Source organism: Lichenostomus cassidix, chromosome 4A (assembly GCF_008360975.1).
Source record: "Lichenostomus cassidix isolate B80296 chromosome 4A, HeHo_3.0, whole genome shotgun sequence".
Lineage (NCBI taxonomy): Eukaryota > Metazoa > Chordata > Aves > Passeriformes > Meliphagidae > Lichenostomus > Lichenostomus cassidix.
In genome coordinates, this window is record NC_139485.1 from 13,106,642 (window position 1) to 13,387,475 (window position 280,834).

Sequence of the window (280,834 nt, forward strand, 5' to 3'; positions counted from 1 at the left end):
GGCTGTTCTCTAAGTGTCACTGCAGTCCTGTGAGGGTTCAATGGCATCAGATTATCCTGCCCTTTTTGCCTCTCATTATACCAATAAATGATCTGCGATGCAGGAAGGATGCGATTTTGTGATGCTTGGAAATGTCAGATCAGAACTGAAAATTCAGAACCACAGGCTTTGCCCCCCAAACCTTTTGCACTTTGAACAGCATCTTGGTGAAGGATTAGCTCAGGGATAACCTCAGCTGCAGTAACCTTCACTTAAGTTTCTGAGATCATGGTCATCCCTGTTTGTGTGCAGTTTTTCATGCTAAGGGAGCATTAAGCCAAGCATGTGCTCAGATATGGAAAAAGAAACCCATGGAGGCCAGGAGATGTTAAAGATCACAGAGAATGAAGCTTAGGAGGGCAGAGGGGACTGAAGGAGCAGCACAGCTATCCCCAGAGAGGTTGTCCCTCCCTGTTTCCCTCTGCTCAGGAGGTCTGCACCAGGAGCTATCCCTTCTGGCCATCCTTGCAAACTTCTGCATCTTTATAAATTTCTCAATAAAACGTTTTCCTGTCTTTCCTGCTTGGGGAAGAAATGGCCAATCCCTCAGTGCAAAGTGGCACAGGAATGGGGATGCTGTTTTTCTGGCATCTTAATGATGCAAATTCTAGAAGCTATCTGAGCACCTTCCTAGGAAATCTCTTTCCTAACCCAGGGGTAAGCTGCCTAATTATCCAGGAAGAGTTTTCTTGCAAAGGCATTTTCCCAGCCTGTGAAGAGCTGCCCCTCGTCTTCTGGTTCCTCTTATGTTGTTATTGCCAGAGATTAGTGTTAATTGCTGAGCCGTGTGGAAAGGGGAGCGCTTGGATGGTTTGGAGTGCCTGCAAAAGGAGTGTCACATATTTCCAAGTGTTTGATAAACAGGGGAGCAAAGAGAGATAACAGCATCAAAGCCCACGTTGTGCTCTCCTGGTGTAAGAGGCAGCTTTTGAGAGAGGGAGCAGGTTGCTGAAGGCCATCATATTATTGGAGAGCATGAACCCACTTGACTGGTGACTACTGGCAGCCCCAACAGGTGATGGACAGTGCTGAGTGAGGCACTAGGAGGATTAGTACACTTCACATCTTTTTCTTTAATACACTGACTCCTAGAAAGGAGGTGTAAGCTAACATGGAGAAAAAATATGTTTAATCTAGAGATGGAGTTCTGAATATTCATTGTTTATATCCAGACCACTCCAGTGTTTCAAGTAGGAGAGCTACAGGTTGATTCAAAGCTTTTATTAGAGAATTGGATTAATTTGAATCAAAATGCCTATGTAAGAAATTTGAATATCATTTAGCAGAAAGTGTCTGTCATGCCCTGGCAGCTCATCTTCAGAAAGCAGCTGCATATTGATAAAGTGCTTATTGAATAAACATTATCCAGTCCTAGAGAAGAAGTCCCAGTGGAGAAATAGTACTGACTGTGTAAAAGCAGACTGTCATCAAACAGACATGTGAGCAGTCAGGATTCAGATTGCTCAAGAGATCTTCACTCTGGAGCATATCAATCAGTAGTTCCTGAATTAGGCTATTATTAATTATCTACTTTCACCATAATTGAGAGGACAAGGGGTTCTGGCAGGCAGCTAAGCCCTCACTAGGCTCTGAGCCTTAGTGAGGGCTCTGCCAAGGAACCTGCCCATGACTGCAATTGCAGGTGAGTTTGGAATAGTCCTGAGCTGGGACAGGATGCTCTGAACCTGTGGTACCTGTCTGCTCTGCTGCAGGACCCTGAGCTGCCCCTGCTCCTGGCAACAGCCGCAGCTGAAACCCCCCAGGCCTGGGGCGTGGTTTATGTTACAGGGTGCTATTGTTTTGCTGAAACCCTGAAAATTCACTGCTGAAAACTCAGTGAAACTCACTACTGAAACTCTTCATCCTCCTTGCCACAGCAACAAAGGCACTTGGGCCTTCCATTGCTCTGTTGCAGTCCTGATTGACTGGAGTATAAAACATGGGCTGGTGATCAGGAGATGTGGGGGTATAGCTGCCTCCAAAGGCACACCGAGATATAGCACATCATTAAGCTTCTGGTACGTGGGAAATCTTTCATTTTATTATCACCTGAGCTGCAAGCAAAGCAGAATTGTATTGGCTCATCTTTGTTCACAGCTGCCACACAACTGCAACACTGAGTTCTGTACCTTCCCTCTTCTCAGGAAATTTGGGATTGTCCCCTGAATGAGAATGGGAGGGCTTAGACTGCCAAAATAAGGAGCTAGCCCAAGACCTGTGGTGTACCTCTGCTTTCAAATGAGGTCTTCAGTGCTTAAAACAGACAACAGTTTTTTTCACAAGAGTATTTTAGGGTTCATGTCCACAAATCAGTTTAGGCTGGTCTAAGCCAGCCATCCCTCCATCCCAGCAAGCCACATCAGGGTCACTGACCTGCACTCACTTATTTCACTTAGATTATACCCCTGTTGATTAGCACAAATGAGCTGAATAGAAAGTGGAAAATGGCTCTTTGAGCCCAGCACTTGGCATTGAATTCTCTATACAAAAAGGAAATGCCTGTCTCTTCAATTTCTTTTGAGTTTTTTTGTTCACAAATTCTTAAGTGAACAAAGAGAGGTTCCCGGTGCTCCTTCTTTGCAGCCATTCATGTGCCTCTGGGAAAGGTTTGGCTTCTGTGCTTGCCAGGCTAATCAAGGAAACAGAAAACACAGAACATTAGTGCATTTAAATCCCAGGCACACTAAAGTTTCATGAAAATAGAGAAAATGTTTAGCAGATACATCCACCTGATGCCCATAGCCTCGAGGGCCTCAGTTGGGAAAGAGTAGCAGAAGGGGCTTCTTTGATGTGCGGTTTCCTGACTGAGCTATCAGCTAGGGCAGGAAAAAACTGGAAGAAAAAAGGATAGGACCTGAGTTCCAGGTTGGATAAGCCCCAAGTACAGAAATTAATTCATTGCCCAGGGTAATTAAGCATTGTAGACAGGAGAAATTGGTTTCCAAGGAGGATCTGGGAAGGATTGCTGGAGGTCCCAGCGCTGAGGGGGATGGCACTGAGCAGACCAAAGGCTTTGAAATCCTGCTCTGTGTTTCCTCCTTGGAAAAGCCTTCAGCAGCAGCAGAAATTCCCTTGGTCTCCACATTTTTGCCCAGCAGGAGCCCCCTGCCATGTGTCTCTCTGTGCTACTGAAGGCTGTACAGCCTCATGGTCAGGGTTTTGGGGTTTCAGGGTTTCGGGGATTTGCTGAGCAGGAAGAGTGGGCAGCCCCTGCCAGCATTCTCTCCCATCCCTGGTCCTTCCAGCCCTGGCCCAATGGTCCCTGTTCCAGCAGCAGCCCAGAAGGATTTGTGCCTCTCCTTCCTGAACATCTAAAAAGCAAGAAGATGTTTTGTAATTTTTGCTCTCACACCTGGAAAGGGAGGAACCCCACAAGACTGTGATTTAGATCAGTCCCTGGAGCAAGAAATCTGAGTAGAAGCCAGAAATCAGCATTCCTGCAACCTCTCCTAGTACCTGAGTTACCTTAGCTCTGGAGTGGAGGAACAGCCCCTCCTCTGTTCTTACAGGTATCAAACCATGAGCAGAGCTCCCTGCATCCAGGAGGAACCCAGGAATTTCAAAATGTATCCAAGCTTCATTTTGGCAAGGAGAATATTTCCCACCATGGCTGGGGAGGGGCCCAGCCTCTGCAGAACCCCTGCAGAACCCCAAACCCAAAGGGCAGTAACTGGGCTGCAGTGAGTGGCTCTGGCCCAGCACCAGCTGCAGGGCTGGGGTGTGACCTTGTTGCCGATGTGACAACCTGGGAGGCTTTATTAGCTGAGCTCTCTAATAGTAGGTTGGTTGTTTTTGTGTTTGTTTGTTTGTTTGGGGTTTGTTTTTGTGAAAACTCAATCTTCTGGTTAAATAAAAGGGCATGTTTTTCCCTTGAGCTGGACTGGCTCCCTGCCAATGCCCACGAATCACTGCTCTCCTGGTCTCTTTGCTGGAGGAGAGGTTCCAATGGCCAAGGGACAAGTGATGCTGGTGGTTGGAGACCAAGGGAACTGACAAGAGGAAGACACATACCTTCAGGTATGTCCTTTCTGGTTTTGCTGATTCCTGAACTTGTTCCCCAGTCACAGTTCCAGAGGATTTATGTACAAAAGTTTTTGATAGAAATAGTATATTAATATTACGAAGAGGAAAAAACCTGCCCCAACTTTACCCAGCAGTGAAATGCACATTGATGAGCCTTGACTTCACCCTGTGGGCCTTTTTCAATTTAGGTTGTTCAAAATTCTGCAGATAAACCAGCCAAAGCTGGCACAGGTAACGCTTTTTGCTGGATAATTGCAGCTGGGAGCAGAGGATGCTGGCTGGCAGTGTTCTGTAGCCATGTGCTGGCTGGATGGTTTGTATGTTGATTTCTTGCCTGAATTGTTTAGAATTCTGCACCAGTGAGTAAAGAAATGGAAAATTACTGCCTTGTCCACAGTTGTTACAGAAATCTAAGTTTCCAAATGGCCCTGGAAATCTTTGTGCTGCTTAATCCTGGGGGTAGAGCTCACTCCTCAGTGCTCTTGTTTAGCTCCTCACACTGAGCTTTTGCGGCTCCAATTTTCTCCAGTGCTAGATCTTGGTGAGTCACCCCAGCACTACCTGGCTGCTCCAGGGACAGAGGGGCAGCATGGGGCTGCACAGGGATGTGCCTGAGCAGTCCCAGCACTCTCCCCTTTTGCACAGCAGTAAGAAATGGCCCTTTCATTATAAACCTGTCCAGCCATTCCTCTTTGTTGCAGTTCCTTGAAGTTGTCCATGACCATCCACGTGTTCTGCACAAGCAGAGTGGCAGCCAGTCACTCTCTGCCAGATCTGTCTGTCCCAAAGGCTGCCCCGTGCCCACCATCCCATCCAGCTCAGTCTCTTGAAGAGCCTTTGCAGGGGAAAGCAGTGAAAATCCTCCTAGGGATCTAAATGGATTGTGTGGAGAGGTCTTCTTTATCCATGTGCCTCCTTCCAGCAAGGAGGCTGTTTCTGTAACATGCATGAGTCTGGAATTTTCCTCCAGTAAATCAGTGTGTATTAATCCTTTTTTGTCGGCTGTTTGGAAGAGTATTTGAGTGTAAAATAACCAGGACTGCCCCTGGAGCCCCTTGCAGAAAGGATGCCCTACTGGCCATTTTCCGTGTCCTTGGTGATAGGGTAATTTAACTTATAATTTAAAAGCATGATAATCAGTACTTTTGTGCTTGAGCTCTTCAGACCTCCTGGGAAAGTGCCAGTTGGATTATGCTCTTCAGATTTTATTACTGTAATTTCATAACCTCTTTTGACTGAATGAGCTGAAAATTAAGTTTTAAAAGCTTCAGCACAAGTGACTGTCAGAAGTGCCCCTCCTTTCCTGGCTGTTTGTGCTCCTGCTTCCATGTGTTTGCAAACCCAGAGTGATGGACTTTTAGGACCCTGCTGGGACTTCCTTTGGTCATAGCTGCACAGAGGAAAAAGTTTTGAAATAAATATATATTGTACCACTACTTTTCAAATCTTATCTTCATTCCTCCCTTCCTCTGGTGTGTGAGTCATCCCAGCAAACCTATCATGCCTTAAATTAATTGGGCCTTGGAAGGGAACAGAGATAATGAGCCATTCCAGACTGGCATTTCTTAAAAGCCAGAGCATGTACAGCACATGGTAGGGTGCTGCCTGGGTCTTCCTCACCTTGTCAAATGCATCCACACATCTCTCCTGAGCTCGTGATGGGCTGTGTGAGGTGTCTGTCGGCTGCTGGCCTCCACTTCAGACACCTCCAGAGAGCTCTTCTGACAAAGTCCTGCTAGCTGCAGCTCTCTGGCCTCAAACCAGCTATGCGCTTGCAGAAGGGCTGAGCTCAGACACTGGGAGAGGTGTACGAGTTTTGAGCTGTTCATCAAAGGCAAGAGGGCTCTTTGTGAGCTCTGTGCAGTAAGGATGTGTGTGGAGCTGTCCCTGCTCACTGTTCCTGTACCTGTGCAGGAGGACTCAAAGAAACCCCACAGAGTGAGCTGCAGGCAGGGAGGAGGGAACTAATGTCCCCAATAACAGCTCCCATGCATATCAGACACAGAAAGTGACTTACCCTTTCCACTCTTTGCCAAGTCACTTTCATTAGCAGTTTTCTGTTAAGGAAAACAGGAATTTATTTTAGTTAGTTTGTTTGTTTTTTTGTCTTGACTACCACACAGAGGGGAAGTAGAACCAAAGAAAAACCTCCTAAAAAGAAAACACACCATAATGAGTGTTCAAGGCTCAGAGCCTTCTGAAGCCTCTCAGCTTTCCTCAGCCCAGCAAAGGACAAAGCACACTGATGGGTTGAATTCCCACATGAATGAGCTGTACTGACCAACCTGAAGGACAAACATCGATGGCCAAAGCCATGGCCAGGCTGGAGCACTCAGAGCTGGTAGGACAGCACAGGTAAGAATTGGCTGTTACTGCTACTTGCTAGGGTTTCACATCCCACTGAAAATCAGAGGGCCAGCATTTAGATGGTAATTGGGTGTGCTGTCATCCATTCTGTATGACTTGTTTACAAGGAGGAAAAAAAAAGAAGCCTGAAGATCCAGCCCCAGTGGGTTATTAGACAAGGCCCTTCAATGCAGGGAGGGGACACAGTTACAATGATAAATTAGTTCTCTTTGTTCTGTCATCCAAACCTTACAGCTGAACTTTGAGGATTATCAAATCCATTATAAAACTTTTCTTTTCCAACCACCCTTAAGTTCCATTTTTAATAGCTATTAAGTACTTGCCATTTGTATTTTGAATAATAAAGTCTAAATTGTAACTATTCACAAGACATCAAATGCAATTGCTAAGGCATTGTTGCACTTTTCTTATTTTTCCTTTTGAAGCCCATTTTGTACAACTTACCACTCCACCCACTCGCCTGTGCTGAATCTCAGAGCCAGTTAGAGCATAGGATAACAGCAGGCTCTGGCCTGATAAAATGCACATGAAAACACTGTTCCCATGTCAGTGGTAACTAATGCCAGATCGTACATACACTGACCCTGGGGAAAATGAGCTTTGGTTATCATGGACAACTATTTGCACTTCCGAGATCCTACCCTCTGAATTTTAATTTAAGTTGGAAGTTGAATTTAGAATTTGGTTGTACTTTCTGTTTTAGATCTGCAATGTCCATTGCATAGAAATCTGGTGTGTCCATGCCAGGTGAGGGGAGCGTGAAAGCCTCTGGGGGCTGCTGGAAGCTCAGGCCAGAGGGAGGTTCCAGCAGCACTCCAGGCTCAGGCCGAAGCACCTGGTGCTGAAGCTCTTGCTCTGCTGCCACCTTAGGCAAACCTGAGCTGGGTTATAACGTGATGGCACTGTGCACATTGGGTAGCACATGCAATGCAAGGCTTGGTAATAAATATTTCAGGGGCTCAGCAATACTTTCTGTGCCCTAGAATCTAACAGGCGCTGATGTCTGAGAGCAAAAGGAGGAATTCTGTAGCTCTTCAGTTCCAAAGCTTCTGGTGCTTGTGTATCTTCACTGGTATTAATTCTTCTGTCCAGAGGAAAGCCAGCCTTCCAGGAAACAAAAAGATTTTCTGACATTTAAGAGTAAGACACAAGAATGAAAGACACTGAATACCTTTAATATCCCCAGCCTGCAAAGTCTGCTCAGAAACAGGCAGGTAACTGGAATTTTGCTCAAGAAGGATAGGCAGAAAACTCTATCAGTTTTATTCCACAATGCAGCCATTTCTGCTCCTGAAGTGTTTTCTGAAAGATAAAAACCAGACAAGCATCAATCAGAGGCTTATCTAATGACATGGAACACAGGGGACCTGCAGCTCCATCAGAGTTCCAGGGGCAGGAGAGGCTGGTTGGGATTATTGCTGTGTAGGGGATCAAGTCTTAACTCCTTAGCCATTGAGTGCCTGAGTGTTTCAGGAGGTTCTAGCACATACCTGCAGTTGGATAATTTCCACCTGGAGAAAGCTAACATGCTTGTGATTTTACTGGAAATATGATTAGACCAAACTCATAGTTCTCTACTGAGCTTGCAGCTCTAAAGACAGTGATGATGTATGCCAGGCAGGAGCAGCATGGGAGGATAATGAAATGGCTCTTTGGATGCACAAGAATCTCACAGCCCTGGTGAGAATCGCTTCAGGGGGACTAAAGAAGAGCAGAATCCTCCTAGATCATATTGCCGTAGTGGTAATAAACATTCAGTGTGTCTTTTCTGTAGCCCTCGGGCAAGAAACTCCAGAGAGCAAATGCAAGGCTCATTCTGCTTCTGCTGAAAACAACTGGAGTCTGCCACAGTTGTGAACTGGAGCATCTCTTAGACCTGAAAATTCTGAGCAAAGAGCCAGTTTCTTGGAAACACACACCAAATATACAAATCTTTCCTCCTGCAGAAGGAGTTCTTGTCTCCGTCTGGACTCTTTTCTTACTATTTACCAGGAAGATCTACACTAGTCTCTCTAAGAGCCTATGGCTGACATGGTGTGCCCTGGGATGCCCAGTTTGCTCCATGGCAAACAAACCTCAAATAAGAAAAACCTAATTTTTACCCTGTCATCACGATTTATTTGCCCTGATAGAGGTTAAAAATGCCAGAGACCAGGACAGACATCAGGGCGTTCTTGAATGACATTTTAAAATGCATTATTATTTGGAATTAGGAACAATGAGATCATTTGGAAAATAGAAATGTTGTTATTGTGGGAACAAACAGGACGACCGGAGCTGCTTATTGAACTGGACTGGGCCGTTAAGCCCAGGACTCGGAATAAAAGGAAACCGCGGTACTAATTAACCCCTGGTGTCGACTCCCGGGGCCGGCGGCGCCCCGCCCGAGTCTTTTTTTATGAATGAAGCAGCCCCGCCCCGAGCGGCGGCTCCGCCCTCCGGCTGCACGCGCGGCGCGGGCGGGGGTGCGCGGGGAGAGGGGCGCGGGGTGTGCGGTGCAGTGCGGACAGTCCGCGGTGAGAGGGATGCGCAAGGTGCGCGGTGAGAGGGCTGTGCAAGCTGAGCGGGGAGCGCGGTGAGGGGGGCGCGGGGTGCGCGGTGCAGTGCGGACAGTGCGCGGTGAGAGGGCTGTGCAAGCTGAGCGGGGAGCGCGGTGAGGGGGGCGCGGGGTGCGCGGTGCAGTGCGGACAGTGCGCGGTGAGAGGGATGCGCAGAGTGAGCGGGGTGCGCGGTGAGTGCAGAGTGTGCGGTGCGGGGTGTGCAGCGCGGGGAGCCGGAGGAGCTGCTGCTGTCCCTTGGGACTGAGCTCCGAGGGGGACAAAAACGGCTGGGCAACGAGGGGGATCAAAACGGCCAGGCAGTGGGAGGTGAGAAGGGGTAATGATAGGAGTTAGGGACCGGGGTAAAGGTGGGGAGTTTGGTTTCTCCTTGTGGTTGGAGTGTGCAGGAACTGGTGTGTAATCATGATGTAATGTATGCACTGTCATGTACAGACCTATCTGGTCCAAGTGAAGTGCTGTTTTCTGTTCAGAATTCAGATTGTTGCTGGAAAGATGTCTTTGGCTTTGTTTAGAGCAGAAGGTGAACATTTCTGCATTGGGAAGAAATTCCTGTGGCAGCAGCATGGGATGGTAAGGCAACCTGCTTGAGTCCAGAGCTCGCCTGCAAAGCTCTTGCTCTTCTTGATATATGAGAGAGTGTGTGGTCCCAAACCAGCCTCTTTCTGACACACCATTGGAGCTGCTCCCCAGCAGGGAAGACTGAGGTTGACCTATCATGCCTCACTCACTGCTTCAGCCATGCAGGTCACAGGTGATGGGGTTTCTTGGGGAGTTTGGTCTTTACTCTTCCCTGGCCAAACTTATGTCCATCTACCACGCAAGCAACAGGACCATCTTCAACTGGACAGAGAGCCGCATTATTGAGTGGGAGAAATTTGCTGAGCTGGCTAAATATGAGCCAGAATCCCAGAAACCAACAGTGAAAGCTCTCCTAATTGTGGCGTACTCAGTCATTATCATCATGTCTCTCTTTGGGAACATGCTGGTGTGCCACGTGGTGCTGAAGAACAAGAGGATGCACTCGGCCACCAGCCTCTTCATTGTCAACCTGGCCGTGTCGGACATCATGATCACACTGCTCAACACACCTTTCACCTTGGTAAGTATCTGGTCGTGCTGTCCCTTCAGCCAGGACTGGATTCTACCACCCTCCAGAACTCTGCCTGGTGGTCACAGTCTTTCCACGCATCTTCTCCTAAGGCTGAGGTAGGAACCCAACACCACCATGTCTAATTAAGAACTCTGCCAGGCAAGTGAAACATTGTTTAGCAGCCTGCGGGCTCTCTGTTGCTTTCTTAGACTCTGTGACTTGTAGAAACTCTAAAGTCTCTCCATGTTGCTACCAAACCCCAGCAAGAGCTTCTTGGGGAATGAGAACAAGTGCCTGGGTGAAGATGTGTTTTTAATGTTCATGCAGAAGAGCACTAGAGTGACCCTGAGTAGGTCAGAACAGTCTGAATGCCAGTCATATTGGGTGACTTAAAGAAAGTAGTCAAGATTTCCAGAGATGCCAGTTGGGTCAAAGCTTCAATTAAAGCTCTTCAGATTTGACAGTGGGGTTGATATCAAACCTTGGTCCACTTTTTCAAAATACAGTTGTTAGTGTAATAAAAAGTTATTACCACAAAAAAATGTCTGTAGAACAGGCGAGGAGAGCTATGGCAGCACCACTTCAAAATCTGTGGTGTTTGATCCTATAAACTCTTCTGTAAAGTTGTTTCAGAGACCAGGATAGCCGATCTTTGTTTAAGCTTCAGGTGAAGCTGCCCAACCAGCCAGAACCCTGAGCCAGCTCACGTTCCAGCCAAGGGATTTCCCCATGGATTTGTTTTCAGCACATTTTCTGGCTAATGAGCTGCTGTTTCTCCTCAGGTCCGGTTTGTGAACAGCACATGGATCTTTGGAAAGGCCATGTGCCACATCAGCCGCTTTGTGCAGTACTGCTCCCTCCATGTCTCCACACTGACCCTGACGGCCATCGCTCTCGACAGGCACCAGGTGACACTGCCCACCCCCTCTTCCTTCCAAGGCTCTGGGAGGAGACTTGAGCTGTGAGAAGGTTTTATCCATGTCTGTCCATGGCCATCTGTTTGTCCACTGCAGAGCAGCAAGAGCAGCCCAGGCCATGTGCTTGTCCCTAGCAATCACTCCCCTTTCCTGGGTTATTGTCAAATAGTAAGTTCCAGACTATCATATTTTATCAGCTTAAAGATCTAACAAAGAAAGTTTCATGAAGGGTGAATTTCTGCCTTAGCAGAGGGGAGAAAAGCTCAGCTTCACAGGCCGAGCTAGAACAAGAGACATTAGTCACATAGTTAATACAGAATAAACAAACACCCCTGAGTGAAGACGCTTGTGTAGATATCTTCCATTTTTTTTTTACCTAATATAGCAGCCAGCTTAAGGAAAATGATTCTCACAGAGCAAGATAGAGGATAAGCTTTGAAAGGTCTTCTGAGCAGACTGAAAAGTTCAAAGTTTCCCATTTTCCAGGTTGCTCTAATGGACAGGACATTTTCCTAATGACGGCTGTCATTCTCCTATCATTACCTGGGTTAGGTTATGCCACAAACTGCCATCCCCCATGTGGGCTTTGAGGGGCTTTGCTTCCTGTGGGAGAAGAGTCACGGCAGAGTCTCTGTTGTAGGTCATCCTGAACCCACTGAAGCAGAGGATGTCCCTGACAAAGGGAGCACTGAGCATCTCTGTTATCTGGCTGATGGCAACCTGTTTCTCCCTGCCCCATGCCATCTATCAAAAGCTTTTCCAGTATAACTACAGGTGAGTGATCTCCCCTTCCCAGTGAGCGTGTGGAGGTCTGCAGTGCAGCCCTTGTGCAGTGCTGCTTGGCAGGGAAGGTGCTGGAGCATCCCAGGCATGGGCAGGGGTGATGTGGGATGAGAGGGAGTTGGTGTATGAGATCCCACTTCCCACAGCAGAGGCTGGGGCTGTGGAAGAACTGCCTGGCCTGCTGTGGGGCACACCGAGTTGCAGGTTGTGACTTCCCTGTATTTCATCTGTGTGGATTTATGAAGCAGGACCAGCCTTCCTTGAAGCTTGAGGTTCCTCTGCCCAATGTTACACCAACGAGAAAGGTAAAGAGAAGCTCCCACCTCCTTCTTCATGGAGCAGGACTGTGGAGGATCAGTGTGGAGTTGCAGGGGGACCAACAAGGGGAAGGTGAGGGACCAGTGCTTTGGCAGCAACCGGAGCTGTCCTGGTGTGCCATGGTGCCTCCCCAAGGGAAAGGGAACTCTGCTTGGCTGAAACATGATGACAACAGATGAAGTGGAATTTCACACCCACATGAGGACTGCTCAAATATCAGGAAAAAGGGAAGGTTCTGATGCAGAGGGAAAGAAAGAAAAAGGAAAAAAAATTAAAAGCAGAAGCTTATCTCCACACAAAAGGCCCAGAAATGGCACTTGTCTCTGCTGTCACCTCTGCTAGGGAGAAATACAGAACCGAAACTTGGAGCTGCTTTGCTCTTGTGGTCTGTTCCTCTATGGTACCCAACCTGTTCTGTCCCTACTGTCCCCACAAGCCTGTGGCATTGCTGTGACCTCTTCTGCCTAGAAAACAGCCCGTAACAGTACCCAAGTGGGATTTTTGAGGCGGGTGTCACGCTGCTGGTGCTGCCCTTCACAGGAATGCCAGCCTTGAGGCCAAGGGGATAATCTTACCATGACCTGTATTTTCAGGCTGACATCAGCATCCCAGGGAGTGGGGCAAAGAGACACTGACAGGCAGCAGGAATGAGATTTCTATTGTAGACGTTGACCTTCTGTATAAAGGACAAATCTAATTTCCTGCAGCCCAGCCAGGCCCCTCCTGTTGGCAAGGCAGGAGAGCCTGAGTGCCTTTGGCTGTCACTGCTTTTGGTGTACAAGGGGCTGCACCAGCTGGAAGTGTCCTGGGGGCTTCTCAGCCCTCCCTTGTCTGTGCTTGTGCCTGATGTGCTGAGATACCCAGGGGATATCATACCTCCAACTGTCCAGACTGTAAACACAGGGCAGGGTTACTCTGTGCTTGTGTTGCTCTGCAGCTGTGCTTGGGGATTAGGGAACAAATTGCTTATGAATGAACGAAGGCTACGATCTGTTTCGGGGCACCTGTCTCTGCTCATCCTTTGGCATGGCCAGAGGAAACTAAGCCCCATGTTGGCACGAGGCAGCTCAGCAATATAAGGACTTCCAGGACATGCTATTCCTGTCCCTGCTTTCCATTGAAAAAAAAATATCCCAGTTGTAATATTGCTTTTAATAGCTCCTGCAGGGCCAGGGCTCCTGAGATTCCTACCAGGGAGTGGTTGGGGTTCTGGAATGGGAAATAGGCTCCACCAACATCCATCTCTCTGGCTGCACTACACAGCAGCATGTCAGAGTCCCTGATCATATCAGAATTCACCAGAACAGTGTCTTGCCAGGTCCCCTTCAGCAGGTCCCCAGTGGTGAGCCAGATCCTGGGGGGGAAAAGGTCGAGACTGTAGTTCAGAAAGGATGATTTTCCCTTTTGCATCAGTTCCCCTCTCAAGTGGCATCTCCAGGTCCTCCACACTTGGTGAACCCATTGTCACTCCTCTGACCTCATGACCTATTCCAGCTGCCCATTCTCAACACTCTCCTATTTGTGGCATGAAAGGCAGCTCCAGTGGTTGAAAACAGGATATTAAAGATATTTATCAATACTGCAATGAGTAGCATGGCTTAATGGGAACTAAAATATGTGCTGAATAGAGGAGAACAGATGAAAAGGGCTGAAGAGAGAACAGGAAAATGGAATAAGAGAAAGAAAAAGAGAGGGAAAAGGAAAGAAGAAAACATCCACTGGAAATAAATGTGTGAGTGCTCCATTCTCTTCCATCACTTCCACTCACCAGCTGCAGAGTGTGGAGGGGACAATGCTGTGCAGCGAATGGTGTTGGGACTGAGAGCCACTGCTGGCCAGGCAGTGGGAACACACCCAGATCCTGGACTGGATGGGATGGGACAGGTGTAAGTGGTTGTTAAAATGAGCAGTTGTGTATGGTCACACTCGGTTCTTCTGTTTGTTAATTGTCCGCGGTTAACTGGAGCAATGTGATGAATCATCACACAGGTTTTAAGAGGTATCAGGAAGGCTGTAGGAGCTGATGGCAAGGGGATGGTAGGCAGGGAAGGGAGGTGGGTTGAAGCTTTCTCACAGCCCCCAGCCTCCAAAAGCCCCTTCCTTCTCCTCCAGAATGGCTTTGACTGAAGGACCCTGTGCTGGGAGGTATGGCAGGGTGAGGGCTCCTGGCTGCTGGGGGACACAGCAGGGTGGGTGCTCCCATGCTCTCTTCAGGTCCAACCCGAGAGAGACATGTCAGAGCTGTGGCTCTGTATCCTCCCTCTATCCCCAGTACACCTCTGAGCAGGTGGCTGTGGGCAGTGTGAGATCCCCACTGTGGTTTGCCAAGCCAGCAGCACCCGTTTGGCAGCAATGGCCACATGCTGTATCTGTATTTCTTTGTTTTCAAGGGAAGCCACTGTCCGCAGTCTGTGCCTCCCTGATTTCCCTGAGCCTGCAGAGTTGGTCTGGAAGTATCTGGACCTGTCTACATTTCTCCTTCTTTACCTCCTGCCTCTGCTGATCATCACCGTCACCTACACGCGCTTGGCCAAGAAGCTGTGGCTCCGCAATGCCATCGGGGACATCACCACACAGCAGTATGTTACCCACCACAGGAACAAGAAGAAGAGCATCAAGATGCTAATGCTGGTGGTGGTGGTCTTTGCAGTCTGCTGGTTCCCCCTGAATTGCTACGTGGTGCTCATCTCCAGTCTGGGCATCAAGACAAAGAACTCACTCTATTTTGCCCTGCACTGGTTTGCCATGAGCAGCACCTGCTACAACCCCTTCATCTACTGCTGGCTGAACGAGAGCTTCCGTGCAGAGCTGAGGTCCTTACTCTGCATCTGCCAGAAGGTGCCACAGGCTCAGGACCAGGCACTGCAACCCAGGGCTGTGTCCTGCCATGAGGCATGGTTGGAGCAGGCCAGGTGCAGGAAGGGACCTGCCTCCCAGGCCAGCTGCTTCACTGGCAACCCCCCAACAGCCAACACAGACCTGTGAGGGTACAGGGAGTTACCTGGTTGCAGGAGGCATCAAAGGGCATCTCCCACTCTCTCCTCAGGAGCCAGCATTGCTGCTGTGCTGTTTTACTGCTGACTTTTGGCTAGTCTCACTGTAGCCCCTCCTCTGCTTGGCATGGTGGGCACACAGCCTCTCTAGCACTCCACCAGAAAAGCCCATGCTGCAGCTGACCCAGGGGACAGGAATATGTATGGGGGACACGCAGCTTCTCAGACATAATGATCTGCTTTCAGGTTTTCCCATTTACTGCTATCAGAGGGAGTGGACCTGGGGTTTTGTCACTGGTCTGAGTCACTGGCTGTAACGCGTGCCACAACATGGGGCTCTGCACATCACAGTATCTGTGATGACAGGTGTTTGAAGGAAGGCTTTGGACATCCAGATGATCTCCATCTATAGGGAGTCTCACCAGATAAAGTATAGCAAAGCTTACCAACAGAGGTAAGGAGTGTTAACAGTAATCTTCCTCTCAAATGCTGCTGCTTCTCCTGCCCTGTCTCTGTCCCACCCACAGCAGCTGGAACACAGCCCTGACCAAGGGGAGCAGGGATGCACTCCAGCAGCCATGGCTGTAGGCTCAAATGGCGTGATGATGGACTAATGTAGTCCATTGAAAAGTTATTTTTATTATAAAGATCTTAATTCAGTAAAGAGAGCTACACTGGCACTTTGTAAAAGGCCACAAAATGTTTCATCAGGGCTGTAGCATTCACTCACTAAAGAATGGAATCATTCTGCATTGTCACTAGTTGCTGTAAAAGTCTCATTTAAACAACAGGAGGGCAAGAAAGGGCTGGGAGGAATGTCCTCTGAGGAGCAACTGAGGGCTTTGGGGCTGTCTAGTTGGTGCAAACCAGTTGATGGATTCCAGTAACCCAAGGGCAGCCATGTCTGCTGGGGGGCTCCTGGTCTGCCCTGGTGATAGTCCAGACAGAGCTGCTACCCAGAGAGGCAGTGGGGGTGGCCAGGGTGGCTTGAGAGAATAAGGACTCCCACCACCTTCCCTGGAGGAGGAAGAGCCAGACCAAAGAAGGGAAATTTAAGGACTGATTTTTTGTTTTGTTTTGTTTTGGTTTTTTTGTTTTGTTCCATTTGCACAGTGAGAAGGAACAGGACAGAAAGGAGGGAAGTCATTGCTTCAGGCCACTTGACCCTGGCTGGGCACCTCGGGTGTGCATTGCAATGCTGGCACCAGAAGAAGATGGCAGAGCATGAGGAGTGGCAGCAGAAATGGGTAAATCCTTGCTTCCCGAGGCACTTTGCTTGGAGCTCACAATCACTGAACATGGGAATCCAAAGCTGCCTGTGCTGGGTGCCAGCGCTGTCCTCCCTCAGTGGAGGGTCTGTTTTCAGTCAAAAAACATCATTATGAGTTTTTCAAAATGTTAAAATCATCTCTAATTAATGAGCATCATCTCATTAAATTATTAAGAGAAGCTATCATTTGCTTTTTTACTGTTCCCCACCCCTCATTAGCTTTTGGTGAGCAGCTCTCAAACTGCCATGTATTGTCTTTAATATATCTTAGGTTTGTTCTCCTTCCTTTCTTTAAGTGACTGAATAACCTTTTTCAGGAGGAATCAAAGACCTTCCTCCAAAGGAGCAGGTCTCTCCACACTCCCTTGACCTTCTGCTAATCCCTGTAGTTTGCTCTCTCTTGCTGTGAGAAATAACCTGGCTGGATTTCCTTGGATCTGTCAATCGCAGCATCTCCTCATTGCTGAATTTTTCTCCCCTAAATGGGCAGGATGTCAGAGCTGACTGTATCGAATCTCTGTAATGGCTTAGCTATCTAGGCTGATAATTATCAATGCCTGGGTGAGATTCAGAGCCTTGCATGCTTTGCCCAGTGCCTCAAGGCTCCTGTATCACTTGAGGATGCCCTGACCCCCAGCAGCTCTCAGGCAAATGTAGAATGCACAACATTAATAAAAAAAATAACCTGAGCAATATTTGACCAGGGCACGGACAGTGCCTGGGAGGCAGGAGGTTGCATTCCTGCTGGACTCCAAGACAGGCTCTGGAAAAGGGAATCTCTGAAATTCGGCTTTTGCTGGGTCTTAGTCAACTTAGCAGGTAAAGAGATGCTTAAACATTCCTTAATCTCTCTCCAGTCCTGCTGCCCACCTGTGGGAATGAGCAGCTCCGGAGGCAGCCCGGTGCCCGAGATCCGAGGGAGATCTCCCAGAAGCGGGCCTGGGGTGTGCTCCCGGTCCCAGACGGACAGTGCTGCTGGCCGGAGGGTCCTGCCCCGGCCGGGACAGCACCAGCAGCACAGTTTGCTCCCTGCAGACCCGAGGCTGGAGCCGGACAGGAGTGTGGGGTGGGAGGAGACTTCCCTGGGAAGCCTCTGCCATGAGGAGCTCCCTTCCTCTTCCTCTGTCTGCAGACCAAACCCTGCGCCCCCGGTGGCTGTGGCGCTGCCCCCTCGGCGAGTGAAGCCCCCGGGAGGCAGAACCCCGAGGGAGAATTTGGAGGGCAGATTATTGAAACACTGAGTCACTGCAAGTCTCCTCCGGGGAAACTATTTGAGCACACACAAATCAGTGTGCAAAGATCCAGCAAGACATGTCTGAGTGATTCACAGCCCAAATTTATTAAGGTTAGCTCATGCCAAATGCAGCAGAGTGCCTTCAGCAGAGTTGCTGATGAAGACGATAACAGGGAACACAGTGCAGGGGATACCTGAATTCCAGAGACAAATCCTCTTATATAGCCCCAATCACATAATGAACAAAGAAACCACAACATGCCAACTAGATTAACAAAACGCTAGCAGAAAAACCCCCACAATGAGTCAGAAAATTAGCTCAGGAAGGAGAAACAGAATACAATTATCATCACTTAGCTCTTCAAGTGGAAAACAGTATGGAGGGGCTGGCCAAAGCACGCTACAGGGATAAAAGGGAATGTCCTCAGTTAAATCCAATTTAAGCCCTGGAAGTGGGGGTGTAGGTGGGCCAGAGTCAGACCATCTTCTTGCACTAAGAAATAACTCGGCATTTTAGGTCATTCACAGACTAGGGGAGGAAGAGAGAGAAAGGAGCCTGACCCTTACCTGGGAGACTGGCTGTGAAAGGCACTCCCCGAATTCCCGCGTGGGAGAGGGTATGCAGCCGCCCTGTGCCCCAGGCAGCAGCAGAGTCTCTCCCTGGAGCCGGGGCACACAGCTCTGCCCTCTCACCGACTGTGGAGCCAACCCTCCTGGTCCCCTCACCCGCCACCTCCCCCCGCCACCCCTCCTGCACTGCGGTGGGCAAAGGAACGCTTCTGATCTCCCAGACTTTGGATGGAGCCCAGGCAGGAATACTGACAAGTGAGGGCAGGTTTAGCACCAGCACAGAGTGCAGTCAGAGCTTGGTTTGAAGACTGATGCTGTTTCACAAGCTGCTCTGTCCCACCAGTGCTCAGCAGTGATCCCCTCCCCAGTTCCAGGGTCTGTTCCTAAACTGCTCCCCTGAGGTGATACCAGAGTACTCCCAGTGCTTGGCTTGTCCCAGTCTGTGCCCAGCAGGTATGTTGGAAGTGTCTCATTGCCCAGATGTGCTGCAGATGTTGGGTGTCTGCACCGTAGCAGGAATAATGTCCTGTGGGGTCCCTGACGGGATGGGGCAGGAGGCCAACAGCAGGTACCAAATGCTGCTCTGAGCAGCGCTGAGGAGAGCCGGGAGGGACTGGCCAGAGCAGGCAGGGGTGTGGGCACTGTGCTTGGGGGTGTTCTGGAGCAAACTCCACAGGCAGCAAACCAAAATCACCTCTTGCCCTGCTCTCCATCCCTGGTATTTTGTTCTTTGCCCTGGTAATAAGGGCTGAATTAATGCACTTAGCTCTTGATTGATGTTTCACTCCCCCAGCAGCCCACACTGGCTGATGCTGCCGGGTTCAGTAGTGCCAAATTGCAGGACACTGCGACGAGCTGTCAGTGGAGAGCAGCTGTCACTTAACCAGAGGTGAGAGGGAAAAAATAGTAATAAACCTCCAAAAAGCCACAGGCTGAGCTCTGCAGGAACCACATGTCTGATTGTACAACACAATAGTCTGTCACTTGAAGAGACTTCTCCGTGACAGGCCCATAAAAGTCTCCTTGGCAGACGAGAACAGACTAATTGCTTTATAAAATCAGATGAATGGACTATCTAATGCATCTGCTGGAGACAAACCCAATTGCTTTATGGGACATTCTAAGGGACAAGTCCAGGGAGTGGCCCCATTAATGGAATTTCTGCTTATTATTTTGCAATTAATGGGGCTTCAGGGCATAAAGGTTTATATCCTCTATATCATTCCCACATGCTTTCATTGCATATATCTGTATCCAGTCCATACTGTGTCCTGCAGGCTGTGGGACCTCGGTGGTGTCCTGTCTCCAGGATTTCTACTCTGCACAGATCTGCAGTTGGTGTTTGTAACTGACACCAACAACAGGGATTTTAAAACCTCATTTTGACTATTTCTTGCTGTTCCTACAGAGCTGCAGAAGTCATTGCTATTTAAAGCCCAGAGATGTCGATGTAATTCCTGCCCTTTTCTCACGAAATGCTGCAGCTCAGACTCCCCTGAGGAGAGTGTGCTTCCCCTGTCCTGCCCTAAATGGCAGCCATCCTCTCCCTCTAACTACAGCATTTCAGTCAGTGTTTTAACAAAATATTGTTCTTAATCCAGGTCATCTCAGCCCAAAGCAAACACAGGGCTTTAGTAAAAAGTCCAACTGTGAAAGCTCTTGCTCTGTGCCTCCAGAACATTCACATGAGGGAGGTCTTAGAAAGCTCCTCTGACTTCACTCTCCACAGACCATGCAGTCCTTGTTAACATAGTGTCATTAATTAAACTGGTTCCAAGCAGGATCCCACCCGGAACACTTAATGAGTGGAAATACCTCCTTAGCCTGGCCAGTCCCCTCCACCAGCTCCCCTTTGCCACTCAGTGCTCATGGGGAGAAGGACATGGCCTCAGAGGGGGGGTCACCTGTGAGAAGGATGCAAAGACCTCATGCGACTTGCAATCTCACCTCAGCAGGTCTGATATAAGCTCTGCTCGGGGGTTGCTGTCCATACAAAGACAGAGCCACGGTCCCCACCTCTGCAGGTACATTTTAGGGTGTGCAGGTGAGGTATCCTATCCACACCCCACACATTTCACTTGAGTTCTTTAAAGCAAAACCCCATCGGTCAGGAGCATGTGGCTCAGCAGGATTGCAGGCTGTGAGCTGTGGCTGCTGGGTGCAGCAGGACAGACATCTGCCTTCCTGCTCCAAAGTCAGCTCAAGAGACTGCCTGGTGCATGTGCCTTGTGTGGGCCAAACAGCATTCCCTGGCATTCCCTCTGTAGCTGGAGGCTCGCCAAGCTGTGAGTGCCTTTGCACAGCTCTGCATCCCAGCTGGAGATGTTCTTGCTGGAGGCAACTGAGGTAAGGACTGGGTACCCCATACCTTGACACGCTGCCAAGCTCTCTGTGAAGTGTGGCTGAGGCAGCACCAGGACTGGGGGTGGGAGCCAGCCTTGCTCTGACCACCAAGGAGTGGGTCCTCAACCCCACACCTCTCTGCTCACATGGAGCACGTGTGCCAGCTCTTCTTCACAGGAGTGACCTCTTATCCCAGTGTGGAGTAGGAGAATCCCAAGTACTTTGAGGGGAACACGATTGGTTTATCATCGCTCCTTGGGCTTCAGCCAGAAACGAGGCAAGACCAGACAACACAAGCACTCTGAGGTGAGGAGCAGAGAGGGTGTAAACCTCTTGTTCACTGGGAGTTCCTGCCTTGGGTGGGAGCATCTGCTCTGCATGGGAGAGGGCGCCCCAGGGACTTCTTCAGAAGAACAGACCCAAGGTATAGCCAAACTCACGCAGCCTTTGCCTACTGCAGTGTGTCCAGTCACCTGAGAGCACAGTCCAGATGGTTACAACCCCAGAGCCAGGAATGGCCCTGTGGTGTGACAGAGGCAGCCAGGGTTGCAGACACAGCAGTGTACAGAGATTCTCACAAAGAGGATGAGCTGCAGCAGTGCAACCACTCATAGAGCCTGCCAGAGTCTGGACAAGTATCATAGCTTTAATTAGAACAGAAAACATCCTTCATGCTAATAATTATTCAAAACAGACCAGTGTAAGGGCATGAACAGGCTTAACAAACCCTGTAATTACAGAGCTTAAACAGCAACTGTTCCTCAGTGAAACTTTGGGGAGTTCCTTGGGCATCATTTAGGGGTCTCTGCCTCCCCCGTCCCCAGGCCATGCAGTGAACCACACCTGAGATTTGGGCCCTCTGGGCAATGTTAAACCCACCCATAACCAAAAGCTGATGCCTGTGGTCAGGACAGGCCCAGGACCACAGCCACCCCATCCAGCAGCACCTGCTGCAGCCCTCCTGCCCATTCCCACACCCAGGGGATGAGGCTGACAGCCAGTGCAGCATCTCTCTGAGAAGCACTGCCTGCCCTGCCAGACAGAGCTCTCCCAGACAGAGCCCACCAGCCCCCACCAGCAGGCAGGCAGGGGGGCCCACAGCAATGGGGAGAGAATCAAAACTCAGCACGCGTCACCATGTCTGGCTCCAAAATTTATTGAACTACAAAAACACAGCACTCAGCACCAGGTCTGGAGGAATGTGGGGGATCACCCCCCTTCCACTGAGGGCAGGAGCTTCAGCTCCTGCTTGATTTGAACACAGACAACACCCCAAACCCAACAGAAACAAGGCTACATCAGAATTACAACGGTAACAGCATAGAATTTACAAAAATATAAATAACCTATTCGTAACCTTAAAGAAAAATAACATCTACAATAAAAAACAAGTATTCCCTTGGGTAAACCACAGCTACAGAAATGTAGTGATTGTTGTTTTTGAAAAGCACCAGAGTCTGAAGTATTAAATAATCCAACAGAGAGGGTGTATCCTCCCAACACTTGCAGACTCTTCCAAGCAGTGTGCCCAGATCAGTAACACCAAGTTTTCTTCAGTATTGCCTATTTCTGTAAAAGCACATTGGAGGGAGAGCTCTCATGAGCCCCCTCTTCAGGAACAGCGCCCAAGGGATGTTCACCAATTGTTCACCAGAATAAACACAGTGAAGTACGTGCCTATTTTAAGTCTATGCTTAAGAGCTTCCCAGAACAGGGCTAGATTTAAACTTATCATACAAATTCCTCTGCAAATCAGACTTCCAGGCAAGACTGGTGTGGAAACCCATTGCTTGTTAAAAAAAACCCCCGCTGCACAGGAGTGTTTCCACTGTTCATTTGCAGCTCAAGTTTGCACAGAGGCAGAGTTATTTGATTTCTTTCACCTCTCTGTGAGCCATGCCAGCTTGGCACAAATGGCTTCCTGAGGCTGTGATGAGAGATCCAGCACTACAGGAATTTGCCTCCCTTACATTCCATGTATTATGTTGAAAATACCATTCAAAAGCAAAAGTCAAGTATCAAGTCCATTGGTTCCCCACTGAAGCAGTTCCCTGCCCAGGGATCACATTGTTCTGATGTCCAAGTCACAGCATTATCCCTGTTTTCAAGGCTCTCATCGTTCCCTGAGGGCTCTGGCTGGGCTTGAGGCAGCCTGGCCAAAGGGTCTGAGGTCAGGCTAAAGGCTACCTGTTGAACTTTTGGCCCTTGTAAACACAGCTGGTTTTGTCACCACAGCTGAAAGAAGGTGGCTGCCAGGGGCACAGTGAGAATGGGGAGCAGCCCTTGGCTGGGAGCTGGGGGAGCCTCACTGCTGAAAAGCCCTGTCCTGCAATGCTTGTGCAGTGTCCAGCCCTGCTGGAGCACCAGCCAGTGCGACCTGCACTGACACCACATGTGAGGCTCTGTGGAGAAATTGAGGGCAGCTCAAACACACCCAAAACCAGCCCCTGCCAACCAGTGCTGAGGCAGCACACTCAGTGGCACAGGCAGGGCCTGAGGGGCAGTGCTGGGGGGGTAGGAGCTGTGGCATGGCACACACCACCCTACACATCCTGTATGGCACAGCACATACCCCAAACTCATACCCAGCACAGCACACACCCACCCAATGTGCTGCATCCTCAAGGCAGGGGTCACCTTTTGACTGGCAGTAATATAGCTTGGACATCAAACAGCTGAAAAATTACAGTTTGCCTTAAAAGCTATGAAGGGAATGGGGTTGATTTCTTTATAAAAGAAGTGAGGAAAAAATCTCCAAACAAATGAACTAAAGCCTCCCTCCCTTTGCTTGGCCCACCCTGGCACCCCAGTGGATCTGCCCAGCATGTGAAAAGATCTGCAGCACACATCTGTGACCTGTCCCTGCTATCCAGTTTAACTTAACAGCCCATCCTGCCCATCTCTTGCTCCTGACACTGCCATGTGACATAACCGGGCTGGCTCTGCCATCCTGCCCAGCTGCCACAGCTCTGTGCACTCCAAGTGACCACACACTGGTGGCAGTGGTGACACAGGAACACACAGGAGAAGCCACTCAGTCCAGTTCCAACTTCAAAGCCAGGGCCAGCAAGCTGAGCTGCAGGGAGGCTCTTACTCAGATGCTGTGGGTGAAGTTATTTTCCTTCCCACTGGAAGTGACTGTGTCCACAGAGGGATTAAATATTTATTGGATTTCATGAGGTGATTAAACCCAGCACTCTTCCTGCCACAGAAAAGCCTCAAACAGGAAATCCCTGGCCCCAGGCTGAGTGTGCTGCAGCAACACCCCTGGCTGCTCCCTAACAGACTGAGAGAGCAGCAAGAGTCTGACTAATCCTGGCCCCACACAGCACAAGGTTCAACGCTGTGGGTCTTGGGGAGCAAAGAGCAATGAAATGACCTTGACTGTGGAAGAAACAAACAGAGAGGGAAAGTACCAGGTCCGGCTGAAACTGCCCATGCCTTTGCTTATCTGAGCACATCCTGGGTGTGTTCAGCCCCAACATCATTAAACTGGGTAAGGAAACACCAGCAGCTATTAATACCCGGGGTGTGGAGGAGGTCTCCCCCTTCTTTCAGGTACTGTGGTCAGATAGGAGAAGTGTGTGGGCTGAGCTGAGGGGGCCTGAGTGGGGGCAGCAGGCAGTGGGGTAACAGTGCCACTTGCTGGTGACCGCCACACCACCGGCTTGGCCTGAGACCCCAGTGACAGGCAGGACAGCAGAAAGGCCTTGGCAGACCCAGCCATGGCAGTGAGGGACAAAGGAACAGAGGCAGAGCGAGCGCTACCAGCTCAGCCTCGGAGATGCTGTCTGGGAACCTCAGGACAACTAGGGTGACACTTATCACATTACAGAATATTCCGAGTTGGAAGGGATCACAAAGATCATGGAGCCCAACTCTTAAGTGAATGGCCCATAGAGGGATTGAGCCCTCAGCCCTGGTGTTAATAGCACCATGCTCTGTCAGTGCTGCTGGGCGCTGAGCCACCACTGCAGCCCAGCTGGCAGCTGCTCTGCCTATGACCCCGACGGGAGTGGCCTCCACAGGCCCTGCGTGCCTGGCCGCCCCCACGCTGCTGTGCCCCACTCAGGAACGTGCCCCCACAGCCCCCAGTCCTATCCAGCTCCACCGGCAGAGCCTCAGTGGCCAGGGTAGACTGAGAACAGCCCAGCTGCCTGCAGCCCCCAGGCTCAGGGACAGCACCGAAATCAGGGTGAGCAGTGACAGCAAGCTCTGACAAATCCCTCAGGATGAAATACCAAGCAGAAGGGTGTTCCCCTTCTCAGTAGCAACTCCCAGGAATGAGAAATCAGGCCATTTTTAGTCAGGGAAAAAAAAGAAAAATATTGTTTTTAAAGAAGCTGGTCCTGCTGTAGCTGGCACAGGAACGTCACTGTTGCTTGTGACCATGGTCACAGCTTCAGCCCTCAGCTGCCATCCCTTCCCCAGGGTATGGTCCTGATCATGCCACTGCAAGTGGTTTGCAATGCCTTGAAGGCAATGGGCAGTAGACAGCCAGAGGACTGGGGTGAGCCAGCACCTGCCCTGGGCCAGCAGCCACAGCCCCACAAGGACAGACATCAGCTCATCCTGGGAATCACTCTGAAACTCCTGCCAGGATGCTGCACTGCATCACAAATGGACATGAGAGGAAGGTGCCAGGGTGGCACAGGCGGACAAAGACTGGAGCCCAGCACATCAGCCATGGCCAAGTCCTCTGACAAGGAAATTGCAACACAGAGGAAGAGAAGCAACTGAAAAGTAAACTGGGAAAGTGGCAACTGGCACCTGCAAAAACAGAACATGGGCCAGAGGAAGGATGGGAAAGCTGGAATGGAAGGGAGGTGATGGCTGGGCTCACAGGAAGGCACTGCCCATGGAGACTGAGCCCCATAGCTGAGGGGCCCCATGGCAACAGTGGGGCAGGACAGGGCTCACTGCAGAGCCAGAGCACCACAGCATGGGCAGCACAGCAACTGACAGGCAAGAGTGTCACAGCCAGAGAAAAACAGCCTCCGGAGGGGCCTGAACAAGCCCTCCCCCATGGAGCTGGGAGAAGGCACAGCTGTGCTTCCTGGAATCCCCGTGCAGGGATGCTCCCGTTGTGTCCTTCCATTTCACGATGCAAAGACCATCTCTATGTTCTCCTGCCATGCACACCAGGGAGGCTATGTGACTGTAGCAGGTCACTGGATGTTCTCCCACACCAGTAACACGGTGCATGGAGCTTCCTCCCTGTCCTCTAGCGCTGGCGGTCCGGCGTGGGGCTGAGTGTGAAGTGGTCACAGAGCAGGAGCAAGGCGTCAAACCGCTGGAGCCGCTGCAGCGCCTGCGCCAGCAGCGGGACAGTGACTGCAGCTCCTGCGTAGGTGAAGTGTGCCACCAGCTGCTCGAACCCCGAAATCCGTCCCAGCAGCTGTGGCATGAGCCCCAGCTCCAGTGCCAAATGGCTGAAGTTCTTCACACCGTTCAAGGAAGGGTCCAACAAGAAGGCAAGTGACTGCACCAAGGAATGGGGCAGCTCTGCTATCGGGAGACCTGGGGGCAGCAATGAAGTGAAGCTGGGTTAGTAGCCACCCTACCCAGACAGGATAAGGGCAAAGAGAACAGCCAGCGCCCTGCCTCAGCCCCTGCCAAGCAGATGAAAGGCCACCCTGCCAGGGCAGGTATCTCTTCCAACATCACTTTTGGAGCTCAGCAACACAGAGCTGGCTCAGTCCTGGAGAAGTTGGTTACTTGGTGACAGCTGAGCCACCTGCTCACAGGCCACTCAAGGCAGCGGCACAGAAAATATACCCTGTGGACCAGCACCAAAGGCCACAAGTCAGGTAACTCCCTGGTGGGGACATCATGGGCTTCTGGAGGAGCCCCCTTCCAAGAACTTGCCTCTCTGATATGCCAGTACTTGGAGTACAAAGGTGCGACTGGAAGGCCACTTACCCTTGGCTGTGCTGCTGATCTGAGTCACCATGCTCTGGGCATCATCCACCTGGTGAGACAAAGACCCCAAGGTTGGTGGCAGTCTGCTGAGAGCAGCAATGCCTGGCACTGCTCCCAGGGCCATCACAGGGGCTCAGGGAATGCTACTTCTCCTCCAGCCTTGCCACCCCATAATAACATACCTCAGCCCATGTTCCTATCCCATCCCCTCTGCCTGAACTTTGGGCAACTGTCAGTAGTTCCATGGGGTGATGAGGCTGGAGGAACTTACCGGCTGCTCCCCAGGTGGGATTTCGGCTGTGGGCAAGTGATGATCCTCCTCCTGCACCACACCACTGCTCTCTGCTGGAATCCTCTTCATCGCCCTGCCTGCTGCATCCTCCAGCCGCTCGCCGCCCATGAACTCCGCCTGGGTGGAGAACTTTTGGAGGTCCAGCTCAGTGCACTCCACTGGTGCATGTGGCCACTTGTGCTGCATCTCAGAGGCACAGGAGGAAAGGGGGGCCAGGGTCTCCACCATGCCCGGCCGGCCCTGCCTGGGGGTGGGGGGCAGCAGGACCCCATCCAGGCAGTCACCATGGCCTGAGGCCCGGATGAGGGGCTGGCTTTCCAGGAGGCTCCTGCCCAGCTGGGCCTTGGAGGCAGTGCTGACTGCAATGGCTGGCTGCAAGTCCATCTCTGGCTGGAGAGAGGGGAGCTGGAGACCCACGGCTTCCCCGTCCGAAATGAACTGCACTGCTTCCACAGGGCCTGGAACCAGAAACCAGCACAGATCAGTGAAGCTCACCATCCAGCTGTCCTTCCTGCCTAAAGGCATCTCATCCTGGGACCATGTGAGCTGGAGCCCAGCACCACCCTCCCTCCCCAGTGGAAGGCATAAAGAGCAGGTACCTTCTGCCTGCCTGTAGCAAGGACTCAAGTTCTTCACACCCAGGCAGCAGGGACCAGACATCTGCTCCTCACACAGGAACCTGCCAGGCACTGCTGCAGTCGGGAATGTTGCTCGCTGGCCCGAGAAGTTCTGAGTCCTCAGGAAGACTTGGGGGATAGAGGAGAAACAGCCTGAGTAAAGGCTTGGCTCACTTCCCCAGCATGTTCTCAGCCCTGTGGTATGTCTGCCAGAGAGGAACTGGGAGAGAGCAGCTCCCTGGCATGCTGCTGGATGCCATCCTGCCCCAACCTTGGCCACCAAACCTACAGCCCTCTTCCATCAGCAGCAGAGAGTCACCCAACTGGGGAAACCTCAGAAGGGAGGATCACCAGTTCCAAGTGTGAAATGGCCTCCTCTTCCTCCTGATGGCCCTAAGAAGGAGGGAGGCTCCTCTGTGTCACTGAGCAGGCAAAGTATATAAGAGGTCCTGCAGGCATGAGAAGCAGGACAAGGTGTCTATTCTGTATGAGCTGAGGAACAGTTGGGTCACTGCTGTGAAAGCAGCAATGCCCTACACAGCGAGAAGGGGCCATGGGCACAGGTGAATGGCACAGCAAGGAGAGCACCAACTCACCTCTCTGGCACTGGCTTTTCCAAAATCGCTTGCAGTAGATGATGGAGAGTGCCAGAAGCACCAGGACGATGATGACCAGGGCACTGCTGGTCAGTGCAAGAAGGGCTGTGTCCTGTGGTGGTACAGTGGGGACAGCGACCTTCACCAGGTTTGTCCTGGACCGACCTGCAAAGAGCCACAAAGCGCTGGAGCCAAACTCTGAGGCTTGGACCACCACCCTGCCCATCCCTCATCACATGCCATGACCATGACTCCTCCAGCAGAGCTACAGCTCTGCCATGCCCACATCACCTGCCCTGATCCCACCACCATGGGACACCTACATTGTGGCTCAGAGGATGGTGTCTGCTTGGTGCAGGGAATGCACTCCCACTCCAGCTGCCCGCTGATCCGTGCCTTCCGGTAAAACCTGCCAACAGAGCAGACTGACTCAGCAGAGCCTGGACCCCACCAAGCTCCCACCACCCTGCCTGTGCAGCCCATAGCAGAGGGGGACAGCTGACCCTGCACTCCTGGCTGGCAAAAGGAGCAACAGGGCTCTCATTTCTGGCTGGAACTGCACCACACCTACTTGTTCGTGTCTAGCCATTTGCCAAGAAGGAACATCTTTCCAACAGCCCCCCCACCCCCACATCTGCTGAAGTGGATTATAATGATTAATAGCTTCCCAAAGGGGCAGGAACACCCCAGCTACAGCTCTGTCCAAAAAGAGGCTCATACACTGGAGCCCTGACTCATTTCTGTCCCAGACCCACTGCTGGCTAGCATGTGTTTGCAGCCCCTGGGCTTGGCACAGGCTGGCTGGACGCAGCCATTTAATTTCAGTAATCCCTTAAACACCCTCTTTGAGGACACCACCATAGCAGTGTCCTCACAGAGGCGTCACTGGGTCACCAGGCTCCTCTTAGGTCCCTCCATCCTGGCTGGCCTCAGGTGAAGCCCCCTCTGCCCAGCCCCTCCCTGCCCCAGATGTGCTCACCCCGGCAGGCACTCCCCGCAGACCGCGTCGGCTGTCGCTGTGCAGTTGGACTTCTGCACGCGGTTGATGAGGGCGCAGGACAGGCAGGGCTTGCAGCCATGGTGTCCCCAGCGGTCCTTGAACTTCCTGGGAGGGCAGGCCACGCACTGTGCATCCCCACCGCTGCCATCACCGCAGTCCTGCAAGGCACAGGGTTGGGGGTAAGGCTGTGGTGAGGATCCACCATGGGTTCCAAGTGGTAATGAGGGGAATGGTGTCCCTTCTTTGGGGACAAAGGGTGGCAGGGTCATTGCCACCATGGGTTCCAAATGGCACTGCGGGGAATGGTGTCCCTTCTTTGGGGGCAAAGGGTGGCAGGGTCACTGCTCACGTGGGGGGTGCTCAGAACCCAGCTGAGAGCAGCTGCCACCAGTGCAGCTCCCAGGAGATACTTGGGCACCCAGTTTGGTGCCCAGCCAGGGCCCACTGGTGCACTTTGGGTGTTGGAAAGCTCCAGCAGCACATCATCCCAGGAGGCACTGCCAGGGGGATCCCTCTGGGACTCCCACCACTGAGGCCAGGCTGGGACCCCCTGCAGCAGTGGCCTGCGGGCACCCACTCATGTGCAGCCCAGCCGTGCACTGTGACCTTGCTCAGGGCTCCAGACCAGAGGAAATTTAGACTTCCATCAGCAAAAAAGGAAATCAGGTGCTGCCTTAAATCCCTCACCACCTCCTGCTTCCATTGTCTCACCCTCCTACCAGGGTGACTGAAATAATCCACTGTCCTGTCCTATCGAGTCTCAGCTCTTCCCAACATGCTGGGACCTAAGATCATCCTTCTGAAGGAAGGCTGGCAGGGGATTCACCCAGCTGTGCCACCCATGGTGATTTCCACTCCTTACAGAGAAGTCAATTTACCTTGGAAAGCTCCTGCCCGGGCATGCATTTTCTGCAGGGGACACATTTCTTCTGGTCGTCCAGGTACTCACTCTCTTGGCAGGCCATTGTGATGAGGAGGAGATGGGAGCTTGGGGAGGAGAGGAAGAGAATGCAGAGAGATCACAGCCAGCCCTAACACGTTTGGGATGAGCAGTGTGCCCATCTCTGGGTGGACATTTCCACCTAGCCAGGATGGCAGCTGACACTGCTGAGCACCATGGGTGGGACTTGGGCAGGAGGTAATTGCTGCCTCCCTCCACATGGCTCCAGCAGTTCCAGGCTTTCTGCTGCCACCTCACAGGCTCAGAATTCAGCAAATGAAATTTTAGTCACAGTACTGAAGTACTGACCACTAACTCAGGTCACCAGAGGGTTCTGCCAGCCCCAGCCGTAGCTCTGGGTACTCGAGGCAACCAGGAGAGAGCTCAGCCCCAGAAAAGGCCCAGCAATGCCCCAGCTTCAGGATCCAGCAGCCCAGCTCTGGTCAACAAGGCTGCATTGGTGTGACAGCACCAAATGCTGGCCAGCATCTCAACAAGAGCAAGCAGTTCAGACTGAAGCTACAAAACTTAAAAATTTATTTGGAGTTTTGGGGCTGCCTGATTACTTCTGCAGATTCTACATGGGTTCTTCTCATGATGACAGAAAGGGAGTAAAATCTGCCCCCACTAGACCAATCTCCACTTTGCTTTTCCCATTACCTTGTGCAGAAAATCAGGAGAGAAACAGTTCAACGTGCCTTGGGAGCAAGTTCCCAACATCCATCAGGAATAGTGAACACATTTTGGAGGGCACCACCCCGAACAGCCTGGGGGAACCTGGCACTTCAACTAGAACCCTCCTCTAGAAGGAAAACTTGGCCACATGTCTGGCCCCTGTATTGCAGCAGAGGGGGACCATCTACAGGACCCCCAGCCCCTCCTGCCACAGCTCCTTCCCCTCCCACGGCAGCATTCCTCTGCAGGCTTTTTCTGCCTCCTCTGCCTAATCCCACCACTCCCTTGCCGGTGCCTTTTGGAAGCGGACACTTGGCTGAGCTCCCCCGGCTCTGGAGGACCGAGATTCATGGGAGATGAGGTCTGCCCAGACGAGCACAGCGCATGAGTCACCCTCACGTAGCTCCTGCTCGAAGCACATGGGCTGATACAAGGATCAGCAGCCAAGTCGGAGGGGACAGGCCAGGAGGAGCTGAAGGGACTAAATCTGTCTTGCAAACATCTCAGGAGGGGCACGGGCACAACCTATAACTAGTGTAAAGGTTCCTGACACTATCGCATAAAAAAAGATTTGTCACCACCTCAGAAGGTGGTGGAGAGGGAGCTCAGTGCCAGTGCCCCAGGAGATGCACAGGGCTTGGTGTCAGGGTTCAGCTACAGGATGAACGCAAGAGGGAGAATAAAAAGTGGGGAGACAGGTCCTGGATGGGTGACACAAACTCCTTTGTGGGGCTGGCACACCAGACAGGTGTCACCCAACTGCTCTTGGGAGGCCAGCATGCCAGGTGAACTCTTGGTGAGTTCAGTGCCCACAGCCCAGCTTGCCCCTGCCCCATGTGTGGGTCAGCACTGCTGATGCTCCAGTCTGGAGTTTGGTTCAGGCTTTTGGTCCTAATAAGAGCACAAGATGAATGAATGAAAGAAAATTGCAGGCAAGAGGAAAGGTGCTCAGATGCCAGAGCATGGAGAGCAAGGGACTGATTTTTAACTGCTCTCTAAAGTGCTGTATCACAAGGAAAAAAGCACTGGTGAAAAAAACCTCAACAAAACAAAAACCCCAAACCAGCAGGGCTTTTGGTGAAACGGTCCTGTGAACACAACTTGGCCACTTTCTCTCACATATTTATAGAATTTCCCAGCCTTTTGAAGGGCCTGCAGTTGAGACAATGCCACCCAAGCCCCCTCCCCACACGAACCCGGTTTAAAGCAGTTTGCCAAATACAGAAAGTTACACAGGCCAAAGGAATCCTGCGTCATAGCCACTCCAGCACAAGGACGTCTGCCAGGATGATGGAATCACTCAAGAAGGAGGAGACAGCCGTCCCGACGTGCCAGCCGGATACTGGGCACAGAGCAGGTCTGCTGCTGCTCCAGTGTAACAATACAGGGAATAAACATTTTGCTGAATATCTGGCATGAAATTCAAAGCTGTAGGATCTTTGTACATCTTATTTCAACACCACCAGACCCGAGATACTTGATTTGTGCATGGAGGACACATCTAAACCACCTGGTGCTGCCCTGGTATGGCAGCAACCTTGGATCACCTAATGTGTGACTGAACCAACTGGTCTTACTGAGCCAAAAGCAAAAGCCAAAACCAACAACTCCCACCTCTTTGGGAACCACAGGGAGTCTCCCTGCGATTGCCAGAGCCACACATTTTATCTGCCACAGGGGACACAGTATCAAGAGCATACAAGTGACACACTATCAATGTACTTAGAGGGTGGGGGGGAAGAAGAACCTCCTGCCATCAGTGCCAGATGCATGAGATCTAACTTGACAACATCATTAACTTGTTAAAGAACTCTTTCATTGCCTTATAGAGACATCCTGCCTGAGCAGGAGAGAAGAATGAGCTCCACACTGCATCAGCCCTTAAGATACCAAAACCACAAGCTCCTGAATGAGTTTCACTGCATGAGACAAAATCGTTGCAACAGTGCCACAGTGTGAGCTGCAGTTCATCCACCCTGTGACAGCCCTACAGCTCAGCCATTGTCTTTTCTCTGTTAAAGTTCAATTTTTTGAAAAATTAAACTATATTGGAATCCAATCTTTTTCTTCTATGTGCAGCTAAAGGTTTCTGGTAGGAAAATGAGAGTGAGGAAAATAGTGAGTTAAAAAGTACAAAATGAAAGTAATCAGTGAAAACATTTCACTGCTGATTCTCCCCATCTGCCCGGCAACTACTGGGGCAGAGGGGCTGGCAGGAATGCAGGCAGGACGGGAGGAGATGGGGCAGGCAGACTGTCCCTAGTCTGTCCCCTCAAGCCACAGGTCTCTGCTTGCCTGGGACAAGAGGTGTCCAGACCCACCCTCAGGGGCTCAGACACCTACATCCCAGCAGTGGCTTTTCCATGTAAACACGTGAGCCAGCACATCACAGGAGATTTCTACTCTGCTGCAGGACTGACTGGCAGAGCCAGGCAGCACTATGCCTCAGATGAGACACTTGTATACACTGGAGCCTAAAAACAGAGAGCTGAAATCCTAAATAAGAACTGCAAGTGAAAAGCACGGGGAAAAAAATGCTATCTGGAAAATATGAGTGCATGCCTCATGGCTGGCTACAGCCAATTCCAGTCTCCTGCTTAGCCATTCCCTCACTGTGGTCCAGGCAGCATCTCCTCCTCTCCTTGTGCTACAAACCATGCTGGGAGAACCTCTGCAGCAGTGGGACTCCTGTGGGCAAAAGGCTTCTCACAGAAGCAAAAAAAGAGGAAAAAAGGTGGAATCTGAGGCTTTCCACGTGGCTTGGAAACCAGCATATTTCCCAATGTGGAGATTCTATGCACACAATTGCCCACTAAATGTTTTATCTGGAGTGTCTGGGGACTTCTGTTTGCTCCAAGTGAAAGCACAGTGTGCTCCGGTGGGAGAGGAAGTGCTCCGGGCTGTTGTCACCCCTCTTTAGCACACAGCAGGAGTGCCCAGGGCACAGAGTCCACTTTCCAGTGATTTTCGCCAAGTTAGGGCTGTCCACCTTGGAGATCCACACTCTGCCTTACCAGGTATCTCAAGTAACACTTCCAAAGCTCATAACAACTTGCACAAAACTTTGGATTTCCATCTGTTTTTTGCCCCACCTCTACTTCTTAGTAATTGCCACAATCTTGCTGCAGTAATAACAGAATCACTGAAGCTGTAAAAGTTCTCTGAGACCGTGGAGTCCAACTGTTCCCCCAGCACCGCCCAGGCTACCACTGTCCTCAAGTGCCACATCCCCACATCCATTAAATCCCCCCAGATGGTGACTTCACCACTGCCTGTGCTAGGGCAAGAAATCTTTGGGGGAAGAAATTGCTCTTAATACACAACCTAAGCCTACTGATCTCCGGATCTGGCAGCTGCTCGTTTCGGGAGAAGCCAGCCGAGGCGATGCTGGCGGCGGCGGGCCGGGTGCGGGGACAGCGCGCTGCCCACGCGGGTGCCGACCGTGGGCGCGCCCCGGAGAGCGCCGGCCCGGCTCGCCCGCCGCCCCCGCGGCCCGGCCAGACCCCCGCAGCCCGGCCAGACCCCCGCAGCCCCGCCGACGCCCCCCGCAGCCGGCTCGGGAGAAGGCGGCAGCGCACCGGGATATGCCCGGGCACGTCCCGGCCAGGGGCTCCGCCGCGGCACGGCCGCCCCGCATCACCCGCCCGGCGCTCCCGGCACCCTGGCTCCGATCTGCACATCTCCACATCTCCCGCCCCCGTACCCATCGGCCCGGTACCGCCCGGCCCGGTACCGCCGGCGGTCGGAGGTGATCACGGAGCCGGCACAGCCCACGTGTATCGCTGCCGCTGCGCTGCCGAGAGCGGGACCCGCCGCGGGTCCAGCCGGTCCCTCCGACCCAGCAACCGCCTCCGCCCGGCGGTGACACCGGCACCGGCACCGGGGAGGGTCGGGACCGCCGCGGGCGGGCGGGCAGGTGCGCGAACCCCGCGGCTTACCTGAGTACCGGTGCTAGCAGGACGGCCGGACCGGGACCGGCAGCGCGGCGGGACCAGGAGAGACGGCGCGGACCCAGACCGGGACCGGACCGCCAATGAGTCGGCGGCCCCGCGTGGAGCGGAGCGGGTCGAAGCCCGTCCCGTCCCGGGCACCGGGAGTGCCGCCGCGCCCCGCCCCGCAGCCCCCATTGGCGGCGGCGCCGCCGGGGCGGGGAGATGCCGGGGAGCGGCGCCGGCGGGGGCGGACGGGGAGCGGCGGGGCTGGGGCTGAGAGCGGGGGCGGCGGGGCCGGGGGGCGGCGGGGCGCGGAGTCTGGGCACAGCAACGGCGGGGGTCCGGCTGTCACCGGCGCGTGGTGAAACTGGAGAACCTCTGGGCTTGCGGGACCTTGTTCCCGAAGACCTGGCGTTGTCCGGCACCTCAGGTGCGGGCTGGAGGCTGAAGGAGCCCCGGGCCCGGCCACCCCTCGCTAGCCGTGGGGGAACACACACCAGGAAAGAATAAACTCAGCAGTTCCGACTGCGGCTGTGCCACGCACAGTGTGTGTGCAGTGTGTGTGCAGTGTGTGTGTGCTGTGTGCACCGTTTGTGTGGGCAGCGCACACCGGCCATGGCCGGCCCCGGGACAGAGCATTAGCACTACCGTGTCCCAGCACTTGCCGTGACTCACCGTGAGTCTGGGGAGCCGCACTGGAGGTACCCCAAGATTGCTGTGCAGTGACTGACTCGACCACAGTGTGAACCAAACTAGTGTGTGGAACTGGACCTCCTGGTGCAGGGCGAGTTGATTTTCCCAGTGACAGCACTTCGTGCCCCCCTTCAGTGTGCTGTTCCCGAACTGTTGCTCCTCGGTCCTGACCAGCCCTGCTGCCTTCCCGACCGCCGGGAGGGGCAGGATGGGCAGTCAGTGCTACTCATCTGTGTGCCCTGGGCCATACTGATTGCTGTGCCAGGATGTGAACCTGAACTGTGTTTGGGATTAAACCCGTTATTTTAGGGCATGGTCCCCATTTCTCTCCCTTTCAAAATTCAACTGCTCTCATTCCAACCAATGCTTTTGAGAAGTCTCCCCATTGTCACTGTGGAGCTGCTTCAAGAGAAGCCAGACTGTCAGGCTGGAATAACTGAAAGGATTAAACGAAATTCTATCAAGCAGTCAGCTTCACAAAATTATTATGGTTGGAAAAGGCCTTTAAGAACATTGAGTCCAAATGTTTACCCAGCACCCTCCGTGTTCACCACTAAAAAATGCATCCAAGTGCCACAACCACATTCCTTTTGAACACCTCCAGAGACAGCGATTCCATGAGTGCCTTGAGCAGCCTGTGCCTGACCACCTTTCAGGGAAGAAGTTTTGCCTCATTTCCAACCTGAACTTTCCCTGGTTCAACTTGAGGCTGTTTCCCCTTGTCCTGTCCTTTATTCCCTGGGAGCAGAGCTCTACCCCCGCCTGGCTGCCCCCTCCTGTCAGACACATGTGGAGAGTCAGAAGGTTCCCCCTGAGCCTCCTTTTCTCCAGGCTGAGCCCTCCAGCTCCCTCAGCCTCTCCCCATGGGACCTGCGCTCTCTCTCCCCGTTCCCTCACTAACCGGTGGGATTTCTCAGCCCAGTGCTGCAGCCGGTCAGTGACGCAACCTCGCAGGCGAGGGGAGCTCGGAGGAGCCCTTCTGGGCGGTGAGGATGATTTCATCGCTCACACGGGCAGGCGGCTCAGCGGGACCGCGTCTGATGCAATCTCCTCATTGCATCACCCGCGGCCGTGGAAGGGGGGGGTTCCGTGGTGGAACGTGAGGGACAGGAACACCAGCGGCTGCCCTGCGGGAGCCTGGCACCAGAGTGGTTTCACTGAGCACAGTCCCGTCAGCAGAGGTCACCTGCAGAACTGATTTCTGCTGAGAGGCTGATTGCATCACAGTGAAGGATTTGCTGGTAGATCTGGGTGGGCATGAGCAAAGCTGCCCCATACCGAGCTGTTGGTGGCTGTTTGCGGTGGTGGTTGGTGGTTAGTGGTCGGTTTGTGGTGGTTAGGGGTGCTAAGTGGTGGTTAGGGGCGCTAAGTGGTGGTTTGTGGTTAGCTTGTGGCGGTTAAGGGTCATTAGTGGTTATTTAGCTGTGGTTTGTGGCTGTCCCCGCTGAGGTCCTGCGAAGCCACGCTGCTCTGACTAGCCCAAGCCCACCAATGCTGGGTGTGAGACCAAACTGTGCAGTCCTGCTCTCATCCCATTCCTGTCTGCAGGGCCAAGTGGGTTGTGGGCCAGGTCTGTTGCTGAGGTGGGTTATTTCCCAGCTCCATCAGCTCCTCGCAGCCACAGCCAGGGAACATCTGGGAAAGCTGTTGATACCAGATGTGCACATGGCTGCGTCAGGTAGTGCTGTACAGCCAGCAGATCTGGGTGTGATTTTGAAAGCTTCAGCTTACAGAACCGTGTTCTCAGGTGTCTGGTGGTGTGCTGTGATCATCTGATATGCTCAGGGTAATGTCTCTGTTAAGCTGTAACTGTGCTGCAGAATTAACGGAATTAGTGTATTGTTAGCAAAGCCAGGAATTCTGAAGCAGGGATCTGTTTTGCAGGTTTTTTTTTACACACTGGAGTGTTCACAACGCTAGAGGGCACCGAGACCAGGCAGGAATCAACCGTGGAGGTTCAGCAGATTGTGAGCACCCTCCCACACGGACATACGGGCACAGCGACACGTGGACACACGGACATAGAAATACCCTCCATGGGCACAGGAGGATCACCCACTAAACGCACGATGTGGTGCAGAAATCAGTCTCCTAGGAGTGTTTTTCCAGAGCATCCCGCAGGGCTGAATCACGGGTGTTTCCATGGGCGCACTGGGGCGGGCAGGCACGGGCAGGACACGGAGCATCCCCGCAGGAGCTGCGGGAAGGGACAGGCCAGCGCCGTTCCAGCGTTTTCCCAGAGGGGAATTACTGTGGTTTTGTGCTGCCACAGAAATTAAGAGCTCGGGATCTCTGTCGAGCGACTCAGTTGATATCTCTGGGGCTTCTGCAGAAGCTACTTCGGTCTGGTGTCAGCAGAGGGCACTGGGTGATCGCGGGGAGCCGAGTCACCCCCGCCCGACCCGAGCTGCATCGGCAGCTTTCCAAGCTTCCTTTGAGAAGGTCACAGATTCTGTTGTGCCTGTCCTTTTCTCTCCTTCTGTTGTTGCACCTAGTTTCACTCGTTATCTTCTCTCCTCTGTTCCTCCCCTGCTGTAAAAAGGAAGATTTTCTGGTTTCACTTGTTGCCACTGAGTCCATCTGACTCTTAGGACACTTGAAGCTCCTCTGATGTGGCCAGCAAACAGTCCATCCACAGCTGAACAGAATCCAGCCCTAAATGTACATCCTCTACCAGAGCTGCATCTGGGATCAGAATTTGGGCTGAAACTCAGCAATGGCAGGAGCAAGCTGCTGCCTTAAGTATGTCCTCAGGATTTAATGCAAATCAACTGTTCTTACCCACCTGGCAACAACTATGGCTGTGGCACAGTTATGGTTTTATTGTACAACAAAATAACATTTCAGACTTTGCCCAATCTATCTTGCAGAGAACTGTTTCAGGAGGGAAGTCAGCTGAAGGCGTGAAGGCAGCTGCAGCCAGCGCAATTTTGTAATGTACTAGGATCTTTGGACAACCTTTTGCTCTCACTTGTCCCCACAGCTTCATTCTGAGCAATCGATTATATTTTTGAATTGATTTTTCAAACTTACTTTCAAATTCATGTAGGATCTTCCTCTGTATGAGGGGCATGGGACGTCCAGGGGCTGCAGGCATTGCTTATTCCTGTTTTCCACTCAAAGTTGAGCAGTGATCTTGCATCCCATTGTTCACTTATGGAAACTAAGAAAAGCAGATTTCTTTTTTTTCCACTGAAAAATTTCTGATAAGAAAAGGCTGCCCATGGCACACACAGCATCTTGACCTGAAGAACACTTTTCAAGCTAGGTGTATAAGAGAGGAAGCCTGTAGTTATCTCCCACACATCTCCAAATTTATAGCCTTCATTTACAGCTGGGTTATTGTTTGATGACCTTTTGTCTTTTCTTGGCAGTGACAGTGACTTTTCTGCCATATTATAAATGGGCAGCCATGTCCATGAGCCTGTTCCAGGTCATTTTCACAGCACAGTGATCACAGCACAGCACAGGGCAGGCTGCTGCCAGGGCTGCTGTGCTGTGCTGTGCTGTGGGGCAGGCAGCTCCAGCACTGCCAGCCTGGCATGTGGGGCTGCAAAGATAGAAATTGCTTAAAGATGGGCCCAGACCATGATTTCTCTTGGTTCACATCATAGGGGAAGCAGTCATGGTGTCAGTCTACTCTGAAGGACCCAATGCACTCACAGCTTCAAATATTTCTTGGCCCAGGCTATTGGAATGCCCAGGAAAGTTGCTCAGAAATCCAGACAATTTTGTTTGATATGTTTCTTCCTAGGCTCATTTTCTTTTGGAAGACAAAAGTAAACCAGATGGCTTTTTTCCTCCTGCCTCCAGCATCTTCCCTGTCTGACTTTGATCTGAGCATTTTGAATATACTCTTATTTCACTCACCCAGCTGCAGACCTCAGCTTTTCCAAATCTCCTGTTTTCTTCAGAGGATGAAATATGTCCATGGATAAGCACAACCCCAAAGATTCCCAGAGCAGGAAGACTTGTCAGGCCCAGTTCAGCAGGGCCTGGTGGGTAGTGTGAGGAGTGTGAGGCATGTCTGATGAGCCCACAGAGCCCCTTGTGCCTGGCATGTTTCCACAGGGCAGAGGGGAGGACTGTCCACAGCTGCTTGTGCCACTTAGGGCCCTGCTGGTGCAGGAGAAAACAGGGAACAAAGCCATCACTTCACTCCTTACAGCCTCCTTTGCCCTTGACTTTCTTGATCTTTTAAGGTAAATATCAAATGAAGCCACAGTGAAAACAAACTGCTAGACATTTATGACTTCAGGTCCTAATTAGCTGTTTCTTTTGTAGCTGCTCGCTCACTTGCAACATTCCTGGCTGCAGGGAGAACCTAGAAGCAGGTAATAGGTAAAGAATTGCTATCCTCATGGGTGATCCCAGTCTGGGAAGAGATCCCTCATCATGTCTCTGCTGAAAGCAGAGAGGTGAGGTGGGCTGGGCTGCCACAACCCAGCCAGGAGCCAGCAGGGTCCCTCAGGTAGCTGGTGACTGTCCCTTGAGCCTGGCTCAGCTCCAGCTCAAGATTTTCCAGCTTGGTTTGAGCTGGGGCAACAAGTGAGTCACAGCAGGGAATCACTGTGTGACACCATGTCTGGCAATGGGTACACCTCAGCTGATTTGGTGGGTACACCATAGATTGTGTGAAAGTGCAGTTCCAGCTGCCTTCTGCTGAGAGCAGGGAGGGTTGGATTCAAATGTAAAATTCTTCTGCAAAATAAGAAACCCCACAGAACAAGATTTCCTTCCTAGAAGCCCCTAAGTGCAAATTTCCTTCATCCTTTGCATTCTCCTGCCTGTCACACCAGCAAGTATGCATGAAAGCAAAGTATGTTTAATTCAGGGGAAAAGGAACAATTCCCTGTGTGTACAACCAGTGACTCCTCTCTGTCACTCTGTCAAGTCTGACACTGTGATTCCCCAGCTGTCACCATCATCTGCCATGAATAATCATCTCTCTCACATCACATCAAATATTACTATTTCTTCCATCCCCTTTACACTACTGAGTTTCTTGTAGGAAAAATACCTTTGCTCAGGGAGTATACCTGGATGGTCAGCAGGATGAATTTCTCTATCTAAAAGCTCCTTTCTCTGACACCCACAGCAGTGTCCAACACCCACCACCCTTTCCACTCAAGGGCAAGATGTTGTGAATGCCAGGGAAGATCTGCCTTTCCTGTGGATTTCTGTTCTACAGCTGAGCAGAAAGCACCTTGCTTTCAATCCTCTTCCCAAAATGCTCTCACCATGTGACATCTGTTCAATACCAGCAGTCACAAAAAGAAAAGTGATTTGCAGCTGCATTTACTAGCCAATTAAAAAAAAAAAATCCTGTTTAGGATAATCCAGAATGGAGGGGGAGTCTGACTTACTTATGGTTTGTATTTAATGAGCTGATCCTTTTTGGTCACATCTGGCTCACCAGAAGCAAGTTTGAACCTGATTACATCAGTTCCCTTTTACAGGAAAGAGTTACTTATCCAAATGGTGGGTTTGCAGTGGATGGTCTAAGCCCAGTTTTCTGGCTGTGCGTTCAGATCACCTGCTTTCACATTCAGCCTATTTCTCTTTCACTTGCATGTTTTAATCTTCAGGTTGTAGCCAAAACAAATTAAATTGACAAACAGAACTTGACCCACGCATTCAGTTATTGGCATGTTTCCTTATTAAGGAAGAGATAAATGGAAACATAGAACAAATTATGCAGATAAGTATCAGAGAAGTCAAAGCTAATCGTATCTCAGCATGTTTATGTGAGCGACTGGCACAGAATGCACTCATGTTGGACTGAGTGGACTGAGCCAGCCAACTTTCACACAAGTTTCTATCCCTTTTTCTTCTTCTACACTTCCTCCTTAGACACAGAATCACAGATTCCTCCTTAGATTCCTCCTTAGACACAGAATCACAGCAGCATTGAAGTTGAAAAAGTACTCTGAGACCATCGAGTCCAACTGTTCCCCCACCACTGACAAGGCCACCACCAACCCATGTCCCCAAGTGTCACATCCACAAGCCTGTTAAATCCCTCCAGGGATGGGGACTCTAACACTGTCTTGTGCCAGGGCTGGACAGTCCTTTCTGGGAAGAAATTTTCCCAATATCCAACCTAAACTTCCCCTGGTGCAATTTGAGGCTGTTTTCCCTTGTCCTGACTCTTGTTACCTAGGAAAAGAGACTAACCCTCCACTTGGCTACAGCCTCCTGTTAGGGAGTTCCTGAGCCTCCTTTCTTCCATGCTAAGACCCCACAGCCCCCTCAGCCACTCCCCATCACACTTGTGCTCTCCCTCCCTGATCCCTCACTAACTTGTCTCATTTTTTCCCGGAAAATGTTTCACAGCAACATTTCTATGTTCATCAGAAATATTGTTTTTCTCGCTTCAGAGAGGAACCCGTGCCTGAACTCCATGACTGGCTGCACCTGTGAAATCCCAGGGAAGCAAACAAGGTTGGGCTTCAGTGGAGCTCATCATGGGGACCACAGCTGAGGGATCACCTTGCGGCCTGGATGACAACAAAGGGAAACTCACCAAGCATGGAGAGGGGCTGATAACACCATTGATAGCAGAATGATAACAACATCAGCAAACAGCCCAATCAACTGGATCAGGGTATCTTGGAGGGGATCATTCCTCTACAGGCAATGGATCACAAAGTCTCAGGGAGTTTTAACTTCCACAAGTCTCAGAATCAAATGAGTGTCACCTGCTTCAGTCAGGTGCCTTCTTCCCATGGAACAAAGGCCCTCATTGTCTGGGTAAAGCAAGGGGTAATTCCTCTGGGCCAGGGCAATGAGGCATGCTGCTGGGACTTTGTTGGATAGCCATTAAGAGAGGATGTGGAACTTGGATTCTAACTGGGCTGGGTGTGTCTCACTCAGTAACTACTGCAATTGATAAACCCCTTGGCTTCTGGAAAATACCATCAGCTTCCTCAGAACAGCACTCAGTTGCCAATTCCCATTCTCTCCTGGTATGGATGCCAACCTAGCTTGGAGCAAGAGGACAGGCTTGTGCAGGCAGGTGGCTGCAGGAGGAGGCTGCAGGACAGAGCTGAGCTGCTCTTGAGCCACGGCATAAGACTCTCCCCAACCCTTCATCTCTGTGTGTGCACAGATACAGTAAAGCAAATCACAGACCCTCCCAGCCCACACCCTCTGGGACATGTGCTCTCACCACCCATGAGTCAGGATGAGTGTTTGGGACAGAATTGCACCAGTCCAGTGAGAAGATTTGGCTCCAAGTGTCCAAGGCCAGGCTGGATGGGGCTTGGGGCAACAAGGTCCAGTGGAAGGTGTCACTGCCTGTGCCAGGGGGCTGGAATGAGATGATCCTTCAGGCCCCTTCCAATCCAAACCCTTCTATGTTTCCATGACTTTTTTCCCTGTGCAAAGTGTCAGACAACATCCAAATAACTGTCTCACTGAAGGAATGGTTCACTGAAAATGTTGAGAAGCCACAGAACTGCTTGTGGTGAACAAAAGGTCCCCACAGTGCAGAGCCTGTCACAGTCAGCACCAGGTTCAAATGTGTTAATTAGTGTGGGTGTGCTTCCAGGATCACTGGTATTCCTGGAGCAGGCTGGGCATGGGAATTCCATTCTTTATTACCAAACACTGCCAAAGACCATGCACTATACCTGCATCCTGGCAGCTGACCCAGCTGAACATATGTGCACTAAATCAGGTCCATTACAAAATAATTTCTGTGCTTTTTGTGGTGCACCTCTGTCCCAGTGGAATATGGAACATTCTTAAAGGCAGCATTGCACACTGCCAGCTCCCCCTCTGCTGCAGGCACAGCAGTGAGTGTATTCCAGAGCAGAGGAGGGCAGAGGAGCAGTGTGAGAAGGTTCTCCTGGTTCTGTTCAAGATGCACACCAAACCAAGTGTGTATTTTAGCGAGAGCAGTAAAAGACATTTTTGTGATTATTATCCTATAAAAGATACTTTCTGTTGGCCAAATCTTGAGCATTACCTTTGCTGGTTTAACTGCTGGATATCTGTGATTCCAAGAAGCTCAGCACAGCAGTATCACATAATCTCTGTTTCCCAATAAACTGAGATGATCAAAGCTGGAGGGTAACTTGTAGGTGTTCAGGGAATGTCACACTCAGAGCTGACAGTAGACTGAGCACAAGATGCCATTGCACACCCTGTGCCAGGGCTCCTGCCAGCCAGACTGATCAAAGGGACTGAGGTTGTACCTCTGCCCCCGTGACTCCCCTGGAGCCAGGATTCCAGCCCTGCCCACCCCAAGGCACTGAGCACTCAGAGCTTCCAGGGGTCATAAAGGCAAAACTAATTTGTCTGAAAGTTGTGGTGAGCAGACAGTGAGAGGGAGAGGTCATGTTCCCAAGGAGAGGGAAATTGGCATAATCCATGGCCTTGGCATCTCTGCAGGGCTGGGTCTCTCTCCCTCTGCCCTCTCCTCCACCTTCAGCAGGGCTCACTCAGCCTTGTTCCACAAGACAGCACCAGGCAGAGAAGGGTCTTGTCTAGAAAGTCTTGCTGAGGAAATTATTTTTCTTAAGAACAGTTGCCATGTACCATAAGAGTTAACCCAGGCACCACATAATGAAGAAAAGACCATTAAAAATATCAGTGGAGAGATTTCCCACACCTATCTATGTGCATGAAATTCAAAAGAGCCTGTCTGGGCATGCTGTAAAGCTGGGAGAGAAAATGAAAGATTCCTCTTCCAGCTTTGGCAGTGATGCAGTTCTCAGATCTGTCCCATTCCCTCCACACAGATGGTCTGGGGGAACTGGGAGCATGACCCAAAGAGTTGAGGCATGTCACTTTTTCAACCCCACATGAGGACACCAAAAGGTTGGATAATAAGCTAAAGTTTGTTAACATCATTTAAATGCCCAGGAAAATAATTAGCGACTTTCACATTGCTGAGATAATGTTTGATGTGGATGATAAAACAGGAGTGTCTTGGCTTCTTGGCCTGGGGATGCATGTGTAACTGTGATTGGTTCTGCATCACCCTTCTGTGTCTTCCAGAGAAGATTTCTTTCTCCAGAAATCAAGCTTGAATACAGAAATAATTGAATATTGTAATTAAATCTCATCCTGTGGAAGGCAATGGTTTAACTCTGATTTGTGAGTGCTGATAACACTTAGAAATTAAAAGCTCAAGCAGTATGTACACTGTATATCCTGTACCTCAAACAGCTATTTCAATATTTAACAGTTATTTCTAGTAACAATCAATAACCATGGAATTGCTCTTGCAGGAGTAGAGCACAAAAAGGATTGTTGCTTTTCATTTGCTCATTAAAATTGCACTAAAAAAAATACCGTGCCCACATTTCTCCCTGTTGTGCCTGTCTTTACATGGATCCAGCCATGAATCTCTAAAATATCCCCATCTAGCATTAATGGAGAGAAATAAACCTACCTCAGATTAAAAAAAAAGTACATGATCCCCATTCCACAGATTTTATTTCCATTTTCTTGGTATTTTATATGTTGAAAAAATACTGCAGTCACAGTTATAAACTTGATATAAAATAAACTTTAAAGAAGGGCAAAGAACCCAAACCAGTATTCTGGTAGTAGTGAAATATTTATAAAAATCCCTGAAGGTTATTTCCAATGACCTTTCTCCTTACCCCTTATCACAAATTGCTTTGCACAGAGAAAGGAATCAGTTGAATATTTTGCAGGAAGACAAAATACTGAGTTTCTTCACGAAACAGGAGAAGTATGTGGAGACAACTGTGTGTGCTTTGCACCTCAGCTGGATTGTCACCAGCTCCACATTGCTAACACACAGAATTTAATCACTAATCATGCAGTGTGCATATTTTATGTGCTGGATGATCACATCCAAACCTTGACCTCATTGATTTGTTGTTAGGAAAGCAGAAATTTAAAGCTCCCCTCGTTGCACAGGATAACAAACAAAAAAAAACTATCCAAAAGCTCAAAAGCAATGAATTGTCTTTTTCTCTACCGAGTTCTTTCCAGAAAGCTGAATAATAAGAGCTACTCTAGCCCTGCCCTGTCTCCTGGTGTTTCAGTGTCTCACTGAGGACTCCAACAGGCTGTGCAACAGCTTCACTGTTTATTTTCCCTGCAAGAACATCGCAGCAGTGCCTGCATCAACAATGTCCCTTTCTCACCTGTGTCCCAAGCGAGGGATACCTGACTCCCCGCAGTGCTGCTCTGTCCCCACAACCATGTGTGAGCAGTGTCCTCATCCCCTCCTGAGCCCTGGGAGTGTCCCTCAGCTGTGGTTCAGCAGGGAAGCTCTGACAGGAGCCTGGTCACTCCAACCCTTGCACAATCAGTGGTGTCAGTGATAGATGAGAAACATCTCATGAAACGCCCTCATGGAAAGCAAAGCTCCAGTGTGAGGCCAGCCAGGATCTATCCCTGTGCTGCTGCCAGGCAGGAGCAAGGGAGGGAATCAAGGGGATGAATAGACAACGTGTGTGGGTGTCAGGATGCTTCTGGGAGTGATGAAGAGGGATGTGGAATGAGCCCCAGTAATGAAATCGGGTGGCAGTGCTCAGAGACAGCTTGTTCTCCAGGGATGCTGCCTTGTGGCTTGCATGGTGAGTGCTTGAAGCCTTACAGAATTGTTTCTCTTAGGAGGTGAGAATGATGATGTGAGTCAGATCTTTCTTCAGCTCATTCCCTCCCAGTTACAGGTGTTGAAAGTTCTGTCTCTGTAAACATGGGAAAGGTCAGCAATAGCCAGCCGTTTCCATGCTGGCAGTTTTCAAGCACACTTTCCTAGCCAGCTCTGTGCCCTGAAGCCCTTTTTGTTCTCTCCTCCAGCGAGTTTTGAGGCTTTCCAGCTGCCTTCTTCCCTGAACACAGACAAAGCTGCAATGCCCCACGAGCACTGGTAGACAGTTTCTTGGGAAAATGTCTGGCTTTGGCAGAGTTACTTCTTGTTTAGTTCTTGGAAAGCAACACTTCACCTAACGCGACAATCTCTTCTGTTCCTACTGTTGTCACAGGAAAGTGTTCAGCAGTGCCTTTTGTTGGTCAGGACGAGGGGTGCCACCTCTCCCATTAGCCTGAGCAGGATTTTTGTTCCAGCACCCCACTGGTGTTCATTAACCATCATTACCATTGTTTGGTCATGTGGTTCCTTTTCCATTTGGAGGCAGAATTAAATTGTGATTTCTACCATTTCTAAGGAGCAGCATGAAAGAGGGTTCATTGTTCAGTGGGAGACACCTGTCACACTGTTACATGGCTGGAGAAACAGTGGAGTGGAAAAAGCACTTATTTTCTAAAAATGGATCTTTACCATGCCCTGTAGCTGAGTTACAAGTTGGAACATGCACACAAGTCATAGATAATAGATATCCTGGCTTTAGAGCAGAGTTTATGACAAAATAAAGCCAAAATGTAAACTGAGAAGAGATTAAAATGCAAAGGGGACAAGCATCTGTTAGTGGCAGAAGAGCAGAAGGTAACAGAAGGTAAGGGAAGGTAGCAGAGGGCGTGTTACAGCCATGGAGAAAGGAGAAGAACCAGATCTGAGCAGCTGGAAGCAGCAGGACTTGCTGACTGATTTCCTTTTCAAAATTCTAAGCAAACTCCAGCACATGCCAAGGCAAATCAGGGATATGGAACGTAAAATTGGGTTTTTTGTAGCTAAAGCCTTCACATCAATCTCATCCACCTGGACCTGCATGGATTAAGCCATCAACCTGCCAGAGGCACATAAATCACAGTGGATTTATGCCTGGGGCTGGCTGCTTCACTTCAGAGCTTGCAGCAGGAAAGGGAAAAGCCTAAAGCTCTTGGAGCTGGTGTGGAGCAGGAGTGGAGGCTGCTGGATGTGCTGCATTGAACCCCCTGACTGCTCTGGAAGCTGCTCAGCTCCATCAGAGGCAGAGGGAGCTCTGCAAGGAGCAGAGGTGAGCAGCTCTGTGCCAATCCTCCCTAATTCCTGCCTTCTGTGCTGAATCCTACAAGTGTCAATGAAATCCTGCCTAAGGCAAGAGAGGAAAATTTGGAGGACTGGCAGATTCCTGCTGAGGCTCCCCAGAGGGGTGCTCAGGTGGGCCAAACTAACCCTGGGCTGCTCTGCTCAGAGGCTGCCAGGACATGTGCAGCACCAGGAATGTCAGGGAGGCAGCTAGGGGTGTCTGCAGCATTCACTGTGCCAAGGCATCATGACAGGGTCATGGCTTGGACAGTAACCCTCAGCCTTGGGGAAGGAAACCAAGGAAAGGAGACTAAAGCAAACCCAGGGGATTGTGTGAATTCCTGATTGCCACTGAGGAGTGTTCAGAAGTGTGGGTCAGCTGGGGACTGGATGTGCATATTGACAGAGAGATGCTTGTGTCATGGAAAAAGCATCCTGGCCTCTTTGGGAAAAGGCATCTTTTTGTTCTAGAAAGATATCTGTGCAGAGAAGAAGTGATGGAAGAATGTAGGATTGCCTGAGGAGCTTGGAAGGATGAGGATGTGTGAATGGAACAGAAGGTAAGGAATTGTTCCAGCACAGGAACAGGATGGGCAGGGAGACACTGGTGACAAAGATGCTGTGTAGGGATGTGAAATCCTGTGGAACTCAGAGTCCCCAAAGCCCATGATCTTCTGATTCCACCACAAAACAAGCCATCATGTCCTCAATTAGTGTCTAGCTTTGACTGTCACTTCAATTTTCACAGAGTTATGGAGGATTTAAAACAGGGAAAATATGATGATATTCACAACAATGAAAGCACAGCACTTCCACAGTGAAGGGAAAGAAGGAAATGGGATCAGTGATGTGACTTTGTGAGAAGGTTTCCAAAAAGTAGAAACAAAAAAATCTGGGGGGTTCTGCCACTCTTTGCTTTGCTGCAAAAATGACAAAGTTGGGAAAACAACAAAAGAAAGAAAAAAATCAAAGAATGATTTGATTTAATTCAAGGGGAATTACAGATATTTCAAGCACTTTTGCAAAGTATATTGAGATGAGAAGTGCTGAACTGTTTCCAGAACCACAAGTTCACCCACCCACCCCACCAGCTCAGGCACACTTGGGCTCATTTAACCATGTAAGAATTTGCTGCTGTGCACACAGGGGACAGGAGAGCTGTGGGAATAGAGATGAGAGACTGAGAAGATGGAAGTTGAGCAAAGTTAAGGTGATCACCCAATGCTTTTATGTTAATCCTGTGTGATCTGTGTGGAATGTTCATGGGAGCAAGGGGAAGAGTTGGGCAAAGCAATCAGAAGTTTTCATGTGCCAGGTGCTCACTAATTCTCAAATCCTTCCTAACAGTTTGAAGTTATGCCTGTGCTCTCCTCTGAGATGCCTCAGTTTGCTGAGAGTGGAACAAACAGCCCCAAAGTTTAACTACTTTTTCTTTCATTTCTGTCTTACTTTCTCTAGCCTTTCCAAGTATTGGCATCCTGCTCTATCCCTCTTGGGCAGCCCTAGAGTCTGCACTGAGAGTTTGTGGTGAGAGACAGTCCATCAGCATGCTGGAATATTTGTGAGGTAGTGCTATTAAAACCAATGCAAAAACTTAATGGCCCTTTAGTCCCCACTTCTTTTTTGACTTCTACATCACCATACCATGTTTCTCCTTGATGGAGCAGTATTTATGCTCCATATTTCATGCAGAAATTGCAGTCAGTTGTCAACTCAGAATGAAAGCAAGATGGCAACATTACCTATGCTAGTGCTTTAGCTAAATGCTTCCATTATTGTTCCCAGAAGGAAAAGAGGAGACACTGTGTAGCCATAATGTTCATCTAGAAAATTTCTGATCTTTAGCTTTAGTCATACTAATTAGGCACACGCTGCTTATGTGATTGCTGGATGTGGATTTTTTCCCCACTGCAGCAGTCTGTGCACATCACCCTCAGAAGGATGTTCAAATCAAGGGCAGCATTCCCAGAAAAATGCTCCAGTGTACACCCAAAGTGGGGAAATCTCAAAGAAATAATTTGCTGCCAGGCTGAATGAAATACCTCTATAATTAAACTTTAGCGATTGCTAAATTTAATTGGAAAATGGTCTAAAATTAGGACCACTGGAGGGTTGCTAAAAGCATTCCTAGTAGTGGAAATTGTTGTGTTTTTTTCAGATTTATTTTTCCATCTCTTTCTTCAGCAGATGCCCAAAGGTTTCAACTGTACTGCAAATAAGAGAGCAGTGCTCTGTGACTGCATTCTGTGACTTCTTTTTTTTCTTTTCCCTGTTATTTTGTTTTTAACCTTCGCCCAAAGAAAATTCCCTGGTTGGTTAGGCTAGAAGGAATATGCCCCTGTTTTCCAGGCAGGATCAGTGATTTAGGGATTAGAGAAAAGCTATTAATGTACAGGATTTTTAAGTTAGGTGGTCAACATACCTCAGTGATAGGCACAATTAAAGCTCAGCCACAGCAGCATCAGATTCAGTGGCACAGACACTGCCTGACCAGTTTGGACACAGAAGGCTTGTTCCATCTTTGAGTTAAATCCCAAATGAAAGAACAGAACTTTTCCTGCTGCAGATTTCCTGAGCATAGACAAGAGTCCCCAACCAGAAAATTATCCTCCAGTCAAAATTAGTTGTTTGCTGAAGATTTTGGAGATGTCCAGCCTGCTGATGACTATATTTAGCCACTTTCTGCTTTCCCTGTTCTCACATGTATCTTAAAATTCGTGATAAGGAATAGAAGGAAAAGAACCAAAGGCCACAGAGGGATATTACTAGCTTGGCTGAAACTAAACAAGTCTGGAAGTCTTCTTGGAAACTGAGATCCCAATAACATCCTAAGGGAAAAGTTTCCCCAACACACTTTGGATACTTCAGCAACAGGAATTCCAAGTAAGTCTTTGAACAGTCTGACAACCTTTGTTCAATATGAGCAGCATGTGATTCCAAGCCAAGTATCAATTCAGGCTTTTGAAAAAAGACATGGGAGAAGAAGAATATTGTCTTGGCTTGAGACAATGCAATCATGATACATTTGTTTCATCATGTAAAAAGATGTCATGGAGTAGTTGTGCAATTAAATTCAGCTGCTCATTTGCTGATTCCTAGAGAGTTTCAGGTGCTTTTTTCTTGCCAAAGGGAATTAGGCAAGAAAAAAGTAGATTCCATTTCATATTCAAAAGAGCTGAACATTTGGTACTAGCATGTATCTGGAGGAGATCAATGAGAGCTTCATCACATTTTAGTCTATCAATGAGTCATTGAGTGCCTTGAGCCACTTGCTGACCATTTTCGTCCTGTATGCAACATTTTATTTTGTTTGCCTTTGTAACCCAGGATGGAGAGTCTTGTTAGAGTGATATCCTTGTAGCTCAACTAAGTTTGGGTAAAGCCTCAAATCACATTCCTTAGGGGAGCTTCTCCTCAAAGAAAATACAGACTGGCTGGAGAGCGTGTAGGTAGAGTAACAGAAATCATGAGAGATCCTTTAACTTGTCTTATAATCTAGAAAGACAGAGAACTGTGGCAAATCCATGCAATGCTGTTGCACAGAAGGGAATAGTCTGTTCTGTGAGCTCATGCTGGGTAAGACAAGAAATAAGCTGCGTAAACTGCAATGAGAATGATTAAAGTGAGACATAAAAACATATTGGTAAAGGACAATGAAAGCCTTGGAATAGATTGTCTGGGGAGGTGGTGAAGTCTTTTTCTGGAGGTCTTTAAGAGCAGGTTGGGAGTACTTGGTTTTGATTAGACTTGGTTTGTGGTAAGAAGATGGATTATCTGGTCCCTGAGGCCCCTTCTGGTTTATGTGAAGCTGTTGTTTATCTTCCAGGATTGGAGTCCTGTGTCCTGTGCTCTTGGTGTGCTGCAGGAGGCTCAGCAAGGAGTGTGAACTCACTCTTCTCACCACTGTGGTGTAGGAAATGCTGCCAAGGGTGGATTTTCATTGTTTACAAACTGTGAGAATGGAGCCTGAGGAATTTCCAATGAAGTCATCAAGGATCTCATGCGTAAGATGTTCCAGACCCAACAGAAATGAGATACCTTAGATGTTTCTATGAAACCTCAAAATCGTGTGTGTTTTTATCTTTCTCTACAATTGCTGGCAAGTGTCATTATTAATTTTCTTGAATAGTCTTGTCATGTTTTTTGTCTCCTTTGAAATCCTGGTGCATCCCAAATCCCAATCCCTCTGTGCAGCAGTGGTGACACAGTGCTTCCTGTGATCTTCCTGGTTATTACACATTTCTCAGGAGCACCCTAATTAACTTTGTCAGGGGCTGTTGTGGGATACAGTCAGTACAGCCTGGCTGGACCCTGTACAGATTTCTTCTTGATATTGATGCATTCTCAACAGATGGGAGCTGCTTTTGGGGAAATAATTAGATTTTTAAATTAGTTTTGCCTCAGTCACCTGGTTGCAATAGTGAGTGATGTGTGCACCCAGAGACAGCTCACCTTGACCTCTAATCCTTTGGATTTGCTGATCAGCACAGAAGAAAGTAATGTTTCATTTCCCTGCAAAGAAGCAAGGGAGGCAGATTGGTAGCACAAGAATGAAGGTGCATAGTAGAGTACTGTTGAAAGGTGGAAGAACAAGAAAAAATGAAAAGAGGAAAAGAAACTCACTCTGTTCTTCTGTCAGGCCATGGGGTTAATCCAGATGCTAAGGTACTGGCTTGGATAGAAACCTGTGGCAGACCTGTCTCCAATCACAGCTGCACCACTGTTGCCTTCCAGTGCCCCTAGGAATTTGTATCACTTGTTTTCTCATGGATTTGCAATTGAAAATTTACCAGTTATGGAAGAAGTGGAATAGAATGAACTCTATAGTTGTGTGGCCAGTGAAACAGGCACCAAGAAAGCATCTAAACATCCAGACTTCCCAGGCAGAAGTTTATCCCATCCCCTCCCATTCCAAAAACTGAATAAATAATTAGCACAGCCAAAAATTTGACAATAATGACCACAATCCCCCTGCTATCCCTAGCACAGACCCTTCTAGCACCGACACAGCCGAGCCAAGTGTGCTGTGGAAAACATTGCTGCTCTGTGCACTGGCCAAATCACCTTTTCAAATGACGTTTTGTTGCAAACCATGTCTGCTATGTAAAAAGGAAATCAAAAATAAATAAAAGTTTGCAGTGGTTAGCTGATCAAAGCTTTTGTTTGCCCCTGTGGTCTCAGGGAAATGTTACAGCCTCAGACTGGATGGATTTGTCTGGTGATGTCTGATGGGAACTGATAATTTTGCAGCCCAAGAAGATAAGGAGGAAAAAACTGGTAGCTACCTGGGTTCTGCTTTTGGGGATTTCCCCCACAGTGTTTTTTTCTTGTAATTGTGAGATTTGACTTTCTATGTCCCATATGGGAACTGAGTGGGCGTTAAGCAATACTGCTGTATATAAGAAGCAAATTAGAAATGGCATTAAATGGGTTCAACAGCACCAGTCCTGTGGGGGCCACGAGTGCCTGAATGTGAGCAACAGGCAAGTGTTCAAGGGGCATTGACACCAAGCTGCAGCTCACATCTGCTTATCCAGTGCTGGTCTGAGCAGAGCTCACCAGAGCTCTGGCCTGAAGCAACTAAAACTCCTATCTCAGAGCTCCATCGCTGGAGAGACTCCTGGAGAGAACAGCCTGTTCCATCCCTGATGCCCAGCGGAGGCATAATGAAATGCCAGGGCTGAAACCTCGAGCTACAAAACTGCAGTCAAGGAACATAACACAGGTTTTTAAAGGTGGGTTGGGCAGCAGATGCAATGGGCTCTCCAGAGAGAGGCTGTAAATTTTTCAGCGCTTCGGATGAGTAAATTAGGACTGGAAGCTTTTATGAAAGGTTTCTAGTTCCATGAGCAGTTGTCAAACTTGAAGAGAGTTTATTTGCACAGCAAGGCAGCCTGTATCCTAATATCATTCATTATCAGGCAAAATTGCCATGGTTTGTGTTTCAGGGATCAAACTGGATCCTTGCAGTGGCCTCCCTTAGCCTTGAAGGCTGCAGGAGGGGTGTGGGAGAGGCAATTTGCAAAGGGCTGCTTGTTTTGGCAAGGAGCAACCTCTTACCACAGACAGATTTTCACCACCATTGTGGAACACATTCAGGGAATGTGATAATGGATTCACCATAGCTGTGTGAATAAATAAAACCACTTAGTGAAACCCCATGGAACATTCATAACACATTCTTGTTCCTGTAATAGGCTATTAATGACTGTGTTAATTAAGCGGTCTGGAAGCAGCTTACAGTGTCATAGACACAGAAAATTACAATGGCAGGACAATGAAATATTCCTTCCCACAATGCTTTTTGTACAAGCTTCATCAATTTGGTGACATTTACCTTGTGTTTTACTGTTTGCTAAGGAGTCTGAATTTGGTGACTCTCTGAGGAGCTTTAGAGGACCATGATGACCCAGGTGACTCAAATTTCTTCACGCTGTGTTAGTAGAAAGAAACTTTTCAACAGAAACTCTCCTCTCTGTGGCCAGGCATGGTTGGTCAACAAACCACACACATGGCTCATTAATATATAGAAGCTGGGGATTTCCACCCTCAGAGTTTTAAGCCAATAGGCTGGGGAAGAACAGATGTTTCCCTTATCTCGTGCAACAATTTGTACCTGCATGTTTTGGAGCCAGTGGAAATAATGTATTAGTCATTCTCAAAAACTGTTTGGAACAGGCAGGAAAAAAGCATTTCTCAGTATTTTACTGCTTAGACCACTGCAAATGTTTATCCATTTTTAGACCTCATTTTTCAGCGACTATTAAGAGCTCCTGCCTTGATGCATTTCCTCTGTGGTTGTGTTTAGAGTATGGGCTGGCTGATGTTGAATAGGGGCAGGGAAGGCAGCAGAGTTACAGCGTTTGGAAATACAAAGAACCCATGAAATGATCCATTCTTCCATCTGCCTGTTCATACATAACATTGTGATGTTCACTTCTGAAAGGCCACTGGGTAAATTTTTCAACCACTTGTCAATACGAGATTGCTCCACTGTCTAAAACCACCTTGCTATGAAGAGTTTCTAGATATTTCATCTTGACAGTCTTGTATAGAAGAGAAGAAATTCATCTTCCACCCTCCAGGCAATTGCAGTGCACAGTGGCCAGGAAACAGGTCTGATTGCCTGCATTCTTGCCTTGAGAGAGCCTCAGGAGAAGCCCTCTGGGGACTGTCAGAGGTGGGAAGAGGTGTCAGAGAATGATAAACATGCTGCATTTTCTATCTTATTTAATGGGCTGAAGATTCCGGATTCCATCCCAGTTCACAGCATTTGAGTGGTCATTTAGGGAAGGTTGAAAACTGCTGGGTTTTGTGACTGTGGGTTTCCTTTAATCATGTCAGCACATTTCCTTGGAGTCACATCTTTGGGCTGTGTGGATGGATAGTGGAGAACGTTTTATTTATATTTAGACTTGTTCCAGCCATGAAATGAGTAGAATAAATAAAGATAGAAGTACAAAGATTAGAGATATTTTAATTTGGTACAGGCACCATTAATGGTTTATTTACTTTGTGTTCTTGGAACTTTAGTCGTCTCTTGATAACTAAAAATGCTCCAGGAAAGCTGCAGGGATCAACAGGGAGAGGAAGACAGAGCCAAAAGTGACAGAAGCCATGTTGCCTGGGACAGGTATTGCAGTCAAGAGCAACAGGTCATGTTGGTTTTGGGTGATGTGGATGGAAATTTGCAGATCCCACAGAAATGAGGTCAGCCATGAGTAGCATCAGGAGGGTCTCTGTTTAGTGCCTTATCACCAAAGTAAAATCAAATTAAACAATGCCATATGCTGGTAACAACATAGTCCTCTCAAAAACATATTAGAAAGCACTTCCTCAGCCATGACAGGGGTTAAGACAGAGTGAATTCAGCTCTAAATGTGTACATGATTTCTATATCCCTCCCTAAGACTGAGGAATATTTGCACTTGCAGGAGTCCAGGTGAGTCAAACTGGGGATGCTTCCAGGAATTCCTTTCTGAACTCAGGCTTTCAGCCCTTACTGCTTTTGGGGAAAGACCCAGCATGACTTCCACTGGAAGCAGAATGTTCACAGCATCCAAAAACCTGCCAGTGAACCATCTGAAATTCACATTCAGAGGTTCTCACAGCCGTGCTGACGTATCTTTCCAAAACAATGCTGCTGACCTGAGTAAGGCATTTAACTAAAGCAAAACCAAAAGTGGTTTATCAAGTTGATCAGTGGCTGCTGGTGCCTGCAGCAGACCCAAGCACTAGCTCACTGTTGCTTTGCTGCACTTTGATCCCAATGCACTTTTATGCTGAGTGGGAAGGAGAGGAGGCTTTCCCTCCTGTGTCACTGGATCACTCCTTCTCTGCTCATTTCTATGTCTCAATTATCTCCCATTCAAAGGGAAATATTTCCCCAAATCATTTGAAGGATGAGGAGATGGTTCAAGTTTGTGAAGTACTTTGTCATTCTGGTTGGAAAATCTCTGTGGAAGAGTTGATGCCATTCATAAGTGTTTTTAGAACTGTACTATCTAAACTCACATGAGTTTTGATTATTTTCCCTGTGTTTATTTCTGTACTTACTGCACATATCCATCAAGCTGTATTTAGAAATCCTGATGTAATCACATCCATAATTGTGAGATGTTATATTTTCCTTGTGCTTCATTTTATTATCCTTTGCAGACAATAGGAAGAAATGCCAGCTCAATCCTGGTATTAGAACAATTTTTTAATTTTTTTGGTTTCAGTCAAACTAACATTCTCCTCCATTTAATATTCTCTTTTCCCAGTCACAAGAAAAAATCAATAAAAATTAGTTGTTGAGGCTTCTTTCCATCCATAAGGAATTACAGGAAGCTCTTCTACGAGACCCTGGGACAGTGCTGGTTCTGATATTTTTCTTTAAAGAATCAAAATATTTTCTGGCTTGACTGTATAAAGTGTTGTCTGAGTGCAGCTTTGAGTGCTCATGGAAGCAATTTGCCACGTAGGAACACATGACTGGAACTCAGCTCCAGGCTCAGGACCTGTAGAACTGCAATCATGTGGAAGAATTGGGAGGTTTCCATTCATGTGTTTAGGAGTCATTGAGTAAATTTTATCCCTGATTTAGAGCTTGACCAAGGAAGACTGCAGAGAAACTTCAAGAAAAATTTTAACTCTGGTGATTGCTTGAAAAATAATTAGAGCACATGCTGGGACCTTGCAGCTCTCTGTCTTTTGGATTTGTAATTCATGTGAAGACTTGCCCAGTATTTGGTGAGCACCTTGAGCTTTGAGATTTTTGGCAAAAAGATCCCAGCAAAGGAATTCCTTTCTCTTCAGTGCTTGACAGCTCTCTGACAGGTGATGTTCTGTCTATTCTTCTTGTCTATCCTAGAACAACACCAAGCTGGTGATTCAGCAATGTGTAAGGTGTGAAGTTTATTTAGGCAGCCAGAGCTCTCTGCAGGTTCCAGTGAATCTCCAAATCCTCGCCAAGGGCACAGTTTGATGTTGGGGCTTCTCCAGTCACTTCAGAGCTGGGTTTTGATTGATTACTGCTTGCAGTCCAGAAAAACGAGAGATTGCAATTGCCAAACAGTGTTCATTAACTTAAAAGCACAATTTGATGAATCAGTGCTACACAGAATAGCTCTTTCTTAATGATCCAAATAGCTTAAAAGCTCAAATTCCCTTTCATCATAGAACTTCTCTACCAACACTTTCCCAAGCCAATGATTGAACTCCCTCCATGTAAAGCAGTACAGCAGACATGAAAAGTCCTGGAGAACTCACCAAAACAATTAATCAGCCACAGATCTGTCATTCCAGAGCTTCAAGGAGGAGGTTATTAATTAATTTGTTCTGTACTTTGCCTGAGATTAACCTAGGTGATTTTGGCCATCTTTCCAGCCTTCAGTTTTCCAAATTGACAAAAATCTTGGAGATATATGGGTGCTGTTATCTCTTGTGGCTGCTGAGACATCAGCTCCTGTTTCACTCCAACATTTATATGGTTTTTCTGCCAGCAATTTTTCCTGCTTTGCAGCAGAGATAATGTACTGTCTTCTTGATTTCTCTATATTTTAGAGTCCATAATACCTCAAAGGATGGAGCCTCCACAGCATCACATGGCAAGTTTCTCCAGTGTTTTATCATCCTTAGAGTAAAAAAGATTTTACTTAGGTATAAATGTACATCAGATATAAGCTTACACCTTCTCTCCACATCCAGTCATGAAGGATAAGATGGAGAAAAATGAGAAGCACTTTCCTCTTACCCCTGTGCTGTGGCCCAGGCACCCAGCAGCTGCTCTCTTGTTTTGCTCATTCTCCTGCCATTGCCACTAACACTGGAGACAAGCTGTCAGCAGACACTTCACCAGACATCTTGAGGCAGAAAGCAAGAAGAGAAGTACTGAACTTCTCAAGTGTTTGAAATTAAGAAATATAGAGGCAGTTAAAAAGCACCAACAACCCAAAGACAAGATGTATGGTCTTGCAGGCTTGCCACAGCACTTTGACCATTTCCACAGTTTTATTTATTATCAGTATTTTGGAAGGAAAGACAAACGTGTAAGCCAGAGGATGATTTAAGAGTGAGCTGGGGAAGTTCAGACTCCTTCAGAATACATTTGAGTAATGAACAGCATTTGTCATGTCTGTTTAAAGTCAAGCTAATAAGGACAAAGGGTAAATCTTCACCAAAAATTAACTGTGGATTCTGGGTTGTATTTGTGCCTGTGTCACCCAGCTCTCTAACGTAAGCTCTCTATACTTTCTTGCCAGACCAAGTACTTTCCAAGCCCATGATCTCTGCTCAGGCAGAGGTGGATCTACACTCAGCTGTTGTCCACAGCTGGAGACTGTCAATCTGCTCAGTGCTGACAAGCACAGACAGTTTTTCCAAGAAAAACTTACTCTAAGTTGAATTCACTACTCTGATACCTTCTTATCTTCTGCCAGCATCAGCTCTCTCCCAGGTTCCAACCTCAGCTGCCTCTCTGCCTACCTGGGGTTGAGCAGTTTGTGCATCCCTGTGGTGCATTCAGATCTTTTTCCCCTCTAGGTCCAGACTGGGTTTGCAGATCCAGACTGATTCCTTCTGTTCAGCATCACTGGGTGCTGTCACTGTGCTGCTGAGAGCCAGAGCTGGGACAGTGTGTGAAGGAATGCAGCACATCTCTTGTTCTGCTCACAGCAGCCCCAGCAGCCCCAGTGCCTCCTTGTGTGCAGTGAGTGCTCAGAACTGGGCATGGCCTGCTTGGAGAGCATGGGGAGAGAGTCTCCAACATCCCTCTCCTGAAAGGCAAGAGGCACAAACTGATTCACTGATCCTTGCTGTGCAGAATCAATACTCTACTTCCGTCCACTTCAATTTTTCACTAACTTCTATGAACTATTATGAAATAGTTCATAAAGCTCTGCCATTTTGCACAGAGAGACCTGTGTCATTATGCACAACCTGCCCTGAGTTGTTGAGGCCTGTGGCAATAATACACACTCACATGAATATTTTTGTCATGAGATCTCAAAGATAACTGAGATTAGTTACCAGTACCGGATGTGTTCAGCCATTCAGAGTGATATCTTTACCTACATGTGAGTGAGTTTTGACAAGTGCTTGCACTCACCACAGAAGTCAGGAGTTGTCAAGGCCAAAAATAAACTTTGTTGATGCAAAAACTCCCCAGCAGAGAAGTCACAGCTCACCACATAACAGGCGAACAATCAAATGGTTTCTATAACCTGCTGCCTCCCTGGCAGAGATGAAGTCATGAAGCCACCTGCATACTGTACCAGCCATTGCCAGCTCTGGGGGAACATCACTCATGTCTCTACTTTGCTTCACAACCTCTTTCATGCCTCAAGTGATGGTGAAGCTCTTGGACAGAATCCTTCAGTTCACATTTTAAATCTGTATGTAATTACTGAGTTGTCAGCTGTCACCAGACAGCAGAGCTGCTGCAGAGCAGCCTGGGGCTGGTGTTGGTTAGAGAGGGTCAGAGCCAGAGAAACTGCAATTGGACTCCTTAAAGTTCAAGTCAAGGGACTCCTCGGTCCTCAGTATGGATGTAGATTTGCAGATTCTGTTGGTTCAGAGGTGTCTGAATTCATTTTCCATTTGGGACTCTGTGAACGATGTCCCATGCAACCTCCTCAGCAGGATTTGCTGTCTGTGCTTAGGCAGGAGCAAATACTTCCCTGTCTGAATTTCTGGGTTTGTTTTCACAGTTCAAACTTTGATCTGCTTCTCAGACTCTGGCCATATGTTTTTCTTTCTCTTTTCCTTTGACTTGCACTGTTACCTACTGTATTTACAGCCTGTTTATCTTGGTTATCAGCTTCAGAACCTGTCCAGGACTCCCATCCTCTAAGCACATGGATGAATCACTCTCCTTTGCAAGATGATATCTGTTGTCAGTGTTACAAAATAAAAACCAAACTATAAAGTTTTACTCACCCCGTTGAATTTAGTGGCCATTTTGCATTGACTGCAACCCAGACAAATTACAGTATTTACATATTTGTTTATTTGTCTTCATTCCTGACCTTGAGATGGATATTTCCTGCTGTGTCTTTCACAAGTTTAAGCAGGAATCCAGTACAAAATTAGAAACTGAATTCCATGTACGCAATTTCCCTGACCACAGCAGTATTTTTCATTTAAGGCAACAGCCACAAACCCTGCCTGACCAGAAAGAATTTCTGTTTGCCTCTGTAATTGCATGTACCTCACAGGACCCTGGGGGACTGTGTTCTGACTCCTGACAGGAGAGGATGGAGTACATGACCTTGGTACCTTGCTTTTTTTTGGTCAGCATTATAATTCCAGTGCTGGGTCAGGCATCTGAGGATCAACAACCTGAGGGTTTTGTCTTCAGAGCATCTATGAGATACAGAAGTAATGATGTTGCACTGGTGCAGGGAGTAGAAGTTTACAAGGTGTTTTAATAGAAAGGATTTAAGATGTGATACCAAAATAAAGAGGAGGGAGGTGACTTCAGGCCCCATCCAATACCCCCATCATAGCCTGAAGGAATACCAAATTGTCAAGGGGAAATTCAGATCCTGTAAGAAAATTAACATATATGTAGGGTTAGGGTTAACACATACATGTGATGAATTAAGCTCCACAATGTGTGTATTATGTGTATAACCACTTGTGCTGCTTTTCTCCTGCTTACATTTGCTGTTGGCAATTAGACCAGGGATTTAGAAAGGGTGTAAAGGCTAGAAACCATGCTCTGGAGAGAGCCTGTCAGGAAATAACCATTCCTGGAGTGTTCCCTTGGAGAGTACCGAGGCATCCCCAGTGCTCACATGCATCTCTCACCACCGACTGCTCTTTCTCTTGTTTATTTCCACAAAAATGTCTTTCTTGCTCCTTTGCTCCCCGTTCCTGCCTCACGGCCTTGCGGTGACCGCAGGCTGCCTTGACAGAAATCTCTGGCTGGAATGATGTGCTTTGCCAAGGTTGTCTTTATTTAGACAAGGTTTCTGCTTTCTGAATTCTCTTGTGGGAATGGAGGGATCATAAATCAACTGCTGCACCCTACACGGGGTGCTCAGGGGAAAGGACCTCTGACTTTCCTACCTTGTTTGGTGTCTTCTCTCAGCTTTTTACAGGGAAAACAGGAATTTCTGAATAATTTAGCAGTGTAGAAGACAAGAAGGATTTTTCTGCTTTGAATATAAGCATATCTACCACTGGGGGTATCTACCACCAAGATGGTCAGGGCAGTGGCTATCTCAGAAATCCCAAACCACTCCTTCCCAGAGCAGTCTCACAGAAACTGTGGCTTGGTTTTTCCACCCTTCACCACGTGCCAGAACACAGCAGACTGCAGCACAGACAGTGTGGCACTGAGCAGCCACAGTGTTGTGTTAGTGCTCCAGGAGAGCCTCAGCCAGGTCAGCCCTCCCAGGCACTGTACCTGCAGACAGCATTTATCCAGAAGAGCTGGCACTCAGGCACAGGAAGGGTAATGAACTGGAGATTAGAGGGCAACAGAAGGCAGATTTTCCCAGGCCAGTGACAAAGACAGGAACAGAGTTCTGGTTCCTGTTAAACTAATCACCTTTCCTAAATTTATAATAATCCGGCATAATACATTGATCTGGGTTTACTATAAGCAAACTCTGTGCATATTGGTAACATTTTCATGCTGGGTGTCAAGCCTAACACAGGGAGCTGAGATATGAACCAATGTGTGCATAACAGAACACTTATTTATTTTAACTGGAAACAGAACTCAGAATTGTGAGCCTGCCCCTCAGTGTGGGCTGTACAAGCTGATGAGCCTGGGAAGGACACAGACCTGAGCACAGATATCAAGTTCATTTCCCCACACAGAGGGATTTGGATAAATATTTCATCAGTTCAGAAAGGTTTGGACAAATACGGAGGCTTAAAAATTGTAAAATTTTTACAATTGTTAAAGAAGTCAACATTTACTTAGAGCAGAGTAGATTTCATGGGCTTTCAGCCAGATAAAATCAGGCATTGCTCCTTGTTTGGGTGCTGTGACAGTCCCCTGTGGTTCATCGAGCCTTTTCCTTTCAGGGAGGTGGGAAACAGCAGCCTCAAACAGAACAGATGGATTTGGTCAGAAAAGAATTTAAATTAGCCAGCTAATGTTGCTGATGATGCTGCCTATTTAATATTTTCATGTGCTCAGGAGAGATATTTTGCAGTAGACAAGTAATTGCTAACCCTGGAGCAGGATCTGAATAATGGGGTAGAACTGCTGTGTCACCACTTCAGCCTCCCTGGTGAAATGCCTGCACCCTCACACCTTGCCTGAGGTGGAATTTGTAAATACCCCTGGCAGAATCAGCCTTCTTGTCATGTTGATGTGATTTATTCAACACAAATTAATGCCCAGAAATCCCCAAACATGAGTGTGCACATCACAGAGGGACAAAGTTACAGTTGTACAGTCACAATGCATCATAGAGCTGGGACTCCCTGAAGAGAGTTTTCTCAGCTGCATGCAAAAGTCAAGGCACAAGTGCTGTTTTTACCATTAGCTTTGCTCTGACTTAGTGATTGGACTGATTATATACATAATTTTGCCTGTAAATGCTCCTAAATTGAGCCTTTTGACACGCTGGGTGATTATTGAGGGCTGACTAGACTTTGGGATATGACTCAGTGTCTCCTTATCTCTTATTCTACTCTAGAACTGGCCCCACTCAGTGTGAACCTGTGGACTTGGTTGCAAACTTGAAATATTTGAATGTCTAAACTATTTAAATGCTTCACATTTCAATCCTATAGCACAGACTTGGCTGGAATATCTGCTGAAAGATGAAGTTTGCATTCAGCATCCTGATTGATCCCTGTGGATGTGGCACTTGAGGACAGGGTTTACTGGTGAACATGGTGGTGATGCTGGGTTGATGGTTGGGCATCATGAACTTAAAGACCTTTTCCAGCCTGAGCAATTCCGTGGTTTTGTGATTCTGTGTGAGATTGTCAATTTTATCTTCTAACAATTATTTCATTGTGTGTGACCTGTTTCCAAATACAATGTGATTATTGGACCTCAAAATCGACCTTCTAAACCTAGAACTACATTGGGTGGTAGCTATGCAAAAAATTACTCCTAATAAGTTTGTTAGCAGTTAATTCCAGCAAATTCCATGCAGATGGATTCAGCACAAACAGCCTGCACAGTTGTGAGTTTGTAATGTGGAGAAAGGAACCACTGTCCTTTGGTGTCAGAGAGAAAAGATCCCAATCACAGCATGGTAAGGGACAGGTGCAGTGGGCAGCACAGTAATGCCGATTTGCTGGCACAGAAAAGCTTCTTTAGAAAATCCAGGTGTCACAGAGAAACTTCCAGAGTGGATAAAACCTAAAAATACCAAAAATGGAAACCAGTAATTGCTAACCACTCTGCTATTGGTTACCCTCCTGTGTACAAACACAATACTCAGTGCTTCCTCTATTCAGTTGGATCCTTGAGCAGAATTCCAGTTGCATCTGTTTGCTTTTTAAGCAAACAGAAATAGTTTTAAACCTTTTTGTAAATATCTGAATGGATTGTTGTGTTTTACACACATACAGAGCGCAGTTTCTGCATTCACACCACAAAGGAACCAGAAGGCAGACAGGGAAACGAGCTGGAATAACAAGAGCCAATATCCTTACTGTCTGCTGGATGCCAGCCAAAAAGCCAAACCACCCACCACAGACTGTGAGGTATGAGAATTATTGCTGCTGCAGCAGTGATGGGGAGGCTGAGCATGCCTGAGTTCCCCCCTGCTCTGCCTCTGCCTCTGCCTCTGCCTCTGCCTCTGCCTCTGCCTCTGCCTCTGCCTCTGCCTCTGCCTCTGCCTCTGCCTCTGCCTCTGTCTGTCCACAGGAGTCACTCACTCCAATCCCAGCTGAAATACCGGCAGGAAAAAGATGCTTAATGCAGACCCTGCAGCCTAATGAGGGGAAAGTTCCACCACTCTCAGCTGCCTTCTAACAAGGAAAAGTCCTCATTTGACCTGAAAGTTGCTTTGGACATGTGTGAATCTGGTTCTGGGCAAGACTAGCTGACCCAGCCCGAGGAGCTGAAGCACTGCAGAACTGAAAATCAAACAGAATCAGTGTTGAGGTTTGAAGTGCTGCCAGTGGTTCTGGTTCTGCTGACTGACATCTCACCTCAGTGAAAGTGTCTGCTCCAGGCAGGACAGTGGTGGCACTTGCCTTATTCCACTCTTACTGGATTTATGACTAATATTCTTGTAATTATTTCCTGACCTGGGGCCATCAAGCCTGGAAGAGAGGACCACATCAGTGCTTAGGTATTAACCTTGCTGGTTGTATGCAAAAGGGAACAGCTCCCACCATTCCTGCTGATGTCTTTTCCTAGAAATGAACGCAAGATTTTCAGAGAAAACAAACAGTGTTGATAGTCTCAAGGACAGGAGCACAGCTGAGTTCACAGGGTCTGGGATTCTGGCCCTGGTTCCACTGCTGTTCAGGAATTCTCCTCAGTAACAACTGAATAAACCTCAGACTCCTCCTGCTTTATTTTCTGCTACTTTGGCCCATTCTTCATTTTTTTGAAGATGAAGAATGACTCCCAAGTTTCATTATATGCCTTTTGTTATTTTACTTTGCTGAGGTTATGGTCTCTTATTGCTGTGGATTCCCTAAGCTTGGGGGTCTCTGGGAGCTCTGGGGGTCTCTCTCTCTCTCTCCCACAGCTCCCACAGGCTCAGCAATGCCTATTTGTCCTTGGGAACACACAGTCAGTGATTTGGCTGCTGAATTAAAACCCTCATGCACTGCTTTGCTTTTTTAAATTGTTTCGGGTACAAAGTAGAAACTTTGGGTTTCTTTCGGTATGTGGTTTTTAAACTGGACTGAAGAGCTGTAGCATTCTGGATTATCCATTAACTGAAGATTTGTGTTTTTCTAAAGGAGAGGCAGACGTGAGAAGGAGGAAAACAAAAGAGTACTCTCCAGGTTATTCCCTGTGTGAGAGTGAGTCAACTCCAACTACTGCACAGCACAAGATCCTGTCTTTAAAAAGTTTCTGAAATAAACTGATTTTCGGACAAGGATTATCAATGCATCATTTTAATTTCTTACTACAAAAGAAAAAGAAAAATGGAGAAAAAACTTTTTTTGGAAGGATGAATTCTTTATGGTGCAGTGTACTCAAGCTCTGCCCCAAACACACTGGTGCCCTGGATTTGAGACAGTTCCAGAACTAGAATTGCCTTGGGGATAAGATTACCCCTCTAAGCCCCCTTAAAATACCAACTCTTTAAAAATGCATCTTATTTCATAGAATCACAGAATCACTGAGGCTGGAAAAGATCTCCAAGATCATCAAGTCCAACCTGTGACCCATCCTCAGCATGTCACCAGCCCAGAGCACTGAGTGCCACATCCAGGCATTCCTTGGACACCTCCTGGGATGGGGACTCCAAACCTCCCTGGGAAGCCCTTTCCAATACTTGACAGTCCTTTCTGAGAATAAATTCTTGCTGAAATTCACCTGATTTCCTAGCTTTTGAGTAGCACTGTTGGTCTCTAGTCCTTTTCCTCCATAAATGTGACGAGTGTCATGGTGCTGTTCTGGCAAAGCGTCACAAACACCCCAGGACTTGATGGAAGTGGAGAGGGAGAAGAAGAGCAGGGCAGAGAGAGATAAATTAACAGCAGAAAAAATGAGAACTGAGGCTTGCAAGTTGACTGAAAGACCTAAAAAGCTCTGGAGAAGGTAAAAGCGTGGGTGTGTCCATGTACTGGCAGTGCTGGGCAGGAAAGCCTGTGAAGTTTCTGTGTGAGGGGGCAGCTGTGGCAGGGCTGAGGGGCTGCTCCCTCCCCTCACAGCTCACCAGCACACCCAGCTCACCTGTCTGGAGACTGTGAGCTCAGTTTATCCACTCTCTCTCCAAGACCCAACACCTGGGCTTGCAGAAAATTAATCTATCTTGTAAAGAGTGTGTTCCTCAGACAATAGATCATTCACAGCTTCATTTTGTGGCTGCTTCCTAGGGCAGAACATGCTCCCTCTATATTCTCCAGGGTGCTGGTATTGATCTCCATCAAGCCAGCCCCAGAAGAATGAAAGTGCAATCAGTGCAGTGCTGGAGAGAGTTACAGCCCAGGGCCTGGAAGCTTAGTGGTGGCAGTTTAATAGACCTGCCATAAATGAACAGCAAGACAAAAACAATGTGCTGTGGGAACCATAAATACGTGATTATGAAATAACAAACCAGGATTCCCAAAGTGCTAACAACCTGCTGGCATTCCATTTAATAACTATAAATCTGCCATGGCTCAAGTTAAGTGAATTCCCCTCAGCATATTAAACTCTTTGTTTACAGGGAGAGTAATTACTGTGACTTTTAGTGCAAATAAGATGTGCCCAGTCCAGGATATGTAAAATTGAACACGGACATCTCTCACTAAGCTGAAAGCTCCCTTTGACATTTGGGGAAAACTCTCTGAACTGTTCTCAGGCAGGAGGACCTGTCTGTATCCATCCCTGCACATCCCTACAGCCTTTCCTGATGTGGTGGGGACAGGAAAGGGTTAAAATCTCCTGGCTGCTGTAGATGTGGGCAGGGATGGATTGCAATGTGCAATATGCAACGTGTCAGTTGCAAACCAAATTGGGAGGTTTCCGTGGGAGCAGCAAGGTCAGATCCCAGCAACAGGAGCTAAGGATTTCTGAGTTTAACCTCGGTTCTGACATTGACTGTTTTATGAGTTTGGAGAAACCAGAGAACTTTGGCGTGGATAGATGGAGGATCAGAAAGCACACCCACCTTACAAGGAAGTTTGGCAGGTTAATTAGGGTATATTTCCTAGTGCTCTGCGTGAGAAACCTGCCAGGATATACACCTGATAACATTTACAAATGGCCACAGATAAACTGAGAAAACTTTAAAATGTTTGTTGCAAATTCAGTGGGAGCAACAGGAATGTGTCAGACACAAGAAAGGAATGGGAGTGGTGAGGTTTTCCAAGTGGATTTCCAGTTTCTAAATACCATTTCTCAGGCCATGAGGCTGTCGAGGAGTGACAGCCTTGATTCACTTTCACCACTGACAGTGAGAATTATTAAGGGTGGCAGACAATTACCAAATGGACTCCCAAGGACACTGCCCAATGCTGGAGTCTGCATGGAAACTGAGCAGTGGGAATGACATTAATTATGCCTCAGGGAGGAGTGAATGGTGAAAATAAGATTGACGTCAATCCAGTGGTCCTCGGAAATAGTCACTGAATAGTTGTTTGGGTGAGAAGAAAACAAACTGGATAATGAAAGTAACTTTACACACAGTGGCACAGGGTAGATATTGGAGGCACAGAGTCACATGCAGAATGAGGAACTCCTCAGCTGGTTTATGCAAACCCTTCCTGGAATTCTTCTGAAGCAAGAGATTGCTCAGATTCTGCCAGGTTCCTAAGTTGTGATTCTCAATGGAAATCAGAGGGTGGAGGAAACAGAAGAGTCCTGTCCTTTTCCCCTTCCCGTGTACATCATACTGAGATTCCTTTTCTCCATCAATGCAAGGTGATTGCAGTGACAAAGAGTGTGCATGGGCACAGACCTGCCTGGGACCATGCTGAGAGTCCTTCTGACCCAGGATGGTGCCAGGTCCCTGCAGCAGCAGAGGAGGGTCCAGCAAACTCTGCACCTCTCACAGGTGAGCTGTAATTATGGCAAACATTAGAGGGAATCAGAGACCATTCAGGTTTACCTTGGACCTTCTCCCTACCTGTGTGCCTTAAGAGGCATCATTCTTGCTTTATACCCAACTCTTAATTATGATTAACCTTAATATGCCTCTTTGCCATTCCCAGTGCTTCCTTCCTCTGAGATCAGTTCAAATGTGGCTTTTCAAACCCTCTCTTTCAAGGAACCCCAACAGACATGTTTGGGGGTGTTTTTATTGAACACAGTCTGCAAAAATGTGTCTCATTTTATTTCCTCACTGTGAGCTGCTCCCACGCATGGGGACTGGGAGATGGATGAACAGGGAATGCCATGGAACCCTCTCCAGAAGGGGCAGAAGGAGAAGTGATCAGATGAGTAAAAGAATAAACAGACATAGCAAGCAGTAGTGAACAAAGCTGAGCCATGAGGAAGGGCTGTGGACAGAGGCAGAAGGGCTGGTCCACTCAGAGGGACAGATTCACAGGGAGAATTCTGTCTTTCATGCCTATAGCCTTATACAATAGAAAAGTAGTTTTGTTTCCCCTTGACAATAAAGTTTTTAGAATATAGCAGCCCACTAAAAATCCTAAGGAAAGAGAGAGGTGATATAAAAGGTGATGCTTTCCTCAACACCTTTTTATTTACTTGCCATTATATAGTAGCCTGTGCAGCTGTTGGTCCTCCATTTTCCTTTCAAAATTTACAATTTCTTCCAAAAGCAGTAAGGTCCCACCCTTAAAAATGACTGGAAGCATTCCATGAAACTGATTGCATGCAAAACCTTCTCTTTCGTGGCTGAGAAGATAGAGCTGGATAAGGAATTGTATTTCACTTTGCCAAATTAATCAACACAACGAAGGCAGCAACCACTAAGTAAACACAAGGCAGGACCTGGCACCTTCCTGCAGATGGACAGATAAGGCAGCACAGAGGCAGCATGTCCCAGCTACCCAACGGGCAGCTCAGATGGGTTTGCACTGTTATTATTGAGGTCTGGAGCAAAAGCAGATAATCTGTTGAAAAGACCCTTTTCCTGCAGAGAAAAAGATGAATTGGAAATAGAATGAATTGGCCCACTCCATACCTCTGAGACACACTGGGGCTTTTCAGTCAAACTTTAAATATTTGCTCTTGCACTGGTAAAAACAACAGATTCCTTTCAGGTTACTGTTTTTCTGAGTTCTTAAATCTTTTTTTCCAAGAAGATTACGAATGAGACTCCAACCTTCTCCGAAGTACTGCAACACAGTCTGATCTCTCCTTCTTTGAGTCAGGTCTCTGATTCCTCAGGGATTCCTCATGCCTTGTTAGATTCCACCAAAAACTACAGATAGTTTGGATTCTACATTAACATCAGGGCCCAAAAAGACTGTAGATGCTCAAAGACATGCAGAAATCCCATTCTCATCTCCTCCCTAGCCCCTGTGACCTTTCTGCATATTGGTTACACTAGGGTGTGAAACAGCCAATTCACATTTCCTTGCTGCTTGTCCCGTGGCTTATTGACCCAGTGCTCGATGTGTTTGTGTTCCAGGTCTAACAAGATTATTTATATGTAAACCAGACCCATTCTTGTTTGTTCAGATCAGTTTTCTCACTGCACTGTTGTTCTATGACAACTCAGTTCCAGGGCTGGAGGATCTTCCAAGCCCAGTTGGACACGACAAGGGATGATGCATGTCTGTGGCTGGGGACAAAGGCATCTGCCACGTGTGAGCACAGGGACAGCAGCTGGGCTGCTGGGAGAGCACTGCAGGACTCACTGGTCTTATAAAAACCACAAAGGCATTGAGGGGTTGCTGTCCTATTGCAGTGCTGGAGGAAGAGCAAAAAGGGAAAGGAAGGACCAATCTCCACTAAAAGGAAGAGAGGCAGGGAAGCCTCTCCTGCTGATCTACCTCTTAGGCTGCCAAAAATTGTACAGCCTTTGCCTTTCCCTTGTCCTGTGGTAAATTCATGGATATCAAGGGGGGAAATAATTTCCTTGGCTTTACTGTGGTCTTTGGGACATCCACATTTTGCATTTCTTCTAAACTTGTTTCTCCTGGGCTGAAAATGCTAAAAATATTTTGTCTGTGCTGTTGTTGTTGTTGTTTTTCAGGTGAAGAGCTGCTCAGTCCATATCCTGTTCAGCAAACAGCACAGATTTAAGGTGTTCAAAGATCCATGGTGAGGCAGGACATGAGCAGCGGCAGTGGATTGGAAACAGACTGCTCATGCTTTGTTTCCCCTTTATTTTGGTAACACCAAACAGGATTTTGTCTAACAGAGCAGAAATGATGAGCTGATAAGAGTTGTTGTAAGCAGCACTAGTAAAGAGGAAGGAAGCACTAAATAATTGGTTGAAACTCTTGGCTTGCCTGAAAATAGGATAAACAAGGTTGGCAGACACCTCACAGAGACTGCGATGCAAGGGAATTCCATTTTCCTTTCAGGCTGTGTTCTCTCTAACGCAGATGTTTTGCCCAGCTTTTTGCTGCAGGTTTACAAACACAATGTTCATCCCCCAGCAGACAGAAGAGACAACCTCCTCCCTTTTCTAAATCCAGGGAGCTGGCTGACATTTTAACACAGCCAAAAGCCTCTTCTCTGAGCAGAACTGATGGGAGCTGCAGGGCTTGTTCTTAAGCAATCATAGAATGTACCAGTCTGAAATAAATGCTGTGTGTGTGTTGATATGCTGTGTGTGTGTTGACATGCTGGACCAGCTCTGTTACACATCTGGACTGTGCTGCTGCAGGGAACACCATCCAACAGTGGTTTATATTCTCCATGGCTGTTGGCTGTTTGGTGCCAACAATCCCAAAAACCTGATGCTCTGTGCTGGCTCTGGGTTAGAACATGTTTGTATTTGAAGGGTTACAACTATGTCTAATCGGAATAAAAAGCCATGAAACAAAATTCACCAAAACAAGCAAAGTTCCTCTGCAGGAACTAAGCGAGGCATGGCTTAGTCCTCACCTCTTCCTGCCAGCTGTGGCTGATGTGATCCCAGGCTCAGGAGGAGAGGAGATCAGGAATGAGCTGTGGTGCTTGGCTTCCAGCTGCAGAGGCACATGCAGCCATCCCTCAGGCCTCCCTCAGGCAGGAAGGAGCCAGCAGCTCTCTGCATCTGCAGGGATAGGGACAGCAAAGCGGCCAGGGGATCACAGTGGGGGCAATTAGTGACCCTGGTAACGAGCTTGGCTTTCTGTGCAACGTGGACACCAGGCTAGCCCTGGGGACCTGTCAGGATTGCGAAACCTGTCAGCACAGAAATGGCATTTCTAGTCTCTATTTCAAAATAGGGCTGGATATCAGAGGGATGGATTCCTTGGGGGCAAGATTGAACAACAAAATAAAAATGCATGCAGGAACTGCAGACCTCTTGTGCTTCACAGGGAGCTATGTAACAATGAGAAAAATGTAAAAGTAAAGCTGCCAGCTTCTTGATGGTTCAGAAAAATGAGACATCTGCTGATGATTTATAACTGTAGAGACTTCCCAAGGGAACGTGCAACAACAGTTTATGAAAGTACCCAGAGAACATCATATGAGAAACAATAATGAGCTCTACAAATGGAGCTCTGGGCAATATAGTTCCAGATACAAATTTAGAGTTTTAGAGTCAATAAATGCTGGTTATTGGTTGAGCAAGGCACAGACCAATACTCAGCTTGATAGCATGTCTGGTCTGTGGTCAGTGCCCCGAAGAGGCAGAGAAGGGCTGCAACCACTGCAACCACTGGTGTCACCTCTGTTCCCTGCACAGGACCAGACTGAGGGAACTTTGTGTGTGCACCACTGTGTGCTGCTGAGGCTGGAATTGCAGCAGCAAAGATAAAGCCCAAGGAATAAACAACCCATACCACTGCCCTTGGGAGCAGCATTACAGAAATTACACCTCTGCCCAGGGTGCAGAGGGCTGGGAGCCTCTGTGGCCTCTTTATGCCAAGATTTACTGCCCTAGAATGATGTCACTAACAGCTTTTGACACTGTAAGACAAAACTTTTCAATACTAATTAAAGGGCAGCAGGAGATAAATCACTGAAAACCTGTTTCACCAGAAGGTTATTTTTGTGCTGCAGCAGAACATGTGGGCAGGACAAACCCATACAGCCTCTCTGGGCTCTCTGTAAATTTTGCTCACCTCTGTTTACAGGTAACATACTGTGTTCCAGCTGTCCTGGTGACTTCAGACTCCTGGACCTAAAGGTTTCTTTATTTTGATTTAATGGAGACACTTTGGAGACACTACATTATCCATATTTATGACTTGTTTTCCATGTCATCTAAGTGAGGCATTCCTTGCCAAATACTTTTCATCTCTACTGTCTCCCTCGGGGATGCACTACTGTAGATTTTCCTTTAATTTATTAACCAAGGACTCCTCCCCCTTATACCAGAGGGGCAGGAAAGTGCTTCAGGAAGTGCAAAAAGCAGTGAACACCAGTCAGGCCTGTATTTACCTCTCCAGGGATGAGCCCAAGGACACACCTGATCCACCTTGCACATTATCCCAGGATGCTGCGCAGTCTGCAGTGTGGAATGCAGTGGCAGCATCTCAGGACCTGTCTCCATATTGGTGCCCCAGGTGTGTGTTGGGCAGCAGAGGAACCACAGACAGAGGAGAACAGGAGAGATGGAAACTCCTGTTCAGAAGCTTGCCTGGTTCCACAGGTGACAAAGGGTGATTGTCACACCAGCCCATGCCTCACTCTGCAGGAAGAGCTCCATGCTCAGTGGAAGGAGGCAAGGAGGTCAGAGTCAGTAGATGGGGACTGTACTGTACTGGCAGAACCCAAGGTACAAGATGAATGATTTAAAAGGGCATGGGAGGTTTTCCTAATGAAGGAATTGACACCTCAGTGTCCAAGTAACAGTGAAAATATGCCTATGAAGTAAACTATGCAGTCTTACACCTCCAGGACATTGCATCAGAGTTTTTGTGAGCCGTGCTGTAAAAACATTAAAGAGGTGTGTTCCTCTATTGAAGTCTCCAATGGGCAATTTCCTTCCCAAAGCAGCTCTTGCATTTGATCAACATAACCTAGTCCCCTCAGTCACTCTCAGCTGAGCCCTGACACACCTTTCCTCTCTGAAATTCTTTAGATGTGTTACAGGGTCTTTAAATAGCAGTGGTGGGAAATGGAACACACAGTGACCTCTGAGATTTGCTGAGGAAGAGCTGTGCCTGCTGAGCTGGGACAGACACCAGCAGCATTAGAAACTGCAGATAAAGGAAAACATTCTGATGCTTCTTGAGATCCTCAGGATGTTCAAACACACAGCAACAACCAAACATCAGCTCCACATTGAAGCTTGGATGAGTCCTGGACTGCTGAAAGCAGCCCAAAACGCCCACAAGCTTCCATGAAGCCAGTGAACCTCCACCAACCTCTGGCATGTCACTTTAGGTAGTCATCCCTGCCCAGCAATGGAAATGGGCTTATCCCAGTCTTCTCCCAGCCCCAGGCTGGGAAAATGGATCTGCCAGTGTTGTTGACTTGGACCAGATTTCATATTGGAACTCAGAAGTCACAAACACATGTATCACCTCCCTGGCGCCTGAGAAACTCCAAACTCTGCCCAAAAGGCAATTGTGTAAGACATGGGAAATGGTACAAATGTGTGTTTCATTAGGAGTGAAGATTTGTAATGTTGTCAGCACTGCAAAGATTGATCAAATGGACCAAGCACTTCAGTCATCTCACTAAGGTGCATGAACAGTCTGTTCTGAAAATTGTCCTCCAAGCTGTGAGAGAAAGAAAACATGCCGGTGATTCTGTGGGGGTGACAGGGATGGATTTGGGCAAAGAGAAGAATAACACTTCAGGTGATTGTAGCTGCTCCAGAAGTATTACCTAAGACATTGCTTAGCCCTGTATTTAAAGCAAGATTTGTTCCAAGACATGTGAACAAAGGCATTTGAGAGGCACCGTGCAGGTCTGCCTCTCTCTGATTCTGCTGGGCTGATGCCATCCCAGGGCAGGAATCAGCCAGGGAGTTCTGCTGTGAGCCAGGTTTTGGTCAAAGTCTTCTTCTCCTGCTTCTTGAGAGGTGACAATCCTCAATAATCCCCCCCGTGCTGAGAGAAGGCTTGCAGGGTGACATCAGCACAGCAGGATCCTCTCACTGATCTGTCTCAAATGCTTGATCAAAACTCACTGAGTGCAGCAGTGAGGAAGGAGATGATTCCCAAGCTTTGGGCTTTCATGAGTAAAAGCAGCATCAATGTTGGCCACTAAGGAGAGGTGCAAGGGAGAGTTAAGCAACCTGTGGCCCTAAATCAGAAAGGTGCAAGCTACAAGAAATGTGTGATGTTCTTAATGGTCAGAATTAAAATAGATGAAAGTGAAAACATTGTCTGCACCTTCCAGCAAGAGCTGCTTTTAAAATCTCTTAACCCACCCATGTGAACTCACGTATCTGTCTGATGAGACAGGGCAGTTAGCAGTCCAGGATTGACACAAATGGCTAAAATATTTAAAATCTTAAGCAAGCTGTATTGCTGTGTAGCGCTAGGCAGCCTCAGAATAACAGAGTGGATGGAATAAACAGCAAAAGCTGTGGGAGGCAGCATTAATGAGCCTGGCGTTCCACAGGCTCCTGCCTGCAGGTGAGGGCTGGTGGGAGGGCCAGGCTGGCTGCTCCAGCCCTTGCAGCCTAATGGGCTCACATCCTGGCCACAGCATCCAGAAGAATACAAATACAGTCTCTCTTGCCTGTGTGCATGTTGCTTTCCCCTAAATTACTGTGTCTTCCTTGCTGAGCTGCAATTAGAGACATTTTCCAACCTGCACAGAGGCTTGAAGTGTCTCTGGCTCATCCAGCTGCCTCTGCCTCGGTGGGGAGTGGGATATAGTGCTTGTGCTTGTGATTCTTTCTGAATTTCTGCCATTATTTTAGATGTTCCACAGAAATGATTCCAGTTTTCCTCATGCAGGCTGCTGCAGTTGGAAAGAACTCCATTAGTTCACCATTTAGGGTACATTGGCAAGGCATGTGTACTACAGACAGGTTCACAGATGTTGAGAGCTCCTCAGAGCTGGGATGGTGCAAAAGAAAGAGTGCTGAATCCAAAGTCAAGGTAATTTGGTAGGTGATGGGCTAATGGGTTATGCCTGCAACTGACTTCAAGGAATGGAAGCAAAACTGTTGGACTGTGTGTTACTGGCCTCATTTTACTAAAGATTAATGGTGGAAAATGATTGATTCTGTTCCTGGCAAGTCCTGCAGGACTGTGATGATAATATTGGAGCTCTCTGGGGCTGAAGATTTGAGCTCTTAGGGATCACCTGGTGTTGAATATAACAAAAGACTACCTGTTACTCTTGGGTCTAGAGGGAAATTTTTTAATGGAATGGCCCCCATCTCTCTGAAAAATATTGTTTGCTGCAGTTCTGAGCAGTCACACAAGACATTCAGAGCCAAAGGATTTTATCAGAAAAAGTATTTTCTTGGTGTCCAATGTTTTTGACAGTACTTTGTAAATAATCATTTTGGTACTGGTCCAGCAAAGCACTTAAGGGAATCCTGAACCTTAAGCACAGGAGTATTTCCTAGATTTCGGCGGGACTATTAATACACTTCAAGATGAAGACGTGTTGAAGTGTTTTGCTGGATCAGGTTTCCTCAGCATCTCCCCCTGCCCAAACTGGAGCTCACTCTGCTTCTGGTGAGGCCAGGCAAAGTGCCTGTTCTGTGACGCACAATCCAGTCCATCATCTTCAATTCCTTTTCTTCCTTCTGCATTTAAATTTACTTTTAACTGAAAGACCAAACTGTCAGTGTCATACACAGATCAGACCTCAGCCTATGGGGAAGGCCCTATAAATACCTGCATGGGACGTTAAATTCACATTTTAGTAACCATTTACAGATACAAATTACTTCAATACGTGTTGCTGGGAGAATGAGAAAGTATAATTGAAACCCATATCTAATTCAAGTTGAGAAAAGAACATCTCTAGAGCACTGCATGATGACTTCGGCAACCAAGTATAAAGATTAAAATACACACAGCCTTTGAGCAGATCATGTGCAGTCGTGCACATATACAGCTAGAAAATCCACTGACATTCCATTAATTTTAAATTAAACGTGAGGACCAAGTGAAAAAAAAAAACCCTTGCAAGATGCCTCTTCAAGAAATAAATTAAACACATCTTAACCACAGACCATCAGCCAGAACTGAGGTGTTGGCTCTGCAGGCTGGGAAATACACAAACCATTTTGCAGTCTCACTTTCTGCATCCCTGCAGTGATGAACATTCCAAAAACCTCACAGCAACCTTCAGACTGGGGGAAAAGCCAGGGCCCTGTGGATGCTGCAGAGAGAGGAAAGGGCAAGGAAACATGAACAGGACCAAAGCCAAAGCCCGAGCTAGGAGCTGAAGCCCAAACATGTTCCACCCCAGATGGAAAAGGTTGTTTGTATATCAGAAGTCTGAATTGTGCCAAGGTCTTCGTAGGCTGTGTACAAGCTGAGGATGTTTCCTCCTTGTGGGAATGGTGGGATCAAACAAAGCTCTGGTCAGACCCCATGTCTTGCTTGAGGCACAGAGACCCTTGTTCCCACAGCGATACCATGCTGCCTCCCCAGCCCTCAGCCCTTCTCAATACAGTTCTTGAGGCTGATAGTGAGAATCCTCCCCTAGATGTCTTCCAGAGTCTGTATATTTCCCTCCAGAGGCCTGTCAACTTGGAAAGGCTGGAAGAGCAAAGACACTGGAACCCACATCCACTTGATAGCACATATCTTACTGCATATCCCCTGGTTTTGACCATCTCAGGTGTCAGCTGAGCTGCTTCAGTGCTTTAGGGGCTGTGGGACTTGGCATTAGAGCCCATCTTGGTGTTTCACCCACATGCAAGAGCTGATGAGGTTTCTCCACAAATGCTCTTCCTCACTGGTGGCCAGGGAGAGCTGGGCACAGTCCCAGGCCCACCACTGCCCGACGGGTGGCAGGACCTACCCAGATCCATCCTACACAGCAGCAGCCAGCAGCAGTGACCCCATCCCCAGCGGCACACCAAGCCTCCTCCTCCAGCTGCTCTGATCACGCAGGCAGGATGGAGGAAATTGCCAAATTTTGCTTGGCTGGACTTTGACTTTTATTTTTATCTTCTACAGCTTGTAAAAAGGCTTTTAAAAGATGGGATACGTCTCTCTGTTTTCCCCACGGGTTCCACTTATTTATGGCTTTTTTCCCTTTGTCTCCAAAGGGGCTTAAAGTAACGGGCTTGTTTTAAGGTCCCTCGAATGGAAATTATTCCATTCCCAGGCTGCCTGGGGATTGTGCGTCCCAGAAGTTGCTTTAGGATTGTTGTTACAGGACCAGCAAGGGGAGCTCAAGCCTTGTTTACGGTAGGTCCTGCACTAATTCTCTCTGCTAGTGAGATGTTTTTCATCCCAGTGCGTGACCCGCGCGGGGATGCCCACGGGATGGTTCGTGCTCCGCGGGCGGGGGCTGCGGCACGACGCGGGGCAGTGGGAGGTGGAAGAGGGCGGCCGGTCTTCAGGCAGGAGGCGAACGAGGAGGTGCGGGGCTCGGCTCGGGCCCAGCCGGGGGGAGCTGCTGAGCGCCGACAACGCCAACGCGAAAAGGAGCGTTTGTGTGACCGAGTCCGCCCAGATGCGCCAGCTGTCAGCCGGGGGAGAGCGGGGGAGCAGCCGAGCCGGCCCGGGGCGGGTGGTCCGCACGGACACCGCTCGACTAGCAGCCGAGGGGGGAGCTGGGGCAGCCGCGCCCCCATCCCCGCCCCGTCCCGCCCAGCCGGAGCGCTCGGACGCTCGCCCAGGGGCGCCGTGAAGGGCGATGACCCCAGCGGGCCGGGCCGGGCAGCCTCATCCCGCTCCGACCCGATCCGGGCGCCGAGGCGCCGAGTCCGAACACTGCGGCGGGGCTGCGGCTCCGCGTCCGCGCTGCGCCAGGGCAGCCGGAGGGGCCGCGCAGAGCCGGGGCCGGGCGGGCACCGCAGCCGCCGCGGCCGTCACAGGGTTAACGGTGGCGGAGCCGCGGAGCTGGGCGGTCTCCCCGCCGCGCCTCCCTCCCCGCGGCCGCCCCCGCCCGCCCCTCGCTCCGCCGCCGCACCTGCCCGCACCCCCGCCGACAACTTTCCCTGCCTGTTGCGCGCACCGAGCTTCGTGCCCGGCGGCCACGGCCATGGGCGCCGCGGGGCAGCGCCACGGGTAGGCGGCCCGCGGGGGTCGGGCCGGGAGCGCTGCCAAGGCTCTCCGCCCTCGCCTTGCTCCGTCGCCGCTGCAGCGATTGCTGCTGCCCCGCGCTCGGCGAGCATGGAGGTGCAGCTGGGGGTCGGTCGCGTCTACCCGCGGCCGGCGGGCAGGACCTTCCGCGGGGCTTTTCAAAGCTTCTTCCAGAGCGTCTGCGACGCTTTCCAGCCGCCTCGGGAGGAACCGGGCGTCGGGCAGCAGCCGCCGAGCGCGCCCTGCCCGCCGAGTCCCCGGCCGCCGCCGGATCCCCCCGCCTGCCTGCCGCCCCCGCCCGCCTGCCTGCCGCCCCCCGAGCCCCGCGCCGCCGGTAAGGCGCTGCCGGCCGCCGGCCCGGCCATGGGCTCGTCCTTCCCGTGCGCCGGAGAGCTAAGGGAGCTGCTGGGCGAGGCGGACGCGATGCCGCTGCTGCCGCCGCCCGAGACCGAGCCGGCGGACAAGGAAGACCCGCTGGGTGACAGTGCCCGGCAGCTGTGCCGCGCCGTGTCCGCCTCCATGGGACTGGCGCTGGAGGCTCTGGAGACGCCTGCCGAGCCGCTGCCCCGCGAGGACTGCATGTTCGCCGTGCCCGCCGGGCCACCCCGCGCTCCGCGCCCACCCGCCCGCGACCCCACGCCCGCCTTCGAGGCCGCCCTGGCCGCCGAGCCGCCCGCCGGGCCGGGGGTGCCCCGCGGCTTCGGCCGCGTAAAGCTGGAGAGCGCGGCGGGGCCGGCGACGGGCGGCGCCTGGGGCGGCCCGTGTCGCTTCGGGGCCGAGCTGGTCCCGCCGGGTCCCGCGCCCCCCTGGCCCACCTTCTTCGCCGAGGAGGGGCAGCTCTACGGGCCGTGCCCCGAGCCGCCCGCCGGGCCCGCTGACTGCCCTGTCGATGCTTGGTACCCACCGGCCCGGGCGGCCTTCGCCGCCCCCGCCTCCGGCATCAAGAGCGAGCTGGAGCCCTGGGTTGAGGGCTACGCCGGCGCCTACGGCGACCTCCGGTGAGTACCCGCGTCCCGCAGCCCACCGGCACGCACAGCCTGCACCGTGCTTCCCGCCGGCATCCTGCATCCCACCTCCCGCCAGCACCGGCATCCCGTGCCCGTATCCCTCATGCCGCCTTCCGCACCCCGCATCCCACCGGCACTCCGCCACCGTCCCGCCACTGGCCGCAGCTGCCCCATGCTCACCGCGTGTCCAACCCCGCTCTGTCCTGCGTGTTCCCGCTTTGGTGCACCTCTCCGCTGCCGAGCCTTCCCTCTTGCCGGGACGCTGTCATTTAGGACTGACTAGGCGAGATCGTGCCAGGAATGCCGCGGTGCATGCCCGGTGTCCCCGCCGTCCCCATGAGGTCCTTGCGTTTGTTTCCTCACGCATCTGTTATCCAGCTGCTCCCGGCCGCTGGGAGCGGGCGAGATCAGGATGCTGTGCCCCGAAGCACGGATGGATCTTGAGATCGAGTTAACATCTTTCCAGCTCCTTGTCCCGCCAAGAACTGCCTGCTGGGAGCAGAGCAGGGAACCCCGAATGTAGCAGCAGTGAAACATCATCTGTGCTTTGCGGCTGTTTGAAGTACAGGTAGAAAATGCATTTTAAATTAGAGCTAGAAAGTAAAAAAGTAAAGCTAGAGCTAGTAGGTTTTGGGAATGCCCCAGGGGAGGGGAGATTTGTTTGGGTAGAAGGATTGGATCAAAAGTAATTTTTCCTGGTGGATTAACCTCAAAAAAAGGAGATGGTTCATCTCTGTAAAATACGTGTGCAGCATCTAAACCAGTGGACACCTGCATGCACAGCAAAGTACGGCCGAGCTGATGAAATGGAGACAGGTCTGCCCAGGGGATTTTCTACTGGCTCAGAGGCAGCCCCATCCAAGAGTATGTGAGATCTCAGCTGGGGTTTGCATCGTGGGAGTCCTGCATCCACACAATCACCCTGTGATGCTCGGGATGCTGGGAGCAAAGGCTGAAATGAACAATCAGATTTTACCTGTAAATTAGCTCTGGGCGACTGTGCTGCCTCTGGGCTTGTTTGTGCTTTAAATGCTCACAGTTTCTCACAGCTCCCTTTGGGTACTGTGATCATTTCCATCCACACAGTGATTTGCTGGGGGACTGTACAGTGATGTCGAGGGCTTGGCAAAAGAAAAAAGAATGAAAGTAATGACAGGTCAGAAAGAGTGCAGCTGTAAGCATCATCCAGCTGTGAGCTTTGTACGTGGCAGGAGCTATGCAAGCTCCGGGTGTGCCTTTGGAGTCTGGATAAATCTCTGCTGGAATCAGTGCAGGGGGGCAGGGAGGAATCAAGTTGGAAAAGTTCAGTGTTAGGATGCTGGTGAAGGCGGTGCAGGTTTGCTCTGTGTGGCCATTCTGCCTTTAGAGCCTGTGCAGCAGGATCCTGCACAGACAGGGAACGTTGTGCTGAGGAGAGCATCTGTGGGCTCCCATGGAGGTCTGCAGGCAATCTTGGGGGCTGGACCAGGCAGCAGCAGGTACATCTTGCCCGGGTCTTGCCTTAGAGATAAACGGCATCTCCCTCATTCCTGTGGGAAGTGCTGTATACTCCTCTTCCTTGCAGCTCTGTTCGGCGTGCTGTGCCTGCTTCCCTGTCAGCCCTCTGTGGGATCAGCAGGGTCAGAGCTGGCACAGGAACCTTTACAACACCAATATCTTGTCCTTTGATCTCCAGGGCTCATACAGCACTACCCTGCTGCTGTGAAGGTGTAACAGGCTGGCATTGGCTTTCTGTGTTCAGATGTTGTTTCCTTACACACTGTAAGGAAAGTGGAACACTCATCATGTTCTGGCTCCAACCATATGTGTTAATCGCTGCCAGGTTTACATATCATCCTAGTAAAGTCTCCATTAGCTTTGCAATGTGCTGCTGGCCCATTCCTGCAGCTCTGCATTTTCTCCTGGATCTGTGGGTGCCAGCACAGGAACAGCCTCTGCTGCTGCTGGAGCTGGAGTGGTGGGTCATGTACCAGCACCCCAGGCAGCAGTGCCTGCAGGAAGAAATGTTCATGGGAGCTGAGAGGCTCTGTGGTAAAATTCTGCCATGGAAGGATGATTGGCTTTTGGATCTGAACCCCTCTGCTGTCTGGTGCTGGGTCTGATCTCCTGCCCTGCTTGACCTTGCACAGAGCTTTCCCCTTGTAGCCTCAGAGGGTGCAGCCTCAGTGCTCTGTGAGGACGGTGAGGGGCACTCCTGGGGCTTTACAAGCCTGGGGTGATGGGCACCTCAGCACCCTGAGGTGCTGCCAGGGGAAGAGGCACACACAGCCCCCCTGCTTTAGAGAATAAAGAGCATTTTGAGGTGTGCTGCTACCACTTCCTCCCCTCTCTGCCAGCAGGATCATGGCTCTTCCCTCACAGATGAAACCCTCCCAAGCCCCAACTCTACCTTGCTGCAGCTGGGACCAGGTATGGGTAGGCATTTTTTGAGTTAAACACCCCCGATATGACAGTAAAACATGAGCAGTTTTTAATATTTGGGGGGATGTCAGGGTTTAGAGGTGCTGACACACCTCAGAAACACTGTAGGTATTAACACAATTTGGTTTAATTTAAAGCTTTTAGTACATTGCCCCTAACTGCACCAGTCAGGCTCACATGCAATTAGCAAATTAATCCCAGGTTTTGTTACCTTGTGGACTTGGGGCTGTTTATCTTTGTGCTCTTGTTGTTGCATCATTACTAGCAGCAGTCTTTGAGGTGACTAAATAACCTGTTTCAGGAGGAAGATGCAGCACTATCAGAATAAATCCAAGGTTCTGCCATCAGATGAAAAATTCCAGCAGGGGGTGGACCTATGGTTTAGAATGAAATGGAATCAGAGAAGGAGCTGTTACTGAAGCAATGGAATCAAAGGGGAGAAAAGGATTTAAGGGGCTTTCGGCTCAGGAAAATCTGCTCTCCACGTAGCTTCAGACGTTTTTAAGTGGCATTTACAATCACTGCTCTTATCTGGTGCTGATACTGGTTGGAATCCCAGTGTTTGCTGGTTACATCTACCTTTGGTTCCTTTCCCCAGTCTGGTTGTGGTCAGTTTGGGCCAGTGCCACGTGTTTATTCATCACCTGGCTCGATGGCTCTGTAATCGTTTCAGCTCTGTAATTGTGATAGGCTTTACAGATAACACCTGCAGTAATTCCTGCCTATGGAGACAGGAGATAAGACTGACAACGAGATGAAGAGATGAAGGGCAACTGTTACACGGAGAGATGGAATGAGGAAGGAGGTCTCTCTCAGGGTTGCTCTCATTCCCAGTCCCGTGCCCAGCAGCAGCTGCTCTGGCATCCCTGTCCCAGGAGGGCTCTGGGGACCCCCAGCACTGCGCTGGCAGAACTCCAGAGCCCTTGGGAAGGGGTTGACCCTCCTGTCGGCTGTTGTCAGTGTGACCTTTCTGCTCTGGCAATTGGCCATAGGATGTAAATACTTCTTTTGAAGATGAGAGGATTGTGGCAGAGCGTGGTGTAGGCAGCTGGTCCCTTCGGCCCCTACGGACACACAGACAGGGATCCTCTGGTGGCCAGGAGAGTTGGGGATGTGCTCAAGCTTGTTGTTGGTTCCTGATAAATGGAGAAGAGAAAACAAACCCAAATTTCTTCCTCAGCACCTCTCACCTTTTCCCTGCTGGGGAAAAGCAGGATGGCTGGGATAATCCAGCTGGAGCTGGATTAGAGAACTCAGGGCTTGGTTGAATGTGAGCTGGCACGATACCAGGCTGTGGCAGGGTGCATGTCTGTCATGGCTGGAGCTGAGGTTGTGAAACAAGTGATATTCTGAGGCCAGGTATCTAGAGCTGCAGGGATGTTGGAGCTGTGTTCAGGAGAACCCCTTGGGACTTGGGGAGCAGCTAGGCAGGTGCTGCTCGACGCTGTGCTGGAGCACAGCACTGGCTGCTCCTTTCTTTTGCTCCTGAGCATATATTAAATCTCATAAAATGGTCTCCTCCTTTTCCCCTCCCTCCTCTGTCTGTCCCTCCCTCTCTTCCCTGCTCTCCTGTGCTCCAGCTCTCCCTTACCACCGGGAAAGAGAGATGGGTGACCTGTCAGGGGCTGGGCTGTGGAGGGCTGACGTGGGGTGCCTGTGTGGGACCTACCCAGCTGCTCTGAGGGCACTCTGAGCAGTGTCCCTCTGCCTCTTCACTGCTCAGAGGCAGACTTTGCCCCATTCTCCTCTGGGCTTTCCCATCCTCTTCTCCAAACATCTTGAGTTTTTGGCTCTTACACCCTCTGGAAATTGGTTCCACAGTCTTATGCTTGGTATTGGCAGTGATTATTCCACTCTGGCTCCTCTCAAGTGCTGGCTGCAGTGGAAGGACAGGCTTTATGGGGCACTTGGTGTTGGAAGCAGCGGCTGAGGAATCAGAAGATTTTGCCAAAGAAACAATCCACAAAAAGCTTTAAGAGTATTGGTGTGTTGGAGTCACACAGGTATTTTGTGTGTTCTCCCAAGGCTTTAGGACAGGAAGCTGCAAAGGATCTGCTCACAGCAGCTCTCATTCTGCTTGTGCATCTTTTACATTCTTCCTGCTGTTTACAGATTCCCTGGTACTTATCCATTGCACAGATGAGCTGTGCTTTGCACCAATCCTTGCAGCCACTCTCTGGCATAACCATTGGTTTTCCTCCTAGGAGAACTTCATTCCAGACTGAGAGCCAGTTTACAATGGGAAGTGCTTTAGTCCTGCTTCTGTGGACAAAAGAGTGTGTCAAAATACTGATTGGCAACGAGACATATAGTGTGTTTGGTAGCCCAGGGGACAGGAGTCACTCCTAGATCAGGATTCCCACTGCAGAGACGGGCTTTTCCTGCTGGGACAAGATCCCTACCATGGGCACGGGTACCATCCCACCGCGGGATGGGTGTCACTCCCGGGGCACGATCCCCACCGTGGGGATGGGCATCACTGGGTGCTGGCGTTGCGATCGTGTCCCCGTGGCACGGAGCCCACGATTCCTGGAAGTCGCTGCCTCTGTCCCCTTTCTCAGAGCGAGGAAGGTGTGGGACCATCCCGGGAAGAATCCAAGCAGAAACACTGTAGCGAGGCAGCGAATGCGAGCCTCCAAGGGGCGACGCCAGCTCCGCTCCCCCCGCGGCAGGACCCTCCAAGGCCGCGCTGCGCTGCGGCAGAGACAAGAGCCCGCTCTGTGTCCGTGCCAGGGGTCACCTCCGGGTCCCAACGGGAGCCAAGGCGGATTGCGGATGGGCAGTGGGAGGAACAGGCACAGCGGAAACTGGAGCAGATCAGTGCACGGCAAGGGGGGGGTGTGCTCCTGAGCTGGGAGGAAAGCTGGAAACAGTGCCGTGTAGTGCAGGAAGAAATCACAAAATTTCCTGAAATATTGAAAATTTTGTAGTCATATTCTGTAGTCGTGTTTTCTGTGCGATGAAAACAGTTTCATTACACGGGGTTAAGAACAATTTGAAGTAGAGAGCGCTAGTTCAGTTCTTTGTGTTTTTCTGTCATTCCCATGAATTCCACTCTTGGCACGGACCTCCATTTATAATTAATAAATTGCTTGTTTGAAGGTGGCTGTCCCAGTTTGCCAGTTCTCCATTGCCAGTTGCTGTCTAGACTCTGAGCACTCGCTGGAGGCTGCTGGGTTGGTGTTTGCAGTGGATACTTTCTGCCAGTGATTGTGGGCTACAATTACAAAAGAAAGAAATTGTATTTGTTTTATCACCCTGTGGAACATTTTAAATTTATCTAATGAGTGTTTACTGAAAGAAAACTATTCAGTGGGAGTCTTTCTATGACTTCTAGTAAAAACTGTTTCTGAGAGCTGCCCTGGTAGATGCCAGAGGTCTGTGCAGCTGTGGATGGCTCTGGAACATTGGGAATATACAGGAAAAGTGAAGATTCCCCCTTGCACAGCTGCTCAGCCTCATTACTTCATGCAAGTTAAAGTTCATTTTCTTTTTGGAAGATTTTCTGCAACAGGCACATTTGCACCTCAGACCAGTGCAAAGCACGTGTCACAAAGCCATCAAGGACAGCCTGGGACAGCTGGGGAGGGTGGCTTGGTGACACCATGTGCACTCAGTGATGGGGTAGAGTGGGCACAGGCAGCTCTCCTCAGCATCATCATTGGGTAAGATGTGAACACTGACCAGAGCGATCTGCTCTCACCTTGGATGAGCCCAGCTCTACACCCTGTTCATAGGAAAACAGCAACAGCAGAGTTTCCTGTGGGAAATGGGATTCTTTCCAGCTCTTTCCTTTCCTCCAGAGTGCATGCAGTGCATACAGGAGGCAGAGGTTCCATCTCCTGTTGTAGCAGAGCATTTATGCCTGGTAAACAATTTAGAGGCAGATAGAGTCACATCACCCCTTAGTGCCTGGCCAGTGCAGGCATGCCCGGTGGTGGCCTTGGCAGTGGCTGGTAGCCCTGGTATCAAGTGTTGCTGCACACTGTGGAGACCAGAAATGTCCCTGTTTGTTAACAGTAACAGTGGAATGATGGAGCTCATTGAAATGAAAAGGAACTGGCCCAGTTGTCATGGCAAAGACTTGTGACAGAGGTTCTCCATCCATATTCTTTCTTGCTGTTATCACTGCTGTTTGCCTTCCCTGATCTGCCTGTGCTCTTATCCATGTCCAACCACACTGAATCCCCCTATCTGCTCCAGGTGAGGGGCAGAGGGAGGGAGGAGCCTCCCTGGGGAGACTTCCTTGAGGTGGGGAGTCCTGCTCACCCTGGCCAGGTGCCTGCAGTGGGCAGTGCTCGTGGGTACTGCAGCGTGTGCTTGCGCTTTGACCTGTTTTCAATCTAGCCATTGCAGCCCTGGTTCTTGCCAGCATTTTTAAGTGAGGTTCAAAGTATCCTCTGACAGTAATAAAAATACTCCCAATAGTAGTATTTCACTGCTGAAGCACTCATGAGCAGTGATTCATTCAGCCTTCAGGCAACTGTGGAAAGAAGAATTGTCTCTTTATGCAGGCAGGGGCTGAGGTTTGACAGCAGCACCTTGGTGTGTGTTAGTGGCCACAGTGCTGGGGTCCTGGGGGGCTGAGCTGGCTTTGTGCTGGGGACTGTCCTGCAGCAGTGTGCTGTGTGCTGGACTTTGCACCCCATCCATTGACTGTTCACCTCCACAGGCCCCAGTGCCCCTGTCTATCTCCCTGGGACAGTGTTTGCAGGAGAGCGGTTATGGGAGTGCAGCATCGCACCTTGGGATCATGCTGGAGCTGCTGCTCTCCCCAGGGACCTACACAGCAGGATGGGATGGGTTTGGCTTGGGTCAGCTTGGCTTAGCTGCTCTCACAGTGCTGCTTGCTCCCTGGTGAGTGCAGTCTGAACAGAGGCCAGAAAGAGCAAGGTCACCCACTGTGCTCTGGCTCGGAGCTCCCCTGCCTCTGCCCTGGGACACCTCTGCAAATAGTGAGAACAAAGTCAGGTGCTAACACGTCCTCAGAAATGGTGGGATTGATTTTGTAGGGACACAGACTTCAGATTAAGTGATTTGCAGTAGTAGAAATAATCTTAAAAGTATAAGCCAGGTCCCCAGGTATTTATAGCTGTTGCCCTTTTCCCAGGCCACCCGGCCCCAGGCAGCTCGGGTGTCTGCAGGGGTGGATTACACCCATGCTTTCCACAGGTGTCCTGGTGGCTTCCCTGTGCCACCCAAAGGGGAAGGGAGCCCACCCCAATAAACAAATAATGATTCCTGGGATGAGCCCGGGATGTTTCTGCTCAGGGGCTTGGTCCATTGCATTGCCTGGTGCACGGGGCTGCTGGGGACTGGATGGACCATGCTGAACTCCTCAAAACGCAGTCAAGGGGGCTGCAACTTCCCAAACAGCTCTGGGGGCAAAAGAGCTGGCTTTAGTCAGGATGACAGAGTCAGTACAGAGCCACCAATATTGGGATACTGACAGTGCTGGTCTGGGACACCCTTGGCATGAGGATGGAGCACTTTGGGCAGCCTTAGCCAGGGCAAGCAGCCAGGCACAGGGACACTTACCATTTGGCATGTCTGCCCTAAGATCTGTGTGCTCCTGGGATGCATCAGAGTATGCCTGGACTGGCAGAGCCTGCTCAAGCTGTGCTGAGCTGCCTGAGCTCCATGCAGAGTTCCAGCCACCCTTCATGTGTCTGTGACAGTCAGTGCCTGGGGGATGTCCTGCATGCTGGCTGCCTGATCCAGCTCCTGCTGGAGCCTGGGGAGTCTGGTCATAGATTCAAGGAATGGTCTGGGTTGGAAGGGGCCTTAAAGCCCATTTCATTCCCTCTATGGGCAGGGACACCTCCCACTAGACCATGTTGCTCCAAGCCATGTCCTGCCTGGCTTGGATGCACTGGCAAGTTGCCTGAGGATGGGTGGTGTGTGCTGGTGGATGCCCTCTCCCTCCATACCAATGTGTTCCAGCAGGGACCAGGCATGGGCTGGCTGCAGCCAATAGCTTTGGGAAGAACCTCAGGGCAAACCCTTCTTTGTTACAGCAGCATCTTCACCTGCCAGACTCCCACCCCGCTGAGTGCTTCTGGAATTGCTGCCAGCAGGAGTAATCCCTACAAATGTCAGAGAGGAGACTGCAGATCTCCAAAATACATTTTACAGAGGATGTGTTCCATCCCTGGGATGAAGTGGGAAAACCCTGGAGTTTGCTTCCTTCCCCTTGTGCTCTCTCTGACTGGGGATGCACAGAGGGGGCTTCTTGTCTCTCCCAAGATGACACAACACTTCTTTCTCTGGTGTTTCTACCAGCCCTCAGCATTTTGGCTGTTACATATTTTAGCTGTGTTAGCTTCTTTGCTGGTTAGAAATGGCAGAAAAAACACTTTGACCTTGGCCTGTGTGCTGAGAACAGAGTGCAGGCACAAGTTTCTGTATCACAAATTCCCTTGTGAAGGCTCCTGCCTCCTCCCCCTTGTGCCAATCAGCAGAGCAGCGTCTGCACATCTCCTCACCTGCTGTTGGGAAGGCTGGGATGGGATATCTCAGCAACTCCACTTTCTTCTTGAAAGGGGAATACAGGGAAAGAATTTTGGTTTGGATTGGGTTAGTTGCTTTCATCTGGGAAGCAATGAGAAAACTGGAAAATTAAATCCCCCTCCAAAGAGAGCTAGAATGATTTACTGTTTCTCTTGAATCGTGTGTGTGCCTGTGCACATTTGTGGGCTTTCATCATCTTCCTGTGTGGATTATGTGTGTGTTCTCTTCTGTATGAAGAACATCCCCATCCCTCACCCCGGGGCCTGCAGCATTCCCACTGGAGGATGGACACCATGCTCTGTGCCACCTGCAGGAAGGAGAGGTGGCTGGAGCTCCACAAACCCCTGCAGGTGGCCCAGGGCTTGCTGTGGGCTCAGCATTGCTGCTTCTCTCTGCTCAGACACGGAGAACATGCCTCTCAGCTCACCCCATTCCCTCTCCTGGCAGTGCCAGCTGTGTTAGCAGGGCAGAGCTGGGTGACATGTGTCTGGAGCCATGGGTCCAGTGCAGACTGTGTCCCCCCTGGGCTGGCCCTGGGCTTTGTCCCTGTGCATGCTCCTGTGCTCCAGAACCTGTGACATCCCCCCAGTGAACTCACCCTATTCACATGGATTACGTTTTTCCGGCTCTCTGTAATTGGCTTTGTTTTCACGTGTCCTCTGTGGTCAAAAAGTCTTTTCCCTTCCTAATAGGATCTTCCCCTTACAAAGAAATCTATTACTTCTCAGTCTGCTTCCAAGTCCCTGGAGCATCTTTAAATGGTTAGAAAAACAATAGCAGCGCAGGGACTTTATTTCTATTCTTGTTTACAGCACAGCCTGTGCCAAGGGCCGGGTCCTTGATTCTGGGCCGTGTTGGGGGTGGTTTGAAGAGGAAGCAGAGCACAGTGCTGGGGAGCCTGCACAACGAAACATCCTGCTGAAGCTGTGCTGAGGGCTGGACAGAGCTGAGCCGACATGGAAGCTAAGATTGCAGGAGGCAGTGATTATCTCCTTGCTCAGTTCACCCTCCCTTCTGCCATGTGGGTGTTTAAACCCTTGGATTATGGCCCGAGTTGGAGCAGTTGTCAGATCCAGCAGGGATAAGGTGACAGCCTGGGGTTAGCAGGGTGGCTGGCCAGTCCCTCTGCCCTCAATTTCAGCTAATGGAGGGGGCTCAGCATGTCCTGCAGGATCCCCTGGGATCAGTAATGATCTGTTAACTCTTGGCCAAGCTGTGCCCTCCTGCTATTCCCCTGCCCTCCTATCGTTTCAGGGCTGGGGTCAAGGCGGGTGCACAGCCACGGCGTGTCCTAAGCTGACTATCTCACTGCTCACTCAGAGACTCCAGAGAACACTCTCAAGGCTGGGAGGCCTAAAATTAGACGTGGCATCTGTGTTTTGGTTTGCAGGCAGGCTTGAAAGAAAATGATTCCTGGCTGCTTTCATTCCTCGCCTGCTTGGAAGAGCACAGCAAAGGAGTAGTGGGCAGTGGGCAGGGCTTTGATCCCGGGCGTGCCATGGCTCTCTCTGGACATCGCTGCCCAGCAGGGCCAGTCTAAGCTCCAGTGTGGGTCTGTGGTGAAGGGAGGACCCCCCATGCCCACAGGAGGGTCTGGTAGGTGTCAGGGAATGGCTGTGGGTTGCTGGAGAATTTGCTCCTATGTTGCCTATTCTGCTGAGACTGGGGCTGAGAGTGCCAGGGAGACCTGGCATTAAATATGTGCAACCCTAGTATAATTAGCGTGTTTATGCCGGCTGGGATGACTCACAGCACGATCCGCTAGGAGGGCGAGGGGAGATGATACTGTTGCACAAGTCGTGAAGTCTCCTCTAGAAACTCAGTGCTTTGCCAGCAGAGTTAAGGGGAAATTCTGCAGATAGGGCTTGTATGCACTCCCAGACATAATAAGGCAAAGGATTTTTATGCCCCTGCAGCTGTGTCTCTGCAAAGGTTTGGTCTTGGTATAAATGTGCCTAAAAATAACCCAGTTCTGCTGGAAAGTTGTGGGACCAGTGCTGCAGCACCACTGCAGTGATCGCTGGCATCCCCACTGCCAGAGGGCTGGGAGGGGGGCTTCTCCCTGAGATGGGGTTCAGCTTCTTGCTCCCATCCCTGTCTGTCCCCAGGGCTCCAGTGCTGGCTCGTGCCTTGTGCCTCCCTGGTCGGGTGCCAAATGGTGGTATTTGTGGTCTCCTCGTGTTTCCATGCCGGGTCCCGCCCTTGTGGAGGACTGTTTTCGCCTTGCGCTTCCTCCAGTGGAGAAATAAAAATGCAGAATTTGCGGCACTGGTTTCCTTAGCAATAATTCCACTGCCAAAGGAAGCGGGGAAAATATTTTGTGTTTTAAATATCTGAGTCTGGGAATGAATCCTGGCATCCCTCAGCAGTCCAGCTGGGAGCCGACCACTGACCTCTGGCCACCAGCACCACTTGGTCCTTGTTGCCAAGTTAAATTCCAAACACATTTGGAGTTCCACGTGACACTGACTGGAATCATCCTACTTTGGGTTTCTCTTGGTAGCACTGCACCAGATTCTGTGGTTAGCTGGGGGTGCTGAGGGATCATGGTGACCTTGGGGGCCACATGGCTGGTTTTGGAAAAGGGAAAAGTAAAAGTTCTCCTACAGGCAAAGATGTTGGTATGTGGCACCACAAGTCTGTGCTACGCTGGATGCTTTTCTGGGAGCTGTAATCCTGTATCTGCATTTGGCATCATGGCAATGTCTCCTGAAGCATGAAAATATACGTATCAAGAATCTCATTATTTTCCTTACAGGCACATTTTCTTTGTATCAGCAGAGGAGACGGGTTTGAAAATGGAAGATTATGGTGTAGTGGCTTAAACTAACTGCATAAATATCAGTCAGGACAGAGCGTTTCCTTGGGAAATAAGTAGGGTTCTCCATGCAACAAAGATACCAAGGTCCTGTCCTTGGTGACTCCAGGTGACTCTGCAGTCACCAGGAGGATATGGTGTAGGGCTCTGATGACCTCGGGGGTGCTCCTCAGGGCTGCAGCCTTCCTGCAGCCTTGCTGCTCCTCGTTTGCTTTTTGTCCCCTTTGTGCTTCATAATCGGGCGAGTTCTTATCTGAAATGACCTTGCCATGCGTTTGTGCTGTCTCTTTTTGTAGGTACCTGCTCTGGCTGGGGGAATCAAGTGTTCCATCTTCTCTAAGCTGATTTATTTAAGCTGCTCCCTGAGCCCCTGGCTAGACATCAGGCTTTGAGGCAGAAGTTTTGATGTCAGCTGTACCAAATGCATGCAGCAGCCTCCGCTGTGGCCACCAGTGAGGTGCAGAGGCCACAGGGTGGCTTTGCCCAGGCTTTGGTAGTAGCAAACCTGCCACCTTTCACCTTTTTAACCTCATTTTCTGCTTCTTCCTTATGGATGACTGGAAGGTGAGAGCCCAGGATGGCCATTAAAAGAAGGGACTCCCCAGAAATCTGCATTGTGCTGTGGCTCTGCCATCCCTTTTATAGGTGTGCAGTGCCTCAGCTGGTCAGGTGGCAGGCTGGGGCTGTCTCCTGAATGTGGGGACAAACAGGGACTGAGTCTGTGCAGCTCCAGGCCTGGAGCAGCCTTCATGCACAGCAGAGGAGTGCAGGAGGAAAGAGCCAGGGGCTGGGAGTGTGAGGGCTTCAGCTGCAGTGGGGACCCGCTGTGTGAAAAATAAACTGCCAAAATAAGTAAACAAAGCGTTTGACAATAAAAAACTTTAGAGTTTAATTGGGAGATTTGAGAGGGGATTTGTGCAGCTGTGCCTGTGGAAGCTGTGTATACCCCCCAGGGTTGGGAGGCAGTGCCTGGGCTGGAAAGCTAAGCCTTCTCCTGGGAGCTGCTGGTGGGAGGACCTTTGCTTTTCTCTCAGGCATGCCAGCCTGCACTGCTGGGATGCTAGGAAAACCCATTGTCATCTGCTAATTTTTATTTAAATCCAGTGATGATCAAGTTCCCGTGTGTGTTTACCAGGTCTGGGGCTCACACTGTGCTCTGCTCTGCTCTGCTCTCAGATGCTATCGTGCCTCTACTGCCTTTGCATGCGAAAAAAAGACACGGGCAGATTGGAAACATACTCAAGGCTATTTAGAAGAAAGGACATTAATTCAGTGTACAAGGCTGTGTGTTTATAGAAAAAAGGGCTCAAAGCATTTTAACAGATGAATGCTTTAAAAGTTCCGTGCAGTCCTTGTTATCTGGATGAGCGTGATGTGGTGGCTGTGAGTGCAGGCTTGGCTCAGCTCTGGCTGGAGCAAGTGGCAGCCAAATGACAGTGCAAGGGGACACAAGGATGTGCCCGAAGTGAGCAGCTGTGCCCCTTGCTGAGCATGGGTCTGGCCCCTTGGTGGGAGTCACACACCTTCGTCCAGGCTGCTGCACAGAGGGGAAGCCAGTTAGTTTCAATATTGCATTAGAGAATGTCATGCACAGGTGATGCTGTTTTAAAGGCAGAGATTCCTCCTGATAACATCAGAGTGTCTCAGAAATGACATTACATGAAATGGCTGGATAGGATTCTATGTCCCCTGAATTCATGTGTGACTGCTGCCTCAGTTCTGGTCTCAACACCCTCCTGAGCATCACGGACCTGTGAGTTTTGGACACAGCGTGGTCAAGGTGCAAACTCCCTACCCCTTTACTCAAGCAGCAAGGTGTGGCACCAGGGCTCTCTGTTCTGGGGCCCCTGTGCTGGATGAGCTGGGGATGTGTGGCAGCTGCCATCACTTTATCCTGGTCTGGCTTAGGGGTGGGAAGGCGTGGGCAAGGGGAAAGTTGTGCCCTGGCTGATTTTGGGCAGCCTGTGCTGGCTGTTGCTGAGATGGAAACTTCCTTTGTGGGTTGGGAGAAATGGCTGGCTCCTCTCTAACCAGTGCTTGGTCTTGGCTTTCAGGGGGTGTTGTGAAATGTGGCTGTTTGGTGAAATTTAACTTATGACAAACAAATGCTTGCATTGCAAAATGATGTTTAATACTCCCCAGAAATATTTGCATGTGACAGGAGCTCAGCAAAGCCTCCATTTCCTGACAGAACCCTTCTGAAAGGAGAGTAAAACCCATCCTAGAGCTGTAGGAGAGATGCCAAGGTTGTTTGTCCCTGCCCCTGAAAGCCACCAAGCTCCTTGGTGGCAGTGGCGACCTTGGCCGTCGGGGTGTGCGCCTGGTCTGGCATCGCCGCCGCCGTCACTGCGTCCCTGTTGTGTCTGCCCTGGTGTGCTATCACCCTGCTCTGGCCCCTGCAGCTGGGCTGACCCTTGCCATATATTGCACCAACTGCAAGCCCCCCATGGCGCACTCAGGGCTGGTTTTGGTCTGACCCCAGCCCTCCTGCGTCTCTGTGGGCCAGCAGAGCCCCACGGAGTACAAACTTCCACCCAGAGCAAAGCTTCGGAGCCACCGGTGGTGAGCTGGCTGCTGAGCCACCCCTGCTGTGTGTGTCCCTCCTGTGCCCTGCATGGGGGTGAGGGGCTGTGCCACTGCTGGGCACTGCCACTCTGGGGCAGGTGGCACCTGGGGCTCTGTCCAGGACACTGCTGGCCTCGTGGCCCTGCAGCTTCTCCAGGCACCTCTTTGGCTCGTTGGCCAGTGTTATGGATTACTTGCACGTTTTGAGAATACCCTGTAAATGTTCTTTGGAAACAGGAAAATGGATCGTTAAGAGAACCATTAGCATAGCTCACACTGAGTTGCTAAAACACTTTCCATTATGATTTTCTTGCAATTCTCTCTCTAAAAGTAAAAAGGAAAATAATTCTAAAGTCAAGGGCAGTCCTGGGCAGATGCTTCAGCTCTGGGCAGTGGCTGCTGGCAGGGAACCACACTGGTGCTGCAGGGCCTGTGGTCAAGGTGCTCCCCACCTGCTGGAACACCATCTCCCACCCCTCTGGGTGCTGGGGCTGTGCACACACCCTGCCAAGCCTTACCCCAGGAAGAGCCTGTCCCACGGCCAGGAATCACCATCCTCCAGTCTCCATCCATGGGTGGCAGTGGGGACAGGGGTGTTTGAACGTGGAGGGGTGTGCAGGGAGCCCTGCCCAGCCCCATCCCTGGCAGGGACACGTGTATGGGGTACTCTTGATACACACCTGCTGGAAGGTGTTTCTGTACTTGCACAACTCTTCCCATACATGAACAAAGCCTTGTTTCAGAAGCCACTCAATTGGGAACCTGCTTTGTAGTTTTAGATAATTAATCATCAAAAACAATCCAGGGTCCTCTGGGGGTGCTGTGTCTGTTGTCATGACTCCTGCTGTGAGAGGCCTTGCTGCTCATAGCACACACAGTGCTGAGTATGGGGAGGATGGCATGGAAGCCTTATGGAAACAGGGAAATGAGCACTGTCAGATTTCTGACTGCACAGAGAGGAGAAAAGAGGTGTTGGGTCATTAGCAGAAGGGGATGTTCTGTGTGAGTCTAAAAGACGCTGGATAAAGAAGATATTTTTAGCCAAGCTTTTCTATGTGCTGCTGGTATTCCTCAGCAGCTTCTGCTCTTCAGCAGCCCCTTGCACCCAGAGCTCTGAGGCATATGAACTGGAGGATGTGGGAGTGCCCTGAGATGGGGTGGTGGGGTCACACCGGGAGGATGGGTGGGATGCCACCTAAGCCAAGAAGGGGACACGTTGGTTGCATCAGGACTTGACTATGGCAGGCATGGTGCAGCCAGCTGTGTCTCCTCCATTTAATCAGTAATTCAAGAAGAGCCTTGGAAATGGAGGTGGTGGATGGGAAGGGTGGTTGAGCTGCATCTATAGATGAGTCACTGTTTGCTCCTGCTAAAGAGATGAGGAATCACTCAAAAGGTTTTTGCTATGAGGGCTGACGATGGAATTGCTGCTCCAGTTACTGTCCTGAAGCTGAGGGGGGATCTGCACAGCTCCCAGGTGAGGACAGTGAGGCTTTTCTAGGTATAAAGTTTTTTTCCAAGAAATCCCATCTTTGTCACACTCACTCTTGGCGTAACCTGATTTCTCAGAGCTCACCTGCAAGCAACAAACAATGCCAGAAATGAAAGGGGATCTAATTCTTACCCAAAAGTTGCGGTGACCTGCAGACTGTTAAAAGCTAATTGCATCATCCAGTGGTTGCAGGAAAAGTGATTTGTAGTAATTGACTCAATGTGCTGCCTGGACATGTTGGCTCCTGATTTGGATAAGCCACTCTCCTCCTGCCATGCCCTCTGGAAAAGCAGTTTGTCCATGGGTCTGATCAAACAGATCAGATCAGTTTGGGGAGGGGATGGTACCAGCTGAGAGGGGAGGATCTGGATGTGTGGAAGTGTGAGGAATACATGGCTGGAGAAAGGGAGTCAGGCTCTTGGGACGTCTTAGTGTGGTGGTTAATGTGGCATCAGGTGGTTGGCAGCCTTGCACTCTGCTTTTGTCACACTTTGTCACACACTGCACGCAGTGGCCAGTGTCAGGAGGGGCATCCAGCCTGGTCTCTGCATGGTCAGGGCCACTTTTGGCTCAGCTGCTGCTCAGACCTGCTTGCTGCTCAGTGCTTGGCTGATTCATTGCTGCAGATTTGGGTTTGCCATGACCATGGCGAATATAACTTGTCCTGACCCCATTTTCTGACCCTGCCCTTGTTCTCTCTCTGTTTTATGCTGCAGGTTGGAGACTGGCCGTGACCATGTCCTGCCCATTGACTATTACTTCCCACCTCAGAAGACCTGCCTGATCTGTGGAGATGAAGCATCTGGGTGCCATTATGGAGCCCTCACATGTGGGAGCTGCAAAGTCTTCTTCAAACGGGCAGCTGAAGGTAATGGGGACAGAGAGGAGGGAAGGTCACTGACACACTGTGGTGGTGTTCTAAGATCTCTTAAAACAGGAAAGGAGAAAAATCAAGGATAAGTTGATTTCTCTGTCCTGTGTTTGTCATTTCACTTTACAGATTGCCCTCAGAAAGTATCCACCAAACCGGTTTGCCAAAATTCAATTCTCTTCAGTGGCATTGAGCAACCTGATCTCGTGGAAGGTGTCCCTGCCATGGCAGGGGTGTGGAACAAGATGGTCTTTAAAGTCCCTTCCAACCCAAACCCTTCTGTGATTCCATGATTTTCTTGATGAGACCCTGAAGCCACCAAATCCTGCTTTTCTGTAAGCTCCCATCAGCCCACCTGTGATCTCAGATGCACAGCTCCCAGTTCAGGGGAGGCTTTTCCTCTCCTGCATCCCTTTCAGAGGGTCACTTCTGTGACTGCCCACAAAACATCACAACCATCTGTCCATCAGTAGCCTTGCTCTGACCTTGGGATCCATGATCCTTCTCCCCAGCCCTTGAGAAAGCAACTCCTCCTTCATGTCCAGCTCTGTAGTGCCAGGCTCTCCAGGGATAAGTGTGAGCCCAAATGTTCCCTCCCAACAGCAAGGTCTTTTCCCCATCATTCCATGAGAATGAACATGCAGAATGTTTCCTTAGGCTGTGCCCCAGCAGTGTCTGGTTTCTACCTGCAGTTCAGAGTCATGTTTCTTTGGCAGCAGTGAGAGTCTGTTGTGGAATATGAACTGTCCAGCAATGTAATGAACTTGTAGTCACTCATCAGGATTGTTGTCAGGAGAGATGAACCAGCACAAGCCATTGTTTTTCCTGATTGCTAACACAATTTCTGTGGTTCGTGGGCACGTTGTTGGCAGCTGGTGTCACCAGCTGTGGTGTCCCTGGGAGAGAGCTGGCAGCAGAGTTGGGGATGGAGCTTCCATCTCACCATGACCTTCCCCTGTGCCCAACTTCTCCCCTCTAGGAGCAGAGGTCCCAGGCTAGGGGTCCTCACCTGCTGTTGTCAGAATGCTGCTTCTAGAACAATTATCATTATTCTGCCTCTTTTTGGAGTCATATTTCCCTCGTTCCAATGTGCCAGGAGCCATCTTGCCAACGCTGGTTCAGGGAAGAATAGAAACTATGCCACAGGGGACATCAATATCCTGTTGCCAAAAATGGCAGTCAAATAATAGTTAATAAATTTCACATATTTCCCCCAAGTAAATCATTTGCAGATCTGTCTCTGCTGCACACCAGCTCTGTGTCAAGCCAAGTGGGCTGGCTTGTGCAGCCAGAGTAAATAACAGATGCTTGTTTAAGTCAGCAAGTTATTGTTGATTTATAGTAAGTGGAGTCTTGGCTCTCAGTCAGATAAACTGCTGCTGGAACGCCTGTGTCTGCAGGCGGGTGTGGGAGCCGTGCTCCCCAGGCACCAGGGTGGGCTCTGTCCTGTGGGTGACAAGGACTGGAGATGCCATGGGCAGAGAGGCAGCCTGGGCTGCTTGTGCTGCTCCGAGGCACATCCTGTGGAGTTTTCCCCTCTCCTGATTGTGTTATATCATTTGAATGGTATTTATGTCTCTTCCTGGTTCTTCAGCCTCTCATTGTGGCAGAGGGTTGGGAGTGTTTGGTCATGCTGGAATTGGGCAGCAGCCTTTGCTTTTCCTGAGGAGCCATGTGTGTGTGCAAAGAGGGACAGGGGGGCTGCCAAAGTGTGAGGTTTCATCTTACGTTACCCTGAGGTACATGGGTAAGTCTTTATTTTGGGGAAGTGACAATAAATCCTGTTCTTTTATAGGTACTGAATGCAGGGGTGGCAGGTGATGATTTTTGTTCTAATTTTTGGTGAGTTTCCAGGCAGCTCTCTTCCTTGAAGCTGAGGAGCATTACTGAAAGCTGATATTTCAGCGCGTTCTCATGTCCTAAAGTCCATAAAATGCCTCTCAGAAATCCTTAGGTCACCCTTGGAGACTTTACAACAGCAGATCAAAATACTTCCCCATGAGAAAAGAAACCTGTTACCTTCATGGTGCTGGTGTGGAGATGCAGCCTTTGGCAGAGGGAGCAGCAGAGGTCTGGGACTGGAGCAGCACGAACAGCACCTTGGAGGGGAAGGAAATAGCTGGGCACGTAATTTATTTTTTATTATATTCTCCTAAGATAAGAGTGAAGTTATCTGGCAGGGATTCAGGAATATTTAAGGAGGTTTTATAGACATGCACTGGCTTCTAAGGGGTGAGAAAGGGGAAAGATTGAAAAAAAAAGTTGTGACACTGATTCCTCTTCCCTTCTGACACAGTGAGGGGTTTATGGGCAGGAGCAGGTCACCCCTGCTTTGATGAAATAATTGACAGATTTGAGGGGTTTCACAAGCTCTGGTCCAACTGCTTCTTCCTGAAAGATGCTGGAAGAGTTAATAGAAAAGACAGGAATGTTGTCCTGATCTTGTTTTGCCAGCTCTCGTGATTCACAGACTCTCTGAAGATGTCCAGGCTGTGTCTATCCCAGCACTGAAGCACACCCTGCAGATTCCCCACACCACTGTGGATCACCTCACCTGCAGGGTCACCACCCTAATTTTGTGATCAAGCCCACCACTGGGCTGTCCCTTGCAGTCACCTGCCCAGGGGTCCCAGCAGAGAGCGTCCAGAGGGCTGGGTGGCTGCCCTGTGGGCAGGGCTGCTGCTTCTTCACTGCCCACAAAGGAGGGATCCCCCTCCTCATTTGGTGAGCAAGAAGCTCATCCAGCTCAGCACGGATGTTGTTTTTCTCTACACAAGGGTAGGTAGAGGGTACACAAGGACAGGACAGCATGGTTAGGATGGCTGGGGTGGGTTGAAAACATCAGAGCTCAGTCCTCATGATGCCACCGTTGTCCCTGAAACAGAAAAATGCTTCAAACAAGGCATGTCCTGTCTCAGTTAGCAGCCCAGGGGTTCCTGCTGTCCCATTCTGTCCAGGAGGGGGATCATCATGTCCCTGCATATATCCCTGGGGAGAAGAAGACCTTCCTTGTCCCTCTGAGGTTTCTGAGATCTGGTGGCCACTGCAGGCAGCCCAGAGCTGCCTCTGCACAGCATTTCTGGCAGAGCAGGACTGGGATGCTTTAGGCTGTGTTCTTGACAGGGCTGCCTTTAAATAGCAGAGAGCTAAACGAAAAAAATAACACAGTATTTGGCAATTTTCCTAGCAGGCTCCCAGCCAGCCTGCTGTGCAGGCTGCACTGAGTGCCTCCATCATTCTCCATATGGATTAGTGTTCCATGTTCTGACCTGCTGAGTTTTAGCCTTACACCAGAGAGATGTCTCTGGGCCAACTCAACAGTTTCTTGCCAGATTTCAAGATGATACCAAGTTAAAGTGAACGTTTGCAAAGAACCTTGCCATGTTATCAAACACTTTCTCCTCCATCCCAGGCTGATCTGACACGCAAAGAAATTGAGTCTGCAGAAGATTCAGTGGTGCTGCAGCACCATCATGCTCCAGTGGTGGGTTTCTCACAACAATTTGGGTGTTATTTGCCTTAAAAAGCCTTGGGGAGAGCAAAAGCAGGGATGACCAGAGCACAGCCAAAGCTCTGGGTGCTTTCCCTATGCTCACTGTAGCCATCTGGTAAATACAGAGGGCTATTCAGAAAACGACCCTGCAAAGGTAGTTCATCAGCAGTGGCTTAGTGCTGGCTCCTAGGAGCCTTGTGGCTGAGCCCTCTGGAGTTATTAATAGGAGCATCACATGGGAAGGGTGCCAGCACGAAACCCACAGGCTCATCTCCAGGCATGGCTCTGCTGGTGAGAGCCCCAAGGCTCTGAGGCTTCCCAGGAAAGTGCTGGAGTGTCTGTGGTTACATGAGACCCGGGGGAGTTGCTTTCACAGAAAGCTTGGCCTTATCCCCCAGCTGTTAGAATTCAGTTTATGCCCTGAAATACGAGGATCTCTCTCTTCCAAAAGGCATTTACTGCTTTTCACATTTACCGTCGTATATCTTGCTCCAGATGTTTGCACAGATTACTTTGCTGTCTGGAGGAGAAAGTCTGGGCACAATAGCTCGTGTGGCAACAGGCTGTTAGTTAGATGATTCCTTTGGACTGAGCAACTCACCTCCATAAATCGTTATTTTTAGTTGAGAAGAACTGGAGAGCAGTACTTCCCTTTGGCTCCCAGAGTGTGCTGTGGATGAGTGGAAGGGCTGGGAGGTGGCAGAAGCATCTTTCTGCCTGGCATGAGGTGGCACAGGAGGGGCCTGAGGTGGCAGGGGACACTCCCTGTGGAGGGGACATTGGCACTGCAGTGTGTTCGTGGTGGGAGCTGCTGCACAGATGTTCTCTTGGGGTGCCTGTGCTGGTCTGGGAATGCAGAAGGTGCTGGGTGTGACTTCCTCACCTCCTTCCCTGGTGGATAGAAGGGGAATCTCTGCATCCCCAGGCATTAGGGTGGGGTGAGCTCTGCTCATTTGCACGCCAAGCAGCAGCAGTGGCACCGTGACCAGCTGTGGCTCTTTGGTTCTCTTTTTGTTACTGGCGAACAGCATAAAGCAAACAGGGCTCACATGTGCAGGCCCAGGCAACAGAGAACAGGTTCCTGCCCCAAAGAGCCTGTCCATGAACCATGAAGCTGCCCCAGCCATCGCAGCAATGTCACTGTACCATGACCATGGGGAGAGCTGTTGTCTGCAGCTCACAGCCTGTGCTGCTCTGGGGTGGTATGGCCATCCTGCAGCCTCCTCCAATGTGCCCTGCTTGTCCTCCAGGGCACTCTGCCTGCTCCCAGCTCATGGGACAGGCTCCTTCTCCATGCCTCTTCTCAGCAGTTCTGGAGCTGTTTCTGAGGAGCAGCTGGGAAACAGCACAGTGGCTTCATTGAGCAAGGCTTGGACCCCAGACCTCATCTGTCCACATGCTCCCCTCCTGTGGGTGCCTGATGGAGACAAAGTGGAGTGGGGGATGAACCCACATGTTGGGATCTGTCCAGATCCCGGGGATGAGGAGGGGACTAGGGCTGGTGGGTGCTGCTCCTGACACAGGGGAATTTGGAGGAGCTGTGCCTAATTCTGGAGCATCCTTGGGGGGCTCAGGCTGCCAAATCTCCTTCTAGCTCTCCATTCCCTAGAAAGTAGGGCGCCCATTTGTGATCGATGTGAGTACCTGAAAAGGTTGAGTGGAGGGAGTGTGGCCTCAGTGCTCAGTGCCCCTGGCACAAAAATAACTCCAAGTAACCCCGTTTCAGATGAAGTTGTTTATTACTCATCCTCCTCCTCAATGAACTGCTGAAAGGGAGGATGGTGCTTGTGCTTGTGCTCCCTGGGATTTACGTGTCATCAAGGCTTGCCTGAACGTCCTTCTCATGGGAAGTGAGCCAGGGATGGGTGAGAAGAGCTGTTCTGAGGAAAGTGTTAAAATGATTTAACAGGTGTGAGGTGTGGTGGGTAATGCAGGTGGTGGCTGAGGCACAGGGGTGGGTGATGATCCACTTTGAAGGGGACAATTCTGAGAAGGTGAAATGTGGGGTGTTTGTGCAGCCCCTGGGTGCTGTGAGAGGAGCCCTGCCAGGGGGGTCTGTGGGGGTGACAGTGGCAGCTGGTTCTGCCAAAACTGCAGCCAGGCACAAGTGGGGGGACCCGGGAAGGCACTGGGAAAACCCCAGGCAGTGCCAGCGAGGGCAGCAGTGGTGGAGGTGTGGAGGTTGTTAAATCCGTGCACCAAAATTGGTGCATCTCATATCAAAACTGGTGCATTAAGGGGTTGGATTCAGGCCATCCTGAATCAGGCCACCAGGCCATAGATTTCTGATGACTCCAAAGGGCTATTCCTACAGGAATGTAGGAAGCAACTCCTTGCAGGAGGATAGATCAAGGCTTTGGGCTGGTTTCCCATGTGGGCTACCCATGGATCTACAAGCTGCAGCTCTCTGTAGTGTGCTGAGCCCAGTTTGGTTTTGAATAGCCAGAAGAACATCAGATAAATCCTGATCCAGTAAATGTGTTTAGACTTGACAAGGAAAGTGATGATTCAGGAAGGAAAGTTCATTCTTGGCTTGTCTAGAAAATGGGGCAGTGCAGAAAAGAGCTGTGGCCTGGAGCTGTACAGGCTGCTCTCTGAGCGAGTGGAGGGTGAGGCTGAGGTATGGGTTAGTCTGATCATTAGTAACTTCTGAATTTTCTGTGCATTCCCAAAACCCACAGCTGCAAAGGTTCCTCATACAGAGAGTGGCTGGTCCCAGTTTCCTCCTGGCTGACTGCAGGTACAGCCCAGGGGACAAGGTGGCATCAGACCCAACCCCAGAGTCTATAACCTGGAGAAAACAGATCCAACTGATATTAACGGGTGACACAAAAAATAATTCAGTCCCAAAAAGGTCTGTGCAGAATCATGGTTATAAAGGGACTGGTAGTTGAATATTGTGGCAGAAGGATCAAACTGTGGGGTTTGGTGGTCTGGGAGAAAGCCACCAAAAGCCATACAACAGATGGATGACATTTAAAAAATGAGAACCAAACTCTCCAGACTGCCCTTGGTGACACCAAAAAAGCCCAACCTGTGTCTGCATTGGTACCCAGCAGCCATGTTCTGTTTCTCTGGTGTTTCAGGTAAACAGAAGTACCTCTGCGCCAGCCGGAACGACTGCACCATCGACAAGTTCCGAAGGAAAAACTGCCCGTCCTGCCGCCTGCGGAAATGCTACGAGGCTGGGATGACTCTTGGAGGTATGGCTGGGGTCCCCTCCTGGGTCTCTGCACGTCACTTGGTGTATGAACAGTCAGTAAGTGGCTGGAAAATGAGGCTGGTGGTGAAATGCTCGAGAAACATTTTCAGGGTTCTGAAACTGGGAATTTCAATAGCTTTTGTTTGTGTTTCAGGAAATATACGCTGATTTCAAGCCTTGTTAATCTAAAAAAATGTAAATGGCAGGGTGATTTTGTTTCTGAAGTTCTTGCTTTTGAAGCCTCAGAGCAGAGCACTCCCCTCTTTTGATGGGATTATTCCAAGGCAGGAAGGGGCAATTTCTCGGTGAAATTACAACCTCAGTTGTTTTCCTTCACTGGATGAAAGCTGTCCTGGAAGGACAGGGCTTGGAGCAACCTCGGCTAGCAGGAAGTGACTCTGCCCATGGCAGGGAGGAGAATGACATGGGCTTTAATGTCCCTTCCACCCCAAACCATCCTGTGGTTTTGCGATGGTAGAGGAAAATACCCTGGAAAAGGGGGCTGTCAGACCTGGCCCTGCTGGGAAGGCCTGGATTGAGAGAGCTTCTGGGGCTGCAGAGAGGAGCCTGGCACCGCCAGGCACAATGTAGGGGGCAGGGGGAGCCCCCACTGTGTGGGCTAGCATTTTGGGTTAAATCCCATTGCTGGGATGGGCTGAGCCTCCAGAGCTGCTGGGCTGGGAAAACACTGTCTTGAAGGACTTGTTACTGAAGTGGTTCTGGTTTGTGGCTCACCAAGGAGCAGAGGGTTCAGTTTTATTTCTCCCCAAAGGTCCCAAAAGGCAGTGCAGTCCTAATCCCTTTTTTAAAAGCTTATTTTAAGTGTTTTTTTCTTTTCAAGTTTCCTTAAGTAGGAGAAGACATACATTAGTGTAGCCCTCTTCTGCAGGACGCGCTGACAAAATTAATGCTAATATGGATACCCCGCTCCCTTCTTTTTTCTTCAGCTCTTTAGGTCACCCTGACCTGTTCTGCCTGGTCTGTTTTACATTTGGTTTGGATGTCGGTGTAAAGGCAATTGTTGCACACAGGCAAGCTCGTGGTTGCCCACAGTAACTTCTCCTACAGTAGAGGCAGAGCATTTTAAATCCATCCCAAGCTGCAGCCAGTTGTTTTTAACCAGTGGTTAATTACAGTCACTGGTAATACACATCCCGGCAGCCCTGTGGCTCTCGTTGGGGAGGAGAAGGGGGAGGAGGAGGAGGAGGAGGAGGAGGGGGTGGCACACTGAATGCCTTTCTGCAGGCTTTGCTCTGGAACAGGATGGCAATGTGTTGAAGCACTTCATTATTGATTGAGATCACAGTGACCCGCAAGCTGGTATCCACTAAGCAGGATCTTCTCTCCACAGAGAGGGAAAAGACTTTGTAGAGAGGGAAAAGAAAAAAAAAATAACTGAAAAGAACAGAAAATGGTGATAATGCTGTTTTAGCGTGTTGGGTCCTGCTGGTGTGCTGACCTGTGCTCACCATCCCACTGCACCTGTGCCTGCTGCTAGGGAAAGTGCTGCAGGGATGCTGCCAGCCCTGAGCCCAGGAAATATCCTGGTATGGACACAGCTGTGGGGATCCTGCCAGCCCTGAACCCGGGAAATATCCTGGTATGGACACAGCTGCAGGGATCCTGCCAGCCCTGAACCCAGGAAATATCCTGGTATGGACACAGCTGCAGGGATCCTGCCAGCCCTGTCCCTGGGAAGTGTTCCTAATTCAGCTCCAGCTGCTGGGGGCAGAGCAGAGCTCATATCTCACAGTGGGTGTTGATGTGAGCAATTCCAGCCAGCAGCAATCTGACACAATTTTTGCAGAGCCATTGCAGTAGCTACAATCAGTGTTGTGTTAGATGTGCCTTATTTTTCATCTTGTCTGTCCTTGACTTACAACAATTGGATCTTTATTACAACTTTGTTTGCTTGGTTAAAAACCCTACTTTTATTGATTTTCTGTCCCCGCACTGGGTATTTGTCAGCTGTGACTCAATAACCCTTTTGCATTCTGTACAGCCACCCAGGTGACATTCCTTACCTCCTTGCTCTGAGGCGTGTTGTCAAGTCTTTAGTGTCCTCGTGGCTTGTGGAGCTTGTCAACACCTGTCAGCATTTGCCTGCACACCTCAGTCCATCTGTTCAGTGATCATCCTTCATGTTCATCCCTATTTTCCCATCCATACATTGCCATAAAGGCTGGTTGAGTAAGAATGATTAAGTCTGGTTTTGGGGTTAACGTAGAAATTCACTAGCAAAGGGCCATGAGCCACCCTTGTAAAAAACAAACCTATCTGATGTTGTTTCAACAGTTATAATTGCCTTTGAGATGTATCACTAGGGGCTTTGAAATCATTCAGCAATACTGTCTGCTATTATATCCTTCAAATTCTTTTCATTCATGTATGCCTGACTGACTCAGATCTCTTAAATGCGGCAACCAGAAATGTAACTATTATCAAATAAAATTCTTGTGCCAGACAAGATTGATAGCTTGACAGGTTCAGGTTTTGACAAGGCGTGTGTTGAAGTTCATAGAAACTGCAAAGGGCAGCAGGGTATAAATCAAGTCCTGTTCAGCTCCCCAGTGTTCTGCTGGCAGCCAAACTCAACATGTGCTGCCAGGGGCTACAATCTCTCCATTGTAGCCAGTGTGAGAGCAGCTTTTTCCATGTCCCCATAACTTCCCTGATTCCTGGCACTTGTGAAAATTGGTGCTGGAGCCCAGAGTGCTCCCTCCTCAGGGCTTCAGAAGCGCCTGTAAGGGAGGTGCTTAAAATGTGCATCACTTTGGTTGTAGCTCTGGGTGCACTTCCTGGGGGTTGTTGCACTGGTGAATATTTTATTGTGGCACCATATAATTGTGCTCTTTAAGCTTTTTTCCAAATCCATCTGGTACTTGCACAGAGACCCCCCCAGGCCAGCTTGCATATCTCAGGGCAGTGCTGTGCTGCAGCTGCACCTCGAGGGTCCCTGGGCCCCTTGTCCCTGCTGACAGCCAAGCAGGAACATCCCGATATTGGTCACACGTCCTAAGGTCCCTCCCACCTTGATTTCAAGAAGTGCAATGTAGACTTCTGCCCAGCTTAGCTCATTCTAGAGTAAAAACATTGCAGATGTCTTTAATTCCAATTTTAAAATTTTTGTTTATATGACCTGCTGAGTAGGAGCCACCACCTTAAAGGGGTTTGGCACAGGTGACTGAATATAACGCAGTCTTTACCTTTGAAGGTTTTTTCCACCAGGATCTATTGGACAGCTGCTCCTGGAATGTACAAACCCAAGGCCCCTCTGATAGCACAGTTATCACCCACTGTCACAGAGGAATCTGGTCTGTGGCTGCAATCTCAGAGCCAGAGCAGTAGGTACTTGCTGCCTTCTCGCTTCAGCTGGGATCTTTTAATACTAGATAATTAAATATTAAGGAAAAAACCCAAAACATTTAAACCAAACCATGTGTGTGCTCTGTACATGTGGGTTTGGCTCCATTCACACCCATGACCCAGGGCATGGATAATTTCTAAATCCAAACTCTCTCACAGGCTGCCCAAGGCAGGGGTGGGGTCACCATCCCTGGGGGGATTTAACAGATGTGCGGATGTGGCACTTGGGGATATGGGTTAGTGGTGGCTTGGCAGTGCTGTGACTTTGGAGGCAAGGGAGAGGAGGCCATATCAAACGAGTGGCTGATAGCCAGAGGCCACTGCACTGTGCTGCAGCACTGTTTTTCTCTCTCTCCCCTTTATTTTTATTAGTCCTTTCTCCTCCCTTTTTACAGAGAAGGCTGTCTTCATTGCCCGTACAGCAGATCATCCAGAGTACAGTGCTCAAAGATCAACGTTTGGAGTTAATTTACAGAGCTGCACTTTGACTTGACATTTTTATGTTTCACTGCTTATTTTTCTAATTACAGCTGAAAGGAAATTAGAGATAAGTATCATATAATGAAGGAGCCAAAACCCCAAGGACAACTAGTTTGATGTTGTATTCCCTGCTTGAAGGAAGCCATGGGCTTTTGTTCTCTAATTAGTGTCAGTTTGGAGATGGTGAGGGCTGACAGTAGCAGCCCACCTGTGCTGAGCACTGTCATGCTAGTATCAATGTGGGGAACACAGACTCTCCAAGACCTCTGGAGTGCTGGCGTGCTTTGCAGACAGATCAGCAGGTGGGGTTAAGAGCCAGGTGTGTGGGGAAAACACCTTTTCATGTTGGCACAGGCACAGTCACTGGCTCCTGTGGTCCCCCTGCAACCTGCCTGTGCTGCTGATGGAACTCATGAGGCTGCCCAGAGTGAGGCCAGCCTGCTTGGGTCAGCTCCCCCTCTGTGGGCCAGCTGGGAGACTCCAGAGAAACAGTCCTGGAACCACCTACTGGCTTCCAAAATGTGTTTTCCGTAATGTATGTGCAGATTTTCTGGGACAGCGTGGCTATGGGGCAACAGGCATTGCAGGGAGAAGGCTTTTATCTTGGATGCATTCTGCTTCTGCTCTGGTCTAGGATGGAACAATCCCACTTGGGCCTCCAAGTGCAATGATTTTTTCCCCTGGAACATGATGGTGTACTGAGTTTATCATCTTATGTTGCTCCTCTTTTTGATTCTGTATGAGCAGTTGTTTGAGTTGAGTTGAAAACTCTTTTCTCTCTTCCCTGGATCAACTCTTCTTTCTCTTCCCTGGATCTTCCTCTCTGTTTCTAAGTGGGAGTTAGAGACTGGTCTTGGCTGAGGATGTAAATGATGTTGGTTCTTTTCCATGCCAGATTAACAGGGAAATGGATTTTGTCACACAGTGTGTTCTCCACTTATCCTTAGCAGAGAACTGCAAAGCCAGGGCACTCTTTGGGCAGCGTCCACTGAGGGAGGAGCTGCTGCTGGGCATCACTTTTCATTTCTTTGTGGCTATAAATAATGGAGTCAAGAAGCCTTGACTTTTTTGTTTAATATGTTTTTAAGTACCACACTAAACCATGTCTTTCCCACAGCCCGGAAGCTGAAGAAACTGGGTAACCTGAAGGCACAGGAGGACATAGAGGGAGCCAGCTCATCCAGCCCCACGGAGGAGCAAGCTCCCAAGCTGGTGATGACACGCATCGATGGCTACGAGTGCCAGCCCATCTTCCTCAACGTCCTGGAGGCCATTGAGCCTGGCGTGGTGTGTGCTGGCCATGACAACAGCCAGCCTGACTCCTTCTCCAACCTGCTGACCAGCCTGAATGAGCTTGGGGAGAGGCAGCTGGTCTACGTGGTCAAATGGGCAAAGGCCCTGCCAGGTGAGAAGGAAAACAAACAAAATCCCAGTTCCAAAGCCCCATCTGTATTGCTGGGGGCTGGTGTGAATGGGGTGGTCTGCAGCCCCTGTCCCAGCACACATCTCCTGGGGGGCCATCTCCATGGCATTGTGTATGTCCCCTGCCTGGGCAGTGGCCTGTAGCAGCGTGGGATTTGTCTCTAGAGGGGCTGGTGATGTGAGAGGGAGCTGAGGGGTGATGGAGTATGTTGGAACTTATGCTCTGGCCAGTGATACATTGTGGGCATGGAGCACTTCTCCCCGTGGTGGAGCTGCTGCTGGCCAGGGCTCAGGGTCCTGCTCTCCTCCCCCTCTCTCCATGTAAGTTCTGCTCCACTTCCAGGCACTGCCTGCCAGTTCTGCGGAACTGTCCTCTGGACAAGGATGAACCCTGTCCCAGGAAACCCCTGAAGTGATGAAAAGGGTAAATTCCAACATGTCAGAAGAGCAATAGAGAATCCCAAAGGGCTCATTCCTGGCAGTCACTCAGGTTGCCCATGTGACAGCCTAGTGGGATATATTTACGATGTCTTCAGAGAGGTAGTATGGGCCAGGAATTTTTCAGATTCAGGTCAGCAGGTGCAGTAAGTGGAGCACCCCAGTGACTGATGTATTTTTTGAGCTGGCTCTGCAAGGGGTCACTGGTTGGTGACCTGCTGCCTGTTCCACATCATAATCCTGCAGCTGAGTGAGCAGGATGGCAGAGGGCTGAGCTCACTCTGGGCACAGCAGGACCCAGCTCACCTCCCAGCCTCCCGGACACTGGGGCATGGGGCCAGTTCCTGCTGCCTGCTCCATTCTGGTCCCACTGCTCAGGGAATGCCACAGAAACGAGGGACCCCACTTCTCATATGTGTGGGGTGATACAGCCAGAGGAGGAGACTGAGGCACAGTAAGTTTGCCACACTCTGCCAGACACTGGTGATGAACTGTGGTCAGGTATTTGACATTCCCAGGAGTTTAGCAGCCCCCTGGACTGGTGGTCCCAGGGGTATATTGGTCTGAATGCCCTTAAATACAGAGTAGCCCATTCTGTTTCTGCTTTCTTGAGTCTCTTGGCTTGTAAAACCAGGGACAAATCCTGCTTCCTCTTTGGCTTATCTACACCAGACATCAAGATCAGACAGAAAGACACCACCAAAGCCACCTCACACTCAGGCCTGAGGCTGTACCACTGCAACAGTGCTGATGGAAAGGGAGAGTGCTTTGGAAAATGTTTTCTGTCATAATCACCCCCTTATCAGAGGGCTTTGCTCTCCTGAAATGCACTCGATACCTGACCCTGCTGCCCTGCTGCCCCCTGGGCTGGTGCCAACTGTGTTGGGGTGGCATCTGGGCAAGATTCATTCTGCTGCTTGTTTACTTTGGAGAGCACTCCAAGCAACAGAGATCATTGCCTCAGTGGGTTGTAATTATGCACTGGAGCTGTTGAATTGCTTTAATATTTGATTGAAATAATGTATGATTGTCTTGAAACTCAATTAGGTTTGCCTGTTTACAAGTACCTGGAAAAAAGTAGTGTTGGAGGTGGTGTAAGCATGCCTGGGATTAAACTCTGAGACTCCATCTGGAATGTTAATTTGAATTTAGTTGCTATTTTTGCTTCTCTTGCAATGTAGCTGAGGTTTCCATGCCCATTTTCACAGTCATTAGATCCATGCAGTGTTTACGGGACAGAAACTGGAGCATCTGTAACCACAGCAGGAGGCCTTGGAGTTGCCTTCTGGCTCTGAGTGTCACATTAAAATCCAAATACTTAAATTCGGTGAAGTCCTAATGGGACTTTCTCCTGTCCTTGTGCCTGAAGTCCTTGTTCTTCCCCTCCAGGGGCAGGTTTGTGCTTGTCTATCCTTGATTCCCAGTCAGGGCGGGAGCCCCATGTCACAGCTGGTGTGCAGGTATCCTGGGACAAGCTGAGCTTGGGCTGTGGACTGACCACCTTGTCTGAAGAGGAGCACTGGGGGAGAGCTGGAGTCTGCATGGAAACAGCCCTGGGAGCTGCAGGAAACCACCAGAAATTCATAACTTCCCTCCCTCGTTGTTTTCTAGGATTTCGCAACCTGCATGTGGATGACCAGATGTCAATAATCCAATACTCTTGGATGGGCCTGATGGTGTTTGCTATGGGGTGGAGATCCTTCACCAATGTCAATTCCAGGATGCTTTACTTCGCTCCAGATCTGGTCTTCAATGAGTAAGTGTGAAACAACAGCCTAACACTGGGCTTTGGGTCAGCCCAGGTGACAAACTACACCTTTAGCAGTCACACTGCGTGGCCCAGCCCTGCCCAGCCCAGCCCACTCCCCACTGCCACCACCCGTGGTGACCTCCAGGAGCAGTGAGGGCACTGTGATGCCTCTCTGGGTCCTTCTGCCTGCTCCCTCAGCCTTGCCATGGGCTGCAGCAGAAGCTGGTGTGTGGTCCTCTATATAGACCTGCCTTTCTGCTTTGGGACTTCAATTCCAGTTTCCAGCTCTGTTGGGCACCTGGAGTGAGCAGAGACAGAGACAAAGCATGCTATAAGGTCCTGGTGGGCTCTCCTTGAAGTACTGCCAGCTTAGAGCCAGGGAGGGTTTGCTGACACTCAGTATAGAAGAGCCTGAACCTGATAAGCAAGCCCAGCAGCAAACAAACCCACACCTGCCTGGGAGGTCCAGCTCAGCCTCATAACCTCCACAGATAGAAATGTTTGGGAAATCATTGCAGTCACTCTTCAGACAAACACTGCAAGTCCCTGGTAGCCATCTGTGTCCAGAGAGGTGTTTTGGAAAATTCTCCACTCCTGCATGTGGCATCCTCAGGACAGAGCTCGGGCCCTTGGCAGTAGGGTGTGCCAGGCAGGGGGGTTTGCTGGGTCAGGGAGTGTGTCCTCCCTGTCACATGCCCTTTGGTCTCCGTGTCACCCTGCCAGGTACCGCATGCACAAATCCAGGATGTACAGCCAGTGCATCAGGATGCGACACCTCTCCCAGGAGTTCGGGTGGCTTCAGATCACACCCCAGGAGTTCCTCTGTATGAAGGCTCTCCTCTTCTTCAGTATTAGTAAGTACTCACACCTTTTCCTCCACAGAGCTCCAGTATCTGCCCATGAGGCATCTGGTGCTTTCCCTGTATCTGGACTTTCACTTCCCAGGGGGAGCCTGGCGACGTCCACTCCTTCAGCCTTCCTTCTGCTCTCCTGTTTTTGTCACTCTCTGGGCTCCTCTCACCATTTCCTTTCCATCCCACCCAGTTCCAGTGGATGGCCTGAAGAACCAGAAGCTCTTCGATGAGCTCCGCATGAATTACATTAAGGAACTTGACCGTATCATTGCCTGCAAGAGGAAGAACCCCACCTCCTGCTCCCGGAGGTTTTACCAGCTCACCAAGGTCCTGGACTCCGTGCATCCGGTAAGAGAGGGCAGGGAAATGTACATCTATATACATAATGTCCATCTAAATTCATAAGAAACAATATAAAAAAGAAGCATTTCACAGTGAGAATGATCATTCCCTGGAACAACCTCCCCATGATGGGAAGAGTTCAGAGGCTATTGGAGAGTCTCATCGAGGCTCCCTTTCCCAGGGAAGGTGGGACCTCAGCTGTGTGTGTTCCCAGAGAAAGCACTGCCCAGCTGTTTAACCAGCTCTCTTCCTTCCCCAGATCGCCAAGGACCTGCATCAGTTTACATTTGACCTCCTAATCAAGGCACACATGGTGAGCGTGGACTACCCGGAAATGATGGCCGAGATCATCTCTGTGCAGGTTCCCAAGATCCTGTCTGGAAAAGTCAAGCCTATCTACTTCCACGCACAGTGATCTTTCGGAGGGACCCCCGTGCTGCCACCCCCATTCCAGCCATCTCCTGCCTGTCACTTCTGCACTACTGTCCTGCAGTGCCTTGGGGAATCCCTCTGTGGCGGTGGCCAAGGGGACGGGCAGTGACAGACCTGCTGGGATTCCTGAGATTTCTATTTTCCTGAGGTACCTCTGAACTGAACCCCTGGCACTGGCCTCTGCCTGGCTCCAGCTGCTCACGGAGCTGGATATGGACTGGCAGGGGCAGTGGCACCACGTCTGGGTTTGGGGTGATTTTTATAAAAAGAAGATGACACAAAGCAGGTTGCAGCTCCTCATTTGGTTGTGGGTTATGTTGCCAGCCTCTTTCTGGATGTTTTGTTTGCATTATGGTGCTGGGAAGCAGATGAGCTCAAACATTGCAGAAAAGCAGAGCAGAGCTGGGGGGTGAGATGAATTTGTGGCTGAGGAGATCACAGGCCCTGCAGCCGCTGTGGGATCTGCACCGGTCAGCTAGGCCCTGGGACCTGCCTGCACTGCCGAGACACAAGCGATGGAGTGGACAGGCTGCAGCACAAGGCCTGCCAAGCAAGATGACCTTGGGAATCCCCCAACGGCAGCTGACTCCTGTTTTCCACCTGGGATGTTTTTTCTGTGGCCTGTTCAGCCGGGTCTTGGCCTGCCCCACAGACCTCTGGGCACTCAGCAGTCATGTTCCCGTCCTCGCCAGCTGCTGCTCCCTGACAAAGCTGAACCCACCTCCGAAAGTGCCTGATGCCCTCGGACCTCACAGCTGCCTGGCTCCCCAGGGCACCTGCAGCCCCTGCCCTGCACCTGCAGCCCCTGCCCACCCCCACACCTGCTCTGCTCCCACCGCAGCTCTGCAGACCCAGGATTCCAGCTATGCTCCTTCCCTTCATTTGTCCCAAATCTTTTGTCCCAGCTTTTTTTCCCAATGTCAGCAGATGGATGTCCTGGAGCCAAGACCAAGGCCAGGATCTGTGGGACCTGTGGGACCATGGGACTCCTCTGTGAATCCCGTCCATGGGGAGGTGGATGTGGGAACTGGCTGGTGCCACCACAGTGTTTGAGGGAGCTGGAAGGGAAGTGCCAAGAGCCCCCCTGCTCTTAGGAGTGGCACACACAGCTCCTGCTGGTGGCAGTGGCTGATTGCAGCCTGGGGGGACAACATCATGCACTCACTGTCCCATATACATGGTCCTGTACACACCACCCTACAGAAGCCACCCACACACCATCCCTTACATACCATCCCACACACACACCATCCCTTCCACACCATCCAAAACACCACCCACACACCATCCCTTACACAGCATCCCACAAACACCACCCACACACCATCCCTTACACTCTATTTCTTACACACCATCCCTTACACACCATCCCATACATACCATCCCTTACACACTATCCTTAACACACCATCCCACACACACCACCAACACACCATCCCATGTGCATTGTCCCACACACCCAGCCTGTCCCCAGCACACACAGCAGCCAAGGCTGCGTGCCCTGTGATATTTCAGCTCCCTTCATCCTGCACACCTTGAGCACATCGAAACCCCCTGCCCGGAGCCAGTCAGGGATGTCAGTGACTGCAGCATGCACAGGCTCATGCCAGGGTCACACATCCCATCATGGGCTGTGACACAGTCTGACATTACCAACCCAGACATCTACAAGGGATCCTTGTGCAGCACAGGCAAACAGCAAACCCTGCACCCCTCCAGAGCCCTGACCCCCCAGAGCCCTGATCCCACCCAGAGCCCTGCACCCACCCTGTGCCCACCCAGACTCCTGTCCTTAGCTCTCCAGGCAATGCCCTTTTGGTGCACCTGCTCCTTTGCATACTCACAGTAAAGATACAATTCTCCCATACTTCCCAACTTTTGATGGGATTTTCATTATATGAAGGAGTAGGGGGAAAAAGCCCTACTGAAGGGGAGGATCTTTCTTTGCAATGAGTTTCCTTCCCCTGATAGATATGGCTCTGATTCTGCTCCTCCTCTTGAAATCCTCTCATGTTGGCAGAAACAGAATCCAACAGGCAAACTTTCTGGCTGGCAGCCAGTGGAATGCTGCTCTCAGAGTCTCCCCCATGCCAAAGGGCTGCCGGCGGTTTCAGTGCTAGTGTGAGCTACGGATATTTGCAAATGAACCAGTAAAAAATTCCAGCTGGTGCATCCCTGTCTTCTGGAATTTTCCCTGGCCCTTCACAGCAGAGCTCAGCGAGCAGAGGGGTGGTGATGCCCAATCCCTGTTACCAGCTGGGGATGGCTCTGAGCAGTTGGAGCAGCATCTTGGGAGAGCTTTGTGCTTCACACAGGCTCGTGTCAGTGAAGGTTTTGCTGGTTAATGAGTGTGACAGTGTCCTGCTGGGTGTTAATCTGCTGGGAGACTGGGAAGAGGCCAAATCTTACAGGGATTTCCCCACCCTGCTTTGCTGGTTGGAACACCATGAGAATGAGAAGAGGGGAGTGGGGAAAGGATACTGCCCATGTGTCACCTGCCCTGTGCGTGTCACCTGGTGTGAAGCTGCTCTGTCTGGTGAGTGCTGAGCAGGGCAGGAACTCATGGGGAACACCCCAGCCCAAGACAGAGAGGCAGTCAGAGGCATTGAGGTCATGTCCTCTGTCTCTTCAGTATCACAGTGAACTTCTGCAACTTGTTCATTCAAAAGTTGGGTTACTACGATATGATTACTGGGAGATGTGGGAGCCAGGACCCGCAGCACCTGTGTGTGTATTTGCTGGCTGAATTAATGCTGTTTCCATGTGAATTTTCATGAGCTGCTGCAGGAGCTGGGTAAGAAGAGGTTTTAAGAAATACCAAAGTCCAACTCCCGCTGTTTATCTTTGTGCTTTTTGTTTTCTTCTGCATTTTCTTGTCTACTTTTGCTTTAATAAAGCAAAGAGAATTTCATTGTGTTCACAGTCCCACAGCAGCTGTGCCTGAGGCTCCCCTTGGGCTGGCTGAGCCCTGAAGTGGGGACCCCCTGGGTGTCACAGCTGGGAGCCACCCATGTTCATATTCCCCTGTGGATTCCCTGGCTCTGCTCTGGCTCTTCTTGGAGGTTTGGGGGCTTTTGAGCCGGTTCAGTCTGGGTCATGGCTCAGCTCATCAGCTCCTGCCCAAGCCAGCAGATGGAGGACAAGGGACACACACGTTGGTGTCTCCCTGGGGCACCATTCCATAACAGAGGGTGTAGGATAAAGGCTGCTGCCTTTAGTGAGGGCAGGAGGGACTCTTCCTTAGCCCTGTGTCATGCCAGAAGCAGTGAGCCAGATCAAGTGGTGCAATGGCATGCAGCATTCCCAGGGCAGGGCTCACAGACCTGTGCCCATTTTTGCCCACCCAGTGCCCCCCTGAGCCTGACAGGTCCTGCCAGCACCCTCTGCCACAGCAGGGAGCTCAGCTCAGCAGGAGCAAGAGCCAGGGCAGCAGCTCTCTTCTCAGAGAGGCTGTGGATGAGTCTGGAGAACCAGCAGCATGTGCACACCGTCGCTGTGATGTCCAACTGGCCCTTTTCACTTGGCTCAGGGAAGCAGTGCTCAGTGAGGGAGGTGAACCTGGGGCAGGACCTTCTCCACGGTACAAATCCTTGCTCCAGGCCATGAGGTTGTCACCACACTCCGTAGGGAATGCTGAGGGGTACCTGAGATGTCACCTGCCTCCCAGCCAGCTGGAGAACTGCTGCCCTCAGTCACTTCCCATCACAGGCCAGCCCCACAGTCCCTGTGGTGTCCATCCCCTTGCTGAGCTCTTGCCCTGGATGTTTCGATAACATTATGTATGCTAAAAATATCTATCTCTATATAGAATAAAGGCATGGCCCATTTTCTTTTGCTAAAGATACCTATTTAATGGCATGCTCTTAAGAGTCCTGTCTGGTTGCACACTGAGGCACTGAATGCTCTGCAGAAGATGAGTCAGAATGTGCCAATTTAATGGAGACTTTTAATTATTTTTCTGGCTGGGTGCTGGTTAATTTGCAAAGGTCCCCCTTTTCATGGCGTGCACAGAGTACAAACTGGCATAGACTGGGGTTGGTATCAGCTTCTCCAGCTCTCTGTGGCTGCTTAAGGTTGGACAGGGGCAGTGTTTGCATGTGGGGAACAACGGAGTGTCCCTTGCTCCTGCCCTCTTTGACTTGCACGAAGTGTCCTCACACATTTGAGCAGAATCCTGGGTTTACAGAGAGAAGTCTGTGTCCTACCTGTTGCTGGGCCCAAGGCCAGCTGTGGACACTGTGGATGGCCTTGGGCAGGCAGGGCAGCCCCTTGGGGTGGGTCAGAGCCTCACCTGGCCACTGGCTCCTGCTTCCTGCGCTCATTCCCTTGGGCAGCAGAGGGGTGCTGTGCTTGTGACTCACGGAGTAAATCTCTGCACCCACATAAACCCTTAGCAAGCGGATAAAAGCTGCTCTCTGTGCTGGGTGTTTGGTGTTCCGTGGCAATTTTATGTTGTTTCTCTTTGTTAACATGTCTCTGTAATAATAAGAGTTCTCTATTTGATATATTTTACTTTCTTTGTAATAAGCCAAAAAGCTCATTGCTGGTGCCTTTTTGCCTGGGGGGGCCTCCCAGCCAACAGCTGTGTTCCTGGGAGTTACAAAGGCCAGTGTCTGCAATTGCTCCTTCCACCAGAGCTGAGGGAAAGAGGGAAGCCAATGCCACAGGATTGCCAGAAGAAAAAGATCCAGCAGCCTTGGAATGGCAGAGAGACCTTAGGGTACGATGCTGGTTCTTGCCTGGAGCCTGGGCCCAAGGCAAGGGCTGAGCGTGCCACTGGGGACACTTTGGCCCCGTTTACAGTGGGACTGTGACCCTGGAGCCCCACAAGCCATGAGATGCAGGTGCAGTGCACACAGCCTGGTCTGGCCCTGTTTGGAATCACAGTGCTTTGCCCAAATTTCAGCATTACCTGAGGGTAAATTCTCCCAGAGAAGGAATTAGGTGGATTGCTGTCGGATCCGGGTTTTTTTTTGATTTTTTTTTTGAAATTGGAATGGAATGCATTGGATGAGGAAGAGAGAGCCCCACAGTGTTCTGGTGCCATGGGGTCAGATTGTCGTGACAGATGCTGCTGGGGCCAGTGGGGTGCAGGGCAGGATGCCCTGGGGGCATCTGCAACTCACAAGTCCCCATGTGTGACTGAAGGACATTTATTTGTGTAACCAAAGAGAGGGGCCTGCTTGGCACCCAGGTAAAGAAGCCAATGACACTGCACTGGGGGTAAGAGAAAATTCTTATTTTTGGCTCTTTCAGCCATGCCTGGGGCCCGTGTGAGCCCTCAGCTGTGCCACGGGGTGGCCCCTCATGCTTGGTGTTCAGCTCTTTTTGTAACCTGAAAATCTGCTGTTGTTCTGAGTCCAATAAATGCAGAATCTGGTTTGCTGGAGCTCTACCCTCCTCCTGCATTTGGCTTTTGTGTCGATTTTGTGCATGAAATTGCTGTGGGTGTGACAACTGCCAGCGAACAAAGATGCTGGGAATTGGTGGGTCATTTGCCAGTAGATGAGGCTGTACATTGGGTCATTGTAGGCTTTCTTTCACAGTCAGATTTCCTATTAATCATGTCTGAACTCGTAATTCAGTTACATATCAATTGGCTAATCCTTTCATATATTTCTCTTTGGGTCTTTTAAATTGAATTTCATTTGATTAATGTATTTCTCAAAGCAAGGAGCTAATAAAGGCCAGTGTCCTTCTCCTCTTGTCATTGTTTTCGGTATCTTTATGAGCAGTTGTAAATCCATTCTTCTGGAACGCCTTTATAAAATTGACCTATGCTCTCCAAGTAATAAAGAAGACGCTTATCAGCCACTTGTTAATTCAAGGCACAGATGTGAATCCTGCCCAGAGCCAAGATTTGATTCACCGAGACAAAGCAAAGAGCTTGGAAAAAAAACAAACCTCATCAGGCCACAAATAGCTGGCAATGCCTGGTGTGTAATTGCACAGCAGCAGTCCACACACCGTGCTCCATGAGCTGAAGAACAGTGTGCCAAGAGAACAAGAACCCTTGGGTTTGTCATCCACAAGGAATCTGATCCCATCCCTTGCTGTGAGTCACAGTGAAAAATTAATGTTATTTTCAAAATTCACCCTTAATGGACACTGAGAGGTCCACAGCTGCTCGGGGCTGTGGTGGTGTCTTGGGTACCTCCCAACATGTCAGCCCCAGTGTCACCTGCCAAATCGCCACTTGGCCACCAATGTCCCCAGGGACATTCAGGAGCCACTGGTCTAGCACCTCACAGGATGATGGACTTGGTCCCTCAGTGGCTACATGTCCTGGGTTTACACTGGCCACGGTCTCTGATGGCCCTCGAGTGGCTGGAACAGTATCAGTGGGAGCACAGTGAGGCCACCAGCTGAGGGCTGCCAGGGTCAGAACTGGCTGAAGGGCAAACCCACTTCACTCAACCCCTTCTGCCCTGTTGTGCTCCAGACACCTCTGCTGCACAGCCTGCATCCTGCATCCCCTCCAACTGGTCACCAAGACCTACAGGTCACAGGGAAGCTGCTGACCTCCCTGACCATTCCTATCCACTGGAGCTGTGGGGCCTGGCATCATGGTGATGGCCATCAAACCAGTGCTGCGGATGAGCCACATGCCAGTGGGCTCCAGAGCTGCCCTTGGAGATGCCTCTGCTCCCCAGCAGAATGGCACACCAAACTCACTGGAGAAAGTCCAGTTACCATGAACATGAAGAGAACTGGAAACATGGAAACATCATGAAAGCCCCAAAATGGCCCCGTGCTTTAAGGTCATTTATTTGTTCTTGTCCGCATAGCAGAAAGTGGGGTATTTTTAAAACAGAAAGAAGTTCTGTTTCCTAAAATACTAACGAGTTGTGTCAAACAGCCCTTTCAGCAACAGTTCTCCCCCCTGGGGGCCTGGGAGCGCCAGCATTGTGACCCTGCCGTGCTGGCAGCCAGCCCTGTGTGCCTTTCATGGTGTCAGGGCTGTGCCCATGCTCCCAGAACGAGCTGGTGGCAGCCACAGACCTCAGCGGGGTCACGCTGACTCGAGCGCCCTGACACGAGGGATGTTGGCCAATGCTGGGGTTTACTCCTTACCCGAAATTGCTGCTGCCTCCCTCTGCCAGTGGTGGGCAGGTGCCAAGGGGAGGGCAAGCAGGGCCTGGCATGCCCCATCCCATAGGAGAAAGGTGGCCCAGTGGCACGGTGTGGTGGTCACCAGGAGAGCCTGTGGGGCCAAGACACTGAAGGGAACCAGGGTGTGCAGGACACAGAGTGAGGGAGGATGGAGCTCTTGAGGACTTGCCTCTCTGAGCCTTCATGGGAATCACCACATTTTATACAGGATTTCAAGGATCTTCAGCATTTCTGCCTTGCAGGAGCTCTTAGAGACACTGGCAGAGGCTGCTAAAGCACTTCTTAAACTTCTGAAAACATAGAAAATAAAAAACATTATGGCCTTTACTGGTTCAAAGCATCTCCTGATTGTTTAAGCCAATCACAGGATTTTTTGGTGGCCCGACCTGATTTACAGCCATGTGTACAGGCCAAGAAACCTGCTAAGGGCTGCCAGGAACCCGCCTGCTGCAGGGATCTGCTCCCAGCTCAGAGCATCCAGATGGGTAATTGTGCAGTGGGATGGGTCAGGGAGAACTACAGAGCTGAAGACTATGGCTCTGATCCTCCAAGGAGTCCCACGTGGGTGGATTCCGGCGCCTTCATGGGTCTCTGCATAGCACATAAATTTCAGGTGTCACTGCTGCACTAAGTATATTTCAATTCTAAATTTATCACACAGATGTGTCTGCTGCAGAGTCTTTGGCCTCTTCAAGTTCTTCCTCTGGGAAGAACTCACTGAGGCTCAAGCTTTGGAACTGCTTGTTTTGTTATCTTCTCTCTATAAAAATCTGAAAGGTTTTACTTGTGCTGGAAAATAATTTTCTTGCTCATATTGAATCCAAATGTTTTCAGTAAGAAAGCAAGCCAGGCACCTGTGGGTTGCGAGACAAGGATTGTTGGGGCAGTGCCTCAGTGCTTGCTCCAGTTCATGATCACTGCATACAAGGCCTAGTGAGGAAAGAAAACAGTTTAGTTCCCCAACCACCACTGTTTTGAACAAATCCAGCCCTGGAAAAGTTAGAGGCCCAGAAAGAAACTTTTGAGCGAAACAAGAAGCCAGAAAAAACAAGCAGGAAACCCTTAAGCTGCTGCTCCAGGTTGATTCTGTTCATGCCCACCCCAGGAGTGCTCTGGCTGCTTGGGCTCAGAGCCAGGGCATGGCACAGACCTCTCCAAGCTGGCAAACCTGGCTGGTGCTGCCCAAAGAGCCCACGGGCAGGGGCTGTGCCTGTACAAAATAACTGCAGGAGGATCCTGAAAACAGCGACCAGCCCTGAGCAGGGTGTGGGTGGGAATGCTCCTCTTTCTAGCTGGGGACCCTCGTGGCTGTGGGGGCAGCTCGGCTGTCCCTGGGATCCCAGGAACACTGTCCTGAGTGGTCACCTCCATCAGGCTTCTCCAGAAATCCCAGCTCCAAAGCTGGCTGTGAGATTCCCATTTCAGAGAGAAAGCTGTTCACTCCGGAGAGAGGGCTTGCTGTTAAAGAAAAGCAAGAGACCTGAAAAGCAAACACTGGTGCAAAATGTCAGAGTCAAAGCGGGGGTGAAACAGTTGTGAGGAGGGGAAAAGAGTGCTGGATAGATAGAAAGGAGCTGTTAGTCATCACAGGATGCCCAGAGTCTCAGTGACCCACGGCAAAGGATGCTGTCCAGGCACTGTGGCAGCATAGGAATATTCAGGCTTGGCAGGGCAGCTTCTCCAGTCAGAAAATGCAGACCCAGCTTTGGGGACTGCAAACCCAGAGTGGGGCTGTGGCAGAGCCCAGGGCACTCCCAGTCCCATGGACACAGCCCTGTGTGGCCTCCCTGAGGCTGGGACCCCACAGCAACACCTGCCCACAGAGGGGGAGGCAGTGGGGGCAGTGCTTGGGCCTGGGGTAAAGAGGAACAAAACACACTGAGATGGCTCTGTTTCACTTCATGGAAACTTTATAAACACTTGCAGTAACCTAAGCTTGTACACACCACAGTGGCTCTGGGGCTGATGCTGGGGGTCTGCTGTGCTGCATGGGGCGATTCCATGTTCCCAGCTGTCACTCCTGGGCCACACAGGGAATGTGCTCACAGCAGCAAGGATTAGGTCCCACAGCAGCAGGGACTGTGCCTCATGGCAGCAGGGGTTGGGTCCCACAGCCCCTTCCCAGCACAAGCAGCACCCCCCACCACTCCAACTGCTGGTCCCTAGTGTTCAGCTGCACCCACAGGGGCAGGAAAGATCAGCACAGACATACAAGTGACAAAGGACTTTAAAAGGACACCACGAAATATGTCTGTAAGAAGCTGCTTCTCCCCACTGCTCACACTGTCAGACTGAAACCCAACCACCCTCAGATTCTCCCTACCCACGGAACCTGGCTCTGCCCTGGGGGTCTGCGCTGGGCAGTGGGCACGAGCAGGAGGAGGATGTGACAACCACTGCTCCTGCAGGATGTTGCCTCCAGAGCCACACACATTGGCAGAACCCCAGGAGCTTCTCCAACCGACAGTCTCAAGGGGTCCCCAAACAGCAGCTCAAAGCAGAGAAGACAGATGGGAAACGCTGGCCTTTTGTGTGGGAGCCATTAGCCCAATACCCTGACAGGGCCAGGGATTGATGTGCTGTGAGCAGGTGGTCCCACTGCCAGGCTGGTCAGAGTGGCTCCCTCCAGCTTCAGCTCCATCCTACCTGTTCAGAGATCCCTAATCAGAAGCACTGTGTGTTGTGCTGGAGCCACTGGTGAGGGGCTCAGCACAGCCCCAGGTGCTGCCAGTGTGTGTGGCACAGCCTCAACTGCGACAGCACAGGGCTGGTTTGGTTTTAAAGCCATTTTCATGTGCCAGGTCCAAAGGAGGGAGCAGCTGAGGCACTGCTGAAGCCAAGGGCCTGAGAGCACCATGGACGTGACACACGTGAGCGCCAGTGTGTGACATTCAGCAATAAGAGACACGAGGTTGCACAGAGGCAAAGCGCCAGGAGATGGGAAGGACAGTGGCAGCATCCCACTGGCAAACGTGCATTGGGCAGGACACAGCATGCCCGAGGGATGGAGCACTTGGGAAGGAGCTGTGGGAATGTTTGGCCACTGTTTTCGAAATTCTGTCAGCACCTAAGGAAAACCATTCAAAATGGGGGTGTCATCTTTGGGCAGGTGGAAGAAGCAAGGAAGCCGCTCGCTGCCATGCACACACCTGAAGCTGGGCTCTGGCGGCAGCTGGAGCAACAGACAAGCCTCTACTGCTACAGGGATGCACAGTGGTCCTGGCCAGGGACACCTCCCAGGCCAATGGACATTATCCACAGGGCCACAGCTGAGGGACAGACTGGGTGTCTCGTACTAGAAATCAATAAACAAGCAAACAAGAAACTGGGCAGTTCGTAGAAAAATGATGGGTTTGACCCATGAACAGCGAGTATCAGATCCTCAGCACCTCTGTGCTGGCCCACTGCAATCACCCAGGATGGAGACTTCTTGGTGGGCCTGTGAGAATGGATCTGGTGGGAATGTGGCTCACATGGGAGGAAGAGGTGGCAATGAAGGAAGAAGAGGAGGAGGAGGAGGAGGAGGAGCACCTGCTGCCCCCTTCCCCCAGCTGCATCCTTGGAGGCTGCTGACCCGAGGGTGCTGCCCGAGAGCTGACCCCAGGCAAGGCTGCAGCCATGGCTCAAGTCAAGCCCCTGGCCCAGCCACGTCTGTCAGCACAGTGTCCCAGGCCAGGGATGTCCAGGAGGAGATGAGGAGACATCCCACAGAGCTGAGCACGGTGGTTCCCCCGTCCCTGCCCCATCTGCATCACCATGGGCAGCGCTCCCAGGCACGGCTGTCCCACACACTGACACCACAGCACAGCTCAGCAAGTGAGGGGCACGAGCACAAAGAAAGGGGCTTCTCAGGGCATGAGAGGCCAATCCCAAATGCAGCTGCTCTGCCCTTGCATCCAAACATAGGGACTCAGGCCCTGTGCTGTCCAAACACCCTTTCCAAGGCGTGTTTCCTGAAAGTGAGCAGGTGAACGGGGGCTCCACTGTCCCTTCTGCAGCTGGTCTGTGTCCCCCAGCCCTGCCCACATTGCCATCACCTGTGTGGGCACACACAAGCACTGTCACAGCCTTCAGGGAGGACAGGTGAGAGGGCAGGGAACAGTTCAACACTGATGTGTGGGCAGGACCTGCTCTCCACTGTGGTCTCCCTCTTCTAATTTCTTGAGCCACTTGTGGCTTGGAAATCATCGTCTGGTATGATAGCTGCTCTCCAGGGCACTGGGGCTGGCAAGGCTCAGCTATGACTCTTGGGTCACAAGCACAGAAAGTCTCCTGGATCCAGCTGGGCTGAGGTGCTTACGAAGCCTGGAAGAAGAAAACAAGCTCTATGCTTTGTGCAGCAGTGCATATCTACCAGTGATGGCAGAACCACTGGACTCCCACAACCCTTTAAATGCTGAATTTGTGTTACATGTCTGCTTTCAGTTTATTATTTGATTTATTGTCATAAACACATACCTTTAGCCTCAGCTCTCATCACTTGGGATCCTGCCTTGTGGTGATGATGAACTGGATAAAAGGAAGCAGAAGAACAGAGAAAAAATTAATACAAGGAGCAAGCTCCATCTCTGCTCCAGGAGCTGCTCGAGGCTGGGTAATGGGCAGGGAGAGGTCTGTTTCGCAATAGAACACATGATTTCATTCTCAGTACCAGCAGCAGCAGTTCTCAGATCTACACACAAACCTGCTCTCCCTTGCACAGAGGCTTTGGGATTTTTGGTGGCTTTTCAAAGCAGGAAGCTGCAGTTTATTTGGGCAAATGTTACCACAAACGGCACCTTGTGCCACTCAGAGCTGAAGGCTTTGTGCCCACACTGTGTCCCCATCACCCCCTGCCTCCCTGTCTGCACACTGCCTGTGCTGGACCAGACATGCTCTGTCAGCAGCTGCTGGGACCGAACCAGCCCTCCTCACCTCACCCGTGACCTCATCTCCCCACAAACCCCGAGTACAATGGGCACTACATCACACAGATCCCCACACAAGGTAACAGGGATCCATAGGGATGCTTCTCACTTAGCATACTTCACTCATCAAGTCTGTATCCGGACTCACATTTTACACTTTGTGCTCTTTGTTTAGTTTCAGCATTTTAGCTGAGCCCCATGTGCTGTTTGTGAGTACGAGACAAGGCAGGTCCAGGCTGGGGCTTGGGCTGTCTGTGCTGGCTGTCTCAGAAGGAGCACTCTGTGCTGCAGGGCTGCTGCTATCCACGTGTCACCTTCCCTGTGCCAGCCTTACCTGCTTGTTCTGCGGGAAGCTGTCTCAAAGAACTTGGTCCTAGAGGCCACCCTGCAAAGAAAAGAAGTTTCTCTTTGGATTTGACCTGGCAATTTGCTAATGAGATCTGCTCTGTGCCAGAGGAATGAGCTGCAGCATTGGCAGAACTGCAGAGATCACCTTCAATTAACAGTTCTTGTGCCAAGATGCAGCCAGGCTCCTTCTGCACCCTCACAACACCAGCCAGCACTTTGGCTGGGCTGCTTATAGAACCATTGAATCATGAAGTCATTTAGGCTGGGAAATACTTCCAAGAGCATGGAGTCCAACCTTTAACCAAACACTACCACACCAACCAAACCATAGCACCAAGTGCCACATCCAGTCATTTCCATGCTCTTGCCTAAAATCCCATTTGCATCCACCCCTTTATGGTCTTTCCTCCAGTGTTTATGTGCTCCCACCCGTCCTCAAGAAAGAGAAGTTCTCCCAGGCAGCTCTGGCACAGAGCTGACCCTCATGGCACCTTCTGATTTCTTTTGTTTAATTCCCACTAAAGCCAACAGGGTTTCCAACTCTCTAAAATCTGAAAGTCTGAGGATGAAGCTGAACTCCATCCAGTTTCCTTAAGCAGATCCAAGCTGGATCTTGTCCTGCCCCAGAAAGTGTCTCGTTTGAGAGGTTTGCTGGGGATGGGCAGGGAGGGGCTCAGCTCCACTGACCCAGGAACAGCAGGAAAGGCAATAGGACAAGGCTCAGCCCCAGGGCTGTGCTTGAGCAGCTCCAAAGCTTTATGTTTGTCTTTGCTGTGGTCCCATTGCCCTCCCTGGCTGTGTCCTCTGCTCATCTTTGCAAGTGACACTCAAACCTGCACTCACACCGATGCCGTGGGGACATCCATGGGCTCCAGCCACTGAGCCCCCAGGTGCCCCCACTGGCACCATACATCCACCACGGGCTGCTGGCTTACACGGATGAAGGCATCTCCTCTGCTGTCCCTGCTATCAGATCTGGCCTCTGTTCCAGCTTTGGAGGGATGGGAGTTCGGCATGGTGGATCCGGAGGTCTCACAGGAGGACGCATTATCACGGGCTTATCGCCATGGGAACGTGGCTTAGGGACACTGTCACAGTCACCTGCAGGGATGGAGATGACAAACACTGAGCAGGAAGCTTTGGCAGAGGCCAGATAGTTATGAAGAGGCACTGGACAGGTCAGTGGGTTTAGTTCTGTCCATCTGCCTCAACACCCTCTCACTGAGAGTGGCCAAGGGCCAGAATGGAGGGACAGAGTTGAGGGAAAGGAAGCTCCCACACTGCCTGCCCCAGCACAGCCTTCCTGACACTGGGAACAGGGGCTGCAGCTGGACCTGCAAGGACAAACTCAATGTAGCTGCTGGCTGTGAAAATGATAGTTACTGGGAATGTCAAGTGTTCTTAACCAAACTCTGTGCAGTGCTGCTTTGCAAAAGGGAGAGAACAGCACAAAACAGTGATTCCTGTGGCCAAGCTTTTATCCCAGAGAGTGACACCACCTCTCCTTGGCTGCTTTTCTTCCCCAAGATCCATCCAACCTTGCTATCCACTTAACCCTTCAAAGTGTCTAAGGGTCAAGTCAACAAGGAATGAGTATCACACTTTACCTGTGCCCATGCCTTAAGCTGTTCTTGTCTCCCAGCCCCTCCTGCTGAGCTACATCAACAGCACTCAAGGGTAGATGCCCACCACCCAGGGAGGGCTGCCTCGAGCACCTCAGGCTTTCCCTGGGAGCAGGGCACTCCTGCCTGGCTCTGGCCAGGCCCCCGGCACACACTCACCCTCTCTGCCACAGATGCCTGGCCGGGGCGCCGGTCTCCTGGCCTGCAGCGTGGCAGTCCTCAGGGCAGGGCTGGTCACCACCCCGTTGGCCGCCCTGCCAGCCGGCTTCACCCCTCCATCCTGCAGCCTGTTCCCCAGCTTGCCCAGCTCAGGCTCAGCACGAGGCTGGGGCCGGCCCTCGGTGGGGGGACGCCCTGGCTCATCTCCCCCTGGCCGGGGCGCGGGCAGACGGCTGCGGTGCAGGGGCTTGGGGACCTCCATGCCACCGCCGTTGGGGGTCTGGCTGAGCTGCTCTGCTGTGGAAACAAGGGGGCACAGAGCCGCGGCGTTAGCTGTGTACCACACTTCTTGTCCCTCCCAAAGCCATTCATCCCACCCTTTGGCTGTGCTACAGAGCCAGGAGCAGGAGCTCTGCTATGAACCTGATTGCTCCCTGCAGCCAAGGCAAACGCTTCTGCTCCCAGGCTGGGGAAGCACTGAAATGCAAGGCCAGCCCCAACTGCATTAGCAGTCCAGGGGTCTTAGAGAGCAATGTGAATGAATTACATTTTGCCAGTGTCACAAAGTGCACTTAGAGTACACTTTATACCTCATCATCATCAGGGCTCTGAAAACTAATGGAGAAAGAGATTCTCCATCTCTTTGGTGGCTATAGAATCAGAGCACAGCCTGCAGAGACAATTAGAGCAAATCAGGTGCAGAAACATGATTTAAAGCTGATGTCCCCTTTGACATTATGATAAGGGCTTCAGCTGGATTTAACAGCAGAGGTGAACTTGGTTTAGAAAATACCATCAATGCGTCCTGAAAAAGTTCTTTGGAGTTCTTGCTCTGGATGGGGAACTACCAGTGGCTGAGCCAGCTTGAGATCCCCTTGGGCCTCCTGCAGCACACACCCCCCTGGCTACCATCCCACCAACTCCCCATGCAGCTCCTTTTGTACCTTTGCCTTTGATGCCACAAAACCTCTCCTCTGGGCCTCTCCTGTGCAAGAATCAGCCTTAGTTTAGCTAATGGAGAATGCAGCAGGTAGCAGAAAAGACCAAATCCCACAGAGCCTGGCTTGTGACATGATGTAACCAACGTATGAGTGTTTTTACCTTTCCCTTCTCTCTAAACAGCCCTCACTGCCTGCCATGTCCAGGACCTGGGAAGTGCAGCCCTGCTGCTGTTACCTCCACTGCTCGTGGAAAGGTGTTACAAGAAGCAGGAGGGGTGAGAGGCAGGTAAGACATCAGTGAACAGCCGGACTGACCTCCGCTCTCCTCCAAAGAAGTATCGAAGAAGACAGGTCTTTCCCTCAGGGGACGCTTGGAGATGGTGATGGGTTTGTGCCGCCGGGCAGCCACCCTGGGTGGGGGCACTGGGGGGGCCGTGGTGTCCTCTGGGGGGCCAGAGTAGATCTGTGAAGGGAGACACATTCAGGTGACCTGACAGAAAAGGGCTGCTGCCTCACCTCCTGCTGCAGGTACCTCTGCCCATCACAGAGGGGATGGTGGCCACCACTGACCCTGTCCCCACCACAGCACTGTCCCCACCACTGACACTGTCCCCACCACTGACACTGTCCCTACCATGGCACTGTCCCCATCACCGACACTGTCCCCACCACCGACACTGTCCTCTTGGCTCAGCAGGAAGATCACAAGCACAGACAATTTGTAGAAGCAAATTCTCCTGCAGCAGATGAGGGAGGCTGACACCTCCTGAGCAACATCAAATTTCTCACCATTGAAGAGATACAATCCCCACAACACCCAAACCAACCCTGCATTGCTTCAGATCTAGCACTAAAACCTTTCAGCTCTTGGCTTACAATGATGCATTTGGCACCAGGAAATTACCTGAGATTAAATACTGGCATAAAACAATGCTACTGAGGAGTTTTATCTCCTTTTCTCACTGGTCATGTGGCACCTATTTGGCTGGAATTAATTGAGAGATTCTTATTTATGTCAGGGCTTTTTTTGAGAGCTGAAAAAGAATTACATTTGAAGAGCTGAAATATCATATCAAAGCCCAAAGCAGCTGCTCCTGTGTTCTTCCCAGGGATGTTAATTGAAGTTTTATCAGGCTTTAAAGCCTGAGTTACTACAGAGGGTGGCCTGAGCTGCTGAGCCCAGAAGCTGCACTGCCTGTCCTAGGAGATGTAGAGCTGGTCCCTTCCTGGCTCCAGCCCGGAGGAGGAGAGCTGTGCCAGCCCCACCGGCATGCTGGGTCACCACACCCTTGGGCCATGCTTCAGTATGGAAAAACAACATTATTGCATCACCCAGAAAAATCTTAACATGAAGAAAAGCAACATTCTGCTTTGATTAAGTGCCTCACTTTGGTAATTCAAACCAAAAGTGTATTCCTTCTTCTCGGGGCCAAAGAGCAGGGCTAGGAGACTGAGATGGGGGATGGGAGAGGAAAACATGTCCCTTGTTTAACCTCCTTGGCCCCAGGAGTGTGCCTGGGGAGGGTGGGCAGTGATGGACAGCTCCCCACACCCCACAGTCGGGCTGCTCTGGCCCAGCCTGGGCTGGCTTGGCATAAATCCATGTGCTAGGACCAAGCTTTGCTCCTGACAGCCTGGCCTACTCTGCACGAGGAGAGGAGGAACAACACAGAAAGGTTCAGGCTGGAACGGCTCATAGTGAGTCATCTGGTCCATCCTCCCTGCTCAAGCAGGATCTCCCTAAAGCAAATGGCACAGGATTGGGTCCAGACAGTTCTGGAATATTTCCAGAGAGGGAAGATTCCACACCCACTCTGGGAAAAGAGCCCCACACTCAGGGTTTGGTGACACAGGGCGGGTGCTGGCTCACTGCCCACTGGGCTCTGCCCTGGGCTGGGGCAGGACATGTTCCCTGCTCCAAAACACAGGTCTGGAGAGCTCACTCTGCCTGGATTCAGAGGGACTTGCTGTGACACAGCAGCCCATGAATTAAGAGCTGCAGCTTGGGTGTTACTAAGACAGTACATGATTGCCTGCAGGAGGGCAATTTTTTGGAAATATCAACCTCATTCCTGTATCCTGACCAGAATCCAATCCTGCATTTTAAAGAAACAGTAACCTCCCCATGGACACTTACACAGGTACCAAAGAATATTGTTGTTAATACCTGAAACCCAAGCTAACCCCACCACAAACTACTCTGTTTAAGGTGGAGGTGCAAGCTCTGATTTACTTCTAATTGAAAATCCAGGTTAAATAACCTAAAGGTACAAAGATATTGACAGACCCTCACCTTAAGGAGGTTTGTACAGGGAAGAAGGTGTTTCCAGAACAATCAACCTATTTAATTTAACCACGACACTGAAACATGAGCTGTGGAAACAGCAATTATCCACAAAGACTTCATGAATAGTTACTTTGTCCTCAGTCTTCAGATTGCACCATATAACCCACATCCCCTTTTCCTCCAGACTCATATAAGCTGTTTGCTCATGTGTGAGCTGAAGACACTCTCAGCTCCAATGCTAAACTTACAAACTCAATCTAATAAATGTGACTAATTTAACCTTACTGTTGGAGAAATTAAAAGCAAGCAAAAGGACTCCTGGCTTAATTAAAGCTGTCATCCCAGCTCCCAGAGGTGGCAGGGTGTGTTGATTCAGACTGTGCCACAGCCTTTAAGGAGGGGAGCACAGAGCCTCATCTCTGGAGCAAGCGTGTCAGATCTCAGACATAAACCAGTCCCCGTTTTTCTCCAGGAACTTATTACAAGTGTTCACAGAGACCTAAAAGGCATTGGCTGGTGGTCCCATGAGCTTGTGGTGTGGGTATTTGGAAGTCTGCCTTAGCTCTTTCATCCCGTTTCAACCCTCAGCATCACAGCCAACTCCCACCCCCTCATTTGGTCCCACACTCCCATATGGTCCCCACCTGGTTGCTCTGGCTCCACATCCCTGTTGCAAGAACCTTGCTGTTCCAGCTTTGGCTGCCTTTTGCTTTTCCAAAGGGAGCTTTGCCCCTGCCTGTGTGCTTCCCTGTATGCTGGGAGCTGCCCCAACCCCTCACAGCAAACAGCATCCCTGAATGAACAGCTCCACCCTCTTCCTGCCTCTAAGGCAGGAGAGGTTTGGACACGGTGTACTCTGCTGTGAAAAGCTGGAGGACCAAACTCACTCCTTGGAACCCAGGGTTGTTACCAGGGCAGTAATCTGCTGCCTGCTGGGGATCTGTGGCTCTGGATGAAAACGCTGCTCAAGCTTTCAATATTAACACCCAGCTCTTGCCATCCCCCAGCCACCTGACACGCCTGAGCCGGTGTCAGGTATCGCTGAGAGCAAGCAGGAGCACAGACACAGTGGAATATTCTGCTTTCCAAAGACACAACTCCACATGACAAAGCAGTTGTCTGCACGTGCATCTGCAGCACCAACTCAGCAACTGGACCCTGGCTGGGCACATGGGTGATGCTCAGGCTGAAATACCCAGTGCAGATCCATGGAAGGCAGATGAGACTGAAGGCTCTCCAGGGCTCTCTGTCCTGACAGAGCATTGCCCAGGGCCACAGGCACTGCCTTCAGCTCCTCGACCACTCCACCCCAGGTAGCAGCTCCCCCAGATTCCCCTTACTCCTGGGAGCTGCTCCCTCAGACTCCCCATACCATCTCCACACCGTCCCTGTACCTGCATCTGAATGCATCCACAGCTGAATTACTTTCATCAACTGTTCAACACTTGTCTGCTCTGGGTTTTTTTCCCCTGATTTAACAGTTGTGCGGTGTCTCATCTTGGACTGTGCTCATTAAAACCAGTTCTGCTCTGGCCTAACTCCTGTCCAGCAAAGGAAAGAGTGAAGCCATGCAATGTCCAGTCATACAATAAGGTTATTTTCAATCAAGCTTCATATAAAAAGAAAAAGCAAAAATGCCCAGACTCACTGTTTCCTCTGCGACCAGGTAACAGCAACACTGAGCAACACACCTGCTACCCTTTGCTTAGTGCTGAAGCCTTTCAGAGCAGTGTGTTATATAAAACCAGCCCAGGGAGAGTGCAGAAGGAGCAGCAGCGCTGCTGGGTTGCCACAGCAACAGTCTGCAGGAGCAGGCTGGAGCAGCCGGAGCTGCTCCGGGGCTGCCCCGTACCTTCCCAAAGTGCTCTATCAGGATCTCGACCACGATGTTTTGGAACTTGATGTTCATCATCGCTGCCACAGTGTCCTCCTGAGCTCGCATGAGGGTGGGACCGAAGATCACCCCCATGTTGGACGGTGACATCAGGTTCTCCCGGCTGTGCTCACAGACGCTGCAGAGAGCAGAAGAAGGAGGAATAGAGTTTGGGTTGGCTTGGTTTGTTTTTTTTCCAAACTGATCTTACTCCAAGAAAAAAAAAAACGAAACAAACAAAAGCCAGGACACACTAATTTTCTTCAATTTTCTTCATTGTGTTTCAGGGGAATTTGTTTCCCAGCAGTGATAAACATGGCTCTAGCTCTGACAGACACGTTTGGCTCAGACAGATGCTGGGGAGAGCAATGTGGTGACAGCATCTTTATTTGATCTCTTCCCAGTCCCAGCTCCTCTTTAATTTTGCAATCAAGAGTTATCTGCACAACATATACACAAAAGGAATCATTTAAAACTTATATCCTTTTTATCCAGAACTGCCTTCTGGCTTTAATTTTCCCTCTCTCTGAAGGGAGAGGACTGAATATAGGGAGCACACTTTGGTGGTTTCCAATGAATCTCTGAGAGGCAACAATATACAGCCCCTGCTCTTAGAGGGTATTTTCATTTTTAATTTCCTGCTCTGTGCTTGTCTGAAAGGGGATGGAAGGAGCAATCAGAAAGAGAAGCATCACTTCATGCAGAGGACAGCAAGGATAGTCACTGCATTTGTGCAACCCACACAGAAATTCCCAAAGGAACTATGGTGGATGCAATTTTGCAAATCCGACCTCCCAAAAAGGCTTGTTCTGCTGATTCCATTGTTCCCCTTTCTCTGGTTTTAGAGGAAAACATCTGCTTACTTCACGAGGTGCTGGATGAGGAGTTCTAACATCTCCCTGTTCTTGTCAGGCAGTTTATAGACCAGTGCATGAATGGCTCCCAGCCTGTAATCCAGGTTCTCAGACTCTGGAAAGCAGGAACACAAATAAGAATTTTTACTGAGCACTTTGAAATTAAACACACCAAGGAAAGACAAAGCCAAAGGAAACCTGTGGGAGCTGTTCCCTGTGCAGCATGGGAGCAGTGGGGAGCAGAGGGAAGTGAGATTTCACAGCAACAGGGTGAATATCGTGAGAAACATCATGAAGTGGAAAGAGGAAGAAATGGAACTTGAAAGGGAGCCCAGGGAGACACTGCAAAACAGGCTGGGCATGGGCAGGTCCCCCCCTTCACACTTTTGTCCCACACACCTGGGATCACACAGCCTCTCTCTGGGAATCCTATCAGCCCAGAGAGCTCTGACACTGAACACCTAAAATATCCTGCAGGGAAAGAAATTGAGTGCCAGACCCAAAGAGGTCACCCTTAGAAACATAAATAATCAAGAAACAATAAAATACTTGGTGTGGGAAGAATGATGTGGGGTCTGGGTGGCTGGCAAGCTCAATGGTGCAAGTTTCTGAGGGAGGGCAGGGAAGGGATAAGGGTGCCACCCATAGCCAGCCATCATGGGCTTAAGCAGCTCTGAAATTAATAAATCCTGGACTTGACCACCTTCAGCAAGTGGTGGAGCATTTCCCCTTCCAAGAAATAATGGGTGTTACTCATTCTCCAGAGGGACACATGAAGAAGAAGTGGGCACTCTCCCAGCCTCCTGGTGACTTCTGGAGGCACAGTGGGATGAGGGATGCTCTAATGCCACTCATTTCCAAATGTCAGCACTCCCATGCTGAGGGTGATGACCAGCTCCCTGCATCCCCATCTCCCTCACAGGGCACTAGCTCACAACTGTCATGGCTAATCTGCAATGGCCACACTGAGGGGACAGCCAAGGACAGGCTGGCTCAGCACAGGTGAAGCCTTGGCACTGCACTTGTGCTTCTTGGCTCACCTCTGTTATTCCTGACTGTGACTCAATCCCAACAGATGCAGCAGAGAAATGTCTTCCATGTACTGGTAGACATTCTGTTTTCACCATCCCAGGACAAATTTCACAACCTGAAGGGAACACCTACTTATCGGTGTGGCAACAGCACATCCCATGCCCTCACGGGTTTTAAAATAAATATATCAATAATAGGGGGAAACAACTCTTGTGGGTCACTTGTACTGCTCTGAAGTGAGTGATATTCCCTGGCTCTCCAGACCCTCCAAAAGCAGGAGACTCTGAGGGAAGGGAACATCCAGCACTACATCCCCTGCACAGATAAGCACTCAGAGGAGAGGGTCACTGCTCTTTCTACAGGTGAGGCATCTGGACACCATGGAGTTGGGCTGGCAGAACTCTGCCAAGTGATTTTGATGGACCCTGGCTGGGGAGGGCAGGGCCAGGGACCATCAGTGGGGCAGCTGTGGGACTTACTGGCAGCCAGGACCAGCTCTTTGTGGAGCTTGTACGTCATGACAGGTTCAGACAGGTTCCTGCAACAACCAGAAAGAAAACTGAGCTCTGCAGGGCAGCGTGACCCACTTGTGACCCATCTTGGACTGATGGGAAAACTGGCTCATCCCTCAGTGCCATCAGGTTCCACCTCCCCCCGCAGGCAATATCACACGCCAAAAAGCTCTCCCCGTGGGACTGGGGGGTTTTGTAATACCCATATTTATCATTCCTCTTCCCAAAGCCTTTGTCACGTTGCCCTTCTCAACAGCCAGATGTGAGTATCTGGCAGCTCATTCCACCTTTCATTTGGATCAGCCCCAGTCCCCTTTGCCTCAGTGGGGCAAGTGTGACCTGCAGTGCTACCTGAGATAGAATTTCAGTGAGCTGGTAATGGTCTTGATGTCCCAATCCCCACTCTGGAGATCCACGTCCCCAGGGCATTTCGGATCTGGAGGAAGAATGAAAAGGTTTTAGAATAAAGTTCATTCTGAGGTTGCTAATAAATATTCTGCTCAGTCTGGGGGTTTCCTCTCAAGACACACGAAACCACAGCAGTGCACAAAGAGAACTCCTGATTCCCCTGGCTGGGAAAGGCAGAACAACAGCACCAGTATCAGGATTTTGGAGAAGCTGGGGAGCAGTGCTAATGAGGCACAAAGAAGGAAGCACAAGGTAAAATTTAGGCAGTGCTGAAAAGTCACCGAGAGCATATTCTCTATAGTTTGTTTTTTCCCAAGGCTGGCAGAAACAACATCTTTCAACAAGTCCAAGACAAGCTTTCTGACATCCAAAGTAAACTGAATGTCAGCTCCAAACCCTCATTTGCAGCTAGTCCCCCAAAGGCTCCTCTGGAAGCATTCCCTCTTGCTGCACAGAGAGGAGGGAGCTCAGGGGAGGCCCAGCAGTGTGGTTTGCTCCTGCCTACCCTCATTGATAAACCACATCATGTCTGTGGCGCCACGAAATGAAGGATGTGGTTGTAGGATGGGGGGAAGCTGGACTACAGAAATAAACAGCAGGATTTACTTTTAAAAATAAATAGGAGTAGAGATAAAAAAAAGGTTTAAAGTTATCTCCTTAGAGTGGTTAAGGATGAAAGCCTACTGCAGCAGTTATTTCTGTGGTGTTGGACTTTATTGTGCATTCATATGCAGGGGGCTGGCAAGTGGTTACCCAGACCCGTGCAGATAAACAAAACAAAAAGCCACTCATTGGTGGGACTCAAAGGAGAAAACCACAGAGCTGCTCACAGGGAGGGTGAGAATCAAGCAGCAATAGAACCTGAGACTCAGCAATGAGTCACAGGCCAGTGGAGCTGGGCAGATGCCTGAAGTCATGGCTGTGTGAGAATTGGGCACAGCCAGACACCAGTGCAAACCAAGGTTTTAATAAACAACATCCAGAGTAGAAGCAATGGGAAAAAACAGCCAAAGTCTTTGAATGCTGCATTAATATCAGATGTCTGAGCTGACGTGAGCCTGAGGCACGCAGGCAGCGTGGTGAATGCAATCCCTGCCCTGTGCTCCACCCCGGGGCAGGGCTGGGGAGAATAGCTTGGCCTTGGGCACGTGGGGATCGACCTCGGGGCTGCCCTGAGAAGCTCACAGGTGACCATGAGGTGAGGGTGTGATGGCCTCAGCAGGGCCCAGCCCAGGAGTGCCTGTCCTGGCACAGAGCAGTGCTGCTGAGCCCCACAACCTGCTGAGATTACAAAGACTGCCCCCAGCTGCGAAACTTTTATGACAGACAGATCAGCCACAGGAAGGCTCACAGCAGAAACACATCAACTGACTTTTTAACATGTACTTTGACTCCTCAATGTACACACTGCACACAGAGAGGTGCCCTCATCCTTCCAGGGAAAAACCTTACACGAGGGTGGAGGGCTCCCTGCAAAGGCCACCTTCCCAGTTCAGCTCATTGTGTTATCCCAGGAGAGAAGGGGAAGATGAGCCTCAGAGGGGTTGCAGGGACCAAAACCCATGCTGGACATTTCTCACTGTGGAACCCAACTCTCTCTGTCCCTCACAAACAATTCAAGATCAGGACAGTGTAATTGCACAGAATAATTAATTCTTACCAAAAAAGGCATTCAGCAACTTCTGCACCTGGATATTGCTGCCAACAGTCCGGTACACACCCTCTGTAGTGATTCCTAAGAGGACAAACGCAAGACTGTCAGCCCAGGTTTCCCACTGGTGGATCAAAAGCCCCATCTAGTGGAGCTGTTTTCCTGCTGCGGGTTTTGTCCCACACCCGGGGCTCTGTGGGCAGGGACTCTGCTCAGCCCAGGCAGCCATGGCCACAGCACCACGGTGGTCACCATGTCACGGTCAGGTGAGCACAGCCAGGGCGTGGGACACACAACTGCCCATTTCTGGGGAGTGCTGCCTTATCACAGATTTGCTCAAACCCTCACAGAAGACAAACACATTGAAGTACAATCTGAAAACACTGGCCAGTGCTGAGACAGGCAGAGCCACTGCCTCTCCCGGCTCTGAGCAGGGTCTTAGTACCCCTGTTGCTCTCCACTCCAGTGGGCTTTGGCTGCCACAGTACCAGAAATCTGGAGATGAATCCAGGCCCCTGTCCCACACTGGTGGTGCTCACTGGATGTTCACTGGTGCAGGCTGGGTGGTATGTGACAGCCCAGAGGATAAGCTGCCACCCCTCTACCTGCTTCTGTTCTGCTGCTTCACAGAGTGGGGCTGAAGGAGCCTGAAGCCACCCCTCAGCCCTGCTGTTCTGCTGCCCAACAGTGGGTGTGCTCAGGGCTAAAACTGAGAAAACCATGAGTGAAAACAGCAGAAAGGTGGGAGTTCAACCCCAATCAACTTTGGTACAACATTCCAGAGCAGGTAGGATTTCTGCTCTTCAAGAACATGCATTTAACTGAAGAACATCCATTCCTCAGCTAAAAGCTGAAGTCCCATGTCAGTGACTAACACTGTACTTCAAGAACTGCAGGGTAACTCGAGGCCATGGGAGGCATGGCCAGGCCGGCTGAGCTCCTCACCTTTTGTCTCCACTGCATTGATGCACTTCCGAACAAACTTGAAGCCGACCTCGTTGAGCTCCACTGTTTTGGACAAGAAAGCTGTGTTAGCTGCCTGAGCACTCCTGGAGACCCCTGGGACACCCCTAGCCCCAGTCACAGCCCCTCTTGGCACCCAGAACTGCAGTGCCCCACCACACAGCATAATCACACCTGCACCCACATCCTGCACACCCTCAGGAAAACAGCATTCTGGACATCCTGACAGGAGTTACTAGTTTCATATGTTCTCCCAGTTTTCCTCAAATTTATTTTGAGTTGCAGCACTGTTCCCTACCCCCTCTCTGTCTTTAGTGATAACAGTGTACATCAGTGTTTAATAATAAAAGTATAAATCATGTGGATTCTGTCTGATAAAGACTTGAATAATAACTTTCAGAGCAAAATCTTTAGTTAAAGCTCTTCCCCATCATGGGACTGTGTAATTTCTAATTATCTGCATCACTAGGATTAAAAAGCAAAATCAATCCAGCTTGATGCGCTGAGGAAAGCTGAGCACAGGGCTTGTTCCACTGAACTGGGAAATCCTATGGGATCCCTGCATTTGCAGCAGGTTGTTTACAGTGATTCTGTCTGCTCTGAGCAACAGCAACACCAAGCTCAGACGTCTCTTAGCCCTGCCCCAGGAATAAGCACAGACCCACTTGCTGCTTGATACTGAGGGCTGTGATACCACTGGAATTCTTACCAGCTCTAATCTATTACAAGGAGAGAATGTTTATCCAGTGAAACCCTAATTCACATTCCTCCCAGCGTGCGATGTGAACATGGCCACACAGCAGGTTTGTGCTCATGCTTCTGGGAATGCTCCCTCCGTGCTCATTAGAGCCAGCTGGTTACAGTGCTAATGAAGTGAGCTCTGAGACAGAATGCAGGTTTCACCCAGCTAACAGAGCCCCAGAGTGTTCCAGGGCTCTGCAGGGTACTCTGCTGAGAGGGGGACATGGGACACGGTGGTGGGTGGGAGATTCAATGCCACCCCTACTGCCCTATGAGAATCTTTGTTAAGGAATACATCCTCAGAACCTCTCACTGGGGTTTGGAGGTGCAAATTGAACCTCACATGGCTAGATAAAAACTGCTTACTCCTGGCTAAATAAAAACTGCTCACTGCAGTTGTGTGCAACTCGTTCTTATCTGGGCTCAGTGCCAGACACTGTGGTACAGAAGTGACACTGCTGTCATGGAGCGGGGACACTGCTACTCAGCAGGAATAGAGGATGAGTGTATCAGCAAGGAAAACCCTCCAGGCTATGAGAGCCCAAAGAACAACAACAGAAGTGACTCACTTTCTTCCTGTTTCGTGATGGGACTATGATAGATCTGAAAAAGGAAGAAGGAATGGGGGAGGGAGAAACAAAAACATCATCAGCGTGATTTGGTATTTATTTCTGAAAGAAAATGCAGCACCCAATAAATCACTCATAAATCACCCATAGATTACCCAGAGGCAATCACAGCTAAAAAGACAATGTCCCACAGAAATGTCATTTTATAATTAGGCAAGAATCCATTATTTGCAAAATCAAGGAGTTTCTGCCGCCTCACTGCATTTCACTGGGGCACCTATTGCTAGGGAAATTCTCTGTTCTGTAGGCAAACCACAGGGCTCTGAGCTCTGCTCAGACTGAAGGAAGGAAACACCAGCAGGCACAGAAGGTGGGAGAACTCGGGTGCAGGGTGGACAGTGCCACCTTTGCAAAGGCTGCTAAGAGCAGGAACAGACAAAACATCATCTCTGGCAGGGAGTGAGGAGCAGAAATAGGGATGAACCAGCCTCGGAAAGGTCAGTCCTCAGCGTGGCTGGCACAGCCAGGGAACATCCCGAGATTTAAGGGGGAAACCCAAAATCCCCAATGGGAGCTGTGCCGAGGGAACAGCACGGTGATCGTGTAGCACTGATCCCGAGCAGCAGCCGCCGGCAGAGGACACTGCTCAGCAGCACATTCCAGCTGGGAACAGCTCCAGCAACACTCACCGGCTCCTTCCCGTCCATGGCCTCCATCCACAGCCTTCGGTTGGCTTCGGAGAGCGCCTGCAGCGTGATGGTCCCGGACCTGCGTGGAATTCCCCCAGGGACAGGCAGGGAAAGGAAGGAAAGTTGTTTTTAATAGACAGCAAAGAGGGATTTGCTGCAGGCCTGCGGGTTTGGGGCTACCAGATGCAAAGCCTCTCACCTTTCATTAGTTTCAATGTCAAAACAAAACCTTTTGTCTATGGAGTCGGTCTTTCTCCTTACACAGGATTTCAGGGTCAGGTCCAAGGTGCCCTAAGAGAGAACACAAAAGCCAAGGTGAGAGGACAGAAATACAGGAGACTTCGGGTTCCTCAGACCCCTCAGCTGCATGGCACTGAGTCCTGACATTCCAATGACATTGGTACCAGGAGCACAGGTGGTCCTACCACCATGATCACAGGCAGTGGTAAGAAGCTACGAGTTCCAGGCTTGCTCTCAGCCAGAGAATATTCTGGACTTCACAGCACTACTCCACACAGCAGCACTCTGCCTCTGCAGTACTGGAACGCTGCTCCAGCAAACCCAGCAAGGCACTCCCTGGTCTCTGAGGCCAGGACCACACTCACCTGTGCTCTGACACAGCTGGGTCCTAATTTTTATCAGGGCTGACCATCAGTACCAATTACCCACACCATCAATGATCCAAATGGCTTTATACTAACACTGTGTAGCAAAGAGATGTACATTTCCTGACCCTAGCTACAGCAGATGTTCTCTGGAGAGGCTCAGCTCTGCCCGTGGGTGTTCAGGTCCTTGTGCTCCACAGCAGAGCTCATTCATAACTTGACTGTAGGTTTGTGGCCTGATGGTGCAGGCTACCAGACTGCCAGAGTTTGGGAAAGGCACTAAGTTTTTCAAGCCCTTAGCTGCAGTAATGTGCCTTACTAGACATGCTTATAGCATAGATGACAACAAATCTCTCCATACAATAGTTTGGACATTTCTTTGCCCAGATCCCTGCCAAGGGCTTGCAAAACATCCATTTTATTTTTCTGCTGCAGTGTGCAGAGCCCTGCCAAAGCCAGACCATGAGCTCACACACTGGAGCACATACGCCTGGCTGCAAAGGCCCCGGGGACCACTCCATGGCAGAGGAGGGTGTGGGACTCAGCTGGAGGCACTGGCTGTGCTCCTTCCTCCCACCCCTCCCCTGTCACGTGGAGGGACTGAGGGAACTCCCTGACTTTGGTAAACCAAAGCACTTTGTGAAAGAAGTAGTTACCCAAATTGCTGCCTTAGTGCAGTTTGAAGCTGCACTCTTGCACTCTCCCCTCCCAGCACTGTCCCAGTCCCACAGAACCAGTGCTGAGAGCAGAAATCAAAACACAACCCAGTGCTGTGAGCACATGCCGAGGCAAGGAAATGCTGCATTTGGAAGCAGTAACTCCTGTAGTAACTTGAGTCATTCAGGCACTTCAGTGGCTGCCCCAGTTCTTGTGCAGCCCAGGCTGTGGCTCCCAGCCCACGTGCAAGGGGAAGGATCAACATCAGCTCATCCAGAGAGGCACAAGTTTCACCCCAGACCGAACTCACGGGTCAGCACTGTCCAGTATTGCTCATATCCCATGACCCATTTCTGCTGCCCAACTCTGCAGAGCCTGGGCTCCCAGGGCCACAGTGGAGTGAGACCTCTCCTCACCACAGTGCCTCTTCCAGGTGACACCAAACTGCCCTGTGCAGGCAGGCAGGGAGGGGACAGAGCCCACCCCTCTGCTCTGTGGCACCTGCAAGGTCAGCTGTCACAGGAAGGGAGGCTGTGGGTGGGTGGAAGGTGGGCCCAATGGTTGGGCCAATGTTTGCAGACATTCAACTCACTTGCTTAGCTCCAGGCTTCTGGTCTATGGGTGTCATCCGTAAGGTTTTTGCTTCTTTTTCGTACTGGCAGTAATACTTGACCCAGGAGATGCCCAGCGCCCCTGTGGAACACAAGAGAGGCTGGAATCAGGGACAGGGCTGTAGCTGGATGCAGCCTGCAAGGCATGGTCAGTGTCACCCACATGTCCTCCCGTCTCTGGAGATGGACACTGGCAGCCCTGAGGGACATTTCCCTTGCAAGTGTCCCCATGGGCAAGAGCCAGAAGAAGAGCAGGAGAGAAGGAGGAGGAGATGAAGAGAGAAGCAGGAGGGGAGGATGAGCAGGAGGAGGGGAGGAGGAGAGAGGGAAAGAAGGAGAGGAGCACAGGGCAGCAGCCTCCTCCAGCACCCTCCCAACTCACTGCTGGTGAAAGGGCATTTGTGGGACTCTGGCCACAAGCCAGGCTGGTTTGGCCAAGACCTACACTGGCAGGATCCTACATGTCCTGAATGCCCTTTTCACACACCACACTACTTTCTCCTGTTGGTGAAAAGTCAAAAATAAAGACAACAGCAGCTTTAAAATACTCTGAAGTTCCTATTTCTATCACACTGGATTTATTGTCACTTTTCTCTGGTTTTTTACCTGAACCCCTTCATAGGAAATAACTTAACTAGTTTTTTTCCTGTAATTTATTTTTAAGTTGTCAGGAGAAACAACTTTTCATACTTGATTTATAGGGAAGCATAAACAGAAGCAGCAAATAGCCACTGGCCTACATGAACATGCCAATTTGGGGGCTAAAATTACTGTGTGTGCTTTCTTTTAAAAGCAGGACAAACAGACATACAAATACATGTATAAACAGATTTCTATATAGGATTAAGAATGAATGCTACAAAGTTGTCTGTAACCTCAGAGGTCACAGTTTTGCACAGACTCATGTCCCCTGAGCATTCCTGCTGCGTGGCCATGGAGAGCTGCAGCCAGGGTTTGGAAAAGGCTGAATTTGGTTTGACTTGATTCTGCGCAGAAGTTTCACCCTCAGCAGCTTAACTCAGCACTGGTTCCCACCTTGGCTGTGCTCAGCTGCCCGCAGAGGCTGCCAGAAGGAGGCTGGGCAGGACACCAGATTCATCCTGCTAAAACAGAGCCAAGGCAGAGTCTGCCAGAGCTCCAGGCTCTGAAGTCATAAATCCCATCTCATCAGAGCACAGGGCAATTAGCCCTGTGCTGTCACAGCTCATGTCACTTGGAGAAAGTTCTGTGCCACTACTGACAAAGCTGCCAGCTGAAGCTACCGGTGCTTCCCTGGGCACTGCAGGCGGTGACACCCCAGGCGCCACAGGGACTGGCAGAAGGTGACACCCCAGGCGCCACAGGGACTGGCAGAAGGTGACACCCTGGACATGCCATGCCCTGGCAGGGGTGACACCCGGTGCAGCAGGGCTGGCCTGGGCATGGGAGCTGAGTACAGCCCACAGCTGAGCTATGTCAGGGCAGCCCAGCCCTGCAAATTCCCTATTGCATCCAAGTGCATCCCAAAGTCATTACATTTCTCCTGAGTGTACAGGTAGCCCTCGATGGTTGGCTGCCCAGGCAGCTTGCAGGTTAGGGGTGCTTCCTTCATCCTCTTCTTCAGATCTTCCAGCTCCTCCCGCGTGCTGGAAAAGTGATTCCTTGTCTGGTAACAGAAAAGAAACAGAGCATACTTGAACATGAGCAAAGAGTAAGCTGCATGTATTTATTCCTAGATAAATCTGAGGTGCTCTAGCAGAAATGAATCAGCCCCCAAGGTACAAAACATGGAAACCACTCCACAAATCCACATCAAAACTCTGGCTGTAAGAACCACTGAGCTCCTAGATCGAAGAGACACACCATGTGCAGAGATGGCACTGGAGTGCCACAGCTGGGAGGTCACTTGTTCCCTTAATTAAAGAACTTCAGCACATTTCATGGCTGGGTGGAGCAGAGGCACCTGAGCTCCTGTTCAACACCATTGCTTGGGTAACAGGTGTATTCTACTCCCAAAGGTGTTGATTCCCAAAGGATCATTCAACATTGCTTGGCATGAAAGAGTAACATCAACACAGGGTACAAAATCAGCCATTCTGATGGAATACTACTTCGACCAATTAATGAGCCAGCAGCAAAACAGCTTGGCTCAGATTTATGGCTGTTGTTCCTCAGGAATGAAGGCCAGTCAGGAAAGTCTGAGGATAAGGGAAACAGGACTCAGATATTCTACCCCATGAGCACACTAGGCCAGCAGAGGAGCTTACCAAAGCATGTAGCAAGCATGTAGTAAGCCAGTACCATTAAGATCAAGGTTAGAGGCCTTCTTAGAGTACAATTTCGATTTCATGGAACTGAAAGAAAATCTCAGGCTTGTTTATGCACCAGGTTAAATGATGCAATAGCCCCTTTCAGGGAAAGCAATTTCATAGACCTGTGAACTGTCCTGTGCAGGAGAGGGCAAAATGCACGTGAACCAAGAAGTAAATAATTGTATCTGCAGCTCCCACAATGCAAGCATGGCCAGACTGCCTGAGTGGAAAGACCTTGCCATCAGAGCTGAGTAAATCCAAATGAGAACAGAAGTCACACAGGAAAGTCCTTCAGCTGGGCAGGGACTCACATTCTGCAGGCTGAGCTGGAGCTGCTGCTTGTATGGGAGGAAATCCTGCGTCAGCTCCACTGTCAAGTTGTTGTAAGTGAAGAGGCTGTGGAGAAACGCCAGCACCTGCAATGGAGGGAAGGGACATAATGAACTTCTGTGTTTATAATTGAAGAAAAGATGGACAGAGGGTGGCATTTCAGAAATTACATATACAATTATTTTTTCCTTACAACTTTGGAATGATGCCAGCCTTGGTATGGCTTATCCACCACAGTGTCCCTAAAGCCCAAGGTACCATCCACTCATCTGACAGACAGCCAGAAGAAACAGGGCTGGAGCTTCACAGTGCTCCAGCAAGCACCATTAAGGCTGTCAAGATGCAGCATGCCAAGGGTGCAAGGTTAACTCCTGCCCCACAGGACTGAATCCAACCTGGAAACTCATCCCTTTCTTCCACTGCCAGCACATTTGAGCATCAACCAATGAGGCTGAGAGAAAAGGAAGCTCCTACCGGCTCCACAATACTGAATTTCTTGCTTTCTTGTACTTCCTGGATCTGGTACACATACTCGAGGGAGGACTCAAAGAAATTGTGTCTCTCTTTGTCCACCTGAAGGTCAGCCTAGAAGAAAGAGGGAAAGGTGGAAAAAGAAAATACATCACATTTTGTTTGAAAATATTTGACTCGCTTTTGTCTGTCAGCCTAAAGATAGTTCTGTCCTCACTAAAAACAGTCTGCCAGGTGTCCAGCCTGGCTTTGAACTGGAATATTGGATATTCTTCTAAGACTGCCCATTTGTGGCTCTCTTTCATTCAAGGATCCAAAACCTCCCTCTGCAAGGACAAGGCTTTCCCAAAGCTCATTTGTTATTTTAGCACAAGCCTTTTCTCCACACAACCCTGTGAGGACAAGGCCACCACCCTCTTGCCTCACTCCATCTGTGTCCCAGAACCAGCAATTCTGGAGCTGCAGCAGGAGCACACAAATCTCCCAGGGCTCACACACACCGCCTGCCTGGTCTGACAGTTCCAACCACATCCAGCTGCTCTGCTGTGGGCTGGAACAGCTGGGTTTCCTTCCTTGCTGCAACATGCCTGCAGCAGCACCAGCTGGAAGGAACCCTTCCTCCTCTGCCTGCCCCCACAGCCACCCAAAAGCACCAGCAGCAAGGCAGGATGCCAGGCCAGCAAAAGGAATAATAACTGGTTATTTTTCAGCCAAAATACTTCCCCAGATGAAAGGGTGGCCAGTCCCCAGCTGTGCCAGTTCCACTGGTCACTGCCCTACACCATCACAGTGACAACAAGCAATGACAATGCATAAAGCCACTACCAGCATCCACCAGACATAGGAGAACTATAAGCTTGATTTTCCTGGTCTCACATAGAGAATCCAGGCTTTTGGTGGATTTAATTGATTATCAGTTTCAACAGGTTACTGGAAGGGATGATTCGTCTCCCCCTTTTTTAAGACATAGAGCAGCTGGTGGTGTTGCTTCTGGATCCAACTCTGAGGAAAATTCCATACACACCTCCTGTAACTGAGATTCCTTCTTTTTGGAAGACAAATGCAAGTGGCGATCCAGCATAGAGTAAAACTTCTCACCATCCTTCTCAAACTTTTTCTTTCTTTCCTGTAGATGCAAGAGGTTGAAGCAGAACTAGTTACTGGCATTTTCCAGACAAGAAATGTATCAACACCAAGATCCTTTGTGCAATTTTGTATTCCCATGGACAAATTTTGGTCAACCCGGCCAGAGAACAAGAGGCCATTTGCTCTGCTTTCACAGCCCTTTGCCTACCTTGGATGCAGCTACACCTCAATACCCTCAAGTAGCAATACTCTGTGGCACAAGAAGTATTTTTTCATGCCAACATCATGACAAAATCCCCATCGATGAGGTGCTGCTCCCTCTCTCAATCTCTTCAATATCCACTAAACTGGAAGTGTATTCATACATTGAAACCCGGTTCACCATCTGCTGACATGCTGCTCACACAGCCCAGAAACAACTGGGCAAACACTGCAATGTCAGAGGCACATCAAGGTCAAGAAAAGGTTCATTAGAATTTGGCAGCTCTCTGTTCTAAAGGGTTTATCATTTGTTTCTGAAGAGTACCAGAAGGAAAGCAGAAGCCTGGAAGGTCGACAGGCGGGCAGGAAATCCTCATCTGCCTGTCAGCCGTTGTGCAAAGAGAGCACAAATGAACAAGAGCAGCAAACAAGAGACACTCAAGAAGGAACCCCCAAGAGCAGGCAGGGAGCAGCAGAACCGAGCACCAGGCTGTTTGCTTCTGCCTTGCACTGACTGAGACACTGGTAAGCATGAAACAACCAGAGTAGGGGCCAGGTTGACAAATACCCACTTCAGATGGAAACTGAGATATCAGGCATTCCTGGCAGGCAGCTAAATTACTAAAATCAGGAAATTCCAGCCTGGCAGCAGCCTCAGTACAGCAGTTGAGAGCTGCTGTACACATAGTGCAGGTATGTATGGGATGCCCAGATGCTCTGTCCGGCTTTTGAAAGCTCAAGAAAGTGGAAAGCCATTAGGAAGTTCCAGCTTCTTGGGGAATTACTGCTATCTTTCAACACCTATCTCCTGAAAGCCCTGAAATCCTGTTCCCTTGCCCCCACTCAGAAATTCATGGATAAGCAAGCACACACCAGTGCTGCCACAAACCAGAGCAGATGGACTCTGCTCTGCTAATACCCAGGCTCAGACTGCTGGGTATTAGAGATTTTCCTCATGAATTCAGTAGTGACCGCAGCTTCCCCTGCCATGAAGTTTTTCTTCCTCATTCCACTTGCACAGACTATTCCATCTGTCTGTTGGGATGTTCTGCAGCAGGATGCTTGCTGCCTCCCAAAACCCTGACCTGGGCTCAGCACAGTAGGCTTCCAACAAGAGTAAGAAGCCTTCCTGCCTGCTGCCTTCCCAGAAAATGGATTCTCTCCCCACAAGAGTCCTGACATGGCTGTAGTGAAAGCAGAAATACCATGAGGAAATGGTACCAACTTGACTACCCCTGCTTATATGTAACTGTCTGGAGCAGGGCAGGCTTAGCCCATCTAACCTTTTAACCTCAGCAATTAAACGTCCTGCCCTGCAGACCCTGGAATTACAGGACACCTGAAAGGAAGTGCATCCTCTGGAACCACCTCCTGCAATATCAGGTACCGTGACTCCGTGTTAGCAACCTCACGCCTTAGAACAGAGAGGTCCACATCAAATCCAGAGGAGCAGAGAGTCCTCCAAGGGTGAATCCTAATTTAAGCAGCTCAGCAACTGCGGGGCTGAGGCCAGGAAGGACTGTGAAAACAAACCACCACCCTCGTGACTAACGCCCTGATCAGCAAACCCAAGCCCAGCTCAGCGAAAGTGTCTGCAGAGCAGTAGTTCCTGTGTCTGTAAGGTCACACTCCTGGGCTGTCTGTGCCATTAATGCCTTGTCTAATGCAGCCAGGAACTCAGCTTGTTTCCACTTCCTCAACAAGGAGCCTCTGGATGCAGCAGCCTGGGAGTATGTGGCTCCTGGCTTGTCCCCAGGAGAGGTGACATTGCTATGGGAAGCTGTGGTGCCCATGCAGATGGCCACAAGAACAAGAACCCATGGAGGAGGCCATGAGCTGTGTGTGGTCATGGTACCCACACAGATGGCCACAGGAACACGAGCTTGCAGCCACAGGGAGACCACAAACCACCAGGCAGCAGCTTTGTCACCAGCTTGTGGGCAGCTCCCTGTGGGTCCTGGAGCAGAGGGGTCACCTCTGCTCAGGGAAGGATTGGTGAAAAGAAAGGAGAAGCCTGGGAGGGCAATGGAGCTCCTTCTGCAGCAGGAGCTGGGAAGCCAGACAGCAACTCCTTCAGGGAATACCTCCTCCTCTGCCAACACCCACAGCAGGCAAGGGCACATGGCTGTACTGGGGACATGGAGCACTGAGCTCTTTCTGGAGAATGATGTCCAAGATGGACCCATGTGCGACAGGAGCACAGTGCAGCATGGCATTTTGGGCCACTGAGAGGGAGCTTGCCAATCATTCCCACTCTGGCTAATTAGCATATAACTGAACAGCAGAAGGATGACCTACAAATCCCTCTGAGCTGGCTGCTGAACAGAGCAAGCCAAGACAAAAAAACAACACAAAAAAATCACCCAGACTGAAGCACAATCTGGAAACATAAGCACAAATTAGTACCTCATGAATATTCAGTGAAGGGCAGCACCACGTTCCCTTTAAGGTTTGCCAAGTCCAAGAGCCACCCATCTTCCATTTACTGCTCACTGGGAGCAACCGAGGGGATCCCACCAAGTGCAGGCAGGGGGGTGCAAAAACCCCACTCTGGGAGCTTTGACAGACATTGCTTTACCCAGGAATGAACAGGAGCCCCCAGCAAAGCACTGCTCCTGCTGTGGCAGGTGATCCAGGAGCAGCTCTGGCTGCTCTGGGTGTGCCAGGTCCTGCCCACACCCTGACTGCTGCCAGCACTGGGGCAACACTGGAGTCCCTCAGCAGATTGAGGTCCAGCTGACTGGGGGAAAGGGGAACACGGCCTTGCCAACAAACATTAGTTGCTAATTAGGATCCTCTGAAATTCCCATCCTAGGAGAGGTGGGGTGATCAGCAAGTGAGAAGCCCAGCTCACGGGCCACTGCTCCTCTCCTAAAGGAATAAAACACACTTTGCTTGCTGGGAGCCCCATCTCCACACACACCTGATGGGTCTGGGTGCAAGATCAGTGGGTGGAGGATCATCATAACTCATTATTATGTGGCATCAGCAGTTAGTTCAAAAACAGATTTCTAAAAAGTCAAGTTGAGGGGTGTAGAAAGAGCAGTTCCACCAAACCACACTCACTGCATCCTGGTGTTTTTCCCTCACCCACTGATTTCTCTCAAATGCTCCTTAGGCCTTGCTCCCACAGAGATGAAAGCAAGTAAAAGTTACTATCCTCCCTTTCTTTTAAAATGATAATTAAAGAAATTATTAACAGAATTAATGAAATCCTTTTAGGAATATGTTATCTCCTGTGGAAGGACTTTTGACAAACACTGCAGCTATTCAGCATTCCTCCTGCCCTTACAGTACATCCAAATAAGCTTTTCCTTCTGACTTTTTTTGTTTGCTTTGTGTTTTAAAAAAAAAAAAGCTGTCTCCTTCCAAGAGAAACTGGAATTAAACTTTTCCTATTCAAATCCTCCTCAGTAAGTGTTGCCTGGCTCTTCCCAAAGTGTCCCAGCCCCAGAGTGTGGAAGCTGAGCCCCAGGGCTATGGAGAGGGAGGGATGTGGCCTCCATATGCTCCAGCTGCTTTCCACACTCACCCTCTGCCATGAGTGCCAGGGCTGGGAAATGGGTCAGCTCAGGGGGTCCCAGATCCTCCTTTTCATCCATGAAGTGACAAACACACACTGACAGCAAGTCACGGGGACAGCAGTGACCCCATGGGGCTGTAGCAGGAGGGAGTGGCTGGAGGGGGTCCCAGTGACAGCCCGGGGCTGTCCCATGTGGGAGCACACCTTCCCGAGGAGACTGCATTCGTCGCAGCAGAACGGGTGAATGTGGACTCAGATGTGTTGGTCAGACTGGCTGCACTCCAGCCAGAGGCATCACAAAGCCTCGATTCAAGGGCTCTTCCTATTTGGCTCCAGCAGCTCGCAAAGGGAACAGAAAACATCTCACAGAAGGCGACGCTGCCAAAATACGGAAACTAAGCAGAGGGCACAAATTCCCTGTGTCATGTCTCCAGCCTGTTCCACAGCCCAGCCCCTGCCTCTGCCCCTGGTGCAGATCAGGAAAGGCCCATGGGGTGATGCCAGGCCCAGTAGCTATGGGGGGAACCCACACTGACAGCCCCACTGTGAGGAGCCTCACTTGTACTTAACATCTTCTGCTGCTGGATGGGGATGACCCAGACATGCATAGCAGGCTGGCAGGTGAAGGAAGGCTCTGTGCCCGAGGTGATACCTGAGGGGCAGCCCAGCGGCAGTGTGGCAGAGCCTCCTGTCAGGGAAGCTTCAAAGCTGAGGACAAGGGGCTGGAGTGGCTGGGCTTGCTCCCGAACTCACCCTCTAAAGGCTTTGGGGCAGCACTGGGGACAGTGAGACCTCCCTGAGCTTCCCTGTCAGTGCAGGCACACCTGGATCCTGGCACGGTGCAAGGTGCTGCCCTGTGAGCTCTGCGTGGGGCTGAGCCACAGCACAGCCTCTTCCCACCCAGCACTTCTGCAGCTTATGTTCCTTATGAGAAGCAAAACCCAAATCCAAACCACAATGACTGAGCCACCTACAACAACTCTCTGCCCTCTGCCACCTCTCCAGCTGCTCTGAGCAGTGTCCTGCCACTGTCACCACCCAGTGCTTGCACCTGGAGTGCCCTGCCCATCTGCAGGGACTGAGGAAGAGCTGCAGGCTGCCAGGTGCCCAGTATCCCCGGGTACCAGGGCTGTGGCACCAGCCTTGCTGAGACCTGTGCATGCCCTAGAGCAGGACAAGGGCACATGGCCCCTGAGTGGAGGCAGCTCAGCTCTCGGGGCACAGCGCACTCTGGGCTGTAGGCAAAGTGGCCCTTACACACCTTAAGGGCTCTCCAGGAAGAAAACAGCTTGAGGACACGAGAGCAGGGGCTGTGGGCAGCTCCTCTGCCATGCTCATGGCTGCAGCTCCTCAGAGGGTTCCACACAGCAGCCCTCAGGGCACGGCAAAGGGCAGAAGGGCCATTGAGTATCTCTTCTCAAACCCCGTATTTATTAAACGTCAAAGCCTCCAGATGGGCTGGGCTGAATCCAAGCCCCCAGTGCTCTCCAAAACATCTCCATTTCGGAGCTGGGTCAGAGCCAGCCCCATTTTAAGCTGCCACTGAGTAACGTGGAACCTGGACTTCTTGATAGCAGACAAGGGAAAAATGATCTTTTGTGCTCCACATGTGCAGAATTTGCTTTTTATAGCTTGTTTCTTTAAAAGTTTGGTCCATCTGAAACATTCATTAGACGCTTCATGTAAATATTTCATAACAAAAGCCCTATGACTATGATCAGGTTCTGCCTGCCGGCCTCTGCTGTTTTCTCTCCCTCCCTTTTTCCCTCCTTCCCTTCCTCCCTCCCTCCCTCCCTCCCTCCCACTCCACCACACACTTCTCTGCAGAAAGTATTTTATTCTCAACAGCACTGAATGAACAAAGGGGAAAGGAGAGAAAGCAGCAAGGAGGATCGCCTGGTTTAAACAAATCCCTGCTCAGGATGGAGGCGGTGCTGGAATCAGGCCAGAAGAGAACCCAAAGAATCCAGGAAAAGATTTTGGAGCCTCTTATGATTGAAAAATCAGACTAAAAGTCACAGCACGAACCCTCATGCCAGCAGCTGAAAGCCAGCATTGAACAGGGAGTTTCTGAGTGCCTGAAGTCAGAATGCAGTAGAGCAACTCTCTGCTTGTTAAAAACAACAGGAGAAAAATCTGAATTCATACCCAGTAACAGAAAACAGATCTGTTTACATTGAAAACAAACAAACAAGCCTTACCTTGGTGAACCCTATCTGCTCCTTACGGAAGCTTTCCAAAGGTTTGATCAGCAAATCACTTGCGTTCTGCACCTACAGTGCAAAGAAAAAACATTTTAATTGTGAGGCACCGATCAATTTACTCCTAAACAGAGGCTGAACAGGGCTGGAAGCCAAGAACTCTGAGATTTTATTGTTTTCGACTGCAGACTTCTTCTCTGTCTGAAGGTGAGGTCACTTAACCCATCTGTACCTGCTCTTCTGCATCAGTAACACTCAGCAAACCCCAACCACAGCCCAGGAGGCTTTGGGGGCATCCTGTGGATGATAGGGGGTGTCCCCCACCCTGATCTAACAACACTGCAATCATTTAAAGGATGGACTTCCCTCCTCCCAAGATTCAGCCAGAAGGTTATCTGCCACAGGGACAGATAGAGAAAAGGGAAAGCCTGCCTGTGTCTCTTCCACTCCTGTCCCATGTCTGCGAGATGCTTTCCTGGGTGATGCTCTGCACACCTTCACCATGAATCCACATGAAATGTCATCCAGGTTTGTATCACTGGCTCCAGTTCCATCCTGACACTGGGACCAACCTGCTGTCTCTTCTGTGACAGGCACTGCCCCAAGCTCCAGAGAAGGGAGAAGGGAAAAGAAGAGGACAGGACACCACACAGCCACAGCCCTTCAGGGAATTTGAAACCTATGAACATGGTGAGTGTGAAACCTCCTAAGGGAGCTGCTGCAAAAGAGAACTGATCCTACAAGTAGAGGGCAAAAGCCCTCAACTTTGAAAATTGGACAGCGCCCACAATCCCTGAAACAATCCTTTCCACTGCCAAAGGAGCCACTTTACCTGGGATATAATTAATAATAAAGAAGTATCTCAGTGCTTTCCTGGTTTCCTGCTGTTCCCTGCCTGCCCATGGACCCTCCAGCCCAGCCTAGCAGGAGCTCCTGCTGCTGCACGAGGAAGGGGAACACAGAGCCAAGCAGCACATTCCTGGCATGCTGTATGCTCTCCACCAAGCCTAACCTTCATGTTTTTCCTGGAATTAGGATTGAAATGGGAAGCCAGCACTGGCTCTGGAGGAGTCGTGGAGAGGCTGAGGGCACATGGCAGTAGGAAGCCAATGGCAGTGTGCTGTCCTATGAGAGCTGGGCTGGCACAGATGGGCTCAGGGACACTTGGCTGCCTGCACCCAGCAAAAACTGAGTAAAAACACTTCTTGGTTTTAACCCTGGGTTTCACCAAGGCTGATGAGCAGCCTGGACACACTGCAGCCCCTCCAGCTGCAGGGCCTGGGGGTCTGTGCCTGCCTGCACTGCCTGGGAGAACTGCAGCCCTCCACACCTAGTGCTGTGCCTGCCCTATGCTCAGGGCCCACAGCCACAGGACTAGATGAGTACAAAGCACATTCCCAGTGCTCCCTCTGATGGGAAGCCTCACACCAAGGCACATGGTGCTGTGGCTGTGATTTGGCATTTAGCCATGTCAGGAATGACAGAGCCCAGTTCCCACCTCCTTACCATCATGGACCTCTCCAGCTCCACTTCCTGCAGCAGCTCTGCAAACTCCTTAAAGGACTCAGCTGTAAGAAAAGAAGAGGCTGGTCAGTGGAGCTGGAATGTGGGACTGGAGTGTGGGACATGCCAGGACACTCCAATGTTCCACCTGGCAGCACCAGGATGGGCCTGGCACCTCTGCCCTGGGAAGAGCTGCTGGTGCTTGCCAGGACCAGGATAAGTGTGTTAAATGAAAATGGCCTGGAATGACAAAAATCACATTCAGCAACAGGAAGCACAAAGTCCATGCACAGGAGGAAAGGCAGAAGGTGTAGACATGGTCACAGACACCGACACCACTCCTCAAAATGTTAGAAGTGAAGCAAAAAGATCTCATTGATCAGTTGCAGTTGGAGTCCAACTACAATAAAAACAGCATGAAATCTTTCCTTTAACAAACTGAAAGAAGAATAATTTAGCCTGGGGAAAAAAAGACTAGATGGGAGTAGTTGACTCACACCACACCAAGGGAGGACATGCAGTCTCTCTCCCTGCCCATCAAAGGAGAACTTGGGAAGGGGCTGAATTTGCCACAGGGGAGGAAACCTCTCAGCAGCAGAGCACTGACAGTGCTGAGCCAAACTCCCATCTCTCCGAGCTGCAAGGCAAGGCTGGGCAAACACCTGCCCATGCAGGTTGCATGGTTGTGTGCTGGATGCCTGGGGGAACAACCTGATCACCCCAGAGTACCTCAGAACTACCTGGGAGTTAGCTGTGAAAGGTTCCCACCGTTTCAGCCTGCTTGGCACAGCGTGGGACAGGTCTGGCAGGTCCCAGGCTCCCTCCTGCCCTGGTGGGAACAGCCCAGAGTGGCTCCATCAGACCCCAGAGCTCTGCACCTGCAGTTCTGACCCTCCCTCCCTGCAGCACACCAGGCTGGGCAGGGCAGCACATGAGGGAGCACAGCAGGTGTGCAGCAAGGCAGGCACAAGATTAGCTTGTCCCACAGGTCAGCTTGCTCTCTGTGCAAGCTGAGGGCCCTCTCCCCTTGCCCACAGCAGCACCTTGGGAGAGGTACCTGTTCTGCTAAAATCCAGCATGAGGATTCATTCTGCAGCTGCTGAGGCACACAAAAAGGAACAACTGCAGTCTTGTGACATGGGCTCTCAGCTGGCAGTGGCACAACAGACCTTCCTGATGAGTCAGGAATATCTGAACTCTTCTCTAAGCAAGGGCTCCAGTGCCCAGCAATGCAATGGCCCAACAGCTCATGGTGCTCACCCCCAGGGCCACACATGGCTGTCACTGTGGCTCCCCAGGATGACAGAAAAACTGGAATGCACAGACACCAGGGGCCTGAGCCAGGAAAAGAATTATCACAGGGAGAAAGAGAATCCAGCTCCAAATGTACAGGTAATATGTCAGTGCCTAAAATATTCCCTAGCTGTTTGTTTCTCTTTGCTCTACAGGAAGAGCCCAGGCACATGTTTCCTGGCTCTAGTCATGGAGCAGCCCACTGAGTCTGACCCTGCACAACACACACGAGGCTGAGGCCCTGCTGCCAGCCCAGCAGTGCCTGGGAGCACTGGGGTGGATCTGTGCTACTGGCCTGGGTCAGCACTTGCCAGCCCCTGCAGTGCAGCGTGAAGAAGGGAGGCCAGCAGCAGCCACCAGCTGCCCAGCCACACCTGGGAATGCTAGAGTGACTCTTCTGCACAGCCAGAAGCATTCCAGGAAGGTCCTTACAGCCAGAGGATTCCAGGTTCCTGTGCCTGGGAGGGAGGAACATGCCATCCCATTTCACTGCTCCCTTCATCTCTGCAGGAGCTGCTGGTTTGGGTCTCATGAGGTGACAGTGGAGGGGCTGCAGGAGGGAGCACGGGAGGGGCTGCAGCCGTGGGGTAACGTGGATGCATCCATAACCTTTCCCATCCCCAGGAGAAAGTGCTGCTTACAACAGACTACATCATCCCAGTGTCCTGACTGCCACCTGCAGTGTCTCTGCTGCCACTCACTTGGGTGCCTGGCTGCTCTCTGCCCACACAACGAGAAAGCAGCGTGACTTCAGCTCTATCTACAACCCAAACACGTTCTCTTGCAGTGTGTAAGAAATGCCTGTAAGTGTTCTGCTTCATTCCCCTATCCTGCACATCAAATGAGCTCTGCACTCCCACGCAGATCCCTGGCACCCTTGCAGGAGATGGAAGCTGCTACGGAGACGTCAACGCCCCACTGCTGTGTCAGGAATAAGGAAGCTTCAGCCCCTGCAGGCACGGCAGGGTTTGGGTGGGAGGAGGAACACAGCCCGGGCTTCTTCACAGGGAAACTGGGGACCTCTTCTTGAAAATGCAAAACAAATACTCCCCAGCAGAAATGAAGAGAAACACGTTCCTTTCACCATGGAAGGTTTTATATCTGCTGTGATCTCTTGCTCTCCCCCTTATTTCAGAATCCTTTTATTAAACTTCTGCCATTTCCAGCAGCCTTGCTCAGTTATTACAGCTTTGTCCTTTCCAGCCAAGAGGATGGACACTCCTTTCCTTGCATGGTTATTTGCCTCAGACCCCTCAGCTCCCAGGAGGGGCATTTATATGGCAGAGTTCTCCCCTCCCTGACTCAGATGTGTTTGGAAGCTCAGCACCTCTGCTGCCATTAGATTTGGAGGCTGACTCATTTCCAGCAGATTTCACCTAGAGACTTTCCACAAAGGAAATAAACCTTGGAGGGGCAGGCTGCAATGTGCTTCACGTGGCTTTAAATACAACAGCCCAAGGAACAGGCTCTACTTCCTTCCCCTTCCCATGGTGGCCGAGAGACCTGACATCAGCAATGCCACTCTTCAACCACTGCCTGACAAAAGCTTATTTTCTTTGTTCTTTTCCCCTGTGTGCTGCCCCTGGGAGCAGCCTGGCAAAGACCCTATGCCTCACCCCGTGCACCTGCCTGGAGAATGCCCTGTGAGCCTACGGGCAGCCCCAGCCCCTCATCCTAGGTAGTGTTTTGTCTGATTGGGCACGGTTGGAACCTTGGGGGCTGAGGATTCCCTGTTGTCCCTTCTGCAGCCTGTCCCCCCTGCAGAGTCCACCCACCCAGCTAAGCCAAGAGCAGATTCATGTGAAATATGCTAGGTTTGGGGCATTTGGGCCCTTCAGTCTAGCCCTCAAGGGCAGTGCACGCTGAGTGACCCCCAGAGCAGTGCTGGGGGAAGGCAGGGATGAAACACAGCTCCAGGATCACTAATCCCCAAGCAGATGTGCAGGCAGCAGCCCTGCAAGCTGCCCTGCCCAGGGCACAGACCGACCATTGTTTTCCATTTGAGACACATCCAGCAGCCCTTTTTCCCAGCAGTTTGCAGCCTGGTGCCTTTGCAGGGCAGCATGGGGCAGTTTGTTCCTGGGAGGCCTTTCTGACACAGCGAAGGCAGCTTTGGGAGCAGCACCCGCTGGGCTGCACTGCAGAACTGGGAAGAGGGGCTGGTTGGAAGGTCAGCACCACGCTGCCTCCTCCCCAGCACCTGGCAGCATGGAGCAGGCCTGGAGCCATGGAAAACCTCTGCAAATTATCCGCTGAATTGGGAATGTGAAACTCGAGCCGTGACTGTTCAACTTCATAAAATAAGCTGTGGAAGAGCAGCTTGGAACCTGGCTCCTGAGGCTGCTTAGAAACCATCAGGCAGGCTAATTCCTAGAGAGGGAGACTGTTCCATTTACTGGAAGGCAGCTTCAAAAAGCAGGGAACTCACCAATATTGATCTCATCATCCGTTAGTGTGTCACCGATGAAGTCGAACTGGAAGGACTGCAGAGTCTGAGAGAACTTCTGCACTGCTGAGGAATACCCTGAAAAAGGACAGAGCAATCAGCTGTGGGTTTCTGCAATTGTTCTACAGACGTTGCAACTCATAGGAATTTATTGTGAATGGAACAAGACCATAAGAAGGTAGTTATAAAAATCCATAGGCATCGGAAATTTCAGCCCTGCAGAAAATGCTGCAGCATTAATAACCCTCAGAGGCTGCAGAGACAATTGGGTTTGGGGTTTTTCTCTCTCTGAAAAAGCTTCTGCAGCACTAATGGATGCACCACACAATGCAACAACTGATCGATGGCCTTGTGTCCAGCCACATACAGGAAGGGACACTGACAGACTTCCCTGCAGGAAAACACACAGGAGATACTCCAGGGCTCTGTGTGCATTGGCACAGCTCCTCAGAGCACAGGCACTGTTGGACAGGCTGGCCACTGTTCACAGGAATTGTTTCATAATATGGGAGAAAAATCTGTAAAGTCAGAAAATAAATGTGAGGAAAAAGGCAGGACTAAAAATAACTGTCCCTCTTTGGGGTCATGGACACAGACAGGCCCTAAGGGAAGGACAGTGCCACAGAGCACAGAGCTGAGCCAGGGGGCTCAGCTGGGCTTGCCTGGTCACCCACAGATGACCCTGGGACCCTCTGCTCTTGCTGGCAAGGAACTGTCTGGGCTGGAAGCAAAGACACTGTCTGATGGTGGCTCAGACCAAATTATTTTTGGACCTTCCAGAGAAATTTCTGGCTTAAAGGATCCTTTGTATCTTTGCATCCTGTGTGGCTGCAGGATGCTGTTGGACAGCATCTGCTGGTGCTGACAGAGGAGCCCTGGGATGGGGCAGTGACACTACAACAGACCCAGGGTCACTGGGGACAGCACCAGTGACACTCACTGGATCGACCACATCATCCTGGACAAAGCTCAACAAATTCCTGAGATTCAAACAGAAGGAGGCTGCACTTGCCTGACCTCAGGGAGTAGGATGCAGGTGACAAAAAGAAAAGCAAAGGAATAACGTTATACTCCAATTTATGTTGCTGTTTTCCCTAATTTGGGACTCCAGCTATGGGCACAGTCGATGCTGGACTCCTTTGTGGAAGTGCACAGAGATGGCACTTTCAGAAATTCAGGAAGTTGCAAGTGGGGAAGATGTGATGGCACAGACATTAACGTGCAACCAGCTCCCACCACTGCTTTGCCAAACCAGGACCATGATTGTTGTATACAGAACTTGATGTACATGGATTTTTTTTTTTAATTTGAAAATAAAACTTACTACTGTGGTGTCAATCATGGGATGTTCTGAAATGCTGCTGTGAAGGGGAGAGAAAAACTGGACAACATTGAAACGGATGTTGGGGAAATGAAATGTAGTGGCCTTTGTGAGATACTGGCAGGTCCCCAGACTGACCTGCTTCCCCCATCCCCAGGTCAGGAGCACCGTGGGCCTCTGGCCCTCCCCAGGGTCCCTGGGCAGGGGGACAGCTGGGGTCTTGGTGCAGGCTCAGAGTGCAGTCCCTGCTTCTCCCTGAAAAGCCTCGTTCAGCAGCTCCCTCCGACGGGTCAAACCTTTGCTCCTGAATGGGCAGATTCAGGCCTGAATGTCGCTATTTAGCCCCAGCTGCCAGGGGCTGGAGCACGTAAATGGGTGAACTCTCGCACAGAACGATGTCATTGACTTGATGGAAAACCTCAGCAAATAATTCCCCCTCAGTGCCCCAGTGCTCACTCAGGCTGGGCTGGAGGCTCATTAAGCCCTCGCTCAGGGGAATCTTTGTTCATCCCCCTGCAAACCCTCATCCCTGATGCTGCTGCAGCCCCATCCAGCCCCTCCCCTGCTGCTGGTCACAGGTGATGTTCAATCCCTCTATCCAAACACCCCTACCAGCCCAGCGTGGGTCCCTGGGCCCTTCTGGAAGCAGTGACACCCCCAGCCAGCATCCGTCTGTCTGTCTGTCTGTCCCCTCCATGGGTGCTGGCTGGAGGCAGGTGACGAGGCACCATGGCTCTGGTGTCCCCGTGATCTGCGAGCAGGGCAGCACACAAAGGCCTCACGGGTGGCATCTGGCAAGGACAGAGGGTCTCCATGTGTCGTGTGTCCCTGTCAGCCCAAGCGAGAAAGAGGGGGAGAGGGAGAGGGAGAGGGAGCATTAGCCTGCACCATGCATGCCTGGCAGACTCTGGAGGAGCTCTTAATGGAAACCAGGCTCCTCCAGACCAATGCAACTGAGCTCCCACACGTAGAGAGGCTTGGCTGAACACTGGCTCCTGCCAGAGCTCCTGAGTGCACGCACAGGACAGCACTGCTGCTGCCAAGGGGTTGCCACAGTGCTGGGGTGTGACTGGGACATAGCACGGGGCTGGCAAAACAGGACAGCTTTGGGGTGTTCACTGGGACATAACATGGGCTGACTGACTGCTGGCACCATGAGAACAGAGGATGCTGCCACTCGGGGTCTGTGCCCCTCAGGGGCCCAGAGCCAGGGCCTGAGGCAGAAAATTGGCATCAGTGCTCAGAGACACTTGGTGAGATGTGTCCCCTTCCCTCGGTGGCACCCAAATGGAGGTGTGGTGATACCAGGGAAGGCGGAGGGCAGGGGGGCTGGGGAGAAAGATAAGCCATGGCCACAGGAAAGAGGCTTGACCACAGGAAGGGGCCAGCAGGAAGAGATTTGCCGTGTGGAAAAATGGGGCTCCATCCCACGCTGGGAGAGATAAGTCCATATTCTCCCTTGTTTTAACAGTCGGAAATGTTTTCCCTCCCAATACAAACACTCGCTTGCCAAAGGCTCCTGCTCTGTGCCCCCAAAGCCTGGCAGGAGGGAGAGGCAGCTGCAGTGCCTGTTCTGCTTCCTCAGCACCAGCACCTGAGGCTCAAGGAACAACGCCATGCTCCAAGCTGGAATATCCCTGCGAACAGCACGCCAAGGCTCACCACTGTCCCAAGGACCCTGCCTGCTCAGCCTGTTTCCATGGAAACACACCAAAATGGATTTGATCAGGAGTCCTCAAGGACTCTTCTTCCTTCCAGCGTCAGGAAGCAATGCCAAGTTTCACCATTTGTGGTCACAATAATTTACTCTTCTAGTAAAAATGAAGTTCCATCCCTGCACAGAGTAGCCCCAGCCGGGCTGCAGGGCAGGAGGGGAAGCACCAGTGACAGCCATGCTGGACTCAGGAGGCACACAGAGAATTCAGGGCTGTATTTATGTGTGGATAAACACACCTCCAGAGCCAGCAGCTCTGGAAGCACGTACCTCACAGCCTGCTTAGCAAGGACCTAGAAGGATTCTCCCTTCAACCTTTCACAGCAACCACAGGTAACCAAAAACCACAAACAAAAAAGTGCTGCTACCACTTCAAAAGCCACAGGCCTCTGACAAAACACAAGCAGAGCCCCAAAACAGGCTGTGCTGCTGCTTCTTCCTCCAGTGCTTAGAATTTAAACCAGAAGGAAATCATCACTACAGGACAGTGCTGTGGGAGAACAGGTTGAGCAGAAATGGCTCGAGAACAGGGCATGGCAGTGCCACTCGAGGGTCTGCAATGCTCGAGGTGTCACAGGTGCACATTCTTAATTAGCTCTGCTAATTGCAACCCAGAGGTCACAAGCTGTGTGACTGTAATGGTCCTCTGTTCCCAAGAGAGGAAACCATGCCCCTGAGCACACAGAAATAGAAGTGGCCGTGACAACCATGGTGACAGCTATGGGGACCAGCAGGATCTCTGTGCCAGGACAGGAGGACTGTGCCTGGGCTGCCTCATTTAACACCTCAGGGACACAATGGGACCTTGGGTGTGACGCAGGTGCAAAGAGCAGCCTGATTCTTAGAAATAAACACTTTGAAAACCAACAGAACATCTCCAACTGTGCAGGAGAGCTGGTGTGGAGCATACATGTCACATTGGCCAGGCCACCAGCACCCTCACCCTCATTACCCACACCCAAATAGCCTCTGTTTATACAATATTTATTGGCTGTGCAGCAACTGATACAGACAGCACCACTCTACTTCTTCCTAGAAAACAGCCAAGTGGGAATTGCTGCTCCTCCAGAAGCTCAGGGACCAAGCAAGCAGTGGGTTTGGCAGCCCTTAGCCCTTAGCCCTAGCACACACTGCTCCCTGGGCATCACACTGCAAATTAAGGAGGAAAAAACAAAATAAAAATTCCTCCCCAACCTCATCACCATTGCAATCAATGGCCAGAGACATTCCCAGTGCAAAGGCAGTCATGAATTTAATCTGATCCAACTGAAGGCATGAATAGCTGACCAGCGACAGGGCTCCAGCATCCCTGTCCTGTTTCTGGGAAAGAAACAGGATGTCTTGGCCCACACTGGAAGGTGGGAAGTGACTTTAACTGGTCTCCCTGCCTTCACCTATGCACAGGCAGCTCAGGGAAGAGCAGCCAACAGAGACTTCCTTGGGGGAAAATACCATTCTTGAGCTGCTGCATCCACCCGACCCACAGATCACAGTACCATGTGCCCTTCACAGAACAACTCAGTCACAGCTTCAGCAGTCCATGAAGAAAACCCATAAGGAATGAATAAGGAAAACCCAAACCAGGTTTGACCGTGGCAGTGCAAATAACCAGAGAAAATGTAAGCAGGAGTTCCATCTTTGCATTTTGCTTTCTTTTTGTCCAGCTTGCAAACAGAACTATCAAACTGACCATACAATTTCCTTTCAAATAACCAAACAAAAGACAATAAAAGTTCACTCTGGCTTCAAACAAAAGCATTATAAGACATGGGAATTTTTGGGCCAGGATCTGAGCCCTGGAAGTGCATTTTTGTTAGGGAAATGTTGCAAGACCCTGATACACAGCAGCTGAAGACACACCCACATTTCCTACCAATGGTCCCCATGGACGATTCTTTCCTCCCTGGTGGAGACCTCTGCACAGCATGGGCACAACATGAGAAATGCCACTTTTCCCAGCATGCAGGATGAGGACTGTGATTCCTGAGAGGAAAACAATGTGCTCATTGTTACCAACTCCTGCCGAAGAATTCCCCAGGGAGTTGCATCACTAAGGAGTTCATTCCCCATCACCATGCTGGGGATGACATTCTGGACATGGACATGGTACCTGACCCACTGCTTCCTGGGGATTCTCTGTCCTTGCAGCAGAGCTTTAGGAGCCAACACACAAAGTATGTGACCAAGGGGCCACACTCTGCTCTGAGCTGTTGGATTTACACTGTGTACTACCTGCATGAAATCCCCAGTCCCTGTCCCACCAAAATACCTCATCCTGGAAAGCCATGAGCTCCCCCAACTGAGCCCAGATGTGCCATCAAGATCAGGAGTAACAAGCCCTGACTCACAGAACACTCCCAAACACTCTACAGCTGCTCAAACACAAAAACATGTTGATTTTCTCAAATTAGGGGAAAAAAATAACCTTCCGGTTGGCCTTCTAGGTAGTCCCAAACCCACACAGGATCCTACAAGAAATCCAGCCCTCTGGTGCTGCACAGAGCAGAGATGCTCACCACTAGGGAATTACAGAGCAGCACAGGACAGGCAGTGCCTGGCATTGACCCAGGGCAAGCTGTCCGCAAGTGCCCCTGAAGGCTCTGTGGGGACTCAGAAATCCTGACACATTGGACAAAGGCCATTTTTCCCACACTGACACGGGTTTTCCACTTGCCAGGAGTAAGTGGCTAGCATGAACTGCTAAAAATAACTTGCTATATTTAGCTGGGCTTTACAAATCTCTTGCAAAGGAATTTACTGGATGTCTCACACTCTGTCACATATTTACCTCTCCTAATCAGCCCTTCATTGACTGAGTTGTTCATAAGCTGCCACTTCCCTTTCACAGCTGGTCCAGCCCAGGCTCCAAGCAGTAGAGCAGGGCTGTGCTCCCAGTAAAAAGACATTTTTCAGTACCTCTCCCTAACCAGTGACCTTTTGCTCTGCAAGCTAGTTACCTACCCTCTGGACCATCACTCACACATCCCCCTCCCAATCTCCCTCCACCCAGTTTCTGTTTCCTGTCCTAAACTTCAATCTTTTATTCTCATGAATTCTTCTCCTTGCCCAGCCAGCCTTGTGGGGAGTGCCCAAACTTGCTGGACAGGCTTATTTTCTTATTTACTGTTTAATTAAAAACCCAACGACCCACACAGCAATGGTTCACACACATCATATACTCCTTTTACGCCTCTCTTATCTCACACATTGCCTGATGGAAACTGGCTGTGGCAAACCTGCCATGCTCCAGAAGAGCTGGCAAGGGTTATGAGGCTGCACCAAAGCTCAAGGCAGTTAAACACATGGAGAGGCTTTCCTGGATGCATGGAGCAGAAGACCATGGGTCTCCTCACCAACAGCTTGGAGGTTTGGCAACATATCAGCCCAAAATCCCAACCAAAACACAAAGCAACCAAGCAAGACTTGAAAGACAACAAAGTTTTGGGGTATACTGATCTGTTTGGGAGAAGACTGGGAGTGAGAGATATGGGATACAGCTTCTGGGAGAAGGACACACTCTTACCCTCCCTCGGATTAAGTTATCAAGTACCTTCTTCCCAAGACCTCCATAGTGACAGATCCATTGATCAGGAAGAGAATCATGCAGCAGGGTCACATTTCAAAGCAAGGACATGGAACACAACATTCTCCCAGTGACACTCACTGTCATTTGTACTGGTTTCCTAGAGAGCAGCACATCAGGCTGTATTTTTAATATTTTTATAAAGGACAGTGTGTTGGATGAATTGTAAATTATTTTTGCTTCTGAAACAGCACAGCCTTCTGCCTGGCCCAGCACAGCAGCAAGACTTCTGCTGGGATCAGCACTTCTTAGGATGCTCCTTAGGATGAGCCATGGGTAAAACTGCACTTTGGAAGCCTGAACTTCTCAGAGAACAATTTTTTCCCCTTTAGCATTTTGCTGGCCTTTCAAATCTACCTTGCAACCCTGCAAAGCTGGAGGAGTTGCTTCAGCAAAACTGGAAAGAGACACAGGGCAGCCAGCCCAGAACACGTGGCCAACTGAAATGGAAGCTAAGAAAAGATGAGCGACCTTAGAAATCTGCAAAAGTGGTGAAATGCGCAGTAAGAAAAATGCAACTGTTACTTGAGCAAATGTTCCTGGGGTTGCAGAGGGAGAGAAGTCACCAAGGAGGAAACGCTGTCGTAGTCCTTTGGCTCACCACAGACCAAAGCCCAACCGCGGAGCTGGTGCTGCCACACCTGCAGGAATTTCAGACTACCTGGCGTCCCAATCCAACTGTCAGCACACCAGGGAATTGCTCAGCACTGCCCTGGAGCACACTGAACCCAGGTGTAGGAGGGAGAGCCACAGCTGGGGAACAGTGCCTGGCTCTGTAGGCACTGGCACTGCTGGTGGAGGTGGTGCCAATGTTCCTAGCAGCATGAGAGTCTCCAAGAGCAGCAGCACTCGGCAGCATTCCTGAGAACTCCCAATACAGAGGCTGCCAGATGCCTGTCCCTGCAGCAGGGATGGCCAGGTGAGTCATGGGGATAGTGCTGCCAGGTGAGCTGTGGCTGTGACAGCCAGGTGACACTTTGGGGCTGGAAGCCAAGCAGGCAGCCAGCTGGAAGCAGGGTGAGGCTGGCAGGTGGCTCTGACTACTGCACCTATTTATATACCTGTTTGCATCACTGTCCCACAGAAGCCAGTCACTCACTTCCCCAGCTTGGGGATAGGTCCTGAACATGGGGAATAAAGTACAGACTCTTTGAAAAATAAAAATACACAAAGCTGAGCCATGGAAAACAAATGGATTTTCCCCTCCCTTGGGAGGAGTGAGCTGTCAGGGAGGGGCAGCAGCCGCTTTCCCAGGGGCATCAGGAGAGCCAGGGCAGCGCTGCAGAAATCCCTGCAGTGCTCCAGGCCACCCGGAGCCCCCGGCTCTGAGAGCAGCCGAGCAGGCTCTTGGCATGGTGCTCTGGCATGAGCGGCAGGAGAGGGTGTGCTCCAAGATCCGTGGCTCCCTGCTGCACAGGCAGGACGGACACAGGGAAAACAAACATGAAAACAACGGACTCTTATCCGGGGCAGAGCACAAGCAATCCCCACGGAGACATCTCATGATCTGCAGAGCCCTCACATGCGTCTCCCGGCAGCCCCCCTTCCCAGGCAGGGCAGGCTGCGGTGGGTGAGGGAGCCGTGCTCGCTCCAAGTACAGATGATTTCAGAGTTTCCTTGATAAGGGTGCAGCGGGGCTGGGCGGGAGGCCAGCTGAGTCACACAGCACACCAGGGAGGGATCGCCAGCGGCTTACCAGTGATCCGAAGTGGTTCAGTGTGGGGAGGAACGCACATCCCTCCTGATCCAGGCTGGGAAATGATGCCAGCGTAGACATGGCCTGTCCTGCACCAGCTGGCACCTTGCGGGAGACTCCTGGGCACCATCAACCTGCCCAACCTGCAGAGCACACTTAGCAGGTTATAACTTTTGCCAAGGTTATTCCCCCTTTGGGCACCTCTGCAAGGGCTCAAGAGTCTGGCGCTGTGCTTCTACCACAAAGGGTCCCCCGATGCTCTGAAGGTCCCCAGTTCATCCTGTGATGGCACAAGAACAGGTTGTGTCCCTTGTTCTCCATTTTCACAGCTACAAGGTTTAGTAACATTAATAAATCTATTCTTGTTTGAAACATTTCCAGGCTCTTCAAAATCAGGCTTGGCTAGGGGAACAGGATAAAAAGGAGAGAGATCAGACTGAGAGAGCAACTGACTTCTGGGCTGTACTTATATTTATAGACTTTATCTCAGGCAATTCTGCTGCTCTTGTCATTACTTGAACAATTCATGACCGCATGTTCACCTGCATGGAGAATTTGGTGACAAGAAAGGACATTGGGCAGAGAGGCCATGTTTGAATGTGCCCCAGGAGAGAACAGCTAGCACGGTCTGGGATCTCTGCTTCCAGTGGATCAGCTCAGCCAGCAGCACTGAGCAGTCTGCAAGACACAACACAGGCCAGGGTGGAGAATCCACCATCACCAGAACAGAAAAGACAAGGTTCCAAAAGCTCTCTCATTCACACGTGTCAGAACCTCAGACAGAAGCTTTATGTGTTTGGAAGATTCATTTAATGCTGAGTAAGGAAAAATAACTGCTGCCTGCTGAACTTCTCCAGCAGTTCCAAAGCTGCTGCATTTTGTTGCTCAGTACCTGTAAATGGTGCTGATTGTTTACCAGAGTTTTTTAATGAACCCACAGTGCTCCAAACCTCTATGTCCCTGCCAGACAGTGCCACCGGGCAGCACTCTGGACAGTGTAGCCCCCACAGCAGTGCTCACCCCTCTTTCCCTGGAGAATGGCCCATCCTGGCACTGCAGCACAGATCCATGGTCAGGCAGCCAGGAATTGGTGCCAGAGCCATGTCATGTGGGCAGGAGCATGCAGCTTGGCCAGGATGTGCCACAGGTGCCTGGCCATGCACTGTACCAGAACAGAGCAGGGACACTGCTGTCACTACATGGAGCCAGGCTGGCACCCAGCAGGACAGAAGCCACCTGTATGGGGGCAAGCATAGGATGCCACATCCATAGTTACCAGTGTGCCACCAACAGCATTAGGAAATAAAATATTCCAACAAGATCTCAAGAAAAAAGCCAGAAAAGCTGAGTCTTCATACAGTGACTCAAGAGGAAACTCTTAGGTCAGCAGCAGCACTGCTGCGAGCCGTGGGTTGTGAGACACACAGAGCATGGATAACACCCACATCCTCTCAGGGAAGGAGCCAGGAAAGGCAGCAGAAGATGGATGAAAAGCTCCCTGCGTGCCTCATGTGCAGCACAAGAAAAAATATAGTTAAACACATGAGAACTGCTTCACCTCTTATCCTGGCCCCTTGTCCTGCTGTACGCAGGCGAGTCCTCAGGAAGCATATCTGGCTTGGAAAAAGCCATCACAAAATCTTGCACATTGGTTTGTTTAAGCTGGATCAAGGCTGGTCCCGAGTTCACCCACCAGCCCCCGAGCTGGCAGGGACACATCTGGCTTGGTGCTGTCGCCAGCCACCTCTGTCCATATTCCTGCCCTGGGCTTCCTAAAACAAACCATGCTCTGGGCACACCTTAGCATGGACAGAACAGCTGAAACCAGCAGAAGCCAGTGGTTCCTGGGCAGGAGGCTGGGGAGCCCAGGAATGGAGCAGGGAGGGAGCAAGGGACGCAGAGCCCAGCCTGGGGCCACCACGGCACAGCCAAACCGCTCTGTGCCCAGCCTGGTGCCTCAGCCACCAGCAAAGCAAACCTGACACTGCCAACTTGCCTAGCCAGAGAGCTGCCCTAGGGGGAGAAAAATGCAGCAAACATCCCCAGGCCCCAGAACACAGGGTGGGATCTGCCTTGCAGCTGGATCTGGTAGATCCTGTGCCTGCCCGTCATCTCTCCTGCCTGCACTGAGGATACAGCTCTGTCGGCGGGGGGTGAGTTGGCTTTTGGGAGGGTTTTTGTTCTTTTTTCTGCTATTGTGTTTTAGTCTCTGGTTAAAGCATGTCTGGTTTAGATTTGCACCAACTGGGGCCCTAGTCCTGTGCTCAGAGCCTGCAGCACAGGAGCAGAAGCTGCTCCATCAGCAGCTGTCGGCTGCAGAGAGACCCCCTCTGCCCACCTGTGCTGAGGATGCCTGCAGGGCACAGATGCTCCCAGGGAGAGCTGGGGTATGGCTATGGGTGTGATGTTTCTTGAGACAATTAGAGCTGGGAAGTCAGGAGACAATTTTACAAGCTACCAGCAGTAACTGGTGCCCTTACCAGCTGAAATCTCCAGCGAGGTTGGGGATGACCAGCAAGGAGCTGACAAATACAAGAGATCACATTATTGCTGGAGGAGAGTGATGTATTTTCCAGCAAGTCATTTCCCCCCTGCTCCACACTGTCTCATGGCTAAGCTGTCTTTGTGGGACAGGACATTGTCACTGTGGCACCTCAGTGCCCAGCTGTACCTTCCAGCAAAGCTGGTATTTGCCTGGAGAGCTGCAGCTTCTCCTGGAGTGGGACAGACTCCTTCCCCCTTTTCCAGAGGAGCTTTAGGGTTGTTTGGACACAGTACCCAGGATCTGGCTGTAAAATACTGCAGGAACAGATCCCAGCCATTGTCCCTACAGCCTTCCCATGAACCAGGACATGGCTTTCTGGGAAACTGGGCAGACAGGCCACTCTGGGTGCCTCCAATCCCATTAAAATAACCTGTTCTGATGCCATGCTACTTCCCACGCTCCACAGCATTAAACCCCCAGGCACCACATCCAACAACAGCACAGAAACCTGTCCAGAACAGGTCTGCCACGCTGAGGGGCACAGAGTTCCCTGAGGGGACAGGCCAGTTCCCACACACAGCACTGCGGGACATGCAGGGACGATGATGATGGCAGGACCTTCCCTGGGTGCACAGGGAACCTCCTTCTTTGGGGAAAGCCCACCCAGTCCCTACATATTCCTTTATCACATTATCCTTCAGAACAGGGTGCTCACAGCACCAGGGGAGGCTCAGAACTGGTCCCAGGCACTCTGCAGAGCTCCACGCCAGACGGAAATCAAGTGCAAAACCACGTACACAACATTTGCATGAGAACTCACAGCTCTTCAAGCTTCAAAGGACAATTTTCACCATCACAGCACTCAGAGATACTAATGAGAAAAGCCTCAATCTGACATTTCTCCAACTCCATTTGATATTTAATTGGGAGAGAAGATCAAAGACCAGGGGAAATAGGTAGGTTTGCATTATCATACACACACAGCAGAGTGCAGAGAGCAGCAGAGATTAAAGAAACCCACACTGAAGCACAGAGAGAAACTGCTGTAAATGATCCATTCTTACAGCTAGTGATGCCACAGACTCACAACTTTTGACACCACGGTGGCCTCGAGCGTGTGCCTTGAGCAAGGCTCCTCTATCACACCAGTAATGGCCGTGGTGAGCTCCAGGCATGGACAAGCTGCTGTTGGGAGTCAAATCCCAGGTGCCCATGTCAGGCCCTGGTCCTGGCCAGCCCAAGGGGATGGACACCAGCCTGAAGGGACAGACACCTCCCAGTCCCTCTCACTCCCTGACCAGGGACAGGCCATGGTGGTCTCAGCACTGCCAGCACACGTGGAACCAGCATCATCACTTGGCACTGCCAGTGACTCTCCACACTCCTGGCATGAAAAAGAAGGGATGCAGCCAACTTTACAACAAAAATAAATCACAATTCTGACTCAAAGTAACTTATTTTCTATTATTGGCTTGCACACACAAGACTGTTACAAATGAACAATATTATTCTCTGCTTCAGTCAGTTTAATTCCCCCACTTGGCAATACCTTATACTTTGTCCCCTTATGGTGTCTCACGTAGTTGTGACTGTGCTGGGCTGTTGGGGTTGTCAGTCAGCAAGAGAAAATACCACACTCAAAGGCAGCACTGGTGGGGCTAAAACTGCAGGATGACCCTCACCAGGATCTGGTGGGCTGCAGGCCCCTGCAAGAGCTTCACCCCTGGGATTTTATTTATTCCAGCTGGTGACACATCAGCTGGGTGGAAGAAATGGAACCAGTTTCTCTTAAGTTGTGTAAGAGCTTAAAGCCCCCCAAAGTGCCCCCCTCATTCAGGTAACCTGGCCTTGAATACTTCCAGGGATGGGGCAGCCACAGCTTCTCTGGCAACCTCTGCCAGGGCCTCACCACCCTCACAGGGAAGGATTTCTCCCCATGATCCCATTTAACTCTGCTCTCTTTCAATTTGAAGCCATTCCCCGCTGCCCTGTCACTCCAACCCCTTCCAAAATCCCTCTCCACCTTTCTTGTAGGCCCCTTCAGGTACTTCCTCCTCTATCCTCATTGGATCTCACTCTCCTGATGGGACCACCACCACCTTTGCATCCCAGCGGCTGAAGGCACCTCCATCCCACCCTATTTGGGGCACAGAGGGATTGTCAGCCATGGCTCTCCATGGACATTGGGATCCACCAGCTGCCAGCTAGCTGTGGGCAGGCCACGGCCAGTGAGTATCCCATGTGCCCACCCACAGGATTCAGAGATATATCTATTTTTTAAGTTATCTGTTAACTAAACACAGGGAATTTATGGAAGTGTAGGAAGGATCAGCCCCAGCACCTCCCCGGCAGCCTACTGGATCAGCTACAAAAACACCCCATGGCATTTCAGGCAAGAAATCTTCAGCCCTGGAGGTTCTCAGTCCTGTCTGCGTGTGCTCTGCTTTCTTCTGCTTCTGCCCTTCCTCCCTGGGCCGGGTCTGCTGACCCAGCGAAATCCCTCACATCCCTGTGCACTACAAACGCTGAAAAGGGAAATGGTTTTGAACAAAGTGATGAAAAAAAGCATTTCCATTAACAAGCAGGTTTGTTTAAGCCACTCAGATTTCCATTTTGTTGGGTTTTTTTTGCCCTGGACTGCACAGAGATTTGGGGTTTTGTACCCATGTTAGGTTTAAGAGCCCTGTGACGTTGGCAGTTTCAGTCACACCAGCTTTTGTCTCTGCTGCTTCCAGATGGGCAAACACGGGCTATTCCAGCCACAGCCTCGATAACAAGGAAGCTCTGAATTATTCTGAACAAAAGGGCAGCAGCTAAACCTATTAACACCAACTGAAATCAACCAGCTGGCAGGAAAACTGTGTGTGACCAGCGTGGATTGTCTGTGTCCCTTCACTGCCCCCATGGATGCTCTGCTGGCCTGGGCCTGGATTCTACTGCATTGATAACAGCAGAAAATCATGGAATCATTTGATTGGAAAAGAGCTTTAAGGCCATCGAGTCCTGGAAGGCATGGGAGACAACACAGGGAAGGTGTGTATGAAGGTGTATCTACAGCTGCGGGCAGGAAAAACAAATCTGAGCAATCAGAAGGTCAGTAAAGTGTCAAACACGTGGGACGTGGCGGTTTCAGGTGACACAACCTGGCCCAGGTGCTCCGGTGATCTGTCAGCACTTCTGAACAGGCGACTCCCGCAAAGTCAACAATGAAATCGACATTTCATTGGGAAAAATGCTCATCGTGATTTAAAGAATGACGGAACACCGACAACAAAAGGGCTCCAGCAGGGCTCTGCAGGGCCCCTCTCATGCTCTCAGTGGTCCCCTAGGGTGACAGATGCCCCGCGATGGATCCGCCACGCTCCCCCCGCGCCCGGGAGATGCAAAATAACGGAGCACCTTCCCGAGCAGCGATCGCTGTCCCCAGGCGAGCAGATGCCTGGCAAGGCTCAGCCGGTCCCGCCGCCGCTGTCAGCCCCGCGGGACGGGGAATCCGGCCTGTCCCAGCGTGGGGACAGCTGGGGTGGCCGCGGGGGTGGCAGCGCAGGGACGGGGACACGCCGGGGGTGGCGGGGGCGGTGGCCGCTGCCCGGGGAACGCCAGCCGTCCCCAGATGCAGGGCGCGGGGCCAAAGCGGCTCCAGCCCGGGGCTGCGGGCGATGCCCAGCGAACGGAACACAGCCCAGTGCCCGGCCGAGCCCCGCCCGGACCCCCGCCCCGGCCCGCTCACCGCGGATGGCGGCGATGAGCGCGTTGCCGTCCTTGATCACCTCCTTGATGAACTTGTTGGTTCGCTCCAGCTCCTGCTCGTAGCACTTGAGGCGCTCGCGAAAGTCGGGGCTGTCCAGGTAGCAGTCGCTGAACTCCAGCGGCGGGTGCCCCATGGCCGCGGCTCGGCCCGGCTCCGCCGCGCTGCGCCTACGGAGCGCTGCCGCCGCCGCCCCGGGCGCCCCGCGCCGCCGGCATCCCGCGGGCCCGCCCCGCCCCGCCCCGCCCCGCCCGCCCGGCCCCGCCCGCCGCTCCCCGCCGAGGGACCCCCGACCGCCCACCGCCCTTCCGGCTGCGCCGCTGCCGCCGGGAGGTGTAGTCCGGGATGTGCCGCTCCGGCCAGCCCGCTCCGGCCAGCCCGCTCCGGCCGCTCGGGCCCGTGCAGTGCGGGACGCGCGCTCCGCTCCGTACGATCCAGGCCGGGCGCTGCCGCCGGCCCGCTGCCCAGCCCCTGTGCGCCCCCTGCCGGCGGGGCGGGGGAGGCGCCGCCCCAACGCGTTGCCATGGACGCCCCCGCGGCGGCGCGTGACGCAGCGGCGCGCGGTGATGATGTCAAGTGGCCTCCACGTCGCCGGAGCGGCCAAGATGGCGGCGGCGGAGGGCAGCGGGGCTGGAGGGACTCTGGTCAGTGCGGCCGGGGGACGCTGCGGGAGAGCTGGGCAGGGCTGCAGAGGGGCCCGGCAGGCCGGGCTGCGGGCGGGCTGTGGGCGTTCGGCCGTCCCTCTCTCCCTGAGCAGGGCCGGGCAGTCCGTCAGGTGCCGGGCAAAGGCGGAGCGGGGTCCGGAGGCCTGGGCGGGCGGCGGCTCGTCGGGAGGGCGGGGACGGGGAAAGGGGGCGAAGACGGTGACGGGGAAGGGGAGACAAAAGGAAGACAGCGAAGGGGACAGGGACAGGGTACCGCCGGCATCCCGCTGTGCCCTCCCTGCCCCGCCTGCCCCGGCGTTTGCCGTGGAACCGGTCGGGCTGTGCCCTGTTTGCCTTCCCCTCCGGGCATCCGGGAGCTTCCCTCGCCCGCTGGCGGGCTGTGCCCGGCTGGGGGTGTCCGTGCAGCTCCCCAGGGCTGTCAAAGGCGAGTACTCGGCGGTGGTGCGGCTGTGCAGCCCTCAGGCGTGACCTCCCTCAAAACGCAGCTTTTTACTTCTTTCAGTTGCTGCTGTGAGAACAGAGCACAGAGAGCGGGTTCTGGGGGTGACACGGGACAAGCTGTCACACACCTGCTCAGCTCTTGAGGCCATGAGCTGCTCACATCGGGCAGCAACAGCCCAGCCCTGCTGCAGAACCTTTTATTCATTGTATCCCTGAATTCTGAGCATCTGTGTCCATCCCCAACCCATCTGAAGAGCACACAAGCACGGTTGTGTTTCTTCCTAAAGGATTATATCCATTCAGTTCCCAGGTCTGGCAGACGTGTCGATATCCCAGGATATCCCAGTGGAAGGGGAGATCACTGTCCCTGTGGGATCTCACTCTCCTGATGAGGATTACTCCACGCTAGACGAGCCAGTCAAGGACACGATTGTGAGTCTGAACCCCTGCCTGGAGTAAAACTCAGGTTTTCTGGTGTCTTTGGTAGCTGTAGTGCAAAACCTGTTTTTGCACAGCTCTGCTCCACATGTATCTAAGTGGGGATTGTTTTAGAACCTGTCAAGTAAAACAAATTCCTGTGGGTCAAAAAGTGTCTGAATTGTGGCCCAAAGTTTCTCTGTGATCCCAAAATCATTGTGAGGGCAGAGGCCTCACAATGATTTTGTGAGAAAGTGAGAAACTCTACTGACTGAAGGTATTTTTCATATATTTTCTTTTCCTAGAGAAGCAAACAAATCATTAATTATATTCTGGTGTTATTAAAGAATACAATATTGTAGTTGTTAAAGAAAAGCATGTGATGCTGTAGCTGTTAAGGAATATAGGAAAAGCTCTCATTGTTTGTTGCAGAGGATGCTACAGAACTTCTTGAGTTGCATCCTCTCCTGATTTGCCATCAATGTTCCTTTACTTCTGTCTCTCTGCTTTAGGTGGGAGTTGTAATTTTTCAGTTGGGATAAATTAAAGTGTTTTGTGTTTGTTTCAGATGAGGGACCTGAAGGCTGTTGGGAAGAAGTTTGTCCATGTCATGTATCCCAGGAAGAGCAGCGCGCTCCTCAGGGACTGTACGTGCTGAGGGCCTTCCTGATCTCCAGAGGGGAAGCAGAGTCCAGTGGGACAGGGATTCAGGGGGAACATCTCTGTTCTGAACAGCAGAGATGACAGTCAGGATGTCACCAGGGCTCAGGATGGGACAGAGTGATGTGGGTCAGTATGGGTGGAACTGGGAATTTTTGCAGCTGGTGGGTCTTGGGTGAGTTTTATTTTAGATTATGGTGTAAGATGCTGAATAAGAAAATTGTAAAGCAGTGAGAGGTGGAAAATGGCAGCTTGGGAGTTGGGCAAGGGACTTTGTCACTTGCAGGAAGGTGAAACTGTGATGGTTCTGTGACTTTTGTGATGTGTTTTCCCTCTCCCTGCAGGGGACCTGTGGGGCCCATTGGTGCTGTGTGTCTCCCTGGCTCTGTGAGTATTCCAGGGAAATTTGGGGTTTTGTAGCCTGGTGCATGAGGGAAATGAGATGTTAAAAATCACTGATTAATACATTAAGATCAGCTTTGTCTGATCCCTCTCTGTCTTGTGCAAGCACTGCTTGGTTGGGTTCTCTGATAAAATGTGTTTATGACACTTCAAGCCCATTTGGACCTCCTGTCCTTAAATTTAGGATTTAAGGATGAACTCTTCCTGGTCCCCTGTCCTAGGAATGGCTTACTGAAGGTGTCCCAAGTTGTCCTGATTTGGCTGTGGTGCCTGCATCCCATAGTTATTCTAAGCTTCCTCTGAGTCTGGTTGATTCAATCACACACTACTCTGCTGCTTTGAGAAGTACCAAAACTTGGTACATTAACTTCCATCTCAGCCTATCATCCATGGCTTGATTCCCTTCTGAATGCTTTCACAGCCCTGAAAACAGGGAAACAAATGGATTGAAATCACCACAGTTGAGCCACAACCATTTTCCTTTCCTGTGCAAAACTGAGGATACAATGAACATAAAAAATGGATGAAAACCTATGGGCCTGCAGCATAACTGGGGATCAGTGTTGGGACTCTGGCACATACTCCAGTCTAGGAAAACTCCCTTCAATGCTGAGGTCTCCATCTATCTGTTCCCTGCTCCAGCTATTTCTCCCTTTTCCCCTCTCCAGGATGCTGCAGGGTGGCTCTGCAGACAGCAAGGACGATGGAGGGCCCCAGTTTGCTGAGGTGTTTGTCATCATCTGGTTCGGGGCTGTTGTCATCACGCTCAACTCGAAGCTTCTGGGAGGGACCATGTGAGTGCGGGTTTGTTTCACGGCAGTTCACTTACTCCCGTGCACGAACTTCTGCCCTGCCTGGTCTGACTGCTGTTTCCCTGTTGGTGTCTCCCTGTGCAGCTCCTTTTTCCAGAGCCTGTGTGTGCTGGGGTACTGTGTGCTGCCGCTGACCGTGGCCATGCTGGTGTGCAGGCTGGTGCTGCTGGCGGGCGCGGGCACCGTCAGCTTCATCATCCGTCTCATCGTGGTGGGGGCCATGTTCGGCTGGTCCACCTTGGGTGAGTCCCTCGTGTGTGGTTTGGTGCTTGGGGAGCTTGATCTGTGTTCACTCCCTTGGGCAAAACCAAGGGATGCTCTAGTCTATAGTGTCCCTGGGCTGCTGATGGGTTTTAGAAATAGTTCTTCCAATCCTCGAGCTAGCAGAGGTTCTGCCTCTGCTCCTGCTGATTTCTGTGGTCATATGCAAATTGCCTTGGGCAGCAGGATGATAATTTAGTATTAAACTCTATATGAGATTGTTGGGTGTTTTATTCTATGATTATATTATAAATACTATTAGAAAATGCTGATTTTTTACAGATGCATTTGCACTGTTTCTCCCATTCCTTATGTGTAAGTCTGGCTCTCATTGTACAGTGTTAATCATTATTTCTGGCCAGGCTGGTTGGGGCTTGGAGCAGCCTGGGCTAGTGGAAAGTGTCCCTGCCTATGGCAGGGGCTGGAACTGGTTATCCCTTCCAGCCCAAACCATGCTGTGATTCCATCATTCTATGACTTGTCATTCCGTATGATAAAGGAAATTGCACTTGGGGTGATTACAGCCCGTTGGTTTGAGCAGTGTTTCTTTTTCAACACAATTGCAGTGCAGATTCCCACTGCAGTGGGGTCTGTGAGTGTTCTGCTGCTCCTGCTCCATGTGTTTGTGTCTCTGCAGCATCCACGGCGTTCCTGGCAGACAGCCAGCCCCCCAACCGCAAGGCACTGGTGGTGTACCCCATCTTCCTCTTCTACTTTGTCATCAGCTGGATGATCCTCACCTTCACCCCGCAGTGAGCACCATCCCGAGGGACTGGAACATGGACTGGAGTTTTTCATGGACGCTGCAGTGAATCCTTGGCTTTATCTCTTTCTAATTTATATATAGGGATACTGTAAAAAGGCAGGTTGTGGGATAAAGCCAGAGAGCTGCAAAAAGTGCTCGTTTGTGTGTCCCTCTTTGTGAAAGATACTGAGGTCCAGCTGCTGAAGGGTTTATTTAGCCCTGTGCTGTATTGGTGTTAAATAAACAATGCCCACTGGGACAGGGATTGTTCCATCTGAGGAGAGAGCGGGAGATCCTGGATTTTCAAGCTGTTGGGAGATGAAGTTCACACAACTTGGCAGATTTCCTGCCTGTGCTTGGATTCTCACTGAAGATGAAAATGCCTTATCAAACCACAGAACTTCACTGCAATGGTGTGTGGAGAGGAAAGAGATATGTCTGCCTCCTTTTCATTCCCTTGTAGAGTGGTAGGATGTGCACCCAGGGTGTTGTGGGACTGGGCTTTCCCAGGAAAGGAAAGTTCAGCCAAAACCCGACTGGGTCCCTTTGCAGAGAATTGGAGCTGCTGGCAGGGAGTTGTTTTTGCCCATATCCATGTGCTGTGTATGTCCATCCCTTCATGTGGCTGGAAAGAGAGTTCCAGCCTGGTGCCTTCAGCACTGCATCCGTGAGGGGACTGTGGTGTCACTGCAAGTTACAGATCAGTGACCACAGGGGACAGAGGTCAGAGTCCTGCAGAAATGCTGAGACTGCTTTGCAGCAGTGACTGGGCTCTCACTCAGCATTTGGGAAGGCAAAATACCCTGGAAAGTACCATGAATGTATATGTATGATAAAAAACAAGGGGTTCTGTGCAGTAAGTTGAGGTGTTGCTGCACAGGCTCTTTGGGTCTGCCAACCACACCAGGGCTTGGGCCCCAAAGTGTTAAAACAGGTCGAAGGAAAGGAAGTAAATGGTACTAGAGGTGGTGGCTGCTCTGAAGCAGGGTGCGAGTTCTGCTCTCACCTGCCTCTGTGTGACTTTGGTTGTTCACAGGGACAGCAAAGAAATGTGTGCAAATGTGCATTTTGTTCCCATGTACTTACCATGAGATGTCAGACACTGTTCTGTGGGTTGTTTTGTGGGGTTTTAGTTTTGCTTAATACTTTAATAAAAGGGAGGGTGCTTCTCCAGTCACTGCAGGTGCATTGTGTACCTCTCCTGGGTACAGGTGTACAAGAGTCAGGTGTATTTTGGCACAGACATTGGGAGCTGGGACTTGCTTTTGGAAACTGTACAGAAATTATTCCTGTTGTCCTCAGTTGGAAATCTATGAAATATCTGGGATGAAAAAGCTGCTGTAAAATGTCCTTTTTCTTACGTTTGTGCAGATAGACTGAAGCTGAGGTCTGAGTTCTGCTGGGGTGTGAATGTGCCTAATTTCTAGTTCTATGTACAAGAGCAGTCTGTGCTGTAAACACTGGCGGTGGGTGGGAATTGGGATGGAAATTGCTGAATTTCAGATTAAAAGTGCATTTTTGCATTTGTGGATAATGAGCTGCTGTGTGTGGCAGGGCCTGGCTGTGGCACCAAGGCACTGGAGGGGAGCTGTGGTGGTTCTTAGTCATGGGAACCATGGAAAGGGGAATTTTTAAGCTTCCATTAAATTATTACTGGTATGGAATGTGGTTTTTCTTTCAAGTGTGCAGTTTTTCATTGATTTAAATGTTAGTTCAGCTTTATGAAGCTGCAAAGAAGTACACAAGGGAAGTGGGTAGTAAAGCTGTTAATGGATATTGTGGGATTCCTTGAGCCAAATCTTTCTTTCCTACGAGAATTTAACCCCACTTTTGAAGAAATCCTTGGATTCTCTTTGGGACTTGTGACTTGAGCTGCTGGTCTATCTGAAGGATAACTGGAGTAGCATTTAATTGATCCAGTAACATTTTGAAATTTTTTACATGACTTCAGAAAGTCAAAAAGCCCAAAAGTGTGTTCCTCAGCCACCCCTGGAGGTCCTGCAGAGCCCCTGCTGTGACAGAACCAGTTGGCCCTTGGTGGGCAGATGGTCCCAAAGCCATCAGGGCACATGAAACACAACCAAACCATTTTGCCTTGAGCTTGTTTTATATTTGCAGATGCCTAGAATTATTGCAGCTGATTGATAGTACTTTAAACTGCTGGTGTCACCTGAGAGTGCTGAGTGCTCCCTCAGTGTCCCTCATCCTGTCCAGCCAGGTGTGCAGCACGTCCCTCCCAAGAAACCCTGCAGGGGAGTGATCCCCATCACCACAACAGAGAGTTTTAATTTGTGCTGGAAATGTCTGTGGTAACAACTGTTGTACTTTGCAGGAAGAAAGGCTTTTCCTTCTTGTTTAAAGCTGCTGGGGAATGGAGACAAGAAGAAACAGCTGTGTTGCCTTTAATGGAGTGTTTGAACTGCTCTGCAGAGAAGTGGCTGATTTTCCAATGCACAAAGCAGGCTTTCTTTCCTACTAGAATTTTTTTAATACTGTTTATCAGCAGGAGTTATTGTATATGTTTAACTTCGATCTATTTAATACCAATAAAAAAGAAAATAATTTCTTCGTTTTAACTTGAAAAATTCAATTGGCCGGGAGCTGGTGGCAGCAGGAATGGTGGCAGCAGGGACTGGGCTGCGGGGCTGGGGAAGGCCACCATGGCTCGGTGGTCACCAGAGGGCGTCAGGACCGCGCCATCCCTGGCAGCCTTTTGCAGTTCAGATTTCACCTCCCCGTGGTTTCTGGCGCCCCCGGGGAGCACAGCCGCTGTGTTCGGTCCCGCAGCCGGGACTGGGCTCGCAGGCAGCCCCGGGAGGGGAGTTGTGAGCTGCCAGTCTCGGTCACCACCATCGGCCACCAGCTCGGGCTGTGGTGCCTCACCTACCCCTGCTGCAGGGATTCTGCCTGCTCAGTGATCGTCACCAGTTTTGGGCAAGAAGACATTTTCATTCAATAAGGGGTATTTTCTTCAAAAAAAGGACAATTTACCAATCCTGGAAATGCAAGTGTTCCGCTCAAAAGAGGTGTTCCCAAGTGCAGCTCCGGGCTTTGTAGTTACACTTTATTTGGATAAAGCTCGCATTTAGCATTTCTGTTCCCCAAGCTAATGTTTTAAGGCAAATATTCCACATGCTGAATTGTACCCTCGGGCAAATGAATGGGGTGGGTTACAGTGGAAGGAAGGACTTTCGCAGTAAAATCAGGAAGTAACCCATACAGTGCAGCTGTTGACAGCTGGGACTGTGAACCTGATTCCCGACCTTTGCCTTTCCTGGCAAGGAAACTAGGTGACATGGCTGCAGGAGCTGGAAGTCAGGCTGGAGGCTGCTGAATCTCACCATTGCAGGTACTTGGTGCAAGGTCAGTGGTGGGGTGGGACAGGACATGCAGTGTCCAGCACAGAGGGTTCCTCAGTGGAGACGACAGGGAGAGCATCACTGAGAGCAGGTGTGACAGGTAGTCCAGCACCAGGGGTACTGCTGGGACAGACACAAGGGTCACTGCCCTGCTCTGCTGTCACCTTGTCAAGGGGCAATGCCTGTGCTGGGGGGCTCAGAGTCTCTGAGGGACAGGAATGAAGGTTTGCTCTATTTATTCCAAATCCTAGTTGGATTAAAAAGCAATAATAAGTGCATTTCCTGATGCAGGAAGGACAGGTTTGGTATTTCTGCCCCGGTTACCCTCCCTGAACCTTGTCCCCAGTGCCCACGTTTCAGGGGAGGGAACAGGGCAGGTTTTCCGGGGTGCTGTGGCCTCCCCATGCCTGGCAGCTTGGCACATCTGTGCTCTGAGCTCTCTGGGTCTGAGGAGCTGCTGTTTGTGCTGCAGTCAGAGGTGAGGGAACATTGTTGAAGCCTTGGGGACAGCGAGGCACATGGGCAGGCAGGCTCCTGCCATCTGGGAACTCTGTTCTTCCCCAGCACTGACACCATGCCTGGGTGGCAGGAGATGGAGCAATTCCCTGCCTTGACCAAACTTCCCCTGCCTGTGCAGAAGGCTCGGCCCCAGCTCCTCCTGGGAGCCTGAAACACACCTCAGACAGCACCTGAAATCCATCCTAATGAGCCCCCTCCAAACCTCACCTCTTCCCCCAGTGCTGCATTGCCAGCAGCGAAGCACAACCTCATCTGAAAGTGTAGAGAGAGTTTGGTATTTTAAGAGGGAAATGGAGAATACAAACCCAGCTGGTTGAGCTGTAACTGTGGGTCTGCATACACTGGAGAGGAGAGCATGGACATTCATGGAGTAAGGACCAAAACACCCCTTTCTAACCAAATGGAATGGAAAGGAAAATGAGGGAAAGCAAAATAAATGTAGTCTCCTGTGTGGTTCCTGTTAATGAGTTGTGGTTTTGCACTGCCAGCTTTGCCAGTGGTGGAGAGGTTCCATCCATGGACAATGGAGCCAAGGAGTGCTGAGCACCAAGCAAAGCCACCAGCATCTCCAGGCCAGCAGGATGAGCTCCTGACCCCATGCTCTTCCTCGTCAGCTGAAGATGAGAAAGATATCTATGGCTTCCTCCCTCCAAGGAGCAGTGACTGCAGTCCTGAGGATGAGGCTGGTTATGAGGTGATCCATGACAATTCCTTGCTCTCCCTGTGGGGATCCTTTCCCAGGAGAACCAGGAGGCACCGATCAAGATTCATCAGCCTCCCACAGGGACCTGCAGGGCACAGTGGGGATGCTACAGGCCATAATGAATTTTTCAGCAGCAGTGAAGTGTTGGCCTCTGATGAACATTCCCAGACAAATCCTGGGCACATCCTCAGGCACAAAAAACCAGATCTGGTGGGGCTGCTTGAGGCAGACCTGAGGAGAGCCCACAACACCCTGGACTGGGAGGAAGACGAGGTTAATGCCTTCTCTGTGTCTCCTGGGGGAGTGAAAACATGTCCTGGACAGCTGGTAAGTGTTTCACGTGGTGACTGTAGGTGCCTGTTCCCTGTGCCCATTCCCTGCTCCCTCGAGGTGCCTGGCTGGTGCTGAGGTTGGGATGGTCTGGCAGACACAGGTGTTTTTTCTTCTCTTTTACTCTAAACTCCCGCTTAAGGCTGGTGATGTGCAGTTCGAGCCTGGTCTGTGAAGTTGCCTTTGTATCCTTTAACAATTGATCTCACCACTCTGAGTGGTTTCTACCCAAATAGGAACTGGATTTCTGTTCACCTTGAGGCAGTGGCCAAGTGTGTCAAGGGGCTGAGGGCAGAATGTGTCCCCCAAGGCCCTGCAGGGAGGACAAGCCACCCTGGCTGGGGAATTGGCACTGGCTGTTTTCCTCTATGTTTGATCTGGGCATTGTGGGCTTTTCTCTTGGCTCCTCTCATGCCTGTGGATCCACAGGCTCCTGGCTCCCTCACTGCAGTGTCTGTGCTCCTTGTGCAATCTATCTGTCGTGTCCCAATAACATCTCTGTCCCCTCTTTGAGTCCCTGTGCTTACAAGAAACTCATGTGAGCATAGTGGCCCTCAAGACCTCTGGTTATTTTGGCTGCAGAGAGCTCCAGGCTCTGGAGCCCCTGGTGCAGAGCAGCCGTGGGGGCCAATGGAGCCATTGGAGCAGCCTTGTCCCCATGGCTGTTCTCCTGGTGCTTCCCACAGCTGCTGCTGCAAGGCAGGACCCTGGTGAGCTCATTGATGTCTACAGGAAAAAGGCAGAGGGTGAATTTCGGAGCTCAGCAAGAACTGCTGGATTTCACAGGGATTGTGTTTTCTGGTTCTTTTCAAGTCTTTTTCTGGTGTTTTGTGTCACTGTCTCAGGATCATAAACAGAACATGCGATTATTTATCCTGGGCACTGATTTAAAACCTTTCTCTACCCATAACTCAGCCCTCCCTTAGTGAAACCCATGGGGCTGAGGTCTGGGCTGGGGCTGCTGCCTCTTGTTTCTCAGGGCTTTGGAATTCTTCCCAGCAGCAGGAACAGGAGGCTGAGACAGCCCAGCACAGGGTGTGGGGACAGCCCAGTCCTCACCCTGCCTGCAGCCAGAATCTGCCCCTGAAAAACCTCTTCTACCTCTTCATTCCCTTTGGAGTGGGGAAGCACGTGGCTGCAGCTCAGCTCAGTGGCACAGGGCTGGGAGCAGGATCCCTCTCTGGGACAAGCCTGGCAGCCCCCACGGCTGCGGGGTGCGAAAAGAATTCGCTGTCACATAATGAGGCTTTGTGTGTGTGAGGGTTGGCATAAAGGGTTTTCTGAAGCTGCCTCAGAGCCTTTCCTGGCGTCCCCAAAGAAGGCTGGCAGTGGCACGTGGCTCACATCCAGCCTGGAAATACCCTGGGGTGAGGTGCCTGGGGGCACGGGATGGGCACGGAATGGGCACTTGGTGTCCCTGACCATGGAATGTGTCTCCTTGTCCATGCCTGAAGGAAATGGCATCTTTGGGCAATGGTTTTGACTGAACAGATGCCAAGAGAAGATGTGCCTGATGCTGGTTTGCTGTAAATCCTTCTGTGGTGTTCCTGACAGGGAAGACCAATGTGTCCCTGGCAGTGTCCACTGCTGCTCCCTGTCTGTTCCCTGAGCCCCCTCAGCTTTGCAGTGCTCTGCTCCTGGGGTGCCCACAAGACCAGCCTGGCTCTGGTGGGGTTTGACAGCAACCCCAGGATCTTGAGGGCAGCCAGAGAGGGTCTCTTGGCCACTGGTCTCTGCACTGTTGTGGAGCCAGGCAGTGGGTCATGGTGGCAATCCTCTGGAGACCCTGGAGTGTGACCAACTGGACACTGGTGGGCTTGCAAAAACCCTTGGGTCCTGTCACCTCCATGCTCCCACCTGCTCCAGGGCTGCATGCTTGGAGCCATCAGGGGTGGCTGTCAGGTCCCCAGCACCCAGGAGCTGTCAAGTCCCCATCGTGTATCCCAGTCCTGATGCCACATGACCAGTTCTGCAGAAGAAGCTGCACTGGACAGGGATTGCCTCTGGATTTGCATGTGGGAAACTTGGTTCATGAATGGCCCAACCCTCCACGAGGGAGATGAGGCTGGTGTGGATTCATGCCGGGGATTCATCTTGCAGACACCTGCCCTCACAAGGAGCCAGCACTGCACCTGACGAGATTCCTCTGTCCTGGAATTAATCCCAACCCTTGGCCAGAATTAGGGCTGGGATCCTCCCCAGACAACAGCTGTCACCAGAGCTATGTGCAAAAATACCCAAGTAGCTCAGATGCAGTTTATTAAATGGCATTTCATTGTGGCAGCCAGAGGAGGAGGTGTCCCTGCTGCCTGGGGTTGTTTTTTAGCTGCTGGGTGTGCTGTCAGTGCCAGGTACCAGGGCTGTGTGTGAGAAGGAGTGTGAGCTCACAGGAGTGCTGCCAGCTTGCCCCATGCCATGCTTGGGCGTTTTGCCACTGGACCCTCCCTGCTCCAGCTAATAATAAGAGCTGCTGCAATTCCTTGGGCTGCTCTGGTGCCTGCCTTGGGGGCAGGGGATTAGTGTCCCAGGATTAATGTCCCAGCCGGGCTCCAGCAGCTCAGTGCTATTCCCAGGGGAAGGAAAAACTGCCTGGTGAGCATTCTGCTTATGTCGCCTTTTGTACTTAAAAATGCAGCCTGATTTATATTTCTCGCTCTCACAAAGGCATCTTGAAGAGAACTGGAGTGCAGCAGCAGAAGGTTTTTGCTGGAGTTCTGTCCTGCAAGGGAGCCTCTGTAGACACTCACAGACAATAACTCTTGAATACAAATGGAGCTAAAATTGAATGGGAACACGGCTCTCAAAAAAATCTAAGTTTCTTTCTTGTATAACTTGGATATATTTGTTGTTTCTATATCTTGTCTATAGTATTTCAAAAATGTCACCTCAAAAATAAAATCACCTCAAAAATAAAATGTGATTTCAAAAATATCAGCTATGCTCTTCTAAATGCAATTAAATAGCCCCATGCTGAGCATAGCCCCAGGCTCCTGTTGAACTCCCCAAGCTTTCTGTCTCTGGGAATGGGTGCAGGATCACCCCCAGCTAGTGCAGCAGAGATTCCCCAAAACTATCATGGACTGATTTTTTTTCAGTGAAACTGGGAGGTTTTGCCAGCCTGTGTGGATTAGTCAGCTGCAAAGTTTGTTTGGCTTTTGTGTATGTGCTAAATCAGTCGGTGTTTGTGAATTCTCTCCCTGGTGTTTGCAAACTGGAGCATCCTGTGTGGGAAAATGCACAGACCTGTCTGTGCCAGGACCCCTCTGGGGACAGAGAATGCAGGAGGCTTCCTGCAGCCCTGGCTGAGGTCACAAACCTTTGGGTTGTCTCTGGGAGTCCACCAGTGTCACTGGTGTTGCTTCAGCAGGACACCAGGGCCACCAGCGCTGGGAGAGGGGACATCTGCTGCCCTTTGGCATTCACATCCCTCAGCTGGCTTCTTGTGGTCTGGCCGTGGTGGTGCCTCTTTGGTGGCAGCAGGGACATTTGGCCTCTTGGGCTGGAGCTGAGCACTGAGGTGTGAGCAGGGATGATCCTGCAGTGGAGCCCCAGCCCTGGGGAGCTCTGGGGTTCCATGGGGTGCTGGCCCTTCCCAGGCACAGCCTCGCAGCCCCTCACCCGGGGGCACACACTGGGATTCAGCCCCGTCCCTGGCCTCTCTGCCTCCCCGCTGCCACTCCCGGGGGCTGCAGGTTCCACATGTTCTCCCCCCAGTCCCTCTCTCAGCTCCCTCGTGGTGTCACAGCCCCAGCACCGCCAGCACCCGCCCCGTGTCCGGAGAAGAAAAGGGTCCCTGTTCCCGCTATGCTAATGGGGAAACGCCAGCTCGGCGGGAGCTGCGCCCTTCCCAGCCTCGGGAAATGCCTGTGCGCAGCGGCAAGTGGAAAATCCCCGTGTGCAGCCGGCTCGGGGCTCTGCTAGCCCAGGGTAGCCCCCTGCTCACACCCCTGCTCACACCCCACTGCTCCAGCCCGGGCATGCTACCAGCGGGACTTCTGTGGCTGTGGGGACACAACCTGGCCGCCACCAGGCTCAGTTGTCACTGATCCTGTGCGACAGCCGGGACAGCAATAGCTCATCAGTGCACAGAAATAGCTCTGGCCATGGGGACGTGGGATCCTCCAGGGAATGATCTGTTGTGGGAAGAGGCTGTACCTGTCCTCCGAAATACTGGCCCTGTCCCATGACTTTCGGAGAACGTGGGATGTGTGTGGCAGTGCTGGGGCTGGTTGGTGACATCCTGGTGGCTGTCCCAGCTCTGGGTGCTGTGGGCAGCAGTGGGAAGCTCCTAGTGAGTGTGTAAAGGGTGAAGTTTTCCTTAGAATCAGCCTCTTAAAATTAACTCAATTCCAAATGGGTTCTCACGTGGGTCTGAGTAGGATAGTGATACACACACATATATATATATTTATATATAGAATGAATGGACATTGCTTTTGCTTTTCCTGTAGCTGTCTACTGAGTGGGTACACTAGGAATTTTGGGAAGAGCCAAATGCAGGAGTGGGGTCTGTGTCCCTGCACTACTCAGCAAAAATACCCATTTGGTGTGCACAGCTCCTGTCACTTCCCCATGGATCCAGTCCCCAGGAGCTATTCCTGCCAAGGATAGTGTCCTGGCACGCTGAGGAAGGATCCAAGATGCAGCATTACTGGAATGCTTTTGGGATGACCGGGTAGGAAGAAGCTACACAAGTATGCAGAAACCGCTGTGGTTTGTCTCCCAGGCCTGGGAAGGAGACAGCCTGCTTCTATTTGTGCTAGCTTGGCTTTTTTGGCTTCTGGAGGAAGTGGGAGGAGGACCCGATGCCACTGGCGTGAGCAGGGGCTGGCAGGGGCAATTCTCTATGTCCTGGCAGGGTTATGGCTGAAGCAGCAGGGCTGTCCCCTGTCTGCAAGGGCTTGCCTGGTTGGGACAGGACAGAGCCATGTCCCCTGGCCTGTCCTGAGAGCCTGGTGTATGGATGGTCAGATGGATGGATGCAGATGGACAGACAGATGTACGGATGGTCGGATGTCTGTCTGCCCTCCAATGTGCTGCCTGTGCCAGCTGGAGCAGCGGGTGCCTGTCCTGCTCCAGAACAATGCACAGTGCTCAAGGCTGAGCCCCTGACGGGAGGAGAAGCCACCAAGCCTGGCAGTGCCACCCTCTCTGAAGGGACAGTCCCTCCTGTGAGAGCTGCCTTCAGTCCCAGCCCAGGCCCAGATGCCCCAGAACCTGAAGAAGCATTGAAGAATCTCCTTGGACTGCCCAGAATGTCAATGGCAGAGCCTTTCTCAGGACCCTGCAGTGGCAGTGCCCTTCCATGTCCTGGCTGTGGTGGTTCCCTGTCAGCCTCAGCCCTATGACTGTAGTGCCCAGTAAGCTGAATGGGGATGTCTGGCAGTGTGCAGTGCCCCAGCTGTCTTTGTCTCTGCAGGGAACTCTTTGCAAGTGCTTGGGGTAAAAACTGCAGCCCTGGAGGCAGCAGGGGGTGAGCTAAGGAGGGTGGGCTGATGGGCAGTGGCGCTGGGGGGCTTTAACTCCTGCGGGGGAAATCCTTGCTAGGAAAGGTGACCCTGGTGAGCAACGTGCCATGGAGGTGAGGCTGTCTTCCCAGCCCTGGGTTTTTAAAGGAGAAAAGGGATTGATGTACAAAGCCTGTGCTGTACCTTGGTGTCCCTAGCCCTACTGCACTGGCCCAGTAACACCAGTAACACCGGGGACAGGGCTAGGAGCTGCAGCTGGTGCCAAGGCCGGGAGCTGTGCCAGAGCCTGCAGAGGAATGAGTGAGGGGGAGATGGAAGGAGGCAGCTGGAGCTGGCGCCGGGACTGATGCTGCCTGTGAGCTGCTGCAGGGGCTACAGTGGGGCCGTGCTGGGCCAGGGCAGAGCTGTGCCTGTGCCACCAGGGCAGAGCTGTGCCTGTGCCACCAGGGCAGAGCTGTGCCTGTGCCACCAGGGCAGAGCTGCTGATCCAGGGCCCTGGGTGAGGGTCAGGTCTGCTGGATGCTGCAGCGCTGGCAGTGCCTTGTGCCATCCTCTTCAGGCAGATGCAGCTGCTCCAGCTCTGCTGTGCCATGGGCTTCTGTGCTTTTGTCCTTGCCTTATCCCCCTTTTCCTTATGCTTTGGGGCCCCAGCACCCCATCCTGGCCTGCCCTGTCTGACACGTGGCACTGGGCACAGCCAACTGACCCCAACTGCTGGGGGTTGAGGTACAGATGTGTCACATCCCAGGCAGAGCCCCTGTGCTCTGGGTTGTGTTCCCATCTGCAGGTCCTGTCAGAGTAGAAGTGACACCAGCCCAAGATGGGCAGTGGGCAGGAGTGATGTCACTGGAGAGTCTGACGCCAGTCCAGGGTGGGTGACAGCCACCGAGGGTCCTGTGGGAACAGGGCTGAGCCCAGGTGTCACTGCGGATCTGCTTGCCCTTGCTCCCTCTGAACTGCTGACACACATCACCATTTCGTGGGATGTTCTTACGTGCCTGCAAGAAGGATCCTGGCCCGGGGGGCTGTGAACGGGGGGCTGGCACGAATGTTTGTGAAGTGGCCTTTTATTGTTGCGCTTGTGAACAAACGATGTTTACAGAGGGCAGATAAGGAGCTGTGACTAGCTGGAGAGAACGTCTCAGCCACATTTGATGGCCGGTGGAGATTCCCGTGTGTTGTCCACGCTGTGGTCCCACCAACAGGCTGGCCCTGGGTGCTCCTGCTCTGTGATGAGGGTGTCTGCTGAGGCCAGCAGCCCCTGAGCACCCAGGGGTGGCACCATGGCTGGGTACACCTTGTCTCTCGCAGCCGGGAGCTGCCAGCCAGCTTGGGCAGGAGCGGAGTGACAATCTGAACGTCCAGAGTGTGGGTTTCCAATGTCCTACATGTGCATTTGACAGTCAAACTCCCCTTCCTCCAGCTCCGTCGTGCCTGTCACCCCTCTCCCCTTCCCACCGCCTGGGAACGGGAGCAGCTCGGTGCGCTCCAGGCAGGAAGGAAAGCCTGGAGCTGTTTAAAACTCGCAATCTTCAGGGAATTTCAATCGCGTCCGAGCCCGTTCCCAACCAACTGAATAACGGTGCAGGGTTTGAATGCTGGCCCTGCCTCCCGCTCCTCGCTCCGCCCCGGCCGCTCCTGGCCGCGCTGGGCTCAGCCCGGCTCCGCTCGCAGCGCTGCCATGGGGGTGCCGGGGGGGACTGTCCCCGCCAACGGGGACAAAGCCGCGGTCTAGGGGGGTCTGCCGCCCCCCCGCCCGCACATCATGCCATTGCTGGATTTCTTCTGGGCTTGCTTCAAAAGAGCCAAGGTAAGGCAGCGCTGCTCCGCGGTGTCCGTCCCTGACACTGTCCAGTTTCAGGAGAAGCCTCTGGAAGGGACACTGGGGAGGTGTCCCCGGTGGGGCTCGGCTTGCTCGCGGTGTCGATGTCCGCCCGTGCCCCACGTGTGTGTGAGAGGGTAATTTTGGCTGGGCCGTGTGTGGGTGTGCTGGTCGCTGTGCCCTAAGCTCGCCCGCTGCCCTTTACTGGGTCACCAGCTCCCGGCACTGGCAGCCCTGGGTGGACAGGGTGCTGTGCCCTGAGAGCGTGGCACTGGGCTGTGTATGTGTGTGTGTGTGCCCTCAGCCCCCCGAGGTGGTCAGCATGTGCCAAGAGGGTCCTGCTGTGCTCTCTTGGGTGATGTGGCTGGGCTGGGACATCCTTCTGAACCCAGAGCCTTGGGTCACCCCTGATGTAGCTGTGGGACCACAGCCGACCTGGAGGGCCAGGACAGCTGTGAGCAGGAGCTGTGACAAAGGAGCAGCAAGGCTGAAGGCCCCCAGTTTTTAATTTCCTGCAGCAGCAGTTCTCATGGCATGGCATCTGAGATTTTTCACTGGGGTTTAATTCTTCATCTGTCAGCTCAATGACTAGCGACTCTCCCTGCCTGCTCCTGATCACTGTTGGTTTATTGTGTCCCCAGCCTATGCAGTGTGGTGGGAGGTGAGCTGGGGAGATTGTCGAGGTATGGTTAGTGTGGATTTTGGGAGCTTCAGATTGGGAAAAGTGGTAAAATCCCTTTACAGTGCTGTACTGGGTGTCCAGGCTGTGCTGGGTGAGTGGATCTGCCGTGGTGAAATGGATGTGGAATGCACGCTGTCCCTCAGGCTTTCAGCGCAATGCTTAAAATAGTTGAGTCTAAAAATGACATTTGTGAAATTCATTGGTAACATTAGTGGCTGTCTTGTCCCTGCTGTCTCGTCCCCGCTGTCTCTGGAGAGCTTAGCTGTCCTCGTTAACCCTGCTGTCCCTGCACTGCCATCATACTGGTGGTGGCACAGAAATGGACACCAGGTCCTGCATTGCCACTGGCAGAGCTTGGGATGGCTCTAGCCAGACCCACACAGGCTCTGGTGCCCACAGGTTTCAGCCTCATTGGAAGCACCCGGCAGACCACTGCCTTCAGCCCATCTCTTTGGCCCAACGTGGGGTCTGGTGGCCCAGCTGGCCAGGGCACCACCCTCCTGGTTGCCTTCAGTGGACACCAGTGACCTCCTGTGGGGCTGAGGCTTCTGCTTCAGCCTGGCCCCTGTCTCCTCGCCATGCCAGTGCTGCTCAGCTGCTCACCACGAACAGGCGAGGAATTCTCACCTTCCTTGCTGAGGAATTTCTTGAAGAGGGAGAAACGTGCTGGGCTCTGTCTGTAGGATTAAAGCTTTCCCGGTTAAATGAGGTGGAGCTGTGGCTGGTGGAAGATTTCGTGGGAAAAGGAAGGTGTGGAAACAGACTGAGCAATGCCAAAGGATCCAGCAGAGCCAGGGGACCTCCCCTGTGGACATGGGCACTCTGTGAGGTCGCAGCGATGACTCCAGCCCTAGTGATGGCAGCCCTCGAGCAGGCACTGCTGCAGGAAGCACAACAGCAGGGACATGGTTAAGCCTGTCTTCCATGGGTCATCCTCAGCCCTGCTGCCCTGGCAGGAAGAGGAGTCCCGGGGGTCCGTGGGAAAGTCCAGCTCAGGAGCGTGGAGCATTCCTGCAGTGATCCCGCTGGCACTTCTGGCCTGTTTGTGGGGCTGTGGTGCTAGAAGGGCTTGTCTGCACCCAGAGAGAGGTTGGGGAGTGTTCTGGGCTCTGTGCTCAGCTCAGGACCAGGGAGTGGGGTCCTTCTGCTCCTCCACCTCTGCAAATTGCTGCTGTCTCCCAAGTGCTGCCGAGGTTCTGCGGCTGTGGATTCCATTTCTCTTGGCTTCCCTCAGGAGCTGGGGTGGTGGGTGCATGCTGGGCACACCGTGTTTGCCCAGTGCTCAGTGCCCTTGGGATTGGTGATGGTTTTAAAATCAGTGGGGCTGATGCCCTTGGGAGAAGCCTTAGCCAGGGCTGTGCTTGTCCTGGGAGCTGGAGCAGCATTGCTGGTCCCAGCTCCAGATCAACATTGCTGGTCTCAGGCCACCTCAGAAGAGAGGCTGGAGCAGGGACTGAGCCCAGGTGTGGGGGGTAACATTCCACAAATGTGAGAATCAAAATGATTTTAAAAAAAATTCTGTTTTGTTTTCTTTTTTTCCTTTCACAGAAATTCACGTTGCTAGAAGATAAAAAAGATGCAGGTAAGCTGCAGCAATAATTTTTGGGGCAAGAGTGTCCTTGCTGTGGGGCAGGCAGGGGTCACAGGAAAAGGAATATAGCCTTGCTGGGCTCTTCTGCCATCAGTGTAATTTTCTCCCCAAGCTGTTATTTTCACAGGGATGTAATTGTAAATGGGCCTTGGTTCCTTTTCAATTGGTATTGTTTTTGTGGTGAACAGCTTTGTGCTCAGCAGATAATCTCATGGGGAGCTCCAGAGCCTTGGCACTGCAGTGCCACGGGGAGGAAGGTCACCCCTGGCTCAGAGCCCCTCAGCTTTGTGTGACTGAAGTGTCTCACCTGTGACTGTGGGACAGGAGGGACTCGCAGTGCAGCTCCAGGCTGATCCATGGGGATTGTGTACAGCTGCTGCTGCTGCCCTGATCAAACCTCTGCCAAGGCGGGGGCAGAGGCTGGGGTTTGGGGTTGCCCTGCTGTGAGGGGCTTGTGGGTGCTGGGGAGGCTGGTGATGGTCTGTGGGAGGAAGAGGAGGAAGAGGAGCAGGAGGAGGAGGGAGGAGGGGGGTGTGTGTGCCAGTAGAGCCAGGAACTAGGGTTGGGGACAGAGCTGTGGCAGGGGGGTAGAGGAGCAGGGCTTCCCACACTGCTGGCTGGAGCCTTGGTGCCATGGAGAGGGAAACCCACCGTGCAGGGAGCCCATGGGATGTGCCTGGAGATCTCCAGGCAGCTCCCTGCCTGAAGGGTGATGCACTGAGGGCCTCTTGTTTTCATGCATGTAAGGGTTAGGTGAGCTCTGAGTGTGGCCGGCGAGAGCCCAGAGCACAGGAGAGCTCTGGGTAACAAAAGGTGCTTTGTGAGAGAGCCCCAGAGGTATCTTGGGTGGTCTCTGGCCCTTGCACGGGAGAGATTAGGAACATAAATGTCAAGAGCTTGTTAAAAAGAGTTAAAGAGCCCTGTGGAAGGGAAGGGGTGAGGAAGACTCCTATGGATCACACTGTGACTGGGATTTTGGGGCAAAGAACTTTATAGGTGTTTTTGCTTTGGTTAAAACTGCCTGTAGAATCCAGATCTCTCCTGGTGAAGGCTCAATGACACTCACATGACCCCAGCTGACACTGGCCTGTCACATGTCCCTGTCCTAGCTCTGGCTGCTGGAGTGATGCTGGGCAGCCGTGGGCTCTGGGGGCAGGAGGAGCAGGAGCCTCACGTCCTGAGCAGCTGCACAGTTTCTCACTGTGGGATTTGTCACCTGTGACTTGATGTGATGATGGGGCCATAGCAGCTCCTGGTGTCACTGTGACGCACAGCAGCACAATGCCTCACTTTCCCATGGGTTCTCCCTTTCCCATGGGTTACACTGGACAGAGAGCAAGTCTGCAGGGGATTTGTGCCCTCTGCTGGGATTTAAAAGCCTTGGGAAGGGGGCAGGGCTGGTGGCTGCTGTCCTCTTCACTCATTGTCCCCAGAAGGTGCTTGGACAAAGGGGGCATTCATGCCGTGGGCTTGGGGGACACTGTTCCCTTCTGTGATGATTTTCAGTCTCTTTGATGAGTGGCATGAGGATCTCAGCTCCTGACACGGTGCCATGAGGCAGGGTGGAGTTGGTTCTGGTTTATCACAGTAACTCTTGGCAAAATGTCTCTTCCATCAATTCCTGCCTCTGATTTTTCCCCTTCAGCGCTGCTGCTCTCCCCACACACCTGGCAAACTCCCTGAGCTGCTTTCCAGGCATGGACAGACCCATTCCCAGCCCCTCTTTGGAGCTGTGGTTGTGCTGCCACATCCCCTCCCCTGAACACTGGCTGGATGAGGTCACTGTGGCTTCCTCCTGCCATTGAAATACCTAGGTATGCCATGGCAGCTCCTGCAGCAGTGATGGTGGAAAACAACTTGGATTTCATCTGTCTTGGAGGTGATGTTTCAAGTGGAGTACATGGGGACTCCTGTGTCCCTACTCTCCATCCCTCCCTCTGCCCTGTGGCAAGACCCACTCTGGCCCACCCTGCAGTCCCCTTGGGCAGCACCCTCGGCTGGATGGGACACAAAGCCCCTGCACAGCCCCACACCAAACCACTGGAACAGTCCCAGCTGGGTCAGGTTTCCATGGATTTCCTAACCCTCTGCTTCCTCTCCAGCATTCACTTCCCGTGTATTGTTCTGGACTGAGCAGAAAGGAAAAGCTTGGAGAAGAAAAGAAAGGCTCACAGCCTGACCATGCACCTGAAAACTTCATCCTCAGGATAATTCCTACTAAAAGCAGTACCAGACCCCTCCAAAAGGGATTGGGAGGTGCTCTGCCCATGTCATGGAGCAGTGGCCCCTCTTGCTGTCAAGGGACAGGGACAGAGCTGGTGGCTCCTGCCAGCACAGCCAGACAGTGGTGACACTGCAGCGTTTCAGGGTGGGCTCCTGTGGCTGGATGTGGTGAACTAACAGGGAAAAGCAGCACGAGGGACTCGACTGAACTTTTGCCCCTGCATGAAATAATAAGGTTGTATTTACCCAGCATCTGGATTACTGAAAATAACCTGCTAAATTTAGCTGTTGTTGATGTGTTGTCACAGCTGAGCTGTTCTTCTCTCCTCACACAGAAATCTCCTGCACTGACTTGGTGGGTTTGTGGCCTGAGCATGAGGCTCCCGTTCCTCACCTGACCTGAGCCCATGCATGTGGTTCCCTGGGTCTAGGGGGAGAAACAGAGACTGGGATCTGGTTTTGTCCCTGTCTGAATGTGTTGGAAGGCAGAGGGACTGGGGGCTGGCAGGGGACTGTACTGGGATTTGTGGGTGTGCTGGGACTAGTGCTGCTGTGGTGTTCTGGGACCCATGGGGTCAGTGGAATGCTGGATGTGGCAGCAGGGACTTGTCCTGGGCACTTATGGAACTCGTTGAGAAACTGCTGTTCTTACATGGTGGAAAAGGCAGTCATGGGGTTGGGTGTGGGTCAGAGAGGTGGGAAGTAAAAAAGCTGAACCGAATGTGATTATTTGTGGTTTAGGTGGGACATGTGATGAGGGGATTCTGTGTTGCTCCTTCCTCTTCCTCTTCCCTGCCCTCCTGGGTTCAGGCTTGGCTGGTGAATCACCAGTTCTCATTCTTGCGCCCTTCCCCTCTGCCTGTAAAATTTGTGTAGCTCTGACCCCCTGATGACTGCTGCAGTGACAGAGCCCCCTCCCCCAGCTCAGCTCCTTCCTTCTGGGCTTTAATTCCAGGGCTGGAAGTTTTCCCATTTCCTGTAGCTAACAAAATACAGATTCCCCCCTCTGGACAGCAGGATCAGCTCACAGGTTGGGGGATTTTCTTTGAAGGCCAGAAAGGAAGAACCTGGGTTACAGGGAAGGTTTTTCCGTGTTTGTGAGCTGCAGAGCACATGGGAAGTGCAGAGAATGAACTGGCAAAAGGCTCCTTTAGCCACCTCATGCCCGGAGTGTCGCCAAGTTTTTCCCATGGCAGCAAGCAGCGATTGAGACTGACTGGAAAAAAACTGCAGGCAGGAAAGTACATTTCTATCTGCATCCTCGGGTAGTTTGCATGAGACTGAAAGGGTCAAGAGGGAAGTTCCTAGTGTGGGAAATTCCTAGTGGGGTCATTTCCCTGAAATTTAATGAGAAAATACACTGAAAACTGGTGGAAAGGTTTGGCTGTGCAATGGTTTTCCTTTGGTCAGAACTTTGACATGCAAACTGCCTTAACATGCACAGGAAGGTAATGTTTTCTGTGCCTGAAACAGAAGCTCTGTCCTTCTGGGTAGAAGCTGCTACAAAGGGAGCAGGCATGAGGCTGTGGGAGCCTCCTGGCGCTGTGTGCTGCTCACGGGAGTTTGTTTTCAAAGCCTGAGAGGTCAGATGGGGAAAAAAGCAGTGTGATGTGTTGGCAGGCCAGTCTGATCACGTTAATTCCTTCTCCTCTTAATGAAGAGCCCCTGAGCCGTGCCCGGCGCGTCCGCAGGGCTTTGAACACCCGCTCGCCCCCGCGAACGGAGGCGGGAGGAGCGCGGGACCGGCGCGGTGCGGCACCGGAGCGGGAGTGACTCAGTTTTGGGAGGATGCAGGTGGACCGCGTGGCTCAGCATCAGCTTCACCTTGGCCCCTGCTGATGCCTGACCCCGGGGGAAGGGGCTGAACGGGGCTCCATCCCGGGGATGCCGAGGGACCCGGCGCGGGGAGCGGGGCCGCCAGGCGGGAGCGTCCCCCGGGGCGAGCGGCTTCCTCGGCCGGAGGCGCGGCCGGGGGCGCGGGGAACGGGCGGAAGGGGAGCGGTCGTTCCCCGGGAGCGGCCCCGGTGCCGTGCCGGCATCCCGGCGGGGGAGGAGCCGGCGCTCTCGCCCGTCCCGCAGGAGCGCAGCGATGGGTCGCCGGGCCGGGGTCGCGGCTCCGCGGCGGAGCTCCGGGCGCTCGCTGGGGCTGCGGCTCCGCCGTGCTGCGGCCGCGGCTCCGTGCGGGGGAGGACGGCGCGGGCGGGCAGGTGAGTGCGGGGCCAGGGCTGCGGAGGGTCCGGGGCTGCGAGGGGCGAGCCCCGTGCGGGGCAGCGCCGACAGAGAGGACGTCGCGTTTGCTGCGCAGCGAGGAGAGGGACAGGCGGCTGGCGCAGGGTGGGCTCCGTGCGGTGGATGCAGAGGGCAGAGTGCGGGCAGGGGACGTGGCTGAGGGGCTCGGGCTCTGCTTTCCTTCCAAACCCGAGCAATTTTGGTGGTGTTCTGGCCCGTGCCCGGCTGTCTGTCGTGTCTGAGTGGTGCCGGTCCCATAGCCAAGTGGGGACTGTCCTGAGCTGACTGGTAAAGCAGATCACCCGCCCGAGGGTCTGTCAGGTGAAAAGAACTTCCACTTTTCATCCAAAAAAAGAACATTATTTTGTATTTGATAATGTTTTAATGATGCTCATATCAGTCACCTTGTCAAGGCTGTGAAAATGCTTAAGGAGCTTTTGTTCGTTTGGAACTCTAGCGCTAAACCTGGGTTGATGTGGCTTGTAAAGATGCTTGTGATAACAGGGTGTTGGTAATGAACTTGAAAGCCATTTATTTTGGGTTGTGTGAAGGAGGAACTGCTGCTGGCTGGTTTCTCCATCAGCTGTGATGCTCAGTGAACAATTCCACCTCATACCTGCCCCAAGACTCATGTTGGAGGCTCGTTCCTTCTGCTGATAAATGATCCCTTTAGGAATGGCCCAAAACACACTGGGTGGGCAGGGGTTATTCCTAAGGGGTGAGAAGATCAGCTTAGTTTGTTGTAGGTGAGGGGGAAGTGGAGTTTTCTGCAGAGCTTCCGCTGCCAAACCCCGTGCCAGTGACATTGCCTGGCTCAGTGCTGGCACATGGGGCGAGTTGTAGCCAGGGGCTGTTGGCCCCACAGATCAGGGGACAGAGGTGGCAGGAGGTTGTTTTGGGATCATCCCCATGAGAGCAGGGAGCACACAGCTCCTCTCAGGGGTCTCCCGGAATGTCTGTGGTTGCTCCCAGGAGCCAGTTATGCCAGGAAGATTTTCAAGAGATTGCTCAGCATCCTGTCTCTTTTCACATGCGCTGGTAACCTCATGTGTGCTTCCAAAGATGGATCAGAACGGAAAACCACGTTCTTAGACTTGCAAAGTGCCACCCTTATTGTTGGGACCACAGACCGCTGGGTTTGCCACATGCCCCCCGAGCAGCCCTGCAGCACCAAGCCCCTTGTGCCCCTGATCACAGGCACGATGCCTTTGTCTCTGCCTATTGCAGGCAGAGTGTGGGCTGGGGACCAGGATCCTCACCCTCCCCTCGGTGGGACTGCCTGGAGGCAGGACCAGCAGCAGTAATCCCCCCACCGCCGATCTGACTCGGGTGGGTGAGGCAGGAACGGCTGGATAATGGAGCTGGTTGCTCATCACTCGCCAGCATTTTGCCTTCCAGGAGCTGGGGGCTTTCTGCTCTGCTTCAGCAGTGGCCACATAATCCAGATTCCTCGGATAAATTCCTGCTGTTTCTCCGAGATCTGTGGCTGCTGTTTTAATTGCCCGGAGCTCCGAGCCAGACACAGGACCCTTGTTGCACAAACCCAGCTCCCATGAATGATGCTGTTGTGTGTGTCTCTGAGCTTCTCTTTTCCTCCCTCTCACCCTCCTCCCTTGGAAGCTGGGGAATTCAGCACTGGTGAGATCCTGCCTGCTGTACTCATGCAGCTGCCGACACGGCTCCAGCTGCCATTTCGGGTGTGCCAGTCGACCTCTTTCCTCTGATTTTCCTCTCATGAAGGATATTGAAGCCATCCTCCTCCTCTTGGCTGAAGCTGGTTTGTTCACTTCCCGCTGGTGTGAGACTCAATGCCGAAGCTTCCCTGTGGTCCTGGAAGCTCCAGGTGAATGGCACAGAGGTGGTTTCTGGGCTCTCTGTGCTGCAGATTCACTGTTTGCATGGGTGTTGGGGATGCCCTGTGAGATTTGCTGAACACCCACATGTTGGAAGGGCTGTAGTGGCAGCAGTGGCAGCACCTTGGTGCTGCTTTTAGGGCTGAGGATTGGGAAAAGCCAGCAATTGTCCTGAACTAGGGTGGCTGGACAGTCATAAATGGGGCACCCTATGGTGGGCAAGGGTGCCAGTACAGGCTGGGCCAGCTCTGCCAGGGGGTGACACCCTTCACGTGAAAATAACACGAGTTTCTCCTGTTGTCCATCCACAGCAGTGGAAAAGTAGGAGCCAGGGATGATGCATTAGCAGAGCAGGAGTCCCCTGGCAGCTGCGTGTGACACATGTGACCCAGACCCCATCAGCCTTGGGTGCCTTTCAGGGCCCTGTTTGTATTTATCTACCTGAGAGAAAACTGTAACCTTTTTTCCTGCTCTGTTTATTTTGGTTGTTGGAAAAGAGCAGCAGTGAAATGGCCGTGGTGCAGTGATGCAGGATGTGTCTGCCGGGGGTGCGTGGGTTCCCTTTCTGCTGGGGCTCTCAGCTGGAGCGACGGTGCTTTTCCCGCGGATCCGGAGTAGTTTTTTGTCCCCTTTTTACGCCGTTTCCATGACTCCTCCAGGAGGTTTCCCGTGCCGGGGGCAGCAGAGGGCGCCGTGTCCCGCGGGGCCGTGGGATGGTCACTCGTGGGGAGCCCCGGGAGCTGCGGCCACCCCGCTCTGCCCCCGCCGCAGCCTCTTTCCAGCTCAGCGTCTCCGCGAGATTTCCTGCTCTCTGCCCCAACACCCTCCCTGTTCCTGCTTCGTGCAAGGAACGAGCGGAAAAGTGCTTGAAACCTCCGAGCCCGGCGCTTTTCCAGTGGTTGTCACCGTGCTGGGAGCACCCGGGTAAAACAACCAGCCCGGATATCCCGGGGTGATGGCTTGGGGGTCGCTGAGCACCCCAAGGGTCTGGACCCCTTGTGTTTCCACAGCCTCTGTCCCTTTTTGTCCCCTCCCCATGAACCGGAGAGCTGGACTCTGGAGGGGTTGGGACTCGTGGGGGTCAAGGCTCGGTGGGGTCCTGACACCCACATCCCCCTGACCCCTTCTCTGCCCGCAGGCGCTCACAGCCCTTCACTCCTCGCTTAAGTGACCTTCCAGTGATCCCCCCAGATCAACAGCTGCTCCCTTCGCTGGGGCTGACCCTGGGGGAACACCGGCTGCCTGCTGTCACCCCTCTGCCACCCCCTGCCCGCCTCTGGGCTCCAGCTGCTGAGCGGCTCTCACGCACAAAGCTGCGGGAGGACTTTGTAGCCAACAAGGGCTGCATTGAGCAGCCTGTGCTGGAGCCCCTTCCCTCCGTGGTGAGGGCCAGGGCAGGGGGGCTGCGGCAGGGCAGAGGCAGGAGGGAGGTTGGTGGGAGGAGAGTCAGGAGCTTGGGAAGGAAGGAAGGAGATGTGCCTCTCAGACTATGAAAACAATGAGGAAAAATCCTGTTTTTTAACTTGATTCTCCCGTGTTGGGAGCTTGGGCATCCCTCCAAGCAGTGATTTCCAGAGGAAAGCTGGTTTCTGGCATCTCTGCAATGTACCTGGTCTCTCTCCTGCTTTTCTGGTCATCCCACCCCAGCTCACTGCCTGCCTCTCCTTGCTCTGTGTCTGTACCTGGTGTTTCCCTCAGGCCTCCTGCCCAAAGTCCTGTTGACTCCATCCCACCCTCTGCCTCCTCTGCCTCTCCCTCCACATTCAGGCTGGTGCTTCTTCACCGCCAGGTCTTTCACCTCTCATTGCTCACAAAAACTTCCTCCTTCAAGTCCACTTTAAACACTGTTTTTCCCTCTTAGCCCTTTATTCTGAACCCCATTTCCCCTCTTCTCCCTCACCCTCTTGCAAATCACCTGTTGCTTCTCCCCTCTGGTGTGAAAGGAGTCTGATCCACAGCCAGGTTGTGAGGCTTGTTTGCCATGAAGAAGGTCCTCCTCACCCTGTGATGTTGGAATGGTAACCTACAGAGCAGTGCCAGAGGGATTTTTGGGGACATGAGTCCCTGAGAGCAGCCCTGCTGCTCCTCTCAATGCCTCGCTGTGGCTTTCACCCCAGCTGTTCCATCCACTGGGTCTGACGGACAGGGAGAGCTGAGGACAGCCAGGTGTCTGTCCAGAAATCGTCCTGGGGCGCCTCTTTGTGGGGGAACAGCCTGAAGGATCCCCATGGTGCTCAGCCCTTCAGGGAGGTGGCAGCTGTTGGTGTCCCTGTCCCCAGCCCACGGCCAAGCCAGGCCCTGCAGTTGCTGCTGCCGGTCTGGGAGCAGAGGGAGGGGGCTGGCTGAGCTGGAGGGTGACAGGGGCCTCGGGCAGTGTGGGACATAGACGGAGTTTGGGGTTGTGCTGGGTTTCACATGTGTCACAGAATCACACAATGGTTTGGGTAGGAAGGGACCTTTAAGTTAATCTCATTCCAACCTCTGCCATAGAGGGACATCTTCCACTATCCCAAGCTGATCCAAGCTCCGTCCAGCCTGGCCTTGGACACTTCCAGGGATGGGACAGCTACAGCTTCTGTGGGCACCCTGTGCCAGGGCCTCACCACCCTCACAGGGAAAATTTTCACCCAAATATCCCACCTAAACCTTCTTTTTCTGTGAGAAGCAATTCCTCCTTGTCCTGTCCCTCCATGCCTTGTCCCAAGTCCCTCTCCAGCTCTCCTGGAGCCCCTTTAGGCACTGGCAGGAGCTCTGAGCTCTCCTTGGAGCTTTCTCCTCTCCAGCTGCACAACCCCAGCTCTCCCAGCCTGGCTCCACGGCAGAGAGGCTCCAGCCCTCGGAGAGTCTCCATGTCCCTCCTCTGCCGCGACAGCTCCTTCCCCGATGGGGCAGCGGCCGATGTGGCACCAGGCAGCCCCCGCACGTCCAGCCCCAGCCGGGGGCTGCGGTCCCGGGGCGGTTCGGGGGACACTGGCGGGTCCCGGGGCGGGCGGTGCCGGGGCTGGGGAGGCGGATCCCGGGGCTGATCCCGGCGGTCGGGGGCTGATCCTGGGGCTGGGGGTGGATCCTGGGCGGATCCCGGGCGGCACAGCCCCGCACCTGCCGCGGCCGCGCTCACACCGACAACAGCCGCGGCGTCGGCTGGCACTGCCCGAGCCCGCCCGCTGTCCGCGGCGGCCCGGGCACCGGGAGTCCCCCTCTGCACCCTCCATCGGACCCCACTCTCCTCCCGCTCCCTCGACAGGTCCCCCGAGAGCGCGGCATAGCCTGGAGGTAAATCGGGAACCTGCGACTGGGTGCGGCGTGTGAGAGGAGAGGAGGAGGTGGGTTTTGGGAGAGAGCATCCAGCAATCTGCTAAACCTCCTGGCTCTGCTCCTTGGCTCGGGCTGGGCTGTGCTCTGATTGTTGCACACGCATGGCAGAATCCTCTCCTGAAATCACTTACAGCTTTATGTGTAATGGAGTGAGTAGACAGGAGATGATGGAGAGATACAGTGGCCCCAGGCTGTGCCAGGGGAGGTTTAGTTGGATAGTAGGAACAATTTCTTCCCTGAAAGGACTGTCCAGCCCTGGCACAGGCTGCCCAAGATGATAGAGTCACTGTCTCTGGGGTGATTTAACAGCTGTGTGACTGTGGCACCTGGGGACATGGGTCAGTGGTGGCCTTGGCAATGCCAGGGGAGCAGTTTGGCTTGGTGGTCTCAGTGGGCTTTTCTAACCTGACTGATTCTGTGATTCACTTGTGGCTCCAGAGAACACTGCTCAGCCCTGCTGCCTCCAGCAGCACCAGAATGCCACCAGGTGGGATGTGATGTGTGTTCTCTGGCACTGGTGTGTGTGTGTGTATGGACATGGTGCCTGTACGAGGTGGCTGTTGCTGCAGGCAGGGAGGATGAGAAGCTTGGAGCTGGTGCACAGCTCCTGACAGTCTCGTGCAGTAACTGGATCCCCTCTGTCATTCCCGGGCTGGGTCATGCAGTGTGTGGGGCAAGGATCTGCTGTTGTTGTTGGAACGGCTGGGTTCAGATTTGGCATGTTCAGCCCTCAGCTCTGCCGTGCTGATCCATGTGCTGCTGGCAGGGATCAGGAGGGATGTGGGCTTTGAGCCACCTGGCTTTTCCCAGGGCTCCTCACCTCCTCTACCTGGGATTAGTGATGACTAACCTGGTGTCTGGGAAAACACGGATTTGCCACCTGATTCAGAGAGTCAGTGAGTTCTTGGAAAAACCATGCTGAGGTCAGGAGACTCCAAGCCCTCTCACTGCAGTGGGGAGGCTGGACTCTATGTCCTGGCTCTCAGTGCCATGGGCACATGCTTCCAGCAGATTGACTCCTTTGGAGCCCTTTGTTGCTGGTAGGGACAGACGAGTTTGCCGTGTGTGTGTCATTCGTCACATTGTGACTCAGCTCTGCTCTGGAAAAGCGTGCTGCCAAGGTGAGAGGCTGCTTCCTCAGGCACTGTTTGATCGTGCCGAGCTCAAACACCAGCTCTTTGTGCATTTGGATTTGTGGTTTTTGTTCTGGAACGCTCTGTGTGTCGAGGGCAGCAGAGCCTCTTCTACTTAAAGACCTTTGTACAGTCCCAGGGTGTTGGAGTACCTGTCGTGAGTTATTGGCAGAAATCCACGCTCTTTTCCACTTGCATACGTGAACTCTTATCAAAGGCTGTGCCTTTTGCTGTTTGCATTCTCACCAAAGCCAAGCAGGGTGTGCAGCCACCCCTCACCACTCTTGGCACGCGTGTGCCAACAGGAGCAGGGGCCACGGATCAGCTCGGATGCTATCTGTCTCCCTCCATTCTTGCAGGGGAAATATCAGCTCCCACCCTTATCCTGAAAGCTTGTCAATATTTTCTGTATGTGGCAAAACATGAAGTCCCAGCGCAGAGCAAGTATCAAAGCTGCTTCTGAGGGGCAGCTCACGTTCATGCCATGTGCTCGCACTTCCTCCAAGAAATCCTTTTCTGATAAAAGACTGCATAAATCCAGCCGTGCTTCCGTTGAGCATTCCTTGTCTGCATTGCCTCCAGTGCCCAAACCCCAGTGTGTTCACAGGACAGGCTGCCAGAGGTTCAATTTCATAAGAGAACAAAATGTGGTTGTGCCCAAGGGCACGTCAGTACTTCCCTTTGGTTTTGTACTAATTTCAAAAAGATTTGAAGGTTCTCAAAGTCAATTGAAGTGAGTGGGGAACGAAAGGTCGCCCTTTCCCCGAGGGCATGCTGAGGTTGCTGCGTGACTTTGGGCAGAAGGACCAAGCTGGGAAGTTGGCTGGCACTGAGGGGTGTGGGCAGTGCCAAATCACCACCAGTAGAGAGAAGAACCAAGTCTCCTTCTTTCAACTGATCACCCCATGAAAAACCTGAGACAGTTTGCCTCTTGCAGGGGTTTGGGATTTGCCTTTGTGCTCGGTGTGGCTTTGGAAGAACTTTCGCGTTTGGTGTCTGTGGGAGTTTAATCCCCAAATTTAGGCAGTGTGCTGGCAGCGGGTCTCTTGGGCAGGGAATGCCTTTGGAATAATGCATGGGAAACTGGAGGGGTCCTATGGTGTGGTGGGACTCCTGCCCTGTGCCAGGGCTCATCTCCCTGGCCCAGCAGAGCATCCCCTAACATGGGGTTTCCTTCCCTCCCCATAGCAGAGATGTTGCTCCATCCCTCTGCCCATTGGATTTGGTAACAAGGATTGCCAGAGCCCAGGGATGAAAGCTGGGCTGGTTTTGTGCACATGAAAAGCTTTGGAAGTGGCGTGAGGACTGTAAAAGCTGGGATGCCTTTGCTGCTGCCCATCTTCCCATCCCATGCCATGCCCATGCCAGTCCTGCCACAGCAGCACTGCTACTCCAAGGCAAGAGGAGCCGCAGGAAGTAGGAGCTCCCCAAACCATGTCCCAGGTGACCTTAGCATGGGAATGTCTTCCTAGAAGTTGGGGTTTCTTGTTTCTCAACTTCCCTTCTTGCACATGCTGTTCCAGCCCTTCTGAGACGTGTGACAGAGGTATTCAGCGGAATTTAGTGCTGGAGGAAAGCTGTGCTGGAAAGCGGCCGGAGCCTCCAGGGGCTGGTGGCCAGGGCAGAGGAGCACCTGTGAACCTTTGAGCAGAGCTCCGGAGGGGACCGGCAGCAGCGGCACATTCCAGCGAGGCCGGGGGTCTCCGCACGGTTAATGATTGAGCTGCAATGGCCCTCTGGTTCCTGCCGTTTGGAGAGGCACCTCGGGAACATGTGAACCTTTCCAGGCTGCGGGGCTGGGCGTGGCGATTTAAAGAGACAGGGTCTGCCCCTACATTTCCAGGGAGAGGATATTTTTCTGGTGCCAAACGGTGATGGCTTTTGGATTTTTGTTTTTTTGTTTTGCTTTCTGATTCATTGGGCACATTACCTGCATGTTCTCCATGAGGATCGTTGTCAGTGTGGAGCTGTGCTGGCCTCGCTCTGCCCCATTCCATGCTTGTCACCCTCTGCCTGATGCTCCCCCTGAGGTGCTGACCCTGATCCCATGGGATGTAGCTCGTAGTAGGTCCCCATGTGTCCCCTGTCTCTGGGCACTGTGACACCCATGGGTGGCCATGTCCCCATCCTGCTGCTGTCCCCTGTGGCTGCTGGGTTAATCATTGACAGGTCCCCATGCCATGTGGGCACTGGCCTGGCTGTTTGCAGAGCCCTTATCAGCACAGAGCACTTGTCACCCCGTGCCAGTCACAGGCAGAGTAAACGTTAACGGCTGGCGCTGGGGACAACTTCAGCAGCTCAGGGGACCTTCCCCAGGGTCTCAGCCAGCTCTTATCCCGTTGCACCAGAGGCACATGGAGCCCCAGTAGGGATGCAGTGTCACAGCCCAGGGAGCTACAGGGGAGACGAGGCTGATGGGCTGGCCAGGATAAGTCCTGGGACTCCTGGCTTCTGGTGTGGCCCTGGGGTGAACATCTGGATTTTCATGGGTGCTGCAGACAAGGTTTGGTCCCATTGTTTAAGTGGGAGCAGGAGCTGGTGGCTTCTCCTGGGGCATCCTGGCACTGAACCTTAGGGGTGCCATGCGCCCCAGCATGGGTGAGCTGGGGGATTTCCTGCTCTGCAGGTGGAGAGGACAAGAAAGCTGGCATTTAAAGGAAAAAGGAAGCAAAAAAGGAAAAGGAGTGAAGAGGATGAGGCTTTGCTGCCGGTGCTGAAGGCTGGGGCAGTGGGCCAGGCTTGGGGCAGGGATTGTTCTGAGGCTGCAGGTGAGGGTTTGCTTTGCAGGGTGTGAGAGGTTTGGCTGGCAGCTGGTTCCCTCTGCTGCTCCTGTTGAAACTGGAACTGACCCTGGGCAGGGGCGGGCAGACGTGTCACAAGGCTGTGGGATGGTGCCCACAGTGGTGACGCAGAGTGCACTTGACCTCATTTCATCAGTGTCATTGGGAAAGAGCAGGATGTCTGGGCAGCCAGGGCTGGTGTTCCAGCTCTTTTTTTCCAGGGGGTTGCCCCATGGCCTCTGGACACCTTTCTGAGCAAATCCCAGGGTGGGTGTTGCCCGGTGAGAACCACTGGCATGAGCCCCCTGGGCACAGACACATTGGGGGCCACACAGGGACTGTGGCTGTGTGATTTCCCCTGGGATGTAGTCCTGGGAGCTGCGGTGGTGCTGCTGTTTTGGGAGCAGCAAGGATGCAGGAAGCAGTGGTTCTCCCCCAGCTAAAAATAATGGGCATACACAAAGTGAAAAATCAGGGACAGGGCAGAGATTGCCTCTCTTCTCCAGGCAGGTGATCTCGTGCTGAACTCTGAGCCTTGGCTGCTGCTCTGGATGTATATTTGCTTCCCAGCCAAGTGGCAGCTGACCCCACACTTCCCTTTCCCACGCCTGGCCTCACACCTCCACACAGCTCTTCCAGCGCTGCTGCTGCGCTGAGAAATTCCAAACCACAGCAGGCACTGGAGGTGTTTTGCAGCAGCAGCTGAATTGGATCAAACCATGTAGTGCCTCCGAGGCTGAGAGCTCCAAGTGCTCGGTCATTAAGGGGACTTCTAGGGGGGCTGGTGATGCAGGGAGTGCTTTGGTTGTGCCCTTGGCCTTGCTCCTGCCTCAATGTCCTCCTCTGTACAGAGAGAATGGAATCACCCTCTCTGTGGCTGTGACCACATGGGAACACTGCCAGATCCTGGCACTGAGCTTATTTATTTATTTATTGTCCTGTCCCATGGCGGAGGGACTGGGGAGAGTGAGCTCTGTTCTTTTCACACTGGGCTGTCAACTTTGGTTTGTCCTTGACTGACTGAGGCAGCTGCTTCTCAACGTCCTGGATTTCCTGTATTTCTTCTCCTTTTGCTTTCTTGTGCCTTGTGTCAGGACGTTGGTGTGAAGGCAGTGTTTGTGCTTCCTAAGCCTCCATGTGTGTCCCGGCTGGGCTGGAGCAGCTGCAGTGCTGGGCTGGCACAGGGCAGGAGCTGCTGGGGGGCTGCATCACCAGGATACCCCGTCCCTGCCTTCTGCAGGAAGCTGGGGAGTCACATTTCCAGTTGCTGGAGATCCCAGCACACTCCCTGAGGGACCCTCGGTGGGGATGGCTACTGACACATCCTACTCAGAGCCATGGAAGGAGGGGTCGGGGTGGGCAGGGGGGCACAGGTGCAGCCCCCTGGCCCCCCTGGCTGCAGTGCAGGACCTCCAGCAATGCCAACAGCTGTGCAAGTTCCCGCTCTGCCCAATGGCTCTGGGAATGGAGCCAGTGCTTTTGGGAAATCAAGAGTGGCTCCCCAGCTATGAGCCCCTTTTGAGGGTCCCATGCTTTCCTTGCCAGACTGAGATTTTATGTTTGGATTCTGGATTTTGTGGCACTTTTTTCAGGATCTGGCGATGTCACAGGTGGCCTCTGGCAAGAGGCTCCTCTCATGTCACCAATCCAGAGTCCAGACACCTTGAAATTCTCTGAGGCACACAGGGATTGCATTTGCAGCAGGGACTGAAGGGGTTAAAGCTACTTTGCAGTGTGATTTAAAAAATAAAAAAAAAAGCCATTTCCTTCATGTTCAGAGACAGTTTATTTTCTGGGCATTCTTTGGGACGCAGGGAGGTGCCTTTTCTTTAAGGCATTTCCTGTAAGCAAGTTTATATTTGGCCTGGGGAGGGTGGGGAGAGGAGGTGGGTGCTGGGGAGGGTCCGTGGCCGAGCCGGGTGACCTCAGCTTTTGGCTCCTTGTCCCTAATTGTGGAGGTGGCAGCTGTGGGAGGTGCAGGCCAGGCTGGCTGTCACAGCAGGGTGAGGAGCAGGGTCCTGCAGGGTCCCACGTGTGCCCTGGCAGAGCTGCTGCCACTCTGGTGGGGCTGAGCTGGCATCCACAGGGTGTTGAGGGTGCTTTCACACCATCCCTTCCATTATCTTTAAGATGATGAAGATAAGAGCTGCTGGACCCCATATCTTGTGCTTGGTGTGGCCATTTTCCCTTCCCCAAGTCGGCTTTGATTTCCATTGAAAAGACAAACAAGCCAACGGGTAATGCACCAGATCACCAAAATTCATTGTGCCCCTGGGGTCGGTAGTGCAGATTTAACTCTTTCCCCAGGGATATTTGATCAGACCTTGATCCTGGGGCAGGGGCTGCAGCCAGACAGCAATGCCACAGGCTGGGCTCCCCCAGGCAGGGCTGGGGCTCGAGCTGTTCCCCGATGTTCCCCGTGCCAAGTTTCTTCTCCCCCATTCTGTTTTCTTTTTATTACCGTGATTTCCTAACATCGGAAGAGGCGAGTTATGAAACTGGAGTTATCCAAACACGTCTTGTTTGAAGATGATAGCGTTTCATCCAGCAGATGCAGCTTCCTGCCCTGTAAATGGTTCCCATTGTTTCGCCTTGGCTCCTGGCCCCGGCAGCGCTGGGGTGTCACTCCGCTCCAGCAGCCCGAGGAGTGGTGGTCCCAGCCATGGAATGGCTGGACTGGGAACACTGCTGCTCTGAAAACACCTGGGGGGCTCCTTGGGGCTGCTTCAGGTTAAAGGCAGAGAGCTGGCAGGGTGTTGGCTCAGTTGGCTGCAAACATCACCTGCAAAGTGGGATCAGTGTGTGCTGAGCCAGGCACAGAGGTAGCGCTGGCCTGATGGACGGTGTCTGCATGGCAGGAGACAGGGAAGAGGGGATAAATAAAATGAGGTGGTGCTGGTTGATGTGGTGAGGACTGTTCCCAGCTCAAAAGAAGCAGCATGTTTTTTTGTTTGTTTTTTTGTTTTGGTTTGGGTTTTTTTTTTTGGTTTTTTTTTTTTTTTGGGTTTAAATGCAAAGAGAGGGTTCAGAGATGACCCTCAGGTGCTGCTGAGGCTCTGGGAAGAAGAGGGTGGTGAGGTCCTGGCACAGGTTGCCTGGAGAAGCTGTAGCTGCCCTGTTCCTAGAAGTATTCAAGGTTGGATGAGGTTTGGAGCAACCTGGTCTGGTGGAAGGTGTCCCTGCCCATGACAGGGTGTAGAACTGGATGAGCTTAAAGGTCCCTTCCAACCCAAACCATTCTGTAATTCCGAGATTCTATGATCCGTGATCCCTGTGGTGGTGACAGGAGTGTGGTGTGGGATTGGAGAAGTGGTAGCAGTCAGAGTTTGTTGGTGAGCTGGAGCTCCATGCCTCACATTGCCCCTGGGCACGCGGCCGCTGTCAGCCTGACCTTGGGCGAGTGTCCGGCAGCTGCAGCTCCAGCCAGCTCTGGGTGGCTGCAGGACCCTGGGTACAGGGAGGTGCAGCAGCAGCAGGCTGGGGCCTGGTGAGTTTTGGGTGGGTCACCCTTCCCCACCGGCAGAGACTGCTTTGAGAGGAGCTGGGTGTGCCCAGATCTCTTCCTCCGACTGAGGAAGCCATGGCGGGGATCATGCTGTCCCTGGAGCTCAGGCATGGCCATCCCACTGCAGCCACACCATGAGGGTGCCTCTCTGCTCCTGCTCTCCATGGCTTTCCCACCTGCTTGAGCAGCAGGGATTGTTTTTGAATTAATTATTTGTTTCTGTGAACGCTGTTGCAGGCTGGGGAGCTGCAGCTGCTGGCTCATTAATGAGGTTCTGCAGAACCGTGGCCGGAAGCGCCGCCGGGCCCTTGGCTGAGCTCAGTAGTTTGACGCTTTTCCTTCCTGCCCTCCTCGGCAAAGCAAATTCACTTTGCTGTGCCGTGGCTGCCTCACCTCAGCCCCTGCTCCCCTCCTGCTTTGGGGTGTCAGTTTTTGCTTTGAGGGTTGGGCTGGGGTCCCCCAGGCAGGGTCCTGGGGAAGGAGCCTAAATCCTGTGTCTCTATTTCCTTGGCCACAGTGGTTGGAGAAGGCAGAGATAGCACAGTCAGGAGGCTCAATGTTTGATAAGTTTCACTGATATTTTATCAGTGGTCTCCAAGGTCTCTCAACTTTGTGAGTTAAGAACATCTGTCTTGGCAGGGCCACATCCCTCGTGAGGGCTCAGTGCTAGCTTGGGATGGAACCCAAATCCTCAGAGATCCCAATCTCTCCTTGCTGCCAGTGCCCACAGAGATCTTGGCTGTCCTTGGGCTGTTCTCTGTGCTGCCAGAGCCAGTCACCTGCCTGGCTACTTCACCTGGGATTTACTTGCTCTCAGGTGGTTTGTGCTGCTCCTTGAGCAGGGGCTGAGCCGTGAAGGGCTCCTGGCAGCTTGGAGGATGTTGTGTAAGACTGGGTTTCATGGATTATTGAGCATTTGTGTTTCTTGGCCAGGCTCCTGAGCCCATCATGGCACTGAGTGATGCCCCAGTGGCTTTGTCGGTGCTTTCCCTGTTTTTCCAGCACTGCTCCCCTTCAGCTCATCTCCAGCTCTGCTGAGCTCCTGGCTGGGGATGAGCACAGGGGTGTTTTGCAGTGGAAGTGCGAGGAGATGCCATATCCCACATCCAACTATGGGAATAATCTGGAGACCCAGGAGAGCAAATATCAGCTCCTGCAGCCCCGCTTGGTGCTCTCAGCCTGGAGGGACCTGGTCACACTCCACAGTCCCGTGGGCAGGTGGGAATGAAACACTCAGTGAGCAGCCGGCGGGAAGAGCAGCGAGTCCTTGTGCAGCAGTCACGGGTCAGTGTCACCTGTCACGTGCCAGGCAGGGCACTGGAGCATGGCTGGCTGTGTGCACACTGTGTGGCTCAGTGAGGCAGTGTTGGGTGAGCAGCCATGCATCCAGCCACTGGGAGTGGGGGTTTTGGGCAAAAGCAAGGTACAGGCTGTCTTGAATGGGGCTGGGGAGGCTGTGGGTGCTGGGAGCAGGTGCTTCTCATCCCCAAAGATGCTGAGGTTGCTGAAGTGTGCTGGGCTTTGCGTCCCTTCTGAAAACTTGCATGTGAGTCAAAAATTAGTGGTCCTAAAAATAGACAGACAAAGTTCTAGAAGGGTGTGAGCTGACTGATTGATCACAAACAAGTCAGCCAGCAGCACTGGGGGAAGAGCTTTGCTGAGGCAAAGAAACACCAGTGGGACAACTGCTGCACACTGCTGGGACTGGAATGGAGCACTTGTTTGGGAAAAGATGAGCATTTTAGAGTGTTGTTCTGAAGGACTCAATACTGACTGCTGGGGATGGATCTCCACCCTGCACAGCCACTGTGGTGGAGTTTGGGTGGGGAGGTTCCTCCCTGTGTGATCACAGTGGGTATTCCGGAATGACTATCTTTAGGGCAAAGTGCTCCTAGCATCATCCCTGAGAAGCACTGAACACGGGCTGGAGCCTTTGCCAGCCCTGGCAGCAGCCGGCCATCAGGAGGGGATCTGTTACCCACGAGCAGCATCATCCTCACCATGTCTGGCTGTGAGCACCAGCAAGGCCATTGTGCAGTCAGGGCCAGATGAGAAAACCCCAAGCAGTTCTTGCTGTGACAAATCTTTTCCTTACAGAGGGGCTTTCACATGGAAGGGAAGCTGGAACAAACATGCCCATTCCTGCCAAAGGCACTGCTCTGCCAGTAACTGGCCTCTGTTTCCTACTGCAAGCAGTTGGTCTGTGGAACTGGGGCTTCCTGCTGCCTGCTGACCCCTGGGCTTCTCCTTGGCCTGACCCCGGGAGCTGTTCCTCTGCTCCTGACCCTGCTGTCGGCAGGCACCGCTCCGGCTCTGGTGTGCTCGGCGTCATAACTTCCCGTGAGCTGGAATAGCTGTGCCAGGGGTGTGAGCTCTTGTGCCTGTAAATCCCTCAGAAGGCTGGGAAGTGCTTGGTTAACTAATTGAACTGAAGAAGAGTTGTTTGAACCATCTTTGGGAAGAGTTCCACCTGGCTTACAGCAAAGGTCTGGGATTCGGGACTGCCTTTTGGCCGTGGAGCAGCCCAGGCCATTGTGCATCCTTGGATCCTTCCAATCCATGGCTCTCTACTGTGTCCCACAAGGCTTTGCTTGCCTTGGCTCCTCAGAAATGCTGTTTTTTACATGAAGGGCCCCATTTTGGTCTGTACCCAGGTGCAGGGTTGGCTTGGCTGTGGGAAGGAGCACAGGGATGGCTGGCAGAGCTGGCTGTGCTGGATTCATCATGGACAGATGGGACCATGTGAGCTGACTCTGCCATTCCCATGGTTGGTCTTCCACTGGGATTCAGCATCTTGACTGTCAGGCTGGTGCAAGAGTCTCTAACATCGCTTGAGGCCAGCTTTTTGTTTTATAATACTCCCTGACATTCCCCAGATTCCTGGCAAAGAGACACTTATTTTTTTAAATGTTCCTTTGTGTCTCTGAAAAACTGTGACATCCTTTGAGACTTCTTCAAAATGCTGTTGTCCTGCTGTCCTGGCACCTCATACTGGCTCCATAAAGAATGGGAAGCCTTGAACTTCAACTCCAGCCCAAACAAGGTGTCCTTGCAGTTGGGAGAAAGGGGAGAAAAGAACAAAGTAGACCATGAGCTCCTGTCTGACTCGGTGACGTCCCTAAACCTTGTGGTCCTGCTGTGTGTTTCCCCCCCCTCGTCTGCAGGTTTCACTGACCCCCACGTTTTTGGGGTGATATTGGATCTGTTACCTGAGCTTCCATCGCTGCCATGATGGGACAGTGTGGTCTGGAGGAGCCAGGGACCCTCCTGGGTCCCTGGAGTTTGGGTCTGCAGGGTCTGACCTGCCAGGTGTGAGCTGAGGGGTGGGCAGGTTGTTTTCCAATGCCATATCCCTGGATAGGGATGAGACACTCACCCTATTTCTCACTGGGGATCAGAAGCAAGGTGAGATGATGCTCTGCTTTGGGGATCTCACAGCTCATTCTGGGAAGGATTTGTGCCAAGCACTGGAAGTGCAGTCACAGGGAATGTGGAAACTCATCCTGTGTCAACCACAGCTTCTTGTTTGGGCCGTGCTGACCCCTTTGCTTTGGGTGAGAAAGTCCTGCTGCATGGAGAAGAAGCATTCCCAGGGCAGGTGGAGCACAGTGGGCTGAGCACAAACTGGAAATTTGTAAGGAATTGGGTGATTCAGTCTGGATATCTCAGATTGCAGGTGCTCCTGTTCTCGCCCCCGAACCATCTTTTTGAGCTTTTAGTCCTCTTCGGTACCTTGAGGGACTGGGATATTTATGATGGCTTTCCGTTTTCCCATCCCTGGCACACAGAACATGCTGGCAACTCCCGCTGTTTGCCAACAGCCGGCAGAGAGGAGCCTCAGCTGGGGCTGACGGCCAGTGCTTTGACTAGTTGATGTCTGATGATGAGAGGGGGTTTTGGGGTGTCCATCCCTCTCCTCCCTCCCTTTCCGGGCAGTGAGAGCCAAACTCCCCCCCGGTCCTGCTTCCAGCGCCTGGAGCCGGCACGATGCCGCCCTGCGGGACGCTTTTCTCTCAGCCCTCATCGCTCCGGCTGGAATGGAAAGCTGAGGCTCACCTGGCTGGACAGGCATCCCGTGCTGGGCAGGACAGCCCCGCTGGCCGCGCTGGAACGGGGCTGGAGCGTTACCGGATGGAGCCCTCCCCTCTGCTCCCACCCCCGCCGTGGCGCTGAGCCCTGCGCGGCCGGGATGTCCTGTTTGCCGGGGACACGTCGGCTCAGCCCGGCACAGCCCTGCGGGGGAGAATCGCAGCTCTGCCACGGAGTGCCTGTGAGAAGGTCTCTTGCCGCCAGTGGACAGTGCTGGGTGGCCGAAGAGGGCATGAAGGAGGCTGGGGGTCATGCTGATGCTTTTTTCTGCGTTTAATCCACGGTTTCCAATGAACAAAGCCGGGATTAACAGCTCCTGCCATGGTGAGTCTGCTCGTGTCCCAGCTCTGTGTTTGGATTGGGAGGCTCCAGCCAGCAAACGCTCTCGGGGGAGGTGGGAAAGGCTGTAAAATGACCTTTTTTCTTGTTAGAGATTTCTTGGAAGCAGCGCTTCCTGTGCAGCGGGGCGGTTTGCTCTGGCTTTTTCACAGCGGGGCGAGGACAGGGTTCAGAGGTGTCGCTTGCGTTGATGTTAAGTTGTTGGGGATTTTTTTTTTAATCTTTTCTTGAAAAACAGAATTTCCTTCACCTTTTTTTCCCCTGAAGTGCTCTGCAGTTACCGCCCCGCGGGAGCGTGTGCCCGGAGAGCCCTGTGCCCTGCTGGGACACCGGGGGTGCGGCTGGGTGGGACAGGGACGAGAGGGGCAATGTCACTGACAGAGCACGGGCTGGCCTCAGTCCTTCTCCGCTCTGCTCCCCGCTGAAGGTGCAGCAGGCAGAACAGACCTGCAGCCTTGCAATATTTGGGTTTATTTCTGCCAGAGCCGGTGGGAGCGCAGTGTGTCAGCTCCTCTCGATCTCCTTGTTTCCTGACCCCGAGCCAAATGCCTTTGTGTGAGCCCGACCCCCAGCTCCTGCCAGGCACTTGGCATGGCCAGGGGTGCTGCGGGATGTGGCATCACCTGCTGACACCAATTCGCTGACTTAAACGCAGCTTTCAGAAGGAGGAGAGTGGGAAGGAGAAGGCAGCGGGCTTTGGAGCTGTGGGTTGGGGATGGGAATGCCCCCGGAGCTGCGGTGAGCAATGCCCAGGCAGTGCCGGGGGTTGTGGGGGGCAGCAGAAGGGGATCCCGATGGGAGAGACCTGTGAGCTGGTGACAGTCCTGCCCCGGTGCACACAGACCTGCTTCCTCGTCAGAAATGTCACCTGGCTGCCTTTGGAAACTTGGGGTTTGAGCTATGCCTTGATGTGTCCGGAGAGCCCAGAGGGGTCCCTGCATGGACAAAGCTTCTGTGCCTGCACCTCCCGTGGGCTGAGGGGTGCCTTGTGCTCAGCTGCACATCCAGGACTCCTTGGGGTTAAACCCCTGAATTTTGCAGATCTTTCTGATGAGGGATGGGATTCAGGAGTTTAGCAAGCAGCAGATGGAAGCACCTGTGCTCCCCCTGGGCGTCAGGGACTGGTCGATAAACCAAAGCTGAGGCTGGTGGGGCAGGAGGCAGGTTATTGTGAATATATAGCTGGAAAATACTTGATTTGGGGTTATTTTTGTATTGCAGCCTTTAAGAAGGGAAGAAGAGGGCCCTAAAGTAACCTTTTGTGCCTCTGCTGGGGATTCAGTGCCTGTTTCTTCCTGCGAGGGCTTGTGCCCATGCTAGGGCTGTGGCAGTGGCCACCAGCTGGGTGTGACAGCTGTGGTTTGAGCTCCCTGATCCTGGGAGTGTGTAGGGCTCCCACCAAAGCCGCTGGAGCCTGAGCATTCTCCAGCCAGGAATGAGGTGGGTTTGTGATTTTGGACAACATGGAAAAAGCTGCAGCAAGACCACAAGGGAATTCTGCTCCATGGGTTCCTCTGGTAACACACGTGTTTATGCTAAATAAATGCATAAAAGAAGGAGGGAATTCCCTGGTGTATTAAGGAAGTAACTGTTTTTTAGTGCCTGGATTTAGCAGTAGGAGCTGAGGGTCGTTCCTCGGCGTGGGAAGCAGGAGAGCAGCTGCAGCAGGTCAACATCCATGGGAGATACAAATGCTCCAATGGGTGATTGGAGCCGAGAGCTTCCTGCAGAGACAGAGCTGCTGCTGGTTCTGGTTTATTTTAGCAGAACTGTTGGTGTTTTCCTTTGTTTTGGCTTTCCTTGGCCTTTGGTGGTGGCTGGTGTTGGGTCTCGTGCAGCCTGGGGTGAGAGTGCTGCGCCGCACGCAGCACTGGCGTGCAGTGCTCTGGACATTGACCTCAATCCATGATGGTTTGACGCTCTTCCAGGTGGTGAAAACTGGACTTTTGCTGTTGTCCATGTAAAGAAACATGACATGTGATCCCTCCTGCACTGGGAGGTGCAGCCTGGCTGGTACCTGTGGTGGGTGACAGATGCTGCTCCCAGCAATCCCGAAATTCCAGCCCTGCTGGCTGCCCTCGGAGTGACGGCGTCCATTTGTCCAAACAAAGTGCGTGTGAGATCCACGGGATGGTCAACAGGAAAACAGTGCAATTTTAGAAAGGGTGGACTACAGGATGGGCAAGACAGATTAATTTTCTTCAACATCTGAGTAGCTATTTTCATCTTGCTCCTTGTGGATGCCTCATGCCTGGAAGTGTCCAAGGTCAGGTTGGATGGGGCTTGGAGCAACCTGGTCTAGTAGGTATCCCTGCAGAGGGGCAAAATGAGATGAGCCCTAAGGTCCTTTCTAACCCAAACTGTTCTGGGGTTCTCTTCTGGATTTTTCTTTCTTGATTCAGCAAACACCAAACAGAAGGCAGGAACTTTACCCCAAGCCCAGATCCAATAGATGTGGCTGGTAGTTCTGCTGGCACTGACAGACCTTCTCATGGTGGTGCACAGGGTGGGCTGGAGCCAGACACCCTCTCTGCCCTGAGATTGTTTTGCTGCTGCCTCTTCAGAGGTGGAGCCCAGGTTCCTGCTGGTCTTCCACTCAGATGTGGGGAGCTGCTGCTGTGTGCTCTCAGCACAGTGGGACAGTCTTGCCCTCTCTGTTGTTCCTCTGGGGTCAGAGCAGCTGCAGAAATGCAGGTGGGGGAGGCAAGGATGGATCAAGGTCCTCACCTTCCTGGCCCTTTGTTTCTGTTCCTCTGTCTTTCCATCCCTTGTTCCCCCCAGACATCTGCTCTGCAGCTGCAGCCCGAGCAGTGGGATGTGTAACCCCCGAGCTGCCACAGTGCTCCCGAGTGCTCTGGAGCTGCTGGGAGGAGGTGTCCTGTAGGCCAAGGGGGCAGCAGGACTCTGAGGAGCTGCCTGGGGCAGCTGGAGTCTGTAGTATGCTGGGGGACACTCCTGTCACCATCACAGCATTACCAGGGGACGCTGACTTGGTCTCTGCCACCCCACCGTGTCCTGCTGCCAATGTCCATTTGATGTCATGTCCCAGAGCCCTCCAGATCCTTACCTCCTGGTGCATCCCATGCCCCTGAGCATGGCTGTCCCCTTTTCAACCCAGCCCTGTGAGGTCTGTGAAGATGTGTTGGTGTGAAGAAGGGTTAGTAGTGGCCTTGGCAGTGCTGGACTCAATGATCTGAGGCAGCTTTCCCACCTTAAACCATTCCATGATTCCATGATCCTAAGCCTCATTTTTCTGGGGCTAGTGTGTCTGCTTCACTGCTTCCTTCTCATCTTTATTAAAGACAGCACTGGCTGCAAACCTGAATTTAGGTTGTTCTGAGTGATGTTTGTGGAAGCAGAGGTGTTCCCTGCACAGATTGTGCCCAGGTCCTCTGCCAGGTGCCAGCCTGTGAGGGCAGGAGCTGCTTTTGGCTGGGCATGTGCTGCAGCATCACCTGGGCTTTCTTGAGGCCACCCACGTTCCTGCATTGTGCAGCACAAAGCTCTGCACACTGAGGGTGCAAAGGGCTGGCTGAGCTTTAGAACAGAATAAACCAGACCTGAGGCTGCTGTTGGGCTCGTTTGAGGGGAGGAAATGAGAGCTGCCACATGCAGCTGATAAGGGTGGGTACACACAGCCCTGGAGCAGAGCTGAGGGATGAGCAGGGCAGAGATAAGATGGGGAAGTGTTCTGAGGGGGCTGTGACAGTGCTGCTGGGGGTCTCCATGCCAACCCTGCATAGATTACGATCCAGATCTGATCCAGACACCCAACAGCTACAGTCTCCCAGCCCTGTGGTAGCCAGAGGAGTTCCTGTCTGAGTTGTAGTTATTGGTGCATCCAGCAATGTCTGTGCAACCTCTAGGATTGTTTTTTACCCCTGGATGTCCCTTGTGTTCCTCTGCACCACACAGCAGCTCTCTGGGACAGGAGAGGGGTGGCAGAGGGCTCTGGTGCCCCTGTGGTGCCATCCCCAGAGAGTAATGCCCTTGGAGCAGACATTTCTGGGCTGGTGGTGACGGAGGCATTTGAGCAATTCCTGGTTGGTGACACAGCAAGGAGCAGTTCCCAAAACTTATGAGACCTATTTGGTGTGTGAAGGTTAATTATGGAAACACGTCATGTCTGGGAGAACATCCAGCAGCATTCCTATCCGTGTGCCCTGTCCATGTCTGTGCTGGCAGCTCCAAAATCTCTGCACTTTGCTGAGTGGAGCTGGGAGCTGGAAGCAAGAGGTGGCTGTGTGGAGCTCTGTGTGCCTTCTGCCCCACGAGCCCAGCTGGGTGGGCAGTGAGTCCCAGCCGTGCCCAGAGCCAGAAGGGCAGTGCAGGGGCTTCCTCCCAAGCCCACTGGAAGGGTCTGGGACTTGCCCTTGGCTACTATGGGAGTTTTGCTCCATTCAGGGAGGCAGCTCTGATTTCTCCAGGTGGAATCAGTCCCTTTGTTCCTGGCCATGCTGGCCCTGGTGCCCTCAGCATCAGTAGGATACCCCTTTCCCATGGGACACCTGCCTCAGCTCTTCATGTTCTCAAGCAGGGAAGGCACATCCCCCTGGTTCAGAAGAGATGTTGGGACTTTCTGCTGTTCCTGTAAAAAACAGGCAAGAAACTCGTGCTTACAGCCAGGAAGGGAAGTCCCTGTTGTAGGCAGTTTTATTTTCAGGCCGGATGGAAAGAAATCACACCAAAAAGAAAGAAAAAAGAGCAATTTTCTCCCTCTGATGCTGGGGTTGAAGTTTCCCCTGCAGTGCCAGGCAGCTGCTTCCAGCTTTCCATGAGGTAACATGTGGGCGATTTTGTGGCAGGGTTTTCTCCTCACAATAATTGGCTATGTGGGACGTTTTATGGGGATTTGGAACCTTGCTGTGGGAAGCTGAGAGCCTGGCCTGGGACTTCTCCTTCTTAGTTTTGATTGTTAAAGCAAAAGTGCAGAGCTGGGGTTCTGGGAAGTGGCTCTCCTGCCTGTAATTCTGCTGGCCTCTGCTGTTCCTGGTTGCTCATTTTAGAGCTTTTGTGGAATGTCCCGGGCTTTTCCCTGTCCACGCCTGTTCCAGGCCAGGGTGGGGTGGATGGAGCATGAAAAGCACTTGAGAGAGAGCTGTCAGGCTCCAGACACCCCACAGCCAGGACCCATTCCTGCTGGAGCAGGGGGTTTCTCTGGTGGCTCACAGGGGTTGTGCACTATTGGGAGTTTTTTCCAGTGAGGGTGTTGGTGCTGGTTTCTCCCATGGGGTTGTCCAGGTGTTTTCTGTGGTTCATCTCCCATGGAGAGCTTCCTCTGGAGCACAAAATATAACAGGGTTGCTGGTCTACCTTCCCTGCCTGCAGTCAGGAAGCTGGTGGGATTTATCCCCTTGTTTCTCAGGGATGAATGGACTGTGCTGGTCCCCTGTGCCTGCTGCTTCCATGATGCAGCTTGAATGGGATCATTTCTGCACCATTTAAACTGCAGATCTCAAAGATACTGAGTTGCTTTAAGCTCTTGGAAATAATTTTCTGACCAGTGGAGGCAAGGAGATCCTGTTTGTGCCATGCTGAGGGTGGGTGTAGAGTTTGGTGAGCCTATATTAGGACATCAGAGGATGCTGGCATCTGGAGATGTTGGAAACCCACTGTCTGGAAACCCGTCTGTCACTGCTGCCTTGGGCTCAGGCTGAGGTGGTGGAGGCAGCAATCCCTGGGGTCAGGCTGGACTCCCAGTGGAGGCTGCAGGCAGGGTATGTGCTGGACTCAGGTCCCATCAGCCTGCCCCTGCCAGTGAGGCTCCTGAGAGGTGTCAGGGAGGGCTGGGAACACGGCTGGAATGGGTGACCCTGTGCCCAGCGTCCGGCCATGCCCCACGGCAGGAGAGTTTGCCTGCCCGGCCTTTCCTGTGCTTCCCTGGGAAATCACGTCCATGGGAAGGGCGGGAAGAGGAGGAAGCTGGCTGCTGGCTCCCTCTGGGACAGGACACTTGGAAACCTTTTCTGTGGCAGCGCTTCTATGTGAGGAGGGGTCAGCCTGGGCTGGGCAGAGCCCCTGCAGCTCTCGGGGGGCTTCTCTCTGTTTGAGGGGCTCTGGGTGGGTGATGCAGGACTTGCCACAGCAGGCAGAGCCTGGGATGCAGCTCCCAAAGAGGTGAGGAGAGGCGGAGGTTCGGGGTCCTGGCCCCCTGCCAGCCCCTGTGAGGGGGAGGCAGCAGAGGGAAGGAAATGTCGTATTGTGACTCTGCGTTTCCACCAGGACGATGGGCGGCTGAGCCCAGTCCCACACAGAGCATCCTGCTGCAGCCCTGGGCCCTGGCTGCTCCCGGCCTGGCAGGGTGGCTGTGGCCACACTGGGTGTCACCGGGCTCCGGTGTGAACCCCGTAGATGGCCAGCCATGCTGTGGTACCAGCTGAGCCCCGCTGTGGGCAGGAATAAGCTCAGCCATGGCTCTGCTCCTACTGCCCTCCACCAGACCCATCCCTGGGGTAGGATCCATGGGGCAGGTGGGAGGTTGGTGATTTTCTCATTTCTCAGGGCACCCGGAGCTGCAGTTGCTGGCTGGGATTGGTCTAATGGAATTTCCATTGGGAACAAAGGGCCAGCAGAGTGGAGCAGGAGTGGGAACTGGTGGGTCTGTTGGCTGGGGCTGTGGGAAATGCCTGTCCCTGGGTCCTGCCCACCCCAGGAGTGTGGGAGGGATCTGCTTGCAGAGCTGGCATGGCCAAAGGGCATTCCTGGGGAACACCAGTCTTGGTGCCCTCCTGCTGGACAAATGCTGCTGTGGGGTTCCCTCCCCACAGGGTGTTGGGTTCTTTGGGAGGGATGTGGTGCTCCACATGGACCAGCTGACCCAGGATAGCTCCAAGGTTGAGCTCTCCACTGGGATTGCTGGGTCTGAGCCCTGTTGGGGGCAGGAAGGGTCAACTCCGGGTTTTGGCAGGACTCATAGCGTGGCTAAGGACAGCTGTGCGGTTTGGACCCAGATCCAGATGCTCATTCCAAAACTTCTTCCCAAAACTTGCCAAGTATTTGGGTCCGGGGTTTTGGCTTGGTCCAGTCCTGAACTGAGCTGCTTATTTGGAGCTTTTTTTTCCACTGCTGTAAATTTGGAATTGGGAATGCAAACTGTAGCCAGAGCTCTGGGCCGAGGCAGTGGGTGGATGGGGATGGAATTGGGGTTGCAGTGCTGGGTGGGTCTTGCCTCAGCCCACTCTGTGATGGGTGGTGCCTCCAGGAGGAACAGACCAGACCCTGAGGCTGCCAAGGCATTTTCTACACTTGAGGTCAAATGTTGTCACCCTCAGCAGTTAGAAATGTCATCGGGCCAATAGGTGCTGACACTTGGCAATGAGTTGCTGTGGCTGAGGGAGCTCTGGGCTGTTTTCCTTCAAATTCTCTAAACTGGAGGAATTTCCCAGGAAATGCTGCTGGCTGCTGAATGGGCTTATCTGGGTGATGGCTGATCCCTGTGTGAGGGGTGGGAACCAGCTGGGCAAGGGGTGAAAAACCCCACCAGGGGTTTGGTTTGCTGCCCATTGGGATGAAGACCAGCTTGAAAGAAGTGGGGAGGGCCGGAGGTGGGGAGGAAGGGCTCCTTTGGCAGCCTTTTCTGGGGGATGTTTGCAGAAGTGATCAGCCCTGAGCTTTGACGAGCTCTGAACTCATGATTACAAAGAAAAATTTTCCTCTCCTGCCTGGCCAAGAACTGTGTTTGGTTTGGTGGGTTCAGATTGTGTCTTGTGGCCTCGTCATTCCTGTCACCTCTTGCTTTTTGCCTGCTACTGGCAGAGAGCTGCAGCTGAGCTGCTGCTGGTGGGACCTCTGGCTCTGCAGCCATGCATCTCTGCTCTGTGCACATGGCTCAGTGTCAGGGCTCTGGGGAGTGGGCTGCGTTCTGGGGGCGTTGCTGCTGCTGGTGGGATGCTCAGGCTGGTTCTTTGCTTTCTTCCAGAAATCGAAGCCAAGAAAGCGTGCGACTGGCTACGGGCAGCGGGATTCCCCCAGTATGCCCAGCTGTACGAAGGTGAGAGCTGCCTCCTCCCACTGACCCTGCTCTGTACCTGCTCAGAGCCTGTATCTCATCCAGATTCCACGGGGGGCTGCAGGGACAGCGCCCACAGCTCCGGGGAGAGGAGGGGACAGAGGGGATTGTTCACTGATTATATGATTGTGTATAACACTTCGAGCCCTTGGCCATGGCCTGGAGAACCAGCCTGTTAACTTCCCTGCATTCCTGAACTTTTTCCCTTCAGGCAGGGCTCTGAGGAATCCTGAGGTGGCTGCTTCAGCCAAGGGCAGCCAGGCTTTGGAGAGCCATCAGCTCTTAAGAGGTTCAGGGAGTGTTTGCCGTGGGTGGGAGCATAGAGGCAGCCAACATAGGTAATGAGGAGAGCGAGCATGTTCTCTCTCCTTCCATCCCTGCCCACTCCCACAGCCCTGCTCTGCTCCAGCCTGCCCTTCCTGAGCACTCAGCGAGCCCTGCCTGGAGCAGACCATGTCCCTGTGCCTTCCCGGACATGGGGCGTGGACATTCCCCAGCATTCCTACTGCCAGCTCCTGTGCCAGGTGCCCAGGGCAGTTGGCAGGGTGGCTGTGGTGTTGGCTCTTGCTCTAGGCTCAGCTGTGTTTACTCGGAGGCCATGGTGGCACCCTGGTCCTGGCCGGGCCAGTGTGAGGAGCGGCGGCTGCAGCCGGTCCTGTCTGGCTGGACAATAGCGGGAAGCGGGGCTCTGGCGGCCGCAGCCATGGCCATTGTTTGGCCAGGCACTTCCCCCACCCCCCACAGCACCAGCCCCCCAGCAATGGCTTTATGAGCAGCCTGTTTGCTGCTGGTGCCTATTTTGGGGGGCAGGCCCCCCGTGCAAGGACAGGCCAGGTTCCTGCTGGGACACCCAGCCCCAGGTGCTGGCCCCAGACAGTGCTCACAGCTGGGCAGGGAAGAGCGGGGCTGGTGCTGGGGTCCGTGAATGAACCAACCCTTCTGCAGCCTCTCTCCACAGAACTTCCCACATCCTCCAAGTGTTTCCCTCTGTTTCCCTTCCCGTGGTGATCACACTGCATGGGTTCATAAACAGATGGAACAAGACCCTTGGGGCTGAGGGTCGAGGTCCCATGTACACAATCCCAGCAGAGCTGTCTCTGAGTGCACAGGGATGAGCAGGGAACTGAATGGAGGCCCTCGGGCACCTTATCACCCTCACCTAATGTACCTGGGAAGAGCTGTGCCCAGGGACCCTGGGCATTCACCACCTCCAGGTGTTCTCCAGCCACTTGGGTTTATCTTCCTCATCTCATGCCTACTGCTGTCCTTTGTGCCTAATGGAGCAGCTGTCTTGGGATCTGCCACTGATGGTACTTCCCTCCCCAGAGTCATCATTCCCTATTGACATCAGTGCTGTGAAGAAGGACCACAGCTTCCTGGACCAGGATTCCCTCAAATCCCTGTGCAGGTAATGCTCCCTTGCACCCCTGCACATGGAATCAGCATGGGGACCTGCCAAGGGCTGGGGCAGCTGCCCAGGTTGATGGGGCAGTGGGCACTGTGGGGTGCCTGGTGGCATGGTGGGCTCACCCTTGCACCTCAGCTGGTCTCAGAGCCTCCTCCAGCACTCTTGCTCCCTCTGCAGTAAGAAGTCAGTCGTTGAAAAGAGGCAACATTTTCTGGTGTTGGATGGTTCCAGGGGAACAACAGGTTTTTATGCTCTGTGTGACACCGGTCATCCCTGTACCAGGCAATGCAGCCCTGGCTGTGCATTCCCACCTGTGCACAGCACTGCAGAAGTGGCAGATCTGGGAGCAGCCCTGGGAGCTGCCCAGGAGTGGTGCACAGGGAGCAGTGTGTGAGGGGACTCTGCCAGTGCAAGGCAGAGCTGGCACCCAAAGCAAGGCACTGACCAGATGGTCTGTCCGGACAGGCCATGTGTCACCCAGTGCTGCTGTGGGTGACTCAGCCCTGCTCTGACACGTCATCACACCCGTGTCCCTGTGGTGGCTCTGCACTGTCCCTCCCACCCAGAACAGAGAAGAGGTGGGAACAGGGTCTATTTCTTATTAGCTTTCCTGTCAGAGAGGCTGCTGTGCTGGACAGGAGGGGATTCCCGTGCCATTTCCTGGGTGCAGTGAGGCAGGAGGTGATGGGAGGTCTCTGTCTGTCCTGCCTTGTCTGAGTTTTCAGGTCCTTTAGTCATGCCCTGTCCCAAGCACGGGAGCTTCTGAGGTGGTTTTGGTTTAATAGCCTGGAGCAGGTCACCCCTGCCCACTTGCAGAACCAGTGGCTCCAGCAGCTGGCATGGGCATGGCCTGGCTTGGGCTACTGTTCACTGGCATTGTCCCCTTGTTAGTTGGGTATCCCTCTGACCCATGGAGCCACAGCAGCACGCACGGCCAAGGCTCTAAGGCAGGAAAATTAAAAGAAGCCCAAGCCAGCCCTGTGACAACAGCAGGGCTGGGACAGGGGCTGGGACCAGGATAAAGCCACTCTGTTCCTTGCAGGAGGCTGATGACCCTGAACACTTGTGCCTCCATGAAGCTGGATGTTCACTTTCAGCGTAAACAGGTAAGTCCTGGGTGCTTGAGGCAGGTGAGGGGCTGAGAGGTGCAGGGCATCCTGTGCTCAATGGTGGGGCAGTGTCCTGGTGATCTCTGAGACTGCCCTGGGCACAGAGTGGCTCCTGGAGGCCTCTGCTGCTGAAGGGGTCCCAAGCTGGTTTAAGGGGGTGAACACACTGCTCTCCTCCCCACCTGGGGCAGTGCTGGTGGCTGTGCTTCTCTGGGGTGGGGGGATGTGCTGACCCTCCTCGGCTCCAGCCCCTTGAGCATCCCCTGTTCTCAATGGCCCACAGAATGAAGACTCTGAGGAGGAAGAGCAGTGTGCCATCAGCAGCCGGTGGGCCTTCCAGAGGGACAGCAAAAGGTGGTCCCGGGTGGGGTCCGCCGATGTCCTGTCGCAGGGCTCAGAGGCCCTGAGCTGCACCATGCACCCGGTGTCCAGCCGCGAGAGCGTCCTCACAGACATCAGCACCAACCCCGAGGCCACATCCCTGCACAGCACGGGCAGTGTGGGCAGCATGGGTGGCACGGGTGGCACACTGGGCACTGCAGCCATGCCATCCGAGTCCTCATCCCCTCTCCATGCCACTGCCAACGCCTCCAGCTGCAGCCGGAGCGAGGGTTCTGCGCCAGAGCAGCCCTCGGGGCAGGGAGAGGGCTCTAAGGAGAAGCTGAAGAAGCGACGGTCCCGCAGCTTCCTGAAGCGGATTGAATCCCTGCGGTGGAAGGACAAGGAGAAATCCAGCCCAGACAGGAGGATGGCTCCACACAGCAGTGTCACTCTCCCAGCGGGATGGGGCTCTCTGAAGAGTAATGGGGACCTTACAGCCACCAGGACCAACTCCTCTAAAAAAGGGATACCTGCCTCTTTCCACAGCAAAAAAAACTTCTTCTCAGTATCGTACAGGACTAACCGCCTGCCCAGCCCCGGGAGCACCAAGGGGAGCTCTGACACCAAACGCAGTGGAGTCTACCTGGAGGACTACGACACAGCCACCACCGCTGGTGGCCCCTGGGCTGCCGCAGAGTGCCAGCGCCGGGCTCGCCATGGCGACTGCCTGGTCTATATCCCCTGTGACCACAAGCCCGGCACCTTCCCCAAATCCCTCTCCATCGAGAGCTTGTGTCCCCTGGGCGGCAGCTCCCTGACCCACTGGAACGCAGGGAGCGCGGCCGTGGGGCTGGGCGGGGGCGGCAGCAGCAGCAGCGTGGAATGCTCGTCCTCCCCTCGGAGCTTTGCCCGCCGGCGCCGGGGCTCCTGCAGCTCCCTGGGCAGCCGGGTCAGCGTCTACGACAACGTGCCGGAGTTCGGCAGCAGCGAGGATTTCTGCAAGGACGGGGAGGTCACCTTCGAGAACCTCGACGACATCCTGCAGCACATGTGGGGGCTGCAGCAGAAGGTGGAGCTCTGGTGTAAAGCCATCTCCCCTGGCCTGGATGGGGACGAAGGGGGTGAGGAAGAGGAGGATGAGGAGGAGTCGGACTCGGGAGGGGAACCCTCCAACCTGCATTTCGAAGAACAGTCCATGTCGGATGTTGGCACTTCTGCCAGTGACTTTGATAGCACTGGGAACTCCCTCAACGAGGCTGAAGAGATCGAGACACGGGAGCGCCGGGATTCGGGGGTGGGAGCGTCACTCACAAGACCCTGCAGGTATCACAGAATCCCGAGATGGTTTGGGTGGGAAGGGACCTTAGAGACCATCTCGTTCCACCCCTGCGGCTGTGGACAGGGACGCTTCACACTAGACCAGATTGCTCCAAGCCTCGTCCAGTCTGGCCCTGAACACTCCCAGGGACGGGGCTGCTGCAGCAGGGAGGGGTGCACAGCCCATGGGTCGGGGGAGCAGCGCCGGATCCCGTCCTCGGGGGGCTGGATGATCGTCCGTTCCCGGGAAGCAGAAGCGGGCGGAGGGAGGAGAATGCTGCTGGAGCCACACGGTGCGGGCAGGGGAGCGCAGCCCGGGGCGCTGGTGCGCTCTGGTGGCCGCAGGACGCCACTGCCACCGCTGCCAGCACTGCCAGCATTGCCACCACTGCTGGCCCGGTCTGCCTGCACAGACCCGTGATTAAAATGTTTGTCATTAACTAATGACAAGTGTAAACGCAGGAGGCACGTTCCTCCCCTGTGCCGGTGTTCCCTGGGGCTTTCCCCAGGAGAGCTAGGGCTGTTGCCGATTTCTGTAGCTTTCCTCACCCAGTTCGGCTGGTGCCAGAGGGTGACATGGCAGTAAGCACAAAGGGGTAGAGAGCAGTGGGGGTTTCCTTAGCTGGGAATGTCCCGTGTGTCCCCAGAAAGCTGCGTTGGCACAGCTTCCAGAACTCGCACCGGCCCAGCCTGAACTCAGCCTCGCTGGAGATCAACCGCCAGTCATCAGCCCAGCTCAACCTGCTCCAGAAGTGCTCCCTGCTCCGGCTCACTGCCATCATGGAGAAGTACTCCGTGCCCCACAAGCAGGCCTGGACGTGGTGAGCTGGGGCGAGGGGGATCAGGATGGGGCCCACAGGCTGCAGCTTGCGCTGTGTCCCCAGCCTGGGGCAGCTTTGGGGTGTGGAGGGGGAAAAGCCGAACCAAGGGCTGTCTGCTCTGGCAAGTGTTAGCCAGGGCTGAGCCCCAGGCTCCTCGCTACATCCTGACATCCAGGGGGTGCTTCTGGCATCATCTGCTGCTGGGGAGGGGCTGCAGGCATTTGTGGGGCATTAAAACTGCAGCAGCAACATAAGAAAGTGGGACAGTAGTTTCTTTTCATAGCCAACTATCAAAGCATTTTGTCTTAATAGAAGGTGCTGCCATTGTTGCTGGGAAGCTGCCTCAGTTGTATTTCAAACACAGCAGAAATGTGTGTGTGTGTCTGCCCACGGTCCTGCTCCCCCTGTGAGGGGATGCTGAGGCCACCTATTGTTACACTGATGTCTCTCTGTCTCACTCTGCAGGACTGTCCCCAAGTTCATGAAGCGGAGTAAAGTGCCTGACTACAGGGACAAGATGGTTTTTGGGGTGCCACCCATCGTCAATGTGCAGCGGACGGGGCAGCCTTTGCCCCAGAGCATCCAGCAGGCCATGCGCTACCTGCGCAGCCAGTGCCTGGACCAGGTGAGGTCAAGGCTGCCAGACAGCAGCACTGGGATTTGGGGAAAAAAAATAGCTTTAGGGGTTCTTTTGTTCACCTCTTGCAGTGTGTGCTGAAGTAGGAGGGTGGGGTTGTCTGTGGGAACCCCACATGTAGCAGCATCCCCTTAGCCATCCCTCACTCGGTGTCTCCTCTGGGTTCAGGGATGAGCCCTTTGGGGAGGGAGTGTCTTTGCCTGTCCCACGGGTGCCCATCCAGGCTGGTGCCCACTTATCTCCTGCTCTGCCCTGGCAGGTTGGCATTTTCCGCAAGTCCGGGGTGAAGTCCCGGATCCAGGCACTCCGGCACATGAACGAGACCAGCCCTGACAACGTCAACTACTCAGGGCAGTCAGCATACGACGTGGCCGACCTGCTGAAGCAGTACTTCCGCGACCTGCCCGAGCCCATCTTCACCAGCAAGCTGACTGACACCTTCCTGCAGATCTACCAGTGTAAGAGCCAGGCTGGGGGGAAGTCAGGCTCTTTGGGGAGGAGGGGTCCCTCTGTTCTTTGGACAGAGGTGGTGGGAGAGGGTGGTGGCTGCAGGGACACCCCACTGACGCTGCCCCTGCTCGCAGTCGTGTCCAAGGAGCAGCGGCTGCAGGCAGTGCAGGCTGCCATCATCCTCATGCCGGATGAGAACCGGGAGGTGCTGCAGACTCTGCTCTACTTCCTGAGCGACATCGCCTCAGCTGAGGAGAACCAGATGACGGCTGGGAACTTGGCCGTGTGCCTGGCACCCTCCATCTTCCACCTCAATGTGTCCAAGAAGGAAAGCACATCGCCCAGGTAAGGGCTGGCTGAGCCCCAGCTCCCCAGAGCCCCTTCCCTGATGGGGAGCCAGTGGGGAATGGTGAGACATGGGGGGCTCTTGGCTCAACTCTGTGGCACAAATGAGAGCTGTGGGGGTTTAGAGGTGCTTGCTGGTGACAGCACTACCTGATCCCCCACAGGGCCATACACAAGAGGGGCACCATGGGGAAGCCAGACCAGAAGGACCTCAATGAGAACATGGCTGCGACACAGGGGCTGTCCCATATGATCACTGACTGCAAGAAGCTCTTCCAGGTGGGTGGTGATGGTGTCCCAGCCCTGCACTGCCTGTGGGAGGTGTGACCTCACCAGTGGGTTCTGGTCCTGGGATGAGCTGAGGGCACCCATCCCTCAGTGGGACAGCTGTCACCAGCCAATCATCCTGGAACCAAGCCCAGCTGCATCTCCTGGGGCAGGAGATGGTGCAGGCTGTATGTCCATTCTCCCCACTCACTGGGTTAATGAGTTATGGTTCTTTGTCTGTCCAAGATCCCTCACAAAGTCCCCACAGGATCCCTCTGCATGACTGAACATTTGTGTGCTTTTGGCTTGCAGGTTTCCCATGACATCTTGCTGCAGCTGAGCAGCTCCTACATGGCTGCAGATGCTTATCCCCACCCCCTGGCTGACTTGGTGTGCCAGGGAGAGAGCAAGGATTTACACTCCTACTTTGAGCAGAGTGTCCAGAACCTGCTCAAAGAGTCGTCAGAGAAATTCAAGGGGTGGCTGAGCACACCAGGGCCCCTGAACACCGAGCTGTCCTGCAAAAAGGTAAATGCTGCTCTGTGGAGAGGTTTGAGAACAGGCAGAGAAATGTGTATGGGGTGACCCATAGCCAGAGCAGGTCCCACCCCATTCCTCACTAGCCAGCATGGGTTTGTGCTGCTCTTTGGCACTGAGAGTCCTCAGTGAAGCTGCTCAGGGGGTCCTGTGGGACAGTCTGTGTGACCCTCACCTCATCCCCCCAGGTTGGGGACGGGCACCCTCTGCGCCTGTGGAAGGTCTCCACGGATGTCGAGGCCCCTCCCGCCACAGTGCTGCACCGGGTGCTGCGGGAGCGTCACCTGTGGGACGAGGACCTGCTGCAGAGCAGGGTGGTGGAGGCGCTGGACAAGGACATGGAGGTGTACCACTACGTGACGGACAGCATGGCCCCACACCCGCGCAGGGACTGCATGGTGCTCCGGTGAGGGCAGCTGGGATCTGTGGAGGAATTGGGCTCTGTTTGGTGCATCCACTCAACTCCAGCCCCCTTTCCTCCTTCCCGGGCTCCCCCATTGTCCCATCTTGCTGTGGGCCCCGCGATGGGCACAGAGTGACTCCCGCTGTGTCCTCAGGCGCTGGCGCACGGATCTGCCGCGGGGAGCCTGCCTGCTCAGCTCCCTCTCGGTGGAGCACGACAAGGTGCCGGTGGAGGGAGGTGTCAAGGCCATCGTGCTGACGTCCCAGTACCTCATCGAGCCCAGCGCCATGGGCCGCTCCCGGGTGACCCACATCTGCAGGGCTGACCTCAGGTAATGGCACTCTCCAGGGAGGGGATGGAGCAGCAAGATGTGCTGCTCCATGATATTGCGAGTATCTCTCCTACCAGCTCACTCCCTCCTGCCTCTTCCCTTCTCCAGGGGCCGATCTCCTGAGTGGTACAACAGGGTCTTTGGCCACCTCTGTGCCATGGAGCTGGTGAGGATCCGAGACTCTTTCCCAGCCCTGAGTCCCAGCGGCCCCGAGACGAAGATCTGAGTCACCAGGAAGATGCACTGTCCTGTCAGATATGGACTTGCTGGTGGATCTGGACTGGGGCTCTCAGCGGGGAGCACGGCGTGGGCAGTGCCCGTGGAGGGGGAGACAGAGGCACATATTTATAAACGTCCTTTCACCCCAGGCTGGGCAGTCCCATCCTATGGCCCCAGTACTACAGGCAGGGTGGCCACAGAGGGGAAGGCGTGGTGTCCCGCAGGAGGGGCAGGAAAGCAGAGGAAAAGAATGGCCATGGGGTGACCCCTGGAATGCAGCCTGTGGCAGAAGCTGGGGCCCCCCACACAAGCCAGGAGTGACAGCAGAGGCGAAGGAGTGTGGAGTGAGGCAGGAGGAGCGAGTGGGGAAGATGGGGCCGTGTCTGCAGGTCGCAGCGTGGGGTTGGGAAGTGGAGGGTGGGCAGTGAAGGGGGATTGTGTGTGTGGTGTCACCGGGTGGGGACAGCCAGGGAGTCACTGTGTGGTACAGGAAGAGGCTGCTATTCTGAGAGGAGGGGGCTGCCTATAGATACATAGATACAGTTCAAGTGCCAGCCCTTGTTGAGGGGCAGAGGGAACTTATTGCAGCATTGGTGCTGAATTCATGGAAGAAGCAGCCCTGTACTCCTGTGCCTTGCTCTTCCTTGGCTAAAAGCCCTCTCTCAGCACTGGGTGTCACTAGGAGGAGGGGTGGATGGACCATATTCCAAGCCAAGACCATCCCTCAAAGAGCCAACACATTATTTGGATGGGGCAGGACATTGCTGGAGCCCCAGAGCAGCTGCTCCTGAGTGTGAAGGGGCAATGCCTGGAAAGAGGCATCGAGGTGGGGAGAGACTCCCCAGGCCAGCTCCCCTTTTGTGCTGCCCTCAGTGTTGAGGGTTGTACCTGGAGAGGAGAGGAGGGATGGCAGGAGGGGCAGTTGTTGGGGATTCACCCCTGTTTGGGCAGCAACACATGGCTCATGCCCACATACTCCCTGTGGAGACATCCATTCTCCTTTCCATCCCATCCTTTCCTCCATGAAGGAACTGTTCCCCGGAGCTGTCAGCACCCTGGAGATGACCTGGTTTCTCCATTCAGGCAGGGACCCAAATTCCCAGACTTCGTTCCAACTGGAAGGCAACACGACCCATGAGGTGGGAACCCCCAGTGTCAGTTTGGCCATAACTGTCTTTTGGTAAAAAGAAAAGCACAAATCAGCCTCTAGTCTGTGTTTTTATATATATGTATTTTATATATATATATATAAAAATATAACTAACATGTGGGGGAGTGAATTTTCTCCTGATATTTTTTTAAAGTGTTTCTTTTTTTCTATCTATAAATACTTGTACAGGTGGAATATTAATATATAACTCTGGTGGCAGAGCTCAGCACCAGGTGATGCTCACTTGGAGCCAGGTATTTTGTATTTAAGGGACTTTTGTTTTGTATCATTTGAAACTGCAGCAACTGTTTGACTGGGATGGGGGCTGCTCTTCTCATCCGTGCAATTAATAAAATACTAACAAGATCTGCTGGCTGATGAGGAAACCTCCATGCTCAGGGCTTCTCCAGCATCAGGGCAGCCCAGGGCTGAGCAATGTGTGGCCTTGGGGCTGCCCCCACGAGGGTGAAGAGACCCAAATCCAGCATTTCCCACATCCACCTGTGCTCCAGGGCCTTGTCAGGGTTCTCCTGGCATTGTCACCTGCAGCAGGGAGAGCAGCTTGAGGAGGAAGATGAGCATCCAGCATCAGTGGTGCTGATGAAGAAGAACCACATTGTGCTGGTGAATTCACTGGAACAGATGCCCCTCTCTGCTGTTTTGGAATCAGTGATGGGAACAGGGTGGAATGTGCTGGAGTAGGTGAAGATGGTGGTAATGAAGGCTGTGAGATTCAAGCCTGGAGAGGAAGAAATCCCTCTCTGAGCTTGGCTAAAGTGTGGGATTGGCAGCAGCAAGACTGCTGTGGCTTTTAGCAGTAATAGGGACAGAGACATCAGGGCAGCCCTGGCTCATCCCAAATTCTCCCATGGCCAGGGCTCCAGCACAGGGACAGAGAGGGTACCCTCCCCATCCTGGGATGGAGGGCAAGCTGGGATCTCATCTTGCAGGGCCCTACCAGGATGACAGCAATCCAAGGAGGGGTGTGGGCTCTCAGGAACCCCCACTCCCACAGGGAACCCTGTCCTGCCTCACATTGTCCCCATCTCCAGGTCCCAAGTCCCCAGTGGATTGAATGAAGGGGTTCCTCACCCCTCTGCATGATGCTGTGAGGGGTGCAGACACTAAGTAACACCCCAAAGCCTCTGCAAAGCTGGCTGGAGGCATCCCAGGGCTTTTGGCCTCACCCCAGCCACACTCCCAAATCTGCCTCTGCACAGCATTGTCAGCTGATCAGTCCAAAATTGTTTTCCTCCAACCTCTGCTTTGCACAAACTAACATTTAAAATCAATTTCTTACTGAAATCCTCCAAGTTTCATTAACAGAGATTTATGTTTTTTCCCTGCACATTATTACAGATTAATCTTTTCAAACCTTACAGAAGCCAATCCCTGCAACTTAGCAAACCTCTGCGTTGGGAAATGACTGCAGAGCAGCAATGCCAGGCTCAGTTCGGCTTAATTAGAGATAAAAGGAGAGAAAATCATTCCTTATTAGCCAGTCAGGTAGAAGCTGTACTGTATTTAGAGTGCAAACAGCCCAATTACAGGGAGGAACATGCACAGTTGTCTTTCATTACAGGTACTTGAAAATGTGCATCTGGGGAAAATTAATGATTATTCTCTCCTTCCAAAGAGAAGCTGCAGCCATCCTGGCTGGCTGTGTGAGCCATCCCCACCACAGGAGCAATGCCTGTGCAGCCTGACCATCTGCCCATCCCTGGGCTGTTATCTTAGCCCAGGCAGAGGGATCTCTAAAGGCATTTCTTGACCACAGCTCTCAGGGCACAGGTAGCCCCTGGCTCGTGGAGTCTACCTGGCCCCCTCCACCTACCCAGTGGGCACCTTGACAAATACACATCACTCTGTATCACACCTGTGCCAGGATGGGGCCCCTGCAGCTCCACAATTCCTCTATCTTCATTGGCAGAAAGGTCCCCTTGGCCTAAATCAGCCCCAGCCAGGAGAGACCCTCTTTTCCCAGGAGATTTAAGCAGTATCTTCATGCTGGGAGGCTCCCAGTGGGCTGGAATAACTTTCTCAGGAGATAGGTTCCTACACCCACATGGGGGTTTTAACCCGAGCCAGCAGCTCAGCACCACAGCCACTCAATCCCACCACACCCCATGTGAGGATGAGAATGGCAAAGAGAAACTTCGTGGGTTGAGGTAAGAACAGCTTGGCAATTAATACAAAATATGATTATAATGCTAATGAAGAGAGAGAAATAAAACCCAGGAGAAACAAGAGATACCCAGTACAATCACCCACCCCCTGCTGTCACAGCATCTTTACACTCCATTGTATTTCTCAACGTGAGCTTTGTTAGTGGTCCAAGAATTTCCCACCCTTTGGCAGCAGTCCTTGTCCAGCTCCTGGGACTGCATCTCCTCCCAAGCCCGGGATGATGTAGGGCTGTTGGACACCTCCCCACACGGGTTCAGCCTCTGGGCTGTGCAGCCCAGCAAATGCTACAATACAGGCCCTGAGGGGCTCGGGGAAGGCTTGTGCAACCGCATGGCATAGATTTATATCCCAGGATTTCAAAGGTGTGACCTCCATGGCAGAGCTCCACAGTCATGTCCAGGGCAAGCCGCACTCCAGCACAGCCGCCTTCCCGCCAGGATAACACTATATTTGAACAAACCAAGCCAGCTTTTCCCCTTTCCTTTGTTTGTCACTGGGATGATCCCTCCTTTCTCCCCCAGGCCTGGCTTCCCTGGTGCTTTTTGCCCACTTCTGGATGACGACCATGCTGCCTGCCTGGCCTGGCAGTCACAAAAAGAGGCACTCTGATTTCAGCATCCCTGCAGTACAGACATTGTCTGGTCCATGGATAAGATGGGAATTCAAGTATGCTCACTTCCTGACCCTGCTGACAGAGATTTGGGGCAAACCCACCCATTTTTACAAAAAAGAAAGGGCTGGGAACCTGTACAGTGCTCCCAGCCCTGGTAGCACTGCATTGGCACCTAGATGGACATGGCTCCTCCTGGGATCACACACCCAACCTGGAGAAGGGCCTGCCATGCGTCCTCTGGGATGGTGTGTGGTCCCAGCAGGAATCCCGAGGGATCAGCCCACTTCAGAACACAGATTATCCATCTGCAGCTCCCAGCCTGAGGTACCTCATTGGGCTCTGTGTTCCTTTTCTGTCCTCAGATGTAGGAGAAGATCCTTCCGGCAGAAAAGAGATGGAAGAGGGCAAATGGGAGATAACACTGCTTTAACTGGGGCTTTTGAAAGTTAAAGGAACATAGATTTGACCAGATCCTGTAGATAAGTGAAGTCAGATGGTCCTCGTGGCAAGGGGAGGACCCAGGCACTGAAAGACGTGGGAGATCAAGCATTTCTAGGAGCAGGGTTGGTTTAGTAGCATGGCTACAAAATGGCATGGAGGGACATTTGGGCAAGGGGCTCAGAGGTGCTCCAGCTGTCCTTTCAGTGACAGTCAAAGTATCAGTTCCACAGTTTTTAACTGGAATGACAATGTCCTGCAGATCTCTTGCTGCAGCTGTAGAGCTCAGGAGGGGATCCCATCCTACCCCAGTCAGTCCATCCCCCATATATGTGGCTGCCTCAGCCAGAGCTGGGGTGGCATCAAGGCATGCCCAGGACACATCCACAGTGATGACAGACACGATCCTGCTCGCAAGTGCAATTGATTTTTATGACATCCTGTTTCTGCTGGGGGCTATGAGAGGCTTTCTAGGGCAGGAACACGTCACATCACCTGCTGAAGGTGTGTGTGCTGTGGGACAGCTGGCAGGTGAGCAGCTTGTGCTGCCCTGGCTCTGCCCTGCAGTTACTGTTTCCTCAGTGCCTCTAGAAAAGGCAATTCCACTGTAGGTGCTCTCCCAAGGGTGCTGCTGCCTCTGCAGCCCAGCCAGGAGCTGGTGACATTTCATGTTTCTTCCCAAACTATCCAGGATTTTTACCGTCTATCATCAACCCCCTGCTTGTCACCTGGTGTGAGTTTATCACGTTTGTTATTTTATCAATATAACAAAACCCACCCCAGCAGCATCACAATCTCCAGTTACAACAGAGATATCTCCATAAAGCACAGCCCCTCCCTGGAAAACCTGCTACTCCCAGAAACTTTCCCAGCATCCCAGCCCCAACTCCAGATGCAGAAGCAGCATTTGCAATAATAATCAAACCTTTAGCAAACATCATTAGAAGCAACTTGCCAATGAGCAAAAATAATTATCAGGTAATTACTATATGGACAGCCAAACAGGGAACACAGGAACACAATTTTCTCTATGTTAAACAGGGAAACACAAATGGGGAAAGAGAAACACCAAAGGGTAAAAGTTGCCGATTAAGGTCACAAAATGAGGAGAAGCACCTGCTCTGACCCCACACTCACCTGCTGCTTGGCTGGCCTTGTGCGGGTGCCTGAACCCACAGCTCCAGGAGCTTTGGCATTCCCGAGGCTGGGATCTGGAGGAGCAGCTGGCTGCATTTGCCTTGTCACCCTGCCCCTGCTGCTGCTGTCCTGTCCCCCGCAGGACATGGCACTCCCATGCCCCCCTATTCTTTGACTGGGACTTGGGCATCCACACCAGGCTGCTCTGGAGCCCCTTGGGAGAGCTTTGGAGCACTCATTCCTGGCAGAAGACCAACCCAGGTGCTGCTGTTTTACCCACCTAACCCATGTGTTGGTACTTCACCCACAGCCCCCTAAATTGCTAGAGAAAGGCAGGAATTTTTCCCTTTCCCCACTGAAGCTCTCCCCTGTCTCTGCACATCCATTTCCTCCCTCGGCTGTGCCGGCAGGTTCTGCGGGTGGGCAGCGTCCTCTTGGGGGGAAACTCGGTCACAATAAACTGGTGGCAGTTTAGGGCGCCGCGGGGAGCGGATTATGCAAATGAGGACATCCGCTTTAATGGCATTCCAAGATTTTTAGTCAAATTTAATTACCTTCCTTCTTCCCCCTCTCTGTGCCCGTCCCTGATCAAATTAAAACAAACAACCCCCAGCAGAGTGTTTGTGACAGGAATCGTGTTGGAGACTAATTAAAACCTGAAGATTGTCACCGCGATGAGCCTGGCAGCCGCCCGTGCCAGGCGGCGGGGGGACAGGGCGGGCAGCACGGGGACAGGGACAGGGCAGGTGGCACGGCATGCTCGGCACTGGATGCTCCCCATGGCAGCTCATTATCCGCACGTCTCAATTACTTCTGCAATAATTTAATGGACTAATTAATAACCCCATGCGGCACTTTCTCCGGGGTGCTGCGGGGGCTGGCGGGGTGAGGTCTGTGCGGGAGCTGCCGTCTGCCACGGAGCTGGGGACAGGGGCCAGCTGGGGACGAGGGACAGCGGGGTTGAGCGCCCTGTCACGCGTCTGTCCCCTTTGGAGACATTGTCCTGGGCACACGGGGTCTCAGGCTGGTCCTGGCAGCTCCCCCCAGCCCACCCAATGTGGGCTCTGTGTTCCTGCCCTGCAAAGCTCCAGGTTTGACCTTGGTCTGACCCACTGTGTCCCCCTCAGGGTTGTGCCTGTTTCCCTGTTGTTTCCAGCGCCTGTGTGTGCCCAATCCCATTGGGATCAGGTCGGCTGCTGTGCCTCCCTGTCCCCCTGGCCACACAGGTCCAGCTGAGACAGGGAGGATGGATGGATGTTTGCAGGCACTACTTGGCTGAGCAGTGTGGGGGAACAATCTCCCTGTGATGAACCAGCCGTGACCCAACCCCTCGCAGCCTCTTTCTTGTTATAGCATCAATGAAGTCACTAAACGATCCCTTGTTCATATTCCCGTAAATCAATAGGTCCTGGCGCTGTTACACAGTGGCTGGTTCCAGTATTTTAGTTGGGATAGTCCTCAAGGGGAGTTGGGCTCGTTAATTAAATCCATCTAATCAATCTGGCCTGGAAGGGCACCGGTTATTTATTCATCAGAGGCTGCACTGTGCAACCCAGGCGATCTGAAAGGCAGTAAATAAACATGGAAATGAAAAGCTGAGGCAGCAGAGTTTGCCTGGGCCTGGGAGACTTCAGAGCTGGGTCAGATAATATGGGATCACATGTTTAATTTAACAAAATCCAATAAAAAGTGCACCTGGATTGAACAAAATCCCTGTGATGAGGGAGCCGCCAGGGCTTACGGGGTAGAAGCCCTCGGGGGTCGGGGTGTGCACAGCTCCTGCCCTCTCCAGACAGCCCATCCGTGTCCACACAGCCAGGGAGATCTCGGGGCGAGGGGAGCAGCGAGGTCAGGCCGGGCGTTCCCAAAGCAGCTTCCCATGGATTGTCCTGCTCAGCCGCCTCTGCTGCCAAGGAACTCACTGCACTGTGGGGCTCACATGTTCCTGGGAAGTTAATTACAAGGAGAGCCTTCCAGGAACTAGGGAAGAGGAGTATTTCAGCTGATGGATAAGAAAACAAAGGAGGGCGATGTGTCACTTTTCAGCTCGTGGTTTGCAGAATTGTTCCCTGCTCCAATGTGAAATGCCGAGGGAGTCGAACTGCCGGGAGAGGATGAGGTCCCTCCTGTCCCGTCTAAACCTGGTTTTGCCATTGTTGGAAACGAGAGTCATTTCAATTTGTTGTGAATGCAAAGACTTGCAAATCAGCGCTGAATAAAACACCACTGGTCCGAGTGGGGCATGCTGGACCCCTTGATCCAATGGGTTTGCTGTCTCTTGCAGCTTGAAGAGCCGGTATATCCCTTCTTCTGTCTTTGTTTTCAACCCCAAGAACCTGGATTAACCTCCACGGTGTTGGGATTTCCCGAGAGCATTTCCAGAACAAAGGCAGAGGGTTCCTGAGGAGTGAGGGCAGTAACCCGCTGTCCAGCAGCCTCTGGGAGCTTTCACCAGCTCTGGGATGATGCTCCTGCTGCAGACATTGCCTGAGGGATTTGTGGACTGATGGTTCAGCTGCATACTGGGAGGTGGGGTAGGAATGAGGGTCAGGGACTCTCAGGGAGATCAAGAGGAAGATGAGGCATCACCATGCCTGTGCAAAGAGATGATGTTCTTGCATGGAAAAAGGTAATTCAAGTGTGGGTGGGTGCTGAGGCTGTCAGGGTGCAGGGAGGAGCACGGGATTAGCCTGTAAATCATAATAAATGAATATGCAAAGCTGGGAAGAAGGGTTTGTCCTACTGCAGCACCCTCTCAATGTTAGAACTCTGACTCAGGTGTGACCCCACCACAGAGTCATTTTCCCAAAGCCCCAGACACCTGTAACCTGGAAAACTTCTGCAAAGGAATTCTCTGCCCACATTTTGTGAGTGCGCTGCTGTCGAGGAACAAAAACCCTTTGGGAACAGCTCCTGTGGAGGGAGACAACTCAAGAGAGCAGGAAGGAGCCCTCAGCCTCCTTCTCCTGCTTCCTGGGCTGTGTTGCGCTGGCAGAGCTCACAGCCCTCCTTCCCGGTTCGTCCGGTACAGCAGCAGCACCACCCGGCTGCGGGTGGGGCGGGAGCAGGTCCCTGTAGGGTCAGGGCAAAGCACTGGGATCCCTGAGGGGGTTTTTGCCGGGGGGCAGAGGCCAGACCTGCCTGAGCCCCCCACCCCCTCTGCCAGCTCCTGCACCCCCTCGGGCTGGGCTGGTTCCTGTGGTACCTGCAGTTTTCCTCTCCTGCTTTCCTGGGAGCTTTTGATAGAGCTCTGAGAGGAACACAAACTAGTAACTAGTTTCAGTCATGAAGAAAAAAGTCGGGTTTGCAACCAGGTTTTGCGAGCTGGTTTCTCCCCTTGCATCCCAGACTCCTGGTGATTCACCACGACCTCATTACTTCTGAGTTAACACAACGCGCTTGGCTGCTGGTAGATGCCTTATTAATTCTGGACTCGTTCCCATGAAGATGTGTGCTATCTAGAGACAAAATGCTTTTATCATGTGTCCCAAGATTCTGGCCAACCCGTTTGGTCTCTGAGCTTGCCTGGGGTGAGGACGAGAGCATGAGGAACAATAAATCCAATCTTTCAGACAGTTTTTCCTCTGAGGATCAGAAAGCCCAAACACACCTGCCCAAAGGGTGCCCTGGGCAGGGGATGGGGAGGAGATGGTTCATTGGCGTCCCTGTTGCACAGCAAAGCACAGGAGCTGTGTCCTGTTACTGGGATGAATGGAGCAAATTCCCCAATGCAGCTTGTTCCTGAAATCCCTGAATGGAAAATCCATAGGCCTGGAAATGAATGCATTTGTTCTCTTGCTGTCTCCATCGTTAGCTGGAGGAACGTGTGTCTTCTCTAGGGGCTGCAGTGGGAAGACAGATGGTGAGAGTGACTCCAGCTGTCAGTCCCCAGAGATATGTGGAGGAATCAGTGTTTGGCATCTGATTTAGCTCTGCTCCCTTCTCGTGTCACCACCGTCCCTGGCTCTGAAAGACGTGTGTGCTTCTGAGACAATTAAATTAAACCTCACCCAACCCAGGGACACGTACTCAGCTCCTCAGAAATGTTAGCTGGCAGCTCGTCACCAGGAATCAATGGATCTGGGTTCATTCCATGGAATCTGGGTGTCTGCTTCCTTCCCCTTGCAGGGCAGAGCTACACTGGCCTGGGGCAGGATCAGCAGCCAAACTAAGCAGGCAGAAATGGGCACGAACAGCCTCTGGGAAAGGGGGAGCCTTTCAGGAGCATCCCCTTCTCTGGGCTGGCTCCAGAGGTGGGGTCAAGATAAAGGGAGCCCTGCTTAGGGGACAGCTGTGTTACCTGGGCAGGGGACACCTGAGAAGCAGAGACACTGGAGAGGAGAAGGAGGAGGAGGAGGAGGAAGAGGCAGACATGCCAGTAGAATCCCCATCTTTTTGGAGAGGGAGTGTGGTCCAGGGCTGTAACATGTCCCAGATGAGGTGGGACGGGCTCAGCAGAGCATGAGTCACTGCAGGGGAGGGGAGAGCAGCTCTCTGATAAGAGGTGAAGCAACTTCCCGCGGCTGATTAATCTTCATTCACTGACTCTGCCAGTGGAGTTTTGCACAAGGGTCCCTCGGGGGCCCCGGCATTCAACCCCCTCCCCTGGCTGCTGGACAGTCCTTGTGTCCTTCCTGAGCACGTGGCAGTGAGATTCTGGTGTCCACAGAGAGTGTGGGGCAGGGAGAGATGACAGCTGCCTGTAGGGTCAATTCAGATGAGACTGCCTCACGACACTCCAGGAGGTTCCATTTCCAGCACAGATAGGACCCATCCCATCCCCACTGGCACGAGAAACTGAAGTTAAGGGCAACCTTCCACTACCCCAGGTTGCTCCAAGCACTGTCCACCCTGGCCTTGGACACTTCCAGGAATGGGGCAGCCACAGCTTCCCTGGGCACCCTGTGCCGGAGCCTCACCACCCTCTGAGTGGTCTCAGTCTTCTCTCTCGAGTAAATCTCCCCCGGGGGTTCAGCATTTCCTTCCCACCGTTCTTCCCTCCCCGTGACCCCTGTCTGTCTCAGAGTCCTGCGGGTATGTCCGTGTGTCTGGGCAAGGCTCCTCCGTGGGCGTGGGTGTGTCCGAGGGTCTGTCCGTGGGTCCGCCCGTGGGTGCGGGTCTGTCCGCGGGTGCGGATCCGTGCCCGGTATCGCCGCGCGGGGGCAGGCGGACACCGCGGGAGGAGCGTGGGGCTGGGCTATCGCTCCTATGGGAATCGCTCCGGGATGGACGCGAAGCCTGGAGCAGGGGGAACCCCGCGGGCTGCGCTGTCCTCAGTGGGGTCCGCAAGCTCTCTGGGGAGCCGTGAGGCAACGAGCTCTTAAACAGATCCGATACAGGGCTAAAGGGAATGAATCCACCGGGAATGAGCTCCCGACTGTGGTGGCAAAGGGGTGAGCTTGGAGCGTGACAGGACAGGGGAGGCACAGGCAGAGGATGGGCTCAAGGAGGTGTAAGGGCACGAGTGGGTGCAGAGAGGGACCTGCACTGGGAGCAAGTCACCAGACTGGTCCCAGATTCTCTGCTCTGAGCTGGGGGTTCTGTTTGCGTCCATTCTGGAGCTGGAGCCAGGCCATGGCGATGGATGTCCACACCTGCAAATCCCACAGGCAAACATTTCCAGAGTCACTCCCGTGGGTGCTGCCTGGGGCCAGCACCTTCTCCTGCCAAGAGCATCCTCTTCTGGAGCTGTTTTCTCCCATTTTGGGTTGGTTCCCAGTCCCCCTGCCTCCCTCTGGCGTGTCCCACTGGAGACACCCAGGTAACAGTGGGATCTCATGCTGGGGTGTGGGGCTGGCACGGGCCCCATCTGCCACTAGCATCCCTGCCTGGGCTGCCGCGGTTGCCAGGGCAATGGATATGATGTGATAAACAGAGGGAAATGGGGATGACGCCAGCAGGGAAAGGGCAGAATGGATTTTATTTCACGTTTATTGAAGCACAAATTGCCATAAGAACCAACTTCCTCGGAAGCAAACAAGGGAAGCTGAGGCCGTCTGGGCTGCACGGTCTCGCTCTGGGCCCTGAGACAGCCTGTCAGCCAACATCCCTGACCTGCTGCTTGAACTGGGCTGCTGGTTTTCCATGGAATTGTCCATTTATGTTTGGGTCTCAGGGTGTTTGGCAGGCTCTGCCAGCAAGCGTGAGGCTGGGAAGGCCACAGCAGGGTGCTCTGCAGGGATCTGCTCCCTTCTCCAAAGTGCACCACTGGAGCAGCACTGGAGGTGGGGAAGGAGCTGGTGGCCCTGGGGGGGAGACAGGAGAGCTCTGCTGCCTCTGACCAAACTGGGAAGAAGCTCCAGAAGATAAGGAATAACAAATCCCAGATCTTGCACCTACATTCATGCAAGCTCTGGTGACTGATGTATTTCCATCTCTTTCTCCCATCTTCCTGGGCTGCAAGATGTACAATTGGAGAGACAAGGAAGACACTGTGGGGCTGGAGCGTGTCCAGGGAAGGGAACAGAGCTAGGGAAGGGTCTTGAGCACCTGAAGCAACTGAGGGAGCTTGGGGGTCTCAGAGAAAAGAACGCTCAGAGGGGACTTTCTTGCTCTCCACAACTCCCTGACAGGAGGGAGCAGCCAGGTGGGGTGAGGCTCTGCTCCCAGGGAGCAAGGGACAGGATGAGAGGAAATGGCCTCAAGCTGTGCCAGGGGAGGTTCAGCTGGATATTAAGGATAATTTCTTCCCCAAAGGACTGGTCAGGCACTGAGAGAGGCTCCCCAGGGCAGTGGTGGAGTTGCCATCCCTGGAGGGATCTAACAGATGTCCTGTGGAAGAGTTACAGCAAAGGAGTTTGGGGAAGATCCAGTACCTCAGAGATGAATTTCCATCTGTAGGTAACAGTACCCCCATGGTCTGGTGCTCTCTGTGCATCCATGTGTGTCCCCAGCACAGCCCCCAGCACACAGATGGCTCCTGGCCGGAGCTGCAGCCCAGGAGCAGGGATGAGCCGGCAGTGGTAACGTTATCCTTGCTGCAGATGGAATTGCATTTACTGATTTGCAGACCCAGGAGGGCCCATGTACAACTATCTGGTCTGATCTGCAGGGAGGGGAGGGCTGCTGTGAGTGGGAAGGCCAGTGGAAAAATGAGCCAAGGAATGCTGATCTGTACAAAGCCTTCCCAGGTACCCCACTCCATGCACCTCCTGCTGTCCTGTTTCCAGGCCATCCCACTGAGGGTGAAAAGGAGAAGCCCTTGAGGAATTTTAAAGTGTCTACAGGAAATACCTGAAACTCTCTGCAGCAGGAAATGGAAGTGGAGGAGGTTGAGTGGCCATGAGGGCCACGACACTGGCCCGGAGCATCCTCAGTCTGCTGGGGATTATCCACAGCTGGTGAAACAAAGGGAAAAGATTTCCTTTAAGAGAAGGGGAAAGATCCTCTGCACTGACTCACAGAGTCCCTGGCTGGATTATCCCCTGAGGAGAGGGGAAATGTGCTGCTGGTACCGATGGGGATCATTTATGGGTGAAATTATTGGTGATTTCTGTTTCCACTCGGCTGGATGAGAGAAAAAATCCTGGCAGAGGCCAGGAGACTTGGCTGTTCAACTCTTCCCCATGCCCCACTTTGCCAGGCTCTATTCCCATCTCAGCTGCTCTCTCCAACCCTGCACCCCATTCCTGGCACCCCAATGGATAGATGAGCTTGGAAGTTGCTCCATCCTGCCCAGGACATGTCCCACAGGCACAACCAGAATCCTGTCTCCAGAGATGTCCAGCTCTGCTGGCCACAAGACCCACCTGAGCCCCTCTGGGGAGAACAGACATGGATGTCCTGACACGTGCCTTAGGAGGAGGAGGGGGAGGAGGAAGAGGAGGAAGAGAAGGAAGAGGAGGAAGAGGAGGAAGAGGAGGAGGAGGAGGAGGGCAGCAGGGTGAGGACCCACATCTGCTGTGTGGAGCCTGTTGGGAGCCGAGCACCCCCTCACCCTCTGGTCTCCTCATCAGTGACGAACACGTGCACCAAGGGCCACCGCAATGAAATATATATTTATAACAATCATCATTATTATTCTTTCATCAATTTTCTCTCCCGTGGATGGAGCCTGGCAGAGACTTCAGAGCAGGCAGAACTGCTAAAGCAGAAAGTAATGGTGCCCCCAGGACGAATAAACGGAGCACTTCAAACCAGCAGATGCTGCGGAAAGCCCCAGCGCAGGAAATATCTGTGGAATGAATCGGGAGCTTTATGGAGCTGGGGCTGAAGGGCTGCAGGAAAGTTCACCAGCCCAGGAGAGGAAGGGATATAGGGAGGACCAGGAGCTGGCACCTCCTAGTGTGGTAGGTACCTGTGGGGGCACCTGAGGGTGTGGGTACCTGCGTAGGATGGAATCCCTTGATTATTTAGGGTCTGCTGTCAGCCCTGATGGGAAAGACAGGCAGTTCCCTGCTCATGGGTGCCCCAAATCGCCTGTGTGGAAACCAGCAGCCCTGTGAAACCCCAAGAAAAGCTGAGGGACCCCGGATGGGCACAGGCTCAACCCTGAGGAAGGAGGGAGAGGGCTCTGACAGGCATAGGAGCTGAGGAGCAATAACTGCAGCAGCATCCTTGGGACAATGGGAGGCCCCTGCCCCTGCTCCTTCTCACACTTTGCAGCTCCACTGATACCCACACTCCCAGTTTTATGTGTGCCTGGGCAGTGCCTCAGGAGATAGGACCCGAAGGACAGATGGCATTACTGACTGTGCACAGCCACTGCCACCACTGCTGCCCAGTGCCAGGAAAAAAATCTATAAATCAAGAAAACAACGTTCCTGTCCTGAAAAGCCTTCAGATCCAGGCAATCTAGCAACAGCTGGGACAAAGGCATTCCTGCATGTGCTGCTGAGGTTTGGCACGTGTCTCCTAGTTCCAGGTTGTTTTTTTTTTTATAGTACGTCATAAAATAATGTTCTATATTCTATATATTTTTATGGGCGGCAGGAGAGCAGTAGAGGGCAGGGACGGCAGGAGGCTGGCCAGGAGGAGGGAGGCTGGGGGAAGGAGTCTCCAGAGGAGAACCAAGGTGGGCGAGTACCCTGGGAGCAGGGCCTGACCCTGGGCAGAGGTGGGGGAGCAGCACCTGGAGAAGGGAGGGGTCAGGTTCAGCATGGCCAGAGCAGAGCAGGGAGAGGGAGGGGTGGCTGGAGAGGGAGTACAGCCCCAGACAGCTTTACCCAGGGGGACATGAGAGAAAATCCCATGGGCTGGGATGAGGCTGTCCCCTCCTGCAGCACGAGTGTGGATATCTGAGGGCTTTGTCATCCACACACTGGATCCTGCATTGTTCACAGCTAGGAAAGTGTGGAGGGATGGAAATTACCCTCAGCCCAGCCCTCAGGTCCCTGTGAGCTGCCCACAGCCAGGACTGCTGCTGCCCAGCTCCGGCAGTGAGGATACATGAAATGAGGAGATGGCACCATGGCACAGAGATGGCACCATGGCACCAGGGAGATGACACCATGGACAAGCCCTTGGCTTTAGCCTGAGGACACAGGGGACTGACCTTTCCCAGAGAGCCACCTCTTGGTGGCTTAGGGAACATGAGCCAGTGACAGCAAGGCCTGGAAATGAGTTTCCAGGGAGTAAAATATTTCTGGGAGTCAAAGAGCACAGGGCTTTAGTGACACAGTCCAGTATCAGGCCATATCTTCCCCACTTCTCCCCAGTATCCCCAGACCGTTTAACTGGTGGCTGTGTCCTGCTGTGCTGTGGGATTCATCAGCCAGGACGGGCAGAGCACGGCACAGAGCCAGCGCCCAGCTGGCACCCAGCCCCCGGCTGCAGGATGGGCCTCGTTAGATGCTTAATTTTTAAGATGTTCGCTAACTTTACGGTCTCATTCCTGGCCAAGAGTGGAAACTCGCCTGCGGTCCCCGGTGGTGTCAGTGGGCCGCGCTGCCGGAGCATGGCGTGCCGGGGCCTGTGCCGCTGTGGGTGGCAGGGCCATGGCGCAGGGCCCACCCGCCCGTGCCAGGCGTGTTCCTGCAGCCCTCACTGGGCCATCCCCACGGCGGCCCAGGTGATTCTTTCTCTTTGCTCCCTGCCCCTGGGGCAGCTCCAAGCCTTTGATTCCAGAGGCTTGTCAGGACACCTCAGCAGCTCCAGAAGGTGCATGTAAACATGGCGATTAAAAAACGTGGTTGCAGGGGCTGTGCTGAGGCTAAAAATGGCACTGAGGGAGCCCAGAGAGAGAGCGGGGTGCCACAAGAACTGATCTATTTTTTTTTAAGGCCCTAGGAGCTCACAGCAATGGGGACAGGGGCACAGCCAGGAATGTGGGAAGGGTTGAAGGCCGAGGGAGGACTCACGCCTAGAAGACAGCAGGGAGGAGAATGTGTTGCTGTAGGGCCCAGGGAAGATTCTCTGACTGTTCAGGGAGGAAGGAAGGAGCAATTGCTAGATAAAGTGATTGGACTGCCCTGACAACCACATTGTTTATTAGTGGAAAGTTGGAGGATTTCAGAGGGAAAGTGTTATGAAGGTCATTTATTCCGTCCAGCTCTGCACAGCAGCCGGGGCCTCACCATTCCCTGCCAGAGGTGGAACAGCTCATGGATGTTTTCCCAGTAAAATACAGCTGGGCAAGGAAGGTCACTTCTTTCCTCCTTCCTTTACCGTTTCACACCTTTCTCTCACCACATCAGAGGTGCTTTTTGCTGTGTCACATATTGACAGGTGCTAAATTTGAGCCCTAACCAGGGGAGCTTGGCAGAGCCGGCAGGGAGGGGAAAGTGGTTTTGCCTGTGGAGCTGAGCAAGGCCCAGCATGGAATCTACACCAGCCCCTTCCCTGCATGGAATCTACACCAGCCCCTTCCCTGCGCAGCATCACCTGCAGCTACTGCCACAGGGATGCTCTGATTGTTGCTCCCGTGGTGCTCTTGCAGCAGAGGGTCCCACCGACACTGCTCAGCAAAGCTCTCATTAATGCACTCCTTGCTCAGGATTTGGGGTGATCTTCAGAGCCTGCTCTGGGCCCTCCTCAGCCCTAGTCCTCCCCCCCCAGCCCCATCTCCCTTCCTGGGACTGTATTTATCTTTGCACCTTTGAGGAGGAGCAGGAGTGGGAGCAGGAGTGGTGGCTGTAGCAGGAACAGTGGCTGGAGCAGGAGTGGTGGCTGGAGGTGGAACAGTGGCTGTAGCAGGAGTGGTGGCTGGAGCAGGAGTGGTGGCTCTCGCTGTGCCAGGCACATGAGCCCTCTCCAAGCCAGCTGGAGGAGAAAGAGCTCTTCCTCCGAGCACTCAGGGCATCCCTCTCTGTTCCCCAAACAGACAGGCTGTGGCCAGCAGTTAATATCCCTCTGGCACGGTGCCCTGCCCAGGCAGGGTGGCAGGCTCTTCTTTTAATAACTTATTTATCTTTCCTTATTGCAGGAATGATGACAGTTTTCATTATTAAGCTGCTAGGTAATAGTGTAGCCTTTGGTGGGAGCTGACTCATCATCCCCTCTTTGCTGACATTTGGATTCAATTCCCCAGGAGAGCTGTGACAGGAGCAGGATGAGCAGTGCCCATCGCTGCCACAGCTCTGGGGCTAGTGGGTGGGCAGTCACTGGACACAGTCACTGGGCACAGACACAGAGCACAAACACTGGGCACAAACACTGGGCACATGCCCTGCGAGACTCAGGCTCCCTGATCCAATGCTCCGTCCCCCAGTGCTGTCCCCCTCTCTGCTGTCCTGTTGTCCCCGTGTTCCAGACAGGCTCCCACCCCGAGGAGCTGGCATGTCCCTCACCACGGTGGTGCTGGAGCAGGGAAGCTGGGGACATCGAGCACAAGGCGATGGGAAACACAGGCTCAGCTCATCCCCAGTGCCCATGCAGGGGTGGCAGAGACATGGAGAGAACTCTCCAGCTCCTGCCTTGCCCCGAAAGCAATGTCCTCCTCCCCAGCCCAAGGATTTGGAAACCACCAGCCCACAGTGGTGGTGTGTGGGCACCATGGAGCTGGAGAGAAGCCACAGAGCAGCTGGAGAGGCTCTCCCTGCCCTGCACAGCCTGATGCCTCTCCGGGGGCTCTCCTGGGGATGGTGACACTGGGACCTGGTGACAGTCATGGCAATGCCAACAGAATGAGAGCAGAGCAGAGGGGACACCTGGGACCCAGCCATGTGCCTGTATCAGGGATGCAGCACTGCCACCATCACTGGACTGCGCTGGCGGCAGCAGCAGTGATATATGAAATCAATTAAACATGACCCATTTTTAATTAGATGTACAAACACGCCTTAAGTTAAATGAGGGCTCTTTATAAAGAAAGAATGCAGTGTGGTACCACGTTAAATGAGAAACTCATGTACTTCCCAAGTGGGAGCTTCCCAGATTTACACGTGGAGCTGCCTTTGCAAAGCAGCCCTTCTCCTGCTGCTTGGCAGAGACAGGTTCCAGCAGCAGGGATGTCTGGCTGTGGGGACAGTCACCCACTGTGCCACGGCCACTGGCAGGGCTGGTAGATGGGAGGGGACCTTATCCTGCACCACCAGGAGCCTTAAAGCCACTGGGTGGTCCCCAGTGTGTGCCCAGCTCCCGTGTCAGCTGTGCTGGCAGATTCTGCTGCCCCCTCCTCATCCCCCAGCTGGACCCACCTGCTGGGCATGTCCCTCTCTCCCAGATGCACACCCTGAATGCTCACCTTGCTGCCCTTCCAGAGGGGAAGAAACCAGGAAAAAATTGAACCAGTTTCTAATTATGCCTTGTTTGCTTTCATTTAAAGCTAATTCAGCCCACACAAAAGTTACTCACCCTATTAAAAGAAATACGTATTAAAAAAGCCCCACAGATGCCGGATTCATTTTGGATTGTAGAAATTAAGTTGTGGCTATTTCCACCTTTCCCCCTCTGATTACAAACTATTTGCATTTCAAAACAAATCATCTTTAATTTGGACCAAAAGTTACTGGGGCTCTCTTCTCTCCAGCTGGAGTAGTGAAGCAAGTGGCACTGCCTTGAACACTTCCAAGGAACTTCCACAGTTTCTCTGGGCACCCTGTGCTAGGGCCTCACCACACAGGGATGAATTCCCACCTGACCTTTCTTTGCCAGTAGGAAGCCATTCTCTGTGTCCTGTCCCTCCATCCCTTGTCCAAAGTCCCTGTCCAGCTCTCCTGGAGCCCTTTTAGGCACTGTAAGGGGCTCTGAGCTCCCCCTGGAGCCTTCTCTTTTCCAGGTGAACACCCCCAGCTCTCCCATCCTGAACTCTTTGCTGAAGCTCTGCCTGTGCTGCTGAGGGCCAGGACTGGGGACACTGTGAATGTCCCCTTGCTGTGCTGCCAGAGATTCCGTGGGAGATAGACAGATGTGACTGTTCCCTTCTCTCCCCTGTGTTTTGGCATCCTGTGGGCATTTTGACAGAATCACTGTGAATGAAAATGGTTTGTCAAGACTTTTCCCTCATCCCAGCTCCCTGCTGTGCATGTGGCTGGGCTAAGGCCTGGGCACCCCAAGGCACTGGGCATTGCCCTACTCCCATCCCTAGCACCTCCAATGTCTGGTTCCTGGGGGATATCAGCCAATGTTCCCCTCAAATAACATTCCAGAGATGTTTACAAGGTATGTACAGAAAATAAATGCACAAAAAGAGAATTTATTAAAAGTAATAAAGCTGAGAAGCTGCGCAACTCCTCACCTGCCCTGCTGCCATCTTAGAATGCTTGGGGGGCTGCCCATGGACTGGGATGGGGCAGCCCTGCAGAGGTTTGGGAGAAGAATGGGATTGTTTGCTTTTCCTATCTGTCTCTGGAGCAGGGCATGGAGTTGGGAGCAGCCATTCTCCCCTGGGTCAGGCCCCACCCTGCCCGGATCCCCCTCCCCACCTCCCTGTGCCCCCCCAGGATGCTGCGCTCAGAGCGGAGCGTGAGGCAGCTCGGAAGTGCTGTGCCAGAGGAGGAAAAAGCAGCCTATTAATTAACAGCAAATGTACAGTTAATGGGGCTTTTTCCCTTCCTAAACAATTCATCAAAATGATTTCATCGAAATTTAGCTGATGGGGCGCGAAACGCAGCTGCTCTGTCCTGCTCTGTGCTTTTTCTGTCCTGGCAGGAGCAGAACGCTGAGAGTGCAGCCTCGGGTTTGGGATTCACGGCGCTGCAGGATGGAGGCTCTGGGAGTGAGTCAGTGTCTCTGCCACTGCCAGAACTCAGAAGATAAAGGGGCTGTAAGTGAAGGAGTTCCACTGCACCAAGCTGACGGAGTGTTCACCCCTCTCTTTACACATGTACTCCTTTACTGCCTCAAATTTATTTAAATATGGAGCAGAAATTCCTGTTGGGCCAGTTTGGGGACTGCAATAGAGCCAGGAAAGGGAGGAAGGCCGGGCTGGCTCTTGGGGATGCTGTCTTGCATATGTCCTGCTGTTATCCAGTTTGCCTGACTGAGCCCAGGAATGGCCTTGCTTCACAAAATACTTCAAAAAACAATAAGGTTGTTAAATTTTTAGTGGTTTTTTTAAAGATTGCTCCTATATGGGAAGAGGAAAACCAGCTGTTTACAGCTTTAAAGGCTTGGCTTTTCCCTTAGAAGTCACAGTGCTGTTGGAATTTAAAGGTATAGAGAAAACCTAGAAAACTGGACTATTTCAAAGCGCTGCCTCCACCTGGACCAAGGGCAGGCACTGTGCTCTGAGCAGCACAGCATCCAGAGTGGGATGAGATGGAACAAGGTAGAACAGAGCAGAATAAAGTAGAATGGAATAAGGATAAGAATAAGAATTAGAATAGAATAAGGAAAAGACTAAGACTACAAATAAGAATAAAATAGAATATTATATTTTTAGCTGGAAGGGACTGACAAAATTTATCTGTTCCAACCACCTGACTCTTTCAGGGCTCACCAGAAGCTGAAGCATGTTAAGGGCACTGTCCAAATGCCTCTGAAACCCTGACAGGCTCAGGACATTGACCCCCTCTCTGGGAAGCCTGTTCCGGAGAGGTGGGGTGGGAGCTGCAGCGATGGACAAACAGGATCCAGCTGCCAGAGGAGCAAATCCTGGAGCCTCACAACTTTCCCATCCAGCCATGAAACAATCTGCTGATTTTATTGAAACCAGATCGCCGGCTCCATCCCGCAGCCGCTGCTCCAGCAGGTTCGGCACGTCCAGCGGCCCCTGGGAGCTGCCCGTGCGGCGAGGGGAGAGGGGAGAGGGACACAGCAGAGGCCGGCTGGCCACGTTCCCACCACTGCCTTGCCCACACTCACAACATGGACACATGTTTTTAGAAAGGTGGATTAGGCACTGCCAGGAGCTGGAGGGGCTCCTTGAAGCCCTCATAGTTCCTATGCAGTCCCAGCCCATGTCCTCTGTGAAAGCTCAGATTCATCCCAAAGGTCATGACTCAAACTGTTCCACAATAAGTTCACGAACAAAATCATCCAAACCTGGGATTCCTTATCTTGGTGGTGGTGGTACTGGAGCATCCCTGGACTGAGAGAGTGCAAGGACAAAACTGGTGATGCTGCAAAGCCTGGAGATTCCTGACCAGGGAAAATTGGCCCTGGTAAGCCAAGGAGAGACAGGAGAGGTTCACACAGGGCCTTAATGATGTCACCAGCTGGCAAGTGCTGCCACACACTTCGTGCCGTGGCTGCAAAGTCTGAACAAAAACCAGGATTTGTTCTCGGTTCACAAACCTGGATTTGGGATGCAGCCTTGAGGAGCTCAGGGAGGGCTCTGGGTGTCCAGCGGGCTTTGATGGTGTCCCCAAGGGAGCTCATCTGCCCCCACGGGTGGAGGGAGGTATGCAACAGGATAAAAACCCCCAGCCATGGCAGACTGCCCTTTAACATAGCAGTAGGAGATACAGATAGGGGAGATTGCAGTGGCACCTTCTGAGTCACTGCTGAGGCACGTTGGGGGTCCCACACCATTCCTGAGGGTCCCAGTGTGGGTGCCATGGAGGGGCTGATGGAAAGGCTTCATTTGCATCTACAGTTCCTTGGAAGGGAAAGTGTCAGTATTTGTGTTGTCAAGGAACTCCAGCAAGGCCCAACCTACCCAAAACCACCAGCACTTGGACATCAGAGGCTCTATCCCACCTGGCATTGTCCCTCTGCCTCTGATGGGACAGTGACAGGCTTGGGGGGTGCAGGAGGGTGGCTGGTGTGGGACTCTGGCTGGCTCCCTGCCCTCCCTCCCTGGGAGACAGCATGTACAGCCACCCAGGTGTGCTCAGAAACACCCTTGATGTGCTCACAGACCCCAAGTCTGCTCAAGATTTTCTTGCAGTCCCCAGATTTGCTCACAACTCCCCAGGTTTTCTCCCTTGGTTTCATTTATCTCTCACCACAGTGTCAGGGCAGGGTGAGGCCCCACTCCCATGGGACACAGGGATCACCTTTGCCTGTGCAAGGAATTCGCTCAAGCGTGCTGCAATAACACTCCTCCTGGGATAAGGACTTAATCCTGACAGCCTCTTTCCATCCAGGAAAATATCCCGAATGTTTTAACAAGACAGAGTGTTATCCAGTTCCTCACCTCCCCTCTCGTCTCAGAGAAACCATTCCCAAATTACCACAGGGATGTAAGCGAGGCAATAACCAGAGATGACAAGCTCCACTCTAGGACTACTTGGCTGCAGTCTGTGAAAGAGATATTTTGGGCACACTTTTTTTCCCCAAAGCCAAGGGGTTTTTTTTGAAACAGAGCAAATTAACAAACCCCGGAGCTGGCTGATTTCAGCCAAGTGTTTTGATGAATAATGTGCCATAATGGGCCCAAACAAGCTGGGGAGTTTATCTCATCCTACTGCACATCCCATTCTGTGTTGCATCCGCTCACTCCCAGCCCTCCTGCCCCCGTGCTGATTGGAGGGTCGGTTCTCTTCCATCATCTGCTCCGGCTGCTCCAAAATGGAATATTTTGAGGGTTCTAGAGAGAAGGGGGGTTTTGTCTGCCAGAAGGCCCTTCTGCCGAGAGGAGTCTGCAGGAAGCTGAGTACAATCAACTTGCAAAGTTGGGAAATTTGCTCAAAATGCAAATCCTGTCCCTCTGGCTTGGATCCCAGCACAGCGCAGGTCACGGAGGTGAGGAGCAAATGTGGCCGCAGGTATTCACAGCTTCCCAAACCAAAACATGAGCTGGTTTGGGAACAGATCCATCATTTCCATTTCTGTACATATTTATTACACTCAGCTCTCCTCAACACTGGGTAAAAAACAAGTGCAAATCGAGCCATGATTGATTGACTGATTGATCATTAAATTTATGTGTGCATTTACGTATTGGTTTCTATTTTTTTTATCTGAAAAAACCCTCAAGCCCTAAAGGCCAGATTTTCACTGATGTCTAGAAAAAAGAATTACGAGAAAAGATGAGAGAAACCTGCAGGTCAGTTTTTGGGACTGGTTCCCACTCCTGAGCTGGGATGATGAGAGTTCCTGAGGCATCATCCTGAGGATGCCCAGGGTAGGATCACAGCACCACAGAATCATTTAGGTTGGAAAAGACTTCCAAGATCGTTGAGTTAGTGGTGCCACGTATTCCTTTTTATAAATTAATTAGATCTGAGATGCACTTGTGGGTGTTGTGGGCTGGCGGGATCTACTGGTTGGAGACCATGCAGCTCTGACCCTCAGCAGCACAGGGAGTGGCTGGACATGGGAACAGGCTCCCCAGGGAAGTGGTCATGGTCCCAAGAGTTCATGGAGCCTTTGGACAATGCTCTCAGCACATGGAGGGATTTTGGGGCTGTTGTGTGGAGGGCTAGGAGTTGGAATCAGTGATCCTTGTGGGTCCTGAGTGATTTGCCCACAGGTGGCTCCAAGGGGTCACTCACAGCTCAAGTGATGGCTGAGGGATGAAGAGCTCTTCCTCTCCATCCAGTTCTGAGCCGCAGCTGTTCCTTTCTCTATTCCATGGACAAGACATCAGGAGCAGCAACATTCCTGAGGGAACATGAGGGGTTTGTGTTGAGCCAACACAAAGGCTGTTCTGCAGCACTGGAATGTTTAACCTTGACCAGGAGGAACGGTCGTGTTCTTGTACTGCGCACGATTAATTGTTCTAACCCCAAGAGACCTGACCAGTGGTGGGCAGCTCCCAGCAAATTCCCAGATTTACACTGTCCCTCTCCTGTCCCAAATAACTGCATCCATCAGGGACAAGTATCTTGTGCCCTGCAGCTTTCCCCAGGGCAGAGACCTGCACCATTGCCCTGAAGGATCTGATGGGGGGGTGGTGGGTGCCCAAGTGGGCAGCTCTGCCAGCTGAGTGGGCAGCTGGTCCCAGTGTGCAGGAGCAGGAGCCAGAAGGGATGCAGTGCTTGCTGTGCCAGAGCCCTGCTCTCCTCTCCTGCCTCATTCACCACGTTTCCTGTTGTGGGACAAATCTGCTTTTTGTATAAATCTGTCAGCAGCAAGAAGTCAGCGAGTTTCCCTAAGTGACTTTTTCGTGTATTTTTAATAAAGGTCACTCTGTGTTTACTGGCAAAGACGATCGATACCGGCTCATAATTCATGAAGGATCCCACTGGTCTGTAACGACCTGCGGTCAGAGCACACAGTGAGCCTTGTCCACAGCCTCGGCCACCCCCCAGAGGGTCCAGCTGCCTTCTGCCCCTGCCCAGCCTGAGGGTCACTCCCCTTGGAGCTGTTTCCTCCTCATGTCCTGATGTGGGGCTGGCAGGACCCCCAGCTCAAGCCGTCCCAGCCAGGCACCACTGCTCACCCCTTCCCTGACACAGCCAGAGGGAGAACCACCCATTACCATCCATGTCCTTGCCCCCAGGCTGGTCCCACAGCTGAGGGATGAGCTCTGATGGAGCTGATGGGGCATGGCCAGCAATGAGGCTCCTAAGGTGGGTGGACAGGCCGAGCCCCTGGCAGTGTCTGCCCCTCACTCTGACCCCATGGCATACCCCCTGTGCCCAAAGCTGTGGCTGCAGGGAATCCTGGACTGGCTGTGGAGGGAGAGTGGGAGGAGAGAGGGAACAGGAGACTAATGCCTTAACAAATTTGATTTCAGAGCAAACGAGCTGGCTGCTGTTGTGCGGCTCTGGTAACCTGGTTTTGTGTTGCCGGCTGCACTGGGAAGCACGGCTATTTTTAGGCTATTTTTAGGCTCTTAATGCCAGTGTAAGAAAAGAAGAGAAAAAAAAAAAAGAAGAAGAAAATATAAACCCTGCGGTAAATAACTGGACCTGGGTGGAACTGGGATGAGCTTTGAGGGTGTATCTGGAGCTGTTCTTCCCCGTGAATCCCATCTGAGGTCCAGGCAGGGGTGTCCAGGCACCCCAGGTCTCAGGGTGGTGCCTCTCCCAGGGGAGGGATTGGGATGTGCCTCAGGCTGGATGGGGCCACTGGAGTGCTAGGAAGGCTCCTGCCCAGGAGGATCAGCAGAGATTCGGGCTTAGGGATGACTCAGAAGCTTGTCTTGCTGCAGGGTCACCACAACCTGCCCATTCTCTGCTGCCCTCCCAGTCCTGATCTTCATATTCCACAGGTGGGGCCATCCATCCTCCCTGCTCTGCCTGAAGCTCCCTGCCCATTCCCTTGCCCCTGTTAATGCCTTTAGATGGGGTCTGCTCCAAGCAGCTACTGAACTTTGGAGCCAAAAAGAAAGAGAAATTTTAAATAAGTGTTCCATCAAGTTTCATTTGTACTGTAGGGAGCTGCATGGGATGGTGTAGGGATAAACCATCCTGGTGATGTCAAAGCTCTAAGGACGAGTCCCTCCTGTGGGTGGGAATTAAGATCACAGAGTGAGCAGGAGCTGGCTGGAGTTAATGTCTGCGAGAAGGAGCTCGACTGATGATCCCAAACATCAATTTGGAATAATCAGCTCACTTCCCCTTCACAAAGCAAATCCCTGGGAGGTTTGCAATGGGGAGATGGATTAATAGGCCAGAACTTCATGTCGGGCCAAGCATGTGGCTGTGTCTGAAGAAGAAGCCTGGCTCATGAGCTGCAGTTGAGGACTGGATTCCCAAGGAGCCCTCAGCTTGGCTGGAGACAGTGGGGGCTGGATTTGGGGTCTCCACAAGCCCTGTGGCCAGCTGTGGCTGAAGTATGGCTGGACATGTGGTGTCCCCTGCTGGGACAGGGGCTGTTCTCAGTCCCTCAGGACCCTACAGGCTATTTTTATCCCTCTGGCTTTTATTCCAGTTGGATTTTGGCAGAACGAACCTCAGTATGAGCCTGGGAAAAGCTGCTGGTACATGGCCTTGGGCTTGGGTGGACTCCCACTCTCAAGGGCTGGGGAGTCAAGCCAGGCAGACGCTGCAGAAACAGACAATTTCTGATCAACTATTCAGCCTGAGCTGCCTTTGAACTTGCTGCTAATCCCTCCTTGGCCACAGCTGGGATTGCATTTCCCAAATACCAGTGTAAGGATGTATTTGCACAGCATAAAGCTGATCTGTATCAACATTTTACACTCTGGTCCCATTTCCCAGGTCTCATGGTATGAGAAGCTCACCCTATGAAGGGTTTGTTACCTGGTCTGTTGTTCCCTGCCATTGGCCAGGGGACTCCCAGCCTTCCAGCTCCCCAGTGGGACCCTCACCCTCCCCAACCTCCTCCTCCTCATGAGAGACTTTTACAACAGCACAACCAGCATTTTTACAGTTCTATCTCATGCTGATTTTTCCACTCCTCTCGGCCCAGGTCCATGGAATATCACTTTCCTTTTGCTGCTGGGCTGGGAGCCACCAGCTGCTTTCAGTGACATCAGTGATAAAGCCGCTTCAGTCCTCTCTGCCCCACTCCTGCTCATCTGTCCCAAACCTGCTTTCACTAATTAAGCAAGAAAAATAACAATCATGAAAACTGTCCTTTATCAATTCCTCTCCTGCCTTTCTCATCTGTTGTTGCTCCATCCCATTACTTTGCCCTGTGGAGAGCCCCTTTGGGTTCCTCCTCCCTTCTCACCTCTGACCAGCTCTTCTCCCCACAGTAGGGCCACAGGGGACACAGGATTGTCCCTGGCTTCCAAGCACTGTCACCAAACTAGGGTGGCAGGAAGGGTGGGCAGCCTGGCACGATGGGGACAGAGCCCTCTGGGGAGATTTGCCAAGTATTGATGCTGGCAAGAACATCTGGAAAGATGGGATGGAAAGATTGCAATACAAGGGACAAGGAAAGGCTTTACAGCTCTAGTCTGAGAGCTGGAAAATCTTCCCAAGCTTGGAAGAGGCAAATTCCCAACCCAGGGTCTTCCACAGTGCAAGGAGACACCCCAGGGCTGGTACTGCCAGGAGCTGTCACTTCTCCAGAGGACACTCTGCTGCATATCTTCCCTGGAGAGGGAGGGCAGCTCTGGTGAGCAACACTCACCCAGGAGGCTGTGTTACTGAACAATAACAATAACAACAGGAATAATACAATTGAGCTTCCCTAATCTACAGTAAATGACTGGGGGACCCGGTGTGAGTTAATGAAATCTGTGGCTCAGCGAGTCCTGTCCCACAGCCGGGGTCATCCATCACCACATGCACTGGGATTGCCCCTTTTGACAACTGCAGTTTATTTTTAATTATTGATAATATCTCATAATGTAATAAAGTAAATGTGTGGAAGTGAGTTTTGCGGGAACAATGAGGTCCCTGTACAATGCTGGGAAGCCTTTGTGGGGAGCAGGGGCTCAAGGGTGTGCAGGGAAGGGAAAGCAGTGCCTGACCCCCTAGCCCCCAGCACCAGGGACCCTGGTGACAGGGCTGGGCTGAACGGAGCAGCAGCTGCCCTTATTTCCCTCTGCAATATCGAGCAGGTCTTTCATGAGCTACTACTCTCTCACCAGGCACAAATTGCCTTTGTCCCCGCTCCAGGCTGCTCTCCTCACCCTCCTCCTGCCCGCGCCGTGCCCAGGGTGCCTCCGACCTGCCGCATCCCCCTCTCCCTCCCCGCTTCCCCAGCCAGAGGTATTTTGCAAACAGAAATGCATTAACAAGCTGGCGAGAGCCCCCATGAATATTTCATGTTTAACATGCCCTCGTTTCCTCCCGGTTAATGGATCTCTCCCATTATGCCTCCGCCTGTCTGAGCAGGATACCTTTTCAGTGGAACATAAAAGCTGCTCCCCGGTGAGGTGGAGAGGAAACCACTCCACTCTGGGATTCAACTGCCCCAGAAGCAGAGGGTCCAGCGCCCGCCCTGGTGTGCTTGAAACACTGGGCTTCCCCTGCCAGCTCCTATTTCCCTTCCTTAGCCCATTTCCCCTTTTTTTTCCCCCTTTCTCATTGAATTTGCCTGGCCTGGCTGGCCCAAACACCTTTTGCTCCCAGAGCTTCCCACACTGGGATGCTTCAGGCAGGGCAGAGGGACTCAGAACTGCTTTGGGGGAATGCTTGGGCTTAGGTAATCAAAATGAGAAAAAGGAATTGATCCAGGTTTAATGAAATGTTACATTTAACTCGCAGGGAAACGTTTGGTTTGTTCTGAAGTGCTGATTTTTAAAAAGTAGGATTGAAGGGTGTTTTTAAAAAGCGAAGGGCTTTGGAGAGCAAAATCAACACATTCCATTGTTGAAATGTCAAAGGGAGGTTCTTAATCTGGGGAAAAGAAAATTTAATTTCGAGATCTCAGTGTGACTGAAATGAAGGCAAGAAGGGCAGAATTTGAGTAGCTGGCTGAGGAAACTCATACACAACAGGATGATCTCCCATTGTGGAGGCTCCAATGGCAACTCCAGTGCTGTGGGATACCCCGATCTTGGGGAAGTCCTTGGCCCTGCCCTGGCACAATGCTCTGTCCCACAGCCCAGGATGGGAGCAGCTCTCCTGCATCCTGGTGCTGGCAGGGCTGGGATGCACCAGCAGAGCAATGAGCTCTTCCAGGGATACAATTAGAAATTCCATGGAGCAGGAATGAAAACAAAGTTTGGGGTGCAGTGGGAGGGTTGCACCCAAGACTTTGGGTATTGGGCAGGGAAGGGCATCCCCTGTCTCACTCCATGCCAGTCACCTCCTGACTCCTCAGCCAGACTGAAGTCCCCTCTGTGTCCCCTCTCCTCCTCCCCGGTTCCCTCCACGCCCACTCCCCTCCACATCCAGACTCTTTTTCCTTTTACATGCAGGATTTTAATCTAATTTTCTCAATGCAAATCTTAACAGGGAAAAGCCTTGAAATCGAATCTCCAGAAGTCTCCTTTCACAGTTCAGAGATCTGATTAAATTGCAAGCTTGGTTAATATTTGGTGCGACGGGGGGGGGAGTGAGGGGTGGGAGGATAGGGGAGCAGAGCGAGTGGATCTGTCGGAGGGGCCGGGGCCTTTTCAAATAATCTGTTTACCCCTGCAGCTAAGGAGCCCATTAGCAAGTGTTCTCCGTTCTAATTTCCCGTCGTGCCGTGTCCCGCAGACCTCACTGTGTTTATTTGGAGAAGCAGAACAAAATTGTTTGTATAATTAGATCTGCTACAAGGGCTGCCCTTGAAGGGTCCCCAGCAGGAAGCTTTCGATTGCAAAGGGCCCCCGCTGCCGTGGACCCCCAGCCCAACCCCCGGCATGGCCAACAACAACATCATCCCACCAGGATGGGCTCCGGGGGGCCCAGATGTGTTCCCTGCCCTCTGCCTGCCCGTGGATACACAGCCCTGCAGTGTTCCAGATGAACATGGGGCTTTTTCCAAGGAATGAAGCAAAGGGCTGGTCTGGCTGCCCACTCCAACCCCTGCCAGGACAGGGATAGCCCCATGGGCAGGACCAGGCTCTCATGAAACGGCCACAGCTGGCCATCTCCAGCAGCTCAGAGTTTGGCTGCTCCTGCATCCCAGCCAAGTTCCCACCAGCGTGGCCTCAGTCCAAAGATGGGATGTTTTCCAGCTGTGTCAGTGTGGGGAACCTTCTTCCTTCCCCAGCCTCTTCCCCATGCAGGGGGTTTCTGACAGAGGTGTCCTGCTCCCTCCAAACATCACAGAGCCAGGGATACTCTCACTGCCAGCTCTGACTGGAATCACCAGGAGGTGTTCCCAGCCCTGCAGGGATGGCTGACAGATCCCTCCTGTTCCTCCTGTGATCCTACCACAAGGTTGGAAGTGGTTATTTTTGTAGGAGAAACAGCAAGTGGTGATAGGTAAATCAGGTCTAGGGCAGGCAGCCCTGCAGAGCCCTTAGCACTACTGGCATTCCTTTATTTCAAGAGTCTTTTACTGATTTTTTTTTTTTGCTGTTGACAAAAATTTCAGTGGGTTTTTTTGACAAGTGAAAGGAAGTACTTGAAAAACCACATTTGCAGAAAAGGTTTGGCTTTTAAAAAAAAAGATTAGGAAAAAAGTGGTCCTTAAAGGTCCTGTCACTGAGAAAAATAAAAACTTTTTCCCCAAGAAACAAGGACTTAAATTATAAAAATAAACCACCTTTTTTATCTGTGGGGTGGAAACTCCCCAACCCTTTGACTCTAACAGGGACCCACAGCAGAAGGGCTTGGGGGAAAACATAGCCCAGGGGATGCTCTGCCTATGTTTGGTGTTTAACCACCTCATCCCAACTCTCCTGACTCCAAACACTTCCTAAATCTGAAAGAACAACACTGGGCTCAGTGTGAATGATTAATCGTGGTGTTATCACCCCTCAGATTTTCCCTGTGAACATCCCCACCTCAGGATGTTCACCACATCCCACTACACTCCCCTCTTGGAGCAAATCCCACCAGGAGCACTGCGTGGGGGAACAATTGTCCCGGCTCCCATGGATGCCCCTGGGGCAGCTGGAAGGGCTGGAGCTGCTGGGACCCCCAGAACACTGAGTGCCCCCAGGGCTCCTCTCCTGTTGTGGCTCTTCCTCCCTTGGGGTGGGTGGGAAGCACAGCCCACATGAGCAACTTAATGAAGCAGAACTTAGCTTTAATCTGTTCCCATAAATGTTTATGATCCCCTAATTATTAACATTTAATGCTGTATTAATTCATTGATGGGCTTTCATTTTTGGTTTTAATAGCTCAGCAATTCCTGCTCTCCCTCCTTTGCTCTTTTGTTCTTGACGGGAGGAAGAGGAGGCAGGAGGACACAGTGGAGTGTGATGGGCATGATGGCTTTGCCTCCTCCCTTCCTCCTCCTCCAGAAATGAGGTCCCAGCGATCCACAGCCACTCTTCCCCACACCAGGGAGGAGGGTTGGGTGCAAGGTCCTGCCTGGGACCCACCTTGCTGAGGAGGCAAAGTAGCACTAGAAATGCTGTCAAGCTTTGGGCCAAGCTGAAGACACAGTGGGAATTGCAGAGAGGGAATCTCGGAGGAAAACCCCTGGGAGGGAGAGCACACATGGTTTAAAATGCTGTTTATTTGAAGTGTCCTGCTGAAGTGCTCCCTGTGCTGCCCAGCTCACACACGTCCCCCGCGCCCCCACCCCTGCTCTGCTGGCTGAGATGTTTATTTAAGTGTCCTGAAAACTTTATCTGGAAATCAGTTCCCTTCTCTTCCCCTTGTCCGCCTTTCCACTTTCTTTTCCTCCCATTCATCACTTTGAAAAATGACCCGTTTTCTCTCCCTGGCTGGTGCCTCCTCCTCCTCCCTGCTCTGCCCGGCCGGCAGCTCCGACAGCCCGGGCTGCCCGCTAATTAATGGGCTTCTCCGGGCAGTCACAACTACATCCCAGGGAGCTGAGGCTGACAGATGGTCCTGCTCACACCAGGACATGCCACAACCCCTGGGACATCACCGTGGTGCTGGCAGTGCGGCGCAGAGGGTGGCAGAGGGAGTGCCCTGTATTGCCCATGCCGTGGGACCACAGCTAAGGAGGAGGGATGGGCTTGGAGGACACCCTGGCGTGGGTTTCTCTCACCCTGGGCTGCAGTGCAGCTCTCTGCTGAAGGTTCTCTCATCTGGCCACTGCTCTGGCTTCCCACATTGTGAGAATTCGCTGGGGAAAAAAAAAAAAAAAATCAATTAACTAAACCAAACCCTGAAACAATTATTTGTCCACTTCCCAACCTCATTTGGGAAGCATAAACCCCCACACACTTACTGCGGGCTGACGTGCGAAGGCACATGCTGACTGTGTTTTCATGACTAATTTCATCTGCACTGAGAAGCCCCCTCCCCTTCACCCTTTTCCACCTCCATCTGTTCCCCACACTCGTGGCTGCGACAGCAAAAACATGGAAAAACAGCAGAAAAGAGGAAGGAAAGATGGGAAAAGGCAGTGGGCTGTCACTGCATCCAGCACCACCTTCCAGGGAGGTTTTCCAATACATGATCAGAACATTCCATGTGGGTCTGTGCTCACACCCTGGTGTTAGGGGAGGATGGAGGACAGGAAGCCCCAACAGCCCTCAATGTCCAGTTACCTCATCCCCTTTTCTCTGTGGCTGCCCCAAAGCAAAGAGGTGACTTGATCCCATTCCTGTTCCCCCACAAAGAGCCCAGGCATGCATTTCCAGAGAGCAGAACAAGCACCCTCTTGGCCCAGCACTCCCTGTGCTCCCTGTCCTGATCCTGAGAGCCATTCCCACTTGTCCACGGAACTTCTCTCCCAGGTACACCCTGACTGTGGCATCAGCTGTAGCCATACCCTGTGGCCTGGAGCTGGGGACAATGGGTACCTGGACCTTTCATTCCCACAGTCAGGCTCCTAAATTGTATCAAGCCATAGAGACCAAAGGAATGATTTTCCAAAGCTGTGAGGGTCAGCCTGTGAGTTGCTTTGGCACTTGGGAGGGTGCAGAGCTGGAGAGTCGGGATATGGGCTGCTGATCACCTGCAGGGGAGCAGGTCAGAGGAATGCCCAGGACTGGGGCTGGAACAGGGGTCAGGGATCATGGATAGGGGCTGGAACAGGGGTCAGGGACCAGAGTGAGGTGGGGAGCAGCCCCTGTGGCACAGTGGGTGTGGGCACTGGCACACTCACATCTCTGGGGCAAGGTGAGCTCCCTTCTCCCTGCTCCCTCCCCTCTGCAGCCCCCTATCCATCCGCATTCCCTGCTGGAACATGGGCTACTGCTGCTGCTGCTCCTCCTGGGACCTTCAGCAAACAGAGCTTTTGGGCTCAGGGGCAGCACCAGATCTGCCAGAGATACCCCGTGTTTGCACAGGGTTTCCTTCCCCTTGATCACTCTTGGGTTTTTAACTGTGCTCTTCCTGCAGTTTTTCTTTATGTCAGCAATTAATCTGTTCTCCCTCATGAGGAAACACGAATTTCCCTGGGAAGAAAGTCAGTCAGTTGTGTCACACGTGAACGGGGCAGGAGCACACGTGGAATGTGAGGGGCTGGTGGCAGGGAGGGTCCCCAGGGATCCCCACGAGCACAGACACTGCCTGTGGGATAGATGTGACAGTTGTGGTTATCACTGGGGACTAGGATGCTGCAGGTTTTTAGGGATGCAGAACCCTGCACAGTCACACACCTTACAGTGCCACTGTTTTTAGAGCTATTTGTCAAATGGCCCCTGCAGATAGAAAGGTTTTAGGGTCTGCTGTCAGCTGCTCTCACTGCCAGCTCTGTAATGCTTGGGATACTCTGCTTCTGCAGCTCTGACTTGCCTCTGACTCTTCTACCCACCCTGTCACAGAGAGAGGGAGTGGGAGAGTGGAACAAGGCTAGCAGGGGCTGGCTGGGCTGGCTGAGTTCCACTGGCAACCCCACAGCCCCCCAAGGCTGTGTGAGCAGATGCAGCTCCTTCAGCCCTCGCTGCAAAACGCTGATACCAACTTTGATACAAGTCAGCATTAATGGAGAGTTTATTTGTGAGTCTTCCTGGCAGCCGCAGCAACAACAGCAACCACGTCTCTGCAAGGAGCTGAAAAGCTGCCAGGAAGATTCTCGAGTGAAAAGATGGCAATAAAAGGGCCCTGGCCATGGCACAGCCCCTGCCTCCCCACACAGCTACAGCCAGTTCTGATGCTCTGGACTTGTCTCTACAAAGCTCTGGGCCCATTTCTTGCATCTTGAGCCCACCAGCTCTCAGTGATGTTTCCAAGCGGAGGTGGGAGGGATGGCAGCTGGGAGCCTTCCTGCAGTCCTGCTGCAGCACGTGACTGGGATTGGGATCCGACGTGCACGAGAGCCAGGGGGAATGGAGCAGCCTGGAGGGAGCCTCCTCCACAGGGTTTGGAGCCTTTTCCTGGGTGAATGGAAAGCTCTGCCTTGGCTGAACTGCCAGAGCACGCGTGCTCTCAGCTGCCAGCACACTGCTTCCATCCCATGGTGAAAATCATGGAATCCTGGAATAATCTGGGTTGGAAGGGACCTTAAAACTCATCTTCTTCTACCCCCCTGCCATGAGGGAACTTGCTCCAAGTCCTATCCAACCTGGCTTTGAATATTTCCATGGATGGGGCAGCCACAGCTTCTCTGGGCAGCCTGTGCCAGGGCATCCCCACCCTCACAGGGAAGGATTTTTTCCCAGTATCCCATCTAAACCTACTCTCTTCCAGCTGCAGGTTGTTCTCTGGGAACAGGTATCCACTGCACTGCCTCAGCATCACCCCCAGGAGCTCAGCAGTCCCTTCCCATACACCTGGGCTGTTTCCAGGGAGATCCCCAGTTAGGATCCCCTGATATAACTGTGGCAATTCCACAAAGGACGGAGGTGATCGCAGTTTGAGTGAAAGCCCTCATGGCCATGAACCTGGCAAACAGCATTTGGAGCTCTGCAGCAAAAACAAAACAGACCCAGACGGCACATATTTTCCTTCCTTTGAAAGGAAAAACACAAAGTTAAAGGATTTAAACCCCCTTTTTATTTTTTTTTAGGGGAATTAAAGCAAAAATTCACATCTGGAATGACAGCTCCTAACCCTACTCTGTACCCCCAAATTAATCAGGGCCCGTAATGGAAATGCTGACAGACTCATAACTCCAACCTTTCAAACACAGATCTGGTGTTAAACTGCCCCTGCAGCCCTCTGAGGAGGGGACTCAAGTGACAGAGGGTGGGCGCCATGGGGCTGGTGTTGGGGGCTGGTCCCCTCTGCCTGGCCAGGGACATTCTGCTCCTCTGCAGGGCACTGAGCCCATGGCACGGGGTGCACAGGCATTCCTGTGTCCTCAGACCCCTCTTCCCAGCTCCCAGGGCTGCTGCAGCCCTGTTCCGGGTGCAGGCAGCTGGCACAGCTTGTCCCCAGGTGCCCAGGCTGTGCCCACCCACTGTCCTTGCAACAGCCCTCTGCTGTGCTGTACCAGGAGCTCATGGACTGGGGCTTTTGGCCCCTCTCTGAGGGCTCAGCTCGCACTGGCTGTGCTAAACCCAATGTGTTCTTCCCTGCAGAGCTGCTGCTCCCTCCCAATTGTCTAAACTTTGGGAGCATTAAGGTACAAGCTGTAAAAATAGAGCCTGATGCCAGGAGCCCCTCGCACGCTGCTCCGAGGCTGATGTCGCTCTCCCACCCCTGCCACCCCGGGGCTCAGGTTTTACATCCCTCCCCAAACAGCACCTCGAGGGTTTGTGACAGTGGCTCTAACATGATGGTGGCGTTAGGGTGACAGTGCCTCTGGAGTGATGGTTAGCTGGAATATCCAGATCCTGGCTCAGAGGGAAGGGCTGGGGGGACATATGAGTACCCAGCTGGGGACAGGCACAGGGCTTCTGATCCTGGGCAAAGTGATGGGGGGGCAACAGCATCCCCCCTACTCAGCTCTAGGGTGGACAAAACATCCCCAGCCTCCAGCAGATGGACCTGGACACAGGGATGGATGTGCAGCTCTCACATACCCCCCAGTAATTCGGGGCTTTGCCAAAGGGTCCCTGTCACCACAGCCAGCCCTGTCCCACCCTTGGCTGTGGCTGTGGGGTCCCAAGAATCCCGGGGCAGGGAGAGTGGCTGGGCCGGCGTGAGGGGCTGGGAGTAGAAACCTCTATTGTTTTCCCACCTGTCCGAGTTACAAAGGGCCAAATGGATTTTCATGAAATGTTATTAAAAAATGAAAAGGGTTTGGCTTCCGGGCCGAGGCCCCGAGTGCCAAATCCGCCCCAGGCAGAGTTTTATGACTAAGTCTGTAATAAAAGCCTTTGAAAGGGGGGCTTAAAACTGGAGTCTCCACAGACCTTCTCCACTCAAAGGCAGCACGTGGGGGATTGCAATGTGTTCATATCCTGCTCGGCCTCTTCTGAAGGCTTTTTTTCTGTGACAGGGACAGTATTCCCTGGGGCATTCCAGCTCTGCTGGCAGTGTCCTCTTGGAGGTGGCTTCCAGGCAGGCAGGGACCTTTCCTCTGGCAGAGTTTGGCTGGGGGAGCATCAAGGAACCAGGGGTAGAGGAGATGTAGCTCCAGGCACATCCCAGGACAGAGAAGCTCCCAAAAAATGCCATGCCTGGTGCATGGGAAGGAGTCTGTGTGTCCTGAGGCTGCCTGGGGGTACCCTGGCCCATCACCCCATGGGAGGGGGGCACTCTACAGCGTCATCGCATGTTTGAGCTGATGTTTCAGCCCCCAGAACATGGAAAAGGCATTTCTGAGGGTTTGTGTGAGAGCTGGAAGGCTGTGAACACCCAGTGACTTGGGAAGATCCTTGGGGAGTGAACTCAAATGGTTCAAGGAAGGTGATAACTGGATGTGGATGTCACACACTGAATGTGGCTGTCACACTCTGAATGTGACACATGCGCTCCCTGCAAACGTGTTCCGGCTGCTCGGAATTCTGAGTGCAAACCTCAGCTCCGAATAATTTGTAAATAATGTTCTCATTACTTTGCTAGCTCTAATTAGGACAAAGGGGGGAGAAATGAAGTATTTAGGCTGACTCCCAGGGAAACTGCGTAGAGCTGAGCAGCTCCATAGGCTGCAGAGCAGTATCCTAAAGGGAGTGCTGGAAACCTTGAGCTGTTTAAATTTAGGCTGGGGAAGCCCTGGAGGTTAATGCAGGGCCTGTATTGGTCCAGGGAGAGGAGGTGAGAGATAAAAAGGCCTCTTTCATTGCTCTCCACGGCGCTGCAGTGAAGGGCAGGCTGCAGATCTCCCTTCACTGCCATCCATGGCTCCTCGGACTGCAATCTCAGGCTTGGCTCTTTTGTGATCAGGGTTTCAATTGGCGTTTAACACGATCAGTGCAGCAGAGCAGTGAGACATCACTTCAGTGCTGCAAAGCCCCAGCTGCAGCTAAAGCTGTGTCACTTGATGGCTTTGCTGCCACCGTCGCCGTGTTCCCTGTCACTCACCGGCTGAGCAGGCTGCGAGCGCCAGCAAGGGATGGGAGGGTGAGGGGGTGTCCTCTGGAATTAATGACCATGGGGGGTGACAGGAGCTGGAGTTGGCCTGTGGAGCCGCTGGCAGCCAAAAGACAGGTTGAGGTGGACTCCTGGGTGAAGGCTGGTCAAGATCAGGGCTGTGAAGAGATCCCACGGGGCTCCCTGTGGTCACGGCTGGGCTCAGCTGGGTCACAGTTCACCAGATAAACCTCATGGATTCTGGCTTCTACATGATGTCTAACAAATGAGCACTCCAGCTTCTTGTGCCTCTTTCTTTGCCTGCAGAATAATCAGGTATTGGGCAGAAGAAGTAGCTGTGAAGGGACACAAAGCCTTTGTGCCCCACAGAAAATAGGGTCTGAGAGGGGCAACAGCCACACCAGGGTGGAGAGGTCCTAGCACAGGGTGCCCAGAGAAGCTGTGGCTGCCCCATCCCTGGAAATGTCCCAGACAAGGATGGATGGGGCTTGGACCAACCTTGGGTAGCTGTCACCATCAAGGCCATGGCTCTGGGTGGGTGATGCGAAGCTGGTGACATCCATGGGGCTGGACGGGGTCAGGGTGGCCAGTGCCAGCTGGGCACCCCCACAGCTGTGGCACTGTGCCATGGTCTGTGCAGAGGGACAGCGGGTGATTCCAAAGGAGGGATGGGCAATTCCCCCTCTCATACCCCTGAAGAGGGCAGCAGGATGGGACACATGAGCCTGGCCATGCTGGGGTGGGCAGTCCTGCTCCGTGAGCCCCAGGAGAATGGAAGCGGGTGTTTGGGATTGTTTGCTGCAGAAGGGAATGAGCTGAAGACAATGTCAAGCTCTGTAAATATTTATCAGATGAATGGGAGCAGGGTTTGAAATGTTAGACAGCTGAGAAATGGCTGTTTTAATAATTCTCCTGATAAATGAAAACCTCGGGTGGGGGACAGGGAGCAGGTCATGGGGGAGGGGAGTTGTTTAGAGATTTGGGGCTTGGGAAGCCTTTTCCCGGGCTGAGATGGAGCCATGTGCCTTCCCCCTTGGGGATGAGGATGAGGAGCTGGGAAGGACCCAATCTCTGCTCTGTCCCACACCACAGCCTGTGCAGAGCTAGTTTAGGGGCAACACAGGAGAGGTGGACAGGATACATAAGGGAAAAAGACCCAATTCTCATTTCTCAGACCTAAAATTCCTGCTGCAGTGGAGTGCAGGGGGAATGAGCAAGCAGGGCATCCAGCTCTCCCCATTTCCCCAGTTAAGCATCTAAAGCTCCATGCCTAAGGAATGCAGTTGCAGGGTAGCTCCCACCTTGGAATCCTCCCTCTGCATCTCCTGGAGCCGTGCCTGGGCCAGGACCCGGGTCTGACTCGGTGAGATTCCACCAGCTTCTGGCAGGGGACACCCAAAATCCCAGGGCGGGGGCTGGCAGGTGAGTGGGGGAGCTCAGCTCCACGGGCTTTGCTTTCAGATGTGTGTGCAAGTTCAGAGCCTGCACGGAGAGTTGATTAATTGCTGGCCATCTTGGAAGGGCTGTATTTTTTTTTAAATAGTGTTATTTTAAACAAAACGTTGCCGTTCCCCTTTAAAGGAGACATCTGGGCTCAACGTGGCAGGCAGGGGAGATGCTGGAGAGCGGGGATGGGTGCAGAGAGAGGTATGTGCAGGAAAAACACCATTCCTACATGGAATCTATGAGGCAGCTCACCCTGTGCCAGGCTGGAACCTGGGCCAGGACATGCCCAGTCCTGGCAGTGCCCTGGGGCTCAGTGGGACAGGGGCTCTTTGGCCAAAGATCCCTGATTTGCTGCAGGGAGGGGAGATTTGGCTTCCCAGTGATTTCCAGGGGAGAACACCTTGGAGACAAACCCCATGATAGTCAGGAAAAGCCGTGCTCTGGATCCACCAGGAGCATTCCTGCTGCTGCCAGGCAGACAACAGGAGAGAAATATGCAAGAGATAAACCTTCCCCTTTCCACTCCTAAAGCATCCCCAGACTCCCTAGGGCTGGGTAGGAATATCCCACCTGGGCAGGCTGTCCCATCAATGCCCTTCATGGGGTGTGCCTCTGGCTGTGGGCATTGGGGAACATTGGGGTGTTTGGGGTACAGGGAGCTCTAGTCTGGCCTTTTATCCACCGTAAAGTCTTGGGCTCCTCTATTCCCTGGGCTTTGGGGCAAGCTGGAGCACAGCTGAGACAGAGGAATAAAGCAAAGCTTTTGTATTTATTTGTCTTTTAATGCTCTGCCATATTCACCTTTCAGGAAATTTCCGTCTGCTGCACGAGCTCCTTTCCCGGCTGCGCGCAGCGGCTCCACATGGTTTCGTTTTCCTCGCAGCACCAATAAATCTGTGAGTGAAAGCGGCTGCTGGAGGGCTCTGCTCCGCGGCAGACCCTCCCTCGCCCACGCAGGATGTCCGTGTCAGCAGCTTGCAAATCCTACTCCCGCCCGGCTGGGAGCCGGGAATGGGGGCCTGGGATGGGGCAGCCTTCCCGCCGGGATGCTGCATGGACAGAGGGTTCCTGACAGGGCAAAAACTTTTCCAGAGATCTGTTCAGAGCTTGGCTCACCTGCAGCCACCGAGGGCTGGCACTGCCCTGGGCAGGGGACAGGGTAATGTCCTTTTGGGTGCTGCAGCACAAGCAGGTACCCACACCCAACACAGCACCCAAAAGCTGTTTTTGGGAGCTCCAGCTGATTGCCCAACATTGTTCCATCAGCTGCTTTCCCCCCAAACAGGGTCCTGGGAAGCAGAAATCATTGCCAGGTTCTTCTCACTTCAGCCAACTTCTCAGCTCCCACTGTGAGAAACGTGTGTTTTTAGTTAATGAAAGCTGAGATTAACTCATGACCCCAGAGTCTGGGAGATGGCACTTTAATAAAACTGATAAATAGCAGCTTTCTGATAAAAATCACTTCTTAAAATGCAACACGATTGTTTTCCCTCCCTCCCTGTGGCCCCCCAGGCTCAGGCGTAGCTTGGGAGGGCCTGAGGGCACAGAGAGGGTGTGAAACAAGAAGGTTGTGGGTTTGTTCCCCAGCAGAAATTGCCTGTGGTTTGCTCCAGGGCTGGCAGGTGCTCCAAGCCGAGGCTCCGGCTCTCAAACAGGCTCCCTGGATTAGAAGCAAACACTGTTATCTTTTATTCCTGTAGATCCTGTTGATATCTCATGAAAATGATTTTGGCTGCACTCATGGTTCAGGCTGGGAGCTCTGACATCCGAGGGCAAATCCTGTTCTCTGCCAAGCAGAGACTGGAAATCTTTGGGCTGCCAAACCCCCTTCTCACTCTTTCTCCTCCCCAGCCTCCGGCAAAGGTGGTGCAAGGTTTGCTGGGCTGGAAAATTGCATTTTCCCACTCACATCCCAGCCAGGGCTTGGCCTGGCAGATGGGGGGCTGGACTCTCCTTTCCCCCCTCCTGGTGACAGGGTCCTCATCTGCAGTGCCCCACCAGCTCTGTGGGTGTGTGGTGCTGGGAATGGCCTCAAGTTGAGCCAGGAGAGGTTTAGTTGGATGTTAGGAACACTTCCTTCATGGAAAGAGTGGTCCAGCCCCAGCACAGGCTGCCCAGTGGTGGAGTCCCCATCCCTGGAGGGACTTAACAGAAGTGGATGTGGCACTTGGGGATATGGGTTAACGGTGGCCTTGGCAGTGCTAGGGAACTATTGGATTCCATGGGCTTTTCTAACCTATTCCCAACAATTCTGGGATATTGCAATGCTGTGGCTCTCCCATGGGAGCAGGGCACAGGTTTCACCTGGGTACAGATGAAGCCCAGTGCTCAGTGATACCCTGCTCCAACAGCCTTCATCCCCTCCTCCTTTTCCTTCTCCTCCTCCTGTTTGCCTGGTGCTTTCTTCCCAAGCAATGCTCTTTTCCCTGACTCCCCCAAATGTCCCCATTTCCAAATCCACCCCCGAGTTATAGCCGAACTGGGATGCTCAGGGAGAGCTGACTCTGCAATCCAGCCCCTGGTGTTACCTTTCCCTCTGCTCCAGGGCTTGATCCATCTTGGATAACCAAGAGCTCTTCTGGGGAAAGCAGCTATTTTTATTTCAGTTCTTGCACCAACCCGAGCACATTTCTGCAGGCACAAAACAAATTCCACGTGGAAGAGAATTAATGTGGCCCCAGAGCTGTGCTGGGAACGATAAAGGCACGGCAGAGGAATGAGGCCAGAGCCCTGAAGATGCCTGGGAGTAAGAAAATATTCACTGACAAGAAAAGCTGTCATTAGAGGTTTATGAAGGTGTTTGTCCTGCCTCGTGGCAGGAAGGAGAAGGAAGAAGGAGGATTTGGGGGCTGTTTTAGCCACCCCCCAACACAGCAGGTCAAAGCCACCTCCATCCAGAGGAGCCCAAATGTCACTCATGGTCCCCTTTTCCCCTCAGCTCCATGCCCCCAGTGCTGCTGGCAGGCAGGGGGACACAAGCAGGACATTTGTTCTTGGGGATGATGATCCCACTGTCCTCATTCCCCTCGTTGTGCCTGCGGGAAGATCAGCAGCTGATTGGGGAAGCAATTTTCTAACAGCACAAATCAATATTTATTATAATGAAAAAGGGAGATTGATATCAGGAAGGGTGATAATAATAAAAAAAACCCCATGTCTAAAGTTATTATTTGTATGTACAGCCGAGGATGAAAAAACCATTGCCAAACAGAGGCTTTGTTGGTTTCTTTTCCTTTGTAGAAACTGATTCCTCTGATATTCTCCCTCAGATGCTCTCAGGCACCCTGCTGAGGTTTTGATGTTCGGCTTGCATCCAGAATATTGAGCATGAAATCCAAACATTCCTTCTGGTGGCAGATGAGGGAGACACAGTGAGGGATAACGGAGGGGTGTGTAACATTCCCTGGGGGAGAGGAAGACCAAGGGGGCCAGGGAGACCCAGAGCTGGTGGGGTCTGCAGGTAGGGCAGGGCACCAGCCAGACCCACACTTTGAACTACTTTGAGGTTGTTTTTAATATTAGGGCTACAGATATCATGTCCAGGGCTCTGCCACCTGAGCTTTGCTGCCTGAGCCACTGGGTAGGGCTGTGTCCTGTGCAGGCAGCAGGAACCCACCAGTCAGAGGATGGTCAGAGGGAGATCTCACTAATATGTGCACCACAGACAGCCTCACCTGGCCAGGAGGTTGTATGGTGACTTCCCAGACTCACCTTGAGCTCTTCTGAATCTGGACCAGGTGAAGCCAGGGAATGCTGCTGGAGAGTTGTTTGGGAGAGTTGTTCCCAGCCTGTGGAAAGAACCTCCCCAAAATCTCAGAGACCACCCCAAACCTCAGCATCTTCTCACCTGTGGTGGCTTCTCAGAATGCAGCATCTCCACCTCCATCCTCAAAATAAACATGGTTAAAGCAGAAGAAACAAGGCAGATTTTGGGATGGTCTTGTGGAATTGGGACTCAGAGGATGCTCAGAGGATGCTCTTGCTGTGCCAGTTCCCTGAGCTCCTGCTCCCCAAATTCCTGCTCTTTGGCCCAGCTGGCAGTGAGGGAGAGCAGGGACCAGGCAGGAATGAGCCATCTCCTTAGCAAGGCAAGCTTCCTGAGTAATCCATAAATCAGTTTTGCATTCATTAAATCACCATTCCCTGTCTGGAAAAGCAGCCATTAACTAATTGATTCTTCCGGGTGCTGTACCCGGGCTCTTTGGTGCTGCTCCCAGTGACACTCTGCTCTCTCCTGTCACTGCTGTCTGCACACTCCCTTGGCCATCTTCAGCCTCTCCAGCAGCACTTTGGAAAACAAACAGCATTTTGGCATCAGAAACCTCACTAATCAGGTCTGGGATTTGGGTCTGATGCCTGGAATGGGCTGATCACCTGGAGGGTGATCCAGTTGCCCTCACTATCATCCCTTCCCCTCCCACACTGCTGCTCTGGGCTCCCTCACTCCAGATCCTGGGAAATGGTTCCCTCTCTCCCCCACATTCCAGCTTTTCATTTCCCAAAGCCGCCACCTGTAACTGTTCCTTCCTTTGCATAGCTCATCCCTGTTCAATTTTCCCTTCTGAAATGCTCTAAAGCTCCCAGGTTTGCTCCTTCAAAGGACTCAAAGCTTTCCTCTCTTTCTCAGAGATTAATTATAGCTTCAAACACCTGCAGTAACTTCCTTCAATTACCGGGATTCTGCTCAGGAACTTCTCGAGGATTAAAACTTCTTCTGCCTTTCACTTGACAAAATCTTGCTCTAAGCCAGGCCCAGGCCCCACTGGCAGTTACAGCTGAAAGAGCCATAAATTCGGGTTAATCTGACTAAAATCCTGCAGTGTGCAGAGAAGGGCTGTTTTCTTGTCTCCCAAGGATCCTTCCTATGGAAAGGTTACTCTTCTGCAATCTTGGAAAGGGGATGGAAAAGAAGTGGAAAAGGGGACAGAGAAGAGGTGGAAAAGGGGTGAGGAAGAGATAGAAAAGGGTGTGGAGAAGAGAGAAAAGGGATGGAGGAGAGATAGAAAAGGGGGTGGCAGTTCACTGAAGGTGACATGGGGCACATTTCACTCTGGGATGTCATTCTGCACCCTCTCCACTGCCTGTGAGAGGATGGGACAGCCCAAGGCACATCCTCACTGGAACCCACTCCCCACTTTGGAACCTTCTCCTTTTCCCAAGTCTGAATCTGAAGGGTCCAACATTTTTCCTCCCCACGCAGGCGCTGAAGGAGACCCAGAATGATTTGATTGATATTTGTGGAGACGGCGAGGTGACAACATTGACTGACAAACTGCTTGTTTCTCTCTGTCTCTCTCTTTAATTCCTGCAGTTAATGCAGCATCTCACGAATCTTCCCCAGAGGATGAAGCACACAGTGATCTGGGGGGGCTGTCTGGGCTCAGTGGCCCAGCACATGGTGTGAGCTGTGAACACAGACCCCCAAGCTCTTTGCAGTGAAGGGAGGATGAAATTTATATCATGCCAGTGAACTGATCCTCTTATCTGCATTGTCTGCTCAGCATCTAATGAACTAATGAAATATGCAACAATTCAGCTCTAGAACAGACCTCGCTTTTAAATTAGCACTAATTAGAGATAATTATCTTGGTTGGTTTGATGTTTCTGTGTAATGAGCTTGGGTTTTCTTTTGTTAGGTATTGGTGTGGTCAAATATATGAAGCGACACGCTGGATTTCCACAAGTGCCTCCTCATTCCTGACTTGCTTCAACATCTCCGAGGGGTCCCCTCCCTTTCTGATGCCATTCCACTGAGCTGCCTTGTTGCTGCCCCTCCTTGGTGGTGGAGGGGATGTAAAGGAAGAGCCAGGAAAAGGTACTGCAATTCCTGCAGCTCCCACCCCCATCCCCTATTCTTGCTGCCCCAAAAAACGACTGTGGGGAAGGGGTAGGACTGACACTCAGCTCCTGCTGGCACTTGGCACAGGTGGTCAAAGATTCCCCTTCCCTGGCCCCATCCACATCCTTGTCCCTTTCCCAAGCAGAAAGAGGAGGCACAGCCTGAGGACAGCCTGGACACAGTGGGTGAGCAGCTGCATGGAGCTGGGTTGGGACCTGGGGTTAAAGCACCATCCTATAAACAGTAATGTGCCACAAATCCCCCAATTTCAAGGGAATTTTAACAGCCTGGTTGGTGACAAACTGCCAGGGGAAAGTGCTGTAAAGGTGATAAAATCACACGTCCTGTCACAGAGCAAGACACCCATTCCTTGTGCTCCATAACAGGGTGGTGGGAGCTGTGAGGGTCATAGGGCAGGACAGTCTGGCATTGTGGGGTCGTGAGGGACACATGGCAGGATAACCCAGCATCATGGGGCCACCCAGCCAGTCCCAGGCTGCTGCCTCCAGCCTGTCAAATAATTCTGTCAGCACCTGTTTTATGGACCTGAAACGGAAAAAAGGGAAAGGCACAGGTTGAGCTGCATTAGTGGGGAACAGGAGGCAGTCCGGAAATGACTCCCTGCCAGTGGAACAGGGTGTCTGTCCCCAGGTTCCCTCTCCCCATGGCATGGCCAGGACCCAAACAAGGCTCAGTCTCCCTCCCCATCTTGCTGTGAGCTGAGCAGAAAACGTTTAATCTCCCAATGTTTAACCAGAGGGATGAGGCACAGTCCCCTGGCTCTGGGACCATGGTGCCTGACAGGCAAGGGAATTACAGCTGAGTGATCCTTGATGAGTCCCTGGAGAGTCTTTAGGAGTCATGGGGTGATGGCTGTTGCTCACAAGAGCTCTCCCTGGGGAGCTCTGGCAGTCACCAAAGTGTTTCAGCCTTCTCTGGCAGTGCTTGGTCATACTCCCCCTCACTGCCATGTCCATAGGGAAGGCTGGGAACACATCCCACCCACCCTGGGGCAGGGTCCAGGGGTGGACTGGGGAATGAAGGCCTTGCAGGAGCAGTGGGGCAGCCCTGGGGGGCTGCAGGCTCAGGAAAGGGTAGAGGAGAGGGCTGGAGAGTGGAGCTCTGCTCACCACCTTTCATCCCGCCGGCACCACAACACCTCTTTATTAGCAGCCATTTCCCATTAATTTCAATTTATTTCCCTTTCCCATTTATTATGATTAACACTTGGAGGTTGCGCTGGATCAAATATTGGCTTTTGCAGGATATTTTTATAAACACACATATCTAGATCTATATATCAGCTTGCACATAGACATGGAGATTTTTCTGCACAGAAACTTCCCAGAATTTCCCTCTCTCCCAGCATGGCCCCAGAGCAGAACCAGTGTTGGGGGAGCTGCTGCTCATCCATGGCTGGGGGAAGCACTGAGCCAAGGGGTTTCTGTGCCACAGAACAGAGCCAGCAGAGCTCCCAATAATTTACACCCACCAGCCCTTTCTCCTGTCTCAGCCCAGGCTCCACAAGGCACAGGAAGGGCTCATGAATCCCTAAAGCAGACAGGGACTGCTGGGCTTCACTGGGTCCTGCAGAGCTCAGAGTGCCATCGTGGGCTGTGGGGCAACAGGAAAATGCTCTGAGCTGCCCTTCCATGGAACGACTCCTGAGCAGGAATGGTTGGCTCCAGACCCTCCAGAGCAGCTCTGTACATGCTCATAGAGAAAGGAGGGTTTTGCAGCCTCTTACACCACACAAAGTGGGAGGGGGTGGCTGCAGGACCCCCTGGGACAGGCTCCTCTGCACAGTGAGTGCACAGTGAGGCTCACTGGCAGCAGACTAAACCTCACTGCCATCACTCAACCAGACCACAGCAGGACGAGACGTGGCAGCACAGCAGCCCTGAGGCACCTTCCAGGCAGTACAAGCACTCACACGAGGAGCAGGACCCAGAGGGGCAGAGCAGGGAGGAGCAGAACGCCTCAGGCTGCTCCAGCCTGCCCACAAACCCGGCAGCTTTCCCTCTCTCCACAGAACAGCAGAGATGCAAGACTGGGAACAGCCTGGCTGGCTCTTCCTGGGCAGGAGGAATGAACAGAGCTGGGGGTTTTAGGCAGCAGACAGCAAGGATGGTGGAGGCATCACCCACAGCAAACCTAGAGCCACCTTCTGCCACCACAGCCACCACAACTGCTTCTGCCACCTCCTCTGCCTGGCCTGGACAGAGAGGGACAAGTGTGTAGGGAAAAGTGAGAACCTGCACTGATCTCTTGGGAGTGGTCATGATCATTTGTCATCGTTATTTTTGAACTTATCTGGAGAAGAGCTTGTTCCCATTGGGAGCAAAGCCAACACTCCTGCTATATCTGCCTGATAAATCTCTGGCTACAGAGACAGGGATTTTACTTTTCCAAATGACAAATAAAGCTGCATTCACGGGCTGGTATTTGTCTCTGATGCCATCTGAGCTGTGAGCAACACGAGATGATTTGAGCATCGTTCAGAGTCCCCACCTTCACACGAGCTGCCCTTTGTCCCCTCTCCACCGCCCACCCCACCTGCAGCACCCCCAGCCCCTGAGCAGACCCCCAGGGGCACAGCAGGGCTCCAGGAGATGCCACATGGCTCTGTCCTTCTCCTATCAAGGACACAAGTGTCACCTGCCCCGCCAGCAGCCGCAGTGGGTGTCAGTGACAGCCCGCCTGTCTCGCACCTCAGCCCCACCGCCGGCAGCCCCAGGGCGATGTCTCACGGCTCCTCTCTTGTCACGTCTGCATCCTCTCACAGCGAGGAACATTATCCTGTCCCTCTCCCAGGTGGCCTTGGCTGGGACTTGTCGCACTTGTCCCTGAGTTTACCAGTCCTTATTGTGCTGCTCCTTGCCCAACTACAAGAAGCGAGGGGAGAAAACGACCCTTCCTGGCTTTATGGAAACTTGCGGGGATTTGCCCGCCGGGTCCGTGTGTGACAGCCGGTGACAGGAGCTGAACATGACACGCCGCTTTCATCACGTGTCAGTGGGCCCCACCTCCAGGCTGGCAAAGCAACAGCGGATGCTGAGCAGCCAAAATCCATCCCAGGGCTTTAGTGATGGAAAATAAAGAGCAAACTCAGAGATGTGTCTCTCCTTTTCATTCAATCAGAGAACCATTTAGGGTGGAAAAGACGTTTTTGATCGTCGAGTCCAGACTAACCTCGTTCCTGTTTACCATCTCTTGGTGCTTCTTCCTCAAGGGAAGATTTCCAGAGGCTTCAGAAAAGTCCTTCCAGCCCTGCTTCTGGCTCTGCCCAGCCTCAGCTCGGGTAGTGTGGCCACCACCTCTGTGAAGGCAGCAGGCACTATGTACCCTCACCCACTGAAAGCTTTGCTGGCAAAAGGTTTTTCCCTCAAAACCTCGTCTTGCCATTTTCCGGTGGGTTGGGATCCCTCTCCCTGCTGTGACAGCAGCTCCAGGCTCTTCTCCCTGCCATGTCCCAGCCTTGTTGAGGAGGAGCAGCCAGATTAACCTAATTAAAAGCCTCTCTTCCTGCTCTGACAACTCTACTTCTCTGGAGCCAGGTGATGGTGGTGGGGCAGCCCTGAAAGGGAACTGATGCAGTTGTGCAGAGGCAGATGCTCTGTGCAGCAAGTGCATCCCTCTGAGAGTGAACCTCCCTGTGCTCCTGCTGCAGGAGATGGAGCATCCGCACCCCAAGGAGCCTCCTTCACCTGCCCTCCCTCAGACCAACCAGAGATTGGCTTAAAAATGGGAGAATTACCCCACTGTTCGTTGCTTTTCCCTCCTTTCATCCCCTACCCCGGAGGCATCTCAGGCTGCAGGAGTCAGATCCATGCCTGCTGGCCCTGTGGGTTGGGAGCCAGACACAGCAGAAGAGGAAGAAGGCAAGAGAAGAAGGTGCTGGAATATCATAAGAGGACAATGAGATTTCATTATCCTGACCTCGAGATGCCTCCTTTTAAGAAAAAAAGCATCAAATTAAGGTCTTTTAAACAACAGCAGAGAGGAGACACAGCAAGAGAGCGCCTCTTCCCGCCTTCACAACATCTGTCTCACATCGTCCTGCTAATTTCAAGTTACTCCAAACTCCTTTAATTCCCTGCCAGGGCTTTCAAAATATTTTTTTTTTAAACCACAGGCTAGCCAGCTCCACAGCCTGGAATTGAACATGCAAGGGAGCAATGAGAATAGGAATTTTAAAAGAGAAAGGTCAAGCTGTGTTCACAAAGCACACGAGCTGCTGCCCAGCAGGAAGGAGGAGGGGGGACATCCCCCTTGGTGATGTGCTGGTCCAGCCTGCCCAGACCCTGGGGATCCAGGAGATATGAGCCCACAGGACTCAGTGGAGAACAGCCAATCTCCTCTGCTTTCCCTGCAAAGCACCTGCTGGGCACAAGGCAAGGGGAAAGAAGCAGTCCTGGTACGACACAGCTCTGTGTCAGGGATGCTCCAGTCCTTCCCAGGCTGGCTCAGCCAGAGCAGCCTATCCCCATTCCAGTGTCCCTTCCCCCCAGCAACCCCAGCATCCATCTGGGTGTCCCTTTTCCCAGAGACCCATTCTGCACCCACTCACACATAAGCAGTCCCAGCTGGTCCCAGGCACGTCTCAGCAGGAGGTTTTAATCTCCCAATTGGCACATCCTAGTGGAAAAGCATTTAGGACAGTCCTGGTGTTCTCAGGAGGTCCTTCTCCCATGGAAGTGCTTGTGCTGGTGCCTGGACTGGCAGTGCTGGTGTGTCCTGTGCCCAGCAGGTCAGGGGAGTGGCAGGACTCATATCCCCAGGGAGCAGAACATGTGGAAGACTAGCATGAGGGCTTTGAGGGGAAGCATAATGCACAGCAGGGAGAAAGGAATTCTGGCTCTATCCACAGGTAGCACAAAGCTGCAGCAATGCAAGGACTGTGGCGAGGGGACAGGGACAGAGATCAGGTGGGGTCTGGTGGAGTTTGGATCCAGACGCTCTCCAGGTCTCCTGGTCCGTCATGGTGGTTGAGAGGCCAGAAATAAAACAGGAATAGGATCAAATTTCTGCAGCAAATGCACCTGCAGAAGCATTCCCAAAGTCCCTACACTCTCATCTGCTTGGGAGCAGAAGCAAAGATTAAAAGACAGGGAATGCAGAGCTCTTCTGAATCTGTATCCTGGAGCACAGTTACCTTGGTTTGTGCCTCTGGAAGATCTGTCTGGAGAGGGAAAGCTCTGCTTTCTATGTCTGGACAGGAACAGATAGAATAAAAGCAGAACCAGAAAAGCTGGGCTGGAACAACCAATTCTCTGCAGAACTCCCTTCTCTGCAGAACTCCCTTCTCATCCTCCACGTTGTGCTCTGAATGCAGAGCCCTTGGAAGAGTCCCCCAGTCAGCAGCAGCAGCTCAGGGCCCTGCAGGCAGGGAATTTCCTCCTTTCCCAACCCTGTCCCTGCCTGGAGCTGGGATCGGGGGCTTAAATAAATATGTGCCTATGTAAATAAATAGGAGTGTGGAGTTGTGAGACAGGTTAATGGCTGGGGAAGCCGGGCTTGACCTCGGTGACATTTCAAATTAGTTCTGCTGCGCTGGGCTGGGCCTTTGAAGGGATTTGTACTCAGGCTGGACGTGGAGAGAAATGTTAAAATTCATCATGTGAAGAGGCTCTTTGGAGCTTCCTTCCTCCTGGGGGGAGACCTCTGCCTCCTCTGGCACCCTGGAATGAGTGTCCAAGCCTGGGAGATGCTGGAGGCAGTGCAGGTTGGGCTCTCACCCTGCTCTTATTCTCAGGTACCTCCAGGGATGTGGGTGATTTCTCAGGTATTGGGGCAGGTGTGTGGAGGTTGCATCGGTGTGTGTGCAATATCCACACGTTCATGAGCACACAGAAGTAAAATTCATTAGAAGTGGGCAGAGAATGTATTATTAGTGCTTAATACATGCACTGAAAGGCAAGTAGATGGCAGCAGGGAATACATTCCAGGAACAAAAACGGGTCATCTGCACGGGTCTGGCTCACTCCTCTCATGCTTGTGTGTTATGATACAGGTTTTAATTCTCTCAACTCTTGCTGTCCCTCCTGCAGGGTTGCAGCTCTGATTGTGGGACAGCCCTCAACCCTCATGAGTGAGGTGTGTTAATTCCTCACTGAACTGATACAATCATTTTTAATGGGGAAAGAAACTCAGTTCCCTGATTCCCCCAGGGACTGACTGAAATATTCCTGTGGAAATCGAGCCTTGTGCAGGCTGTGTGTGCAGGGATTGTCAGCCCAGCTGGACATGGAGACTGTGTGACCCAGGCAGGGGATAATCTGTGTGCCTGGCCATGACTGCTGGCTCTACCTGGGACAACTGGGCACACCCCCCAGAGCTGGCCCTGACAGTACCTGCCACACTAACGAGGAGAGGTGACAACTGTGAGGCCAGGTGGCATCACCGAGAGAGCCCCACGAGTACCAGCCTCAGGCAAACAAACCTATTTCTAACAGCCCCAGCCTGCCCAGTGCTGGATCCTGACCCCCTTCCAGCCCTTCCTGTCCTCCAGTATTGTTGAATTTGTTTTCCACCCTTATTAAGAGGCTCTTGCCAGGTCCTGAGAAGTGGAGGAACAATGGAAAGCTTTGGTTCTCCAGCACCATCCTGACTTTACAGCAGTGACTGCGCTGGCAGTGTTGGACAGGGAATGGGATCCCCTCCCTGCCACCACCTGTCCCAGCCTGGGGATACTTGGGATGTGTGGCAGCAGTTTCCAGTCCTGTCCAGCTGCCTCAGTGGCTCTGCAGGGCAGAGAGCCCAAGGCCCAGGTATGGCTCTGGCTCTCCTGCTCAGCTCTCAGTGCCACAACAGATGAAGGACATGGTTCCTGTTGTGAGGAGGATCCAGTCCATCTCACCTGCAAGGATCACTCAGGGGCATTGCCCCTGCTCTGGGCAGGATCTGCATCACCAGCTGCCAATACTGCCTCTGCACTGGTGGCAGTGGTGACACACCGTGACAGAGGGTGGAAGGGGAGAGACAAAGCTCTTTGCTCCCTTCCATGGGAGGAAAACTCTATTTTGAGTGTCTGTGTAGGAAGATGCTGCAGGAGTTGGGGGTGTGTGGGGGATTGGGCTCCCAAAGATTTCATACTGGGAAGATGCATTTGGATCAGTTTGGCTGGTGGAGTGACTCAGCTCCTGACAGCCCTGCGAGACCTTTGCACTCCGCCTAAACAGGGATTATTTCATCCTCTCAGAATGGCTTAAGCACTAATAAAAGGCATTAAAAATTAATTTTCCACGCTGTCTGTTGGTGTTTCTCCCAGCCCTGGATCACACTCAACAAGCAGAACTGATAAGCAAACCCAGACCATGTTCTCTGCGCTGATGCCCCCGCTCAGACGCCCCCCCAGCATATCATGAGGGGTGAACGTGCAATTATTAACATTCCTTCTTTTTCCTTTCCTTAAAAAAAAATTTAAGAAAGGAAAGATGTTGCTGGCAGCTTGGAGATTTGCTACGGGTGTCAGGCCTGCTCCTCTCTCTCCCTGTGTCAAATCCCAGACGCAAAGGAGATTTGTACACACGCACGAGGCATCGCTCTGTGTGACATCCTCTGCCCCCTGACAGGCACCATCCCTCTCCAGGGACTGGGAGGGAGGATCCTGGGGGGAAAAGGAGTGGGAAAAGCAGGGAACAGAATCACAGAATGGTTTGAGTTGGAGGTGACCGTACAGAGCATCTCCTTCCAGCAGCTCCATGGGCAGGGACACCTTCCACTGGGCCAGGGTGCTCAGAGTGTTTTGGGGAATCAGCACTGGGGGATCAGGCAGTGGCTGTGCCCCAGCCTGGGCTGTGTGGGGTGTCATGGGGGCTCAAGGCAGCTTCTCCCTTGGGTCAGGAATTCTCCAAAAAGGACCTTTACATCTGTTCTGCTGGCTGGTGGGGTCTTGACTGGTGCCTGTATCATGCAGGAGGCTGCTGTCAGGAGACACTGGAGTTTTGTGCTTAAAGGTGAAAATGTGGGATGTGCACATGGGCATTGAGCAGGATCCCTCACAAAGCAGGGATGAGCAAGCCCTAGCTGAGCCTGGGGTGAGATCTGGCCAGCAGATGAGATCCCAGTGTCCATCAGGCAAGGCATGAGGGAGGGATGCTTGGCAGAGGGACCATCAAATCACAGAAGGCCACGCATGGACCCCAAAGTGATCTGGGAAACCAAGGCCTGGCACTGCCCCGCTGCACAGGCACCACCCCAGAGACACCTCTGAGCTGGGCACAGGGCCAGAGCTTGCCCATGGTGCCAGTGGGACTCCCATCCCTGCAGAGGACACCAGTCCAGGAAAGGCACTGGTGCCCCATTACCAGCCAGCACCACTGCTGCCCCTGCCTTCCTTGCCTTGGATCCACCCAATTACAGCTAATTAGCTTTTCTGCCATAAAACCCTAAGGAGACAATGGAGAAAAGCCTCCTGCCTTTGACAGTAATGAAGTTAAATAGATATTTATTTATCCTTTTATTAGACAAACCAATTATAATTTTACGCTTGAAATAGCTAATTTTTAAAAGTGATGTCGAAGCATATGTATATACTGGGGTAATATATGGCCAGCCCTGGCCTGTAACAATTCTGCCTCATTACCAGCACGGCTGACGTGGTATTTAAATATCCTCTAATGCACCCATTCATAAAATGATAATTAAAAATACGCTGAAATGCAGCTATTAGGACAGAGATCCCGGTTATTTATAGGCTCTGGTTTTAGTTTTGAATGATAAAATCCTGAGTAATTGCTTGGAGTGGTGAAGTGTTGCTTCCCCAGCACCCTGACCCACCGTGGCTGGGAAAGCAGAAGCTGCTGATTCCCACTGAGCCATCTGTCTGTCCAGGAACACGGGATGAATGGGCTGAGCCTCCTGGTGCCTTCTGCCACAGCAGGAGAGAGGAGCCAAAAATGTCACCAGAGCACAGGGAGACTCAGTGTTCCTCCTCTTGTGGGATGAGCCACGTCCATCCAGCATCTCCAGAACCTTGGTGTCAAACAGTGGGATGGGCAGAAGAACTGATTGCAAAGCAAACACTGGGAGTGAGGGTCCCAGAGAAAACACCAGGAGTGAGGGTCCCAAAGCAAACACCTGGAAATGAGGGTCTGGAGCAGGATCTGGTTTCCCCACCTCTCCCTGCCATCTGGACATGGAGTCGGGTGGCTGGAGACCACCTGACTGCTCAGCCAAACACCAGAGACCAGAGATCATAGAGGGACTCTTAAAAAATTCATTTCCCTGGCTATAAAGCCCTGGTGAGTGCTGCTGAGTGCTGGGCTCAGCTGGCCCGTGTGGCTCCAGGCAGGATCTTTCCCCACAGCACTCAGAGCCATCTGGCCCAGCCCACGCCCCCCGACCTGGCCTGGGTCCTGTGCTGCTGATCCTGCCTGGTCCTCTGGCTCTTCATCCACTTCCCTCTTCCCACAGGACCAGGGCCTCCTGCACACATTTTTAGAGGCAACAGGAGTGACTTGGGAAATGAGAAATTTGCTTTAAGATGTGATTTCAGCCGTCTCACACCTAGGCGGGATTTTCAGCTAATTTCCCCGAATATTCCTAGTTGGAGACTTTTTGCCTCAAGGCTAAAGGCTCAGCACAAGGCACCAGAAGTGGAATTTTTGCATCCTGCAGCCCAGGGCTAGGTACAGGACGGTTGCTATTCCTTAGTACCATTCCCAGGGCACCCTTTTCCAGATCATCCTTGCTGTCTTGTGGGAATGGAGCTCTGCAAAGTGACAGCTGAGTTTTTGGGAGACAAGACCAATTCCTAGCAAATCCTCCTAGTTCAACACTTTACTTTCCAAAGGGAAGGGGCTTTCCAAGGACAGCCAGCTGCCAGCAGATGGGCAGGGCAGAGCAGGGCAGCTGCTGGAGCTGGAGGTGCTGGAGGAGCCTGGAGCTGTAGGCAGGAGACCCACTGAGCCCATTCTGGATGCCACTGCTTTGCCAGCCCTGGGTAGGTTCCTTGCCATCCCCGTGGCAGCTCCTTGGCTCCTGGGGCTGTGGGATATCCCTCCACATAGCCACGGGATGGAGGCCTCAGCACTCTGGGCTGTGCAGGTTGTTTTCCATCTCCCATCTGCTACCTGCTGCTGCCATCTGGCTCTTTCCCAGCCTGGACACTTCTTCCTCACACCTTTGCATCTTCCCCAGGCTCTGCAGCTCCAGTGCATGTGGAATCCTGGCTGCTGCTGCCATTTCCCAACCACCAGCACTCGAAAATCATCTCTGTTCTGGCTGGGACAGTGCCTGTGGCTGCTCTCCACAAGGGACAAGTGCTGGTCTCTAAACCCCTTGCTGCTCCCTGCCCCATTCCCAGGAAGCTAATGGGCAATGCCCAGCGGGTTTGCTGCACCTCTTGTTTTCAGTTTTACTCCATGTTACTTCATCTTCCTAAACTGAACTATTCTGGGTCATTCTCTGGGGAGCCTTTAGGAGCCAAAATAAGAGCAAGACACCCAGGATGGCAGGGTTGAGAGGGGATGGGTGTCACTGTGCCACCGCCTGGCTCTGCCAGCCCAGCTTGGTCCTGTGTGGCCACAGCGCTGAAGATGGGCAGGTTTATGTGTGACAGATGTGAGCCCAATGTGTGACAGATGTGCTGCAGCATCTGGGCAGGAGGAGGGAAAGGGCTTCCAGGGCTGAGAGCAGCCAGGGTGTGGAGCAGAGCAACCCTGGAGCCAAATTTCAGTTGCCACAACAAAATGATGAGGAGTGGACCAGAACCCCTGAAATCCTCTGCTAAATGCAGCCAAGCACGTGCCCTGCCTTCATCCTGCCGGGAGGGAGCAAAACCTCCTGCAGAAGGCTCCAGGACACTCCAGCCTTGCTTCCTCCCAGAGATCCTGGAGATCAGGGGCTCCCCCAGTGACCCCCCAGCCATGTCCCCCCATCCTGCTGGCAGTGGGTTTGGATGCCTTTGCTGCATCACACGGGGTGCGGGTCTGTGCTTTCACCCCACAGTTTTGGGGGTGTCTGCATCCAATATTCTGCAGCCCCCGCTGCTGGAGCAGCCCCGATGCCACGGTGGTGGCTGGAGCACTTTTGGGGGGCACCCCACGCAGGGGGTTTCCTCCCTGGTTCTCTGGGTTCTGCGGGAGCACTGCGGGGACACTGAGGGACCGCATGCTCCTGGTGTCCCCCCTTCCCCAGCCCCCCAGCCGGGCTGTGCCCCCGCGGGGTCCCCTCGCTGCAGACACTG

At 52.2% G+C, this 280,834-nt stretch overlaps 6 protein-coding genes and 2 long non-coding RNA genes across 15 annotated transcripts; 4 read left to right on the forward strand and 4 right to left on the reverse strand.

Moving 5' to 3' along the window:
• Positions 1-9,297: 9,297 nt before the first annotated feature.
• LOC146437518 (G-protein coupled receptor 83-like) lies at positions 9,298-16,544 on the forward strand. The gene is made up of 4 exons (XM_085060608.1): positions 9,298-10,089; positions 10,863-10,988; positions 11,638-11,771; positions 14,489-16,544. Exons 1-4 carry the CDS (start codon positions 9,706-9,708, stop codon positions 15,081-15,083), a joined length of 1,239 nt encoding a protein of 412 aa, XP_084916734.1. The 5' UTR covers positions 9,298-9,705; the 3' UTR covers positions 15,084-16,544.
• Positions 16,545-21,648: 5,104 nt separating this feature from the next.
• On the reverse strand, positions 21,649-34,658 carry EDA2R (ectodysplasin A2 receptor). The gene is made up of 9 exons (XM_085060609.1): positions 34,489-34,658; positions 29,814-29,922; positions 28,915-29,093; positions 28,259-28,344; positions 27,936-28,100; positions 27,322-27,468; positions 26,702-27,180; positions 26,431-26,479; positions 21,649-26,028 (listed from the first exon to the last, which is right to left on the reverse strand). Exons 2-9 carry the CDS (start codon positions 29,898-29,900, stop codon positions 25,733-25,735), a joined length of 1,488 nt encoding a protein of 495 aa, XP_084916735.1. The 5' UTR covers positions 29,901-29,922; positions 34,489-34,658; the 3' UTR covers positions 21,649-25,732.
• Positions 34,659-35,681: 1,023 nt separating this feature from the next.
• LOC146437520 (uncharacterized) lies at positions 35,682-78,833 on the reverse strand. The gene is made up of 3 exons (XR_014852264.1): positions 78,592-78,833; positions 38,209-38,338; positions 35,682-37,707 (listed from the first exon to the last, which is right to left on the reverse strand). It is a non-coding gene; the product is annotated as an uncharacterized LOC146437520 (long non-coding RNA).
• AR (androgen receptor) lies at positions 77,198-116,566 on the forward strand. Its single transcript, XM_085060610.1, has 8 exons — positions 77,198-78,402; positions 94,934-95,085; positions 101,668-101,784; positions 106,747-107,034; positions 109,101-109,245; positions 109,963-110,093; positions 110,284-110,441; positions 110,695-116,566. The coding sequence occupies exons 1-8, from the start codon at positions 77,495-77,497 to the stop codon at positions 110,848-110,850; spliced, it is 2,055 nt and encodes a 684-aa protein (XP_084916736.1). The 5' UTR covers positions 77,198-77,494; the 3' UTR covers positions 110,851-116,566.
• Positions 116,567-119,872: 3,306 nt separating this feature from the next.
• OPHN1 (oligophrenin 1) lies at positions 119,873-169,523 on the reverse strand. Of its 2 annotated transcripts, none has more exons than XM_085060612.1 (24): positions 169,284-169,523; positions 154,737-154,832; positions 151,019-151,080; positions 149,513-149,584; positions 143,526-143,627; positions 142,505-142,615; positions 142,012-142,116; positions 140,925-141,054; positions 139,391-139,491; positions 137,736-137,827; positions 137,537-137,615; positions 136,848-136,881; positions 135,520-135,582; positions 134,584-134,658; positions 132,867-132,951; positions 132,483-132,541; positions 130,981-131,086; positions 130,097-130,256; positions 126,273-126,420; positions 125,017-125,310; positions 124,171-124,336; positions 123,222-123,272; positions 122,439-122,489; positions 119,873-122,285 (listed from the first exon to the last, which is right to left on the reverse strand). In XM_085060612.1, exons 1-23 carry the CDS (start codon positions 169,435-169,437, stop codon positions 122,447-122,449), a joined length of 2,388 nt encoding a protein of 795 aa, XP_084916738.1. In that variant the 5' UTR covers positions 169,438-169,523; the 3' UTR covers positions 119,873-122,285; positions 122,439-122,446. The 2 variants fall into 2 exon arrangements, with proteins under 2 accessions (XP_084916738.1, XP_084916737.1); XM_085060611.1 differs by having other exon boundaries at positions 125,017-125,313.
• A 277-nt stretch (positions 169,524-169,800) lies between these two features.
• On the forward strand, positions 169,801-175,561 carry YIPF6 (Yip1 domain family member 6). The gene is made up of 7 exons (XM_085060613.1): positions 169,801-169,945; positions 170,711-170,839; positions 171,393-171,471; positions 171,829-171,871; positions 172,555-172,680; positions 172,783-172,940; positions 173,597-175,561. The coding sequence occupies exons 1-7, from the start codon at positions 169,868-169,870 to the stop codon at positions 173,713-173,715; spliced, it is 732 nt and encodes a 243-aa protein (XP_084916739.1). The 5' UTR covers positions 169,801-169,867; the 3' UTR covers positions 173,716-175,561.
• Positions 175,562-178,114: 2,553 nt separating this feature from the next.
• Positions 178,115-227,333, forward strand: STARD8 (StAR related lipid transfer domain containing 8). Of its 6 annotated transcripts, none has more exons than XM_085060614.1 (15): positions 178,115-178,612; positions 188,136-188,169; positions 217,563-217,634; positions 218,979-219,060; positions 220,103-220,166; positions 220,453-221,813; positions 222,455-222,628; positions 223,094-223,253; positions 223,525-223,723; positions 223,850-224,060; positions 224,225-224,339; positions 224,640-224,855; positions 225,053-225,270; positions 225,422-225,598; positions 225,707-227,333. In XM_085060614.1, the coding sequence occupies exons 5-15, from the start codon at positions 220,110-220,112 to the stop codon at positions 225,822-225,824; spliced, it is 3,006 nt and encodes a 1,001-aa protein (XP_084916740.1). In that variant the 5' UTR covers positions 178,115-178,612; positions 188,136-188,169; positions 217,563-217,634; positions 218,979-219,060; positions 220,103-220,109; the 3' UTR covers positions 225,825-227,333. The 6 variants fall into 6 exon arrangements, with proteins under 6 accessions (XP_084916740.1, XP_084916742.1, XP_084916741.1 ...); XM_085060616.1 differs by lacking the exon at positions 178,115-178,612 and adding an exon at positions 185,704-185,893; XM_085060615.1 differs by lacking the exons at positions 178,115-178,612; positions 188,136-188,169 and adding an exon at positions 192,464-192,608.
• A 9,850-nt stretch (positions 227,334-237,183) lies between these two features.
• LOC146437525 (uncharacterized) lies at positions 237,184-241,754 on the reverse strand. Of its 2 annotated transcripts, XR_014852337.1 has the most exons (4): positions 241,160-241,754; positions 238,576-238,679; positions 238,193-238,319; positions 237,184-238,113 (listed from the first exon to the last, which is right to left on the reverse strand). It is a non-coding gene; the product is annotated as an uncharacterized LOC146437525 (long non-coding RNA). The 2 variants fall into 2 exon arrangements; XR_014852336.1 differs by having other exon boundaries at positions 237,184-238,319; positions 241,160-241,753.
• Positions 241,755-280,834: the final 39,080 nt, after the last annotated feature.

What these genes read in the sequence shown, in the direction of transcription:
- AR (XM_085060610.1), top strand. Translation starts at nt 77,495, where the DNA reads ATGGAGGTGCAGCTGGGGGTCGGTCGCGTCTACCCGCGGCCGGCGGGC. An exon ending in CTTCAAACGGGCAGCTGAAG is followed by an intron (nt 95,086 to 101,667) that starts GTAATGGGGACA and finishes CTGGTGTTTCAG; the next exon opens with GTAAACAGAAGTACCTCTGC. An exon ending in CCAGATCTGGTCTTCAATGA is followed by an intron (nt 109,246 to 109,962) that starts GTAAGTGTGAAA and finishes TCACCCTGCCAG; the next exon opens with GTACCGCATGCACAAATCCA.
- YIPF6 (XM_085060613.1), top strand. Translation starts at nt 169,868, where the DNA reads ATGATGTCAAGTGGCCTCCACGTCGCCGGAGCGGCCAAGATGGCGGCG. An exon ending in CAGCGCGCTCCTCAGGGACT is followed by an intron (nt 171,472 to 171,828) that starts GTACGTGCTGAG and finishes CTCTCCCTGCAG; the next exon opens with GGGACCTGTGGGGCCCATTG. An exon ending in GTTCGGCTGGTCCACCTTGG is followed by an intron (nt 172,941 to 173,596) that starts GTGAGTCCCTCG and finishes GTGTCTCTGCAG; the next exon opens with CATCCACGGCGTTCCTGGCA.
- LOC146437518 (XM_085060608.1), top strand. Translation starts at nt 9,706, where the DNA reads ATGCCTCACTCACTGCTTCAGCCATGCAGGTCACAGGTGATGGGGTTT. An exon ending in TCGCTCTCGACAGGCACCAG is followed by an intron (nt 10,989 to 11,637) that starts GTGACACTGCCC and finishes TCTCTGTTGTAG; the next exon opens with GTCATCCTGAACCCACTGAA. An exon ending in CTTTTCCAGTATAACTACAG is followed by an intron (nt 11,772 to 14,488) that starts GTGAGTGATCTC and finishes TTTGTTTTCAAG; the next exon opens with GGAAGCCACTGTCCGCAGTC.
- EDA2R (XM_085060609.1), bottom strand. Translation starts at nt 29,900, where the DNA reads ATGGCCTGCCAAGAGAGTGAGTACCTGGACGACCAGAAGAAATGTGTC. An exon ending in TGCGGGGAGTGCCTGCCGGG is followed by an intron (nt 28,345 to 28,914) that starts GTGAGCACATCT and finishes CTCTGTTGGCAG; the next exon opens with GTTTTACCGGAAGGCACGGA. An exon ending in TCCCACCTGGGGAGCAGCCG is followed by an intron (nt 26,480 to 26,701) that starts GTAAGTTCCTCC and finishes TTGTCTCACCAG; the next exon opens with GTGGATGATGCCCAGAGCAT.
- OPHN1 (XM_085060611.1), bottom strand. Translation starts at nt 169,437, where the DNA reads ATGGGGCACCCGCCGCTGGAGTTCAGCGACTGCTACCTGGACAGCCCC. An exon ending in GGATGATGAGATCAATATTG is followed by an intron (nt 151,081 to 154,736) that starts GTGAGTTCCCTG and finishes CTTTTCTTACAG; the next exon opens with CTGAGTCCTTTAAGGAGTTT. An exon ending in AGCTGGAGAGGTCCATGATG is followed by an intron (nt 149,585 to 151,018) that starts GTAAGGAGGTGG and finishes TTTGCACTGTAG; the next exon opens with GTGCAGAACGCAAGTGATTT.
- STARD8 (XM_085060615.1), top strand. Translation starts at nt 192,491, where the DNA reads ATGGGTCGCCGGGCCGGGGTCGCGGCTCCGCGGCGGAGCTCCGGGCGC. An exon ending in GCAGCCAGTGCCTGGACCAG is followed by an intron (nt 223,254 to 223,524) that starts GTGAGGTCAAGG and finishes CTGCCCTGGCAG; the next exon opens with GTTGGCATTTTCCGCAAGTC. An exon ending in CCGAGCTGTCCTGCAAAAAG is followed by an intron (nt 224,856 to 225,052) that starts GTAAATGCTGCT and finishes TCATCCCCCCAG; the next exon opens with GTTGGGGACGGGCACCCTCT.